This window comes from Triturus cristatus, chromosome 8 (genome assembly GCF_964204655.1).
Source record: "Triturus cristatus chromosome 8, aTriCri1.1, whole genome shotgun sequence".
Lineage (NCBI taxonomy): Eukaryota > Metazoa > Chordata > Amphibia > Caudata > Salamandridae > Triturus > Triturus cristatus.
This window is the reverse complement of record NC_140591.1, coordinates 1,464,139,982-1,464,428,339: the sequence shown is the minus strand read 5'-3', so window position 1 is coordinate 1,464,428,339 and position 288,358 is coordinate 1,464,139,982. Positions and strand designations below refer to the sequence as shown.

At 44.8% G+C, this 288,358-nt stretch overlaps 1 long non-coding RNA gene across 4 annotated transcripts; it reads left to right on the top strand.

Annotated features, from left to right (window-relative positions):
• The first annotated feature begins 153,129 nt into the window (after positions 1-153,129).
• LOC146805938 (uncharacterized) lies at positions 153,130-271,586 on the top strand. 4 transcript variants are annotated; one of them, XR_014967942.1, is made up of 5 exons: positions 153,645-154,050; positions 170,531-170,639; positions 198,665-198,826; positions 266,794-266,926; positions 270,219-271,575. It is a non-coding gene; the product is annotated as an uncharacterized LOC146805938 (long non-coding RNA). The 4 variants fall into 4 exon arrangements; XR_014967941.1 differs by lacking the exons at positions 153,645-154,050; positions 170,531-170,639 and adding an exon at positions 153,130-153,256 and having other exon boundaries at positions 270,219-271,586; XR_014967943.1 differs by lacking the exons at positions 153,645-154,050; positions 170,531-170,639 and adding an exon at positions 153,296-153,394.
• Positions 271,587-288,358: the final 16,772 nt, after the last annotated feature.

Here is a 288,358-nt window from a genome sequence, read left to right as displayed (position 1 = left end):
CCCAGAGGACGAGAGTTCAATAAGTAGCAATAATTCCTAGTAGGTAATAGACATGTAACAGACCAACTGTCTCGAAACAGTGCTACAGCAAAGAAGGAGAAGTGCAAGTTGTCAGTCCATGATGGGCAACACCAATGGGGCCAACAACAAGAAGATTATAACCAAGAGCTATCATAATAATAGTACGGTGTTATCACGCCAAAATTACAAAACTGAATTCAATACGGTTTAGGGGCATCAACATAAGGTATTCAGCAATACAAGTAAATAAGCATATGGCCTCTCCTCAGTTTGCACAATGGTGGTGAGGATGCGTAGACATTATGAGGGCTATGATAAGCCTATAGTAAGCCAAGGCCAAAATAACCATAAAGTAAAGGTAATATAAAAACAGATTGTGAGGAAGCAACTGGGGACATGCTAGGTGCTCCACTGACCCTCAAACAAGTAATATTTACTGGCCCCGTGTCATATTAACTTTGGAAGAATAAAAAAGTAATTTTTCCTATTGTAGCCAAGTGTGTTTTGCTGTTGAGTTTCAGAGATTGATATGTTATGTTAGTCCAATTTATAGCGGGCACGGCTACTCAAAGAGTGTCCCGGCGCAAACCCAGTGGGGAGAGGAGAAAAAGACTGCTAGATGAAAAGAAATGTCTTCAGTCCTTTCCTAAAGAGCTTGCAGTCCTGAATACTGTGAAGGTTCAAGGGAAGAAGATTCTAGGCAGAGGCCGCTATAAAAGCAAGACAACTCCATCCAATTCTCTTGCGGCGGAAGCGCGGGACGTGAGCGAGCAGCTGCGACGCTGAACGCAGCTGTCTAGCGGGGATATAAAACCTAAAGCGTTTTCTCAGATAAGCCGGACCATGTCCGTACAGAGCCCAGTGAGCCAGGGCAAGGGCTTTGAACCTGACTCTTTGTATTACAGGTAACCAGTTAAGGTCCCGCAAGTGTTTCCTTACGCTGGTTCTAATAGGCATGTTAAGAAGATTCCTTGCCGCTGCATTTTTGTACTACCTGCAATCTGATCAGGAGTTATCCTGGAAAGCCTACGTAAAGGGTATTGGCATAGTCAATGCATGATAGAATCATGGCACGAGTCACCGTTTCCCTAGCTGATTTAGGGAGAAATGGTAGCAATTTCCTAAGAGACTTGAGTGTGCCGAAGCCCTGCCCAGCAAGCCTCTTTGTCTGAGTAGAAAAGAGAAGTTGCTCGTCAAACCATATCTCCAGGTTTTTTGTAGGTTGGCCCTCGGAGGTATGCATGGGATATTCCACCGGCCAGAGTGATACCCGAAACTGAGGGGGAAAATTCCCGAACCGAAGGATCTCCGATTTGTCCTCATTGCACTTTAATTGTGCAGAGGAAAGCCATTGGAAGACGGCCGTCAGACAGGATTTGGCTAAAGAAGTGGAGGAGTTACTGTTCTTCCACGTGAAAAGGAGCTGGGTATCATGCGCATTAGCAATGATGTTAGCTCCCAGCTCCTCCGCCAGCTGGATCAGAGGAGTGACATATATGTTGAAAAGAAGGGGACTTAAGGTGGACCCTTGAGTTACTCCTGTGGTCACAGTCTGAGGGTGGAAGAAAAAGGAGGGAGCCAGACTTGTTGCATTCTGCCCTCTAGAAATGACTTCAACCATTTCCAAGCCGACCCCGAAATACCAATATCAGAGAGGCGAGCCAAGAGCAGGAAGTGTGGCACTGTATCGAATCCTGCAGAGAGGTCCAACAAAATCAGAGCCGCCCTACCGCCCGTATCCAAGCATTCCCGAATGGCTTCGGTGACTTCGACCAGAGCTGTCTCGGTGCTGTATGTGGCTCTGAAACCTGATTGGGCCGTGACCCTCGACGTAGCTGGTAAGTTGTTTGTTTACCACTTTTTCGCAGACTTTTGCCACACCAGGAAGGAGAGAGATTGGGCGATAGCTGACAGGGATCAACGGATCCAAGAGGGTTTTTTCAAAAGTGGCAACATTTTGGCCTGTTTCCAAGCTGATGGAACCATTGCTTCCAGGAGAGACAAGGTGATTAGTATATTAACATCAGTGAATCTGGCGGGGCAATGGGAAAAAAAGCCACCAGAGAGGACGAAGGTTGAGAAGTAACAAACAGTCTCGTTGAAGGCAGGATGCCTAGAGCACTGTGATTCATAGTGATAAAATTTGCCTGAAGAGCTTGAATCTTATCAATAAAGAAGCTGGAAAGTGTCTTGCACCAAGCAGCCGAGAGGGGAAGACTCATGGTATTTGCTCTGGGAGAAAGGAAGCTTTGGACAATCGAAAAGATTTCCTTAGAGTTGTTCCCAGAGAGGGCAATGCGCTCCGCATAATAAAGGCTTTTTGCTTTAGTTATTGAAGCATAGTATACTTTTTGAGCTTTCCTGAGGGCTATCTTGGCCATTGGGCAGTACTCCTGTCTCCTCGAGCATTCCAATTTTTTGCACCGTTGCTCCTGGACTTTAAGCTCAGTGGAAAACCAAGATTTCGAGGGAGAATCCCTGGTGGGCCTATGATGTGCCCTTGAAGACAGGCACTGAACCGCCCGAGAAATACAGCAGGTAAAGCTATCAAAAGCTCCCTCCAGGTCGTTAAGGGTGGCTGGCCAAAACTCAGCCAAGGCAAGGATGAAAGCCGCCGGATCAATTTTAGTGGAGGGTTTGCCCTGGTGCCCGTGACAGGTCGGGCCTGGTGGATAGTAGCTATTAATATGCCAGGAAAAACAAATCAGAAAATGATCAGACCAAGGCATTGGGAAAGGATCTCTGACAGCAATAGGAAAGTTAGTGCAAATCGGGTCAAGAATATGACCACCACTATGCATTGGGGAGCCAACCCACTGTGTGAGCTGGGCAAAACTCAGTGAATATTAAAATCACCAAGAAGTAGGAAGTGGGTAAACCGTAATGCATGGGGGATGATAAAATCATCTAAGGCTTTAAGAAAGGCACCAGCTGGCCCTGGGGGTCTATAAACCAGTGTGCCGCCTAGCGAAAAATGGGGTGAGATGGTCACACAGAAGTCCAAAGCTTCACCTTCCCCCAACACCAGGGACTTGCCACTGTGGAAAGTCAGCTTGTCACTGAACACAACTGCAACGCCTCCACCCATACCCACTCTGCGGTCAACACACTAAATTTTGTATCCCCAAGGGATGGCCAGCTCAACCACTGGGTTAGAGAACTCAGTGAGCCAAGTGTTTACATAGGGAGCGGGTGTTGATCATGGCTGCTCTGATAGGTAGCCCCCTCTGACTATTGGTGGGGGGTGTAGGCAAATGGGGAGCTTCCTGCCCAAAGGACAGGCAGTACTTACATCTCCTATAAACAGTAGGCAGATTATCTAAAACCTCCCAACTGCACGGGCTGTTGCAGAGTTGAGGGCGAAGCAAGAGCTACTCATTGCGGCTGTAGGGCCGGGGAACTGACTTACTGACCGAGGTAAAACGGGCAGCGTGGCTAGCGCTGGCCGCTTTGGGGACGCTGACGGACGCAAACGGGCTTGCCTTAGGTGTGCCTTTGGCGCGCCTGCTGCACGTGTCCGCTGCGCATCCACGCAGCACGCATTCTTGTAGTTGCCCCCTCTGAACAACTATAGCACGCATGACCAAAAATGGCGTCTCAAGTTGTCCACCCGGGGGAACCTGAAGGGAAGAGGCAGCCGACCGGACTCACCCTATCCCCGAAATGAAAGTAAATCTAATGTGCAAAGAGGCAATTATTAAAATCAGGGCCGGTAAAAAACATATAGTTTTGGTGAATGTGCAAAGAGGCAGTTTTGAAACTCAGGACTGGTGAAAACGTATAATGTCCAACGATGTGCAGACAAGTTTAAGCATACAAATTCATACAGATTCAGCAAAGATTAATACTAGGGGTGGTCGGAATTTGCAAAATTCACTTTCGCAAATTATCGCGAAAATGTTAAAAATCTCCGCAAACACACGGAAATATCGCGAAGATGCGGAAGTTTTTTTCCCGCCCGTTCGTGGTATTTTCTGCGTGGTCGCGGCTCGCCAACTTACCCATGTGGTTGCTCGCGGGCGCGGGCATCTTGTTTTCACTTGTCTCGCGGTGCATGATCGCGAGAAGAAAGACGTGATCGCGCGACGAATGACGTTACTGCGGGCGCGAACTGGCGCGAGACAGCGCAAATGGCTACCAACAATCCAACATCTCATGGAGAACGCGACCGGATCGGGAAAACTTGTCGGCGAACGCGGGGATTCAGGTAAGGCGATCGTGCGCACGCGAGAATGTATTATTTTACAGCGCGAGCAAGCAAAAAATTTCCGGTAAAATACGGATTGCGGAAATTTGGACATTTTCGCGCTCTCCGCGGAGTGCGAAATGTCAAATTATCGCAATTTCCGCGAGCGGAACGCAATTTTAGCCCAGGCCTAATTAATACAGAGCAGCAGTTTGTAAGCAGATGAAAAGCAGGTAAAAGCAAGTAAAACGGAATTCAGTTACGAGGCACAAACCTCACAAGGCACTGGCGTCCACGCACCATGCATTCTCGTAGTAGCCCCCTCCAAACAACTTGAGTACGCACAACCAAAAATGCGTCTCTAGTTATCCACCCGGGGGAACCGGAAGGGAAGAGGCAGCCGACCGGGCTCACCATATCCCCAAATGAAAGTAAATCTAATGTGTAAAGAGGCAATTATTAAAATCAGCTCACTCCAGCCATGCAGGGCCCCCTGTGCCTCCTCTGCATGGGGATGCACACAGGGGGACACAACAGAAAAGATCCTGGGGGTGGGGGGCCCCACAGGGCCCAGAAAAGTATTTTTAAAAAGTTTTCTGAAGGACCTGCTCGAAATTAAAATAAAAAAGAAGTGTGGGCTTCCGGGCTTCATTCATTATCAGCCCCCTGGTGGGCCAAATCCCTAGGACATTCTGAAAATGTAGGAGGGGGCACACGGGCCAACCTCCAGGGTCTTACTTATGCCCCATAAACTACCACCTCCCTGGGGCTTCTTTCTAAAAATATACAGGAAGGCCTTTTGGCCTCCCCCAAGGCCTTGGGGACCACCACCTCCCTGGGGCTTATAATTTTATAAATGAGGGTCCCCTCTTGGACCCCGCCAGCCCTGGGGATCTCCACCTCCCGAGGCTTTACTTGAAAAGAATGCGGGTTGTGTGGACCCTCTCCGCACCATTGCCCTGGGGCATTATTTGGGCATAATGTAGGGGCCACGTGGACCCCCCACAGTCCCGGGGACCACCACCTCCCTGAGACAAAGAGAAACAAAGGAGGGGGCTGCAGGGTACCCCTCCTGGAACCAGCATGGCCCTGGGGAACGCCAACCCCCAGTGCCGGCTGCTGCTATATCCCGGTGTGCCCACCCCCAGGAAGTAGCTGTTCGCTCTGGCTTGGCGTGAGCTTTACCACTTCCACCAAGCCATAGCAAACGGTTCACTGCTTTGAGTAAGCAAGAGCATTTTGCTCTTGCTTGCTCAAAGTGGAGCATAATTGCTTTAACACAGAGGAAGCTGCATTGTTAGCAGCCTCCTCTGTATCAAAGCAATGCCAGCTCCCTCAGGAGGAAGGGAGCTGGCATGGACTGCGGGCCCTTGAGGCTCCTCCCGCGGTCCCCAACATTGGCAGTGGGTGCCCTGGGTTGGGACCAGCACACCCACACTACAGGTCAGGCCCAGGCCCACTCGCCCCCCCCCCCCCCACACCCTTAGTATTTTTTTCTAAAATAAAACTTGTTAAGGCTGGGACCCAGGGGATGAGGGCCGTGCTGCCCCCTCCCATTATTTATTTATCAATAAGGGATAGGCCAGGCCCCGGGGGTTGGGGTCCCTGGGGCCAAAATACGCCCGGGAGGAGTGGCTTAGAGTGAAGTGGAGTGGAGTGGCATGTAGTAGAGTGTGATGCAGTGAAGTAGAGTGGCATAAAGTGGACGGGTATAGCGTGGCATTGAGTGTAGTACAGTGCAGTAGAGTGGAGTTGTATACAGTGGAGTAGAGTGGATTGTCGTACAGTGTAGTACAGTGGGGTGCAGTGTTGTACAGTCAAGTAGAGTGGAGTGGCATAGCGTACAGTGGAGTAAAGTATCATAGAGTAGAGTGATGTGTCATTGGGTAGGGTGGAGTAAAGTGTCAGAGTGGAGTTGTTGTAGAGTGGAATAGAAGTTCATAGAGTGGAAAACAGTGGAGTCAAGTTTTACAAAGTGGAGTGGTGCTGAGTGAAGTGGTGTGTCATAGTGTACAGTGGAGTGTTATAGATTGGAGTCTGGTTCAGTGGAGTGTCATTGAGTGTCATCAAGTAGAGTGGCATACAGTGAAGTAGAATATTTCAAATTGGCATAGAGGGGTGTAGGGTGGAGTACAGTGTCGTAGCGTAGTGGAGAGTGTTGTACAGTGGAGTGTCATTGAGTGGAGTGTCGTAGAGTAGAGTGGAGGAGAGTTTCATAGAGTGGGTTTTTGTGTCATACAGTGGAGTGACGTGTCATAGAGAGGAGTGGAGTGGTGTGTCTTAGAGTGTGATACAGTGTAGTAGAGTGGTGTAGAGTGAAGGGGTATGGAGTGTAGTGCAATGTTGTAGAGTGGAGTTGCATAGAGTGAAGTATAGTGTCATAGAGTGGAGTGTCATAGAGTGTATTGGCGTACAGTGGCGCAGAGTGGGGTAAAGTCCTGTACAGTGGAGTACTTTGAAGTTCAGTAGAGTGGAGTGGCGTAACATACAGTGAAGTAAAGAATCACGGAGTGGAGTGATGTGTTGTAGAGTAGGGGGACAGGAGAGGAGTAAAGTGCCACAGAGTGAAGTCGCATGTCGTAGAGAGTCAGAAAGTACAATAGCGTGGAGAGGCATTGAGAGGAGTAGCGTGGAACGGCGTAGAGTATCATATAGAGGGGTAAAATGTTGTACAGTGGAGTGGAATCGAGAGGAGTGCACAGCGTAAAGTGTCACAGTGGAGTGGCATGTCGTAGAGTGATGAGTGGAGTAGAGTAAAGTGGCGCAGCATACAGTGGAGTAAAGTGTCATAGAGTGGAGTGGAGTGGAGTGCCATGTCATAAAGTGTCAAAAAGTGTTGTAGAGTGGAGTAGCATAAAGTGGAGTACAGTAGAGTAGAGTGATGTAGAGTGGAGTGGCATAGAGTAGCATAGAACGGAGCGCCATAGAGTGTAGCACTGGAGTATAGTGAAGTAGAGTGTAGTAGTGTAGTGTAGAATAGAGTGTAGTAAACTGGGGTTGAGTTGGAGTGATGTAGAGGAAGTTGTGTAGAGTGGAGTAGAATGTTGTAGAGTGGCATAAAGTGGAGTAAAAGGGCATTCATTTGCATAGAGTGGAGTAGAGTGTTGTAGAGTAGAGTACAGTGTGGTGGAGGGACATTAACAGTCGTACAGTGAAGTAGAGTGGAGTAGCATAGAGTGGAGTGGTGTAGAGTGGAGTGTTGTGTTGTAGAGTATCATACAGTATTGTGGTGTACAGTGTCATGGCGTACACTGTTTTGGCATGGAATGTAGTGGCATACACTGTTGTGGCGTAGAGTATTGTGGCGTACATTGGGGTACTGTAGAGTAGAGTGGCATAGAGTGAAATAGCGTAGAGTGGAGTGGCATAGAGTTGAGTGGCATAGAGTGGAGTGGCTGTTGTAGAGTAGTTGAGTGGTGTGGAGTGGAGTGGAGCGGTGTATCGTTGAGTAGAGATGAGCGTCAAGTCATAAAGTGATGTGCTGTAAGGTGTCTCAAAGTGGATGAGCGTGGAGTGGTGTGTTGTAGAGTGGAGTGGCATAGAATGAAGTGGCGTGTCACAGAGTAGAGTGGAATGTGGTGTCATACAGTGGCACATCATACAGTGTCTTACAGTGCAGGGGCGTAAAGTGGAGTGGTGTAGATTGGAAGAGTGTATAGTGGAGTGACATGTCATAGAGTGGAGTGGTGTGTCGTTGAGTAGAGTGGAGTGTCAGAGTATTATGTTGTGCAGTGTCTTACAGTAGAGGGGTATACAGTGGAGTGGCGCACAATGTAGCAGTGCAGAATGGAATAGTGTAGAATGGAGTGGATTAGAGGGACGTTGTGTGTTGTAGAGTAGGGTAGAGTAGTAAAGAGTTGAGTGGCATGTCATACAGTGGAGAGGAGTGTTGTGTCACAGAGGTGCATGCAGTACAGTGTCTTACATTGATTGTAGCACAGTGACATGACAGAGTGGAATGGTGTAGAGTGGAATGGCAAATTGTAGAGCAGAGTGCAGTGGTGTAGAGTGGAGTGCCATGTCATAGAGTAGAGGTGAGTGTAATGTCATATAGTGGCGTGCTGTACAGTGTCTCACAGTGGAGGGGCGTAGAATGGAGTGGCATATAGTGGAGTGGTGTGTTGTAGAGTAGAGTGGAATGGAATGGCATAAAGTGGAGTAGTGTGTCATAGAGTAGAGTGGAGTGTTGTGTCAGACAGTCGCATGTCATACAGCATTTTACAGTGGAGGGGCATAGAGTGTAGCACTGGAGTGTAGTGAAGTAGAGTGTAGTAGTGTAGTGTAGAATAGAGTGTAGTAAACTGTGGTGGAGTTGGAGTGATGCAGAGGAAGTTGTGTAGAGTGGAGTAGAATGTTGTAGAGTGGCATAAAGTGGAGTAAAATGGCATACAGTTGCATAGAGTGGAGTAGAGTGTTGTAGAGTAGAGTACAGTGTGGTGGAGGGACATTAATAGTTGTACAGTGAAGTAGAGTGGAGTAGCATAGAGTGGAGTGGTGTAGAGTGGAGTGGAATGGCATAAAGTGGAGTAGCGTGTCAGAGTAGAGTGGAGTGTTGTGTCAGACAGTCGCATGTCATACAGCATTTTACAGTGGAGGGGCATAGGGTGGGTGATGTAGATTGGAAGAGGTAGAGTGGAGTGGCATGTCATAGAGTGGAGAGGCAGGCCGTAGAGTGGAGTGTCAGAGTATTGTGTTGTACAGTGTCTTACAGTGGAGGGGTATACAGTGGAGTGGCATATAGTGGAGTGGCGTACAGTGCAGTGGTGCAGAATGGAATATTGTAGAATGGAGTGGAATAGAGAGGAATTGCGTGTTGTAGAGCAGAGTGGAGTGGTGAAGAGTGGAGTGGTGTGTCGTACAGTAGAGTGGAGTGTCATGCCATAGAGTAGTGTGCCGTACAGTGTCTTACAGTGGAGCAGAGTACAGTGAAGTGACTTAGAGTAGAATGGCATGTTGTAGAGCAGAGTGGAATGCTGTGTTGTAGAGTAGAGGTGAGTGTCATGTCATAAAGTGGCATGTTGTACAGTGTCTCACAGTAGAGGGTCGTAGAATGGAGTTGCATATGTCAAACAATGAAAGAATAATTTTTTATTTTTGTTTATTATTGTTGTATTGTCTGTATTAAATTAAAAAGATATTTCCAAACGGTACTGTGATACTTCCTAGATAGTACTGTGGTACTCCATTACCTTTTTCCAAAAATATATAGAACAATAAAAATAGATTTCCCTAACTATTTACACTTTCATAAAGTTCCTCGTGGTTTTCTATACGTGAAAAAAAATAGTAATAACGTATATGTAACGTATCAACCCAGAACACAGCCAAAGTACATTAGACACATGTAGCATCAAAATGGTTGAGTTATTGGTTTGTATGTGAGATATACCTTATTACTCTGTTTTTTAACTTACAGGAAGAAATGAGGCATAAGTCAGAATAGTTAGGGAAAAATATTTTTATTGTTGTATGTATTTTTTTTTAATGCAAAAGTGAACCGTGGTACTATCTTGGCAGTACCGCATTACCTATTAAAATAAAATAAAACAAGAATTTATGAAAAACCATAAACAGGAATTTTACATTGTTTTATTGATTGTCATAAATATTTTTCCCTAACTATTACCAGTTTTCCAAAATGACTTAAGTCTTCCTATAGGTGTAAATCATAGTAGTAACGTATGTCTCAGGTCCAAACCTAGAACACAGCCAAAGTGTGGTCAAAATAATATGGCTTTCTTTTACTATTATAAAGAAAGTCATTAGCCAAAAAGATTTTTTGCCATCGCCATGTACTGCTGTATACTGCAAATCTACCACCATATACCACGGCCCAATATCTCACTAAGATTTTGTCCCCTATTACTACAAAACTACTGAACGGATTTTCATGAAATAGCAACAAAGTATTCTTTTCACACCATAATCTATATTCCTGCTACTTTCATCAAAATCCGTTCAGACGTAATGCAACTACGTATGTGTGAAAGGTATATGGAAAATGCTTTGGTGGAAAAATGTGTTTTGGGACCCCCGTTTTTCTTTCCACCCCCATAACTAACTGTTATGAAACTTGGCATCGTCAGCCAATGTAGAAAAAGGAACAGGACTGCAAAGTTTTGTGGCGATTCATCAAACGGTGGCAAAGTTACTAACAAGCAAAAATTGTAATTGTTTGTGCCATCAGGAATAATTGAGGAAATTGTATATCATCACGAGGATTTGGGGTTCATATAACAGCAAACTGCATATCAGAGAAGAAAGAAGTCTACTATCTCCCTGACACAGAGAACAAGCATTGACAAAGCTAAGAGGTCTTTCCTATGCAAGATCTATTGGCTTTGTTAATGTTTTTTAGCCACATTGTACAGCAGCACAGATGCTGTGCAGCATAGCTGAAAGTAAAGAAAAAAAAGTGCAATGACATGGACAGTGTTGACTGTGTCATAGTGCTTTTTGAGCGAGACCTATTGGCTTGGCCAAAGCTTAAGAAAAAACAAGTGCTATGATGCTGTCAGTGCTTGCCGTGTTATAATGCTTTTTTTATGGCTGTTGGGTGCGGGGGTAAGGGTCAAGCAGCAATGAGGAGAGGGGTGTAAGGCAAGCAATGATGGGGTGGAGAAGTAGATGGGAGGATGGTGCAAGCAACAACGGAGAAGAGGGTTTGCGGGGTATCGGGCAAGCTATGATGGGGAGTTGTGCGGGGGACAGGGGAAGTGACAGCGAGGGGAGGGAGGAGAGGGGAAGCAACAATCACTCCTCACCATGTAAGGTGAACTGATGCTGGGAGCTTTACAATGGAGACGCATGCTCTGGGATGTAAGTAGTCATTGAAGTCTTCAGTGTTACGGAGCCGTGCAAGCTTCGACATTACTCACTGTGCACCAGACTTGCTGAAGCGATCACTCTTTAGCTTCTCCGTTGAGAATGATTACTATACACGTGTGCTTGTGTATTTGTACTTTGGATAAAGCACGGCACATTGCTTATTGCCACTTCAGGGTACTAGTACTGAACGGAGTCAGTTGAAAAGAGGGAAAAAACCTCAGAGCTGTCAGCAGGGCAAAGTAGAGTGTCCCATTAAGTGTGGGAAAAAGCAACCTTGTTCTATATTGGGGACCCACCTTGTGCACGTATTGAGGGCCTTTGTTCCAACAGGATTTACAGTAACTCGTGAGTGGAGCCAAAAGTATTACATGTCATCCTTGACAACCACTCTGAGATGCACCAGAGGTCTTGCTAAGATGGTTTTGCACGGCTGGATTCCCAACAGTTTATCAAATATTTGGTTGCCTGATTTTGGACATCCTTCACAGACTCTTCAGGAACATTTTGGTAACCCTGTGAAAACCAACCACAGCAATCCAGTTGTCCCATCACTATGGCATGTGTCAGTTGAATCTGCTGTTTGTTTTGAAGGCTCTTCCTGAGTAGTGACAATTGCAGATTGTAGGCTTTGACAACTGCATTGATTTGGTTTGTATATTCAAGACCAGTCAAGTTATTTTTTTTTAAAAGCGCTATGATACGGCAAGCGATGGCTGTGTCATAGCGCTTTTTTTTCTCATGGCGGGTGGGGTTGGGCTACACAGACAATGGGAAGGAGGGTGAGAAGTGGCAAAGGGATGACAAAAAAACCTCTATGATGCATGCATTCAGCACTGGACGCATCATATCGCGTGTTTGTTCTTATGGTGGGTGAAGCAGGCAACATAGACAACAGAAGATGGGAGGGCAGTAGCCACATGGACAACAGGAGTGTCGCTGTGGGAGAGAAGAAGCTGCACAGAGTACGGTGGCGTGGTAGGGAAAGAAGCAACGCAACAGATGGGGGGTGGAAGTGGAAGAAGCAAGGGAGGGGTTGGGAAGCAGCAATGGGGAAAGAAAATACATGAAATAGTACCTGAGGCACAGTGGATGGACTGCAGAAGGACACTACTAAAAGTAAATCAATCAGTACTTGGTCGCTGCTCGAAACTATTGAACAGGAATGGACATCAACAAGCGCTGGCGAATTAGGAGGCAGCAAATATGAGTGACAATGAAGCCAGCAAATGGTAAGCAAAGGACAGGCTCCAAACCCTACAGTAAACAATAATCCTCGCAGCTGTAAGCAGGCGAAACCTAAAATGAGTTTGTCACTCTGCTGATTTACAAAACTCTCTACTGTGCCAATACCACTATGTGTCTCATGTGGGGCATGTACAGTAGTCCTTTTCCCACTAAGAGCATATCCTTTGTGCACCCGTCTAGGTTACAGAACAGGTCCTGGACCTCCCCTTACCAGAGACAGACCTACGCCTCTGCACACGTGATAGATTAGCATGATGCAAGGACCAAATAAGAAGCGTTGACGCCATTTTCACAGACAGTCAAGCCCCCAGGGCATGTGTACATAAATGCTTGACATGCAAGGCACATTTCCCATCCCATACGCCCTCCATAAAAAGTGAACTGTGCACTATTGTCTCGTGCAGAAATGTGCTCTTGCATGCCTTCTTTCAAAGCAGATTTTACACATTGATAATATCAGGAAATGAGGAAAAAAGAGGAATTAACCATATACAGTTTTGAACAAGAGCCTTTTCATGCAGCAGAGCTTCACTCATAAATCGACCTTACTCTGTTTATAAAACCACAGCCCAACAAAGGCACCTTCCTTCCTTATTGTGATCTATGAATCCAGGTCCCTACACAAAGAAGGGCAGAGCGGAAGTGAACACATTCTATACCTAAAACCCAAGCTGAAGTCCATCAATGTAGATCATTCATCTCGGCCTTTGGCGGTTTCCTGAAGTCATTCATGGAATTGTTGAGTTAACCCGCCCCCGGGGCTAGAATCCACCCTCATTGTTCACAGCACAATCACGAAGCCATTTAAAGCACAGATGGGTTGCCTGGTTATAGAGGTATACACAGCAAGACAAAGAATGACTCTAAACGCAAAGCGCGGGCGAGATTGAACTTGTGGAGGTGCGCGCTTCTATTTATGTCCATAGGTGAGACTCTTTTCAAAACCCACAAGCTACAGTAAGTACATCACAACTTGCAAACGAAAAGGCTCACCTACTTACTTAATGTTTGTCAAGAGAAGTTCAAATTCAGGCTTAGCTGCTAAACCAGCTTAAGGCTTCAATATCTCAGGGTAGTTATCCGCTCTTGAAAAATGAGTCATCAGGTCTTTTTCATGGATGCTTAATCTTCTAAATCCTCATGTGGCAGCCTCCAAGAGTGTTTCCTTTTAAGCAATAATCCTCTATGTAATCATATTAGATTACATTTTGTCAATCTGTCCTCGGGCTGCAATCCAAGGGCAATCAGACATTGAATGGAGTAGTGTGTCTCAATTTGAAGCAAAAAGGAACACATTCCCTAACAGAGCAGTATCTGTATACAGAGCAATTACAGAACTGTGCTGCTCTATGCACCTTGGTTGCCGTAAATAAATGAAGTATCAGTCGTTACTTGACAAAATATTACATTGTGAGTCATTACATCTCTGTAGGTACGTTGGGAGGGAGTACCGCAACATTGCGGTGTGTTTTTTTGGGAGTGCCTTTACCTACCAGGTATGTTGGTTAGTAATATGTCTTGCCCCTTATATATAAATGTATATATTATAAATCTAAAATTAAACGAATATATATTTTTTATTTACTTTTGATTTTAAATTAAAATTCTACCGGTATTTTATAAAATGTAATATGATTATAAGTTTTATTTAATTTGTTTTCTTTAATAAAATGGAGGTCTTCACTATCTATCCCTGAGCCCTAAAAGAGCCCATAATATCCCTGAACGTACTTACTAAACCTAAACACTGCCCATTCTTGAACTAAAAAAAAACCTTACTTTCCTTAAACTCTACCCCTCCCTCAACCCTAAAAAGCCCTTACTACCCAAAGACATTACCTTTGCCTAAAGCTTAAAAACTCCTTATTACCCCAAAACACAACCCATAATGAACCCTAAAAACGTCTTACCACCCCTAAAAACTACTGATCTGTGAACCCTAAAACTGTTTACCACTTCTTAAATTAACCGACCACAGAACCCTAAAAACTAATTCTTACCACCCCAAAAGACAACTCAGTCCAGCTCTGTTGGGTTATCCTTTTATGGCTGCATCAATTTGTAATACTACAACTCGTTTCAGCCTTAGTCAGCCTTTGCTATTTTTGGACTTGCGCATAACTTATGTCGATGGACAGATTTGCTCATAACTTGACAATCTACTAACAGATAAAGATCAGTTGCGGCACACCAAGTTTTGTAAAAATCTGTGCACAGAATTATTTATCATGGGGGTGAAAAAGTGAATAATTTTCCATTGCAGCTGTCATAGTAAATGTTGAGGAAAGATAGAGCAAAAATCTCAAACGGAATCACACCAAACATGACATGGAAGTAGACCTTTAGTCAGAAAGCATGTAATTTTCTTATAAACTTGCCATGTTTGCCGAATATGCCTGAAATTTGGCAGATTCTTACTACGTTCATATTACAATTGGTATTTTCGAATTTGTGCATATCTATAAGGGGGCAAGGGTCATTTACTAATATGTTTTGCACTGTGTGATGAATTTACACAAACTTTGGCAAATGCTAGGAAGGAATCGTTTTTTATTGGTATGTCAAGTTTTGTGCAAATTCATAACATTGGGGGATTATTAGAGGAAGAGAGAAAAAAAATAAATGATAACTTTGACACTGTTTGATCAATCTGTGTCAAGTGTGGCAAGCAGTGAGCAAGTGTAAGTATATTACGTTGTGTGAAGATCCAAAGGGGCAACTTAAGGAGGGGATGAGTCCAAATATGTTTGCTTTACCATTAACTTTGCACCGTTTGATGGATCTAAATGAAATTTGGCAGGGAATTAGCACTCTTTACCTTACTTTAGTATTTGTAAATTGACGCAGATCCACCAAAAGAGGGGCACAAAAACAGTTAATTTGCTTGGCAATGTGTGCTGAATCCTCACAAAAGTTGCCAGGTTTGGTTTTGGTTGGTATGTTAAGTTGTGTGCCTGTCCATCAAGGCAGGAGAGCAGTTAAAGGGGGGCAATATAATTTTCGTTTGCTTATAACTTTAATACTGTTTATAGAATCTGTGTCAAAGTGCTGTCATTTCATGTTTTGTGCAGCTCAATCAGGGGAAGGGGGTTAAACCCTTTTTAATTTGCTAATAGTTTTGCAACTATCAGATGGATTTGAACGAAATTTGGCAGAGACGTAGCATTGTGTTCTAAATTCCATGCATGCCCATCAAGGGGTGGGCCATACTAAGGGGGAAAGAACCATTCATCTACTAATAGATTTGGCAATGTTTGATGAATTCACACAAAAGTAGGCAGACATTTGGCAGATTAAGTTTACAATTGGTTATGTCAGGTTTTGAGCAGATCCATCACGGGGTAAAGGTAAATGGGAAGGCACTTAGATTTTCACAAATTCACAACATTGGCACAGCTCAATTCATCTGCATGAAAGTTTGCAGCTAGCAAATTAAGTCTAGTGCAAGGCCGGACAAATCCAGCAGCTAGCCCCCACTGCTCACAGCCAAAGGTATTTGGGAACAGTACTTGGCTGAAGTGTGGGCACACTGCAGAACAGGCACATGACAGGCAGTGTGCAGAGAAGATGGGGCGGCCATGGCATGTTGGGTTCAAGGCCTAGCCCAGCCAGCAACCTCTGCAGCAAACAGCCAAAGGCAGTGTGCAGCCCTGGTTAGGTGGCTACAGCGGCTGGGGAGCAGTGCCCTAAAACCTTTCAGGATGGAGGGAAGCTGGATGAATAAGTTTCATGAAGGTTCGTCAAAGGGAGTAAAGTTAAAGGTTAAGTCATCTAAATCTTTAAAAAGTAACTTAGCAGAGAAGTAAAGACCCGTGAAGTAAAACTTCAAAAATGTACCTGCAATGTAATGAGGCCCAATGTAACTCCTGCGATATCATCACTCCCAATGCATGGGAAGTAATGGTAGGATACCAAGTAAATGACTTACATCAGTGTAACGTCAATGAAAAGTTAAATTAAAAATGAAAACATTATAATCACTTTTCTAATGGATATTTATTCTTGCAGATTCTTCACGTCATGAATATCCTTCAGGCACTACACTGTATTTAGAAAACTGGCGAGCACCACTAGGTGGTGCCCCACAACTCAAGTCACAGTTTAATCCGCCCAGGATGTGATCACTTGAGACTATATTGCACTGCCTGAGGCTCTGGTGTCAGATTCTGGGTTTTTTCCTCTTCTTACTGATGCCTGGCGCTGATCCCAGGCAAATAAGGCTTTGGAAGTAGCATAAACAGCTTTGATTGAACTGGACTTTTTACTTCATTGTACAATGTCAGAGACCAATTCAAACTAATCACGTGGCATAATGCATGTTATGATTATCTTAATTCAACTCTTCCAGGAATTCTCATAATGCACGTGTGCTATCCTGGTGCGGGTGGCTCGACCACGAAGAAACCTAGGGCGAGATGTACTAAGATTGGAAATAGCGGTTTCCAAATTGCAATTTTCTCAAAATCGCAATTAGGAAATCGATATGCCTAATGTTTGAAACGTTAATGTATTTAATTGCTGATTCCTAGTGGGTTGCCAATCGACCTACCTAAAGAATATTAATGAGGTAGGTCGCAGTTTGCGACCCATTAGGAATGCTCGTCATCACAGGAATGGTGGCCTGTTGGGGTCAGCAGACAACCATGTCTGGGATTGCTTTAAAGTAAAGCAATCTTTTTTTTTTAAATGTAGCCAATTTTCCGTAATGGAAAAAATTAAATGTTAAACTTTCTTTTTTCTTGAGTAGGGAGTGGTCTGTGGGAATATTATTTTTAACTTTCTGAAAAGAGAAGGGTAATTGTAATTGTGTCAATTTTGAATTGGTGGTAAAAATATAAATGCTTTGTGAGTGGAATTCATACCACTGAACGTTTATATTTGGAAGGGATGCCTTAAACCCTCCCCTTCTAAATGCCGAATCACAAACCCAAATTGTGATTCTGAGTAATTGTAGTTTGGGGTTTGTACATAAAAAAATTATAATGTTTATATTCTACCAGCCGGGTCTAGGAGAATTGCCTCAACTAAAAAGGTTCCCTTAGAGGAGTCAACAATCAGATAAATCACACCCCACTGTCTTCACAATCATAAACTCCTCACTACCAGTCTTAAAGGGACCCAAGAGGCAATTATATAAAGTCTGTTTAATAAAACATATGATAAAACAATTGTACAATTATATAAAATTCATGTAATCCAAAATATTTATGAGAAATATTATTAAAACATTATATCAAGAGAGACATATCCAAACAAGATATACATATTTGTCATTCAGAATGCTTGTTAATTTGAAGGAATCAACCATTGAAAATATTTAAGCACTATTTTCCTAATAGTTCATCGTTCCTCAAATTTAACAAGAACAGGGGGCGTCAATTGTGACATGGGGAAACATTGCTAAAGTTTTTAAGGGATGCGAAAAGAAAACCTCAGATAAGAAAGTACTGATAACTTTAACCTAGTCTATATCACTGGGTCATGGCGCTTGACTCCATTTGGAACATAAATTAGATAAGTATCACTTGTACAAGAAGTAATAAATAAAACACCAGTTTCCAGCTGAATTGCAAGCCCTTGTATATTGTTTACTTAAGGCGTGCTTAGCTTCAAATATACCTCAAAATCCAAGCAGTTTTGTCAAGCAAATATGGGCTCATATAGATTAAATTAGTTTATATAAGCGTTTGTCATTATTTCACTATATATGAACTCGCACTAAGAAATAAAAATAACCACCTTCCATAAAAAAACAAATGAAGTGAAAAATACACTATAGTTTATGGTCACCTTGTTTTGAGACAGCTGGAGGTTTTCGGGGTTCTGCAAGGTAATAATAACCCGTTTGAGATGGCCCACTTTACCCCCAGAGGGATCACTTAAAACTAGTACTTGGCCCTACATGAACAACAAGTTTTTACTGCCTCGCATTCATGGTTAAATGTATCCTATTTTAGGGTAAATGATTATTGGTTGGCTAATATTCCACTACTGTCACTTAAACCCTCGCTGAATTCAAATGTTGAAACGATCTCTTCTGAGCATATAAGGTACATTTGGGATCCTTCGGGTAGCAAATTTACAGACATACCTATGTATTCCTCTTACATTAACTGTAAAGCGCAACTGTCTTTCGATGTCATTTCTCTTAGTAAACTTAGAAACTGCTTATAGTAAAGCCATGATTACCTCCTAATGCAAATGTTGTCACTTTTGCAACTCTTTCTCGGAAGCTACCACTTCTATTGTTCCATATGGGAATGTTAGAAATGGGATTTCTGGTTGGGTAGGGCATGCACCTAAGCCAGGCAGAAACCACCACTCTAGTCAGGGCAAGGGAGTTACACGCTGAAGAATACCCCTGCTCACCCCCTTTGTAGCTTGACATGAGCAGTCAGGCTTATGCCAGAGGCAATGTGTAAAGCGTTTACGCAACACACACACAAACACAGCAGCGACACACTAGGCACACCACAAAAGAAACTCCACACAAGGTTGTATAAAAAATAGCCTTTGTATTACTCATAAACACATTAGATCATAATCATAAATGTACACTGGGCCATCTGTCACTGAGGTATCACTTTACAGGGGATTATATACACAACAGGGCCAATCGGGCCACTGTCATAACCATCAGTACTCACAATTAGGGAAAACCACCAGTAACTACTGGTGACACAACACTAAGCATAAACATATTGGGCCAAAGTATTAGGCATAAGCATTAGGCATAAACACATTATGCATCATCTCATTAGGCAGAAACACATTAGGCGTAAACACTGGGCAGAAACACCTTATGCATCATCACACTAGGCATTAGACTTATACCACATTTGTCTTTGTTCTCATCAGGCAGGCACAAAGACACATAGCACACAGAAATGCCCACTTCTGAACAGCATGGCCGGGTAGCTGCGCTTTGCGCGACCTCCGCTGGCCCCAAACAAAATCCTGGAACAATCCTGATCCCTGATGCCCTTGAGTCATCAAGACAGCAGTCGGATGGGATGTGCAGTTGGAGGAACGCTTGGTGAGGTGTTAAGGGGTCCGTTCTGCCCGGATCTGTGACTGACTCGGCGTGGCACCCGAAGCGCGTCAACTCAAGATGGCGGCCGGTCGGGTGTAACTGGAAGAGACGGCTGGCCCGGAGACGCATTCGCCCGCCGTGGTGAGTCCCACAGAGTGAAGAGAGCCTGGACTGCCCTGTTGCCTGCCCACTAATACGAAGTGGTGGCCTGGCCAACGAGGGCGTTGCTGTGTCGAGAGTTCACTGACAGCCCGAGAGAGGGATGCAGGTTGTTCAATGCTGGTGGCAACGGTGGCCGCAAGAAATGGGAAAGGCAGACGGCTATGGCCAGCGGTCAGACTACTCCAGATGGTAAGGGATAAGGAGCCTAAAACAGCAAAACAAGGGAAGTTGGATCACTTCACTAAAATTCTGTCAGCACTGGGGGGTGTAGAGATGGTCCTCCCCACCTCCCAGACACGGCTACGATATTGCAGGCAATTCATGCCTCTCATGAAAGCTTTGAAGGAAAGATGGCAGAGATAAGGTCTGAGGTCACGTTCTGCGCCACGACCTGCAAAGGGTCTCGGAAAGAGTCACAGAGGCGGAGCAACGTGTCTCTGAACTAGAAGACACCTCACGATCCACTTGTAAAGAGGCAGCGGGCCTCTTGGCAACCGTGAAGGACGTGGTCTGGAGAGTAGACGATGCCGAAAACAGAGCCCACAGGAAAAATCTGAGATTTATAGGTTTTCCAGAGAATGCGGAATGCTCGGACCCGGGAGACTTCCTACTGACATTTCTCAAGGATGCCCTCCCGGAAACTCAGTTTTCATCATGCTTTGTCATAGAGAGGGCGCACGGATGCCTAGTGTCCAACCGCCTCCGGAAGCTCCCCCCAGGCCACTAATAGCCAGATTTTTGAATTTTCTAGACAGACATCTCATACTCGGAGAGATACGAAAGAAGGGAGATATTAAATATGAAAACACAAGAGTGATGATGTTTCCAGACTACTCGCGAGATGTACAAAACTGCGCCACACCTTCGATCCCATCAAAGCAAAACTTTGAGCCCTCAGGATTCAATATATGTTGCTCTTCCCCACCAAACTTAAAGTAATCTTCCAGGATACTATGCAGTTTTTCCAGACTCCAGCGGAGGCTTGGTCCTGGATTGAAGAACGGCCTCAGCTGAGGCGGGGGTCGAGCAGGGTAGCTGCCCTCCCTAGAGAAGCGGCGGAGGCATGTGCCAAAAACCTGGACTACTATCATGAATATGCCAGGGAGGTCCCTGAGATTTAGGGGACAGAAAGCCACCATTTCAGACACTGATGACAACACTGCCCAGGAACACATGTCACAAACTTCTTGGAGATCAAGCGACAATGGAGACTCGGACCAGTCAGAGAGGAACGACTGTGGATGCGGACAGTGAACACCCTCTCCTCAAGAGCATTCAATGATTAGAGGCTTCAGCTTCGAGTATCCCGGGAGAAACCCCCAACTGCTGCAACCTCACACCACAGGCGAAGAGGACTGACGAACTGGGGCCAGACGCCCACCCAAGGACGCCGTGAGATTCCTGAGGCCTGACGGACTTTGAGACCTTTGGCCGCTTACAGGAAGTATACAGTGTGTTGTTGTCGCTTTTTGTAGCGTTTAGTTGAATATCTAGGGGAGGGGGGAAGGTTTATACACCTCTTGGTGGTTTCCCAGGCCGGTTTTGTCATGTTGATGAAATTGGGGGTGGTGGGGGGGCCTAGGGAGTGTGGGGTGGGGGGCATGTTGGATACTATTAACTGTTTTACAGTAGGTTTCTTGGGAGGGGGGATAGTTCTGTTCAGACAGTTCACATGAATACCGACACTGTGGAGACTAGGCACTATTTTGGCAATGTCCGGAGACTGGGGTGGTCATGGGAAGCTTTGCTTCTTCTTTCACGATGGCTGTGCGAGGTTACACTGTGCTGACGTGGAACGTCAACGGGTTAGGGAACAAAATTAAACATGGGCTAGTATCTAATTGTTTTAAACAAATCAAGCCAGATGTAGTATTCCTACAGGAAACCCATCACATGGGCCCACACTGTTCGTTCTTGGGTAGGGGTCAATATACCACTTTGGCACATGCAGGGTTCACCTGAGGTTCATGGGGAGTGGCGGTCCTCATCAGTAAGTCTCTCCCTTTCCGAGTTACCCGACGTTGGGAGGACCCAGATGGCACATTTGTGACAGTACAAGGCACCTGGAACCTCACCACTTGGTTATTAGTTAGTGTCTATGCGCCCCCACATCTCCAACAGCGTATGCTGGATAAATTGACAGATCTCCTTTTGCAGTCTGGCCCTGCTACACATATCATAGGTGGTGATTTTAATGATGTGGGGGAACCCTCCCTGAACCGCATGTTGACTCAAACTGGGTTACACGATACCACAGCCTTGGCAAGGTTCCAACCAGTTCTGGGGTTAACTGACCTCTGGAGTCACCACCACCCATCCACACGTGCATACTCATATTTTTCTGGGGCTCACAAGGTGTTTTTGAGGTCGGACTATCTCTTTGCCCCAGCTGGCGAGATTGAGCAGATAGAGGAGGTGGAATACTTAGCCAGGAGTATCTCAGACCACTCCCCCTCTACCTATGGGTGGGGGGGCGGAGGTGAGGTCCGGGAAATTCTTGGAGACTGAATGCCTGGGCGCTTAGGGACGAAATGGTGGCCAAAGAAATTAGTGTGAAAACTGAGCTCTATTTCAAAGAAAATGATGGATCGTTGCAGTCGGGCCGTTACCCTATGGGAAGTGTTCAAGGTGGTCTTAAGTGATAAAGCCCAAAATATTATTGCATACCACAAAAGGCGGGAAACTCAGGAGATTTTGATGATGGAACGCAGGTTAGTGGCCCTCGAAAATAGTGGTTCCTTCACGTTGAGTGACCATACCCTCCGTCAACTCGAGATTACCAAACGGAAATATCAGGCACTGGTCACCAAGGAGGTGCAGGCACACCAGCTCACAGTTTAGCATAAATTATACAAGACGGGGGATAGAGCAGGTAAGCTGCTGGCTTGGTTGGGCAGGAAGGAACAGGAGTCGAGATGGGTTATGTCCATGAGGGAACATGGCCATACCTACACTGCTCCCCTAGACATTGTGGGGGCCTTTGCCCGCTATTACTCAACACTCTATGCAGCAAGGACACAAACGACAGAGGAGCTAATAGCCCAGTTCCTTTAAGGGATTGAACTTCCTTGCCTCGCACAAGACAAGAGGGAAAGGCTTGAGGAAGATATTACCGTAGAGGTGGTTACGGAAGCCATTGGTCGACTGAAATCGGGGAAAACCCCAGGCCCCAATGGGTTCCCAGGGGAATTTTTCAAAACCCACATTACACTATTGGTCCCACATTTACTTAAAATGTTTCAGGATTCCAGGGGAAGGGGGACGCTCTCGGCAGATCTTAGAATGGCGACGGTAGTGGTGATACCCAAAGCAGGGAAACCCCCGGAGGAGTGTGAGTCCTACCACCCTATTTCACTATTAAATATAGAAACCAAAATACTGGCCACTATCCTTGCGACACGTCTCTTAACTGTTATCTCTTCTCTGGGATGGGACGCATCCACGCATTGCGCTTCAAACACTACAGAGAAACCCCTTGTAATGAGGGTTTGGCCCTCCTAGACATTAGGGCATACTATAAAGCATCACACCTCATTGTAATTAATTAATGGATTCACACACCTGGGGTTCACCCAACATATAGGCTGGAAAGGCTGCAATTTCGAGAACGTACCCACCTACACTATATCTACGGAGGGAAGGGACGTAGTCGGTACAAGCGACCCAGAAGGCGCTAGAGGCATGGAAAAGTGCTGAGCAGCAAATGAAGTGGGACCGGAAAATGACCAGAGAGACCCCAATGAGGGAAGGAGCTAGACTGACCGAGATTGGGAAATGAGGAGGCTTTAATCGCTGGGACTTGATTGGTATCTCTAAAAAAGTGGATGTTCTGGAAAAGGGGGTGCTGGCCTCTTTCAGCACACTGTCGTACTTTAATCTCTGTGACCGCGTAGGGGACAGGGCCCCACCCATGTCTATCCTGGTATTGGCGAACCGCAAATGGTTAATGCGGTATGTACAAGTGCTTTGTATACCGTTCTAGCTATGAATGCACTGTGTACACGTTATTCTGCATCACTACGCGGGTTCCATTTTGGAAGCAGCGGCCATCTTGTGATTGCCCTCACATAGGCTATAATGAAGCAAATACGGGCCTCACAGCACATTTGCCTTTCCATGACTCTTCTGTGACCTGGGCAGCTTGGCTCTGCTGCCCCAGGTCAAACTGGTTTCACGAGCTCCCCTTCCTCCGGCCACCTGTGATTAGCATCAGGGCTTGACACGCCATAAAGTCCTTTCATCCCACACAAGCCTCTGGCTAATCTCTTTCACACCTGACTGTTCCTGCTTTATGACTTGTTTCTATCAACAGGAGCTGCCCGTGTTTTATTGGGGCCTATCGATATCTGATGTGGGATCTGAACCTTGCTGTGTAAATAATTGTGGGCTGGCTTAGCTGGAATGTGGGATGGTCATCATGACTCTGCCTTTTCGTTTGTAATGTACACGTGTATATGGCCGTATCATAAACCTAGGAATGTATGCCTGAGGCAGGAAAAACTGTACTTAAGGAGAAGTCCGTTTCTATGATTTTTAGCAGTCTCCTGAGAACATACACGCTGTTGTACTTCTAGGATACCTGTAATTGGTCTGCAGCCAATAAATGAATCTTTGACTTCACCCAGAAGACTCTGTGTTTCTGTAGGTCTGGAACAGGGAGAACCTAGAAGTCATAGGGTGTGTGCCCCTGCACCGCTGGGTCTAAAATACCCAGTACTTCAGTTTGGCGCCCAACTCGGGACGATTTCAGCGGTACCAGTCCAAGCCAGAGGTTCGTGAGGAGCTTCGTGTGGAAATTCCGGAGGAAGGCCGCCACTTCATCGACCCCTGCATGTCGACGTGGTCCGAAAGTCTTTTCTGCGAGGTTCTCCGCGTCCCGACGGCTACGAAGGACTGCTGCCCTGATTAATCGACCTGTTTTGGACCCTTGACGAGTTTTGATAGAGCGAAACAATCGAGAGAGTCTTCTGGTGACGCCATTGATCATCAATATTCAGTTAAGTATAAGTGGAGCGTCTTCCATTTGTTTGGTATCCCTCGGGATCGTTTTGATTTGGAAATTTGGAGTTTGCAAACGCCAAAGCCAGAGGACTCGTGTATTCACAAGACTATCGTAATCGATAATTCTTTGACGTTTTGGGTCTAGACTAGTGAGCGAAGATGCCTGGTTCTAGAATATTTGGTAAATTGTTTTGTTTGGGTTGTGGAAGAGATTTCCAGCTGGAGGAATCATGTCCGGTTCCTCCGGTTGGAACTCCAACTTATGAGCTCTATGTAAAACATGGCGTAGGCCCCATTGCATATAATGAAGTATGGATCCACTACACCAGAAAAGACGGTGTTTTAAAATGGCCCCAAAATGGTAGTTTCGATACCGATATTTTAGATAATTTGGAAATTAAATTGTTTAAAAAGAAAGCCCGGCCGGCGATGTTTGATTCTTTCCGCTTATGGCGGAAGGAAGCCAAACAGAAGGAAATTAAGCTAGCGAAAAAGAATAACAGAGAGAAAGGTATGACAGTAATGCAAGCAGCTGTACAATTCAAAGACAATGAGGAGGAGCAGATGAATGAGCAATTGCACAGACAGCGTAAGTTAGGGATCGACAAATGTTACCCAGCTTTACCGCACTCTAAACAGAATGAGTCCGAAGAAAAGGAGAAAGATCCCCTGATGTCGCATTTGTTGAGTTCGCCACCCCCGTATGCTCAAAATGCCACGGCGCCTCCCCAGCTTGTGAATATGCCACCTCCAGTTAATATACTGCAAGCTTTGCCGCTACCGCCAGCTGCTTCGCAGCCGGCTCCTATCCCTATAGCGCAGCCCTCTCAAGGGCCGCCAGTTGTGTTTCCAACTGCCCCCGCGCTTCCTGCGACTTTGTCTGCATCCTCTTTTCTCCCCTCTGTTTATCCCCCTGTTTTCGCCTCAACTTCTCCTTCAGCGCGACAGCGTTTGGCTAATGTGGTTACTACGTTAATGTCACCTCTCTTTGAGTCATCCGGTGCGACTCCTGGCTTACAGCGTAAGCAATTGCGCAGTCAATTGCCTAACCCCGATGAGAAAAAGGTAATAGATCGCATGGCGCGTAGATGGATTGTTTTCCCTTCACTATATGATGTGGAATCAGTTGTCAACGTTTTCCATCAATGGGATGCCCCAAAACAGAGGTATGTCTTTGAGAAAATGTGCGAAATTCTCTGTGAGGAATTGGATGATAGTGGTAGAGACCCAAGCCCGCAGGAGTTGTGTCGAGTAAGATTTGATTTTGGAACTGGTACCATTGTGGATCGCGATGTAGATAAAGCAGTTGCGGTTGTATTATCCTTCAGGAATGATGATTGTCAACAGTCGTTGTTTGAACCTGATGTCCCTGTGGGAAAAAGGGTAAAAGCACGCCAATATCCGATGCGTGAGGTTCCCCCAGTTTGGAGACCTGCTGAACCAAATGCTGTTCCACCTGTCTTAGCACATTTTCAGCGTATTTGGGTACATGTTCCATGGAAAAGATCTGAGGTGTTAGCACTTAAGCAGACATTGCCTGATCCCCGTAAAAACCCTACCGGTTACAAACTGCAGAATCCTGTGTGATGAATCTGGCTGATATAGATATAGATATAGATATGCTGTTTGGGAATGTGGTTCCACAGCCTTTGTGGGGATCCATTCATAATATGGATCATGCTGCAGAACTAGGGGACACATGGGCTAACATCATCGCTGCTGACGCTAGACAGATTGGTGGCGCGAAACCAGAGCCTTTAATAGCAGAACTCCCTGGTAGAATCATCACGTATATGAAGACAATAATGCCCGCAATGCGCGTAAATTGGGATAAGCTATCTGCATGCAAGCAGAAGAAAGATGAGACAGTGTCAGACTTCTTTACCAGGTTTGAAGAAACGTTTATTGACCACAGTGGGCAAGATATGAGTACTGAGGGTGGCCAACGGTTATTTGTGGATAAATTTGTGCAGAATTTACTTCCTGACCTGTGTAAAAAGTTAAAAGATTCAGAAAGTTCTTGGGCTGTTTCCTCTTCAGCGCAAATACTGGCTACTGCACAGTATTATGAAAACAGAGATAAAGACGAGAAAGATAGAACAGAAAAGAAAACGAAAGAACTAAAAACAAAGGTCCTCTTACAGCAGGCCTATCCGCCACGCGGAGGTCAGAATAATTATAGGCAACCCCAAGGTGTCTATCACCAACCCCAACAATTTCAGAACAATCAGCAAATGAATGGGTATTATCAACCACGTGTCCCTGTAGGTCCCAACCAATGTTCATACTGCAAAGAGGAAGGTCATTTTAAATATAGTTGCCATAAATTGATGCAGCGTAACGGCAATATGTATGGCGCAAGAGGGAGGGGTGGTCAGCAAGCTCCTAGAGGCAGAGGGCGTGGGAATGTCCCCCAGAACGCGCGTCCTCTTCCGCCTCAAAATACCATCAATAGCTTTGATCAGCAAGCCAACGCGATTAGTAATACAGCTCAGTACTACAATAATGATTATTATGCAGAGGACGGCGATGTAGAAAATAATGATTACTAGGACAGCCGTAGACAGAGAGAGGGAGTTGTTTCAGTGCCAGTGGATCAGAGCGGACCGTATGTTGAGGTGACTACAGCAAATGTAACGGAGCCCTTTCTGCTAGACACTGGTGCTGCAAAGAGTTCAATCATGCATTCAAAACTCCCTGGCGCACCTTTGTCTGACGATATAAATGTTTCAGTAGGTTTTTCTGGTGCCCCAGTTAGAAACCCGATTTCTAGTCCCATGTCACTTTCTATTGGACCTTGCGAGTTGAAAGCACCCCTGATCGTAACAACAGGTTGTAATGAACATTTGCTAGGGTTAGATTTGTTAAAAAGATTGCATGCTACACTGTATTGTTCACCGTCAGGAGTACAACTTACATTAGGCAGGAAAGTGATTTCCCCGATGTACCTGTCTAAAAATACAATGCCGCCTGAATTGTCATCCCTTCCGGATGTCCTTTGGGCTACTGGTCCCAATGATGTGGGCCTCTTGGAGATACCACCATACGTGGTAACTTTAAAGGCTAATGTCAGACTGCCACGCATTCCCCAGTACAAGATCTCTAATGAAGGCCAGAAAGCATTGTTAGACATTGTCAGCGACTTGATTAATAAGGGTGTAATTGAAGAGACAAGAGGCAACGTTTGCAATAGTCCGATTTTACCTGTCTTAAAACGAACGGACCCTTCACAGCCACCTGTTTACAGATTTGTGATTGATCTTAGAGAGGTTAATAAGATTGTTGTGCCACAGTTTCCAGTTGTCCCTGATATAACTGCCTTGTTAACGATGATTCCAGCCTCTGCTGCATGGTTTTCAGTGATCGATTTAAAGAATGCTTTCTTTAGCATCCCAATTGCAGAGGAGAGCAGAGACATTTTTGGCTTCATTCTGGGAGGCCGAAGCTTTCGCTTCAAACGCGCTCCCCAGGGCTACTGTGAAAGTCCATCAATATACAGCCAAGCTTTGAAAGCGCAGCTTGATGCACTTGTTTTACCTAGTGGCGCTATCCTGATTCAGTACGTTGACGATTTACTAATTGCCGCGGATACTGAGAAGATCTGCAAGGAAGCCACATTATCATTGTTACGTCATTTATCTGCTTTCCATCACAAAGTGTCTCTCTCAAAGCTGCAATATTGTCGACAAGAAGTGACCTACTTAGGTCATCTCTTATCGAAGGAGGGAAGGAAACTGACCCCAGAAAGAATTCAAGCCATTGCACAGTTGAGTGTGCCAAGAACACAGAGAGAAGTGCGTGCTTTCTTGGGCATTACCTCATACTGTAGGCACTGGATCCCAAATTTTTCCCTGTTGGCAAAACCTTTGTTAGCATTAACATGCAAAGACACACCGAATCCTATTCCATGGTCTGAAGAGTGCCAGAAAAGTTTTGTGGAATTGCGCAGTGCATTATGTTCAGCTCCTGTGTTGGGTACCCCTGACTACAGCAAGCCTTTTACATTGTATGTTCACGAGAAAGATGGTTGTGCATTATCAGTGTTAACACAGCTTTTTGGTGACAGACCGCGCCCATGCGCATATTTTTCATCAACCTTGGACCCTGTAGCGAGGGCATTGCCAAGCTGTCTGAGAGCGACAGCTGCTGCAGCTATGTCTATCCGACAATCTGCTGGTTTGGTAATGGACAACACATTGATCGTTATGGTTCCACATGCTGTAGACACATTATTAAACAGAACCAAGACACAACACTTGACTAGTGCGCGATTATCAGGCTATGAGCTCACACTGTTAGCAAACCACATACACATAAAGAGATGCAACACGCTGAATCCAGCTACGTTATTGCCAAATCCAGCAGACCTAGATGAGAATGAGCAACATGACTGTCTGTTCAGAACAGAAGAAGAGACGAAAGGGAGAGTAGATCTAAAAGATACTCCCCTGACTGAGTGTGATGGTACTTTATGGGTGGATGGTTCGTGTTTCAAGCTCCCTAATGGGGACACGACTGCTGCATATGCTATCACGACTTTACACACGGTTGTGGAAACTGCACGAGTGCCACATAATTCGGCCCAAGCAGCAGAATTAATCGCCCTCACAAGAGCATGCGTGTTGTCTGAAGGAATGAGAGTGAATATATACACCGATAGCCAGTACGCCTTTGGCGTGGCTCATAGTTTTGGGCGATTGTGGAAAGAACGTGGGTTCCTGACGTCGCATGGAGCTAAAATTCAGAATGGCAAGTTGGTGAATGATCTCCTTGAGTCACTGACCCTAGCGTTGCAAGTTGCGATTATGAAATGCAGTGCGGACAGGAAAATCACAGATGATGTTGGACGTGGGAATGCGTTTGCTGATGAGATCGCGAAAGAAACAGCACAGAATGTAAAGACTAGAATGTATGTTGCAGGCCCCGCAAGATGGGTTGATGATGTTGGAATGTGTGAAAACACGATAGAGAGTGTGAAGTCGCTTCAAGCTGAAGCTACAGAGAAAGAATTAAGCAAGTGGAGAGAAAGTGTGGGTAAGTTGGATGAGAATGGTTGTGGGATTGATCTGACAGAACATAGGCGATGGTTGTTGCCTGATGCATATGTGCTTCCAGTAGTTACAATGGCACATGGAATGGCATACATCAGTACGAAAGGAATTTGTAAGTTGTTGGCTCCAGTATGGCAGAATGCTGGAATTCCCAAGTGTGCAGAGAATGTGGTCAAGAATTGTATGGTATGTTTGAAATATAACCCTGGTAGGGGAACCCCAACTCCAGCTGGTCATTTTGCACCCCCATCATACCCATTTGAAGTTTTGCAGCTGGACTTTATCCACATGGAAAGGTGCAACAACCTGAAATATGTATTGGTGGTTGTCTGCACTTTTTCAAAATGGGTAGAGGCCTATCCTCTAAAAGATAACACTGCCCTATCCACAGCCAAAGCCCTTGTGAAAGAGTTCTTCCCTAGGTTTGGAATGCCAAGAATGATGTGGTGTGATAATGGAAGTGAGTTTGTGGGTAAAGTGATGAAGAATGTGTGTGAGGGACTAGGTATTAGGCAGAAGTTCCACGCTGCAAATCACCCCCAATCAGCTGGATTAGTAGAGCGCTACAACGGCGCTCTAAAACTCAAACTGGCCAAAATCCAGGCGAGCACCGGTCTTAAATGGCCTGATACTCTGCCTTTAGCACTCCTGTCCACCAGAATGACCGTACACTCACGAGTGGGACTTAGTCCTTACGAAGTGGTTTTTGGCCGCCCGGCCAACGTATGGGGTGTACCAAGGCCTACGAAATTCAGTGAGATCGAGCATCCAGTACTACTCGATTACTTGTATGATTTGACTGCTAAACTACGTGTTTTACATCAACAGGTGCATGATACTCTTCCCCAAGCTTCTGAAACTCCTGGACACCCTATCGACCCTGGCACATGGGTGCTGATTAGAAACTTCCAGCGCAAGAGCAACGACGAGCCTCGTTGGATCGGCCCCCACTTTGTACTCCTGTCAACGAGATCAGCGGTCCGGGTGAAAGGGAGAAAGAATTGGGTCCATGGCACCCACTGGAAGGTAGTCCCCTTGCCCCTGCCATATGACCAGTGGGTCCAGGAGGGTATCGCTGACTCTGAAACAGACACTGTACCTCGTTTTGTACCATTCAGTGATGCACGCATAAAAGGCACAGTTTCAGACCAAGAGAGTAACGATATTTTGCAAGAAGCTGTGCCATCATCAAGTCGATTGGACACCACAGAGCCTGAACTTTTGTTCCAGGATCAAACAGCACCTGGCCGTCTCCGCTATAATTTGAGACCAAGGCCTATGGACAAATAAAGATTTCCTTACTATCTTTTTCTTTTTGACATTATAAGCTCTCCCATCTGAAGGACTTTCTTGATTTTTGTTTTTCGAACCACCATCCGGGTTCAGCCGCAGGGTCGCGGTGCCAAGACTTTGGGGTACAGGCCGAAGACGTTAGGTCAACGGTTCTGGTTGGTCTAGGGCGTTTCCCTGGACTGACAGGCGTACTCCTTAGCAGAAGAAACTCATCCGCCGCGAGCGGCCCGATTAGAGGATGGAGTTTTTTAAGATGGAGAGACCCGTTGAGGAAATGAACTTTAAAGCAAGGATGTGTAAAATTATAAAGAGTAAATGTTTTGTATTTTTGTGCCTATATATACTATGTAGTATAATAATGTTCATCGTTGGATTTGTATTTTTCTCCTCTCAAAAGCCCATTGCACCCACTGTACAGCCTATACCTCTTTCTACTGCCTCCTCACACTCTTTTCACCCTCTTCCTGAACATGAACAAACCAGACGATCAGAGTTTGTAAATAACTCGTTTATTCAGCTCTTGCACCAACACCAACTAGTAATGAATACAACCAATTGCTGGGTGTGTGGTTTAATGCCACATACCATTAATAAGGGTATTCCCTATTTGGTGCTGCCGTACAGTTACAATGGATCGTCATGGGCATTCCAGACCATGTTTCTTTATGCTCTAGATACATACTCCCCTCGACAGCCGCGTTCCATCAGACCTATCACCAATAATAAGGCTTTGATGAAAGGAGTTGCCGATATGAGCAGAGATATCGATGCATACTCGTCCATACCCAAGGAAGAATTGAGACCTTATGTAGGATGGAACGCAACGGGGTATAGTATTAGTCTGGGTGAAAGACAGCGAAAAATCTCATCCCCAATCTGGGTCATACCCCACATAGGTCGGTTCTGCTTACAGGGTAATGGTCAGAATCCTAGAGCTCAACTGGGGAGAAGTGACTGTACTGAAACGTACACTTTCCCATCACAGTTTTCTCCTGCGTTTTTGGCTGCCAAGGGCACATATTTCATCTGCAATGACCGAGCATATACATGGTTGCCCCCTGATTTCTCGGGCACATGTTATATTGCGAACTTGCTACCGCCAACATTTACTGCTGCCTCTGACTATCACAAGACCAGAGTTGTGAGGGGCGTAATTAGTAAGGAGGATACTGCCGGTCAGGAAGCGGGAGACTTCTTCTTGGGTTTCCTGCCGTTTTGGGGTCCTATGGTAAATAGTAGGAACCTGAGACAACTGACTCGTGTGGTTGAATCCACTGTCAATGTAACGGCTGGTGCCCTCGGTAATTTGACAGCTGAGCTCCAAGCGGATCGCCTTATGACTTTGCAGAACCGCATGGTTCTAGACGTTATTCTTGCAGACCGCGGTGGGGTATGTAAGGTTATCCAATCCAGTTGTTGCATTTTCATACCAGATAACGCTCCAACAGTCTATCAAGCCATCTCCAGACTCCATAAAATATCTGAGTCCATACACGTGGATAAAGGAGATTGGTCACTGGTGGGGTGGTTCTGGGAACTGATATCTGCCTGGGGTTGGAAAGTTCTGATGGTCATTGGAATGATCTTAGCCATCCTTTTCCTGTTCTGTCTGTGCATACAGTGTGCTCCTGCGATATGTGGCCTCTGTGCTACATTATGTGTAAGGAAACCTCTATCGAGGGACGAGCTAAGTAATAGGATGATGCTACAGCAACATCTCCATGACTTTGTGAACATTGACCTAGACTCGGATTAAGATGAGTATAGTGATTGCCTATGTAAGGGCAAAAGGAGGGTCTGTCGTACTTTAATCTCTGTGACCGCGTAGGGGACAGGGCCCCACCCCTGTCTATCCTGGTATTGGCGAACCGCAAATGGTTAATGCGGTATGTACAAGTGCTTTGTATACCGTTCTAGCTATGAATGCACTGTGTACACGTTATTCTGCATCACTACGCGGGTTCCATTTTGGAAGCAGTGGCCATCTTGTGATTGCCCTCACATAGGCTATAATGAAGCAAATACGGGCCTCACAGCACATTTGCCTTTCCATGACTCTTCTGTGACCTGGGCAGCTTGGCTCTGCTGCCCCAGGTCAAACTGGTTTCACGAGCTCCCCTTCCTCCGGCCACCTGTGATTAGCATCAGGGCTTGACACGCCATAAAGTCCTTTCATCCCACACAAGCCTCTGGCTAATCTCTTTCACACCTGACTGTTCCTGCTTTATGACTTGTTTCTATCAACAGGAGCTGCCCGTGTTTTATTGGGGCCTATCGATATCTGATGTGGGATCTGAACCTTGCTGTGTAAATAATTGTGGGCTGGCTTAGCTGGAATGTGGGATGGTCATCATGACTCTGCCTTTTCGTTTGTAATGTACACGTGTATATGGCCGTATCATAAACCTAGGAATGTATGCCTGAGGCAGGAAAAACTGTACTTAAGGAGAAGTCCGTTTCTATGATTTTTAGCAGTCTCCTGAGAACATACACGCTGTTGTACTTCTAGGATACCTATAATTGGTCTGCAGCCAATAAATGAATCTTTGACTTCACCCAGAAGACTCTGTGTTTCTGTAGGTCTGGAACAGGGAGAACCCAGAAGTCATAGGGTGTGTGCCCCTGCACCGCTGGGTCTAAAATACCCAGTACTTCAACACTCAAAGCTCGATACCAGCTTCATGACACTCAAGCATCTGCATACCTCCGTTTGAAGCATGCATGGGCTGCAGAGGGAATGGATGTGGAGACAATACCGGAATATGCCCCGCTAGAGGGTCGACTCCTGCAGGAGGAGATCCCAGCCAAAGCCATTTCATTCACCTACAAAACATTGCTCAATAATATGCCTGATAAATTGGGTCCACTTCGTACCAAACGGGAACGGACCATTGGGGAAATGGACGATATTAACTGGGAGGCGGCGCTCATGCACCCACGTGAGGTGGCAATCAAACTGAGGTTGCGCCTCATCCAATATAAAATTCTGCACCGCACTTATTTTGACAGAGTACGACTGCATAAAATAGGGAGAGCGGCGAGTCCAGATTGTCTTAGATGTCAAACGGAATGTGGAACATTTATACACACCCTTTGAGAATGTAATGCAATCCAAACTGATTGGGGACGGATTGTGAGGGAGCTGAATAACATACTGGGGATCCAACTGGAATTGGAACCAAAGTTTCTCCTTCTGGGAATCCCTATGGAGGTGGTCATTTCGAGACACAAACTCATATTAGCCAACTTGGGGCTGGCAGTAGCCAAACAAGATATTTCTAAGTACTGGGGGGCCCCACAACTAGACTTAAGGAATGGAGGGCTAGCTTGGACCTATACATGGTGGGGGAACAGGTGACATACAGGGCTAGGGGTTGCCCTAGGAAATTTTGAAAGATTTGGACACCATGGATAGACTACTATGGGTTGGACGTGGGGGCAGAGGAAGAAGGATGAGGATTACTGTTAGAATGGAAAGGGGGTAAAACTTTGAAAGATGTAATGTTTACCCCTGATGTTGGTTGCCACGAGCACTGTCAATGTGATCCTTTGATTTTCTGCGCCCAGGTCATTCAAGCCCAGATAGAGACTAACCTGCAAAAGACATTGTACTCTTATAATTGCCTTACAAGAATGTGGTGGATTGATATTCCTCATGTATGGTGTACTCATGTTTGATGTTTTGTTTTATGCTAACAACAAAATTTAAAAATAAATTGTTTAAAAAGTGGCATTTCTACAATAGTGATAATAAATCTGTGCACATCATTACGCAGCATTTATTATTACTATTACGAACATACCAAACTTGACCACGCTGCTCCTCTCATATCAGAAATTACCACTGAAACACTTATCAGGGAATCTCCAATGCATTCCTATGAGAGGGCAGCCTCACAGCAGTGAGAAGCCAAAATGGCTGTTTGTCACTACCAGGACATGTCACACAATTAAGGTACATGTCCTACCTTTTACCTACAATGTACCCTGCCCATAGGGCTAGCTAGGGCCTACCTTAGGGGTGACTGACAGGCAGTAAAAATGGTGGTCACAGACGTGGCACCCACTTTATGGGCCATGTCACAGCGACAGTAAGCTGCGCGCACAGGCCCTGCAATGACACAGGCCTGAGACAGGTTTGAAAGGCTACTTTGGTGGGTGGCACAATCAGTGCTGCAAGCTCACCAATAGCATTTAATTTACTGGCCCTGGGTATCTGAGATACCACTTTAAAAGGGACTGACAGGTAAATACGCCAAACAGGTGCAGACCAATCTTACCATGTTTACCACGGAGAGCACATGCACTTTACACTGGACAGCAGTGCTAAAGTGCCCAGAGTCCTAAAAACCACCAACACCAGGTCAGAAAAAAGACTAGGAGGAAGGCAAAAAGTTCAGGGATAACCTTGCAAAAAGGGCCAAGTCCAAAAGGAACATGGGACACTGGAGAAGCCAAATGCTTAAAACCATAATTTTGCAATCTTTAAATAAGAACTATAGCTCAAGCAGTTGAAATTATTTTCAAAGGTGAAAACCTGCAATTAATGAGAGATATGAAAATATGTTAGAACTCCTCTTAGGGAAATTGAAATCCAAAAGCCTAAAAAAGGTCAGGTTAATTATCCACTTACTATTGATAGGAGTGTGAACTATTCGTAGATTGTGGTTTCTTTGGAACTTTATCTTTTACATTATTTCTGTTGATAAGGTAATGGCTTTGATTAACAATATTTTCTTCACTCAAGCCCACAAGGACATCCCTAAAAGGTCACTCTCCTCTCCTCTTCTTCAGGTGTGTTGATTGAGAGGGAGGGATCCCCCAAGGGGTCCTCCCATTGAAAAAACACATAAAAGGAAAGAGGAGTCATTTTCTTCCTGGAGGAAACAGTTCAGCTCTAGGGACATTTTGGAGAATCTGCAGTACTGTTCCAAGATGCTGGTCTCTTCCTTGCTGTCTTTGGAGTTGATGCTGGTCCTCAAAAGTCTTACCCCAGATTTTTAACATTTTTCTGCAGAGTGCTCCTAGATTAGTACTTTTTGGTAGGCCACGTTGGACACCTTCAGGACTGCTCACGTCCCTCTGGACCATTTCCTAATGGTGGACCTGATCCTGCAGGTTTGGTGATTCAGGTGGATCTCACCCCAGCGTCAATTGACTTCACTCCTGCACAGACACTGGTACAGTCACAATTCCAAGGAAGCTCTTGCCTCGGACTGCGCTGGCCCATGTGACCTCAATGTCTTTCACAATCCTGTCACCGATACTACCAACGGTGCCTTTGTTGGGTCAGCCTCAGACCTCGAAGTCAGCAGAAAACTCAAATTAAGAGATCTTTGGCGTGGAATCTGATGCCATAGACATACCTAACCAGGAAATAGAGGCATATAGGAAGATGATTTAGAGTGTGGCAACCTTCCCCCTGCTTAATTCATGGTTGCTGAACTTTACATGGACCTTCAAAATCCTATTGGTTTTGATGTCTTCTTACATCCCTTGAAGGTGATATTTCATACACTTTTAGACCTCTTTCTGAGGAAGTCTGTTCCTTTACGTCTGTAGCACCAGAAGAAGAGCTAGCGCTTACTGACTGATGAGTGGAAATCAAATATCCCGATGAAATTAGTGCAGCCATCTTCAGCTGCCCCATAACCTCTTTTGCCTTTCATCAAGCACAGCTGGAGCCTCTAGGGAACACACATTTCTAGGCATCATAAGCCCACATCTTCAGAATTCAAGTTCTTAATTCCACGGTTGCCCCCACAGAGCTCAGTGGTCCAGGCACCATCAGTAAAGCTGAACCCTAACACATTTCTTACTGCTTCTCTTAGTCAAGAGTTTAATATGGTGACTTTATGGGTACAAAAAGGGTTTGCTTCAGGCATTTTAGCCCTGCTACTGCCAATGCCACGTACCTTCTTGAGCGGTGTGTCCAGGCAATCTGAGAACTGGTGAACAAAGCTGTAATAAGCTTCCCTGATCACATGGGTTGTACTACTGAATATTGAGACTTGGAATATAGTTATACCTTAAAATTTCAGACATAATATTGAGGGACAAAATATCAAAATGTAAGTGCCTGTAGGGAAATATAGATTTACTATTCTTAACTCCATGCCTATGTACCTCAAACATATATATTTATCGTCAAGATACAGATATGAGGAGTTAAATATAGAATATCTAAATGTACATACATTTTGATATTTTGTCCCTCAATATTCTGTCTACAATATCAGGGTCCCATAATATGTATTAGTCTATATTTAGAGTCTACACCATCATATTAAAATCCCTCTTCAGATTTAGTAAGCAACATTTTGGATGCTTCCAAACAAATTCTAAAACATGGCCTGTATTTAACTGATATGATAGCATAATTCATGGCTATGATGGTCACATTATGCAGGTATTCCTAAGAAACCTTTCATTGGCTTCTGAGAAGATGTATTAGTGCTTTAATGCTTTTCAATTTAAGGAGACTGTTAGGTGACAAAGCTGACTCCTCAGTAGAATGATTCAAACGAAGGCATGCCACAGCACGTTTGCTGTGCCTGCCTCCCCAGCTAAATACTTCCACCAGCTCTAATTGAAGCTTCCAAGGTTTCTCGATAGGCCAACCCAAGCAACAATAACAACATTTTCAGCTGGTGCAAATATTTTACCAGTCCTTTTGAGGGAGAGGTGAATATCTCCATGTTCTACTGGAGGTGCTGAAAAATCTCTCTGATTTTTCCTCCTTCCATTACCAGCTTCTGGTAGGGTGGAGGATCTTTCCTTTCCTCAACAGTTGGGAGGCAATCATACTGGATTGATGGGTGCTTCAGCTTATTCACAAGGACGACACCTTTTTGTTTCTAAACACTCCCTTCCACTGCCCTACTTCTTACAAGAAGTACTTTCCAGCTGATGCTGCAATTTTTAAGGCAGACATTATCACCTCGCTGAACAAAGGAGCTGTGGAAGTGGTGTCAATGGAGGAGAGAGACACAGGATTTTACTTCTTTTACCTCTTTCCTATATACCTGTTTGAGGGTTTCAGATTCATTTTCAACCTGTGGCTCTGAACCTCTTTATTCAGTGTGAAACTATTTAAATGCTATCCCTCAATTGGATTTGCCTGAACCTCACTGCACAGGGTTGAGTGGTATTACCAGATGATAGCACAACTGCTCTGGCAGTCTTTACTGGAGAGCTGTATATTGTAGTAGCTTCTCTGAGGGGATTAGAAGTCCACAAATGACAGTACAACTTGCTCATGAAAGCAGCTTGTCCTATGCTAACCACAGATCATTTACAGCACATGTTATGTTATGTTATGTTAAATAGTTTGTAGAGCGCGTGAATCACCCCCGTAGGGGTCTCTCAGCGCTGGCAGAACTGTGCGAGAATATAAAAGAGATGTCACTCCGTAAACATGGTGGTTTTCAGAATCTTCCTAAACCTGAGGTAGTTAGAGCATTGTCTGAGCGCGAGGGGGAGCTGATTCCAAACCAGCGGGGCTTGATAGGAAAAAGATCTACCTCCCATCCGTGCTTTCTTTATCCTGGGAATAAGTAGCAGAGATTTGGAGCATGATCTCAGTTCACGGTTAGGGGTGTATCGGTGGAGCCTTTCAGCAAGATATATCGGTCCGGGGCCCCACAAAGCTTTATGTGTCAAGCAACAGAGCTTAAACAAGACACGTTTCCTCACCGGCAACCAATGCAAGCGATGGAGCAGCGGAAGAGAGGCTGATCTGAACGGAGCGTTGGTAACCAGTCGTGCAGCGGTGTTTTACACCACCTGCAAGCGACTGAGGGCAGATTCATTAGTAGCGACCAAAAGAGCATTGCAGTAGTCCATTTTATTCAACACAAGAGCTTGGACAAGCGTCTTGCGAAAAGAATCCGGGAGGAAAGGAAGGGCTTTCCTCAAGAGGCTCAGAGTGTAAAAGCAAGCACTGACTGTATGAGATACATGATCAGTCATAGTCATGGCCTGATCAAAACGAACACCGAGGTTCTTTACTGTTAATTTGGGTTGGGGAGCTGGGCCCAAATCAGTTGGCCACCAGGAGGGAGACCACATAGTGAGGGCATCTCCATAGAGAATAATCTCTGTTTTGGTGGCATTCAGCTGAAGATAGTTACCGCTCATCCACTTCGAAATAGCTAGCATACCCAGAGAGAAGGTGGATTGAGCTGTCGGAGAGGATTTGTCAAAAGGGAAGATCAATTGGGTATCATCTGTATAGGACACGGGGATGAACCCAAGAGATCTTAGAAGAGAGGCAAGGGGGGCCACGTAGATATTAAATAACGTTGGGCTCAAACAGGAGCCCTGTGGCACACCCTTGTTCAAACTTTCGGTGGTGGAGCGGAAAGGACCTAGGTTGAGAGTTTGTGTGCGTTCAGAGAGGAAGCTAGTTACCCAGCTCATCGCCATTCCCCCTAGTCCAGTTGCTTTTAATCTTCCGAGCAGGGTCAGATGGTCCACCGTATCGAAAGCGGCGGAGAGATCTAACAAGACTAAGATGACAGATTGTCCCTGATCAAGAGTCCGTCTGATGCAATCGGAAACTGCTACCAGAGCGGTCTCGGTACTATAGTTAGCACGGAACCCTGATTGAGACGGGTCCAGGTAACCAGTTGTCTCGATATGGTTAGAAAGATGTTTATTCACGTGTTTCTCTAAGACCTTGCTCAGATAAGGGAGGAGGGAGATAGGGCGCAGATTGGAGAGGTCGTCCATGGGGAGTTTATTATTTTTCGCAAAGGGATGACCTGTGCTGCTTTCCAAGCAAGGGGAACCTGCCCCTTACTTAAGGAGGCGTTAAGAAGTGAGCTGACGGAGTCTGCAAGTACGAGTGCGACAGATGCCGAGATTTTTGCGGGCATAGCATCTAGAGGGGAGCCGGATTTAACATTGCACAGTAGTGCGATGGTCTCGTCCCGTGAGAGGGGTGGAAAGGCCAACAGAGTTGTATATTTGGCAGCGGGGGAATCGCCAGTGTCATCAGGCCGTATAGTGAGGGGGGTTTTGGAAAATTTATCATAAATATTGTTGATTTTTTGAATAAAAAAGGAACTGATTTTATTGCAAAGAGGCTGGGAGTAGTTATTATCCAAATCACAAGCTTTAGGGCAAATAAAATCTTGCAGAATTTGGTGAAGAATTTTTGGGGCATTGCCTGCCTGACTTAGCTGAGAGGCTATATATGATTTGCGGGCTTGTTTTATTTCATTATGGTAGCGGGTGCGGGCAGCTCTATAGTTCAGTTTATCAGTGTCAAGATGCGTGCGACGCCACCTTCTTTCCAAGTTCTTGCAGCGGCTTTTAGTTGTACGTAATTCGGGAGTAAACCAGGCAGCCAAATAGCTCCTAGGAGCTTTAGTACAAATCTTAACTGGGGCAATAGAATTAATGGTCGCTAAAACAGAAGTGTTAAAAAGGGTAAGGTTGTCTTCCATATTATTTGCCTGGGGGTACCTCGGGGGCATGAAAGCAGTTGAGAAGGATTCAGGATGTATTTTGTACCATTGTCTATAGGAAAGTTGGGCGTGTGCTACCGATAAGGTGGACTTGGGCGGGCATTGCACATAAAAGTCAATAAATGCATGATCTGTCCAACACATAGGGCGGGGAGCCTTACAGATAAGCCGATCACTGTTGGAAAAAATTATGTCAATGGTATGTCCTGCCGAGTGTGTAGGGCCATCATTCTTTTTAGTAAGGTGCAATGTAGATAGATCAGAGATAAAGGCTGATATTTCTGGGAGTGAAGGGTTTTCGCTATGTATGTTAAAGTCTCCCAGTAAAAGGAAATTCTTGGAGGCAATCGCGTGAGGGGCTATTATTTCCATTAGTTGTAAGGAAAAGTCCTTTACAGGGCCAGGGGGACGATAGACCAATGCCCCTTTCCATGAGTCAAGAGTGGCCATTTCCATTTTAAAAATCAAAATTTCAATTTGGGCGTTAGCCCGTTGGTCTAAGATGGTAATTTTGGCACGCTCATTATGGATTATGGCAACTCCCCCACCTGTTTTCAACTGTCTATCAAGTCGCAGGATCTTATAACCATTAGGAATAGCGATCTTGATATCAGGGCCGCTAGAGGGCTTCAACCAGGTCTCAGTTAAGAAACCCACATCAGGTAAGTCAGTATTTAGTAGGTCCCAAATCTCCAAGGCATGTTTAGGGAGAGATCGCACGTTACCTAAAAAACCCTTCCAGGAATTACACTGGGTAGTCTTAGTTTTAGAAGTTGGGCTATGACTGATGGTTTTAGTATCTGAAGAGATGGAGTGCACAGTATCAGAATTTTGTGAGTTTTCAGCTTCCAAGAGACTATGAAATCCACATAGTATACAGGATATAGGCCCTTCCAAGGAGTGTAGACCCACAATGGGGCATAACAGGCTAGCCAAGGGGCTTTTAGTTCGTATAAGCCTGAGAGCAGCCTCACTGTAAGAGAGTTTAGACTTACAAGAAGAGGGAGTGAAGCCTGCATAGTCCCTGGCGCCTGGCGGTGTCCTGGCGCGGACGGGCGCAGACGGGCTTGCCTTTGGCACGCCTTCGGCGCGCCACCGGAGCGCCCGCTGCGCGCGCGCGCTGCGCGCTTGCGCCATGGCCCTTTAAGTAGCGTGTGGGAGGCAGACGCTAGACTGCTCCCCACGTTACCTCCAAGATGGCGGGCGGGCGGGCAAGGATCGTAGAACACAGTGCAGGAAGCGCAAGCAGCAAAGTCAGCCTTCGTAAGTCAAAAGATTTATTTTAAAAAGATATCAGAATGTCGGGATTGTTAAAACCAATCAGGGGGAAAGCACTTTTAAAAATACACAGTAAAAACGAAGGTAAAAGCCACAGATAAAAGTGACAGCACTCAGCAACCTCGCACAGCGCCGCAGCCTCGATCTCCCGGCTCAAGCCTCAGGAGATGTCGGCGCTGCGCGCTTGCGCCATGGCCCTCTAAGTAGCGTGTGGGAGGCAGACGCTAGACTGCTCCCCACGTTACCTCCAAGATGGCGGGCGGGCGGGCAAGGATCGTAGAACACAGTGCAGGAAGCGCAAGCAGCAAAGTCAGCCTTCGTAAGTCAAAAGATTTATTTTAAAAAGATATCAGAATGTCGGGATTGTTAAAACCAATCAGGGGGAAAGCACTTTTAAAAATACACAGTAAAAACGAAGGTAAAAGCCACAGATAAAAGTGACAGCACTCAGCAACCTCGCACAGCGCCGCAGCCTCGATCTCCCGGCTCAAGCCTCAGGAGATGTCGGCCATGACTCTTCTTCAGAGTCTGGGCTTCTCTATCAATCTTCGGACGTCCCTCCTCATCCCTGCTCAGAGGCTGACCTTTATTAGTGCTGGATATAACCTGTATGAAAGCCTTTCTTTTGCCTCAGCATATTTAGGATATTCAGGATGTGAATGTTATGTTTCTGAATCTTGTAGCTCCTTTTTAGGCTTTATGGCCTTGTGTATCTTCTTGGTGCCACAATATCGGATGGAGGATGATGTCTGAGAAGACAGTGTCTTGAACATCATGTGAGTCTTTAAGCTTGCATAGAGATCTTTGTTCTGTCCTCATGGATCGTCATTGGTGAATGTGATCCTCCAACCTCGTGGTCTATAGTCACAGGCCACCATTGTCAAAGATGCCTCCTTGTTGGACTGGGCGCTCACATGTGGGAGATGGCAGTAGAAGACTTTTGGTCCAGATGGGTCAACATTTGTTTATTAGTGTACTAGAATTGCATGTGATGCACATTTCGTTGAAGGCCTTTTCCTCTCTATATTGGGGCAACAGAAAGTGCATTGTGGATTCTTCAACCCTATGTTGGGAGACCTTGCATTTGGTTAATGGGCAATGAAGCAAGGTATTGTCCCAGTGAAGGTCTATGTAGGTGGCACTCGTATTGTGACAGTGGATGACTTGAGCCAGGTGTCAGTGCAGGAGCAGGAATAAGAAGCTTCACCCCAAAGTAGCAGATATGATCTTCTCTTGATAGGTATGACTCCATATGGATATCTCTTTGCCACTGGCCTGAACAGGAAACACCATCTCTCCTGGGCACTGCACTTCCCTCCAAATGATTCCCTAGTGGGAACATTCTGGCTCAGATAGTCACTAGGCCTGTTCCTTGATTACCCTCCAATCCTGCTTTCAATGTACGGAAGAAAGTAGGAGAGGAAAAACGCAATGAATTCTTTTTCCAAACAACTTAGCAAGAGGTTTTTGGTACAATGATCTATTAGAACTCAGCCTCCCCTTCCTCTCCCACACAGAATAGATTTGCTTTCACAGCAAGATGATGATATCCTTCATCCCAATTCTCAGACACTTATTTGGCAGGCATGGCGGTTGAGCAGTTCCAATTACAGGGATTCTGTCTGCTGCTAGAGGAAGCAGATGTCATCTTAGAAGCCAAAAACCTTCAACCAAGTCAGTCTATCAGAGCGGCTGGACACTAGGACTTATTTAGAGTTTACTGGATGGGGTACTCCATCACAAACATAGCAGAGATCACAAACGTATGATCAGAAGTACCATAGGATACCATAGGTGCCGAAGGCGCACCTAAGGCTAGCCCGTCTGCACCCGTCCACGCCCATCCGGGACCAGGGGCCAGGAACCCTGCCCAAATCACCGTCCCTCCTGAAAAACCTATCACATACACTAACACAGAGCTTTTGGCTACGAACATAGTAGCTTTTCCACCTTGTATGCACTCCTTGAGAGCAGAGCTGCCCTTGAGCTGTTCGGTCTGTGGGTTCACAGGAGAGACCAAGGTGCCTATTGTACAGGGATTAGATAATAGGACGGACCACCGCAAATCTTGGAAGATGGAAGTAATTAACTGTAGATCCCTCCCAAAGCACGCGTTGGAGATTAGACTTCTAATAGAAGAAGAATTGGAGGCCCTGTTTCTAACTGAAACCTGGCTCAGAGAAAGCTCAACTCCAGAGATTATAGAGGCCCTTCCCCTGGGCTTTGACATTTTTCACCCCGGAACTATAGGAGGGGGTATTGCAATCATTTGTAAAACACAGTGTGTACCATCACCCCTCTCAACATCGCTAAATGCGAGGCCTTCGCCTTCAGACTATCCCTCACTCCGTCGTGCTCCTTCTCTATCTACAGACTTCCAGGCGCCAGTACACAGTTCTTAGAAGCCGCCCCTGAAACGCTGGCGAGCATGCTATTAGGAAAAAGCACCCTCACAGTGCTAGGCGACTTTAACATCCATATGGATGATCTTAATGACCCGTCAGCTAGGAGATGCCTAGCGGATCTGGAAGCCCTACAGCTCTCACAACTGGTACCGTCCGCCACTCACGAAAAAGGCCATCTCCTAGATCCCATTTTCTCAAACTACCCCAGACTGGAGGTGCTAGCACCCAAGCGGATGCCTTGGACAGATCATTCCATGATCCCGTTGCGCCTCCTCAAACCTCATACAGGTGACCAAAGCAAAGAACGTATAGTAGTGGGGCGCAAATGCCCTAGCAAAGTTCCTGTGGCTTGGATCACAGATCTCGAGTCCGCCGCACCACCAGACACTAAAGACCTGGAAGAGGCCCATGGCAACTGGCTAACCTGGATAAATAGTTCCATTGATCGGAACTTCAAGAAGCAAGGTCCACTGATGCAAAAAAACTCGAATAAATCGTCCTGGTTTTGCCCTACGCTCAAAAGAAGAGCTGTAAAAGGCTAGAACATAGCTGGAGGAAATCCTATGACCCAGAGCTCAAAATAGTCTACAAACTAACCACACAGCTCTACCACAAAAGCATCAGGAAAGCACAAGCTGCCTTCTTTGAAGAAAAAATAGCAAAGTCTTCCAACTCCTCTAAGGAACTCTTTAAAATTGTCAAATCCTTTACCACAATAGACCCCGGAACAAACAGCTCCCAACATTCCAATGAAAAATGCAATGGGTTAGCCTAATTTTTCAAGAGCAAAGTGGAAAATATCTACAATTCCCTCCACCCTAACTCCACCAAGACATTAGGTACCCCAGAGGACCCCCATAGCACTTTAAACTCCCCAAGGAAGAGTGAACAAGTAGGACCTCCCCACCTCTCCGCCTCTGCCCTCCTGCCCTTCCCGAAAATGAGCGAAGATCTGGGGTGCTCCATATTACAGAATATTAAATCAGGCTCCCTGCTAGACCCGGCTCCACCCCATATTCCTGCCCAGGGTGGGAAAGCTGTTCTTAGCCAGCTTTCCAATCTAATCAATCTCTCCTTTGAAAATGGCAAGGTACCCAAAGAGTGGAAACACGCCATCATTAAACCCCTGCTAAAAAAACACAACAGGACCAGCAGTTCTGGCCAATTATCGGCCAATATCCCTGTTGCCTATTTTAAGCAAGATTGCAGATAAACACGCGAACAGCACGATCTCCAGTTTCCTGGAAGACAACAGCATCATACACCAGACCTTGATGGGATTCCGACCAAAACACAGCACGGAGTCAGTACTGCTTGTGGTCACTGAAAAACTCAAATACATCTTAGACCAAGGGAGAACTGCGGCCCTAGTACTTTTGGATTTAAGCGCGGCATTCGATACGGTAGACCACACAGTGCTAATCCAAAGGCTTGAGGATGTAGGTATTAGAGGAACAGCCAACCAATGGGTTGCGTCATTCCTGAGTGAGAGATCCTTCCAATGCATGGAGGCCGGATTCATGTCAGACTCCCTCTCAGCTCTATGGGGAGTCCCTCAGGGATCCTCCCTAAGTCCAACACTCTTTAACATATACCTTAGCCCATTGGCCCACATAATACAGGAATTTGGCCTCTCCATTGTGTCATATGCGGATGATACGCAACTACTAGTCTCTATCTCTGATTCCCTTAACTCAGACCATAGACAACTTGTCCCTTGCCTGGACAAAAATCGGATCCTGGATGGCTGACTGTAGCCTCAAATTGAATGGGGACAAAACTGAGCTAATGATCTTGGGCAGCAACTTCAGCCCTCGCTCGAAGATTCCCTGGCCAGCTAATTGACAGACATAAAAAACTTAGGTATGTGGCTGGACCAGAACTTGACGATGGAGATCCAGGCCAAAAAACTATCAAGTACCTGCTTTGGGATACTCCGTATGATCAGAAAAATAATGTCCCTGCTCCCAGAGGAGTCGAGGAAGACTGTAGTGCAAGCCTTGGTGGTATTGAGGCTGGACTACGGCAACTCTCTCTTTCTGGGCTCTCCTTAATACGCTACGAATAGACTGCAAGTCGTACAGAATGCAGCTGCCTGACTGCTGTTGAATATACCCAGACACCATTCAACCAGACCCTCACTGAGGGAGCTTCACAGGTTTCCGGTCCAAGCCAGGATCAAATTTAAGTCCTTAAGCCTGGCTCACTGAGCCATGTATGGGAGAGGCCTCTCCCTGATCCAAACGTTGGTCTCACATTACTCACCACGTCGCCACCTTAGGTCAAGCTCCAGGTTCCTGATGAATCCTACCAGATTCAAGAGAGCCAGATGGGGCGGAAGGTCATTCACTCTTCTGGTAACCAAACTGTGGAACAGTATGGATTCAGAACTCCGACTAATCGAAAATGAAGTGTCCTTCAAAAAAAGACTGAAAACATGGCTCTTCCCCTAAACCCAAGTGCTAACATCTGCCTGTCCTGTATCACCTCAGCGCTGAGATGGCCAAGGGTAGTCACGCACTTTACAAATCCCCTAAACCTAGGTTATAATACACTTAAATATATGGCAAATAGGATGTCTGCCACATTTCTGACAGAGTATTCTGTCTTCCAAAGTCTAAGGCCCTAAGTTAGTTTCTTTGTGTAAGTCGGAACACGTGAATCCTTTTGAGGCTAGCCTCAACAAGGCTTAACAGGTAGGTTAGGAGTATTTGGCTGCTCTACTAACCTTTCTCCTTCTCCCTTCTCCACCATCTTTATTCAGGTCACCTTTTGTGGCACAATCCCTGAAAGGACTGTTGTATATGTTTCATCCTACGCCCTTTATTGTTATGGAGTGGAATCTAAACTTTGTGTTTCCCATGGTACCACTATTTAAAACAATGCAGAGTTGTTCAATTCACCTATCTAAGATTGTATTCCTAGAGGCAATCACTTCAACTAAGTCAGATCAGCAAGTTACACGCCCTGTCAGTTCAGCCACAATTCACTGTTTTCTAGCTAGACAATCCGATTCCCTTTACCTGCCCATTATTCTAAACGTTGTGTCTAACTTTCACATGCACCAGCCAGTACACTTTCCATCCTTCTTCTCCGCTTCTCACTCGACTAAGGAAGAGGAGTGATTACATAGACTGGACACTGCATAAACTGTTGCCTACTATAGTGACCGTACTATGCAGAACAAAGTCGATGATCATCTCTTTGAAGTCTTTGCTGGAGCTAAGAAAGGCAAAGTGTTAACTAAATGTACTGTTTCATGCTGAGTTACATTCTAGCCAAGACCTGTCAGCTGGTATTCAGGCGCACTCTCTGACAGCCATGTCCGCTTTTACTGCTATTTGTCAGTGTCCGACATTTGTCATGTGGCCACTTGATCTTCTCTGCATGCCTTTGCTAAACATTACTGTCTGACAGCTTGAACCCTCTGAGATGAATATTTTACTAAGACTGTGTTGCATGATTTCCTTAATTAATCAGCACTACCCAGCCCCATCTCCCTGGAAGACACTGCTTTGGGATTAATTTATAAGGAGAGGAATCTGCAAGAGCATGCATCAATTAAAAGAAAGCTACCTAACTTTAAAAACAACATTTCTGGTGGATTCTACATCTTTTTGCAGATTCCTCACCACCCTCTGTCTTAACCTTCTAAACAGGGCTGGCTTTAGGGTGGTGCGACCTGTACAGGCGCACCTGTTGCTGACCTCGTTGCTGTTTTTAAAAATATCTATTGGGTTTAAAAGCACGTAAGGCATAAGGTTTTGGCATATCCCCAGGTTTACATGGGCTTGTAAATTTGGGGAAGGCATCAGAATCCATGGGTGTTGCGTGAGAACACCCACCACAATGCCCATGGAACGCCTCCCTAGCACAGAGTAAGGCAACGAGTGATTTGCACTGCCTTGCCTTACTCCATATCTATGAGGCCATTCAGAGCCACGCAAAGTGCCTTTGTGTGGCCTTATAAATATGATTTGGTTGTTTGACCCGCCGGAGTGTCTCAAAAAGTGACACTGCGTTGGCGCAAGGGGCTCATATATATGCTCATAAGTTAGGACCATGCTGACTCGCAGGATGACAGGCTCAGATTTGGTGCGGTAATACCGCATCCGTACATACTAATATGAAAGAATGTGGTACTTACTGGGTGTAGTATTGCCACTCGAATCCAAATTTAGCTGCTCGGGATGAGGAATAATGAGCAGTATTAAAGATTTTTTTCATGACACCAAAGATTTCCCCTCTTTGTAAGCAGTTTTTCTGGTACACATGTGGTAGGCTTTTTTAGGCGAAATGTGGTTTGGCAAAATGGCTTGGTGTGTACAGCACTGAGTCAAATAATATAGAACATGGTGCATTACAGTGACCTGCAAAGATCTCCAGTCAGAGGTAAACCCAGCGAAGAATATGGAACAAAACATTTGAAGGGTAGTGGCGCAATACTGGCCCCTGCAGCCAATGTGGTGGAGGGGAGGCCCCAGCCCTTCAAGGGGCTCTAAACCTTTCAGGAGGGCTCCATTCAGCCCAGAGCCAATTAATATTTGTAAGCTATTGGAGACCTGGGAGACCCTTATCACATTTTGCAGGGAGGGGGGCATCATTTTGTGTTAAGTAGCAACACATTTGCCCACACCTGAAGAAGTGGTAAAACCCTTTGATAAATTAGGCTTTTAGGACCAGATGTACGAGCATTCACTTTTGCGAGTCGTAAATTGTGTCGAATTGCGGCTCGCAATCTGCGACTCACAAAAGTGAATGTACAACAGTGTCTCAGACACTGTTTACGATTCCTAATGGGGTTACAAATTGCATGCCTCATTAACATTCATGAGGCAGGTGCAATTTGCGACCCCATTGGGAATGGCTAGCACTCCCAGGTAGGAGAACGGGGTGCATTCAAAAAAGAAAAATTCAACTTTTCAGTTTCATTTTTTAAGGGCAGGCAGTGGTTCCTGGGACCACTGCCTGCTCTTAAAAAATATTTTTGCACCCATTCGCAAAGGGGAAGGGGTTCCCTGTGGACCCCTTCCTGTTTGCGAGTGGATTACCACCTACTTGAAGTAGATGGTAAACTGCAAGTGTTTTGCGACCGCAAATGCGGTCGCAAAACAATCATACATTGCTGTTAGACTCGCTATTAGGAAAGGACGCCCTTGGCACACCGCTTTCTAATAGTGAGTCGCAAACCATATTTTGTGAGTTGGTAATAGGTTACCGACTCGCAAAATAGGGTTTGTACATGGGGCAGACTAATGTTTGCTGTCGCAAACAGGCTGAATTCCCATTTGCGACCTCATAAAATGGTTGTACATCTGCCCCTTAGACCCAAGTGTAAATTGCAAACGCCAAACACTCTAGAACAAATAACAATTATGGGGTCGATTCCGATCCTGGAGAAATATTCCCCGTACGAATCGTATCCGGATTTTTTTACGTACAAATCGTACAAGTCCCGTACAAACTGGCAAGTACGATTCGTATGTAAAAAACACCATACGAATCGCATTGGGAATATACCCCGACACGTCCTTGGGTCGGAAAAAGTGTCCGACACATCCCCGGACGTTTTTACGTACGACTCGGCAAACCGATGTCCGAACGCGCAAGTACGATCCGTCCCATCCGTCCGAATCCACAACCGTATGGTAAAAACACCGTACGGAGCGGACCTCCACAGCAACCTTGGAGACGTCCAAACATGTGCCCGCATACGCGCCGAACACCCCCCCATGTCCGCGCCGTCCCCCCAGCCCCCCCGTATGTCCGCGACATCCCCCCAGCCCCCCCGTATGTCCGCGACGTCCCCCCAGACCCCCCCCAAGTACGCGCTGTACCCCCACCCCACCCCTGTAGGCACGGAGCGTACCCCAACCCCCGTATGTACGGTGCGAACCCCCACCCCACCCCCGTATGTACGGTGCGGACCCCCACCCCCGTATGTACGGTGCAAACCCCCACCCCACCCCCGTATGTACGGTGCGGACCCCCACCCCCGTATGTATGGTGCGAACCCCCACCCCACCCCCGTATGTACGGTGCGGACCCCCACCCCACCCCCCGTATGTACGGTGCGGACCCCCACCCCCGTATGTACGGTGCGAACCCCCACCCCACCCCGTATGTACGGTGCGGACCCCCACCCCCCGTATGTACGGTGCGGACCCCCACCCCCATATGTACGGTGCGAACCCCCACCCCACCCCCGTATGTACGGTGCGGACCCCCACCCCATCCCCCGTATGTACGGTGCGAACCCCCACCCCCTGTATGTACGGTGAAGACCCCCACCCCCGTGTGTACGGTGCAAACCCCCACCCCACCCCCGTATGTACGGTGCGGACCCCCACCCCACCCCCCGTATGTATGGTGCGGACCCCCACCCCCGTATGTATGGTGCGAACCCCCACCCCACCCCCTGTATGTACGGTGCGGACCCCCACCCCCGTATGTACGGTGCGGACCCCCACCCCACCCCCCGTATGTACGGTGCGGACCCCCACCCCCGTATGTACGGTGCGAACCCCCACCCCACCCCCGTATGTATGGTGCGGACCCCCACGCCACCCCCCGTATGTACGGTGCGGACCCCCAGCGCTATGCGCTGGGGGTCCGCATCGTACATACGGGGGGTGGGGTGGGGGTCCGCACCGTACATACGGGGGGTGGGGGTACGCTCCGTGCCTACGGGGGTGGGGTGGGGGTCCGCACCGTACCTACGGGGGGTGGGGGTACGCTCCGTGCCTACGGGGGCGGGGTGGGGGTCCGCACCGTACCTACGGGGGTGGGGGTACGCTCCGTGCCTATGGGGGTGGGGTGGGGGTACGGCGCGTACTTGGGGCGGGGCTGGGGGGACGTCGCGGACATACGGGGGAGCTGGGGGGGGTGTCCGGCGCGTACCGGGCCCTCTTTTCCTCACGCTTCGCGGCGTACTTAGCTTCACCGGCACTTTTTGTGTGCCGTAAAAATATAGCCGTCCGGAGTGCTGTCGGTACGAATCGTACTTGCTGGTACGTAAAAAGCTGCCTAACTCCGTCCGCATGTCGCGTACGCACCGTCCCGGATCACATTTGTATGTGTTTTTGTGTCGGTCGGTGTTTTGTACGATTCGTACGGAAATGGTGTTTCCGTACGAATCGTACTTGCATGTTTGTATGGTGTTTTTACCGGGTACGAGTCGGACGGAGAAAACGCTCCGACCGACGGTTCGTACCCGGTTTCTCCAGGATTGGAATCGACCCCTTAGTAGGGTGTCAGATACCTTTCTAAAAACAATCTACACATGGTGTAAAATCCAGGGGCGCTATATGTGAAAATATTTTTGTACACTAATTGTGCGCGAACTTGCCCCAATTTCTGCTGTTTTCATGTGCTGTTACCAGGTACAAGATGCTGGGAGTAACAGCATGTGTAAAACGTCATCCACCGCAGTTTGCACTGTACTGTTCATTAGGAATGAGTAAATCTAGGTAAAGATAAAGTTTGCAAAAAGAAATCATGTTTGCGCTCTGGCCAAAATGACTAGCACAGCTTATGTGTGGTATTTGAACTAATAAAATATACCAAAAAATGACTGCAGAAGTATCAGAACTGGGTAGTTTAAACCTGGCCTTTCTAAACGATTTGCTCTAAATTACAAACGATATTGTAATGAGATAGACTCACTTCAAAGATACTTGGCAGGTTTTTTAAACCCTTTGTTTTTCCTCTGTTGAATTTTCAGCTGAGCAGTTACATTTGTTTTTTATCTAAGTCAGTTAGGGTAGAGTTTATTTATGAAAAGTTGCATGTTCAGCCAAAAAAAGCAAACGACATAGAACTAGATCAATCACATTACCAAACAAAAATCAGTGAACACCATTAAAAAATAACAAGTTACATTGTGTGTGCGTGGGCCTGTACTTTCGTTTTATGCGTGTGTTTTACATGATACCATTTTCAATTTTTTGTGTATTTTTAAACTTGTATCCTCCGTGTTTCTCTGCCCCACTTTTAGTGTGCTCCTGTCCCAGTATTTTTGGTTCCAGTATCAATGTTTGCTACTCCTTTCCCCCGAGAATCTGTTTTTCTTTCCCATGAGGCAATGCGCGGGACCCCACAGTGGTTGCTCCTGCGATGCATTTGTGCAATGTAATACTAGCTCTGCGGAATGCAAGATTAACACCTCAACAAATGCATGTTATTCACCTCTTTCCAGTGCTTCATCAGTCCCCCTCTCAAACAGGAAATAAACACAATAAACCCAGAGTGAGAGGTCATGTGGCCACCAGGAGATGTTTCTGGAATGGCCCCTGTCTCCCAAGTTGCTCCCAGCATGCAAAGGTCACAAGTTGGGCAAACAAGAGAACAACACTCTATTTCACTTTCTTCATCTTGGGCTGGGAGGGATCAGGCTCTGTGAAGCTGAGGTGTAATTTAGTCCTCATGGTGGCTCATTTTCAGGCTGTGTGGAAAGCCTTCCAATTATTTAGAATCATATATTATAATTTTTTGGCGCTGACCTCTGGCCACTGACTCTTGATAAAACAGGACCTTTGACTAGATATGATCTAGTAGTCTCAGAGGAGTGAAAGAAATTGACTTTTTCTCTCTCTAAATCATTTTGCGAACAAGCGTAAGACCTGCAACTTAAGCACCTTCGCTGAGGGTTCTGATTAAGCACCTTCATTTTAAGAGTAACTGGAACCATATGAGTGCAGGGCTATCAGATTCAGCAGCAGGCATGTCATGATGTCTGTCTCGCGCGTGTCGTCGGACAACACTTTCTAGCCAGTGGCATTACTTTTGTGGACTCAGTGCCACTACATGGGTTCTCATCGTCTTTTTATGTCTGGTGTTAACCAAGATCTTTTGATTTTACTAAAATTATATGTATAATATGCTTACTTTTAGGGGCTTACAACCAGCCATCTTCATCCATTGGTCTGTTATTTGCACCATTCAGATTTTCCTCCACCCACTACAGCATACAGCATGGGACAATGGGTCAGTCCAGTTCGCCCATTGATTAACTTCACTAAGAGTGACAACATTCCTCCCTTCCGCAAGGAGCATAACCACACACAAATTAGTACCAGGGTACCACTGTGGCAATGTGTGCTTTCTGTAACAAAAATATATATTTTTAAGTTGAGAAGGTCCCTGGAACTTCCCAAACAATAACGTTTGCCAAAACCAAGACATAAAAACAAGCATTAATAAAGCCAAAAGTCTGTCTGCCAACATCAGACCTTTTGGCTTTGCTAATGCTAATTTCTGACTGGTACTTTGGGAACAAGAAATCTTATCTGGACAGGATTCAAGGAAGTGAATATTTATATACCTGACTCATAAATTTGCTTTGTGTTCGAATTTTTGTGCTATAAAACACAAGAGCTTGCTTGACGCATACAGACGTTTGAGGAAGAGACTAACATAATACAGATCACAATAATCTAGCTCTCATTTACTTATATAGAGGATAAAGTGCCCCCTGCAGTTCTGTGACCCCTTAGAGGAATGAAGCCAGATGCTGTTTTTCATTTTAAGGTAATAGCACTATAAGGTGACTTGCAATTCTCTTTTAACATAAGACAGGTATTTCTTTCCTCATAGTACATGGTCACACCATTAGCCTTTCTCAAAAAGATTTTGGAGGTAATTTTGACACTATGGCCCTGATTAAGAGTTAAGGGCTAGATTCTGATCCCTGTGCAAACTTGTGTTTGCTCAGGGAGATAGGAATTATGAGTTGTGTAATAATTATCAGTTTTTCCTTGATACATTCCAAAAGGTCAAATCTGCCAAACTTTATTGAGGCAAAAGGTCTGGAAAAAAGGCAAAACATCAGAATTTGATGTGTTAAAAACTATTTTTCTTTAAAAAACTCAGACAAGAAGTTATTTACCAAACGTGATAAATACCTCACCCAGGCTAATGGCATTTACCATGTGTGGTAAATATGCTGCCCTATTCCAACAAACTTAATGAGTTGCTAGATGTCCATAGAACCGTACATTAGAGCTGGTGTAAGAAGTTGTTTGTACCAGATTCATAGTTGAGAACGGGAGCTGAGTGCCACTATCAATTTCTGCCCAAATAACTGTAGTGTGGCACATACAGGGTTACAATCCAGGGGTCTCTTAAAGCTGTACCTTAGTAAATGGAAGTATATCACCCAAGAGTGATATTGTCTTTATACTGTAAACGTGTTCCCTTCCTGCGAATCCATTCTCTTTGTGGTTCTCTTTCTTAATTATGTCCACACATGCTGAGGAATGTTCTATTCGGACTGATCTTCGGCCAATAATTGTCTAATTTCTTTATGCACACTGTTGGACTTGGCCCTTTTTGCAGGGTCATCCCAGAACTTTTCTGCCTTCCTCCTGTATTTTTTCTGACCTGTTGTTGGTTTTATGACTCTGGGCATGTGCTCTCTATTGTCAACTTGGTAAGATTGGTCTACACCTGTTTGGCGTATTTAATGTACCTATCAGTCCCTTGTACAGTGGTACGCCATACACCCCGGGCAAGTAAATTAAATGCTACTTAAGAGCAGATATTCCCCTCTATGTTATATTTAATGTTACTCTAGAATTGTTTGCAGTAACTGTGGCAGTAGAATGGGAGTAGGGGTGGGAGGGTTGATGTTTATATGGTGCTAATTGTGATCTGTAACAATTTGTACTAAATGCCAATACAAATGTATACCACAAAAAAACATTTTGTTTACTTAGGGGGTTTAGAGTCAGCCCATTGCTTACCATTGGATTGCTTTATTGTCACTCTGATTTAATTGCTTCTCTTTGGTCAGCAAGTGTTGGCTTTCCTTCCTCTTCGTGTGTTTGTCCCTACCCTGGAGTACGGCCTAAGTAGTGCTTCCCTTCCCCAGCGTCCTTGCTCTGCTTACAGCTTTCAGAGACACTTTATTCTCCTTTTACTTTCACCCCTCCCTCCCTCTCACATTGTTGCTTGCCCTTCCCTCACCCTCCTCCTGCATTGTTAGTTGTCTGATATGCCCCTCCCCCATTGTTGCTTGTCCTGTCCACCTCCCCCCTCTTTATTGCTTGCCTCCTCCTATTCTGCCAGAAAAAAACCAATGTTTATCAAGATGCAAACAGCACTGCACTCCTTGCTCTGAATGGCCTTTTTGGGGCTTCCAAAACTCCGAACTTCAGCTCGGACATAAGATAATTAAACTTTTTCGTGTGAAGGCAGAGAATAATCCCATTATAAGAAAATAAATCACTGCCCCGTGCGATCAGCACTTCCTGCGCCAAAGCGCTTTTTTTCTAATTTCAGCCGCGCTTCACAGCAGCCATGCATTGGCTTTACCAATGCTTGTTTTGTTTTGGCTGGCTACTTTACTTTTAAATTTAGGGACAGGTGACGATTTTATATACAAATCACAAAGACTGAAACCTGATGCCCTTGGAAGCTTGTAAATGTATCCTTTCCAAAACCAGACATCGGTTTTAATAAGATTAGAGATAACGGATTCTAATGGGTCACAATTTTGATGTATGTCTTAAATCAAATAAATGGGTTTGCAATGCTTTCAGTATGTTGGAACTTTATTTTGTTTATGAACTCCAGTAATGAACACTTCTGAAGGAATGGATTACGCAATTCTATCAACTGAGGAGCAAAAAAAAAGACATGGCAATTAATATGAGCTTCATAGTAGGGGTGTGTTAAATTTGCATAAATACGCAAAATTCCAGTAAAATTATTAGACATTACGGATAGTTACGCAAAATGCAAATTTGTCATTTTGCACTATATTTTAGCATAAATTACATCCTTGTGTCAAGTTTGGCATGAGTACGCATTTAAACAAAACTTCCTCAAACAACAGCTACACGCGTACTGTTTTTCCCGTGCATTCAGGATACATTTTTATCCTCAACTTTGCATAAGTGCGCAAAATTGCATAATGATGTAATTTTGGCAATTTTGCATAACAAGCATAATGTAAAAATGACAAAATTATGCAAATTAGGCCAGTGTAATTTAAATTTTACCCAGGTCTACTCAATAGAGATACAAATAGGGCCAGGTGACTTTGCTTTTTTAAAGAAAATAATGGCATATAGGACCCCCTGTTAGGTAATATTAATTTAAAGAGCAACAAAATCAAATCCTTGAGAGCCATGCTTGGAAATGCTTACGAAAGTTATCAAAATCATGTGTAGATGAATTACCTCCATCATTGTAAAGGGATTTTTGAAAAATCTGAAAAGATTGGGAAATATCAGAATTCGATATTGCAGGACTTATGATTTTCCTCAAAAATGCTGTTAACAAGTTTATGCTCACGTTTAAGCAGGACCACTGGAATCATGCGATTGTGCTGCTGCTGCGATTTTCGTGACTCAACAGTTCAAAAGTTACTAAAGATGCAATGACGTGTTACTGCGCTGTAGAGGGCCCTTTGGAAAGCTGGACTGGTCATCTTTCTGTTTCTTATTGCTATATTTGGGTGTTAAACGGGTATTAATGAGGCCCAGAGAGTGTTTCCAGGCTTAAAAATTATGAAATTATATAGTAATACTTTACAAAATGTTGCGCATTATGCAGTTGTTTAGGAAGCGAGGCACACCTGGCACTAGATTCCCTCTTTGTCTTTACTAAATAGGATGTTGTAAATGCTCTAAGAGAGACTTTAAAGGTATCCCAATTATTACCAATGGATGTACTAACAGAGATGTTACATTGAAAATATAATTTCACAAAGGTTTCAAAATCTTTAATGAAATCATCAGATAGAAAATATTTATTGAATTCTCATCTACAAGTCCTCATACCAACCACACAAACATTAATTGATGCAATAACTGGAGCATGATTTGAATGGAAAATGGAGCCCATTTGAGTAGTTTGTAAATAACTTTACAATGGTGTACTAAACAAAATACAATCAATGGTGGAGCTAGAACTAGGAACACACGAATACAATTAAAATTCAGAAGTTTCAGATTTACAAGTCCTCAAGACAGAAAACAGTACTTTGGAAGTGATGGCTGCCTTAAAGGATATAAGTAAATTATCTGGATTAAATTTATATAGATATCCTAAAATATAATACTATAATTTCTAATGTTAGCCAACTTGGTCTTAACAAAATCCCAGAATGAGGAATTCAACTTGACAAGACCATAAACATTCAACAAAGTAAATAGCGTTTTTTCCAAAATAGTACCAAGAAGTATGTATCCTCCTGTATCCCACTTATGCAATAGCACCTTAATATTCAGAGATTTCTGACAAAGGATGGTTACACCGCCTTTATGAACAATAGCAGGAGAAAAGATATTCCTACAAAAAGTCTGTTCAATTTCAGTGATTGATCCTCATTACAGTGAGTCATGTTACCTTTTTAATTTAACCTAGTGTGTTAGTCTATTTGTCTTTGAACAGGATTCCCAAGACCTCAGACATTCCAGGAGGCAAGAATAGCCAGGGGTAATGTGGAAAAGAATGAAAACAGCAACAAATATGATAATCTTTAATAACAATAAAAAGTGCAGAATAGTGACAATCATGAAATCAAACATAAATAAACAATATAAAGAGCAAACACTAATGAAAGTGGCAATATTCATTAAGCAAGAAGAGTACAAATCAATAGAATAATAGAGCAGTATCCTCACGTATCTTGCAGACAAGCTGGACATCTCTGGTGGTTCTTGGCACACCGACAACCGCACACCATCAGACAGCAGGCTAAGAAGTATAACAAAGAAAAACAAGGCAGCAGGCATTTTACATCTATGCCCACAAGATCTGGAACAAAATTGCAGTATCCACTAGGAACACCCTAACATTGTTCTGATTTACAAAACAGTAAAAGACACACATATTTAAAGACCACTACACCACAATGCATTAACCGTCCACAAACTAGCTACCTCTCCTATCACTCGTTGACTTTGTGTTTATCATTGAAGCGGTACAGCTCTCCACTGCCTTTTGGCTAGGTTCGAGCTAGAGGAATACCACATACATACATGCATACATACATACATACATACATACATACATACGTGCAGAAAGGAGAGAACCGGAAGACTTGGAATAATATAGCAATGAGACAGCAGGTCAAAGGTCAGTATAGTAAACTTATAACAATTAACAGTAGCAAAGAAAATATGTAAATCAACAAAATGACAGATAAGCAGCACAGCAAAGAAATTTGGCCTACATGCTCAACATAAAAAGTATGTAAAAATATTAAGATTTGAATTGGGATGTATCCATAATAATAGGCGAGAGACTGTAATGATTTCTCTCAGCTTGGCAGGACCTTCAGAAGACCTGGTGGTGCCATCATGCGTTATTTTACAAAACACAGGTAGATTATACCGATCATACAATACCTAATGTTCAACTGTCAGAGAATGAGTATCATAAAGAGGAATTCCTTTTGCTTAGCATTAGTAGAGTTTGACAAATCGTATGGCAATAAGAAGTTATGACTAGAGCAGGTTAGATTCTTTTTCTCTGTTGCAGCTTTTACAACACAAAGAATATCATTATATTCCAGGAACTGCATAATTGTTCCACAAAGTTTTGAGAAGGATATTTCCCTCTTCCCAAGACAATGCGCCCTTTCTTATTAGAGAAGGGAAGTTTTAGGAATGCCCACTAGGTGAAGGATAAACCTTTAAAAATTAATAATAAATCTTCATCCTATGCACCTTCTGGTAGATCGTACAAACGAAGATTGTTTCTCGACATCCTTCTTGTATTTCTAATCTCCTGCTCCATTCATTGCATTTTTGAAGCAACATCTTGAACATCACTAATTCTTTGCTCCATTTCAACCAGTCTAATCTCCAGTGGCGCAATGAGCACGGGACCCAAACATGGGTCCCGTGCTCACTGTGCCAGACATGAGTCCCGTGCTCACTGTGCCACTGGGTTTAAGCTAGCCGTGCTGATGAGATTTGATACCCCGAAACAGGTCCCAGGATGCTTGTTTCTGGTCCAGGGAATACCTGGCCTGGCATTTCGGGCTGGACTGGTGCCAAGGGGAGCAGGGTCAAGACTGATTTGCATATGGTGGGCGTCCAAACCAGACATGCCAACACTCCCGATTCAGGCGGGAGACTACCAATTTCAAGGCTAGTCTCCCACCTCCCGATTCCTGCATGCAAAAACCCGATTCCTCGGGGCTTCAGCAGACAGGGCTTGGTATTGTGTAACGTGCTAATTCTTCCAGCAATAGTCAGAATGGCGATGCAGGAGGTCTAAAAGAGGTGAAAAACAAACAAAGCCTCATTAACAAGCGAATGGTCTGTGAAGTACTGGGAGGGGGGGGGGGGGCGGCGGCTGTGTGTGTGCCCGGAAGCTGTTTCAGCCCGGGCTGACGGGGGGATGGGGGGGGGGGGTGTATGCACTGACCGCAACCTGCCAGGCCAGTGTACAACTCTTGCATCCCCCTCTTTCCCTGTCTGCCATTGCGCTCCATGCTTCTGAAAGGTGATTAAAAAAAAAACACGTGAATTTGCTTTCAAATGTCCGATCCTGCAGCAGCACACTTCCAAAGTCCATACATGACAGAAACCCGATTGAAGGCCCCATTCTCCCGATTTCTTTTTTTTACATCTCCCGCTTTGCTCTTCTGAAATGTTGGCATGTACGGTCCAAACTGGGGTGGCATAGTGAACAAAAAAACAAAGGATTAAACCCAGATCTGTGACTGGGGGTGAATGATTTGTTCAGCATTCCGTTCATCATCTGTTCTTTTTATTTTTTTAACTAAGACATGGAAATTGTGCCTTTCATGGCTTAATAAATCCCACAATACACTTTGTGTCTAGACTGCATCAAAAACGTGATGCAACCCCAGCACAAAATGTTAGCAGATCTGGGCCTAAATGTATATTCTATTCTGTTCAAGTCTCATAATTAATTCTCATTTTTTATTATTTAGGGTCAATTCACAATGTAAAAGTAGGTGAAGGAAAACAAAGAGGCAAGATGTCGGCTGCTACTGTGGCTGAGTGAACACCTGTAACTGACCGTCTCCTATACCCCCCCCTGAATTCCCTTGCATTTGATGCGGGTTAAGACGCAGCTGAAGTGCTACGGATGCAGATTAATGGAAAGCAATTTTGAATAGTGAAAAACGCGCGAAGATCTCTGATGCTTTGGAGCATACTCACCTACTGGTTTCCGGCGTTGTTTGGTCCCCGGATTCCGCTTTTGCACTTGCTGTGGTCCCTATCACAAGGAGCTCAGTGCGCTGTCTCAGGGAGCTAGCATGGGGCTGTGGGAGCGGAGATGCCTCCCAAAGGTGCCGCTGCAGCTTCATCGAAGCTGAAAGAAAGCGCCCAAGAAAAACAATGGCAAGGAGCAGTTACAGCAGACCCATGAAGTAATCCCAACCCGGGAATAATCGATCTACGGGGCCAGGAAAGAAAGTTACGCCTGCTATTTTTCTCACTGGCATGAAAGGCAAGAACTGCAATTCAGAGGGGACTGTGACTGTGACAAAGGACAAGATGCACACCAGGACAAGGTGAGCAGGGGGGTGCAGAGCCCTATGACTGTAACGGGCAGGTAGCAGTAAACAAACAGAGGCAAGGAGGGCAGGGGGATGTCGACCCTGTTATCCATGCCCCAGAGGTCCATGATTGGCCGTGGGGGGGGGGTTTGGGGGGGAAGTACTGCTAATTTTATTTTGGAGGGGACAGACCACGGTACAAATGTTGAGGTTCTGAAATTTATCGTTTCTCGATCGTACCCAGACTCCATCTTGTGTTTTCCGCCATCTTAGGTTGCCCTCACTCAGGCAGCTGGTAAACTAGATGTTTTTGTCATTTCTGCCCTTGCGTGTAAGGTAGCTTTATATCCCGCGTTTATTAACTCGTGTCAGGGTCTGGCCGAATACACTAATCCATGTCTGAGCTGGATAAACCCCGCCCAAACTGTCTGTTAGCTCACACCATTCTTTCCTCTGGCTTATCTTATCCACTGCCCTTCGCTACACATCTCATGCATTCTCTGATCTCACGATTGTCCTTCTAGAGCATACAACCATGTTTTCTTTCCTTGTAAACTGTATCATGTGGATTCTCTTTGCAATTTGCTTAAAGGGGCCAGCAACAAACATCACCTGGAACTCGAGTCAGTTTTTAGCTTAAACCATTGTTGGTAACATTTGTCGATGTCTCAAATTCTATATGTGTTTGGGTTACCCATTGTATCCATTGTATTTCACTGTATAAAAGCTTGTGCGCCACGGAGGCCAGCGGCAGTCTCTTGTGAACCCATCCCTGTGTGACTTCACGGACAACTGTACTAGCTGCAGCTAATAAAACTCGATCTTTTACGCCAGACGGAGTGTCCAGTGTCTCTGTATTGCACGGCAGGAGAACTAGAGGATTTCAGGCGTACTCTGCGTCCGCTTGGCCCTTAAAGGTCGAGTTCCTCAAATGGCGACCATGAAGGGACGGCTTCAGTGGTAGTGGTGCAGCCAGAGGATCGTGAGGGGCCCCGCAAGGAAAATCCGGAGGAGGCGCCCCACGTGATTGACCCCTGTATGTCGGAAGTGGACCAAAGAATTTTGCGGCGTGGCTTCTTCTTTCAGACGGCTGCTGCGACTGCTGCCCTGACTGCCGTCCTGCCTTGGCCCCGGTTTTTGTGACGATTTGGTAGAGCGAGACGATAGACGGACCTCCGGTTGGCGTAAGAAGATACTTAGTTAAGTATTTGATTGGTGGGTCGCTCCCACAAATTTTGTTTTTTTTGGGGTCTTTCAAGTTTCCTTTTTGTAATTCAATTGTTGCAATAATTGAAGCCAAGGGGTGAGTATGTTTGTGCTGTTTTGTTAAGAATTGACACACACCCTTTTTGAAGTTTGTAGAATAGTCCAGAGAAATAACGATGCCTGGTCTAAGTAAGTTTCGTCAATTTTGTTGCTTAGGTTGTACTAGGGACTCCCAGCTCGAGGACTCGTGTCCGATTCCTCCGGTTGGAACTCCCACTTATGAGCTCTATTCAAAACATGGTATTGGCCCCATTACTTTTAACAAAACATGGGTCCGATATACCAGAAGAGATGATGTTTTGCAGTGGCCACAAAATGGCAGTTTTGAGCCCAAAATATTAGACAATTTAGAAACCACTTTGTTTAGAAGAAAAGCCCGGCCGGCAATGTTTGACTCGTTCCGCCTTTGGCGAAAGGAAGCCAAACAGAAAGAAATGAAACAAGCAAGAAGAGATCAACAAGATAAAAATATGTCGATTTTACAGGCTGCCCAGCAGTTAAGAAATAACGAAGTAGACTCTGCTAGGGAGGTATCAGAAAGACAACATCGCATGGCAGTAGATAGATGCTATCCGGTGTTGCCTACTTCCCCTTCAGAGAAGAGTAAAGATATAGAGGAAGACCCTTTAATGTCTTGTTTGTTGACTTCTCCTCCACCCTATGTGCAAACTCCTAATGCACCTCCTATGGCTCAGCCAGCAGCTGCTCAGCGACCTGCTCAGCCAAATAATACTTCTCTTCTTCCTCAGCCTTTGTTTTCTCCTCCTCCTGTTATTCCATCTCCTTTAAATTCTTCTCTATCCCCTGTTCTGGTGAGAGATTCTCCAGGTACACCGAGGAGACTCACAAATGCTGTCACAAGTTTCTTTTTCTCCCTTAATTGGAGCCTTGAATCTGTCTCCGTCTTTTTCTAGACGACAATCTCGTTGTCAGCTTCCTGTTACGGAAGAAAAGGTAGTATTAGGTTCCCTCGCCCGTAAATGGATCGAGAAAGGTCCATTATATAGTGCACGGGATATTATGAGCACCTTTTGTCAATGGACAGAGCCCATTCAAAGATATGTTTTTGACGTAATGTGCGATACTCTCATTAAGGGTTGGGACGATATGGAATTAGACAAAGCTCCTATGGAACTGATGAAGCTCCAAGCCGATTTTGATAAAGGTTTTATAGTGGGAACAGACGTTGAGAAAGCGGTGATTATGATGATTGAATTTAGGACTTCATTTCTCTCTCTAAAACTCCCCGAAACTGATCTTATTGACAAAACTAAACATTACCCAATGCGTGAAGTTCCCCCAGTATGGAGAGAGGCGGTAGGTGGTGCTCAGCCGGTGGCTGCTCATTTCCAGCGTATATGGGTACATGAACCTTGGAAAAGAGCCGAAGTTTTAGCCCTTAAACAAACACTTCCAGACCCACGTAAAAATCCTGCTGGCTATTATAAGGAGCTATCCCAGACAGTTGAGGCTTGCGTTATAAACTTAGCTGACATTGATATGTTATTTGGGAATGTTGTTCCACAAGCAATATGGGCGAAAATTCGTAGGGAAGATCATGCTGCCGAACTAGGTGGTGTTTGGGCAGCTATTAGAGCTGCTGACACAGCACAAGTTGGCGGCGCAAAGCCTGACGATCTGATTACAGCACTCCCTGCTAGAATCATTGATTTAATGAAGACTCTTATGCCTGCAGTACGAGTAAATTGGGATAAGTTAACCGCCTGTAAGCTAAAGAAAGACGAGAGCGTCTCCGATTTCTTCACTCGTTTTGAGGAGACCTTTCTGGATCCTAGTGGTCAGGATATGAGCACGGAAGGTGGACAACGCTTATTTGTGGATAAGTTCGTATTTAACTTGCTTCCCGAATTATCGAATAAATTAAAAAGCTCCGAGAGTGCATGGGCTGTTTCTTCTACTGCTAAAATATTGGCTACAGCACAATATTATGAAAACAGGAGAAGAAAAATAAATATTAAAAAACAAAGGTTCTTTTACAGCAGGCTTATCCTCCACGTCCTGCTCAGCACCAGTCTTCTCAGCCCCCACAGTTTCAGAAAGTGTTTCAGAAGCCCGAACATTATGTACCCCGATCTATGCTAGGTCCAAACCAATGTGCTTACTGTAAGGAAGAGGGACACTTTAAGAGTAATTGTCCAGTTTTGCTCCAACGTAATAATGGAGTGTTTGTCCCACGAGGCCGTGGTAATTTCCAGTCAGTCTCCAGGGGTAGAGGTAGAGGTACGTCCCTCCAAGAGAAGCGTTCCTTTCCCTCTCCTAATGCTGTGAATTATTTTGACCAACAGAGAGTCCAGTCTACACAATATTATAGTGATTATTATGTTGAAGGTGGCGACGAAAGTTTCCAAAATGAATAGGACAGCCATAGACAAAGTAAGGGAGTAGTATCAATTCCAGTAGATCAGAATGGTCCTTATGTCACTGTCAATGCAATGGGTATTTCAGAGCCATTTCTTTTGGATACTGGTGCAATGAGAAGTTCTATTATTCATTCTAAACTCCCTGGGGCACCTTTGTCTGGCTTAATAAACACGTCTGTAGGATTTTCCGGCGCCCCGGTTCGTAACCCAGTCTCTTGCCCTTTACCTGTTTCGATTGGTCCATATGACCTGGAAGCATCACTTATCCTTACAACTGGTTGTGGTGAGAATCTATTGGGTTTGGATCTGTTGAAAAAGTTACATGCCATGTTACACTGCTCCCCTTCTGGTATGTATCTTACACTAGGTAAGAAACTAACATCGTCAATGTATTTGTCTAGCGATAAGTTTCCACCTGAATTACTATCTCTTCTTGAAAGTCTTTGGGCTACGGGTCCGAATGATGTGGGTCATCTTGCGATTCCACCATATGTTGTCACTCTCAAGCCTAATGTTAAAATGCCACGTATAGCTCAGTATAAGATTTCCAATGAAGGTGAAAAAGCATTATTGGCTATTGTTCAACATTTGGTCCAGAAGGGTGTGGTGGAAGAAACGAGAGGAAATGTGTGTAACAGCCCTATTCTTCCGATTCTTAAGCGAACTGATCCTTCTCAACCACCCGTCTATAGATTTGTGATTGATCTTCGAGAGGTGAACAAAATTGTTTCACCACAGTTCCCTGTTGTCCCAGACATTACAGCCTTACTGACGATGATACCAGCTTCAGCAGCTTGGTTCACCGTGATTGACTTAAAGAACGCTTTCTTCAGCATTCCTATTGCTAAAGAGAGCAGAGATATTTTGGGATTTTGTTTAGGAGGCCGAAGCTTCTGATTCAAGAGAGCACCACAAGGCTACAGTGAAAGTCCATCTATTTATAGTCAAGCTCTTAAGTCACAGCTTGATACATTCCCTTTGCCTCCAGGAGCCACTCTTATTCAGTATGTGGATGATTTGTTGATCGCGATTCAAAGGATGTGTGTAAGGATGTGACTGTGGCATTGTTGCGGCATTTGTCTGATCTCAATCATAAGGTATCACCTTCTAAATTACAGTACGTGTGCCAAGAAGTTACATACTTAGGTCATCTCTTATCAAAGGAGGGAAGGCGACTGACCCCCGAACGCATTGAAGCAATTACGCACACGTCGGTACCATCAACCCAGAGAGAAGTACGTACTTTCCTGGGCATTACTTCCTACTGCAGACAATGGATACCTAATTTCTCTTTATTGGCCAAACCTTTATTAGCACTTACACAGAAAGACACGCCCCATCCACTCCCATGGACTGATGAATGTCAGAAGAGTTTTTTTGACTTACGATCAGCCCTGTGTTCTGCTCCTGCGTTAGGTACCCCTGATTATAGTAAATGTTTCACGCTCTATGTCCATGAGAGAGAAGGGTGTGCATTGTCAGTTTTGACACAACAATTTGGAGACAAACAGAGACCATGTGCCTACTTTTCTGCTACGTTAGACCCGATAGCTAAAGCGTTTCCTAGCTGTCTCAGAGCTACGGCGGTGACAGCAATCTCTATTCGTCAATCAGCTGGAGTAGTATTGGACCACACTCTCACTGTCATGGTACCACATGCTGTGGACACTTTATTGAATAGAACTAAAACACAACATCTCACGAGTGCTCGGTTGTCTGGTTACGAGTTGACTCTCTTGGCAAGCCACATACGTATAAAGCGATGTAACACCTTGAATCCAGCTACTTTGTTACCACTCCCCGATGAAAGAGATCCTCAGGATCATCATGATTGTTTTCTTCGCACAGAAGAAGAAACAAAAGGAAGAATAGATTTAAAGGATACTGCGCTCGAGGATCCGGACGGAACCTTGTGGGTTGACGGTTCCTGTTTCAAATTACCCAATTGCGAGACTACCTCAGCTTATGCAGTCACCACATTACATACAGTAGTGGAGACAGCATGTATCAGATACAATTCAGCCCAGGCTGCAGAATTAATAGCCTTGACTAGAGCATGTGTGCTGTCGAAAGGGAAAAGAGTGAATGTTTACACAGACAGCCAATATGCCTTTGGCGTGGCACACAGTTTTGGTCGTTTATGGAAGGAAAGAGGATTCTTTACTTCCCATGGAACGAGGATTCAGCATGGCCAGTTGGTCACCGATCTTCTTGACTCTCTCACATTACCTACCCAAATTGCCATCATCAAGTGTAGTGCACATAAAAGAGTCACAGATGACATTGGTCGCGGGAATGCTTTCGCAGACGAGGTAGCGAAAAACACAGCTAGGGACATCACAAGTTACATGTATGTTGCAGGCCCTGCAAATCCGATCCCAGAAAGAGGAATGTGTGAGGACACAATTGAGAGCGTAAGAACGATTCAGGAAGAGGCTACAGAGAAAGAATTGAATAAGTGGAAAGAAAGTACGGGAATGTTGGATTCGAATGGATGTTGGACAGAATTGTCAGAGCATCAACGATGGATGTTGCCAGATGCATATGTATTACCTGTAGTGACTATGGCTCATGGACCAGCTCACATTAGTGCTAAAGGCATATGCAAACTCCTGGCTCCAGTTTGGCAAAATGAAGGCATTCTGAAATGTGCAGACAATGTGGTAAAGCATTGCATTATATGCTTAATGCATAACCCAGGGAAGGGTACTCCAACTCCTGCAGGCCATTTCTCTCCCCCTACGTACCCTTTTGAAGTATTACAGATTGATTATATACACATGGACCGATGCAACAATCTCAAGTATGTTCTAGTGGTAGTATGTGCATTCTCTAGATGGATAGAGGCTTACCCCTTAAAAGATAACACAGCTATATCAACTGCTAAAGTATTACTGAAAGAGTTTTTCCCTAGATTCGGTTTGCCGCGAATTGTCTGGAGTGAATTTGTAGGCAAAATCATGCAGAAAGTATGTACGTGTCTTTGTATTAGACAAAAATTCCATGCGGCAAACCATCCACAGTCAGCAGGTTTGGTAGAGTGCTACAATGGCACTCTCAAACTGAAATTGGCAAAGATTCAGGCCAGCACAGGCCTTGCCTGGCCTGACGCTTCACCATTGGCCTTACTATCCACCAGAACTACTGTACACTCTCGTATGGGACTTAGTCCATATGAAGTGATATTCGGACGCCCCGCCAATATTTGGGGAGTTCCTCGTCCTAGGATGTACTCAGACATACCGTACCCTATGCTTATTGATTACCTTCATGACTTGGCTGCTAAATTAAATGTTCTTCGCCAACAGGTTCAAAGTGCTCTGCCAGAGGCCTCGACAGACCCAGGTCACTCTATCAAACCAGGAGACTGGGTCTGCACCAAGAACTTTCAACGAAAGAAAAATCTTGATCCTCGCTGGTCACCTCCTCGCCAGGTTCTGCTGGCTACGCGGACAGCAGTATAAGGATAGAAGGCAAGAAAAACTGGGTCCACGCCGTGCATTGCAAAAAGGTACCCTTGCCCTTGCCTTTTGACCAGTGGGTCCGCGGGGGCATAGGTGAGTCTGAAGGAGACAAGACTCCCCGGTTCGTACCATTTAGTAGCGCACAGCTGGAAGACACCCAGACTGAGGAAGAAAGTGATGAGACTCTTCGAAGAACCATTCCATTACATCTGCAAGTGAACACTACTAATCCGGAAATAATCTTTCAGGACCAAACGATTCCCACAAAGAAACGATACAACCTGAGGACCAGGCCTGAAACAAAGACTTGAACATTTGTTGTTTTTGCCACCAATGAACTATTTTTCCTTTTTAGATAGTATTTGTGCCATCTGTCCCCGTCACAGGGTCTCGGTAGGAGTCTTGGACTGAACCTGGTTTATGGTCAAGATCCGCTAGGTTCAGGATTATCAAATAGCCAAGTGATTGAGGAAGATTGCCGCGAGCGACAAATTTTTCTAGCCAGGATGGATGGTACATCACGTCAGGTAGATAGGAGACAGAATATGAAAACCAAATATTGTAAATCATTACGTAGTCGTTTTGGCGTAACCTTGTGTGTGTTGCTGATTCTATGTGTTTTATTAGCATGTATAGGTTGCATTGTCCATGTGTTGCAACTAAAAACTGTTCCCTTATCTACTTCTGTACCTTCTCGTCCCACTAAATTTCAACACAAGATAAGTGCCCTTTCCTCACATGAACAAATAAGAAGGATGGAGTATCAAAATAATTTGTTTATCCAGCTGTTACACCAACACCAGTTAGTTGTCAACACATCTGACTGTTGGGTGTGTGGACTCATGCCTCACACTGCCCATAAAGGGATGCCCTATCTAGTATTGCCTTTCTCATATGAAGGTTCAGCATGGGCTTACCTGACCATGTTTTCGGCTGCCTACCACAACAGACTTCGATATTCGATAGGTACATTTGAGAATGGAATGGATGTTAGCCACGGTACTTTGATAAAGGGTATAGTGGCCAATGGCTAAAATCCTAGGGAAGAGTAAGATTCCTTTGGATGACAAGAAAGCCTACGAAGGTTGGAATGTAACTCATTACTTTCCAGTCTTAATAACAAGACCAAACAAGAGAAGTCTTCCCCAGCATAGACTGTACCCTACCAAGGCAACTTTTGCCTCCGAATCAATAGCAAGGAAAATGACACTCAACAAAACTGTTCCCAGATATATGTATTCACGTCTCAAAATAACCCTCCATTGATCCCATCACAAGGAAGCTATTTTGTCTGCTATGACAAAGCATATACATGGCTCCCCTCTGACTTTTCGGGAACATGTTACATAGCATTCTTGCTTCCCCCAACGTATACTGCACCCTCAGACCATCACAGACACAGATATGGTAGAGTGCGTATTTGATGCCAAAGACACAGCTGGCCAGGAGGGAGGAGATTTCTTCAAAGGATTCATTCCCTTCAGGGGACCAATGATTAACAGCGGAAACATTAGGCGATTAGTTCGCGTGGTTGAGACAACCATCGATGTTACTACAGGTGCCTTAAGTAACATCACTGCAGAACTCCGAGCGGACCGTCTCATGACGTTACAAAACAGAATTGCGCTAGATGTGATCCTAGCAGACCGAGGAGGAGTCTGTAAATTAATTGGATCAAGCTGCTGTATATACATTCCTGATGACGCCCCGACTGTATATCAGGCCATCTCAAAATTACATACCATCTCCACATCGATCCATCAGGGTGAAGGAGATAGGTCCCTCATGGGATGGTTAGGGGGATTGTTATCTACCTGGGGATGGAAGATACTAACATTCCTTGGAGCAATTCTGGCCATCATATTCTCTTGTTGCTTGTGCATACACTGTGGTCCTGCTATCTGTGATCTGTTCGCTACCTTATGTGTATCAAAGCCTGTAACCCAACAAACAGAGAATATTAAGATGATGGTCCAGCAACAGTTAAATGACCTTATGGCAATCGATATCGACTCCGACTCAGACTAACATGAGCACAGTCATTGTGTTATTGCCTGAGTAATGGCAAAAGGAGGGTCTGAGGTTCTGAAATTTATCGTTTCTCGATCGTACCCAGACTCCATCTTGTGTTTTCCGCCATCTTAGGTTGCCCTCACTCAGGCAGCTGGTAAACGAGATGTTTTTGTCATATCTGCCCTTGCGTGTCAGGTAGCTTTTCGTCCCGCGTTTATTAACTCGTGTCAGGGTCTGGCCGAATACACTAATCCATGTCTGAGCTGGATAACCCCCGCCCAAACGGTCTGTTGGCTCACACCATTCTTTCCTCTCGCTTATCTTATCTACTGCCCTTCGCTACACATCTCATGCATTCTCTGATCTCACGATTGTCCTTCTAGAGCATACAACTATGTTTTCTTTCCATGTAAACTGTATCATGTGCATTCTCTTTGCAATTTGCTTAAAGGGGCCAGCAACAAACATCACCTGGAACTCGAGTCAGTTTTTAGCTTAAACCATTGTTGGTAACATTTGTCGATGTCTCAAATTCTATTTGTGTTTGGGTTACCCATTGTATCCATTGTATTTCACTGTATAAAAGCTTGTGCGCCACGGAGGTCAGCGGCAGTCTCTTGTGAACCCATCCCTGTGTGACTTCATGGACAACTGTACTAGCTGCAGCTAATAAAACTCGATCTTTTACGCCAGACGGAGTGTCCAGTGTCTCTGTATTGCAAGGCAGGAGAACTAGAGTATTTCAGGCGTACTCTGCGCCGCTTGGCCCTTAAAGGTCGAGTTCCTCAATGTGGCAAGAATAGATCCAATCCAGAGATGGTTGAAAGAGCCTGTGATATGCAGCCTATGAGCAAACAGGTAGATCAGCGCAAATCCCATTATCTGGCTGAAATGGACCTGTGTGAACCTTTTTTTTCACTTTCTGATCATTCTAACTCGTCTGGGGATGAATCTGTACAGCTGTCCGATGGTCCCTCCGGCTCCCAAGGTAGGCAATGGAGTGAGACTGGCAGTATACATCAAGATGAGACCCCGGGGAATTGTACTAAGATGCCTGGCTTAGACACAATACGGAGAAAAAAAAACAACAGCAATGCCCGGGGAGGAGGACGGGGCAGCGTCCCTAACTAGTCAGATACAACCCGTGTCATCAGAGGGGTTGTGACGAGATCAACATAACTCATTTATGAGAACGGAAGAAATCTCTTTAGCTGTCATCTATGAAACAATAATGTCACACACAGAGGAAACCCGGGCTGAAAGCCAGAAAATGCAGGGGGCATGCCAAAAGTTACAAAATTCACTTAGATGGGTGGCCAAGTCTTGCTCTGAATTCGCTGAGTGGATAACAGAAGCTGAGAACAGGATCTCCACTCTTGAGGATCAAATGACTGCCCAGAAGGCAGTAACAGAGGACTTAACAGCACAGCGCAGTGACAAGGCCTGGAAACTCAAAGACATGGAAAATAGACTCCGACCCACAGAAATTTGTGGTAGGGCTTCTTATAGAAGCCTTTCCGGAGCTGACACAGTGGGCATGGGACAATGAGGTGCAACGGGCCCATCGGTTCCCTTTTCGGCAAAAGACTAATCATGAGGCCAGTAAACCTGCTCAACCTAGAGCAATTCTCATTGCTCTATCTAACTTTGTATCTAGGCAGGCTCTGTATGATCTGCCTAGGCCAGATAGGAAGAGAAGGGGGAATGGGTTTGAATTCTTTGTACTCCTTGATTATTGTCACCAAACAGTGGAAAAGAGGTGGCAGCTTCGGCAGTTAATTTCCCCCTTTCAGGTCAAAGGTGTCCAAGTATTTCTACTGAATCCTGCCAAACTTAAAGTCATATACAAGGATAGTACTGGGTTTTTCACATCTGAAGCAAAGGCTAAAGAGTATCTCCAGAATATTATACCCTAAGTTTGAAATTACAATAGAAGGTATCTTTATTTATGTATTCATAGCATGTACTTATAGTATGTGAAAAAAACTTTAATGTATTAGCATAAGTACAGGTTTTGGACTATGCTTTTAATCTTCTTTTTTCTGTTTCTATGAATACTTGCCGAGTACTGATTTATTAGCACATCGGTGGGGGAATTGCGGGAGGGGGGGAGGGGCGGTCGGTGTTGGGACAGGGTTCTCCATCACCCAAGACTTATGGGTCTTGCAGCCTCCATGGTTGGGTGGGCAGGGGGAGTCTCTGCAGGCAGAAGAGACAAGGGGTGGAACAAGGTGGGGTAGCAGGGGGGCGGGTGGCTGCTGGAGGGGCACAGGGATTCAAAATTGGGGTAAAAAAGCCAATAAATGAGTTTATGCAAATGAGAAGAAGTGATTTGGTATGTTGGGAGAGAGGGTGGTGCTTTTTTAAATTTGAAGAAAGTCAATGCTGAGTAAGTTTTTGACATGTTCATTTCATGTCCGGGGCCTCAATGAGAGGACTAAACGACAAGGGTAGCTCAGGAAATTAAAAATATGTCTCCTGATGTGATATGCCTCCAGTAGACTCATATCCCCTGGGCTAAATATAAGGTACTTACAGAGCTGGGGTATGAGTTATTGGCTTGTACTTTGCAAGGGACTAAAACCAGAGGGGTGGCCATCTTGGCTAAAAGAAGCAATTTAATGGTAGGGAAATATTTGGCGGATAAATATGGGCGCTGGGTAATTGTTGAATGTGTTGTAGCTAATAAAAAGCTTACAATATGTTCGGTATATGGATCCAATCATGACGAAGCTCAGATACTAGATTACCTGAATACTGAATTAGCTTCTTGGGCATCTTCCTCTGATACTATGTGGGGATCTTAATATTCAGTTGGAAGAAATTATTGAGGGCCCCTTTGGAGACAAATATATTGGTCGAAAACCCAAGGTCTATAAGGCATTACAGCAAATCGTATATGAGCACGGGTTGGATGATGCCTGGCCTAGATTAAACCATTCAGATCCTGGTTACACTCATTTTCTTGCCCATCAGCGGCGTCACTATGGGGGTGCGGGGGGTGCGGACCGCAGCAGGTGACACCCTCACATGGGGTGACACCAACAGGGAGGGTGTGCGCCTAGCAACCTAACCTTTCAGGAGGAGGAGGTGCCTGTGCGCAGCGCGCACTGTCTCCTCTCCTTTCTTTTATTTGCTTCCCTGTGAAATGGATCCAAAAAAGAAAATCACTTTTGCTGGAAATCAATGTCGTATTTTTCTGACATTTAATTCCAAAATGCAGCATCGGGAATAAAAGTTTAAAAATATGAAAAATAAATAACTAAATAAAGTAAGACAGAGTGGTAGCAAACTGTCCAGATTGATTTTATTCACACACAAACACATTAGCTCCACTTTTACAGAGTTTTCCAGTGAACCGCTATTTTTGTTGTCTTGGCTTTGTTTTCCCTAGGCTTGGAACTAGTGCACCAATCCTGGAGGTACTGCAATATGAGGATTGAAAAACAAAATGTGTACTGCTGCTCTGTATCTAGGGATGTTGTCTTTTTTTACCATATTGCTTACGTTTTGTAAGGATATAAGCAACGGCCATTGAAATGGGTCCATTTAGGGCCCTGTTGTCATGTCCTTAACTTTTCAGGCAAAAGCACTCACTGATTTCTGAACAGTGAGTGTAAAAGCGTTAAGGTAACCATGTTGTTCCTGCTTACATTTCACATGGTTTGCAAAATGTTGCATTCCCTATGATTGTTTGCTTTTTCCAGGATGCGGTCACTTTTTTTTGTAGGCCACATATTGCTCTTGTCCAGTGCGTAATTTAAATTGAGCCGCATCCAGGTGTTTATAGCTGGCAACAATTGGGTTGTAGTTGAAGGCAGTCTGAGTTTTTCTCAGTGGGGCAGTATGGTGTTCAGTGGGGGAGAGGATGTGGCACTATGGCCAGAGCTGCTGAATTTGGAACTGGGGAACCAGGTTCAGCCTTAATAACCAGTCCGCCAGACCACTCTCCTGAGAGAGCACTATCTCATGCTAGACCTTAGAAGTCTTCGCAAGACATTAGAAGCCCCGGTGTCGTAGCACCAGCAGGTGGACCCTAGCATGACAAGTGTAGGTTAACCTTCAAGGCTTGTCCACCACTATTCATACTGAAGTTCACCTCCAGTCTTGCGGGCAGGCCTATGAAGCAGTACACCCTAGAACAGTGACCCTGTCACTGAGATCACAGGACCCTTGAGAAGGACCAGCTCTAGAACGGTGCAACCGGTGTGACCGCACCAGGTGCTCACTTTAGGTGGAGGCATCATTTTTGCAAGTATATATATATATTTTTTTAAACTCTGTTTATTTAACTTAGAGAAACAGTGGTCATGTTATACAGCTCTGCATCTCGTATATTACATTTGCATCCAATTGTCACGCGTATCAGTACATAATTTTCCATTTAGCGGGCGTAGTTACAATACTTTGCCCTAAACTTTACACTGTACAGTGGTCCTCTGGGGACGAGACAATAGGTGGTTCACATAGCCCCCCACGGTACACATTCCATTTAGTCCAAATTTCTAACCATTTTTGGGGACATCCCCGTGCAACGTATACAGTTTTCTCGCGAACCATACACCAGTCCATATCTTCCTTCCATTTCTTTAACGTAGGTGGTGCAGAGGCCCCCCATAACTGTGCTATGTTGCGCTTGGCAACCGTCTGCCCAAGTGTGACCCATAGCCTCCCTTTTACGTTTAAATCCGTGGGCTCCCAAACATTCAGAAGGCATCTCTTGGCCTCAGGCAGTAAGGGCACCCCCCACACCGTACTCATAACTTTCAGGATCTTCTGCCAATAGACGTGAACTAATGGGCATTCCAAGAGAACGTGTAGGAATTCGCCCTGCATTCCACATCCTCTCCTGCATAGCCCGTCAACACTGCTTCCCATGTGAATCAGTTGGGTCCCTGAGAGGTAGACTCTATGCAGAATCTTTAGCTGTATTAGTTTTAATTTTGCCGATATAGCCACTTCTTTGGGTGAGGAAAGTGCCTCCTGCCATTCCTCATCGTCTCCTGCTAGACCATCCCTTACCCATTTCTCCCTAAGTGTAGTGAGGGGATCAGGGGTGTGGTGGATGAGATTTTTGTACGTGAGGGATATACATTTGTCTGGTAGATGCCCATCAAGTAGTCTGTCCTCGAGCGGTGATGCCTCCGGTAGCTCCGTGCCTGACGGGATGTTGGCCTGCAGAGCATGCCGAATCTGTGCATAACGGAAGTGTTCTGATGCTGCCATTTCGTATGTCTGTTGCAGTGCAGCAAGCGTCACCACTCCATCCCATCCCCACATGTCCCTAATATGCGAAATACCGATGAGGTCCCATTTGTCAAACCCTTTGGTTCTCCCCAGAGTCCCCAACCGTTCCGTATCCCAGAGGGGGGTGGCCAATGTGAGTTTATTGGCCCATCCCAAAGCTTTGTTCGCCCCGTGCTATATCTGGACTGCGTGTTTAGTGGGGCCTGTGAGCATGTACCTAGTAGGTCTGGAGTAAAGTGATCTTGTGAAGTCACCACCCGGCAGCAGCCACTTATCCATTCCGTATGCAGGGTCATCTCCGCTTCCGTACTGGCATTGGTTAATCGCAGCCAGGTGCGCTGCCCAATAGTACTTCCTGATGTCTGGCAGGGCTATACCCCCATCATACCACCCCAACGTGAGCTTGCCTAGAGCTATTCGAGGTCTACCATCCCATACCAAGTCTCGCTGCAGGGATTCGACCTCCTTAAAGAAGGTTTGCGGTACCATGTCTGGGTAGTTTTGGAGGGCATATAAGAATCTAGGCAATGCCATCATTTTAAACAGCGCCGCTCTCCCAAGCAGGGACAGGGGCAGCTTCTTCCAGACATCTACATCTCTTCGGAGTCTCTGCAATGGAGGCACCAGGTTTCGTTCATATCGCTTCCTGACATCAGTGGTTATAAATATACCTAGATACCGAAAACCGTCCTCCGCTACCTGAATCGTGCATTCTCTAGGGAGGGGGGTGGCCGTTCCATGGAGCATGTAGAGCATTGACTTGCTCCAGTTAATTCGAAAACCTGAGTTTCTTCCGAAACTGGCAAAAATATCTAGTACCACTCGTAAGGAACGCGCAGGGGAGGAGAGATAAAGTAGAATATCGTCTGCGTACAACGAGATCCTGTCCTCCCAGCCCTCAGTCCAACGGAGTCCGCGGATGGCTACATCTCTGCGTATCCTGGCCGCGAGCGGTTCAAGGGAGAGAGAGAATAACAATGGCGACAGAGGGGGAGGAGCCTAGCGCGCAACCAAGATGGACGCGTAGGCACAGGGCTCCCGAGGGCCTCCGCAACCCCTCACGTCTATCCTGAATAAATCCTGACTCTATCGACGGGCTTCTACAGGCGAACATAAGCGGAGGTGAAACCCGTTGTCCAAATTTAAATCGGACTTCAGGAACCGGGATAGCGTTGGCTTCAAGTTGGCGGCCTACTCCTGGCCTTGCCCCGGACTCGAATTGGCGTGGTGCCCGGGCAGAAAGTGAACAACAACGGCATGCAGGACCTGGGCTGGTGTGTACCCCGCACTTTCACTTTCGGTTTCGGGTCTCCTCGCTAAAACTGGCTGAGAGACCCTGGCTTGTCAACGACACGTCGATAGTGGGAAGATTGGGAATCCTGACTGGCTCTTGGACACTAGCCTGGCCTGCACTTCGTAATCGCCGAGGCTCATCTGATCGGCTGTCCAGAGATTACTAATCGTGTTGGTGGACGACAACCTTGGTGGCCCTCAGACAATAGCAGCAAGATCGGACGGAGATAAACAAAAATCCAGGATGACTAGGCGGGGAGGTTATACCCAAGCAAATAACATGGACCGCTATGCTCAGTCAAAAGGATCCCCTAGTGGACTGCATAAGTCACCGGAGGGATCCAAGGAGGACCCGGGATCATCCACGGAATTAACATTGCAGGATGTCATGGGTGCCATCGACGAGATAAAAGCTGCGGTTAGTCAGCAATTCGACACCTTGGCCCATAAATTGGATACGGTTTTGATCGACGTTAATCTAGTCAGAGCAGACCTTTCAAAAACGAATGAAAAGGTCAAATCCTTGGATCTGAAAGCGTCGAGCCTGACAACAGAAGTGTCCGACCTGCAAACCGAGGTCCGTAACCAGCGGACATCCCATGATTTATTTGTCCGTCGGCTGGAGGACTTTGAAAGTAGGGCTCGGCGGAATAATGTGCGCATAATAGGGGTGCCGGAGAAATCGGAGGTTCCGGCGGCCGACCTCTTCGTGGAAGACCTCGTGATCAACCATCTTGCACCCAAAGGGTTGAGTAAATTTTTTGCGGTCGAGCAGGCCCATAGAGTTCCAGGTGGTAAGCCGAAAGCGGGCGCTCCCCCACGGCCTATTATTGCCAGAATTTTCAATTTCAGGGACAGAGACGCTATCCTGCAGGCCTCGAGGGTGAGTGGGCCGACGAAGTTTGAGAACACTAATATAAGTTTCTACCCGGACTTCACACAATCGGTCCAAAAGCAGAGACAGGGATTCATGGGTGTTAAACGGCGCCTGAGGGACATGGAGCTGAAATATGCGATGCTCTTTCCGGCCAGGTTGCGTGTTGAGTTTGAGGATCGGTCACATTTCTTCGATCGGCCGGAGGTGGTCGGAGATTGGCTTGATAATTTGCCCCTGCGACGCAGTCGAGAGAACCAGACTGAGAAGAACGGAGGGGGCTCGGCGGGGCAGGAGGCTCCCAGTGACTGAACATTGCGATGACACTTCAATACCTTGGTTTGATGTTTCTATTCAGTGCCTTATTCTTACATGCCCGGGGGTTGTGGGGTGCTTAGTGAGGCTCTTTCCTCCTCTGGGGTTTCTTTTCGTAGATTAGTCAATGGTAGGGCGACAGGCACACTGCAAGTTGGGGGGGCTACATGGGCTCACGCAGGGGTGCAGGGAGGGGGGAGTTGTAACGGGAATGTTGGTGGGGAGGGGGGAGATTGGGGAATGTTTGAATGTTTTACAAGGCAACGTGACGCTATGTAACTGGTGGTTGGGGTCGTGTTCTCTGGGGGAGGGGGTTGTGCACGAGGCTGGGATGGGGGGTAGGGGATTGAGAGTACTCTCATGGAATGTGAATGGATTGGGGGACAGGATTAAACGTGGGGTTGTGCTGCAGTTTTTGAAACGGCTCTCGCCAGACATTGTCTTTCTGCAGGAAACGCATTTAATTGGGAATTCTTGCCATGCTATGAATAGGCGGGGATATCGTCTCGCTGCTCACTCCGGTTTCACTTCTGGCTCGAGGGGGGTGGGCATCTTGGTTAGAGCCTCTCTCCCGCTGGAGGTGGACAATATAATCCATGATGACAGAGGGCGGTATGCTGCACTTGTGGGACGGTGGGAGGTTATAACTGTCTCGCTGGTTTCTGTGTATGTCCCACCAGGATTGCAGACTGTAACTTTTGCTGATTAAGGGCGCATGGTCCTGGGACTCCCGGGGGGGGGGGGTTCTGGTGATGGGCGATTTTAATTCTGTCGTATCCGGTAGAGCGGATCATCACCCTCCCAGGGATCTCCCTGGGGCGCAGACCTGGCTGGGTGGGTTTATAGATACCCTCGGACTTATAGACTGCTGGAGATTACTGCACCCGGGACAGTCGCAATACACTTTCCACTCAGGGGCTCATGGAAGTCTATCGAGACTTGATTATGTCCTTATGCCAGTGGCCCAAGCTGTGATGGTTAGGGAAGTAAGACATCTCGCCCGGGGTATTTCTGACCACTCCCCACTACTGTTGCACATGGAGGTCACTCCCGGGGCTGAGGGGAGGGTAGCGCCGATTAACCCTTGGTACCTGCGTAATCCTAAAATCCGGGCGGAACTGGTTAAGTCTCTCGAACACTATTTTAATGAAAATGTGGGGTCAGTATCATCTGCTGTCTCGTTGTGGGAAGCCTTCAAAACGGTGCTCCGTGGGCAAGCCCTTTCCCTAATTTCCCACACCAAGAAAAGCAAGATTGAGGAGGTGGTTCGCCTTGAGAATGAAATAGCTGAGTTGGAAGGGGACCTGGAGCTGGGTGTTACGAATGATAAGTTGAACGTTCTCAGTCTCAAGCAGCTTGACTATAGAGCGTTGGTCACCGATGCTGCCAAGGTGATGAGTAGAGAGCAACAAGGGCGCTTATACGACGTGGGGGATAAGGCTGGAAAGTTGATTGCATGGTTGGACAAGAAAGAGAGAGCGAGTCGAGTGGTACCGGTCATTGAGAGAGCGGATGGCGCGCGTGTGACTGACCCTGTGGAAATTGTTGAATGTTTCGCGGATTATTTCCGCGAAGTATATTCTCCAGTCTCGGATCGCTCTGAGGATGACTCTCATCTACTGCTGAGAGATATTGCGTTGCCGTCTTTGTCGGAGGAGGATAGGATACTGATGGACGCGACGTTGTCGTCTGATGAGATTGCTTTGGCCATTCGCTCGGTCGCTTCCGGCAAGGCCATGGGTCCTAATGGCCTTCCCAGCGAACTGTTTAAACTGCGTCCGGACAAGATGGCGCCTCATCTACGTGCAATGTTCCTTGAAGCATGAGAAGTGGGCTCCCTCCCCTATGATCAGCGTCTTGCCACAATAGTCGTGATTCACAAGGAGGGGAAGTCGCGGGATCGATGTATCTCTTATAGACCTATCTCACTGTTGAATGCGGAGCCCAAAATTCTAGCTAAGGTTTTAGCTAATCGTCTGATTAGGGTTGTTGGCGACTTGATCCATCCGGATCAGTCTGGTTTCATACCTCACCGTAACACGGCTCTGAACCTGAGGCGTCTCCATGGAGTACTCGCCAGAGCGGCGCACATACGTGAGCCGGCCATTTTGGCGTCTCTGGATGCGACAATGGCGTTTGACACTCTCGAATGGCCGTATCTTTGGGCGGCACTCGCGAAATTTGGTTTTGGCCCCGAGTTTATCGGTTGGGTGAAGTTGTTGTATGATGAACCATTGGCTCAGGTGGTAGTGAATGGCAGAGTGTCGACACCCTTTGTGTTGGGAAGAGGCACGCGGCAGGGTTGTCCGTTGTCACCTCTACTCTTCGCACTTGCCTTGGAGCCTCTGGCTGCCTGGCTCCGATGGGAGCCCTCATTGCGGGGCATTCGATGGACGCCTGAATTTGAGGACCGCGTCTCTCTTTATGCGGATGACATTCTCCTGTACCTCACATCTCCCCGGCAGTCTTTACTTGTATTAGTCGATGTTCTAAACTCATTTGGTCGCAACTCCGGCTTGGTCATTAACTGGACTAAGTCATGCGTCTACGTTCTCTCGGGTGATGCTCCTCTCCTCCCGCGTGGCTGCCCTATCCAGATTTCGCAATCGGGGTTTAAATATTTGGGAGTCTTCATAACATTAGACCCTGTGGCCCGTTATGAGCGGAACTTGCTCCCCCCACTTCAGCGACTAAAGGCCGACGTTTTGGGTTGGCGACAGCTTCCGCTTTCACCACTCGGACGTGCGGCGTTGTTTAAAATTATGTCACTACCACGATTCCTGTATGCACTACAAAACACGCTTGACGTTATACCGGCTCGCTATTTCCGTGAGATGGAGAGTTTGCAGAGGCAATTGTTCTGGGACGGGCGATCGCGAATCGCTCTCACAAAATTAACACTCCCTTGGTATGATGGGGGTATTGCACTCCCCGATATGAAGCGATATTATTGGGCGTCCCAACTGGCGGCGGCGGATCACGGGATGTACGGACCGGCCCTGAACCCGGCGTTTGCGATGGACAAAATGTTATTGCCCGGTGGGGATTACAATAGGGCACTTTATTCGAAGTCTCCCGGTGTGCAGTTGACAGGCCCAACAAAGATAGCTGTACGTGTGTGGCATGCTGCGAATGCTGCGATGGGATGGAAGGACCGACTGACTCGAGCGACCCCGCTGTATGCTTCAGAAAGGCTGGGCTGTTTGTGGCAAACAAAAGGATTTGAGAAATGGGATATGATCGGCATATGTAAGGTGAGTGATTTTTGGGTGACAGGGAAGTTTAAAACGTTTGACATGCTGAAAGTGGAATATAAGCTGAACGATAGGGAGTACTTCCGGTATGCTCAGGTCCGCCATGCGTTGTGTTCGGTTTTTCCTGATGCTACTGCTATCCCGGAATATTCCCCATTGGAGGACAGGGTGCTAGATGGCTATGTGCCTGACAGCACAATCTCCTTGATTTATAAAAAGCTTATAAACGACCGGGCGGATCTGTTGACCCACCTGAGGGAGGTCTGGGTAGCTGACGGGTTGGTATTGGACGATGAGGACTGGGTATCGGCGGTGGCCTCCCCGAGGGAGGTGGCAATTCCGGATCGCCTTCGGCTCGTACAATTGAAGATACTCCATAGAACTTCTGCTTTCCACCCCGGAGAAGACTGCGAAACCGTAATGTACAATGGGGGGATGATACCCTAGCGGGCGATAGGGGGTGGGTCCGTATTTACAAGCAACCACAATACAACCTTTAATTGTCTTTTTGAAACACTGGGAGATGCGGGCACATGGCCCGAGCCAGGGACACATTGTATTGAAGGGGATGCACCACTTAACAGGTGACGGACACTATGGGGTACATAGCATCAGCTCATGCTCCCGCATATGGCAACCACTCAGTTCAACACGGGAGAGGGGCCTGTGCCGCCGGGGTCGGCTACTGGCCACTTCCCCAAGGCGCAGTTGTTCACAAATTGGGGCGATAGGCACTCTGCTGGTTGGGGATGTGGGTAGTTTGGAACCTACGTGGCAGGGTAGCAGGGAGGGGGGCGGGGACACCGGAGTTTGTACTATTGGGGTTCCTATTTTTTGGGTTGTTGATGATGGAGGGGGTGGGTCAGGTGCTTCAATCCGTCTACAAAGTATGGATACAAGTTCGAAAATATTTGAAGCTTGGTAAATTTCATTTTCATACACCCACCTCATCTTTAGCACTACCTCCCCTTATCTTCTCTGATAATGTTATGGCTAGATGGAGACAGAAAGGACTTATGACTTTGGGGGATTTAATTGACTGCAGTGGTATCAAGACTTATGCATCGCTAATATCTGAATATGATCTCCCCAAAATTGATTTTTTAAAATATCTACAAATGTGTGATTATTTACAAAAGAAAGTAGCTGTATTGAATTTGGCTAAAAAAAAAGTAACTTGTTGGAGACAATCAGGAAGCATGGGAGGATTGGCATTTTATACCAGAATCTTATGGAATTGCAAGGGGATGATCTTGAAATACAGAATTTCAAATGGAATAATAAATTAAATCAGGCAGCAAATGTTCTACAACAGTCAATAGCACTGTCAGAAAAGCTCTTGGTTTCCTCTAGTCTTAAATCGCAACATTATAAAACTATATTTAATTTGTATTATACACCTGCTAAAGTTGCACGGCCGGGGGGGGGCGGTCAAAATGAAGGTAAATGTAAATGCTGTGGGACAGACCAAGTTGATAACCTTCATATGTTTTTTGAATGGCCAGACCTGAGACAATTTATAAATAAGATGGAGATTTTTTTGACAGAGGTGACAGGGGTGCGGATTGGGATTACATCTACTGGGAAGATGTTGGGAGTATTGGAAGAATCATTAGCCACACAGGGTATGTAAGAATTTAGGTATTTTAAATTCATAGCTGAGGCGGTGGCTAGATTATGTATAGCGTCATAATTGAAGGAGAAAGAGCCACCATCCTTTGAAATGTGGAGGGGCAGACTTTATTCCATATGTAACCTATAATATAGTCTTTACGCTTTTAAGGGACCACAGAAATGCAGGTTAGGTATTAAGATATGGGGGGTCTTAGTAGAGTACCTGCAATAAGTCCTATCTTTCCTAACCCACATGTTAACAAGCCCCGATTTATATTTGATTTCTCCTTTTTTTTTTTAAAGATTATAATTATATGGAATGTTTGGTCTCTGACATGATTTATATTTTTATGAAATATTTTAAAAGTATATGGAGACGAAAAGTATGTATAGATCCCTCTCATTCTATCTTGTTTTTCTGTTTTAATGACTTTAATACAAATGTATGTTGATTTTATGGGCTAATAAAAAAAAAAGGAATGTAAAAGTATGTAAAAGAGTAACACAGGAGTACTGCTTTGCATACTCCAAATTGCCTTTGTGAATAGGCTCATATGTGTTTGTTACACCAGGCTAGTGTTTATATTAAGCAAGTTTATGTTGTGTTGACCTGGAGGGGTACCAGTGTATTTTTACCTTTGTTGCTCTTTATGGAAGGAGAAAGGTTTATGGTATAATGTGGATGGTGAGTTCTTTCAATGCCCATTTATTAATACCTGACTTCTTTTTTTTTTTTTTTCAGAGTTTTATATAGCGCGAACTTGACCCGAATCGGGTATCAGAGCGCTTTACATAGCACCAGTTGCATTACATGAGGACAAATTCATTTTTGTTAGGCACAGGGAGATTAAGTGATTTGCCCAGAATCACAGGATTTGCAGCGTCATTGCCGAGACTCGAACCCAGTTCCCCAGATTCAAGGACGACCGCCTTAGCCGTTAGGCCAACTCCTCTCCCTATCCTCTCCAATCTGTAGTATGTTGTCATGCATGACTATCTATGTTCATCCATACCAGAGTGGCAGCTGAAGGCAAAGGTCGGCCTCAGCACCTCTGATGTGGCATCTCTACTTCTGTACATTCTGAATAAAGAAACCTTCATGAGGCATGGGTCATTGTCCCTATAAATTCTGAGGCAGATTCCTCGATTTTTCAGACTACTTTTTTAGGTTTTGCCTGAGACAGTGCATGCGCGGTCGGTGAAATATTTTGTTAAAATAAAAAAGCCAAAATTGGGCCTAGCGCCTGCCCAGTACTTACGATTGGTTGGCTTTGATGGCACCCGTGTTTCCTTGCTTCTTATTGGCCAGTGCCCCCTTGTTGCCTCCAGCTTACTCTGGACCCCTCTAATGTTTGTTCCTAATGTGGAGCATGGACCAAGCACAGCTTCCTGTCTGCGACCAGTTTCCCTCCACTGGTTGTGTGCTGCTGCTGGTACTTTTTAAAACGTTTTTCATGCACTCTTTAAGATTGCATGCATCTGCTGACCATCCCCCCTCTCCCTGCTGTCTGTCATTTTGCTTGCTCCCTCCCATCTTCCTCCTCCCACCGTTTATGCTCTTGCCCCAACCTCCCTCCCCGTGTTGCTTGCACCGCATTTGCCATTTTAATACATTTTAAGTATACACAAATATTTTACTTTAGATGGGATTTTTGAAAAACATCTTTTAAAAGTTAATTTTAATTTAATTTAATATAGTTATATTAAATAAATATCTCATTTAAATTTGGGTAAATAGTGTAAAGTTACTACTAGTATCTTTTCTCATGTAGGCATAGTTCTTTGCCACCAGGGCAGAAATGTCCAAATGGTAAAGTATTGGGGAAAATGTAAAGAGCTTAGTAAATTATAAACAAAAAACATACATATATTTACGTTAAATAGTGGGTAACTTAATTTAAAAAAATAATTTTAATGTCAATCAAAATTAAAGAAAGTGCTACAGCACTATGAATTCATTTAAATATATTATTTCTCTTTAAAAAACACCAATGGTAACATATTCATATTCACTTTTGCATACTAAAAGTTATAGAAACTTATGTATAAAATTAATTTTAATGAATTTAATTTTTTTTTTTTATTTTTACATTTATTTTTAGACTTAAAAAGTTATAAAAATATATTATCACTAAATAATATATCTTTTTTTAATTACTAAACGTATTTCTAAACATCCGGAAAGGTGACCGATTCAGTCAGAAACAAGGCTTCCGAATCGGATTAGATCGAATCAAATGCCGCTCAGAGCTTTTCCTGATGACATCAAAATCGACCCCTTAGTAGTAAATTTACATGTAGGAGGATCCACGTTTACGAGTTTGGCAGTTCTGGAGCAGGCCGCCACACCATTGCCCCGCTCCAGGACCGCAAAACTCGACCACCAGCTGCCCGCCTGATTACAAGTAATATCGTGGTCTGGTGGGTGGTCCTTTGGAGTTCCCACAGAGGTGCCAATTAAAAAGGCATTGCAATCGGAATGCCAAAGCCTGTTCCTGCATGCCAAGGACTATAAAGTCCATGCTGTGCAGGAAAGGGGGTGACTGCACACAGGGAGGCACAACATGAGCCCCCTGCAGGCACCCCTCGGCCCTGAGACAACAAGTGGCCCTGTAGGGCCCCCTTTGTTTCATCACTGCCACAGTTTTCATGGCAGCCTCACCGCCATGAAAACTGTGGCAGTGAGGAAACTTGTAATATGCTTGGCGGTGCCGCAGAGGCACCACCAAGCATATTGCGGCCTCAAGACTACCAAAAAATCCCCGGCGATCGCGGCGGTCCCATGACTGTCTGACCGCCCAACTTGTAATAAGACAGTCAGATCACCGGTGCACTGGTGCCTGCACGACAACCGTGGTTATGGTGGTCCATCAGACCGCCGTAGTCATAATTATGGACTAAGTAGTAAACTTTCTTGTGGGAGGATCCCACCATAGGAAGGATCAGAGAGGTGGAGGTGGAAGTTTACACTTGTAGGTTTGTGCACTGCATTTTATAGTAAGTAAGTAGTACTACTGTAGTACTACTTTAGGTAATACAAAATGCAGTTTGTGAATTGGGCCCAGTAGTGTTAATTTGTGGGAATCTTGGTAGTCACATGAACCAAGCTATCAATGTTTGGGATTTGCAAAGGAATATTAGTATAGTTAGTCCATTAAGGGCCTTATTACGAGTTCGGCAGTCTACGGACCGCTGTACCGTGGTCACGGTCCGACCACCACGAGCTCAGCGGTCCGACCGCTGTATTACAAGTTGTACAGGTCGGATCTGTGTATGGAATAGGAGTCTCCACGCTGAATAGGGGTAGCGATTGAGCACCGCCATTACTGTCTATTACTCGAGGTCCTTGGACTTACCATGGGTGTGGACTCAAACACATAGAAGGACAACTTTTTGAATTTGAAAGATTGGGCGATTGAGCGCATTCACTTGTTGGTGTGGTAGAAGGACCCGCTGAATTGGAAAGAGGAACGTGGACCAGAATATGTACCTACAGTAACTCTGATACTACCCTGAAGAAGCCTGAAAGGATGAAACGCGTTGGCTGTTTTGCTGCTATACATACAAAACTGAAATAAAAAAAGACTAAGAACATTTCCGGTTACAGAAATCATTTATTCTGTCATCGTCTGTGATGAATGAAAGAGATTAACTCTTTGGTCATTATAGCATTGCCTCTCCCTTCTTTCTGTAGAACAGGTTGCGGTGCAAGCAGCGGCGGCATCGTTGCTGAAGCGCTGTCGTCGGCTAACGAACCGGAGTCGATTGTGCCGGAGTCGGTAGGCCAAGGCTGCGGTATGGGATGAGAGCGGTGCATCGTGTAACTTTACAAGTGGTGCCCTCGAACCACAGTGCAAGCAACGGTGTAGATTTCTGCATGGAGCGGCGGTGTCGGGGATACCAAGGTGTTGTCGTGAAGTGAGGCAGTGCAGAGTGTGGTGCACACAGGTTGCAGTGCGAGCAGCGGCTCGGTGGTGGCGTCAGCAGGCATCGTCGGTGAGACCAGGGTCGCGTTGCGAGGTGCCTTCAGGACACGGAGTCAGCAGTGGCGTCGTAGACGTCGTTGGGTTGCTTTTCTTCTGTTGCAGCACAAAACACACAGTCCCCAGTGCTGAGGCTGAAGAGCTTGAAGTCTTTGTTGTTCCTGAGACTTCTTGAACAGGGGGCAAGCTCTACCTCAAGCCTTTGGAAAAACTCACAAAAATAGATTGAAGAAAGTTCAGTCCAGTCCTTTCACTGCCCAAGACAGAAGCAGCCACTCCAGGCCAACACTGCAAAGGACACAGCAAAGTGGTAGTTCCTCCTCACAGCTTCTCCAGCTCTTCTTCTTGGCAGTCTTCTTGGTCCAAAAGAGTTCTAAAGTTCTGGGGTCTGGGCCCCAGTATTTATATCCCAAAATCATTTGATCTCTTAGGCAGAGAGTGTCTGTGCCCAGCCAGAACCAGTTCTGCCTTCCCTTCTGTGACTTCCTGGCAGGAGGTGGAGACGGCATGGTCAGAGGCTGACCAGGCCCTTTGAGGTGCAAGGAAATCTCCTCCCCTTTACCCAATTGCATCCCAGGTCTATTCAGCCATTTCCTGACCCATCTAGACTATCTGGAGCCACTCCTGCTGCCCAGCCTTCTGTCATCCAAAACCTAGACAGGCAATCCACATTCCAGCAGAGGCACACGGGATGACTGAGCAAGAAAATACCTACTTTCTAAAAGTGGTATTTTCAAACACAGAAAGTAAAAATCACCTTCATTAAAAGACGCATCTTTACATTCTGAGTTCAGGCATACTAAACTTTATTTTCCTAACTAATTCCCCAGAGCCAGTTATGTTTATAAGATGTTATAAACAAACTCCCCATTCTCTCCTATGGGGAACAGGTAGCCTTGCAATAGCGAAAAACGAAACTGTCCGTAATTCACTATCAGGACATGCCACACACAACAGGGCATGTCCTACCTTTCACATACACTGCACCCGGCCCACAGGGGTACCTTGGGCCTACCTTAGGGGTGGCTGACATGTAAGAAAAGGGAAGGTGAGGGACTGGCAAGTGTGTGGACTGCCCAAGTCGACATGGCAGTTACAAACTGCGCACAGACTCCGCAATGGCGGGTCTGAGTTACCTTTTCAGGGCTACTTACGTGGGTGGCACAATCAGTGCTGCAGACCCGCTAGTAGCATTTGATTCACAGGCCTTGGCACACTCAGTGCACTTTACTTGGGACTAAGTAAATCAAATATCCAATCATGGAAACACCAATCCATAACACAATATACCACAGGAGCACTTGCACATTACCACTGATCAGCAGTGAGAAAAGTGCGCAGAAACAATATGCCAGCAAAAACATAGTCAAAACCAGGAGGTGAGAAAGCAAAAATTCAGGAAAAAAACACGCCAAAAGATACCAAGTCTAACAGGTGCTGTATCACATAAAGTGAGCGCTAACTTTAGACACAGTCTCTGTCACATTTTGGGCTGACTGCAGTCTTAAGTAGTTGAAGAGCAGGAGAAGCAGTCTTTTACTAAATTCAAGAGTGGTGAATGATAGCTTTCCCCATCATTTTATGTTGTAAAGCAATTTGATACATTTGGGCCATGTCCGCGCTGTATAAAGTTGCCAAAAGTAAATAAATAAATAAACCTAGATTAAAAATGCACGCTTCTGTCAGTTTTTAAACATGTGCGAGGGTTTGTTTACTCTGCCATCAATCGCGGGTGGCTTTTTATGAGCAGCAGGAATTCGGTGCCTACAAGCTAACATTTTCTATCCTTCGTTTTAGGCACAGCTCGGGTTACCTGCTTCCGTGGGGGCCCAGCTGATGCAAAACCCTGTGCATGCAGGCTGCCTGGGAAGAAGCAGGAAGTAAACTTACATGAAGCCATAAATAAAGCGGTTATCTCTCTGAGGGGTGGCAGTGGGATGAGAGGGACATTTGTTGTGCTTGTAAACATTCCAGGGCAGGCTGCAGCTGCCAGCTCGGATTGCCATGTCCATGCTGTGACCTGAGAGGCTGCAGCAACCCCTCCAGCTCGCACCTTGGCAGCGGTGATCAGTGGTGTTTCCTGGGCCAGATCTCTGGTTTTCAGACCCAGCCACAAAGACCTGCTATTGATTTCTGTTGTTCTTTTCGTCCGAGGGCATCTGACAAGATGTTATTTTCTGCGGACTATTATCGTATCTGTACCAGCCCAGATGGGAGTCATGGAGCATTAAGGAAGAAAAACGCTGTAATGCAATACTGCCTCGCTCAGAACTAAAATATAGCTAAAGAAAGCTGGTGTGAACAAAAAGAACACACACAAAATCAAAACTCTATAAATACAATACTGCCTCGCTCGTTACTGAAGCGAAACTAACCAGACAGCATGCGGGAGGAGGGAAATGAGAGCAGAGCATCAAAGGGCTGGGTGAGAAGGGAGGGGGGAATGCAAGGAGCGGAGGAGCAGCTGTGCACGTGCACGCCATCGTGCACTCAAGCTCTAGGCCAGCAAAACCATGTGGGTAGCACTTTTGAAAACCCACTTACAAAATGTCTCAAAGAGACAGCTTTCGCTGTCTCAGCGAGACCTAAAAAGGAATTCAACACAACTACTGCAGTACAATAACACTTCAATAATACAGCTCAGAAACACAGCATCATAAAAAGCAACAGACTACATCACCACTATCACAAAATACCACACAACAAATATGCATAAATGTTCTTGTCACCCATTACCGCCTTCAGAAACTTGCTTCCATAATATGGTGGGATAAGGTGTTTGAAGAATGCATAGCCTAAAATTACATCTAATGACATGAAATAGTGCCAGTTGAAAGTGTTTTGGGGCCCGGCCTATGGTCTGTGCCACAGTTTTTGGATGACTGGTGTCCTAAATAGTTGAAGGGCTAGGGAGTGCTATTTAATAACCTAAAACAGTGTTAAATGGTTGCCTGTCATGGGAACCTTAAAGGCATGTGTAGCTTTTGCCTGGAAATGTAGCAACATTTGTTGACACATTTAAAGTAAACAACAGAACATAACACAATAACATGCGCATAACAGCATAACACAATAAAAACATAACAGGGCACAATACAACAAAAGAGTCAATGGCAAATGCAGTACAACAACCACAGTACAACAAAGCAATATCATATTGCAAGAACGTAACTCAAAAACACAGCAGCACAAAAACAACAGACTACATCACCACCACAAGAAAATGCCACACAAAAAATATGCACATTCCTGCCACACATTCCCACCTCCACAAACCTAGTTTCATAGTACTTTGGTAAAAGGTGTTTCGAGCAAGCACTGCCTTTACTTCCCACCAAGGACATGAATAGCACAATTTCAACGTTTTCTGTGATTCGGTCAATGGTGTCTGCCACAGTTTTGGGTTTACTGGTGTCTTAAGTAGTGTAAGAGATGGAGCAGCTCTATTTTACCTTCTTATACGGTGGTAAATGGTTGTTTGTATTCAAATCTTTCAAGGTATATGCTTCTTATGGATGGCTAGTCAGCTGCATTTGATGACATAGCTTAAGTAAACAACAGAACATGTCATAATAATATACACAAAGGAACATAACACAATCGAAAAATATCAGGGTACAGCACAACAGAACAGTATAAAAATAAATCCACATAACAACTACTATACAACATAAATGTATCACACTGCAGCAATACAGTACAAAATACAATTGCCCGAAAAACAACAGAATACGTCACCACATCAACTAAATGCCGCACATTACATATAAACAAACCTTAAAGTTGAACACCCCCACATCCCTACTTTCGTAATACAATGGTAAATGATGTTTGCACCAAACACTGCCTTGACTTACTTCCAGGTAAATGAGATAGTGCTTGTCAAAATTATATCTGGTTGGCCCTCTAAGTTTATATCCTCCATTATACATAATGGTTCAGTGGCAGAGTTGCCACACAGGTGGGATGAAAAAACTGGGGGGGTCTTTCAAAGGGGTGTGACCAGTGTAATTAAGGGCGTGGCTTAAAAACACCTAAGCTAAAAATTTGTGCTTAGCATAGTGTGCTGCCCGACTTGTATTTTGCTGTTTCTGTCATTGCATCCAGACATATGATACAACAAGTAACATCATACCTACAACAAGTCAGGACTATTGGCGCTGTCAATGGATTGTTAGTTGCATAGGATAAATAAGCAAAAACTATGGATTGTACATAATATTAAAAAAGCTTCCACTTAAAGCCCTGGTGACACCACGACAATGTTGCTGCTCCTGAGTTTCAAAAAGAGAAGGGAAATCCAGAGAGAAAATGGCTCTCTGTAAAGGGTTTCCCTTCCCTACAACACTCACCTGGCATGACGTCATGCCGTAACTTCTCAACTAGTGAGAAGTGAGCAGTGTGAGCACGCGCACATCCATGTGACTGCTGTCACTACGGTCCGGAAAAAAATGGACCGCCAGGGCACAAAACAGAGCCTGATAGGGTCCCGTTTCGAGTGCCCCTTTAAAAAACTGCTGGTGCTCAGCACCGGTGAAACCTGGCCCACTTAAAGCCCTGGCTACATAGGAGCTGTATTTTCCTGTTTGCTCCAGCACTGTACTGTGGCTCTATTGTGGGCTTCTGTTCTCCAGAAAAACATACGGATCCAGTTGTAAAAAAAGATTTTGCTGTCACAAAACAGTTTGCAAAATGATTGGGTTTGCAACCATAAAATCCCATTTTGCAATGTACAAAACAAATTTTTGGAGCAAGAAATGTTTCCCAACTCATAAAATAGGTTTTGTGACCAATACCGAATAGCGATTTGGAACAGGCATGAAAGTGTTGTTCCATCCAAATTGCGATTCGGTGTGGTGTTGCAATGGTTTGTGACTGCCACAGCAATTTCTATCCCAAATTATTGGAAGATGACTGACTCCTCAAAGTAGGTAGTAACTGATTCGCAAAGAGGAAAGTGTCCCCTTAGGAACCTTTCCTCTTTTGGAATCGGGATGATAACATCTAGGGTACCAGGCAGTAGTTCCAGAGGACCACTGCCTGCTCCCCCTGAAGTTTCCAAAACAGAAATCTTTTTTTATTTTTTTAAGGCAACACCAGTTCGTTCAAGGAACATGGGGTCGGCCAACAATGTCCACTACAAACACAAACGCATGTTGGCTTGTTCATTCTAAGGAATACAGGAGTGGGTTTGGCATGTACTCTGGAGTGGGCACAGTGCGGGGATTATCACAGGTGGGGAGTCTGTCCCTTGCATTGCATGCCCTTTCTCCTTATGATTGCAACCAATCAGATGGAGTCACAAATTGCGACCTGCCTGCAGGGTTGGATTGGGGTTAAAAATTAGCCCGGGCACGCAAAAAAACAGTGGCCCACATTTGAATATTGCCTTTACGTAAAACACTGCTTTGGCTAAACTTTATTTCAAAAAAAGGGGGGGGGGGGAGCACGGATTAGTTTACACTGGTGAAACACACTTGAAAACAAGTGAGGCCACTTCTGCTCAGTCCCCCTGCCCCCGCTCAAGATGCATCTATTAATGGGCCGGACCAGCGAGAGAAAGGGAGTGACACCTCTGCTCGGTGATAAAAGGAGGTAATGGACGCCCATGTGCCTCCAGAAAGGCCACTCAGGCACCCACTGGGCCGCTGGCAGAATCCGGACAATGCAGAAACCACGCATATCGCCCCCCCCCCCCAGACAGCTCAAAAAAGCAGCCCCCCACTGGAACTGCACACCGGCCCATCGGGCATTGCCCGAGTGCCCGCGTTACCAATCCGACGCTGCCTGCTTGATGCATTTTAGTTAAGCAGGTCATCTGCGACCCAGCTACGAATGGTGATTCCCTACCTAATAGTACATAGGTCAGTCGACAAAATCCGATTCCTCTCACAAGAAGTCAGTGTGCAACTTCCGGCAAATTTTTGCCTATGAAATCTTTGCACATCTTGCCCATAATTCCGTTTCCACTAACCTTGGAATTCAGGGTTTATTTTAGTTCACCAACGCACACCGCTCATATTTGTCGGAGTGGAGGGACATCTTTTAAAGATCAAAACAGCGCTTTACTGCGCCCCCACACAGTCGTTCATTACCGCGCTGTCTCTTCGGAGATGGCTGCGCTGATAACACGCCTCCCCTGCGGTCGCGTAAAGGGGAGAGAGACGGATTACAGTAGATAAACTGTCTTTCATCTCGAACTGGGGTTCAAGTCCAGCTTGACATCTTAAGTGACTCCCGTTCGGCTGTCTCGGCAAACATGAGTTCGCATTACAAAACCAATACACCTCGCCGTCATTAGAAGAAGGCGGGCTGCGCGTGACCTCTCCTCACCCCTGAGGTCACGTGTGGGCCAGGGCGTTTATGGGGAGGGTTACAATGCCGTAGCCTCAATACAAATCCAACTTCTGTTTTCACTTCTGGCAGCTCGTTAACCTGTACAAACACAAAAGAATTCCATACTTTGTCTAAGCCTTTTCAATTACGCGACACAGGAAACTGGGCAGCATTGCCCTGCAGCTGAATGATGTCATTAATATATTTTCAGCATTTTGGCGTGTATGCTGCCAGGCATTGGTGAACACAAATGTCTTTTATCCTTTTTGTGGTCCTGATCATGTAAATGCCCCAGCAGAAATGGGCAAATTTACATATCCTCCCTATGTCACAGACTCGTCACCACACTAGCTCATTCATACATACATTCATTGGTGGGGCCCAAAACACCAACACTCATAGCAGTAGCGGTCCGTGGAGGGAGTTCCGTGGGGCGGTGAGGCGGGGCGGGGGAGGGGAAATGTAAACACGGGAATATGGATGAACGGAGGTAAGTACACATTTAAATAAATAAAACGAATATAGTTGCGCGCGCTGCATCGCATTTTGCGATGCAGCACGCGCAAAGGAATTCGTTTTATCTATTTAAATGTGTACTTACCTCCGTTCATCCATATTCCCGTGTTTACATTTCCCCTCACCCGCCCCGCCTCACCGCCCCACGGAACTCCCTCCACGGACCGCTACTGACTCATAGGTCTCACTCGAATCTGCGTACAGGAGGAAAAGAAGCGCTGGACATGTGGGGGGGTTACCTTGTTACCTATCCAGAGTAATTCCTTTACATTATATACATTATATACATCTGCACCTATAGAATCCTAACTTTTAACATCAAGGCACTCCACCACTTGGTCGATGGACCAATTAGTTGGACTGGTTGATGGTGATTTAGAACCAGCAAAAACACATTTAAAGCTTCGGAACCTTTCGGTTAACTTTCAATACCTTATGAAAGAATCACAAACTCATTTCTTATTAATCAATGTTTAGTTTACCTAATGAATTCACTCTGTGTTGGCATAATCAGGTTTACAAATCAATTCAGATTTCTATTGAGCGATTTCCAATCTTTGATCTTGAACATACATTGACATAACATTTATGTTTACCTAAATTTGAATATTGGCGACCATTTCCAGAAGAACCCGTCAACCCAGAGCAAAAATCAAAATCCCTTCAGATGGAATCCTCCTTTATCATTAAGGAAACCCAGGTAAGTCCAGGAAATCTCCCTCAGCATGACGCAGTCCCCACGATTAGCCAAGGGACCAAGCGATCGCACCAACAATCCAGCAAATCGACTCTCCACACCAACAGCCTAACAGCAATAAGGATAATGAAGGCGATGATGATGCTACACCTCTAAACCCCGCCTTTTTATACTCTTTTTCTCCTTACTTTTAGGACAATGTGCAACAATTTAGGGGTGGAAAGTGTTCTGATTGGCTAAACCCTCCGAAAATTGTAAGTCTATTCAATATTCCCAGGTTTGCACGTTTCCCATGAGACCGGGCATGACATCTTCCCAATTGTATCCTTTTTCGTAGTTTCACAGGCGAAAGTTCAGAAGTAACAACATGTAATCCTTCTTGTACAGGTCGTCCATTGTCCTCTCAGTCATTCACATTAGCTTGGGTCTTGGCAGTCCTCCACGTTCCTATCCTTGACAAGGAACATTTTGTTTCTCATAGGAGGTCGCTTGGAGATCTTCAGAGCCATCCGAGTCTGCGCAGTGGACATCGTGCTCACATGACGGTGGCCACTTCCGAACTCCATTTTAACTACTGCGGCCTAGTAGGCCAGAATGCCAACTTAAGCAAAAACAAATATAACAGTAATTAATATATGGAAATGAAGATTCCAATGTTAAACCCACACGAATCCCAATATATGTTAGTATTTTCCTAGCTTGTAGCAACATTTAAAGCAATAATACTCACCATTCTGCAACACTGGAAGCACAAACCATCACAAAAGCAACATAAATCATGCAATTCTCTATTTCAACACATCCTACAGTTAGTTTGCGTACCATAGTTAATCATTTAATTATTAGTCATGCAATTTGCATTTTAGTCCCACGTGTATCTTGTGTTTATTAAGGTGCAAGGGTTGATTAGTTATACCACTTCACACAATTAGTACAAGTTAATATTTAGAATGATTACGTAATTAATATTTCATGCAAAATAGAGAAGGTATACACATTTTTCTTTACCTGCTCCATCATACATGTACAATTATATATCACCCCTCGTCTCTGGACATTGAGAGGCACACTCGGGCAATTGGTGCATTGTAGCAATGTCAATTTGAATAGACCTTAACCAAATAAGGTAATACACTGAAGAGTACAAGACAACAGCTTCAAGAACACACATGTTAATGACAGACCATGCCTCAACATGGAATCACCTTATCACTCTAATTTTACATTTTGTGTCCTATTGGCATGAATTGAATTTGCAATGGTGGTTAGTCTGGACAATTAACTTGTTCACCCACGAGTGTTTGAACCTATAGGTTGGTCTCTTTGTAAGCGCTGGGGGCCAGATTTTATCTGGCGCACTTCCATGGCTTTGGCAGTAATTTAAGGCGGTACTTACGCAAAAAACCTTTTACCAAGTAACATGAAAGCAAGATTATGAAGATTGTAATATGTGACAAAAACATTTATGCCAATTTGTTGTGTCCTATTGTATTTGGTGCGGTGAGCTGCTGTATTTTGCATTTCTGTGTTTTTGTGCTCCAATATATACTTTTTTTTAAATTGAGTTATTTTATATACCATAAAAGGGTATCTGAACGCTTTTCATAGAACAGTTGTTACTGCATGCATACATACATACAGCTGACAAACGAACAGTTGCACAGGTTAGGATACACAATAATATTTTGCACGGTTACATAAGTTAACCCCTTGAGTGCCCGCCCCTTTCCCCGCCCTGTGCCGGCCGTTGCATTAGCGGGCGGGGTTTATGACGAGCTGGTCTCGTCATGGGCACAGCGCAACCATGGCCCATGACGAGACCAGCTCGTCATGGGCACTCAAGAGGTTAAAACAACAAATAAACACATAAACAAATTTTAAGAGAGACAGCTATGAGGAGATGTGGTTGCTAACAAACTAAAGGCAGGAACTGAAGCAAGAGCAGGCAGGCACCATGTTGGAGTGGACACAGTAGCAGGAATGAGCAGAATCAATCTGATTGAAATTCAAGATGCAACAAGTCAAAACAAGGCAGTCTGGAAGCAACCAGATGGCCATCTCATAGCAACGCCCCCTATCACTCCAAAGCAGGGGTTCATACCATCAATATATTGTTAAGACGTGATCTCCTTTTTCACAACCATGTCCTAGCATTTGGGCCTTTCTAGAAGGTGGCCCCAGTTCCAGCAGTAGCAGATTTGTGACCTGCTCTAAACACTGTTGCCATGCCAACCTCTTGTATGGGTCCTCACCAGCACCATCGCCCAGGTTCTGCTCTCTATCTGGAAGCACCCCACCACATTGGACAACCTCTCTGCTGTCTCCTGGGACATTTGCAAGAAAGTTACAGTAGTTTGTACAAATCCTGCCCAAATGGTGGTCGCAGTCTGTGTCTCGTCCGGGGACCAACTGCACCACCTCGAAGATCCCCAGGAAACTGGATGTAATCTTAGATTTCCCTCCCATCATCACCTGCCAACCTGCGCTGTCCCCTACTGTTATCGATGTCTTCTTTCATTTTGCAGGATTTAAGTCTAAGGAATGCCTGTTTAAGTAGTTGATCACTAAGGAGGAACTCTGACACCTGGTAAGTGAGGAAATATTGAATCACGAAGGTAATTTTGGTAAATGACTGGGGTGGACGTTTATGTCATGGATAGAGTTATTTTCTGTGCATTGGGAACATATCTGTTAAGTGAAGCCTGCTCACCTCTGCCTCTCTCTGAGGGCTTTCAGTCTACTCAGAGATAGTACTAAAGATTTGTGGCTCAAATCAAATTTCCATAAAAACACAGGACAAGAGGCGTTTGGCAAAACAGGAACAGTTTGTTTAATGAAAGAGTTCAGCAGGGAGAACAGTTACAGGCACAAGGTCTGAGGGCTGTCTCAATTTACATCGAGTTTGTGCTGTACTTATATACAATATTACAACAAGCAATCAAAAATTTCCGGTGTTCTATATATGGTGAGGAATGTTAGTTGCCTTTAGAGTTATAAATGAATGATCAATGATTACTATAGGTGGGACTTGACCCGCATGGGTACAGTGTGGCCAGTGGTGAATGTGTCCAGATGTACGGAATAGGGAGCACTTGATCGCTATGTGATAGGCCCTGATTGGCTATGTGTTCCTAACTAAAGTGGCATTTGACTTTATAGTGTTTTTAGGAGCACGCGTACCCCTCTGGCCACGTGTGCTTTTTTGGCGCTATCTCCCCTGACCAATGTAATGTCCCTGAGCCTATCTGTGGGATTTATCAAGAGTTTCCTGCCTGAGTGTTTTGCCTGCCTGCTATACACCCTCGTACCTGTGACCCATCAATCAGTAATCCTGGACCTAGTCACAGGGCTTGCCTGATTACATACTTAAGTGTTGAGGTAGATGTGGAGTTCGGAATGGATGATTCTATTAATAAGCATGATAGTTCATTTTTTTCGATAAATGCATTGATATCCATATTAACAAATGAATACTCATCTGTAGGATTTGGCGCAGTGATACTTTAATACCGCTAGGGAAGACTATTGCAGTGGCAGATTTCAGGAAATTAACCACATGACTGGAAATAGCTGAATCCATCAAATAAACTTTTTGAACAAAAAGTGTTCTTCTGCTGCTTCACACGGACAGTGAAGAGTCCAGTTGGTGCAGTAGTAATTTCTAATTGTTATGCAAAGGCTGAATGAACTTGTTGAAATGCTAAAACACACATTTACAAAGCTAATAGGTTTGGTCTTGACAAGCTTGTGAGATGGTTATGTTTTTCATTTTTGTTTCACAAGCATATTCCACAAAATTTAAAAAACAGAAAAAGGGGAACATGCTGACTGGTTGCCATATGCTTGCAATGAAACGTATAATTTTCAGAAAATTTAAAATTGCATATCATTTTAATAGGAATTCTACATTTGACTGCTTTTGAGCAGGCAGGTATACTTAGAACAGATATAGAACCCCTTCTTATTTGTAGTGCACATCATAGGACAATATGAATCTTATTGGAGCAAAGAAAATGTGCTATGTGCTTTAAATTACTGCAGTCATCAGAAATAGTTTAACAAGCAAGGATGGCAAAGAAAAATAAAAAAGTATAAAGCATGGAAAGAAAAATGCCTTGATAAGGTAAAGATGGCCCACCAGTCCAGGTGTATAAGTGCACTTCTTATAGGTTGTTGTATACATGTGATGAGACAATATATATTGAATTTAAGAGAGCCAGTGGCTGAAGTGGGCTAACCCACTGCACATGCTTTATGCTGTGGTGAGCAGAAGCAAAATGTGATTTACAGTTGAATAGACCAATGGATGAAGAGTAAAGATCCAAACCCCCTCTATGTATATATATGTTTTTTATGTGTGATTTTGTATTCTATTCTATTTATTTTTTCCCTGAACCCTCCCTGAATCCTGAGTGCGCCTTGTTTCTTTTGGAGCATTGGATTGAATTGGATGACGTGATGCCACTATCACGTAAGGAGGCTCCCGTTCTGCCACAGTGTTTGGCACATTTAGTTTTTTTATTATCTTTTTATTGAACAGTTGCTCAGTATACATCAATGTTTACAAAATTGAAGGTACTTATAGTAAGTCAGTGTGGAGATAGTCAAACCACAGCAGTTTCAGACAATGTTGATATCATCAGACGTGTTACATATACATCTTAATAGGCACAGTATAACATAAAGAACAGTCCAGGCAAGGACTACTGCTTCCCACCCTCCCACCTAACCCCTGGCCTTCCTTAGGACTCTCTGTATTGGATCAAGTTATCCCATATCTTCTCATACTTTCGGGGGCAGCCCTTACTCTGACAGACCTCACACTCTGCCAGTTGACACCAGTCTAGGTCGTTCTTCCAGTCCTGGATGACCGGGGGTTAACTCACCCCTCCATGTGTTTGCAATATTTTGTTTAACCACCCCTGCTGCTAATGTCAACCATATTTTAAGGTACCAGGGCCAGGTCTCCTCTCCCGATATGCCCAACACCAACCATCTAACATCCAGTGGAACCTAAAGGCCCGTAACTGCAGCCATGACCAGTGTGACCTCCCTCCAGTGCTGTTGGATCTCTGGGCATTTCCAGAGGATATGGAAGAAGGAGCCAACCGCTACGCAGCCCCTCTCACAAAGGGCTGAGTCGCACTGGCCCATGCAGTGCAGTAACAATCTGGAATAGTAGGATCTGTGTAGTATGTGCAGTTGTATGAGGTGGAAACAGGCCCTTATAGCTAATTCTCTGGGGCTCTGGATGGCATCCAAAAGTCGTCAGCTTCGATGAGTCCTATGTCTACCTCCCAAGCCTCCCTTAGTGGGTGGAGCAGGTCAGGTGAATTATTCATTTTTTTCTGGTTCACTAAGGAGATTGCCTTAACCAGTATTGGGTCCAGTAACAAACGATCCTCCAAAGCGAGCACTCAGGTAGCTGGTCTCCCTTAGGTAGATGGCACCGCAGTGCATGTCTCAGTTATAAGTATCTACAGTCGGTCGATTCCTATCAGTCGCCATCGAAGGAGGCTGATTCGTTTCTTCACTTCCCCAAGGTGCTTGCTGTTCCACAGTGGAGTTGTTGAGTTCAATTTACCTTTCCAACCCACATGCCTGCTGGCTTCATGCAAATCACTATTTATTTTAGTAATAAAGTGTTGTAGAACCCTAAATGGTGTGTTCTGAAGGGCGTACAACAAGTGGGGGAGGGTCATCATTTTAAAGAGTATGGCCCGGCCAATCAAAGAAATTGGCAGCTTCCTGCAGGGAGCCACATCCTCACTAAGATGCTTGAGCTGAGCAAACAGGTTCTTTTCTTAGGAACTCCTCTAAATTCCTGGTCACAAAAATACTTATGTATCGAAATCCCAGTGTTGCCGCCAGAACCGGATGTCCCCCATCAGTGGAAAGATGAGGGACTTGTCTCAGTTGACATGTTAACTCGAGTAACTCTCAAAGAGGCCGAATATGTGTAGAATCCTGTCCAGTGAGAAGCAGGGTTAAAGTAACATTATAGTTAGGTGAAAATGTCAGTGGCAACATTAAGGTTTTGAACCAAAAAAAAACACAGAAATTCACCAGTTATAGTTAGCTTGTCAGTGGTAACATTAAAGTTTTGAACTAAAAAAAACACAGAAATTCACCAGTTATAGTTAGCAAAGCTAACTATAACTTACAGCCTCGCCATGCACTGCATATGACCTCACATATAACATCGCTCATGACATGTTTTATGACATCACTTATGACCTCATCCAATGAGGGGCCGATTCACAGAACTAACTTAAGACAAAATCCTAAACTTACTACTTTTGGTATTCACAGAAGTTAGGATTTTGTCTTAAGACAAACTTAAGACAGACTTAAGACAGACTTAAGACAGACCTAAGACAAACTTAAGACAGACTTAAGACAGACTTAAGACAGACTTAAGACAAACTAAGACAAAATCCTAACTCAAGTCTGTCTTAAGTCTGTCTTAAGTCTTTCTTAATTTTGTCTTAAATCTGTCTTAAGTCTGTCTCAAGTCTGTCTTAAGTTTGTCTTAAGACAAACTTAAGACAAAATCCTAACTTCTGTGAATACCAAAAGTAGTAAGTTTAGGATTTTGTCTTAAGTTAGTTCTGTGAATCGGGCCCTATGTTTCTAGTTTGTTTTATAGTTGCATTTTGGCGGGTCAGTATCATATTACTTTTCTACCTAATTTTGTACAGCCTGTGTCTAGCTAATCAGTGTAAGTGTTTACAAAATGAAAGTGCTCCTCATGCACCATAGGTGTGTAGAGGTAACGAACATGTTATAAATCTTTGCATTGAACAGTTATTCTGTGTGTAGGTGACAGTTGACGATTTGTGCTCATTATCCACAAACGTTTTTGAATACTGCAGAAAAGATTTCCAGCCTGGCAAAGATTCTATGTACTACATGCTAAGGGCCTGATTGCGAGTTTGGTGGTCCCGGAGTGGGCCGCCACGCCAGCGCCCCGCCCCAGGACTGCCACCTCAACCGCTGGCCACCTGCCAGATTATTAGTAATCTCGTGGTCTGACGGGCTGTCCTTTGACGTTGCCACAGCGGTGTCTAATAGAAAGGCACCGCAATGTAAACACTAAAGCCCGTTCCTACCCAGCATAGACTGTAAAGTCCATACCGTGAAGGAAAGGTGGTGATTGCACAGGGGGCACAACATGTGCCCCCTTACAGGCACACCATGGCCCTGCAGCAATGGGGGGCCTGTAGGGCCCCCTGTGTTTCCTCACTGCCACAGTTTTCATATTGCCCTCACCACCATGAAAGCTGTGGTGGTGAGGAAACTTCTATTATGCTTGGTGGTACCGTCAGCATATTAGAGCCTCTCACTGCCACGCCACCGCCACAGGATCCATGATCCCCGGCAGTTGTGGCGATCCTGTGGGGATCCCACCGCGGTATTCATAATACGGTGGGTGGACTGCCACCACGGGTTCGGCGGTCTGATGGACTACCAAATTCGTAATCAGCCCATAAGTATTGTAAGCAGCCATGAGTTAATAGACAGAATCGTCTCAGCACGACAATTTCTACTTAACATAGAAGACTGTGTGCACCAGGTACCAACCTATGTACTTGTGCTTGTTTTGCTTCAGAAGATGGGCTATCTGTAAAGTTTTCACTACAGTATAAGGGCTCCAGGTAGTATGATCTTTAGCACCTTCGGACCTTAGATATCTTAAGTGAATAGTCGCTCTTTGGACAAGTTTTGCATAGATCTTTCTATCTTTCTTCTGTTCTTAGAAGATACTTTTTAATGCTCAGTGGTATATTTCTCATGAGATTTTCACTGTCTGCAATCAGTGTGGTATAGAGTAAACTCTCTCCGTAGAATAAACTATGTTAACAGTACCCACTTTTCTACTTATATCCACGTCATTTCTCAATATAGGTTCAGTGACTGTTAGGGGTTTGATACAGGTAAAAACTGTCCGTAGTAGGGCATTAGTTATGTAACAGAGCTTCAGTGTTTGGAGGAACTTGGTTTTCCCTGAACAGTTGTATACAGATTGAACACCATGTGTAGAATAGGTTACCCTTTCATCTATGGATCATAGTCAATATGAACTCGGCTTCTGGGGCTTGAGCTGAGGGGGAGCCACAGGGCAGCAGCTTGCGGTCTCCTCTGGGGGATCAGTGGCAGCGGCAGCACACTGCACATCTGCACAACCCTGGAGTCACTAGGGGGCATATGTATGAAAGCAAAAATTAGTCGCAAACACTGCGAATCGCAAAAAACAGCGTTTGCGACTGATTTTTCGCTATTTCATATGTATGACACATTTCCAAACTGAAAAATAAGAAATCGCTAAATTAGCGATTTCTTAGGCTGCGAAACAAGAAAACTGCGAATTTCCTAGCGAATACCTAATTTGCGATTCCTTAGCGTTGCGAATATCGCTAACAAGAAATCGCTAGCTAAGAAATCGCAAACACATGTATGAAAAAATCGCAAATTGCGATTTCACGAAATTCGCTAATTAAGAAATCGCTATTAACACCAATTGCTTGCAGGTGGTAAACTGGTGCAAGGTACAAAAACCAGCCCACAATGCAACAAACACACCCACAATGGCTGCAATGTACGTGATAGCCAGGAGGCTGCGTATTCGGGCCCTTGCACACAGGAGAATGAGACAGGAACGTATCTTCAGGCTGCGCATCACCCTGTTACAGAACACTGAAGAGGAGATCTATGACAAGTACAGACTGCACCCACAGACCATAATGGACCTGATTGAGGAGCTGAAACCCCACTTGGAGCACCCTACTCGCAGGACACAAACAATTCCCACACATGTGCAGGTCCTGTGCTCCCTGCACCTCCTCGCGTCAGGGAGTTTTCAACGGGTCATAGCGGAGGTTGGTGGTGTGTCACAGAGTGCACTTTTGCGCTTCTTCCATGCCTTCCTAGATGCAATGCTACTGAGGCTCCCACATCACATTTACTTCCCCACCACCCAACAGGCATTACAACAAACGATACTGGACTTCTACCAGATTGCACGTTTCCCCCACGTCATCGGCTGCATTGACGGGACCCATGTGGCCATCACACCCCCAGCAGAAACTGAATATGTCTACAGGAATCGGAAATGCTACCATTCCCTCAACATACAGATTGTGTGCAACGCTAAGTATCACATCACCGACATCGTAGCCAAATACCCCGGCAGTACACATGACTCCTTCATCTTCCGACACAGTGGAATACACAGACGTCTGAGTGCTGGAGAGTTTGGGGAGGGGTACCTGCTCGGTAAATACATTGCACACATCAATACATCCACTACATCAGTTGAGGGGGGGGACATTGACTCACCTATTGTGTTTTTTTCCATGCAGGTGACAGTGCCTATGCAGTGCGCGACTTTATCCTGACCCCATACCTGGATCCTGCAAATGCAAGTGAGAGGAGCTACAACAGGGCACACAGATCTACACGCTGTGTCATTGAGCGAACCTTCGGAATCCTGAAGAGCCGCTTCCGGTGCCTGCATAAGAGTGGAGGCGCACTGCAATACAGCCCTGAGACCTGCTGTAAAATCGTGGCAAGCTGTGCAATGCTACACAACATGGCAATGAGGAAAGGCACCACAATTGATGTGACCGATACAGACACATCGGATGACGAGCGCCCTGCTCCCCCTGCCAGACCAGCACCAGGAGTTGGGGCAGCTGCTGGACACCAGAGACGGACTGAGATCACACAAAACTACTTTTAGGTGAGTATTGAGGAAATGAGACTACAAAGCCTGATGATGTGTCAAGTGTTTAATCACACTTAACATGAAAGAAATTGTAATTGTCCCCAGCACATGTTGTACACACAGTGCAGAGAAGGCACAAGAAATAGGGCAAACAGCCTTTTGCGGGTTAATGCACCCGTGTTGCAGTCAGTGTCCCCGCAGATGATCACCTCCGTCGGTGCCGTCCAGGGTGGTTGACCCCCATGGTGCGCCCTTGGCCTGCTACCTGTCTGCCACTGCGGCGTCTTTCACCTGGCAAGGTTGGAGTGATGCTGCTGCGACTCGATGTGTCCTCACTCTCAGCAGAGGCCATTAGTGCGCTGCCACCTGCATTGGCTGTCTGCAGCTGTTCCACAGCAGTGGTCACCTGCGCCAGCCCTCGCGCTATGTCCTGGCAGCAATGTGCCATGTCCACCTGCATGGTTACGCTTCTGCGTGTGAGTGCGCTGGTGGTGGTGCAGAGGCGGTTGACTGCCTTGGTATAATTGTGTAGCCGTGCATTGGCACGTCGTCCAGCCCTGTCATTGGCAGCTTGGGTGTCCCTCAAAGTGGCACAGAGCTCTCGTATTGCCGCTACCATGTTGCGATTGTCCTGATGTAGGCGGCCTAGCTGGCGATTCATTGACCGCATTGCCTTGCTTTGCAGGCGCTGTTCCTGCAACATGCACTGTTCCAAGCCGGAGAACACGGTGCCTTCTCCTTCTGTTGCAGTGCTGCTCCTGGGCCTTGACCTGGAAATGGCCTGTTCCCTTTGCCTTGGTGTTGGTGCGTCATGACGGGGCATGTCTGTCACACCCTGACTCCCCTCTCTCCTGTCGGTGTCATCGCCTGTTGCTGGGACTTCATCCTCAAATGGAGGCAGTGGGGGCACATGTGCGCGCTTCCTGCGCTGAATTGGCTGCTGCTCTGTCTCATCGCTGGAGTCCGCAGGGTCTGCAGGCTCCTCTCCCTCAGCGCTGTCTTCTTGTGGCATGGCGTGTGCTGTGGATGTAAAGGGGACTATATGAGTTTGTGTTACTGTCTGCATGTGGCACTCAATAAAGTTACAAATCTTTGACGGCTAATCTCTGACACATTTCTATTCAATGATCCCCAAAACACATATGTTGCATTTACTTGTGATGGTGTCATGGACACACAGTCAGACACAGTACTACGAGTACCATGATGCATTGCTGGGTGTGCTGTAAGACCTGGGCTGGATTGGCATGTTGGGAGTTAACTATGCGCATTTGGGGGAGTGTGCAAGGGATGGGGAGGAGTGCAGGGTGATTTGGCATGCATCTTACCTTGTCTGCTGGATGAGGGGTCGGAGCTGTCGATTGCAGCCACACCACCAACGCTCTCAGGCAGGAGGGTTGACTCCACAAGCTCCTCATGGGGGGTTGGCTGCTCTGCAGTGGATGGTCCTCCTCCAGTCTGACTGGCATCCTTGAGTCTGGCTGCCACCCTCTCCTTGGACCTCTGGCGCATATCATACCACCGCTTGCGCAGCTCCTCGATGGTGCGTGTGGTGACTCCAACAGCATTCACCTTGCTCTGTATTTCCAGCCAGATTTTCCTCTTCCTGGCCTCTGGGACTTTGAGTGCCTTCTTCCCAAACAGGAGCTCATGGCTGCAGACCATCTCCTCAATGAGGACCTCCTGCTCCTTTTCTGAAAACTTGTGTTTTCTCTTTCTTTTTTCTGCATCTTTGCCCTGCTGGTTTTGTTTGGGATCCATTGCTGGTTGCTGTCTCCAGGAAAGCCTCCTCACACTCCACAAGCAGCCTCTGGGTGTGGCTCAGGTGAGCAGGTGCAGGCAATCACTACAGTTTCCTGTTTGTGATGTCATCAGCCTGCACCAGGCTTGCAGATTCCCGTTTTTGCGATTTCTTATTTAGCGAATTTCGCTATTAAGAAATCGCAATACGGGATTCTGCGAATTATTTGCGATTTTTAAGGAATCGCAAATGATTAGCGATTTATTTTATACATCCCGTTTAGCGAATCTGATTTTGCGAATCGCAAATTCTCGCAATTTGAGATTCGCTAAAGGGGAGTTTGATACATATGCCCCCAGGTCAGCGCGATACAGACGAGTTGCAGGAGGTACCGGGGCAGCCCTCCATTGATGCACCAGCTGGGTTTTGCAGCTCTGCAGGGTTCTGCACTGATGAAGAGAGGTACGAGGAGTGAGTGGAGTAAGGAGGGATACCAGTACCCCCAAAAAACATCTCCTAGAGAAAAAAAGCAGCGCTCTACAAGGAAATCAGTGGCCAGAGGAGGGGGGAGAATCTCTTTGTCAATTCCCCTAGCTCCCGTTCAGGAACTAGAGGGGATGTATGACGTTACAACGCGTGCTGTTACAACGCGTGCTGTTACAACGAAACTTTTACAACGCAAGTGGATTTACAACGCATGCCATTACAACGCAAGTCTTTACATCGACTTGCGCTAGATGGCGTGCTAACATTAGAAAAGTGTCATTTACTATTCCAACTCCAGTCCACTTAACAGTAGGGAAGGTGTTGGGATAGTAAACTACACTATTTGTAATGTTAGCACGCCATCTAGCACAAGTCGATGTAAAGACTTGCGTTGTAATGGCATGCGTTGTAAATCCACTTGCGTTGTAAAAGTTTTGTTGTAATGGTAGTGCGTTGTAAAAGTTGCGTTGTAAAGGTTGTTTACCACTAGGGGTGGGCTCCACGTCCTATACCTACCTTCAAGGCGAACTTAAGAGCAGGAGCATTAAATCAGGAAAGGTGGGGGGAGAAAACGGAACAGCATTTACAGAAGCAGAAAATTACCCCCTCCCTGAGGTCCTTCTTCAAAGTTCAGCCTTTAGTGGTGGATATCACAAAGCAAGCAGAGGCTCTCAGGAAACGGTCAGGAGGCGAAGCCAAAGGGTACCAAATGGCTGCTATGGGGGACTCCACTACTCCTACCTTGCTGGCTGGTCAGGAATAGGTTCCCCTAGGTGAAAGCGACTAAACAACCCTGCCTGAGGCCCTAACATTGCCCTCCCAGGGGGGCGAGTTAGGCGAGTCAGGCGAGTCCGGTCCTACCACCCCTGGTACAGGAGTTGATGTCAAGACCATCATTGCCTATGGAAGCTATGTTCCATATGAAATCAAGATGGGGTTCTCTGTTTCCGTATCCAACCAGGGAGAGATAAGGTTTTTTTGCGAGTCACTGGAAAAGAAGATCGACTTACTAAATACCAGAACCCAGACTTTGGAGATCTCTGTGGATGAGCTAAAAAGTGATCTATGCGTGGCCAAGGCAGACATAGCGGGCTTAAAAAAAGATGAGCAGGAGGTCCGCGAAAAACTGTAACAGCTGGAAAACAACTCAAGGAGGAACAATCTTCGCATCCTGAATGTCACAGAAGGGAAGGAAGGAGAGGACCTTAGGGCTTTAGTCACCACGTTAATTAAAGAAGCAATGCGGATGGAGGAATCCGAAGGAGATCTGAGTAAAGACATCCAAAGGGTTCATAGGGATCCCTTCAGAATGAATCTAAACAAAGCTAAACCCCGGAACATCTTAGTGAACTTCCTCACTTATTGCTTAAAAGAAAAAATCCGATCTAAAGCCTTGAAAACAAAGTTGCTTAAGGGGAGAGATTTTTCCTTTGAGATAAGATCTGATCTCTAACGCGCTACCCTGGATAGGCAATGGGAGCTGGGGAAAAAACTTGACGAATTAAAAAAAATTAGGGGCAACAGCCCAACTTAAATTCCCTGCCTCCTTAAAAATAATGCACAAGAATAAGATGCACAACATAAGGAACAAGCAAGAAGTGGAAGATCTCTTAGAAAGTATCAAAAAAGGAGACACATAATATCTTTCTGCCTTTAAATTGTTTGAGATTTCTTCCTGCCTTCTTTCTTCTTTTCCTCCGCCTTTCCTTTTGCATCTCCCCGTCCCTTTTTAGTGCATCTTCCAGCGCAAAACTAATGTTAAATGGGTAAAGGACAGCGTGCGACATGTTGGGGGCCTTTAATTTAATCTAATTTAAGTTAATTAAATACAAAAAAAGGGGGGCTATTTAAAAGATATTGGAAAGCCATGTGGTCACAGTTATTGCACATTAGAGGGTCGCGGTGGTTAGTGGGTGCCCAGATGTAGCAATCATGACTAACATCAAGTACAGCTACATAGTGGGGTTGGTTCTCCAGGGTGGGAAGCTGGGTGGGGGGGGGGGGGTTAGGTTGGGAGCACTGGGTGGGGAGCATGTAGGGAAAAAAATCCTCTTTTGCCTCAGTTAAGTTGGTTAAATTGGCATGGTATACTAATGGTACGGTCCGGGTATTATATTCCATTACCCCAAACAAGAAGAACTTAAAGTATGATCCAGTTTTTATCCTGGAATGTTAATGGTTTACTCGTAAAAAAGAGAAGAGCAAAAATCCTACAATACTTGAGGGATTCTCCTGCGCAAATAATCAACCTACAAGTGACTCATTTGATCAAAAATGAATGTTTGGCAATTTTCAGAAAACTAAAGTGGGTAGGGCATATTATCTGTGCGGATCAGGATGCTAATGTAAGAGGAGTGGCGATTATAATTAAGCGGCTAGTTAAAGCTCACGTAATCGACTCCTTAGTGGATTCAAGCGGTAGATGGGTCATTCTTAAGACAATAATAATGGGAAACCTAGTAACACTAGTCGGATACTATGGCCCAAACTCCGACGATCCTGAACCTTTAAAAGCAATCTCTACTAATATATTAAACAGATGGGGCTCTGCAATGTCTTGAAGGATAGGTCCGGACCCATACTCGGAACCTCTTATTATAACAGAAAATATGGCAGTAGGTCCAGAATTGACTACTTCCTGGTGAGTTTAAGTCTGAGAGAAAAAATATCTGACATTGGGTATTTGACTGCCCATTTGTCGGATTACTCAGGGGTATATATGGAGCTGGACGTAAATGAGAGAAAGACTGGAAGGGTATGGATGCTGGACTGGACGTTGCTACATGACATAGATTAAATGGATTTTTTGCGCTCGGAAACTGAGGAGTTACTGAACCTTAATATAGGGACAACCTCTATCCAGATAGTGTGGGACACCTTAAAGGCGTACCTAAGGGGGAAAATCACTAACAGAGTATGTTATAGAAACAGATGTTATAGAGAGGAGGTTGGCCGGATAGAAAGAGAAATGACGGTCTTGGAGGCGAACTTGTGGGGTATTAGAGATGAAGAGGCAAGGCAAGAGGTCGAGAATAAATTGAATAAACTAAAGGAGCAGTTAGATATCATCTTGCAGACAAGGATTGCTAAATGTTGGGAGGTGAGTAAACTGGCTCACTTTGAGTATGGGGAAGGGGCAGGGAGATTGCTGGCATAGAAGGCAAAAGCTGATAAAACACGAAATCTGATAAGGGAAATTGAGGACATTGAGAGCGCAGCTAGATTAAATATGGATTCAGAAATCGAAAACGTATTCCATGGCTTCTTCCAGAAGCTATATACGGAAGATAGAGTAATCAAGGAGGACACTATCAAGGAATGGGTAAGCTCGATTGCACCTAAATCCCTAGTTACGTCACAGCAGCTCTTCCAAGAACAGGAAATCACTGAGGAGGAAGTAAAGAGGGCTTTACAGTCAAGCAAAAAAGGAAAAGCTGAAGGACCGGATGGTCTACCAACAGAACTCTATAAAAATCTGGGTGAAACTCTAATTCCAGTTATGACCTTTTTGTTTAATGAGATCCTAATGTCAGGTGTAAACCTACCCTCCTCCTGGGGCAAGGCAACCATAACTCTTTAAACCAGGGAAAAATCCGATCAAATGCGAATCATACCGGCCTATATCATTGCCCAACGCTGATTACGGAGAGGTGTGGCTCACTGGTTAGAGGCGGCAGACCCGTAAGCAGAGAGTCGGCCAGGGACCAGGGTTCAATTCCCGACGCGGCAGGGTCGTGGACCAGGGTCAAAACGGACTCGATAATTCTCGCCTCGGTACCTACTCTAACCAGGAACACACTCGGCAACTCTGGGCATTAAGCTTGCCTCATCTCTACAACGGCCCCCCACAGACACCAGGGATGCCTGGTTTCACCTTGGAGTTACCCAGAAAGGGACCATCTCACAGGGATAGCCAGGATGGGTTCCCCAGCGGTCTACAGCGCCGGGACGCCCCGTTGCTGGGGCAGCTGTGCGCTTTACAAGTCTACAACATTTACATTTACAAGATCTTCAGCAAAGTCTTAGCAGATAGACTTGGCACAGTAGCAGGGGATATTTTGCAGGGTGATCAGAAGGGCTTTGTTATGGGTAGGCATATTCACGAACTTACATATAACCTGATTGGCGCTATAGATCTGGCCACATAATACTCTATACCCCTGGTAGTTATGACCCTTGACGCCACCAAGGCGTTTGATAGAGTCAGCTGGGCTTACCTGTCGGTGATATTAGAAAAATACAATATAGGCAAAAACGTCCGTAGAGCCATTCAGCTGATCTATCAAGGCGCATCAGCGAAAGTATTAGTGAATGGCAATCTAACGAAGCCCTTTAGAATAACGAGGGGGACTAGGCAGGGCAGCCCCTTATCCCCTCTCCTCTTTAACATCTATATTGAGCCTTTCGCACAGAAGCTTAGAGATGAGGTAAATATCCCTTGTTTTAGGTATGAAGGATGGGAATGAAAGGTGGCTCTTTACGCTAACGACCTTATGGTCTACTTCACAGACCTCTGTGCTACCCTCCCTGTCATTTTACAGCATGCTGAGGAGTTTGGGGAAGTCTTCGGGTATGAGGTGAACTCACAAAAAACTAAAGATCATGGCGTGGAATCTAGACAAGAGTCACCACTGGATCAAAAAAGAGATGAGATACCTAGGGTTAAAGATTGTGCAGGGCATTGGAAAAATCCCCGAAGTAAATATGCTAAACATCACTAAGGAATGTACGCGATTGATGAAAAAGCTGGGCTCTTCTCCCTTTGACTATCTTCGGGAGGGTGACTCTGGTGAAAATGATGATATTACCAAAGATTACATTCCTGTTTAACACAATTCCCCTACATATAGGTAAGCCGTTGATTGACAAACTGCAACAGGCCATAAATTCTTTCATCTGGGCCTATAAAGGAATAAGAATCTCTTGGAAAAAATTGAGACGAAGAAGGGAGAAAGTAGGGCTATCGCACCCGAACTTACAATACTACGCATGGGCCTTTCAACTCTCTCACGCTAGAATGCTATTAAAATCTCCAGACTCTTCTGGTATTGGGTGTATGTTCCTAGCCATGCAGGAGGAGCCAATATGGATAAAGATGGCTTTATGTTTAAATTTGGAGACCCAAAATTCTTCAAAAAGATTAAGCTCAAAGTACTACAGGACATGATCAGAACGTGGGCAAGTATTAGAAGGTTAGCGTGTATCAGATATTTTTCGAGCATAGCCCCTCTATGGGACTCCCCGGGAACACCAGACTGCCTAAAAGACAAACTGGCACAGCCATTGAGAAGGGCTGGGTTGAGTGTTTGTGGAAACCTTACCCAAGAAGGCATGCTGCTACCGTGGTCGACCTTCTGTAGTGCCATGGCAGGGGATATCTCTAAATTTAAATATATACAATTGAGTAGCTGGGCTCAAACTCAGAAATCCCCAATTGGCACAGGCAGCCTTCTAGAAGATCATTTGGTGGCAAAACCTCCGGGGAGGAAAGAGGTATCTTTCTGGTATTGGAGAATTGAAGAAACAATTGATGGGGACTTTAATCTGGCAGAAGACTTGTGGGGTACCTACATGCCGGGAGAACATTGGGAACGACTTTGGCAAGTATCAATGAATACTTTGTTGTGTGTGGTTAAGCCGGCCTGGTTAAGGAAAAATCACCTCTTTACTATCCACAGGGCCTATTTAACCCTGTCAAGGCTTTCAAAGATGTCAAAAGGGTATCCCGTGAAATGCAAGAAATGCAACCTGGAAAGAGAATCGGACGTCCACATGTTCCAGCAATGTCTGGCCATCCTCGAATTTTGGGCGAAAGTCAGTGACACCATTTCTACTATTTTAGAGTTGCAAGTCGAGGTAAATCTTTCTTTGATCATTTTTGGAATTACCGACAAAATTGCTGGTCCTGCAAGAGCTTTTCTTTTCTTTGCCATACTGCTTGCTAGAAGGGAAATCTGCTGCAAGTGGGTTGAATGTCTGCACCCCCCCCCCACCATGCTTCGTGGCTGGATTCTTTAATCACTACATCCAAGTTAGATCTAAGGGAAACGCTTCTAAAAAAACGAAGGCCCTGTGGAGTTTCTTAATGAGATGGCTAGACAAAGAGTGAGGGCTCCATTGATCCTGTTGCACTCTTTGCCCCTTGATTAAACCTCCTTTAATTCTCTCCAGGCTGTGATGAATCGTAACCCCCGTTCCCAAAAATCCACACCAGCAGCTGCCGGCATTTAACCAGACCAAATTTGAGAGTGGCTTTTACCTGTTTGGGACAGTACCCTCCTGTGCGCTAGTGTACCTGCAGTTGGATAGTTTTGATACCTGGTTCCAGGTATACGGGTACAGGCGTCGGGAGTGGATATTGTGGTCGGAGGTGAATGAGGACAAAAAAAATAAATATATGAACTCGGCTACACATGAAGTGTATGTATAGGATAAATGGTGCACAAAGTACAAGTTTGCTTTATCTATGGGGGCTGTGTGATAGCAGTAATGATGTTTCATACTATTCTGAGCTATTTTGCACTTAATTCCATAGCTCTAAGGCTATTCCTGTTTATAGAACAATGTGTACAAAAGTAGCGTGGATGATGTCATCAGTGATATCATCAATGATGTCATTTGATATATCATCAGTGATGCCATAAATGATGTCATAGGGCATGTCATGAGTGATGTAATATGTGAGGACATAAGCAGTGCATGGCGTGGCGCAAGTATGACTGGTGAATTTCTGTTTTTTTTAGTACAAAATGTTAATGTTATCACTGACATATTCACCTAACTTTACTTTAACCATTGTTTTTTACTGTGAATTTCTAAGGTTTTTATTTGACACAAAAACAGATTTTTTTATCATTCCTAACTGTAAGGTTACTTTGACCTTTTTTTTTTCCAGTGAATATGTAGGTTGTTTTTTAATGTAAAGTAATATTTGATTACCATACATAAAGCCAAACCCCACTGCATCGCCCCCCTCCCTGATCCATGTTAGGCCCTGGGATCCCATCCTCCCGGACCATTTAATTTAATTTAAGGGAATGAGGGCTGTGAGACCCCACTCCCCGAGCCTTTTTAGGCCTGGGGACCCCATTTCCCAAGGCCACTACTAAAAGTAAAGGGGAGGGGGACCCCTCCCCGAGGCTTTTTCAGCCCCGGGGACCTCATCTCCCAGAACCCTCATTTCTTAAAGGTGAGTGTTCTGGTGCTCACCCAGGGCACCCACCATATACTCGTTGGTATCCACGGGGTGCCCCAAGGTCTCTGCGGCTCCAGCTGGCTCACCTTATGCTGTGGGAGCCAGCATTGCTCCTGCTCGCAGGGAGCAGCTACTGCTGTTTCTCCCTTCAGGCGGAGGAATGTGTTGATCTGTTTTGCAGGGAAACAGATCAAAAGTCTGCTCCCTGCCAGCAGGAGCATTTTTAAATTTCCCACCCACTGGGCACAGACTTTGTGTTTGTTCCCACTTGGTGGGAGATTCTAAAATGCTCCAGTCAAGCGGCAGCAAACACAGAAAACTGCTATGTCCCGGGATGGGCTCCCTGGCATATAGTTAGTGAGCTGGCACCGGAGGACGAGTCCCGAGGGCCATGAATGGCTCAGAGAGGAAGTCGCATGGCCCCCCTCCCTTAATTAAAGTAATTGACCCCAGGGGTGGGCTCACCGAGGCCTTTAATGACTCAGGGGAAGGAGGCCGTATGACCCACTCTCCATTTACATTTGTTTTTAGGCTCAGGGATGGGGGCTGCATGACCCCCCTTCCATTTATTATTGAAATCAGCCCTTGGGATGGGATTCCCGCGACCTCTGGAGGCTCGAGCAGGGGGGCCTCCCTCCCCTTAAATGCAAATTTCGGCCCCTGGTGGGCTTCCCGAGGCCTTTACTGGCTCGGGATCGGGGACGTTTGGTCCCATTCCCCTTTTTATTGATTTCAGCCTGAGCATGGGCTCACTTGGGCCTTTATAATGAATGTGGCCAGGCTGCCATTAGTTTTTTTTTTATCCAGCAGGATTGCTGCAATTTTTGTTTATTTTTAATTTTGTTTCAGCCCCCTCAAGTTCCACCCCACAGGTCCTAGGGGGGGTCAGGGTATCCCAGCCCTGCCCCCCTTATATTACTTTTCTTTTTTTATTTCAGGACAGGGGACTAAGTTCCCGACTCCTGTAATGGCTGCCAGCAACATTTTTCTCATGCTGTTGGCAGCCAATCAAAGTGCTAGCGAAGCCTGGAGGAGCAAGCTGGTCCAAGGGAAATAAATCTTCCTGGGCCAATCACAATGCTCTGTTTTCAAATTGGCGCTCCCGCAAGAGTCTCTCGAACCTCTCACGGACCCAACCATCCAGATACACAATTATATTTTAACCCTAATTTCTCAAAAACTACTGAATGGATTTACACCAAATCACAAAATGCACAATCTGCGTACCAAGATCTAGCTTCCTGCCAAATTTAGAGTATGCAGCTTTATCTAAAGAAGTCTATGGAAAATGCATGGGAATTCCCCTTTTTCTTGGCCCCCACCTGACGGATCACCCTTAGAGTTTCCATGCACATACAAGTTAAAGAGTAGCACCATTTTGGAAAGTTTTGCAGAAATTTGTCAAACGGGGCCAAAATTATTAGCAACACGAAAAAAAGGCTTTTCCTATGAAACAGCTGACCGAACTATAACCATCCAGTGGTGACCGCCACTGGGTAATATATATATATATTCACTGAAAAAACCAAAGGTTAAAGTAACCTTATAGTTTGGAGAATTTCTCAGTAACAACATTGATGTTCTGAACTAAAATAAAATACAGAAATGCAGCACTTATAGTTAGCAGCGCTAGCTATAAACAGCACCCCGCCATGCACTGCTTATGACCTCACATGACATCAGTCATGACATGTTCTAGGACATCATTTATGACATCACTGATGACACCAAAAAGTTGTGTGAAGCATAATGAATAAAAGTCAACTGCCAGTTGCACACAGAGTTACTTTAGAATTCAAACATTTATTTTGTGTCCAATATCTCTCTACAGCCATAGCGCATTAGAAGCACATGCATTTGGTAAACACTTAGATCCATCAGCTGGACCCAAGCTGTACAAAATTATGTAGAAAAAGAGAATGGTCTCCAGAAGACGCACCTGGATGAAGCAGGGGCCGACAGGGTGTCACCAAGTGGCGGGCCAGTTGTTTCATTCCTCCTACTCTACATATGCCAGAGGGACATTAGTGTGGGTAGCCTCCCAAACAGGACTTTTTAGGTTGAGGATGGGCGGCGCATGCGCTGCTCTGTGAGGCATGCTTTATTCAGGTAGGGACTTGAAGATCCGCCCACTCTCTTCCCATATTTTTCATTGGCTTGTGTCATTGTCCACTGTAAACTGTAGCTGTTCATTGGTCAATAGGCTTAGTAGCCCATACTTAGTGTGCCTTGTCTCATTTTGTAACCTCCCATGGCGACACCCCCTGTTACATGTGTTGTTACTTGGTAGGCTTTAATTACAGACTTCCAACACTACTTTCTCAAATAGCTTTTGTCGACACGCTCTCTCCTAATCCTTTTTTATTATTTTTTAGCACAAACCCATTTGCAATGCAATAGGTCTCGCATTTGCGAGAGTTTAAGCTATTTAGCATTGTAAATAACAAGGCCTTTTATGTATCTGTTTTGAAAACAACACATAAATAAAAGGCATTGTCATTTACAATGCCAAAAGGCCAAGCTCTCGTAAATGCGAGACCTATTGCATTGCAAATGCTTGTATTTTAAAGCGGCCCGAGTTCCTGAAAGGGAAAGATGGTCCTTTTTTTCAAAAAACAAACAAACAAACAAACAGATCCCCTTTGGAAGCATATCAGGGACTCAGTAACTGTTCAATGGTCAAATAATGTTAAACCATTTGAAATCAGAATTAGGCAAGGCAGTGACTTTCACACCCCTTCCTAACTGAGAGCTAATGTGTTGGTAAACCAATTTTGTGACAATCAAAATGGTTTTAGTAGATAGTAAAAAGCAATTTTGCGGCCCCAGATTATGTCATTTTGTAAACCACAGGGTTTGCTACTGAATAGGGATTTGTGCACCAGGCACTAGGAGAGCCTTGAGCGGGCAAAGGGCCCCTTTCGATAAGCCACCACAAGGGAGCACCGGGATCTTATGCACTTCCAGCATTCACTTCAAAACTGAAGCCGAAAACCATTCCCTGTTTTATATATGCAATGGACTATTTTTGCTAGTAATAGAGAGTGCACCTGACTGTGAGTTAATACAATTCAAGTCTTTTCAAGGCTAACTTTTGAAAAGGAGACTCTTGCAGCTAGGTTCTATGATCCTTGCACCACACAGGCATTTGCTGCACAAAGGGAGCGTGCTTAGGGGTGCTGGGATCTCTCGCCACCGCTGCAATTTTGTAAGTCAATGGATCTTACTAGATCTGATCATATTTTTGCATCTGAAATGCAAATATGGGCCCGCATTGAAGAGGGCACAAGGCAAATGTTCGCAAAAAGTGCCCGTGGTGTTAATTTAGCTCTACAGTTGAGATCTCCTGAACACATTACAAGGTGTAACTTGCATTTAAGGCCCTGTGAGTGCCACAGCATTTCCCATTTTGATGGTTACAAAAACGCGCGAAGATGTTTTGAAATAATATTTGAATCACTGGCCCCATATGGGCTTGAATTGTACACGTCCCCATAATTCTCTGCAAAGGATTTGAACTTTGACCCGAGAGGACAAACCTCCTAGTGAGAAGATGCAGACTTACCTTCCATAAATCTTTCCAGCAGGCCCACTGCAGCCGGCTACACTGAATTATGGGTCAGGAGAAGGTAACCCAATCCGTACTCCCTTCCTCCGCCGGTCAGAGGAGACCACCTTGCACGCGGGCTTGTCTGAGTTACAAGGCCAGGCTGCCAGAGGTCAAAGGGATGTTCATTTTTTTTCACTCACGCCGCCTAACTCCTCTCTTTTCACGCCAAACGATTTTCCAGTGTCATAATAGTATAGCTAACTCTATTATACGTCGCCACATCTTGCGTCATTGCTTCGCAGTTCACGTGTGTGGTTGTTGTTATCGCGAGACAGTGGCCTGTGATTGTGAAAGCCATGTCTCTCAGTCCTTTAGCACAGTCTGGAAAGCCTCTGATGCTGATAAATTGTTCCAGACAAATAGCCTGTCACTGTGTCTGAGATGTAAGGCCGGGCACTGGGCAACTGAACAGATAAAACTGAGGTGGAAAAACAGGAGTTCATGTGAAAATAAACAGTGCACGTGATCCAAGACCTGGAGAGGAAGGGAGGAAACATTTTTATCCATGACAAATTAGTAAGAAGTCCTTTAGTTTCTTCATATCCACTGAAAGCCATATTTTTGGGACACATATTAAATATACAACTGTGCTCCATTGGTAGAGTGGACACGTATTTTACTCGTCAAGGGGCCAGATATACTAGAAGACTGGTGTTGCAAACAGTGGAGGTAAACTGAGCACCCACTGTGTGTGACCGGCCTTTAATTTTGCAGTGGGTCCTATGTATTAGTTAGTCGCATCACAAAATCTCGAGAGGCGGAGGAGGCTGGGGTGGGGTCTTGCAGAATGAACCGTCTAATGAATATTAGTTAGTCAGGTCGCTATTTACAACCCTCTGTGATTGCCTACAAATACAGGGATGGTGACCTGCAAGGAACAGAAGACCTCCGTACCTCTGTTTGCTTCCTAACCAAGCTGCCTTTGATCCTTAAAAGAGGTGCTGCTGCTTCAAAAGCACGCACTGACAAAGCCACTAGGTCTTGCCTATATGAGAGCTATTGGCTTTGCTATTGTTTTTTAGCCATGCTGTAGAGCAGCATGGCTGCTGTGTCGCATGCTAAAAGTTATTTTTTTTAAGTGATATGAATGCGGGAACAGAAAGTGTCATGCCGCTTGTTTTCTTATGGTGGGTGGGGGGGGAGCAACACAGACAACAGGAGGATGGGGGTAGGTAAGAGGCAACAAGGACAACCATCGAGTGGGAGTGGGAAGGAAGAGGCAATCTGGACAACGGGAGTGTGGGGATGTGAGGGAAGAAGTAACATGGACAACAGGAGGAGGGTCGGTTCAAGGTGCAACACAGACAATGGGAGGTTGACTGGTGGGAGGGAAGAAGCAACACGGACAACGGGAGGGTGGGAGGGGAGAAGCAACACGGACAACGGGAGGGTAGGAGGAGAGAAGCAACATGGACAACGGGAGGGTGGGAGGGAAGAAGCAACACGGACAACGGGAGGGTGGGAGGGGAGAAGCAACATAGACAATGGGGATAGGACGAAAGAAGCAACACGGACAATATGGGGATGGGAGAGAAGAAGCAAAAAAGATGACTGAGCCAGCTAGAGAAAATTAGTGTCTCAATCACAGTGCCAGCAGCAGAAGGACCTAATCAAGATGAAGCAATCAGTATTCGGTCCATGGTCCAGATAAAAGAAAAAGAAACAAAACCCAATTAGGAGGCTGCAAATGAGAGTGACAATGAACCCGTGAATAGTAACCATTGGGGGGGCCTCAAGCCCCTTGTAAAAACAATATCTTTTGCAAGTGAGAGCGCATGCTCTGGCACATGTGCTGTCGCAGGCGCGACCTATAAAGGTCTTCCCTTTTTTCCAAGATGCTGACATGACTCATAAAGGGGAAGGTGTCCCACTTTCCCCATTGAGAAACAGTTGCCAACCCACTGTGTTCTCAATAACAAAAGGACTTTGCACATCTGGCCCTTAGTTCTTTATATGAAATTGTATAGTAAGGGTATGGATTACCCTTATCAAAAAAGCCTTAAGTATTGGTAATGTTACTAGAGTTGCATTTGTTCACTGGATCTCTTCCCACACTAGAGTAACATTTTATTAGCAAATTGAAGTACTCTACCTGGCCTCAAAGGAGGGTTTTAAAACAGTTCTAGAATCATTGGTTGTCTTTCTAGTGCAATAAAACAATTAATTTCTCAGATCTCATAAGATAGGATTCCCTATCTAGTATAAACATAGGGGGAGATTTACAAAGGTTTTGCGTTGGGTTTGCATTAATTTTATAACTCAGACCCGAATCTAAATCCTTTTCATGATGTACAAACCAACGCATATTTGTATTTGCGTTTGTTTGTAATAAAAAGTCATGCAAACCAGTACAAAGCGCTGCTTTGCGTTACTCTGCATCAAGGGGGTGCTCCTGTGCAACCACCCATGGTTTTTTACGCAAATCCCTATCTAGTAACAATAGTAGATGGGGTCTTGCGCCAAAAATTAACGCCACTTGAAAGCAGGCACTATAAAGGCGAAATGCTTTTATTTCTGCTAACGTTTCCCACTTTGCATGTGTGCTGCACTGTACCGCACACATCCAAAGTCAGAAAAGTTTTAAAGTTTGTCTAGGCATCTTATTATGCACTGGAAGGGTACCTTTCCAGTACAAAACCTATGGTAGACTCGTACAGACACCTTTGACGATGGGGCAAAGGTGTGTATATAGGGCTTGTGTTTGTGCAGCAGCTCTAGAGAGCGAGCAAGATAGTGCTATATCTTTGTAGATATATGACGGCTTCCTACTTTCTGCCTTTCACTCAACTCTGGGTGCTGCACTGTGTTGTGTGACAGGTTTGTATATCTGGACCTAAGTGTATTATAAAGTTGGAACTACATATCAGCAGGACAAAACGTTCACAAACGTGAACAAATGCAAATACGCGACCAGTTAGGTTTGTTGATATCTGGTGTTTGCCTCGCTTTCACTTATCCATTCACAGACAATTTGACACAGAAAAATGTGCTAAAATATAGAAGCACAGTACAGTTATCACCTTATATCACTGGGTGGCAAGCTCTGTCACATGGTAGATGACTTCAGGCACACTGTTTGAGCACATAAATTGCATGTATATACAGGAATCATCATGTCCCACTAACATGCTGGCGGCTCAAACTGGGGGTGCTAAACAAAGGCAAGCTCGTCTAGGCCCATATAAGCCAGGTTGTTGGCTGGGAACCAGGAAAATCTGGCCAAACCATTATCTATATTTCTGAAGACGGTTGATGACTGAGGAAAGATCCGACAACAGTGTCCTTAAGTTAAAACTTCCCATAAATGACATTATTCTTATTTTTAGTAAGATTAAGATGTCATTGAATTTAACTAAGAGACTGTAAGCCAACTCGGAGCAAAACCTACCTGCAACTAAAATCAATAAAAGAATAGTTGACAAAACAAGTGATCTTTACAAAAACTTACATCACTGTCAAAAACGAAGAATGCGCATGTCCTCTGAAAGAAAATCCCATAGAACTTTATACTACAGCTTAGTAAAAACTAAAACCTTATCTTCTTCAGCTGCATACAAACCCATCACAAATATCTTTTTAAAGTAATATCTATCAAACAATTATTGTTAAGTTGCTCAAAAAGTAATGCCCATATATTTATCTTCCAGAAGATAGTTGGCCTCTTTTAAAATATTTCTGCACGATAAAATCTGAGTTATTGAATTTACATATACACAGATGAAAAACACTCAGGGACATCCTTTGATAGGCGGTAGCTATTAATGTTGAGAGATATCATTGCTTGATACTGTCTATTGGAGTTCCTTTTGAAAAAAAGTTAATGTTTCCTGTGGCACAGGGATAGGCCCAGAATCACCCAGAAGTTAATCCCACTATTGAAAAGCCTCCAGCAGATCTGATTGCCATGATTAGCTATATATCAATTTCCAACCTTCCCTAGTCTAACCAATGAAGACAGTGGGAAAACTCTGAAATAAGAACTTTTTTCAAGCATACCCACTTTCTCAGACGTAGGCAGGTTTTGTGGCACATACTAAAGAGCCTGTGGTCATAGTTATGTGAAAAGACTTGAGATTGGTGTTGGATGGCGCAGAGTTGGAGCCTTAGCTTTAGTAGATCAATCTATACCCTCCAACACCACTGACCGTTCCACTTTCATCGACCGGCAAAGGAACAGGACCAGCATGGATTAAATCCTTCATGCTGGGAAGATTCTGACGTGCCAACTTCTGAAATATGTTCGCTGTGTGGGACGGGGCAGGGCTTTGGAAGGCACAGGCTGTGGTGCCAACCCTCGCCTGAGGCACTTAACTCACCACCTTCCACTTTCCACACATAAACTACGTTTTTGAGACTGCTTCCGGTTTCCTGGGAAAGTTTCACACCCTTGAATGGACATAAGCTGTGCAGAGTCTCTAAACAATTAGGTCGAAACCTGCTTTCTGCAGGGGTTTCCAGTTAATTGTGTGCACACTGTGTGATATTGGCTCCTCACTGTGTGACCATGTGAAGTGAGCCAATATTGTGTGACACGAGGTGGCACTGTGTGAGTTGGAAGGAATGAAGACTACATGTTATCAATTTTCAATATCTAACACAGCCTCTAGTACATAGAGTTTCTTATTGCTCACCACTTCCCCTAAATGATTAACACATCTGTGTGACATTGCTAATGAAGATGTTATGAGCAAATTGAGTTTACTTTTATACCGATGCTGACTCTTGGCTAGTGACCATTGAATGTACCCTAACAAGACTGTGGTCCTCTTCATAGGTGGTTCCAGATTCTGCTGCGCATGGGAGATTTGGCCTAAACAACTGTGAGGCATTCACTCCCCAGGTGTTGCATCACCTGACCAGACGGGGGAATCAATCCCCACGGGTCCTTTTTACTTCATCTGCCCAAACACTCCCAGACTACTAACAGCCCCGGAACTGCACAGCACATCCTGAAGAGCAGTTCACCATATATCAGCGCATCGGCTGAGCGCTTCAATCTGGTGTTGAGGCACCATGTCTGCCTCGACCATGTCTGCCTTGTTGTGATTCTCTTCCTTATAAAGTGACCAGCAGGTACACATACCATCCCTGTGACTTGTTTCTTCACCTACGGTGGAAGTGCATGCCGGACTGTGATCCTGATGGCTTTTTCTCGTGGTGATGCCTGTTTTATCACAAATTATCTTGTGACCTTGATTGCTATCTGTCTCTGGACTTTGCAACCCTCTGGGTGTAGGGTAGATCCCCCAACACTTCTGTCTGAAACTCTTCATTGAGTCTATTAATTAAAGGACGTTTGTGCAGTGCAATACGACTACTCCTTCCATTGGTTTTGAGCTGGAATTCTATATAGTTGGGATTCAGGTTCCATTTCTTCCTACTACTGTCTCGGTGCATCCCTTGAAGATAAGTGCGTGCCCTGAAGAAGGTGAGTGGTCGGCTGATCACCAGCACCGAAACACGTGTCAGCACCAGCACTAGAGCCACAGGGACCCCAATCTAAGATTAATAATTGTATAAAGTTAATGCTATAGATAAAAAGGAGGGAAAAAGCCAATTTATACTATACGTAAGATGCTATAACAGATGAATTATGGACACACTTTTAAAATTGATCATCCTTGTAAGTTTGTTTCTATGACCCCTTTTGGAAGGTTTTGTTAAGGATGTTCCATGTTATGGCTCTGTACATGTTATGCTTTAATAGTATGAATGAGTGGGTGTAGTAATTGGGTATGAATGGTATGTGCAAATTTTGAGTGATTGTGAGACATGCATTTTGATTGGTGGGAGGCTTAATATTTTGTTGAAAATATAGGATTTATGCTATGTACATGTACTGAGTATCCCTATGAATAAGGAAAAAAAGAAAAATCTCCAATATATAAATAAAACATACTTTATATTTTTTCTAAATATTTTCGTATTACTTTGTGTGGCCCATATATTGTTGACTTGAATTTTAGAGCTTGTTTGGAGTTGTTTAGTTTCTTTGTACACTCACAGCCCCCCTCATCTTCAGGAAGCTGTGTATGTAGACTGACTCCCTATTCTCCTGTGGAGTCATTTTTGTAACTCGCCGTTAGTTCACTTCTTCACTTGCTTCACATGCGCCGTTCACAGTTTTCTCAGGAGCACTATGTGTCCACCATATACTCTTTGCAAATTTTCAGAGTAACATTAATGCTGTCTCCACGTTATTCTTGTTCCTATTTTGAAAGTGCAAAATGCAATACTAGATTGTTGGTGTTTCCTATTATTATTCTTTCTCTGTAATTCTTGTACTTTTGTAAATGAGTGTTTAACTATTAGCTATTGAGACATTGCCGCATGTTACGAATTGTACCTGGATCTCAAATGGCTTTATGGGTTGTCTCCTGTTGTTGATCATTATTTTTTCTGTCAAATAGATGGCATCTATTGTTGAATTGTGGTAAGACATTGTAGCAAACGGTCTCCAAAAGTATCTGATTATTGGTCAAGTCTCATAGTAGGTCCTGTTTACTCCTACTGATCACTACACGGTGTGCTGCTTAACTCCTGGTGAAGGCAGTAGCCTTAGTCCACTATGAGGGCTGAGCTTTGGGTGCCCCTCCCGATCCAACAAGACCGCAATCCATGAGATAGGCCTAAGTCATGACACACATGCATGCTCCATGTTCGCCAATGGCAAAACAAAACAGCATTCAGGATCCAGACAACCGTACAGTTGGGCACTCAGGGCAGGAATACCCATCTCTTACTATACAGAGGACTTTCCAGTCCCAACAGACTCCCAGATCAGAACACTTCAAGCCAACTCCTAGCCTGGAGAAGTTGTGTGGTCAAATTGGTAAAACTGGCAGGAAAGTCTGTCAGCATTCCTGTGGTTCAATCCGACTCTGTGATCCACTCCAAAGTCTAGCCCTTGCAGAGAAATAGACCATGCCAACAACTTGGGATTCTCTCCCTTCATAGCCATCAACCATTTCAGTGGCTTATGGTCTATTGTGAGCACAGACTTAGTGCCATATAATTATGTGCAGAACTTAAGCCAGGCCCACACTATAGCAAAGCACTCCTTCTCAATAGCCGCCCAGTTCTGCTCTTTGGGTAGTAATCTCCTACTAATAAAGGCTACTGGACGCTCTCTACTTTTGTCTTTTGATCTAACACCACTTCAACTCGCTTGTCAGAGGCATCTGTCTGTACAATGAAAGGCTGACTGTAGTCAGGTGCTTACAGTACTGATGCAGTGCACAGTGCCTTTTCAGTTCCTCAAATGCCTTTTGACACTCTGCAGCCCATATTACTTTACTGGGCTGCTTCCTAGAGATCAAAGCAGTCAATGGGGCAACTATATGCCCATAGTTAGCCGCAAAGAGTCCTGTAATACTCGATGAGCCCTAAAAAGGTGCGCACATCAGTCTGGGTAGGAGGTACCTCCCACTCCATTACAGACTGAAGTTTGGCATCCAACGGGCGTATCTTCGCATTCCCCACCTCATGATCAAGGAAGACTGTAAGAAAATGGAGTTCTGATGCAGTACCCCCCACTTTTTGCCTGGCTTTTGATGCAACTTTGACTGTAGAGTACTGGATCCCTGCTGTCAAGGTTCCTCGTACCAGTGTTCTTTACCTAAAACATATCCACAATTGGTATTTCAGCCCCTTGTAAGTCCCTGGTAAGTGGTACCCTGGGTACCTAGGGCCTGGAAGCTGAAGAGGGTCCCCTGTGACCCCGCTCACTAGGTCCATGCCACTGCCATTACAGCTTGAATGCCCTTGTGAGGTGAAAAATGACAAAGTCGACATGGCGCCCTGCCTGAGTGCAATCCCAGCCAGCACTGCCTGTAGGTATAGGTAGGTCACCCCTCCAGCAGGCTTTACAGCCCTAAGGCAGGGTGCACTATACCACAGGTGAGGGCATATCTGCATGAGTTGATATACCCCTGCAATACTTAAGTAATTTCTTAAATATTGTAAGTGCCAGGGAAGCCATAAGGAATACATGGTCTGGAAACTTGACATCTCGACTTTCCCAGCACGATGATGGCTTCACTGAGACCAGGAGTGTTTGGTACCAACAGCTCCTTGTAATAAATCCACACTGATGCCAGTGTGAGATTTATTAAAACATGAACTCAGATGGTATCTCAGAGGTGCCCCTTGAAAAGCTACCAACCATGGTGTGGGCACTTACTGGCTTTAGGCAGCCTGACACACAGAGACATGTTTCTAAACCCCTGGGTGGAGAGCCTCTGCTCTCTGAGACCAGAAGCAATGAACATCCTGGGCAGACGTATCACACCTCCTTCCCCCAAGATGGGCCAGTGCTTGAAGGGGAAGCTTCAAAGACCTGCCGCCTTTGGAATGTGGCCCCCAGCCTCTGTTGCTAGCAGCAGATGGCAGCCCCTGGTTTACACCCCCACTTTGGGCGGGAAAACTCAGAAAGACCAGAAGGTGTGCCCACCCTTGTCAACTCCACCCCTCAGGTGGAGGAGGCAAAGTTAAGCACAGTTTTCAGTCCCCTCCATCTTAAAGATGAGGAGACTCTCCCAATCAGGGTTAGATCTATGCACCCTCCCCCAGGAGGGTGGCATAATAGTTGGTGTAGTCACCCCAGGAAAGGTGCCCATTGCCCCTACCTACTACTCCCCTAAAATGCCCCCTAAATTTATTATTTAGGTGGCTTCCCCAGACCTAAAAACTAGTTTCCTGCAAACTTCAAAGAAGAAGAATGAAGAAAATGCTGTACAGCAAAGCCTGAAGACGTCTACTGACTGGGCTCCAGGCCTACCGCCCTGTCTCCAGCTTGAAAGACTCTGCAAAGAAGACAAAACCTGTCCTGTGGTTAGCGACTTCCAATATCCCAAAGAAGACTTCCTGCTCTTCAACAAAGACCACATCTTCAGAGGACCACATCTTCAGATGTCCAGAAGAATACAACTACAAGGACTCCGGATCCAGCTGGAACCGTGTCTCCGGCCCTCTCTGCACCTGACGCCCAAGGCCCAAGTCTGAGTGGCTCACCTGTCCAGTGAAGTCTCCCCAGCGATCCTGACTTCAAGTCCAGTGTTGGGAGACCTCTCCTGGACCACTTGACGACACCTGCAGCCTGAATCCAGTGGCTCCCTCTGACAGTGACCATCTCCGGTAAGAAGACTCAGATGTCTAAAGGCACCCCTGCACCTGAAGCCCCTGCGCCTTGGTGAGCTGAATCAACAAAACCCCTATGACCCCCTACATCTCTTCTTACTTCTGCTGTCATTGGTCTCCCTCCTGCAACTTCCGGTGCAATGTCTGCAGCCTATTTGTTGAAACTAAGCAGAATCCTCATTGAAAAGCATTGGGCATCCGAATTCGCACCCTGCACCCAGCCACCCCTGTGCCGCTGGTGGTGTACGTTTCGTGCTGCTTTGTGGTCTCCCCATGTGCTTGAACTAACCCCCAAAGCTTGGCCCCTGCAACCAATTGACTTACCTGCAAGCAAAGTGGCTTCGAGCTCCACCAGTCTCCATTGCAACCCATTGGGCCGAACTCCGATTTTGACCTCGTGCCTTTGTGCATTTTGGTACTCACCTGACCCTTGTCCCTTGCTGAACTTTGGTCCCAAAGACTGGAACTGTGGGATTATTAACCCGTATAATCACATTATTGTTTTCCTCCATAGGATAACATTGAACTGCTCCAATAAGTGTCAGTTATTGAAAGTGAAAAGTAATTATATTTAAAAACGTACGCACCTTCTTGCAACGATCTTGGTCTTAATATAAAGTACTATCAAAAGCTCATTTTTCTAAAATTGGTGTGGATTTCCTTTTTGAGTCGTGTGTTCATTATTGGTCAATGTTGTGCAATAAATGTTTTACACTCCTCTGTGTTAGGCTTAAGGCTGCTTACCCAAACTACTACTAATAGAGCACTTTGGGTTTTACATTGAGCTTTGAACACTTTTGGGGAACCCCTGGACTCTGTGCACGTATAACCACATAGTGGCATTTTATATACAGAGCCAGCTTCCTACAGAGACTACAATGGGCAGCCTCACCTGACACTTGGTTGCCTTGATGGTCAGTTTCATCGTCTGTGTTCTTGCCAACACCTGTCCCAGACGCCTCAGGAAGTCCTTCCATGAATTGCTAAACACCGCATTTTCATTCAAGTAGGCCACACAGAACTCTTCCAGCCCTGCAAGAACATGCTTCAACAGGTGCTGAAAAGTGGCAGGAACTTTCTTCAACCCAAAGGGGATCACATTAAACTGATACAGCCCCACTGGTGTAGAAAAATATGCCTCCTCCTTCGCGTTTGTGCCAAAGTGGCCTGCCAATAGCTGCTGATCATATCCAAGGTGCTCAAGCACTTTGCAGCAGCACCTAAACGATTTACAAGCTCATCCATTCTTGGGATTGGATGGGCATTGGTTTTGGTTACCTCAGTGAGGGCTCAGTAGTGTACACAAAACTGCAAGTCAGTAGACCCTTGCTTTGGCACTCAAACCAAAAGACTAGACCAAGGACTATGAGATCTCTCAATGACTCCCAGGTCCAACGTTTTGGCAACTTCCGCCTTAATGCACCCTTGAATCCAGTCAGACATTCTGTATGCTCTTCCCTTCACTGACAGACTGTCACCCGTGTCTACGTCACACAGACAGGTGTCAACCCTGGAGTCAGCGAGAAGAGGTTGGCAAATCATTCCAACACCTCTCTACATTCTCTCTGCTGCACAAGCTTTAACTCAGGGTCTACTAACTGCCCCTTCCACAGTGCCATCCTTCATGTCACTATGCAGCAAGTCAGGAAGAGGCTCACTGTCTTTCTCAACTTCCTCTGCTATAGCCCTCACATTCACTGTGTAGTCTCTCTGGGGGTAAGGCTTCGGCCTGTTCACATGGAACAACCTCTTGGGGTCCCTTGTGGCACCTGTGTCTACCACGTAGTTCATCTCACACAATTTCTAAACTACATTGTATGGCCCACACCATTTGTCTTCTAAGGCACTTGGACAAATAGGCTTTAGCACCATCACCTCCTGAATTTCCTGATACCCAATCAGTGTAACTTTCATTTCATCACCGCATGGCTAGACTGAAGGTTTTCCTTTGCCTGACTCATGTATTGAGCTATCAACTTCCTGAAGCCAATCACATAGTCCAACACATCCTTCTCTGGAGACTATAAGGCACCTTCCCACTCTTCTCTTACTAAACCGAGTGGACCCTGCATCATACAGAAGTTCAGAGGGACTGAACCCTACTCCCTTTCATGGAATCTCTCTGTAGGCAAATAAGAGACATGGCAGGAGAAGATATCTCTTCCTCCTGAGGTCGCTGGCAGAGTTCTCATCATGCGCTTCAGTGTTTTGTTAAACTGCTCCACCAAACTATTGCTTTGTGGGTGGTATGCCATGGAGAAATTGCATGTCACACCAACTTGCCCCCAGATCTCCCTCATGTAAAAAGAGATGACGTTGGTTCCCGCCTCAGATATTATCGTCCTTGGAAATTCGACAATAGAATAAATCCCTAGGAGAGCTTCCGCCACCATGTTTGCTGTCATGATTCTCTGAAATACAGCCTCAGGGTACCTGGTGGCATGATCCACCACAACCAAGAGACACTTGTTGCCTGACTGTGAAGGGAGTACAAATGGACTAATTATGTCTATTCCCACCCACTAAAATGGAATAGATACAACTGGTAGAGGCGCAATGGTGCCTTAGTCTTCCCTCCTGCCTTACCGCGCATCTGACAGGAAGGACAGTTAGTGCAGGACATCTTTTTGTCTCTGTGCATCCCGGGCCAGTAGATCAGAGGGTCCAACCTATCCTGGGTTTTTCTAATCCCTAAGTTTCCTGCTAAGGACACATAATGGGCTAGTGAGAACAGGATGTTCCTGTGCACTAATGGAACCAATTGCCTCTTGCGAGTAACTAGCTCAGGATTCCCCGGTTCACTACAAAGTTGACCATCCTCCTAGCCAACACAGTGTTCCTCGACCACTCCTTTGCTGACATGTTCCTGGGTTTTTCTTACAAAGTCCGATAAGCGTAGGGCACTCTTCCTGTGCTTTGGGGAAATCTTTCTGGGCAGGCCTCCAGCAGCGGACAAACCCTGCGGTTCTGGGAGTGACACAGACTCCAGCAAATGGTCCACTTTGTGAGTCTCATCCTCTCCTCCATCTGTAGCTCTGGAGCAGAAGTGATGGCCTTCATGGCCACTGCCTTCCCGGAGTCTGCCCTTTTCTGCAAACTACCTTGCCCTGATCCCTGCACATTAGAGATGATCCCAGCTTCACACTGGGACTGATGTGGAGCCTGTGCTCTGGTAAACACAGTTGATGCCGTCCAAGCCACAAAGAGATCTGGTCCTGGCACCAACCCTGGGCAATCAAATCATTGCCCAACAGACATCTAGGTCCTTGCTTTCTCCTTACCCCTATATTATTTATGATTGCCTTGCCATTGAGCTCAATCTCAACCTTGGCAAGCGGATACTCCATGCCCTCTCCACGTAATCAATCAATCAATCAATCAATCAGACAGTGTTTGTATAGCACGCCTCAGTCACCCCCAAGAGTCTCTGGGTGCTTGGGAAGCCATGTCTCAGTAGAACCGCCAGGTCTTGAGTCTCTTTCTGAAGTCCGCCAGGGAGGGGACAGTGCGGAGTTAGAGGGACAAGTCGCTCCAGGTCTTGGAGGTGATGTAGGAGAAGGAGCAGCCACTGTGAGGGCTAGAGATGACGAATGAAGATGTCTAGAAGGCTGAAGGAGGCTCAGTCAATGCTTGATGTAGAATGGTCCATGGTCATGGAGGGCTTTGTAGGCTGGCATGAGGATCTTGAACTGCCATGTCTTCTGGATTGGGAACCAGTGGAGGTTTATGACATGGGGGGTGATGTGACACCATTTGGGGAGGTCTGGCATGAGTCTGGCTGCAGCGTTCTGTACGGTCTGGAGTCTTTTGAGGAGCTGGTAGGAGATGTTGGCATTGAGAGCGTTGCCATGGTTGAGGTGGCTGGTGACAAGGGCCTAAGTGATGGACTTTTTGGTGTCGACAGTAATCCATTTGAAGATTTTGCGGAGCATACAAAGTGTGTGGAAGCAAGAGGAAGCAACAGAGTTTACTTGTTGTTTCATAGATAGTTGGTTGTCGAGGATGATCCCTAGATTGCGTGCATGGTCTGTTGGTGTGGTAGTGGGTCCTAGGTCGGCTGGCAACGGATGTATGTCGTTACAACGCACACTTTTACAACGCATGCACTTACAACGCATTTTTTACAACGCAAAATCCCTTACAACGCACTACACTTACAACGCATGACACTACAACGCATTTTTAAAAACTACCTTTACAACGCATACCATTACAACGCATAATAGTAAATTGCATTTAAGGTAAGTATTAGATAGTATAGGGCTAAAAATTACTTTTCTAACTCCAGGGGGTGCAACAGTAGGGTAAGTGTTGGATAGTATAGGGGTAAAAATTACTATTCTAACTCCAGGGGGTGCAACAGTAGGGTAAGTGTTGGATAGTATAGGGGTAAAAATTACTATTCTAACTCCAGGGGGTGCAACAGTAGGGTAAGTGTTGATTGGATAGGGGTAAAAATTGCTATTCTAACTCCAGGGGGTGCAACAGTAGAGTAAGTGTTGGATAGTATAGGGGTAAAAATTGCTATTCTAACTCCAGGGGGTGCAACAGTAGGGTAAGTGTTGGATAGTATAGGGGTAAAAATTACTATTCTAACTCCAGGGGGTGCAACAGTAGGGTAAGTGTTGGATAGTATAGGGGTAAAAATTACTATTCTAACTCCAGGGGGTGCAACAGTAGGGTAAGTGTTGGATAGTATAGGGGTAAGAATTACTATTCTAACTCCAGGGGGTGCAACAGTAGGGTAAGTGTTGGATAGTATAGGGGTAAAAATTACTATTCTAACTCCAGGGGGTGCAACAGTAGGGTAAGTGTTGGATAGTATAGGGGTAAAAATTACTATTCTAACTCCAGGGGGTGCAACAGTAGGGTAAGTGTTGGATAGTATAGGGGTAAAAATTACTATTCTAACTCCAGGGAGTGCAACAGTAGGGTAAGTGTTGGATAGTATAGGGGTAAAAATTACTATTCTAACTCCAGGGGGTGCAACAGTAGGGTAAGTGTTGGATAGTATAGGGGTAAAAATTACTATTCTAACTCCAGGGGGTGCAACAGTAGGGTAAGTGTTGGATAGTATAGGGGTAAAAATTACTATTCTAACTCCAGGGGGTGCAACAGTAGGGTAAGTGTTGGATAGTATAGGGGTAAAAATTACTATTCTAACTCCAGGGGGTGCAACAGTAGGGTAAGTGTTGGATAGTATAGGGGTAAAAATTACTATTCTAACTCCAGGGAGTGCAACAGTAGGGTAAGCGTTGGATAGTATAAGGGTAAAAATTACTATTCTAACTCCAGGGGGTGCAACAGTAGGGTAAGTGTTGGATAGTATAGGGGTAAAAATTACTATTCTAACTCCAGGGGGTGCAACAGTAGGGTAAGTGTTGGATAGTATAGGGGTAAAAATTACTATTCTAACTCCAGGGGGTGCAACAGTAGGGTAAGTGTTGGATAGTGTAGTGTAATATTATGCGTTGTAATGGTAGGCGTTGTAATGGTATGCGTTGTAAAGGTAGTTTTTCAAAATGCGTTGTAGTGTCATGCGTTGTAAGTGTAGTGCGTTGTAATGGATTTTGCGTTGTAAAAAATGCGTTGTAAGTGTAGTGCGTTGTAAAAGTTGCGTTGTAAAGGTTGTTCCCCGCTGGCAACCAGCTGTGGTCCCAGGCGGAGGTGGAGTTTCTGAAGATCAGTTTCTGCCTTGTTGGAGTTGAGCCTGAGGCAGTTGTCTCTCATCCAGTTGGCTACTTTGGTGAAGGCGTTGGAGAAGCTGGTTCTGGCATTGGAGGGGTTCTCGGTGAACAAGAGGATAAGTTGAGTGTTGTCCAGATAGGAGATCGTGTTGAGGCCGTGAGATCTGATGAAGTCTGTGAGGGGGTTCTTGTAGGTGTTGAACAGTGTTGGGGTATGCCAGATATGATGTTCTTGGGTGCTGAGGTGAAGGGAGGCACCGTATGTTCTGTGTGCATCCTGTAAGGAAGGAAGCAATCCACTTGAAGGCGTCTTGCTGTATGCTGATGTTGTGGAGTCTGTTGATGAGGTTACTGTGGGAGACGGTGACAAAAGCCGCAGAGAGGTCAAGGAGGATCAGATCCACAGTGTCTTGTCTGTCAAGGAGTGTTCTGATGTAAACTGTGGCGGCAATCAGCGCGTCTATGTGCTGTGGTTAGCCCGGAATCCTGTAGGTGGCTGTGTTCTATGAATTCAGTTAGCTGTTGGTTATTGGCTTTCTCCAGTACTTTGGCTGAGTAGGGGAGCACAGAGATTGATCGATAGTTTTTGAGGTCAGTAGGGTCAGCAGTAGGTTTCTTTAGGAGGGGTCTGACCTCTGTATGTTTCCATTTGTCCGGTAAGGTTGCTGTGGAGATCGAGGTGTTGAGGATGCTGGTGAATTCCGTACTGATACAGTTCGCACCAAGGTTGAAGAGGTGGTAATGGCAGGGGTTGGTGGGCGACCCGGAGTGGCTAGAAGACATGATGGATGTGATGGTCAGGGTGGTGAGCTGAAACCAGGTGGTAATTGTTTGGCTGGTGTTCGCTGGTTGGTTGAGGTTGTTGAGGTCGAGGGTGGTGGGTTGGGGGTCGAAGTTACTGTAGATGGTGGCAATCTTGTTGTGGAAGTAGTCTGAGAGGGTTTCGCAGAACTCTTGGGAAGGGTAGATTGTGTGGCGGTTGAGGAGAATTCTTTGATAATTTTGAAGAGTTCCTTAGTGCGGGTGCCCGTGACGTCGATGTGGGCAGTGGTGGCTGCTTTCTTGGCTTCTTTGATGGGCCGGTGATAGTTGCCGAGGGCTGTCTTGTTGACGGCTCTGTCGGCATGGTACTTGGTTATGGAATGAGGTTGGAGATCGCATCGCCGAAAGTTGGTCGGGGTCCCGGGGTCTGCAGACAAGGGTATCCCTTATCGTGGGCTTGCGTCTCTCTGTAGTTGGAAGTTGGTGTTCCATGAGAGGTGTGGGGTCATTGTTGGTGATGGTGCATCTGATGGTTTCCTTGAAGATGATGGTGATGCCTCTGCCTTGTTTGTTGGTGCGGTCTCGGTGTATCATTTTGTAGCCTTTGGGAGTGGCAGTGATGATGTCGAGGTTTGAAGAGGAGTTGGGCCATGTCTTGGTGATGAAGGCTATATCCGTGGAGAGGGTGGTGATGGTGTCCCAAATTTATGTGACATGTTTGCAGAGGGAGCAAGTATTGAGCGGGATGCATTGCAGTGGTTCCAGGTTGTTTGTGGTCTTCTCAGCGGGATGGAGTGGGATCCTTTGTCGGATGTGGTACAGGAAAAATAGCAGTGTCGGCAGGTGAAGGGCCCTTTGGTTGAATGAAGTGCGATGGAAAAGCAGCTGATGTTTCGTTATCCAGGGCCTAGGTCCAGGATTTTATTGGCAGTGTATCAAAGAGTGGAGGGAGGACAAGGGGTCTTGGCACTGGGCGTGGTCTAGGCACAGATGGGCCAGACGTGCTTGCCTTTGACACACCTTCAGCGCTGTGACCTCAATAAGTAGTCCTGGGGGTGGAAGGGGCAGAGCGGAAAGCGGGAGATCGGGTGAAAAATGGCAGGAGTGGGGAGACCTGGAAATGAGAGGGAAAAAAAAACAACAGTGCAATTGGACAAGGGGAAATCAATTGAAATACTAGCACAAAAGCAAATTAAAATACAAAAATAAATGGGAAAAAATAACCCAAGATTACAAGGCAAATAATTAGTGGCAGGCAGTAGGCGGATGGCATGCATCTAACACCAGGTAGTGGGACTGGGAACCAAGTACTGGACTCAAGGAGTCAGGTAGGGAGAGCAGCGCAGAAACCAGAGATCAATCGGCTACTACTGGAGCCGCTCAGCAGCCTCCATAAGTAGTTCTGGGGGTGGGAGAGGCAGAGCAGGAGATCGGGACAAAAACGGCAGGAGAGGGGAGAGCTGGAAACAGCACAAAAATAGATGGGGAAGATAACCCAAGATTACAAGGCAAATAATTAGTGGTAGGCAGTATGTGGACTGCAAGCTCGAACAATAGGCTGTGGGACTGGGAACCGAGTCTCGGTCTCAAGGAGCCAGGCAGGGGGAGTGGCGCAGAGACCAGAGGTCTCCACTGGCTAACAAACCTGTATTCCTCATCCCAGCAAGCAATTCCTCTGGCTTAATATACTTCCTCTCATCTATAGTGCAGTAGGATCCACTATACCTCAGGGCAGGCAAATCTCTCCCATTGATACTAACTTACTGCATAAATACCATTGTATTAGGATGAATGTGCTTCAAAGCATCTGGGTCTCTTTCCCAGATGCCCATAGTTACTAGGTTGAGCGCAACTGGTCCCTCTCGGGTCTCTTCACCCATATGTAACATGTTTGCTATCACAGGTGTTGCTGGATCAAGTTCCTTCTCTTGACAGTCTCTCTTGTAGTGTCTGACCTTGTGCCATTTAAAACAGGTCACCACCTTGGATTTAGAAGGGCTTCCTTGCCTTTACTTCTCATGATGCTACTTACAGTATACACCATTACCATTACCAGGTTTCCTGGGCCCTTTTTGAGTTCCATGAGAATCATTCTGGTCCTTACCCTCTGGTCTGGAACCAGTCTGTGGAGAGTGCTTCTCCCTCTTTGGCTTAGACCTATGCTGCTCGAACCCTCTGTGAACTCTATTAGCCAACCACTTATCAGCTAACACTGCAAGTTTTGTTGGATCCCTCAATGTCAGATCAGATGGGTATTGCCTAAATGGGATAGAGCACTCCTCCTTGAGTCACTCTGTCACCATCAAGTAGTTGAGGGACTGAAAATTCTTGGCCTCCATAATTCTTAACCCCTTATTCCAATCATGCACTACAGCATGAATCCAAGGTCTCAAATGGAACACCATATGTTCTCTAACAGTCACAGAATCTCTGCAGGTACTGAGCTGGCTTTAGCCCAAACCACCTACTGAGAGCTTCGTTCATGCGCTCTTAGACCACCTGGTTTGCCACATGCATCCTCCCAATTGGCATATGCCCCATCAATAATAAAATAATAATAATAAAACCACTTCTAAAGCGCATGGTTACACTGAACCAGTGTGTCCCCGCGCTGAAAGATGCTACTGCTCCCCAGGAGGCCAATGTCCGGGGCATACCTGGAACCCAGGTTCAGATAGTTATGGTTTACGTGGGAAGAGATGAGTTTTCAGTTTTAGTCTAAATCTTGTTTCAGAGGGTTCCATACGTAAATCAAGAGGAAGCTTGTTCCAGTGTTTACTGGCTAGAAGCCTAAAGGAACCACCTCCCATCCTGGTCTTGCGAACGCGAGGAAGTTGGAACAGCATCGCTCCGGCAGATCTTAAGTTGCGGATGGGGCGATGGATGGTAAGAAGAGTTCGCAGATAACCTGGGCCTTTACCCCGGGCAATGCGATGGGCAAGACAGAGAGCCTTAAACCTAATTCGTTCCTCAATAGGGAGCCAATGCAGTTCAAATAATGCCATTTTACCTGATGCTCTGCGTGGAAGGTTTAACACCAGACGTGCAGCAGCATTTTGAACGCACTGCAGTTGATGGATACATTTTTTGCTAAGGCCTAGGAAAAGAGCATTGCCATAGTCTAAATGAGGCGTGACTAAGGCATGAATAAGAGTTTTCCTGGCACTGATAGGGAGTAGATCGAGAACTCAGGCCAGCTTTCTTAGACACCTCATTTAAGGCCTCCCCTAACAAGTGAATAAATGAATGAAACGAGATTTATACAGTGTACAGCTACTCCTAGGAGTGTCCCAGCACTCAGCTCATACACAAAACCACTAATCTTGAACAAAGAGCCATGTCTTCAGTCTTTTTTTGAACATGGCGATTGATTTCACTGAGCGGTGCTCAAGAGGGAGCTTGTTCCATGCTGATGCCCCAGATAGGAAAAAGCACACCCTCCTGCTCTGGTGAGGCGTATATTAGAAACCTTTGCCAATAGACTTTTGGTGGAATGCAGGTTCCTAGTGGGGAGGTAGAGGCTGATTCTGGCACCCAGGTAGACTGGCCCTGTGTGATGATGTCAAAGCTCACAAACTATTCCAAAATATCCTGACTTTCCACATAAACATGCACAAAATCTTTTGAAAAATTGCCCACAACCTGGCCTGAACTGGCTGTGGAGACACTTATCGATGGAGTTGTCATTTCTGCCATCCTTAGTTTCTCTCTCTCTCTCTCTCTCTCTCTCTCTCTCTCTCTGGGTATCTTTTCCCTTCCTGGCTAACTTCCCTTATCCTCCTGCTTCTCTTTTCACTCTCTCTGTTTCTTCTCTCTTTTTGTCGGTTTCGCCTCTCTCTAACAATTATTTTTCCCGGGTCCATTTTTCCTGTCTCTCCCGTCCTCTCCTCTAGTTCCCTGTGTGCTAGTCTTAGCTTCTCCCTCTCAAACTCTCTAGCCTTCCTTTTCATCTTCATCTTCCTCAGCTTTAGCTTTCTGAAGTGCCAACTGCAACCTCAGGGTCTCTGCTAGACTCAACCCACCCAAGGGATTTACTTCTGGAAGTGGTGACAGTAGTACCTAGAAATTCGAGGTGGGATGCACACCTGAGATAATCTAGAAACCAAAGGTGGTAAGTGTCTTGGTGAGACTCTGGAAAATGAATTAGAGGACACACTTTGCATGTATCTGGTATATATCTATGCTAAGAGGATCCTAGAGCCTGAATCCACACCACTCTGTTCCTGGAATCCTAACATGGTGCTCTGCCCAGAGTCAACTACAGCTTCATCCCTTTCACCCAGTATCTCAAACTGGTCCCTAATGAAAGAAGCAGGAACTTCTCTGTCCCTATTCCTGGGAATCCTCCACCCTCTTTCCCTACATAAATCCTTCAACTGATCTATGGAAATGGTGCTGAGGTCAATTCCCAAACCTGTGTTCTCTGCTGCCTATGCATTTTGCCTTTTTGGATAGAAAAAAATACAACTGGAGTTATTGCAGTACTGGTGCAGATTGGAAATGGGCAATGCCACCTCTGTATCTTGGCGCCTAGACGACAGGCGCCCCACCGATTGCAGGAAATTGTCAGAACCCCTTTCAGAGGGCCACAGGGCATGCAGAGGCTACTGGGCCCAACTGTGGTGATTGAGGCATTTACTCATGATGTCCCGGGTCCGGCCTCCTATGGATCCTGAGCAACTGGGCCAAGTACCCCTTCTCCACTTGACTCTCAGTGGTAGCTGTGAAAGAGCAGTCAAAGGCTCCCTCGCTGGGAAAGTGTAGCTACAGCAAAATTGAACACGAATCATACATAATTCAAAGTGCGCACAGTACTGTCAATACATCAATGCCTAGTCAAATGCTCACTTTTATATAGAAAAAGAAGTATTTTATTTCTAACTCTACATATGCAATGATTTTGGTGCAGTTTGCTACTTGGCATCCTCCTGGTCCTCGGGGGTCAGTAAGGGCAGATCGTGTGTACGCTTGACCCGCTTGTCACAGCCTTACTCTCGTCCCGGGCGACGGCCCAAAATGTTTTGCAACTTAGTAACGGCAGCCTCTCTTGGCATACGGGGATGCAGCAGTACCCCCTTCTACAACATACACTTCTCCGGTGCAATCGCCCACACCATGGGGGGCCTCCAGGCATACGGGGTTTTCGCTAAGGCGTTCCTGAGTTCTGACACGCTGTTCACACAATTACTTCAACGGTGGCATCCTCTGACATACCAGGACACTACTACAAGTCAGTAGGGGCTTGGCGCTCCCCGCTCAGCACTCGATACACGGCTCAGTCCACGGTGGCCCTATCATGGCACACAGGGGTCACCAAAAACAATTCTGAACACGGGCAATGACCCAATCAGTATACAGCCAAATCCTCACACCTTGCACAAGGATTCCTCATGGTAGGGCTCCACAGTGGACCTCGCTCTCTCCAGTGCTCATCTCTTCTTTACAGGGCACTCTGGTCTTTGCAAGCAGTCAGGCGCTGGTGCTCCAGGGCAGAAGATCTTGGTTTCCCTGGGTGATGTCCCCTTGTGGAAAAGCAGCCAGTTACTGTCGAACGCCCAGGCTGTTGGCGCAAGGACGCCTCTAATTTCCCATAGCAAATAGTTACCAAATAAAGAGACAGGCGCTGGAAGCTGGAACGCAAGAACAGGGTTTATTTCTCATGAGGAGAGCCTGTCATTTCGGACACGCACACAGAATGTCTTCGGGAGGTGCTCTAACCACGTCTCTGAGGCCTGGCCTCTTATACACAGGTTTATTGCTTTATTACACGTGACACATTCTTGTTGAGACTTTGATGTACGGAAAGACATCCTTGGAATCCCCACTTCAAGCTCGTTCCCACACATATCTACAGTAAGTGATGGCTATTCCACAGCAGGATACTCTGTCGATTCCCGGAACGGGGTATCTGATCGGATCGCACGGGGTGGGAGGCCTTTGATTAGTCGGAGATCCTTTGAATTGGGGCAACTGCTTACAGGAAGGGGGCCAATAAATGGCAGCTGCAGGACCAGGTGGTGGCTTGGGAGCGGGGCAGGGCAGAGGAAGGGGGTTCATCAAAGGACGGGGAGGTGCTGGCCCCGGGGTTTTTTTTTCGCTTCCGAGGTAGGGTCGTGCTGGGGAGGGGTGTATGGTCAATGCACGAGAGAGCGGGGAGGGTGTTCGCAGCTGGTGATCGGCGAGGGGCAGAGGGGCCATGGCGCTTTCAAAATGGCTACTGCTTAAGTGAGCGTACGGGCCTCAGAGGGGACAAGGTGGCGCCGATTAAGTTGACATCGCAAACCAGATTTTAACACCCTCACCCAGCAGGGAAACTAGCAAGCCTTGATCTGCAGTCCTGGTGACAGGCAGACGTCTTTCAGAGCTTCCCCACCTCACAAAGCACATTAGGCTGCTTGGCAGATGACACATTTTGGGATCCCAATCTCACCTTCTTATAATCATTTTTTGACATCAAATGTGATTTAGGATCTGAGTCTTTGTAGTTTTATGTTGGGGTTCTGCTTCTTTTGAAGTGTACATTCTTCCCTCTTGAAAGGCTGTCTGTCACAGTAGGAAAGACTCTGAAGTGCATAGACACTCAACAGAGGTAATGAGAGTGACAAGAGTTCACGCCTGTATGTTAGCCTCAGTAATATGTCCATCAAAAGTTTAATCCTATATCTCCCAGCCCCACACTCTACGATTCCCTTATCAGCTTCATATCCTTCTTGAGATGAGTCCAGGCCCCTTCCTTGTGATCTTTCACTGAATCAAAGAGCACCCTTTTGAAGTGTGAAGGGTGAGTCTCTTCCTCGCTTCCTCCACTGCACAACCCAACCAAGAGGATGACATAGTTAAAGGGTGAGCTAACATCATTTCATCTGCAGATGTTGATGGAAGTAAAGATTCTCTGTGCCTGCTCACAGGAGTGAGAGGGAATAGCTTGAGTACCTCCGGGGTAAACTGCTGTGCTATGCAGTTTGCCAGAACTGATCATCATCCCTGTGTGTGTCCTTCAGGGTTGCAGGCTTCATCGGTTCATTGTGTGACTCCTCCTGAGGCTGACCCACCTATCCACAAAAAAGTGAATCATGCCTTTGTGGTCACACACCATCCCACCACAATGTTCCACCGAAGTGTGATTTTAGATGTGTTTGTATTCGAGTAAGGGAGGCCACTTCCTGCAAAGCATTACTCAGAGAAAATAACTTGTGCTCACAAACAACTAAACACTGACTGTGTGGGTATGATTCCTACAGCCATGTCCACCACTTACATCACATGTGCATTTTCCAGAGTGAACAGTAAAGATTTGCAAATGTCTATACCGAACTTTCTGACTTCCTCTTCAGGCTAGATATTGCACCTAAGAGGAACTGTCGCTGCATTTGCCGTAGACCTCTGCAGATCTTTTAAACTGTATTGGGTCACCCTGCATAACAAAGAGTGCTAAATTATTCACATGCAATTGTGCAAAACATAACTTAACACAAAACTAATAAGGACCCTATTATTAGTTTGGTTATGTGGGAGCGGACCACCATGCCAGCAGCCCACTCACGCACCGCCAAACCTGTGTGACCAACAAATTATGAGTTTCCTCGTGTCTGGCAGGCTTTTTTTGGCAGTCCCACCGGTGGTGCCTCTGAAAATGACACCAAAATGGCAACGCCCCAAAAAGTTCTTGCATGGCATGGACTCTATAGTCCATGTCCTGCAGGACCTGGGGTGCATGCACACAAGGGATCACATGTTTTGCCCCCCCTGCATGCATTCCCAAGCAAATGGGAAACAAGGGGCCCTGTAGGGCCCCCTTTGGTTCAGGACCCCCAGCCTTTTCATGGAGGAAAGACCTCCATAACACTGCTAGTGGTCCTGAAACTCGTATAATTCATGGCGGTGCCGCAGTGGCACCACAAGCATATTACTGGGGTCCTGACCGCCGCACCACAGCCAGGGAATGACAGTTCCCTGGCGGCTGCAGAAGTGGAATGGCAGTCCGACCGCCCAACTTGCAATGGGGTGGTAGGACCGCTGGTGTGGTCATGGCTGGACTGCCACTGCCGTGCCCCCGTGAGTCTGGTGGTCTGACTCGTAATGAGGCCCTGAGAGTTATGCCCATCACCCAGTACTTTACCAGTTCACAGCAATAACCTACCCATTACCAACTGAACAGGTACAGAGTAACTGAAGAGTTCTACCATATGCTGTTGGCCAACAGATGACTTTCATTTATTTCGCCATTGAAGGTTCCAACTCTCTACATAGTATGACCTCTTCTTGAAATCTCACATTGACTATCATATATGGTATGATATTGAGAAAGTCCATCCTAGCAGATTTCCCCACCATCTCCCCCTCCAACCTATGCCTGCTCATTATCATAAACTATTAACAGAATATCTCCGCGTCGACCCAGAAAAGTAACCAGCTAAGCAGTGGCGGCCCGCGCCATTAAGCGCGGTGAGGCAGGTGAAAATGACAAGCAACGGGATAGGGAATGTAAAATCAATAAATAAATAAATAACACCACTTACCTAGTGCTTGCTGCATCGCCGAATCAGTGATGCAGCAAGCACAAGTTAAGTGGCTTTATTTTATTTATTTATTTTACATTCTCTATCCCGTTGTTTGTCACTCCCCCCCCACTTCTGCCCCGCCTCACCGTGCTTACCTGCATGGCCGCTAGTGCAGCTAAGTGGACTGTGATCATAAGAAATACCATAATGGGACCCGCACAATTGCTAAAAGCTGCCAGCTTATTGAAAAACATAAACTGTGTGCCTCTTCCTGGCATTTCTTCCCCTTCACACTGCTAATCGCTGTGTCCTGTCACACGAAAACCTAGGCGGTCATCATGCACAACATGGAAACACTTCCAATATAGGATCAAAACAAAGACAACACGCTTCCAATCACAAACCTTACACTGTAGTATGTGATCTGTGTAGACAACAACTTCATGTCCTCAGGTAAGGGTAGTAAGTGCTAAATAAATGTTGCAGCCCAATAAATACCTTTGTACTGTAACTAGGCCTGGGTGTGAAATTCCTCTACACTTGTGGAGTCTTTCCCACTCCACTCTCCACAAAGAGCGTGGAGTTCCAAAAAACTTTGCAGAGTCTTACTCCAGACCACCTTCCGGCAAGATTTCTCAACGTGGAGGGAAGCGGATGGTCACCACTGCTCGTGTTGAAAACCCTTCAGTTCTCATTGAGGAAGCTGCCACTCGAGTAGAACAACTTTTCGAGGCGGCAGATATAAGCAGCGCCTTTTTGCGCTGTGCGTGGTACCGTTCACACTGATTTTACAGCGCGGGACAAACACCCAGTGCTAAAAATCCGCGTGGACGGCGCAGTGTAATGCACTCTGCCGCTGGTGGAACTCCACTTAGTGCAGCAGAGTTTTTGGGTTCCACTGTGAACTCCACCCAGGCCTAACTGTACCGTGTACCGCAGAGTCCTACTCCACACAACGTATCAGGAGTCAGCCTCATCTGCCTTCCAGGGAGAGTCCAATTCGAACAATAGCATGTTCTAAGCATTAAGTGGCCCCTAAACTTCAAGAAACAACAGGCAATACCTGTGATACAGGTTATACTCTTGACCCAGGCTCAGTTGTTTAATAGGAGAAGAGGCCTGCCACTTACTGACAGTCTGCACTGGCACACAACATGCCTCACGTAGTGCTCACGTGTTCTTTAAAGCTTAGCTGGTAATGCCCCCTGATATTATAGCATCAAGGTTCTATCTATGAGGAAGAAAAAAGTTTTTAAAACACTCCAATTGGATAGGCACTTCACTGACTACTCCCTAAATGGAAAAGTATGAAATATATATCCATACACTCTTCGATAACCCTGGCTCAGGCCCCAGTACAATATCTGACATCAGTCCCAGACCTGTTAACTAATGTTCAATTTCAGCTTAAGTTTTCGGTATTAAAACTGGAAACATTTACTTTTTCAAAACAGCCAGAGTTAGCCAAGTAAGAAGGGAAATAAATATGAAAGGAAGAGGCACCTGCCTGCCTAAGTTACAAATGGGGGCCCTGGGGGCAGTGCCCATAACTATTCCAAGCATTCCAACCCACCCCAGAGCAGCAGAGAAATAACATCATCTGCAAGATTCATAAGCACAGCAGAGACCTCCATAAATTCCACAAAAGATAAACTGTGGAAACCATCCTTAGGGTTCAGAGGCACCTAAAATAATTCGGTGACAAATTGCTGGACTGTTTACAGTGCGGCAGGCCTTCCGAGCTGGGCGAGCAGCTGTCCCAGGCAGGGTTCCTGTTATTCCTTCTTTTCTCCCCGTCCCTAAAAAAACAGAGCCCATTCATTCTGGGGGAGAGGGCAAAACATTACATTTTTCGTTTGTTTTCTCTGCAGTAATCTTACCCTCCAGATTGAGGGTTAAGTGCTCTTTGCACAACTATGTTTCCTGTGGATTAGTTTGCCTGCTCTCATACCAGACACACTAAGTATTTCCCTGACTGCCTGACTCTGCACAAAGCCGTGGAATCTTGTATCCATCCATGCTGCACTGTACTGGCCAAACGCATTAAGCAATAGCTTTCATGCGCTTTGTCAAGCTCAAATGCCCCCTTTGTTTGAGCATAAACATCTATGTTTTCATTCTGGTATCACTGGAATCCATTGTTAAATACCGCTGAAAGGCAACCCCCCCCCCCCTTTCTCCCCAAGTTCCATAGTGCTTAGAAACGGCTCACAAGTATGTGAGCACTGCAAAGGGCTTTAAAATAGGAAATCCATATAAATATACATAAATACATACATACTGACATACATGCATAAGATGAGATCATGCCTTAATAATTGACTTTAGCCTATATCTATGGAGGCTAAAGCGATTTCTTGTTCGTGTGTCTAGGGTGCTGATGTACGTCTGCATTTTGTAAACAAGCATTTATCAATGCACTTGGTTTGACCTTTTTTAGCATTTCATTCTGTACGTACAGCGGCGGACGCCAAACGTTTGGAACCCACTGTAGAGTTTCTTAAAGCAGCTCACTATGGAAAACATGACACGGGGGATCTGGAAATTATGTTCCAGCCGCCATACAGCGTAGCAACAACACAAATCCGCTTGTTCAAGCCGAACAACCCAAGCGAATCCATCCTCCATTTTGGCGCTAGGACAGCTGGGTGGCACCCCGCTGCCAAGTTCACGATTAATGTGAGAGCAAAAGCTACGTGTGTTGACTAAAGTTTTGCCAGCAGTTATCTAAAGCGCGTCCATTCGATTAAACAGCAACTCACAGAAATGATCATAAAGGGCATATTTATCTGCAGTCCTTGCTGTAAATCTTTTTTGACAATTTTCTAGGGATTTATTATAATTATTTATTTCAAAGCTTTCCTTAGTTTATTTAACTTGTTTTTTTCCTAAATGTTACTAAAAAGTAATCTACTGTAATAGTTTTGCATTTTATTATTTTAAAGGGCGTGCTAAAAATTCAGCTGGCTTCTACCACCACCTTTTCACATTGGTGGTACATGATAGGTGTATGACGTCCGTAATTAGCAATGGCATTGTGGATGATAGAAGTTTTAGGATGGCATTTAAAGGCAGTGATTTATTATGTCTGGTTACTGTTATGCTTGGTTTAAAATGCTTTGGCGAGGGTTTGAAATTTCTTAGGATCCTTGCCTTTGGCAGTGTCCTCAGAATGTCTTCCTGTTTGCCCATGACATCATTTGTAAGCACCAGATTTGCTGGGGGTTTGCTTCCCCTACAAACTAGTAACAAGTGTCACGTCTCACTGATACCTGCGGATGACGTGAAGAAAGCATTCATTATTGCAATGAACCCTCTTGAGAAGGTCACTCTCTACGATTGGTTAAACTTCCCCCATGCCAATCAAACCCTATTCTTCCTTCCCATAGGCTGACTTCTCTCAGTCCGGCCCTCCCACTACCTGTACACTGCCTGGAGGAGGTGGTCATGATTCTTGAGTTAAGTCAGCACGGTCCTACTGTTCTTTCAACTACTTGACACTCAGGGGTGTAGCTTCAAGACACCGTTCCATTCTAGACAGAGGCCAACCTCCTGCAAATCAGCACTGGCCCTGTTCCTCATGGGAACTGTCCATCCTGAAGCATGGTCCCCTCCCCCCTGTCGACTACCACTTCACTTTTTTAGTTTGGAAATTTGAAATTCAAACCCCACACCTCACTGACTATCCCACGCCCCGGCTGACACTTCCACACTTCTTAGGAAAAACACAAAGAGTTTTTTCTTTGCAACAATGTGGTGGCTGGGAGACTCAAAAAAGGCTGCTCCTATGCAGCACTCAATCTCTGCTCATGCTATGTGGGAACGCACTGCATCGTGTTAGCAGACAAGCTCCAGAACATTCTCCCAAGTGGGGGACTGTGGATAGGGTTGGGATGTTGTTCATTGTCGGGGAGCAATGTCCGTCTCCCGCAAGGTCCTTGTCAAACCCAATTTGGGAGGCCATTGGGCATGCAGGAGCTATTTGACCACAGCGTTGGGGGTTGTGGTCATTTGCCACTGGAGTCTGGGAGGACGGCTCTTTTATGGCTCTGCAGACTGGGCAAAGTACATCACTTTCAGCACTTCACTCCCAGTGGTAGTTATTGCAAGCAGTCACAGGCTTCTCAAGGAGTTTCATGTGTGGTACCCCAGCAGCGCATTAAGATAAATGACCAGACAATTGATTCTTTTTCATCAAAGACAAGTACTTTATTATACAGAAAAAAACCCTATACACTGGAATTTTGCTTGAATACCTGACTTTTGGGTGTGAGTCTCTTATGCTTCAAAGTGGGACCCCATCTAGGTGCTCTACCAACCCCCCCTTCCTCGCTTATTCTCTGCTTCAAGTTTCTCTGGGTTAATGTGGACCTGCGCTCACTCCTCCATGATCTTAACCACTGCTGCCACACCATACCACACAAAACGAAAGGAGTGTTCACATGCGCTTCCTGCAAGTTCTCATGAACTCTCCTACACCCACCAGTCCTGCATCAAGATAAGGCAAAATTATTACACCATGGATTCTCTGGTGGTCAGGGCGTGCCTGTAGTCACACTTATTCCAAAGAACCCACTTGGTGAATGCGACCAACAGAGGATCGATGACGCAATAATGTTGCCCTATCTATATTATCAAACAGTGATACACCAAGTAGGTGCCTATTGTTTTTTATATTTATTGCATGCAATTGACACACAGTCAGTGAACTATTACCTTGGTGTAAGAGTGGTATGAGGGAGTTAGACCTCTTTGGGCCTGAAGAAAAGCCAAGGGGACTGGCTTGAAAGATGTCGACCACTAGAAAGGCAGGTACATTATGTCCTATACTTTCTAATCTTTCCCCGTTTTTTTAACCGTACCACCTGGAGGACTGATTGAAAAACAAAGTTTACCTACCAGGCAGGTACTTTTAAACACTTCTCACACACAAGGCCCCTCCCACTCCTTACCTTCACTATCACACAGAGCATAACATTCAGTACTCCTTTGCAGATCGCATGTTGCAGAACGCCTCGTTCCACAGCAGAACGAGAGGAACCCTATTATGAAGCATGCCACCAAGGGGCAACCATGCTGGGTGAGGGTTATACAAGACAACTAAGAGTTTTCTCTTGGGTTTGTGGAGGGAAGTGTACTGAGCAAGGAAGGGCTCTCATTTTTTGTAGGTACTTATGAACAATCCCCCTCTTTCTTTTGCGTCAGCACCAGGATAGCCTTGCTGGTTACATTTTGGAGGCCCCAGCACAACTGACCAAAGGAATACCAAAATCCTGCATAATCCTTGAATTTCTCCTGCACCAAGTGATAGTAGGAGCCCAGATGTGAACCTATACCAGAAGTACCTGCTCTTCAGCGAAGGAAAGCCTCAAAGTAAATTAAGATATAAATCAATGTCTTATAATGACTATCAGGCTTTCCTTCACGGAAGGGAACTAGTGTGAGCAGGTTTGAAGTGTCGTTCCTCTAAGCCTGAAAGTCATTCTACACCTTCTTGGTAATAACATTCATGCATTACATTCCACTTTGTCTCTATTGTTATATGTTAGAATACTCTTTATTACTTTTTTCTTTTCAAAAGTACGAACACATTTATTGGTCGCAAACCCTGTGGTTCGGTAAATCATAGAGTTTGCAACCAGTAAACATGATTTTTTAATGTTCTAAAACCAGTGGATTGGCATCCTGTTCCCATCCTTTTACGGGCACCCCTAGTGCCATATGTAAAACCCAGAGACAGAAGTCTGGTGACAAAATACAGGTCCTTCCGGAACCAGACAGTGGATACACAAGAATTATCTTGATGTCCTGTTCTATGCCTTTTCAAGTGTGCCCCAAAGAGTTATATGTACCCCCAGGAGAACGCAAAGTAGGCATTGGCATTCAAACAGGATTTACAGTAATGTCATAAAGGCTGCTCATAGCAACCACCCTGCATTCTGAGAGATTCAGATGAATCATACCTGCCAATTCAGGGCAAGCTGTTGTTTCCGTTTGGGGGCACTTCACACCATTTGCACACATATTCAAATGCTATATCCTGGCTTGGAGATGTCTGAAATCAAATGCAAATTAGCAGGGAAAGGGTAACTTTCGATACGTTACCCAATCTAAACATGTATAAAAAATATGACTTCACCTGTGAATTGGATGTTTAATAACTATTAAAAATGGTTCTTTGTGTTTTTTTCCAGCTAGTGCCATTCCCAAGATACAATATTAGGATTTTAATCTGTACACTCAGGTATTCTATATAAAACAGCTAAGCCTCCCACAGTGAAAAAATAGCTTTTGAGTGCTAGTTACTGTAGTGACACATTAAAATAAAATTTCCACCAGTCCAATTTTTAAATGACATTCACCCTGCCTTGTGGCCTACAAAGCCTATATAGGGGTGGCATATTAATTTTAAAAGGGAGATTTTGACCTTCTAAAAAGAGTTTATTTTACAGGTTGAATTGCAGTTATTTACAATGCTGCAGTCAGTCTCCATTGGTAGTCCTGAAGCCATGTTTGCATTGCCACATCGGTAGATGGCATCATAGGGTCTGTCGTCCACTAATGGCATTTAGATTCTAGGCCCTGGGTATATCTTATACCATTTATTAGGGACGTACAGGTAACATAAATATGCTAATTAGGAATATGCCAATTTGACCATGTTTAAATGGGGATCACAAGACTTTGCATTGCCAGGGACAGAGAGGTTAATGATGAATATGCTTCTGGGTTCCTGGGCTCTAAAGTATGCATAAGGTCCCGGGATCAGAGTGAGATGCTGAGAAAATGGAGGACTCCGTGCACTGGAGTGTCACAATAACATTACTAGTTTCGATAAAAATGCTTATAAAACTCAGATCTTCAAACCCACAAAACCTTGTACACCATACAAACAATGACTCACCACAATGCAGGGGTGAACCCCACTTCCAGCCATGGGTGCATTAATTTTCTTTGCTATTCTTTTCACTTCATCTTTTTCTCCAGCTCTTCAAATCTCATATATATCAGGGCTTGACATGCCTTGATAGAAATTGCTGGACTTGCAGAATTTCTAACAACTAGAAGAACCAACCGAGTGAAGACTTGATCTTCATCCAAAGACATGCATCATATTTTGGCCCGGATGGGGTAAGCAACATGCAGTGTCTTTCATCATTTACTGTGTGGTACTCCTGGAGAGCAGACATTCAGGCATTGCCTCATCGGTACCTCAGTTCCATGCAAGCCTCTCTGGAGGACGCTGTATGGCACAGTGGGGATGAAGCTTGAGCGCCGGTACTGAAAGAGTACTAAGGTACCGCGGTACCACAAAACAAATGAAAAAACAAATAATAAGTAAAAAGGAGCTTAGGGGCCAGCGGTGGTTGGCTACCCGTGGGAGGTGACGCAGTGCACAGCCGGGGGTTGGCAGCCCGCAGGGGATTTGGCGAAAGGCCAGATGTTTCTAGTCCAACCCTGGGTGAGCCTTCTTTGGACGTATGATATGCTGCATGACTAGAGCGTGCCAATGCCTAAGATCCATTTCTCACCGGGGACCTCATGGGTACTCGGATGGAGGAGTCTTGCTGTGCCGGGATGAGCCACTGTTAGGGCTCACACTCAGAAACCCGACTGAGTCCTAGTCGGCATCACCAAAATATAGGCTGACTGCAAAAATGTCCCTTCTGTCCGCTGTTCCTCCTCGGACGGCGGTGCTCAGGATGCAATTAAATTGTGGGTCTTGCAAAGGAATAGGGTAAGAGCCCGAATCACCTCAATATCTTCATTGAAAGTTTCACAGCTCATATTTTCGCCCTGAATACTCAACGGCTCTTCGACCATCTCAATGCATTGACCAAGATGATCCACAGAGGGGTGTGCAGTGCTCTAACATTCACAGAATGCAACAGTCGGACTCTTTGTGAAATCTATGGCCAGATACTCACATGTGCAGGACCCACGAACACGCCGGCTTTCTAAATCTGAGCAGTTCCATTGAAGGTGCAGCTATGTTTAGTTACACTCGTGTAGTTTGCCTGGCAAAAGCATGCAGCTGCAACAGATGGTTTTTTATCATAGGTTTCCACTCCATATTTTCAGGATGCATCCACAAATGTTATATTTGCATCTTTTGAATATAGATGGCACTTATTTCAGTAGTGACATCTCTGTTTCAAAATGTCTTTTTTCCCATTTAGTAGGTCTCAAATGTAACACTTTCCCTTTCCATTCCCTGGGTATGCCTGTGTTCGAAAAACCACTGCTGTACACATTTGTTTCTCAAGGCGTTTGATTCTATTGGCCAGAGAATTGTCTGACCATTCATGACGAGGCTCAAACTCGGACAGAAAAGAGGCCCGGGCACAAACATAGAAGTTGCCCTATTCTTGAATAAGATAGCTAAAAACGGGCCCAACGTTTGCAAATTATGGCGGTTTTGAACTCGTAAAGACACACTATGTGGGTATTTTGCAACGTATGGAAAAAATGCATGCGGTTGTGCTCCCTGCAATAGGGTGACCAACTGGCATGGGTGCAAATTCAGGACGGTGAGTGTAAAAATTCAGGACAAAGGGTCAAAATTCAGGACAAAAATTCAGGACAGGAGGTCAAAATTCAGGACAAAACGTCAGGACAAAGGATAAGTTTTACAGACACATCAGAGGAGGTCGCGCAATAGTATATAAGTAAGCCCATCCATATCCAACCATTTGCAAACCTATACATCATGTATCCTTCCATCCACCCTTTCACTCATCCTTCCATTATCCATCCATCCACCCACCCTTTCACCCTATCCATCCGTACAGTCATCCATTCACTCTTCCACCCATCCATTCACTCATTCATCCAGCCATTTACCCATCCAGCCATCCTTTCACTTACTCATCCATTCACCCAGTCACTCATCCTTCCACCTATCCTCCCTTTCTCTCGCCATCAACCCTTTCACTTAGCCATTCTTCCTTCCATCCATCCACCAATCCATCTACTCATCCACTCATGAATCCATCCATTGACCCTATCACTCATCCATCCTTTCTCTCATCCGTCCACCCTTTCACTCCTTCACTCATCTATCCATCCTTGTGTCCATCTACCCTCCTTTTCACTCACTCATCCATCCTTACATCCACCCTTTCACTCATCCATTCATCAACCTTGGCCGATGTCCGGTGAAGATGTCCTATGCAGCTATAGAGGTGTTTGGCTCGGGCCACCCCTAGGCCGTCACCTACCCAGCCGGACATCGGACATTGTTTTCCTCGTCTCCCCGTTGTGTTTCTTTTCCCTCCCCCACCTCTTCCCTCCGTGATTCTTTGTCTGCCTCCCCTTTTCCAGCCTGACTTTTCTGTGTCCCCTGAAGTATTTTCCCCCTTGCCGGTTTTATTTTCTAATGTTATGCTATGCTTTTGTACGTATCGCGGTGCCCGAGAAACCTTGGCCATTGCCCCGTGGAGCTGTCACATGCAGCTATAGAGGAGTTTGGATCTGGTTCACCCCTTGGCCGTCACCTACCCAGCCGGACATCGGACATTGTTTTCCTCGTCTCCCCATTGTGTTTCTCTTCCCTCCCCCGCCTCCTCCCTCCATGATTCTTTGTCTGCCTCCCCTTTCCAGCCTGACTTTTCTGTTTTCCCCTGAAGTATTTTCTCCCTCGCCGTTTTTTTCTAATGTTATGCTATGCTTTTGTTACTTATGTAACTACGTTATACTGTTTCCCTTTCTATGTTATGCGACGCTCCAGCAACTGATGTAACTGTGTAACAATGTTCTGAAACCAATATCTTACTTCATGTAAAGCACTCTGATACCTCTGGGTCTAGCCAGCACTATATAAAACTTTTCAAATATAAATAAAATAAAAATCCACCCTTTCACCTAATAATTCATCAATCATTTCACTCATCCATCCACCCTTTCACTCATCCATCCATCCACCCTTTTACCCACCCATCTACTCTTCCACCCATACATCCATCTATTTCCCTTTTCTCTCATCCATCCTTTCTATCACTCATCCATCCTGTCTCTCATCATCCTTTCATTCATCCATTCACCCTTTCATTCAGCCATCCAGCCATCCACCCATCCCTACACTTACTCACTTGCCCACCTTGTCATATTAATTATGAGCTGAGCCTTTGTCTGCAGAGTTGCAGACAGGAGAGGCCAATCAAGAATTTCACCCTGGCTGTAGTTCCTAAGGCAAGGGGTGGGTTGGGGGAGGGTTCACTATGCCCCTGCACATAGGCAATCTGAAAAAGTGGAAGTCATGCATGATGCACAGTGCCAGGCCATGAGGTGACTGTGACATGGTGTTGTTTCCAGGGCTTTAAGTGGGATGAAAAAACTGGGGGTGGGGTCTCTCCAAAGGGGGTGTTCGATGTAATTAAGGGCGTGGCTTAAAACACCTAAGCCCAAAATATGTGCGCCCCACTGGTATTTTGCCTCTTCTGTCATTGTATCCAGATATATAAAACAACAAGAAACGTTACACCTACAACAAGCCTGAACTATTGGCTTTGTCAATAGTTGTTAGTTGCATAAAATAAAAAAGCAGCAATCATGGCTTCCTTGAATATAATATTGCAGCCCAAATTGGCACATTGTCATTCTGTATGTGACAAACCGCTGCATACAGAATGACAAAGGGCAGGGTGGGGCTGCTCTTGTGCTCAAAGGAGTGCGTTGAGGCCGTCCCATCACAAAGTTGAGGCTTCATGCAGGGGAACAGTGTTGTTCCCTGCAATGCCCAAAATTACGGACAAACAGTGTCCGTAAAAGGGATCATCACGGACAATGGACGTGAGATCCAAATTACAGATGGTCTGTGAAATTTACAGACGGTTGGTCACCCTAAGAGGAGTACTAAACATCCAGCGTTTGTTTCACACATGCCAACAGCCACATCTTAGGCAGGAGACTCCCGATTTTCTCAGAAAAAAATGGCTTTCTTTTAGCAGTCTCCTGTCTAAATTGCCTTTTCTTCAAGTCAATGGGGGGAAAATGAAAACTCCCGATTTTTTTATTCAAAATCTCCCTCTTTCTAGTGTCAAAATGCAGACGTGTGTTTGTTATTTGGTGAAAGGGAGGCCATGTGGCAGAGTGAACAAAGCTGCCCTTTGTAACTGGGGACCATGATCCTAGGCAAATTAATTCATTTCCATGACCCTAAAAAAAAAAATTCTGTCCTTGCATAATTTAATCTGGTGGTCATGTAAAGTGCTGCCATGCTCTTGGGTCGTGTTTGCACTATATAAAACTGCAAAAGGAAAAAAAGAAATCATTTCTGTCAAAAGTAACCGTGTTTTTGTGGTATTTTGCATAATGAGGGCTTCAACAGAATATCACTGCCTAATTCTTAAACCTTCCTTTAGAGTGTTTTTAAAGGCTCACATATGAGTTTTTTGAATTGCTGCATATTAGCGTGTTCCAATTAGAGTACATTTGCTGTTAATAATTTACTGAAATGTGACAAAACTACATTATATTATTTAAAAAAACATGAAGCTTCTGATGTACGTGCAAAAGGTTCCTGTAATTTCTTTGCGCCTTAATCTGTAAATCTATTGTCAAGGCATCCCTCCTATTTAGTCATTTATGGGCTATTCAGCCTACCTTGAAAAATACCCCATATTATGAGGTGCACTGTATATATATTGAGAGATATATTTCCCAACTACAGTAATGTAACTGTTTTTTTATGGTATTACTCTTGATTTAGTACTACTTTCTGATGAGAACCTTAGCGTAAGAACGCCTCTCAAATAGAAACTTAATGCATGTGGAGCAATAAATGTGTGTGTGTGTGTATGTGCGAGAACCACATGTGAAACATTTCTAAGCCATTCTTTGGCTTTGACATTATTACCAAAACGAGCGGTGTCAAAATAGATTTGGCTTTTATGGGCTGCAATGTCTCAGGTACACCACTCATCCTCCTCTCATAAAGAAACATCACCCAATGTTGTTCACCCTACACTAACAGAGACACACTACCTACCAAGAACTCACAAGGGTGCACCATCCAGGCGCGCAACACCCATTGGACTCAAAGGGCTTCAGCCCTCCCCCTCCCCCGGTCGTGTGTGGCAGCCCGGGATGAGACACCTTCCCGGGCAAAAAAGCAGCCGCACCCGAGCATTTCACAGGTCTTTAAAAGACCATTTGCATGTTAATGAGGCCTCGCTGCCGTTTCACCCCTTCTAAGAGCCCCTGCAGCTCCACTCTGCCTATTGCTTAAAGTTCAGCCCCCCCCCCGAAATTTTTGCTCAGACACCCCCCCCCTGCCGAAATTTGACTCTAGTTGCGCCTCTAGCACCATCCCACTGGACTGAAATAACACGCAGTCGCAGTGCACCCTGAACTCACAAGCACTCCTCTCATCCTGTACTAACAGAGACACCACCTTACTCTGAACCCACACCAGTACAAGCCTCACTCTGCACACCGGTCTCTCTGCATACGTACAAGAAAGGCATGCACCTCAAGCACTTTGCTCACGATGCACTCACACTCGTCCACAAGTACAGTTACTGGGTATCCTAAAGATGTGCGCAACAGGGCAAATGAGAACACCAGCGAGCTCTAGGATTGGCTGACGGCTTTCAAGCCAATCCTAGATCGCTTTGTTTGTTCTTTCACAGCAAAGATTGGAGCAACGGTTGGTGATAGAAAGGCACGATTGGCTGTCACCCAACAGCAGGTAAAATTACGGACAAATGGCGTCCGTTAAAGAATCCTTCACGGACAACGGACAGACGGCCGAAATTACGGACTGTCCGTGAAATTTACGGACGGTTGGTCACCCTACCCTGCAAGCAATGACTGTATTATTAATATGGTAATCTCCTGCTAATTGTATTGAAGCAGTGCTGAGAGGTGTAGGTACTCTTGCTCAAATTAAAGAAATACAGGTAAGCGCTTCGACGCCTCGTCAGGGGTATCAAGCGCTATATTAATACCATTACAATAAAATACGTAGTACCGGGCAGTCCCTGCCCATTTAAAGCACTGCCTCTAGCCCAGCCCAGCCTGGTCATGACGGGTCATTTAAGATAGTAAACGATCGCGTGCCAGGCTGCTCCCGGCTCCTCGGCAGCAGTTCCCTCACAGCTCGAGATGAACTTGTGACCTTTTCCATTAACTCCTAGCTTAGTCCCACACCTCTGCTGCACAGACACTGCGCAGTTGCCTATAATCAATTATTATGCCAAGGGGACCCCTGGGAGCACTTCTCATTTTACAGCTCCCGTTACTAACAAAATGGAGGCTGTCACGGGACAGCAGCTCGCGCAGAAAAGATCAATTAGCGTCTGCTGTGATAGGCCGCCGTGTTGATGTTTTCTCACATGGGGTGACAGAACTCACAACATTGATGGCGGGCATTGTGTGGCTGAATTAGTGAACAATATGTGCTTTGTGGAGGGTTCGAGTCACACGTGACAGCAGAGTGTCCGCCAGAGGCTGTTTCGAACACTATCGTTCGAATGTTGACAGGTATGGGTTTTTTTTGTGTGGAAATCGAACCTGTTTTCTAGGTGCCAATGTGCACTTTATTGAGAATGTTTTGATTGTATTAAGAATACCTTAAACATGGAGTTCTGTTCCTGGAACATCGCAGTATGGCATTGGGTTGAGATAAGATTGCAGAATCCGAGGTATGATGGAGCCAAAGAAGGGTTTTATCATTTGCTAGCACAGCGCTATATAAATGCAATTATAATGCAATACAATACCATAGTGTTGCCATGCAGTTATATATATTTTGCACATATTCAAATATGAGGCGCATGATAGTAAAGTGATTTTCACAGAATTGCACCAATTCTGATTAAGTGTCTAAGCTGGGATAAGACCCCAGGGACCAGATCAGGTGATTTACACCACTGACAGGAAATTTTAAACTGGTGCAGAGCGGTTTTGCACCAACTCCTTGGCACACAATTATGTTTTTGCATCTGTAAGTTAATGCTGTTCACATTTTAGGTCAAACCTACCAGACCTTAAAGCTGTCTGTTTGTGAAAAACCTATTGTCAGTTTACTAAGAACTTACAGTGGGCTTAAACCTCCGTCATTACTCACTATTGCTTGGTTTTGTTGTCCCTTCAATTTACTTGCTTATTATTCAATAGCATGCCGTGTCCACCTTGTGTTAGCCCCTACCCTGGAGCATATTCTCTTTACTTGTGGCCTTTCACTGCTCACTTTTAGGGAACTACTTTTTTCCACTTACGCACTCCATGACAGTGCATGTGTTTTGCACCTGTCTCCCATATGTGCTTCTTTCCCCCTGTGCTCCCTGTTGTCTTCTCTCGCCTGTGTACCTCGCTCCCCAAGATCCATGTTGGTCTCCCTCACCCATGTGCCTCTCTCCCCAGCACTATGTTGCTCTCGCCTGTGTGGTTTTCCCTTTGCCCCATGCTGCTCTCTCACTAATGTGCCTCTACTGTCCTCCTGGTTGCTCGCTCCCTCGTGCGCTTATTCCCTGTTTTCCCTCCACCTGCTCCCCCCACCTGTTCCTTCGTTGCCCCCTAATGCCTCCAGCAGCCCTATTTTTTCCTTAAATTTTAACTTTTTGGAGTGGCATGCAGAAAATTGCTGCCAGCCCTTGTGATTTATAAACAAAAGAGCTTTTGTGCTACTTCAATTTCATTTGTTTTTGCTTACCGATCCATCACAGATTGGTAAATAAAAAATAACTTTGCCTGTGTTATGCACATACATCATGATGGACCTTTTTTCCTTGTTGTACATACTGTACAGCATTGCTATTTTGACGATGCTGTACAGCATGAAGACAAGGCATTGGCTAATAGTTCTCAAAGGCGAGACCTGTTGGCTTTGCCAATGCTTGTTTCACTGGTTGTCGGTGCAGATGTCACTGCTCAATGGTCCTAAATTGGTATATGGAGGGTCTGGGTTTAATTAGATCTCAGCTATGTTCGGCCACTAATAAATGGTGGAAATCCTGCTCAGAGATCGACAAACAAAACAGTGCTTAGAAAACACTAGAGAGGCAGCATTGAAGCAGCAAAATACACTGAGAGGAGGATGCTGGGGACTGTTTTAAGGAGCTGTTTCAGATTCTTAGATAAGTTTCTAAGGTCCACTCCTTCTCAGTGCCTTCAAATTCTCCCAACAAAATATTATCAGCGTCCACCATTCACAATTTTTTGTGAGTAGAAAATTAAGCTTTGTGAAGACATTTGTCACTCTAAGGAGGTTCTGGAAGAATATTCCAGGTCATTACCGTCTGGCTTCTCAGTGATTCCATCATTTACTCTGGTTAAATTAACTCGAGAGGAAATAGACCTCACAATCAACCATGAATAGTGCCCCACCAATTGTTACCCTTCCTTCCTGATGAAGGAACTAATTCCTTCATCAGCATTTCTAGTTCCTGTTGTCACTAGATAATTAGCCACTCTCTTAGGGAAGGTTATGCCCCTGCTTGTTTGGAATTCCCCAGTCTTTCAATTACTCAAAAATTCCACTTTAGATCCCTTGGATATGGCCAGTTATTAGCCGATTGTTGAAATTCTATTTCTTTTAAAGATCCCAAAGAAAGCAATATCCAAACTTAAGTTGCACCTAGAACAGTTCTACCTTCTGGGAAGGCTACGCCTTTGATTTCGGTCTGTTAAAAGCATAGAGATGATGATGTTGGATGTCAGAGAAACGATACTTGAGGTGATGGATGAGGGTACGGCATCACTACAGGTGCTCTTGGATCTCTTTGCTGCATTTAGTTCCATTGAACACTCCACCCTTCTGTATCATCTCCAACAGGTAGCAGGAGTATTACCAGCCTGTCTTACGTGGTTGGCGGTGTTCCTCTTAAACGCATATTTCAAGGTGAAGAAAACAGAGGGATTGATCCTGTGTCTCCAGTATATTGTGCAGATCTGCAGGATACCCATTTCTTCATGTATTATTTCACATTGATATGAAGCCTCAAAACAATCTCTTAGCTTTGCAAGCGGTTGGATTTCACATGTATGCAGATGACATCTGGCAAGTGTACATTTTGAGATGGATGCTGAACATCTAACCAAATGGATTGTGGTGATACCCATAGAGGATGAAATAGATTTAGCTTTCAAGTGGGAAAAAAATCAATTGGTGCCAGTAGGTTCAAAGGTGGTAGTGGACAGTTTATTTTCTGCCCATGATATCAGGCCCGTAGGGAACTCTGTGACCAAACTGGCAAAAAGGGTAAAGTCCCTAGGAGTGGTAATGGATAACCAAATCACTATGGAAGAACATGCTAATACTCTTGCTAGAGCCTATGCCTTCCATATTAATGTATTATCCAAGATAGGCCATTCTTCTCTGAAAATAACAGAGCCGCTCTTGAAAGGGCTATAAAAGGACTGAGACCGGATTACTGCTGTTCACTGCTTCTGGGAGATGTCCAAACGGTCCTGAGCATATTCCATAGAATTCAAAATGCTGCTTCTAGATCTGCTTCTGGTGTTAAACTCTGGGATCATTATCGACCTAATACTTTTTAAACTAGACTGAGTGCTGAGCATTGACCATGTAAAGTGTAGAGTTTGGGTTATGATTCATATATCGATTGATAATGCCAGTCCCAGTTATGGAAATTCGGCCCTCAAAATGTATGCCCCAAGTAGGTGTTTAAGATCCTGTGACTGGGATCTGGTGGCTTAAGAAGACTGCACTGGTAGATAGGAGGCTACAGGTGTTGGAGACAGGATGGTGGAATGACCTACCTCCAGAGACAAGAAAGGCTGTACATCTTGAGAGTTGTAAAATAAATCTAAAACCCCTTTTGCTTTAGTTAGGCAAAACTGAGATTGCTTTGTACTGGCACAAATATGCCCCTGATATGAGTCGCCTTACAAACTGATTTGACTTGACTGGTTCAACATTGTCCAGAATTAGTGCCAAACTGTCTAGAACCAGTGCACACTCTGGAATCTTCCCTGGGCTCTTATGCAAGGTATTTAACCACAAGACTGATGTCTGCCGGTAGCTCGTTCCAGGTCTTGGCTGCAATGTGAGAGAAGGATCTTCCGCCTGCTCTGGTTCTGTGGATGCGTGGGGTTTCGGCCAGTGCGAGTTTGGAAGATCGGAGGTTTCTTTTGGGTACGTGGAAGTTGATTCTGTCGTTGAGGTATTTGGGTCAGTTGTTGTGTAGGCATTTGTAAGCGTGAGTGAGGATTTTGAACGTGACTATTCTCCACGGGGAGCCATTGGAGACTTTGTAGGTGTTGGCTGATGTGTTCGTGTCGGGGGATACCGAGGACGAGTCTGGCGGCAGTGTTTTGTATTGTCTGGAGTTTGCGGAGTAGGGACTTGTTGATGCCGGCATAGAGTGTGTTTCCATAGTCCAGTCTGCTGGTGATGAGTGTGTGGGTGACTGTCTTCCTTAACTCAGGGGTGATCCACTTGACGGTCTTACGGAGGGTGCGGAGGGTGTTGAAGCAGCTGGAGGTGACAGTGTTGACCTGTCGGTTCATGGTGAGTGAAGAGTCGAGTACGATGCCGAGGTTCTTGGCGTGGTCTGAGGGGGTAGGTGGGCTTCCGAGGGCAGTCGGCCACCAGGTGCTGTCCCATGCAGAAGGGGTGGTACCGAGGACGAGGACTTCTGTCTTCTTGGCATTGAGCTTCAGGCAGCTGTTGGTCATCCAGACTGCGACATCTTGCATTCCTTTCTGGAAGTTGAGTTTGGCAGTGGTGGGGTCTTTGGTGAGGTAGAGGATGAGCTGGGTGTCGTTGGTGTAGGATACAATGTTGAGGCCGTGTTGTCGGATGATGGCTTCGAGGGGGGCCATGTAGATGTTGAAGAGGGTGGGGCACAGTGATAAACCGTGTGGGAATCCACAGGTGAATTTCTTGGGATCGGAGAGAAAGGGTGGGAGTCTGATCCTTTGGCTTCTTCCGGTGAGGAATGATTGGATCCAGTCCACGGCTGTTCCTTGTATGCCTGCGTCGTGTATTCTGGCGACTAGTGTGCGGTGGGAGACTGTGTTGAATGCCGCTGATAGGTCGAGTAGGATGAGGGCTGCGGATGTCATCTGTGGCGGCGAGGAGGGCGGTCTCTGTGCTGTGGTTACTTCGGAATCTGGATTGGGACGGGTCGAGGACGGCGTTCTCTTCAATGAATTGCGTCAGTTTCCTGTTGACTGTTTTCTCTGCAACTTAGGCTGCGAGGGGAGGAGCGAGATGGGCTGATAGTTCTTGAGGTCGGTGGGGTCAGCTGTGGGCTTATTGAGCAGGGGTCTGACTGCTGCATGCTTCCAGTCGTCTGGGAAGGTGCCTGTTGTGAAGGTGGTGTTGATGGTGCGTTGTAATTCGGGTGCGATGGCGGCCGTGGCTCTGTGGTAGATGTGAGGGGGAAGGGGTCGGTGGTGGCCCCCAAGTGGATGCTTTTCATGGTCGAGGCGGTGTCTTCGGCCGTGATCGGTGACCAGTTGGAGATGGTGAGCTGGCTGGTGTTTTTGGGGAGCGGGGGACCGTCTGTGGCACCTGGTGGATGGTCAATGAAGTTGTCGTAGAGGTTTCTTGATCTTGAGGTGGAAATAGGTTCCAAGCTTGTCGCAGAGGTCTTGGGATGGGGTGATGTCTGTATGCCCCAAGTAGGTGTTTAAGATCCCGTGACCGGGCTCTGGTGGCTCCATCCAAATTTAAGAAGACTGCACTGGTAGATAGGAGGCTACAAGTGTTGGAGACAGGATGGTGGAATGACCTGTCTGTGGCTTTGCTGCGTGGGTTGGTGAATTCTTAAATGACACCGAAAAGTTCCTTGGAGTTGGTGGAGTTGGCCAGGATTTTGTTGTGGATGAAGTTCCTCTTGGTGGCTCTGATCTGGTTGTGGTAGTCCGTCATGGCGTCCTTGTAGGTGGTGTGGTTTGCGGTTGTTTTGGTGTTTCTTCAGTTCTTCTCCAGGCGTCTGCAGGTGCGTCTGGCTTCTTGGAGAGTGGTGGTGAACCAGGTGGCTTTTCTGGGGCGCTGTCTGCCGGGGTTGCGTAGCGGGCCGAGCTCATCTGCGCAGTTGAAGATCCAGGTGTGGAGTTCTCTGGCTGTATTGTTTGCGTCGGTTGCATTGGATGCCCAGGTGCGGTTGTCTCGGGTGAGGGTGGAGTTAAGTTGCTCATCGGTAACCTTGCTCCAGTTCCTTCGTGGTGGGCGTGGGGCTGGTTTGGATGTGAGGAAATTCGAAATACGGCACCATCTTTTCTTATAACACCACTACGCTGTTGCCCTCACTCAGGCCCCTTGTACCTTCATAGCGTTTCTTTCACGTTCTATACTGTTGCACATATTACACAACCTTTCCTGTTTCCCCGAGCTAAGTCCATTCTGAGACCCGGCTCGAAGCAACTAATCCCCCAGATAACCATCTATTGACCCTTGGTGACCGTTCTCGGCCTCGCCAGTTGTTTTACGAATCACCATCTTCAACACGCAAACACGTCCTGTCGTAAATTAATTCAACCTAGGAATGGCTATGCCACCTGACCTATAGGGTTGGGGAGAGAACACGACCTTAGGGAAGGAATTTCTATTACCCATTATCCTGTATCTTGTACAAAGAATGTTTTCTTGGGGATGATTTGTATTTTTATTGCACCTTGTGGGGGTTGTTGCTTTAGGGGATTCAAGTACTACAAAAGACTGTGAGCCACAAATTGAAGTGGCAGTCTCCTGAGAACCTACCACCGATGTACTTCTAGGACAACTGTACCTAGCTGCAGCTAATAAATTGAAGTTCCTATGCCAGACAGAGTGTTCCGTGTCTCTGTAATTTGGAAGGCGAACTCAGAAGATTTCAGGCGTACCCTGCGCCGCCGGCCTTAAAAAGCCCGGTTCTTCAATTTGGTGCCCTCTGTGAGGCCGCTTCAGAGGTCGTGGGTCCAGCCCGAGGATTGTGAGGAGCCCCGCAAGGAAATTCCGGAGGACGCGCACCACGTGATCGACCCCTGCATGTCGTAAGTGGACCGAAGGTTTTTTACCGTGTGGCTTCTCCCTCCCAATGGCTGAAAAGACCTGCTGCCCTGACTGCGGCCACGCTTTGGCTCCCTTTTGTAATTTGTATCGCGAGACATCAGACGGACCTCTGTTGGCGTACGGACACATCTGGATAAGTTAAGTATAGTGGCCACTCCTTTGCCTTTGTTTTGTCTTTGTTCGACTTTTGCAAAAGCCGAAACCGAGGGGTGAGTGCAGTTTTGTACTATAAAGTGACTAATTAACCCCTTGAAGTTTGTAAAGAAACTATTGTGGTAGCGATGCCTAGTTTCAGTAAGTTTGGAAAATGGTTTTGTTATAATCGCGATAGGGCTTCCCGACTGGAGGACTATTGTCCAATTCCTCCGGCCGGAACTCCCACTTATGAAGCATATTCTAAACATGGTATTGGCCCCATAGCTTTTAATGGGGCATGGGTTCGTTATACTAGAAAAGATGGTGTTTTACGATGGCCACAGAACGGCAGTTTTGAGCTCAATATTTTAGATAATTTGGAGAACACTTTGTTTAAACGAAAAGCCCGGCCGGCTATGTTTGACTCTTTTCGCCTATGGCGTAAGGAGGCCAAACAGAAAGAAATAAAACAAGCTAAAAAGGATAGGAGGGATATGTCTATTTTGCAAGCTGCACAACAGTTTAAAAATAATGAAACCGATCATGCGATTGAGGTCTCTGATAGGCAACATCGTATGGCGGTAGATAAATGTTATCCAGTGTTGCCAACTTCCCCTACGGAGAAAAATGTGGACCCTGAGAAGGATCCTTTAATGTCCCATCTGTTGACATTACCCCCGCCCTATGCGCAAGGGAGCTAATGTACCTTTTGGATTACCGCCTGCCCCCGGAGCGAATGCACCTTTATTATTAGCACCTGCCCCGCCTGTTCCGCCCGTTGCCCCGCCTGTCGCTCCCCAACCGGTTCCTGCACCCCCACCACAGCTTTCCCCGGCATTGCCGAGCTCTCCCTTACCTTCGGCTCCCTCCGTAAATGTTACTTCCTCTTCTGCCCCGCCTAATATTCTGTCCCCTGTTCTAATGACGAATTCTCCCTCCGCTCGGAGGCGAATGATCGATACCGTTTCTGGCCTTTTGTCCCCTCTCTTTGGGACATTTCAAATTACCCCGGTTCCTCCTCGTAGACAAACTCGTAGTCAGCTACCAGGTCCGGAGGAACGGGAAGTGCTAGACCTTCAAGCCCGAAGGTGGATCACGAATGGCCCCCAGTATAGTGTGCAAGATATTATGGTCATCTTTCAGCAGTGGGAGGCACCAACGCAGAGATATGTTTTTGATATTATGTGTAACATTTTAAGTCAAGAGTGGGAGGATATGGGTTTGGGACGAGCTCCTCAGGGCCTGCTCGATGTACAGGCCGAGTTTGATAGAGGACTGATTGTGGGCGCAGAGGTCGAGGACGCGGTAGGAACGCTTGTCACTTTTAGAACGATGCTTCCCTGCCGGTCCTTGCCGAAACGCGATTCCTCCATCAGGCGAAAATTAAAGCACTATCCCATGAGAGAGGTTCCTCCAGTGTGGAGAGAGGAGGTTGCAGCTCAGGGTGCTAATCCTTTTATACCTGCTCACTTTCAACGCGTGTGGGTACACGTTCCGTGGAAGCAATCTGAGGTATTGGCCCTGAAACAGTCGTTACCGGACCCCCGTAAAAATCCTGCTGGGTACTACAAAGAGTTGTCCCAAACTGTTGATGCATGTATTATGAATTTGGCCGATATAGACATGCTAATGGGTAATGTGGTCCCACAACCGTTATGGGCTAGGATTCGGAAGGAGGACCATGTAGGGGAACTGGGGGTTGATTGGGCTGCCATACTCGCCGCAGACAGACTCCAAGTGGGTGGTGCCAAACCTGAGCCTCTAATTACAGAACTCCCAGCTAGGATCATTACCTTACTAAAGACTATGATGCCCACTCTGCGAGTTAATTGGGATAAGTTAGCAGCTTGTAAGCAGAAAACAGATGAAAACGTCTCTGATTTCTTCACTCGTTTCGAGGAGACGTTCATCGATCATAGTGGTCAGGATATGAGCACGGAAGGTGGCCAACGATTGTTTGTAGACAAATTTGTGTCTAATTTGGTTCCGGAAATATCTAATAAGTTGAAGAATTCCGAAAGCGCGTGGGCGGTCTCCTCTTCGGCCCAGATATTGGCTACTGCCCAGTATTATGAAAATAGGGATAAAGAGGAAAGAGAGAAACTTGATAAAAAGACCAAAGAGTTGAAAACAAAAGTTCTTTTACAACAAGCTTATCCTCCTCGCCCTGCACAACGTGAATATCAGCCGTCTCCACAATTCCAGAGACAGTTGCAGAGGTCTGGGCCTTTCGTTCCCCGACCCCCACTGGGCCAAAATCAATGCGCTTATTGTAAAGATGAAGGCCATTTAAAGTATAATTGCCCGGCTTTGTTACAGCGCACAAGCGGTATTCCCGCGTCACAAGGCCAGAGTGGTTATCAGTCAGCACCAAGAGGTAGAGGACGAGGTACGCCACCTAATAACCAGCGTTCCATGCCCCCTGGAAACTCCACAAATTATTTTGACCAGCAAAATGTTCAGTCTACCAACTATTACAACAGTGATTACTATACTGAGGATGAGAGTCAGAATTCCCAACATAGCTAGGACAGCCATGGACAAAGTGAGGGAGTAGTATCAGTTCCAGTGGACCAAAGTGGGCCTTATGTTGATGTGGAAGCACTAGGTGTTACAGAGCCATTCCTATTAGACACTGGTGCAAAAAAGAGCTCTATGATTCACTCTAAACTCCCTGGGGCACCTTTGTCTGGCTGTACAAATGTTTCTGTAGGTTTTTCTGGCGCCCCAGTTCAAAACCCAGTTTCATGCCCTTTGCCCATTTCAATAGGTCCTTACAAATTGGAGGCCCCGCTCCTTTTAACAACTGGTTGTGGTGAAAATTTGTTGGGCTTGGATTTACTGAAGAGATTGTATGCAACATTACACTGTTCCCCTTCTGGTGTACGTCTTACCTTAGGTAAGACATTGACCTCACCGATGTACTTGTCTAAAGATCAGCTTCCCCCTGAATTACAATCTCTTCCAGCCACCCTATGGGCCACCGGCCCCAATGATGTGGGCCTCCTGCGGATTCCTCCCTACATTGTAACACTCAAGCCTAATACTAAATTTCCTCGCAATCCACAGTATAAAATTTCCAGTGACGGCGAAAAAGCTCTTTTGACTATAGTTCAAATGACACTCAGGAGCAACACGACTGCTCCCTCCGCACGGAGGAAGATACAAAAGGCAGAGTCGATTTAAAGGATACTCCACTCCTGGACCCGGATGGGACCTTATGGGTGGACGGTTCTTGTTTTAAGCTTCCCAATGGTGAAACGACCTCAGCCTTTGCAGTCACTACCTTATACACTATTGTAGAAACAGCGCGTATTATACATAACTCAGCCCAGGCAGCTGAATTGATAGCACTGACTAGAGCTTGCGTGTTGGCTGAAGGAAAAAGGGTGAATGTGTATACTGTTAGTCAGTATGCGTTTGGAGTGGCCCATAGTTTTGGCCGCCTGTAGAAGGAAAGAGGGTTTCTCACATCCCATGGCACTAAGATACAGCATGGCCAATTGGTAAATGACCTCCTTGAATCGCTCACCTTGCCCACTCAGATAGCGATTGTGAAGTGTAGTGCACATAAGAAGATCACTGATGATGTAGGTCAAGGAAACGCTTTCGCAGACCACATAGCGAAAGAGACAGCTAGAGACGCTACAAGCCGCATGTATGTTGTGGGCTCAGCTAGATGGGTTGCACAAGGGGGGATGTGTGAGAATACTGTGGACAGTGTGAAAATGATCCAGGCAGAGGCCACAGAGAAAGAATTGAGTACGTGGAAAGAAAGTATAGGAAGATTGGATGTGACAGGGTGCTGGACAGACTTGTCAGAACATCAACGCTGGTTGTTACCAGATGCTTATGTACTCCCAGTAGTTACCATGGCACATGGTCCAGCCCATATTAGCGCTAAAGGTATATGCAAGCTTCTGGCCCCGGTATGGAAGAATGTGGGGATCCCTAAATGTGCAGACAATCTGGTTAAGCATTGTATTGTATGCTTAATGCATAACCCGGGGAAGGGAACACCAACACCAGCAGGACACTTTGCTCCCCAACTTACCCTTTTGAGGTTTTACAAATAGATTACATCCACATGGGACGATGTAACAATCTGAAGTACGTTCTTGTTGTGGTATGTGCCTTCTCCCGATGGGTAGAGGCCTATCCCCTGAAAGATAATACTGCTCTATCCACGGCAAAAGTCCTTTTGAAGGAGTTTCTGCCAAGATTTGGGTTACCAAGAGTTATCTGGAGTGACAACGGAAGTGAGTTTGTGGGTCAGATCATGCAGAAAGTATGTGCAGGCCTTGGCATTCAGCAAAAATTTCACGCAGCAAACCATCCTCAGTCAGCAGGTTTGGTGGAATGCTATAATGGCACCCTTAAGCTTAAGCTGGCGAAAATAAAATTCCCGTATGGGACTTAGTCCTTATGAGGTTGTCTTTGGACGCCCTGCAAACGTTTGGGGAGTCCCAAGGCCAAAGAAATACTCCGAGATAGAGCATCCATTGTTGATTGACTATTTACATGATCTAACCACTAAGTTACATGTCCTTCATCAACAAGTACAAGATACTTTGCCCCAGGCTTCAACGGATCCTGGTCACACCATACGGCCGGGAGACTGGGTCTGTGTCAAAAACTTCCAGAGGTCAAAGAACTTGGAACCTCGCTGAAGAGAACCTCGTCAGGTGCTCCTGACGACGCGTACTGCAGTAAAGGTGGTCGGCAAAAAGAACTGGGTACATGGGTTACATTGCAAGAAAGTGCCCTTGCCATTGCCTTATGATCAATGGGTTCATCAACAAATTAGTGACTCTGAAACCGGAAGAACACCAAAATTTGGACTATTCAGCGATGCACGCCTAGACTTTGCCGGAGCAGGACAAGACGACGACGAGGACCTTCAGTCAGCTATACCACCGGCAGTGAAATTGGACACTACTAAACCACATCTCCTTTTCCAAGAGCAAACTGTACCTGGTTCCCAGAGGTACGATTTGAGGCCCAGACTGAACAAAATACCTCAATAGTGCTTCATTGATTTTTGTCTTTATCCCGATTTCCACATGATTGCAGGGCCGTGATCGTAAGTCTCAGAATTGTGACCCAAATGTGGCTCTAGGCCTGTGGGACTTGTAGGAAAGTATAAAGAACTACAGACAATCACAGCTGAGTGAAGCAACCTCCCGTCACGGGCAATATTTAGAGCTGGAAATGACTGTTAACAAGGGAATGGCCAAAATACAAACAAGGAGCACAAAGCATTGTAAATTATTGCATAATCGTTTTATAGTGGTTTTAATAATATTGATCTTGATATGTATTATATTGTCTTGTATGGGATGGGGACTACATGTAATCTTTACACAGCCTACCCCCAAAGTTACGGTTGAAATGCATACACATGGCACTCTACCACCTCATGTTGAGTCAAGAAGGAGTGAATTCCGCAACAACACATTTGTTTCCATGCTACACCAACATCAATTGGCCACTAATGCGACAAACTGTTGGGTTTGTGGTCTTCTGCCAAGTTCGGTGAATACTGGAATGCCATACATTACCCTTCCTTTTTCATTTAATGGCTCTTGTAGTGCATGGTGGGAATTGAGCGCCAGTTGGGTCTTTTCTGGAGATGGGGATACACGAGAAGTAAGGAGCTTGGGAGTACATCTATACCATTTATGTTGGCGAGACAGAAAAAGGATATATGGGACAGATAGTGAGAAGTCAGAATATGCTGAGCGCCAAACTAAATCTACGGATTTGTATTTTCTGCCCTCTAATAGAACCTCTCGAAAAGGACAAACTTTTCTAGTGGTACCTGGACAAGCACCATTCTGTATTAGGAAAGGAGGGTTAGAATATAAAGGTACAAGCAATTGCCAACATATTGTGACATTGAATGGGACAGATTGGCCTCGCATGGTTCCCTCACGTAATACATACTACGTGTGTGGAAATAAGGCTCACACTTCTCTACCAGCTAATTGGAGAGGCACTTGTTACATCGCTTGGTTGTTGCCCCCTACATATATAGCAGATGCCAAGCATCATTTACAGAAAAGAGGGGTGGCGTCTGGCCAGGATACGTCAGGACAAGAAGTCGGGGATGTCTTGAAAGGACTCATTCCATTCTGGGGCTCAATAGCCAACAGTAGAGACATAAGACAACTAATTCGAGTTGTAGAAGCCACTGTCAATGAAACAGCTGGAGCTTTGAGTAACATCACTGCAGAACTTGCTGCTGACCGCCTTGTCACGCTTCAGAACAGGATGGTATTAGATATCATCCTTGCTGACCGTGGGGGCGTCTGCAGATTGATCGTATCTAGCTGCTGCATTTTTATTCCAGACAACACCCCTACAGTATACCAAGCCATCTCTAAGCTACATAAGATCGCTGAGTCCGTTCACCAGGATGAAGGGAATTGGTCTCTGATGGGATGGTTTGGGGGACTACTGTTTACATGGGGATGGAAGGTTCTTACCTTTGTCGGAGCGACTTTGGCTATTCTCTTCTCATGTTGCCTTTGCGTACAATGTGGTCCAGCTATATGCGGACTCTGCGCTACCCTGTGTGTTCCAAATCCGGTAGCACAGAAAGCAGCAAACACAAAGACAATGCTGCAACAACAGCTTGTAGATTTCATGGCTATTGAAGTCGATTCAGATTAACACCAGCCTCTGGCTTCTTTGCCTGAGTAATGGCAAAAGGAGGGTCTGAGGAAATTCGAAATACGGCCCCATCTTTTCTTATAACACCACTACGCTGTTGCCCTCACTCAGGCCCCTTGTACCTTCATAGCGTTTCTTTCACGTTCTATACTGTTGCACATATTACACAACCTTTCCTGTTTCCCCGAGCTAAGTCCATTCTGAGACCCGGCTCGAAGCAACTAATCCCCCAGATAACCATCTATTGACCCTTGGTGACCGTTCTCGGCCTCGCCAGTTGTTTTACGAATCACCATCTTCAACACGCTAACACGTCCTGTCGTAAATTAATTCAACCTAGGAATGGCTATGCCACCTGACCTATAGGGTCGGGGAGAGAACACGACCTTAGGGAAGGAATTTCTATTACCCATTATCCTGTATCTTGTAAAAAGAATGTTTTCTTGTGGATGATTTGTATTTTTATTGCACCTTTTTGGGGTTGTTGCTTTAGGGGATTCAAGCGCTACAAAAGACTGTGAGCCACAAATTGAAGTGGCAGTCTCCTGAGAACCTACCACCGATGTACTTCTAGGACAACTGTACCTAGCTGCAGCTAATAAATTGAAGTTCCTATGCCAGACAGAGTGTTCCGTGTCTCTGTAATTTGGAAGGCGAACTCAGAAGATATCAGGCGTACCCTGCGCCGCCAGCCTTAAAAAGCCCGGTTCTTCAGATGCCTTGGGTTTGTTGATGATGAAGTGTACACAGTGGTGGTCGTTCTTGGCGGCTGCCTTGTGTGGCTGAATTGGACGCTGTTTCCTGCCGAAGATGGGGTCGAGGGTGTGTCCTGCTCTGTGGGTCGGTGTGTTGACAAGTTGTTTAAGTCCGATGCTGGCGAGGTTGTTAAGAAGGATAGTGGAGTTGGGGTCGCTGGGGTTGTCGAGGTGGAAGTTCAGGTCTACAATGAGTATGTAGTTTGTTGAGGTGATGGTGTGGGGTGCGATTAATTTGGTGAGGGTGGTGGTGAAGGGTGTTCGGGGGCTGGGGGGGCTGTAGACAAGGGTTCCTCGGAGTGTGGCTTTGGGGGTGGCCTGGATCTGCAAGTGAAGGTGTTCGGCGGAAGGTAAGGTTTCGCCGGAGGTGGTGAGGCGGAGGGTGCTCTTGTGGGCAATGGCGAGGCCCTCTCCTGGGTGGTTGGGGCGGTCCTCTGGATCTTGTATCCATCTGGGATGGCGATGCTGATGTCGGGGGGGGGGGAGGATGCGATGGTCCAGGTCTCTGTGAAGAAGGCGATGTCGGGCAAGACAGAGTCACGTAGGTTCCAGATTTCCATGGCGTGTTTGTGTACATTGAGGAGGATGCATTTTAGGGTGTCGCTGGTGCTGGCATCGGCGGTGTTGGAGGCCGGGGTGGCGGTGAGGGTCTGGCGGCAGTGGAGGTATGAGAACTGGCCGTGTGTCGCGTTCAGCGAGGCCTGTTGGCATTCTCTAAGTCTTCCAGGGTTGAGTGCGAGGATGGTGGTGGTGTCGTAGCGATGGGTCCAGGGTTCCTAGTGCTGGCCGCCGGTCGGGTCGCGGACGGGCGCAGACAGGCTTGCCTTTGGCGCGCCTTCAGCGCGGTGGTGATGCAACCACACAGCGGCCACTATTAAGTAGGGGAGATGGGAGGGAGGAGAGGCTGGGAGGCGGGAGCGGGGGAATTCCGGGGGGGAGGGGCCGCAGGGGCAGCAGCAGCAAGAGGCAAAAGGAACAGGCAGGCATGAGAAAATAAAAACAGTGGTGGAATTTAGAGCAAGACACAGATCAGCACAATTACAGTGGCACAACAGGGAAACATTAAGAAAAAAAGGTGAGAAAGGTTACGGTGGTTGCAGGCAGTCTGGTCCCAGTTGGAGCGGGCAGCAGGTGCAGGAGCGGGCAGCAGCCTCGAACCTCCCAAGGAGGAGGTCGGGGTCTGGAGGCAAGAGACGGCATAGCGGAGCTGCGGGGAGAGAGTGAACCTAGACCGAGGGTCGGAGGTCTTACTCCATACAACCTGTATAAACGTATTCTGCAACGTACAACCTGTATAAACCTATGCAATTCAAAGCATTGTTATGTTGCACACAATTTGTTTACTCCTTATGGTAAAGTAATGTGGACATGTCAAAAGTAAAAATGGTTGCTGCGAGGTTTCCCCAGTCCAGGCTTTTCAGCCACCAGCAGTTTACATCCTGGAACTACTAGTTTCAGTTTGTTGATTCTACCAGCTTTACAGTCAAACATGCAAATGTTTTTGCCTAGAAAGTCAGGACTCTGTAAAGCTGATCCCTATGACATGGACCACCTGGTATGTTTGATGCTAATACAAGAGGTCTCCCCTTTTTGACCTATTATCTTTGGCAATGTTTTTGGCTGACGCTGTGCAGGTTTCACCCAACAAAAGAGAGAAAAGAAAAGATGCAACGACGCAGCCGATCATTGCTCTTGCCTACTGATTGATGTGGGCACACTTATCTTGTTTTTTTCATGTACCGATCAAAGATGGCGGACCCACTTATATCGTTTAAGAAGAAACATTTATTTAACTCCTGCCAAAGTGCTTTTTGTAAAGCAGAGTGGCGCGGAAAACACATGCACTCTTGCAGTATTGCGAGAAAAAGAAAAAAGTAGTTGTGAAAGTGAGCAGTTAGTAGAGGGAAACAAGAAGGTAAAGGAAAGCCATCAAACGAGAGACAGACAAATGAGAGTGGCAAGAAAACCAACAGTAAGCCATGAACAGGGTCTAAGTGTACCGTAAGCTTTTGGCATAGTCCACAAGAGGTTTTCAGCAAACAGGCATCTAAAAGCTGTCTGCAGTCGAGCTATAATAAAATGCATGCCTGTCCCTTGAACTCAATGTGTAAAAACAGTTTGCAAACAACAACAAAAGTGAGGACATCATCAAAATGGCGTCGCTAATTACATATTTTAACTCTATGGTGTAAACTCTGTTAAGGTAGCTCAGTGGGTTATTACGGCTGCTGAAAATGTTTCTGTGTAAACTCTGTCACAATTTTAGATACTATCTGGATTGACTCAACCATATATTCTTGCGAGGTTTTTAAAAACGAATATCATGATGGGGGAAAATTGAAATAACCTATCATGGTATTGCCAAGAAACATTTTAGTTTGTGTTGTTAACTCCTACTAACGTAATCTATTTTGTATTTTCGTTCATTTTTCAGCACATTTTCCAGAGTGCTCTATAGAGTAACACAAAAATGACACACATATTTTAAATTAAATAAGAGAACAGGACATCATGAGAAGCAGACATGACAAGAACAGTCCATGGTAATAATAATATTTTCCTTGTTTGGAATGTAAGGTGGGCAGATTTTGAGGTTGTTAAATAGGTGGAGTATGCAGGTGCTTGTTGGGGTTGGGATGGTGTGGTTCCGTAAATTCTGAACCCGTGTGTTTATATCATGGTTCCGTTACGATTTTGGTATCTGCATATCGTAAATAGCGAGTTTGGTATGTACGAGTGTTCTCGTCGCGCTTCCCGATGAATTTGCTGCCTATTAGTAAATCTCGTTAAAGAACACACGGGTTCCATCTTGTGCACGGCATCCATTTTGTTTTCATTGCCCTCACTGTAGGCAGCCTGACCCTGCATGACACGTCCACCCCCCCCCCCAGTTTGGCCTTGCGCTGACTCATGACCTGGCGAAAGCTGACGCTGTTGCCTGGGGCCGGAACTTGCCAAACCAGTACCTGCCCTCGAGTTAAGCGAGGTTTTGATCAAAGGCCAGTGTTGTATAAACTTATATGACCCGCACACACCTGCCCAACCTTACTTACTATCTCTTTCCTCCGTTTCTGTTCCTTCCTTTATGACCTGTTTATGGTGGGGAGGTGACCATTTGTTTGTTATGAGTGGACGGTCTCTTCAAAGGAGGATGTTAGGTTGGTCCGGTTTCAACCCCAGAAGAACGTATGTTTTAGCCAAGAGGCCGGACACATGGGATTGTCATCAATAATAAAGTATTGTTTTGGGTACATGGGGTGCGACCAACTGCACTTCAAAGAATGTTTGCCTGAGGCATGATTTTGGGTATAAAAAGAGCGACCTGCTTTGTATTGTTGAGCAGTCTCCTCGCAACCTACTTGTGTGGTACTTGTTGGACCTCTGCTACTGGCTGCAGCCAATAAATCGATCTTTGATGCCATCTAGAAGAATCCCGTGTTTCTGTTATATTGGTAATCCAGGCAGGAGAACCCGAGAGCTTAGAGCGTTGTTCCCTGGCGCTGCCGGACTATAAAAAAGTTTGGTCTCTCAGTTGGCGCCCGAACGTGCGGCGATATCAGCGGTACCGGTCCAAGCTTGAAGCACGTGTGGGGCTTCGTAAGAAAATTCCGGAGGAAGAGATCTCCCACTTCATCGATCCCTGTATGTCGCAAAAGTGGTCCGAAGGTCTTTTTCTGCGAGGTTCCCTCTTCCAGACGGCTACGAAGGACTGCTGCCCTGACTGTCGCCCTGCCTTGGACCCATTCATAATTCTTTGGACGGCGAAACACTAGACGGGTGATCTTCAGATGACGTCATCGATCATCAATAAATTGAGTTAAGTATAAAGTGGGTCGCACCCAGTCCTTAGTTCTTTGGTCCCTTGGTTTAAAAACCTTGGTTTGTATTTGGTCTGGTTCTTTGGTACCTTGGTTTAAACACCTTGGTTTGTCTGGTTTGCATTGGTCCTTTGCATATTGGTTTGGTCTTTGGTAACTTGGTCTTTGGTAACTTAGTTTGGGTCCTTAGTTTTATTTGGCAATTGCAATTTCCAAAAACCGAGGGTCTCGTACATTTACGAGTATATCGGTAAAGATAAGCCCTCGAAGTTTGAAACTGGGTTAGTGAGCACGATGCCTAGCCGCAGTATTTTTGGTAATTTGGTTCTTTGTTGCAACAGGGATTCCCGGTTGGAGGATTCGTGTCCGATACCTCCAGTTGGAACTCCAACGTATGAGCTCTACTCGAAGCATGGCGTGGGTCCAATCACGTATAATGAAATATGGGTCCGCTACACCAAGAAAGATGGTGTTTTGCGATGGCCCCAAAATGGAAGCTTTGAAACAGAAGTCTTAGACAATTTAGAAGTAAAGTTATTTAAGAAAAAGGCTAGACCCGCAATGTTTGACTCTTTCCGCCTATGGCGTAAAGAAGCCCGACAACGCGAGATTAAACAAGCGAAGAAAGATAGAAAAGTAAATGACATATCTATTATGCAAGCTGCTAGGCAATTTAAAATTGATGTAGAGGATAAGGCTCTTGAGGTGTCTGAACGACAGCATAATATGGCGACCGATAGATGCTATCCAGTATTAACACCTCTGTTGGAAAAAGTAGCGGAAGATTCTGAAAAGGATCCATTGATGTCTTATTTGTTAAAGTCTCCTCCCCCGTACGCACAAGGTGCTACTGCACCAATGTTGCCACAGGTTGCTCCCCCGCAATTGCATGTTCCTGTTCTTGCTCCCCAGTTTGTCCAAGTTCCTCCGGCACCTCCTCAGCCCGGATTACCTATTGCACCTGTACCTACTTTACCTGTGCCTGTCCTGCCTCCCACTACTTTGCCGAACTTTTTCTCTCCTGTCCTTATGACTGACTCTCCTTCTGTTCGTCGGCGAGTAGCTGACACTGTCGCTAACTTTCTGACTCCTTTGTTTAGTTCGTTAACTACGAACGCCGTTTCTGACAGTCGACAGAGACGTAGCCAGCTCCCTAAATTTCAGGAGCGAGAAGTGTTGGATTTGTTAGCTCGTAAGTGGATTTCTAAACCGGCCAAATATTGTCCGCAGGTGGTATTGGATACGTTTCTGCAGTGGGACGAGCCTACGCAAAGATATGTGTTTGACATTATGTGTGCTTTCCTTAAAGAAGATTGGGATAGTGATGAGTTAGATACAGTTCCCGAGGAGTTGTCTGAACTACGGAGCAAGTTTGCTAAAGGTGTGATTGTGGGTTCTGAAGTTAAAAATGCGGTAGTAATACTTCTTTCGTATAGGTCTGCTCTGCCGCCGAGAACTCTGTTTAAACCTGATCATTCAGTTGGGATGAAAGCTAGACAGTATCCTATGAGAGAGGTTCCTCCAGTTTGGCGAGAGGGAGATGCAAATGCTAATCCTCCTGTTTTACCACACTTCCAGCGCGTATGGATACATGTCCCATGGAAACGATCGGAAGTATTGACTCTTAAGCAGACTTTACCCGATCCCCGCAAGAATCCTGCAGGGTATTATAAAGAGCTATCGCAGACAGTAGAAGCTTGCGTACTGAACTTGGCTGATGTTGATATGCTGTTTGGCAATGTAGTACCACAGCCTATTTGGGCAAAAATTCGGCATGAAAATCATGTAGCAGAACTGGGTGATACGTGGGACAACATTGCTTTAGCGGATGGTAGACAAGTGGGCGGTGCGAAGCCAGAACAGTTAGTGACGGATTTGCCAGGTAGGATAATTACTCTCATGAAAACTCTAATGCCGGCGCTGAAGGTTAATTGGGATAAGTTAGCTGCCTGCAAACAGAAGAAGGATGAAAGTGTCTCTGATTTCTTCACAAGGTTTGAAGAAACTTTCATAGACCATAGTGGTCAAGATATGAGCTCTGAGGGTGGTCAACGGTTATTTGTAGACAAATTCGTTTTTAACTTACTTCCTGAATTGAGCCATAAGTTAAAAGATTCCGAGAGTTCTTGGGCAGTTTCATCTACAGCTCAAATATTGGCTACAGCTCAATATTATGAGAATAGAGACAAGGAGGAGAAAGACAAGGTAGAGAAAAAGACGAAAGATCTGAAAACTAAAGTCCTGTTACAACAAGCGTATCCACCCCGTTCAAACCAGCCTGAAGTACAGCAACGCCCTGCGTATCAACAGCAGCCCCAGCATCAGCGAATGCCACCCAGGTTTGATTATTACCATCAAACACAGCCCTTAGGTTTGAATCAGTGTGCGTATTGCAGAGAAGAGGGCCATTATAAAGGTGAGTGCCCTGCTTTACGGCAACGTATGAATGGTGCTTTTGTTCCAAGGGGACGTGGTAATTCTCAGCAGATAGCTAGGGGTAGAGGACGTGGTGCCCCTGTTCAGAATGAGCGCTCTTCTCAACCACAACAGTCACAGAACTATTTTGATCGACAGAATGTGCAAGATGGTAGATCTCAGCAGTACTATGCTGACGATTATCATGTCGATAATGAGAAAGTAGAATATGCAGATTGCTAGGACAGCCATAGACAAGGAGAGGGAGTAGTGTCGGTTCCAGTAGACCAAAAAGGGCCCTATGTCTCTGTAGTTACATTAGGTGTGACAGAGCCCTTCCTTCTGGATACTGGTGCGGCTAAGAGTTCTATCATGCACTCTAAACTTCCTGGCGCACCTTTGTCTGGCTTAACCAATGTCTCGGTGGGATTTTCTGGCGCCCCGGTTCATAATCCAGTGTCTAGTCCTTTGTCTCTTTCAATTGGGCCTTATGAATTGGAAGCTCCTCTGATCTTAACGACAGGTTGCGGCGAAAATTTGTTGGGTCTAGACTTGTTGAAAAGATTATATGCGACCCTGCATTGTTCTCCCTCAGGAGTACATCTTACCTTGGGACGGAGAGTGGTTTCTCCAATGTATGTGTCAAAAGATAAGCTTCCACTGGAATTGCGCTGTCTCCCTGATTCTCTTTGGGCTGATGGTCCTAATGATGTGGGCCTCCTTGAGATCCCACCATATGTTGTGACTTTGAAAACAAATGTTAAACTACCACGCATTCCTCAGTATAAGATTTCGAGTGATGGTGAGCGAGCACTTTTGGCGATCATTTATGATCTGATCGAGAAGGGTGTGATTGAGGAAACTAGGGGTAATGTATGCAACAGTCCAGTTCTACCGATTATGAAACGTACAGATTCTTCTCAGCCACCCGTATACCGCTTTGTGATAGATCTTCGCGAAGTCAACAAAATTGTCATCCCACAGTTTCCTGTGGTACCGGACATAACTGCCTTACTGACGTTAATTCCTGCCTCAGCATCCTGGTTTTCGGTTATTGACTTAAAGAATGCCTTCTTTAGCATCCCGATCGCTGAAGAAAGCAGAGATATCTTTGGCTTCTCATTAGGTGGACGTAGTTTCAGATTTCGGCGCGCTCCCCAAGGTTATTGTGAGAGTCCCTCAATCTATAGTCAGGCTCTACTAATGCAGCTTGATACTCTTGTGTTGCCGGCTGGTGCTGCTCTCATTCAGTACGTAGATGATCTTCTTGTGGCAGCTGATAATGAGGAAATATGTAAAACAGCTACGATTTCTTTGCTCCGTCATTTATCTGACTACAAACATAAAGTATCACCTTCGAAACTACAGTATTGTTGTCAAGAGGTGACCTACTTAGGTCATCTCTTATCAAAGGAGGGAAGGAAGTTGACCCCAGAAAGAATTAGAGCGATTGCACAAATGACTGTACCAAGTACACAGAGAGAAGTGCGTGCGTTTTTAGGTATTACGTCATACTGTCGCCAGTGGATCCCCAATTTTTCTTTGTTAGCAAAACCTTTGTTGGCTCTGACATGCAAAAATACACCCAATACTCTTCCTTGGTCTGACGAGTGTCAGAAAAGTTTTTCGGAGTTACGTACTGCACTCTGTTCGGCTCCTGTGTTGGGTACACCCGACTACAGTAAGCCCTTCACATTGTTCGTTCACGAGAGAGAAGGTTGTGCATTGTCGGTTTTGACACAGTTATTTGGTGACAAACAACGTCCATGTGCGTATTTCTCGTCAACTTTAGATCCGGTAGCTAGAGCACTGCCGAATTGTTTGAGAGCTACAGCAGCAGCCGCAGTCTCTATTCGACAATCTGCTGGTTTGGTGATGGACAATGACCTGCTGGTATTGGTTCCACATGCAGTGGATACCTTGATGAACAGAACTAAAACACAACACCTCACGAGTGCGAGATTGTCAGGGTATGAGTTGACACTATTAGCTAGTCACATACACATAAAAAGGTGCAATGTGCTGAATCCTGCGACACTGTTGCCGGTTTCCATGAATGCGAATGAGGTAGAGCATGATTGTTTTCTGAGGACGGAAGAAGAAACAAAAGGAAGAGTGGATTTACAGAATACCGCTTTTTCAGATCCGGATGGTACATTATGGGTGGATGGATCTTGCTATAAGTTGCCGAATGGTGATACAACTGCTGCGTATGCGGTGACGACGTTGAGCACGATTGTTGAAACAGCACGAGTGAATCACAACTCCGCACAAGCTGCAGAACTGATTGCATTGACAAGAGCGTGTGTTTTGTCTGAGGGAAAGAGAGTGAATGTGTATACTGATAGTCAGTATGCATTTGGTGTGGCGCACAGTTTTGGACGTCTGTGGAGAGAAAGGGGATTCCTGACGTCCCATGGCACAAAGATTCAGCATGGACAGTTGGTGAATGAGCTTCTGGAAGCACTTACATTGCCAAAGCAAGTTGCGATTGTGAAATGCAGCGCGCACCAAAAGATTACAGATGACGTTGGTCGTGGGAATGCGTTTGCGGATGAAGTTGCGAAAGAGACAGCGAGAAACATGATGAGTCGAATGTATGTTGCGAGTAATGCGAGATGGATGAGTGAAACTGGAATGTGTGAAGATACGATTGAAAGTGTGAAACAGATTCAAGCTGAAGCTACTGAGAGTGAGAAGAACGTATGGAAAGAAAGCACGGGTAAATTGGATTCGACTGGATGTTGGATTGATTTGTCCGAGCATCAGAGATGGATGTTGCCAAACGCGTATGTACATGCAGTAGTAACGATGGCACACGGTCTGTCGCACATCAGTGTAAAAGGGATTTGCAAGGTGCTAGCTCCAGTGTGGAAGAATTCCGGAATTTCTAAGTGTGCAGAGAATGTGGTGAAGAATTGTATGGTGTGCTTGATGCACAATCCTGGTAAGGGAACTCCAACTCCTGCAGGCCACTTTGCTCCCCCTACATGCCCCTTTGAGGTCCTACAGCTAGACTTCATTCACATGGAAAGACGCAACAACTTGAAATACGTCCTTGTCGTAGTTTGCGCCTTTTCAAAATGGGTAGAAGCTTATCCGTTAAAGGATAACACTGCTTTGTCCACTGCCAAAATCCTGCTCAAAGAATTTTTTCCTAGGTATGGGTTGCCAAAGATTGTGTGGAGTGATAATGGAAGTGAGTTCGTGGGTGAGGTAATGAAGAAAGTGTGTGCTGGTCTGGGGATCAGGCAGAAATTCCATAGTGCAAATCACCCCCAATCAGCGGGGCTTGTTGAGTGCTATAATGGCACTCTGAAGCTAAAACTGGCTAAAATTCAAGCGAGTACTGGATTATCATGGCCAGACGCGCTGCCCTTGGCGCTTTTGTCCATAAGGACGACCGCACATTCAAGAGTTGGGCTTAGCCCATACGAGGTGGTTTTTGGTCGTCCTGCCAACATTTGGGGTGTCCCGAGACCTAAACAATTTAGTAGCATAGAACATCCAATGTTGATTGACTATTTATTTGATTTGACTACTAAATTGCGAATCATTCATCAGCAGGTTGTTGAGAGCTTACCTAAGGCATCCGAAGATCCCGGCCACAAGTTGCAGCCAGGCGACCTAGTGTTGGTCAAAAATTTTCAGAGGACCGAAAATCTACAACCTCGCTGGCTTGGCCCGTATATGGTCCTTTTGTCCACCCGCACTGCAGTCCGGCTCAAGGAGAAAAAAAACTGGGTACACGCTGCCCATACAAAGCGAGTACCACTCCCTTTACCTTTTGATTCCTGGGTTCGAGAGGGTGTGGGGAATTCCGAATCCGAAACCATCCCTCGGTTTATTCCTTTTTCTGATGCCCAATTTGAAGGACATGAATCTGTGATCACTTCAGACACTACTGAACAATCTGGAACACTACCGTCACCTACGGACTCTGGAACATTGCCAATACTCACAGACCCGAACACTCCTGCTACTGAACTTTTTCCGGACCATACTCGACCTGGAAGAAGCAGATATAACCTACGTCCCCGGACTCTCATGAACTGATTTTTTTTATGATTTTTGTGTACATTACTCCCAACCAAGAAACTTGCTTGTTTTTTTTGTTGTTTTACCTTTTTCCGAACCGCCACCCGGGTTCAGCCGGAGGGTCGCGGTGTAAAGACTCAGGAGTACAGGCTCCTTGACACAAGGTCAGGGGTTCTATTGGTCTTAAGGGCGTTCCTTGAGCTAGTAGGCGTAGTCCTGAGCACAGAAGACCCAACCGCCGCGGACGGCTCGTTAGAGGGTGGAGTTTCTTGGTTTGATGGGATTAACTGATAAAATGTTTTTTAGTAAGAGTTTTCTAGTTAAATGTGCCCTATTGACACTCAGTATTTCGATAACTTTGATGGGTGGGATTGTCCTCCTTTTTCAGTTCCTATCCACACCTACCCCACAACCTACGTCTACTCCTTTGTTTTCCACTGTTTCTATACACTCTTTTCACCCCTTGCCTGAACATGAACAAACTAGAAGACTGGAATTCACAAACAACTCGTTCATCCAATTGCTTCACCAACACCAATTAATAGTCAACACCACTAATTGTTGGGTGTGTGGTTTGATGCCACATACAATGGGAAAGGGTATCCCCTACTTAGTCCTACCTTTTAGTCAAAACGGGTCATCATGGGCTTTTCAGACGATGTTCCTTTTTGCTTTGGAAATCTATCCCCCGCGTCCCCCGCGTTCTGTGAAACATAACTCGAATGCAGCCTTGGTGAAGGGAATTGCGAACATGAGCAGAGATGTGAATGCCTATATGTCTATTCCCAGGGACGAGTTATCAGCTTACACTGGGTGGAACGCAACTGGATACCGCATTAGTCTGGGTGGGAAACAGCGTAAGAGATCGTCTCCGATTTGGGTCGTACCCCACCGAGGTCATTTTTGTCTGCAAGGAAATGGTACGAATCCGAGGGCTCAGCTAGGGAAGAGTGTTTGCACTCAGACGTACATTTTTCCGTCGCAGTCTTCCCCATCATTTTTGGCTGCTAAGGGTACGTACTTTGTATGCCACAATCAGGCTTATACATGGCTGCCCCCAGATTTTTCGGGCATTTGCTTTGTTGCCTATCTGTTGCCCCCTACGTATACCGCTTCCGCTGACTATCACAAGACGAGAGTTGTGAGAGGTGTCTTCGATAAGGAGGACACCGCGGGTCAAGAAGCAGGGGATTTCTTTAAGGGATTCCTGCCGTACTGGGGACCCATGGTAAATAGTAGGCATTTGAGACAACTAACCCGAGTGGTTGAGTCCACGGTGAACGAAACTGATGGTGCCCTTAGTAATTTGACAGCTGAGCTTCAAGCGGATCGCCTCATGACATTACAAAACCGTATGGTTTTAGATGTTCTACTTGCTGACCGAGGGGGAGTATGTAAAGTGATCCAATCGAGCTGCTGTGTCTTCATACCAGACAATGCTCCAACAGTGTACAAGGCCATTTCCAGGTTACATAAGATCTCCGAGTCTATACATGTGGCCGAAGGAGATTGGTCGTTAACTGATTGGTTCTGGGGACTGTTGTCCACGTGGGGATGGAGAATTCTGACGATCAGTGGAATGGCTCTAGCAGTCCTTTTCACTTGTTGCCTCTGTGTGCAGTGTGGTCCTGCCTTGTGTAGCCTTTGCGCTACGGTATGCGTGCGCAGTCCGCCTGCTTCACGGGAGGAACAGAGAGGTAGGATGATGCTTCAGCAACATACTGATGATCTGATGAAGATTGATATTGACTCAGATTCAGAATGGGTTATTGCCTAAGTGAGGGCAAAAGGAGGGTCTGTGGTTCCGTAAATTCTGAACCCGTGTGTTTATATCATGGTTCCGTTACGATTTTGGTATCTGCATATCGTAAATAGCGAGTTTGGTATGTACGAGTGTTCTCGTCGCGCTTCCCGATGAATTTGCTGCCTATTAGTAAATCTCGTTAAAGAACACACGGGTTCCATCTTGTGCACGGCATCCATTTTGTTTTCATTGCCCTCACTGTAGGCAGCCTGACCCTGCATGACACGTCCACCCCCCCCCCCCAGTTTGGCCTTGCGCTGACTCATGACCTGGAGAAAGCTGACGCTGTTGCCTGGGGCCGAAACTTGCCAAACCAGTACCTGCCCTCGAGTTAAGCGAGGTTTTGATCAAAGGCCAGTGTTGTATAAACTTATATGACCCGCACACACCTGCCCAACCTTACTTACTATCTCTTTCCTCCGTTTCTGTTCCTTCCTTTATGACCTGTTTATGGTGGGGAGGTGACCATTTGTTTGTTATGAGTGGACGGTCTCTTCAAAGGAGGATGTTAGGTTGGTCCGGTTTCAACCCCAGAAGAACGTATGTTTTAGCCAAGAGGCCGGACACATGGGATTGTCATCAATAATAAAGTATTGTTTTGGGTACATGGGGTGCGACCAACTGCACTTCAAAGAATGTTTGCCTGAGGCATGATTTTGGGTATAAAAAGAGCGACCTGCTTTGTATTGTTGAGCAGTCTCCTCGCAACCTACTTGTGTGGTACTTGTTGGACCTCTGCTACTGGCTGCAGCCAATAAATCGATCTTTGATGCCATCTAGAAGAATCCCGTGTTTCTGTTAAATTGGTAATCCAGGCAGGAGAACCCGAGAGCTTAGAGCGTTGTTCCCTGGCGCTGCCGGACTATAAAAAAGTTTGGCCTCTCAATGGGGTTAGAGAATGAGAATGATGTTTTCACAACATAGCACAAAAAATGCATGTGTTGAAAAGAAGTGGTAGGACATAGAACATAAGGTGGGAGTGCGGTGCAATAGGGCAAGGGGCATGGGAACAACAGAATCTTCATTCTTTTTGAGTTAAAAATGAATTGCAGCGAGGCAAAATGAGATTGAATTTTGAAGATGAGGGGGAAAATAAAGTAAGAGCTGAGAATCAGCAGCTTAGATCTGACAAAAAGGATTAAGAGTTAAAGGAAGGCATACATTGTATGTACATTGTGTATACAATGTAAAATGTACATGTTGCTGATGGCTTCCATAGACGTCGGTTGTACAGAAAATGCGATGATGATGATAACTTTATTTCGGTCACAAGACCATAAAAGTACAATAAAATATATACAAGTACAAGAGTAAGACCATAAATACAAAGAAATTTTTTTTAAAAAAATTATTAAACAGTAAGTTATCGTGATTATTTAGCAGAGAAAAAGGATAAAAACTAAAAAAGCCATTACTTTAGATTAATAAAACTCATCCTTCTCCGCCACATGCCATATAAAAAGCGGGAAACTGCATAAACAATAAGAGGATCAGTGTCATAAGTTAAGACTCTGCAAGCTTGTACACATTGTCTGAGACCCAAATTTTTGCACAGAGGAATAAGCCAACATTTTCGAATCACGCTATATGCTGGACAAAAGAACATAATGTGGGTGATATCTTCATTACAGATTTTGCAAGCTGGGCAATTGCCCTCCATCAATTTTTCCCATCTAGATGTAAGCGCCCCAATTGGGAGAGAGCCATGTCTCAGCTAAATATATAATTTTCTTTCAGAGGAGGCAGTACTAAATCCAAGAATACCTCCAACTTAGAATCAGTTTTCACCAGTAAGAACTCAGAGGTCAGCCTGCCCAGGGAAGTTGAACAGCATAGTATTTTAGAGTTATATAATCTAACAGCAGCCAGTATCTCAGACCTTTGAGTCCTCACACAGCTAGTATCCGGAGTATCCCAGAGTTGGGGCAGACCGACTTGGTAGAGGGAAGTCTTTATATTGAGTAGCCAAGGTATTTTCTTGTAGTTTAACTGCCCCCAGATTGCATTAAATTCCGCTCTAAAAAATGCAAGCTCAGGGACAGACCAAAGCCTTCTCCAATAAAGTAATGGTCGTGCAGCTGCCAATTCGTTGACGGGTTCCAGATCCATATCCAGGCGCAGTGGTATAAGAGGCGTGCTCTGGGGGAGACCAACCAGACCACGCATAAAGGCTTGTTCTACCTTCCGTAAATTGGATGTTTTTGTGTGACCCCAAAGTTCCGCAGCATACAAGGCTGCTGACCTCACCTGTGTTTTATAGATCTCTAATACAGGAGTGACAGGTTTAAATATAGAAGTTCTATGGAATCTACCGATACCCCCCGTTATCTGAGATAGCCTCAGGGAAGATTTTGCTACTTGAGCTTGAGCATCCCATACAAAGTGCTCAGTCAGCGTGACCCCCAGATATATGAAGGTCTTAACTCTTTCTAAGGGAACACCACCTAATGCAGGGTTCGGGCGTGTGTGCCTCGGGGGATTGAAGATCATAAACTTAGTTTTCCCCAGGTTGATCTCCAATCCCCTTGAGGCACAAAAGGTCATAAACCCATCCAGGACCCGCTGGATGCCCGATGATGTCCGCGACAACAACAATGTGTTGTCCGCGAACATCAGAGCGGGCACCCGACCAGAGGCCAGACACGGGGCATCATTATCCCTGAGACTATTTAATTTATCAATCAGTCCATTTACATATAGGCTGAACAGTGTAGGGGCCAGTACACAACCCTGGCGTACCCCCCGAGTTACAGGGAAGAGAGCTGATAGTTCCCCATTCTTCCCACATCTCACCTGTGCAAAGTTCCCTGTATGGAGATGAACCAACACATCAAGTAAGTAGGTTGGGAGACCGAGTTCCTTTAGCACCATCCAAAGTTTCTCCCTGGGGACCAGATCAAATGCGGCCCGCAGGTCCACAAAAACAAGGTAGAGGCTGCCACCCTCCACTCTTGCAGTTTTCCAATACAGGACCTGGAGCCGAAAGATCTGGTCCAGGGTAGAAATACCCGTTCTAAAACCGGCTTGTAGGGGAGTCAATATTTTGTTCACCTCCATCCAGTCTAATAATCTGTTCAATAGAATTCGGCCCAACAGTTTTTGAGTGGTGTCCAGTAAACTGATGGGTCCATAGTTGGATGGGGCTAATGGGCAGCCCTTCTTAAAAATCGGAACAATCTCGGCTCCAAGCCATGTGTCCGGCAATGCGGAGCCTTGCAGAACCGCGTTAAACAGAACGACCAGGTATGGAGCCCAGATTTTAGGTTGAGAACGGAAAAGGTCCCCCGGGAGCTTATCAAGTCCTGGTGCTTTATTTAGGGGCAGTCCCTCAATTGCAGATTCTACTTCCTTAAAAGAAATTGAATCTGGGTAATTAACCTCGATCCTATCCTGAGGGTCCTGTAAACTTGTCCCTATCCGAGTGCCCGAAAGTCCCGGCTGACTATAATCGAGGGGGGAGTCTGGGAACACAGAAGTCCCATGAGATGGTATATTAATCTGTTCCTGGCACACAAATGCCCTCAACTCAGGACTTGAATAAAGTTTTTTAAAATGCGCCTCCCACACTAGGGGAGCAATATTTGGAACCCCTTCCTCTCGGTGGCCTCTCAATGTTGAAGTGGCTATGGCCCAAAAGGTCTTAGAATCCTTAGAGAGGAGTGCTTGTCTCAGATCATTCCATCTGGATTCCTCCCACACTCTCTTGGCCCTGGTCAATTCCTTCTTATACAGCATTCTAGATGCTCTAATTTTAAGGGTAACTTTAGATTTAATTGCTGCAAGCATATCTCTCTTTGCTATTTTACAAGCATGGTCATACCAGGGGTGTGTTCTGGGCCTTAACTGCCCAGTCCCGATAACTGGATAGAATATCTCCCCTAGACTCGTAGTCAACTTCCTATGTATCTCTGTAGCCTGGCCAAAAGAGACAAGACCCCCCATTTCACTAATGAGCGGAGTGGCAATCTGATAAATTTCTGCAAGACGAGTCGGTGATTCCAAACATGTTGGCCATTTAACCCTTCTCCTATTATTAGATATAATGAAAGGTGGTGCAGCCAGCTTTGTACTTGATTCTGGGTTGGTTAAGCCAAATGCACAAGGCTTAAGCATCAGGACCAGGGCATTATGGTCACTATCATGTCTTAATACAACCCTAAAGTCTTTGAGCTTATTCCAGTGCTTAGCTTCCAGTAAAATGTAGTCTATAATCGAAGTACTATTAAACCTATTAAATGTGGGTAGACCAGAGTTAGCATTATCAGACCTTCCATTGCACGCCCATAAGGACATTGCAAGTGTGAAGGATTTCATTTGCAATACCAGCTTGGTCCAAGCCCTTACTGGGGTAATCGCGGGGGCTGGAATGCACCAAAGCGAGTCGACTTCATCTTGGTTGCCCTGTTCAGGAATGCTCAAAGGTTCATACTGGCAATTAAAATCGCTACCCACAATTATCGTTATTGAGGGATCAAGTGACTGAATGAAAAGGTCAAGTGCGATAATAGTGCTTGATTCCTTTCCGTTCGTAGTAGGCCTAGAATAGATATTTATGATGGCCACTCGTGACTTATCAGGTAAGATTAATAGAACACATTGGATGACTAGGGAGTTTTTTCCGAGCTGAATAGCCCGTATTCCTAAGTGTGTTCCTACCCAGATGGATAGGCCACCCGAAGGGCGGCCCTTGCCCCTGGATACTGCGGGAATATCAAAGGTCGCAAAACCGTGATATACACTCCCTTCCAGGGCCCAGGTCTCTTGCATCAAGCAAATATCATATTTTGCCATGAGGGTGAACCACTCCGGTACAAGTAATTTGTTCTTTAGTCCCGCAATGTTCCATGAAAGAATCTTTATACACCCTTCCATCACTTTTTCGGAGCCTTGCTCAGACCCCTGTTCTTTTAGGGGGCCCTGATCACGGATACCTTCTACTCTCTAATCCACCCTCCTAGTGTCAGTAGGGCAAGGATCATCGCCAGAGGGTAGGGACAAAATATTCTCCGCTAATCCAGAACCATCCGTGCGTTCACTATTACTCAATTCTGGGATGGGGGTTTCAGTCTGAATCAGTCAGTCAACCTCCTCTAGAACACTACACCTGTTCCAATGGGCATACGACTGATAAGGCAGGATAGGGTTTAAGGGGCACTCCACAGGTGACTTCCAATGTCGAGACCCACTAGGTGGCAAATAGTGGTTCCTATCATATTGGGGCCTCTGAATACAATTCAAATTATAATTGGGAGTAGGGTAAAAATAAGACAGATGTAGTGGAAATATCTGGGAATTCCGCCAAAAAGGGGTTCTACAGATATGGTCCACTGCGGAAGGGTCCCTAAAGTTTATTGTTATAACATCTCCTGCCACTGTTTTGGGACCCCTTCCAATCCAATCTATTCTTCTCACTGCCAGAATTTCCCCTGAAATATTAGGAGGGAGAGGTCTGTTTATGCTCAACCACTGAATACATTTATTTTTAAGATCAGTCTCATATTCTTTTTTCCCCTCTCTAAGAGCCGGAACACCTACTAGAACTACCACATAAGGTTGGGCTTCTGGGGGCAGGTTTATTGAAGGCAACTGGCAAGAAACTGCCCTAGACTGAGCAGATCTCGTTGGCAAAAGTGTACCAGTTTTATGCAAGATTTCATCCTCCTTTGAATGTAGTCTAGAATTATCGGCTGGAACCCTTGTAGACTGGGAAGTAAGACCTAATACATTTGAAGTAGGAGGGGGTGGTGGCACGGAGCTTATAGGCTTGGGGATACTTGTTGTAACCCCTGAGTTTGTGTTCTGAACTACTGGGATATCGACTGTAACTACCCCCGAACTACCAGATGCAGAGGATGCTATCTTATCATGGGGAATTATGGACTTTGTTGTTCCCACCACCCTATTGTTTAGAATGGAAACCATTCTATCTAGTTTTGAAACTAAAGGTTTAATATGGGTGGCAATGGTCTGTTCCAAGCATGCCTGAAGATCAGCCACCACGTTGGTGACCCAACATGGCACCCCTAATTGGGGATACAATGTGCTATCAGATGGGGTCACCAAATTGTGGTTGGCCAGCGTTTTTTTGCCTAGTTTCCTTGTTTTTTTGGGGAGACTATTTTTTCTCAACTTAGGTCCTGACTTCCCAGATTTCACAATTGATGCAGGGGAGGAAGGAGACAGGGTAAAATGTGGGTCTTCAACATTACTAGGAAACTCCACTAGAGCCTGCCCTAGTTCCTCGTCTCTTAAAGATTCGGAAGGCATCTGTGAACATGGCAGCTCAACATAAGTGGGTACAAGGTAAGAGTCAGAGACCGTAGGATCAATGGTAATTACTGAGCAATCCCCTCCATGATCTTGTAAGCATACTGTGGGAGTAAGGGATAGTCTCCTTTCAGTATTTTCGATTGCAGTGGCCACGACTCCGATTGTTTGTTTCAACATTTTATCAATGGCCGTGAGTGTTGGTAACGGCTGAGGCAATGCTGCATGTAATCTAGTATTTGGGCGGGGCACAGCAAGCTTTGATATCTTGCCCGATTTTGCTCATTTTCTTTTAACAATGGTATATAAAGTACGAGTAATCGGGTAAAATAGCGATATCAGAGGAAGTCCTGGACAGTCAAATGAAACAAAATGGATAAATAGGACTATAACAATTAAATCATATTGGCAGCAACTTTAAATGTCCCAAACGAAGTACCTTTATATGTTCCGTCCAATCATGGCCGTTCCCAGGGTTTTCTAGGGCAGGTCGTCAATGGGGTGGCCCAGCCCGGCCTCCACCGGTCCCGGACGGCCCGCCTTTTGCCCGCGCGTCCCGCGACGCGGGGGCCGAGGCTGTAGTTATAGTGCCGCCAGGCGCGAGGGAGTCACCGCCGGCTTCCGGCTTCCGGGTCCCGGTGCGGGGATAGCTGGGAAGTGTAGTCCCCTCCCCTCCACTAGGCGGCCACACCGTTCATAATTGCGGCAGCGGAAGGCAGCGGGAACCTGCAGGAGGCAGCGGGAGTCAGGGACACTGGTCACAGGTAGGCAGGGTCTCCACGATTGATTAATTAGGGCACCCGCTCCACCGGGGCCGAGGCTGTAGTTATAGCCCCGCCAGGCGCGAGAGAGTCACCGCCGGCTTCCGGCTTCCGGTCCCGGTGCGGGGATAGCTGGGAATTGTAGTCCCCTCCCCTCCACTAGGCGGCCACACTGTTCATAATTGCGGCCGCGGGAGGCAGCGGGAGGCAGCGGGAACCTGCAGGAGGCAGCGGGAGTCAGGGACACTGGTCACAGGTAGGCAGGGTCTCCACGATTGATTAATTAGGGCACCGAAAATGCATTTGCCAACCATATTAATGGAGGTGTGAGGCTAACATATTCCTACCATCACTATTGGCCTCCATCAGAGTCAGGCAACTGGTTTTGAGGAAACTGCAGATTGAACCTGGTAGAATGTCAAAATCAGGCCTCACAGCCCTTAGAGTTGAGGTCTTCAAACTACGGGGTGGTCCCCCATAGAGGGACCTTAATTGATTTTGATGGGCACCGAACTCTGACCAAAATAATAATTTATTAGGTCCTGGGGGAGAAAAACAAACACCATGCTGAAATCAGTGCTGTTTTAAGAGTGTAAAAAACAGCGGCATTGAACCACTCTGTAGTGGGCCATCAGTACCATCTTGAAGGGCTCCAGATAACTAGAGTTGTGCATACTCACATCATGTATTGCAGTATAATTACACTGAATTACTATAAAATTCCGCAACATTTGGCGTAATTAAGCGAGAAGAGTAAATTGGCATTCAGCTGTTTTTCACTGTGCAAACATGCCACCTTGCATCCAAAATGGACGCAAGGATGGATTTTACGGTAAGAAATAGCGCTAAAGGAAAAGCAAAACGACCAGCAGTGCGAGCAGCCGCTCACACTTACTAAATGAATTGTTTCGGTGCTTATTTTCCCCAAAATTACTCATTAATTACTCTAGCGGGCATAATCACGCAATTATTATGAACTCCGAGTAAAAGAGTAACGGGGAATTACCGAAATTACTATGGGAAAATAAAAACCAGTCCCAGGCCTAAAAACAACCCTCAAAATGACTCCCCCTATTTCTGATAAAGAATCACACTGTGGATACTTTTACACTTTTAGAGAGACCTGGCTGCAAATAAAATGTTGGCAATCATGCATTTATTAACTTAAAAAGGATAACTGAAAATAACTGCAACGCTTGACTTGTTAAATATGTTCAAAGCTATTTTAAAGCATGGCTGCCATTCTGAGAGTCCCGGATGAATTTGTATTTTGCGCAAGATGGGTGTGGCATGCAAAGGTTTGAAGGCCGCTGCCCTAGAGACGCAGGTGGTTCTGAAATGTATGCCGGTCCAAGCTGCTGGGAGGTACTAACTGGCATTACTGCCCTGAGCAGGTATGTTTGATGGTTGAAGGGCTGTGCTCCTGTGCTCCTGAGGCTCAGGAATGCCACCACACTCAAGAATGACTTTGTGATGCCCTGCCAAGTATTTCTCATGCTGTCAAGTGGCTAAGAGGTGAAACGCCATGTGCGGGCGAGTGACGTTTCTATGAAGAAAGCTCATGAAGGGACAAGTAAAGTGAACTTGAGTCTACACTAGGTATTGGCCACATATCATAGGCTCTGATTTTCTGTGAAAACATCTTGGGGCCAAAGGTCATGTGATGTCACTTCCTGTGAAGTTATAAATATGTTAGGTCTTTGTGTCACAGTCTGTTTTTACTCGAAAGTATGGAAATAGCAGATTCTAGCTTATTTTAGCTGCAGTTATCAACCACTTTAACTTTTCACTAGTGATGAATTAAATTGATTGCCTGCTTGGGAGGTGTATGAGAGTACCAGAAATATAGGTATATTTGTATGTGTGAGGAGGAAAGAGAGACAGCACTAATGGATGTGTGCTGCAAGCCAGATTAAATGCAGTGGTTGTGCTAGTTTTCACCCAAATCCTTTTTTAATATTACTTTACATATCTTGAAGAGGAATGCTATGTTTCCCCTTTTCATTTTGTTACAAGTGTATTTTTTTGCATGAGCAAAAATCTGAACAAATAATATTTTATTTTGTCAGGATTAGACCATATAAATTATGATCTTTGGTGCTCCAACACACAATATATGACCACAACCAATGGAAATAAGCGATGAAGTTTATAATATATGCACTGGTAGATCTTTTTTTAAATTTAAGGATGTTTGAGGGAAATGTTGAAAGAGAAGGCAAGGTTGACAAAGTCCAGGTTTTTTGCTTGTGGTCTGGAGGTGCATTATTAGGGAAGATTCGCCTCGGTCTCAATGATGGTAGGCATTTGTCTTATAAAGTACTCATATTTTTTGCCTCATGGGAGGAAGAGGACTGACTAGTGGGATCCACCGTTGTAATAACGGACCATCGATCCCTGACGATTTGCCAAGCCAATAATGGATTCCTCAGTCAATCCTTTTCCTTCTCTAGCGCAAGCTACTTAAAACGTTCAGAAAGATATAAACCAGCTACAGAGAAGAGAGATAGTTTACTGGACCATTTACACCACTTTCAAAATAGCTTAACATCATTATCTGGTGTCCTTACACCTAATTCATTTGGTATTCTAACTTCTGCTACTGAACAGCACTCCGAGGCCCGGTAGAAAGTCTATGGCAGGCGGACACAAAAGGGGTCAGCGGTCAGAATGTCAAGCATGCCCCGTCTTCCCAGAATGGCGCACTCCAGACAGTGAGGGCCCCCTGTTATACGCTCTCAGGATCAGGCCCACCTCAGGCCTGGGGCAGCACACACCAGAGAGTCCCAGCTGTGGTGGCAGGGAAACATCATTTACCACGCAACCATTACAACGCGGTATGGTTACATTGTGGTTTTTACAACGAAAGTCGTTACACCGACTTGCACTGGAGGGCACTCTAGACTAAGGAATAGTGTGAATTACTATTCCAACACCTTCCCTACTGTACGTAGACTGGAGTTGGAATAGTAATTCACACTATTCCTAAATCCAACGCCCTCCAACGCAAGTCGATGTAACGACTTGCGTTGTCAAAACCGCGATTTAACATACCGCGTTGTGATGGTACGCGTTGTACCATCATACATCCGTGGTGGCAAGTCGCTGTGACCACAGTCCTGAGCCCTCCCAGGTGGGTGCCGCCATCCCACAGGTCCTGCAAAGCTCAGGTAAGGGCCCACTTCTCCCCACTCGTGTCCAGGAGCCGCCAGTCGCAACGGATCGCGGAGCAGACCAGGCAGGCAAGGCCGGCCCCAGCCGGCCTGTCAGAGCCGCCGCACCTCCAGGAATCAGGCAGAGGGGCTACTCAGGAGGCCGGAGCTCTTGAACTTCTTGCTAGGCCCAACACAGATGCGCTGACCCCAGGCAGTCACTCCACTCACTGTATCCGTAGGTGCGTCCTGGGCGCTGGACCCCCCAACGCAACCTCCTCACCTCCCTATGTGTCCACGGAGCTGCCGCAGTCTTTGCTGCTAGTCGCCGGGTCTCTGCAGGTGAAGCGTCAGTCCCACTAGGCCAGGCTCGAGCGGTGAGATGCCTGCTGCCGTGGAAGCATGCACCTCTGGTCGCCACAGGATGGTTGTGCCGGGAGGAGGAGTCGACACACCAACGTGGCTTGGCCGCCGCCGGGGAGTAGGCAAGTCCGCGGCCAATGGAGCACCCCTCCTAGTTTCCGGCCCATCGGCCGCAGCTCCGCTGGCAGGACCCAAAGGTAGGCGGTACGGTATCCCAGTTGCAGTCCCGGGCTAGCGGCTGCTAGGCTGCCACGGGGCACCGGGGATCGGATCACCAACGCAGCGCGGCCGCGGCTATGAAGGCCCCATATCTAGGCGCAATCCCCTCCTTCCACGGCGATCAACCGGCTAAATTGCTCTCCACAGGTGGCCCCAGAGCAGCGGCACTGGCAGAGGTAATCACTATCGGCTGCAACGCCCCATGAGGCTAAGGGCTGGTGGTATAATGCTGCAGTCGGCGGAGAGGCAGCAAAGTACGTCCTACCTCACCACCTTCACTTTTATAACATTCTTGCAGAGCTCCAGGCTGTGTTTTAAAGACATACAGATACCTCAGGAAGCACATATGGGGCTCTGCATGCACTATATTCAGAAAAGAAGATAGAGTAAACATGAACTCCTTATAGTGTGTCAGAAATAGGCAGATGCATTCTGCAAAAAAGAGGCAGACGTCCTATCAGCTCATCGGCCCTATGCTGGTGCTATTGAACTAATGCCTGGAGCAACAGTATATGTCCAAATATAAGCGTTCCCACAAAGAAGCTAAAACATAGCAATATATATTGATGAAGATCTCAGAGAGGGGTTTAGTTGGGACTCTTTGTCACATGCTCGGGCACCCACCATCTTTGCTACAAAAGCTGATGAAGAGCTGCATTCTTTCACTGATTAGAGAGACCCAACACCCAGTGACGAACGGCATGGATCTGGAGTGACGGGCAATGGGGGGGGGCAAGGGGTGTAAAAAAAGAAAAATAAACTTGCCTTATCCCCGCGTCTCTCCTCCGTCTCTCCTCCATGTCGGGCCAGAACAGGAAGCATCTAGGCTCTCCTAAGCCAATTGGTCTGAGCGCCATGGTTTGATGCTCAGACGGGGACTGGAAGCCTGGGCATGTTCTCCACCCAAGCTGTAATGCAGCCTGGGTGAAGAACATGCATAGTGCGCATGACTGTTTGGCAGGTCCAAGACGCCTGGCCAAACATTCATGCGCCCTTACAGAGTGACCACCACTCCTCCCCCTGCTGTGTTAGCAGAACAGCCTCACCCGCAAAGCTTCCGCAGCAGGAAAAAATATAATTATAATAACATTGCGTTATTATCCATGTATTTTTCCTTTATTTACACTGCTGAAAAGCAGTGGGGCAACACTCCTGCAGTTTAGCTGAGGAGCCGCCACTACCAACACCATTACTATAAGCAACAAGTATCCTATGTCATTTGTCTCCATTTTATGGTTCAACTATGTACTGCTCAATGGTTCACAAAATTGAAATTCTGCTGAGCCTCAATCCTTGTGTGAGTTATAAGGACACATGAATGGAAGACTGCTTCAGCACCAAATATGGGTATTGTGGTATTTCATGGTGTACTTTAGTCTTTTTACTGCCCCAGCAGCATTTCATTAATAATGCATTATGTGATCTCCTGGATCGATTTGTGATAGTCTTCCTCAATGATATTTTGATGCTTTCGGTCACTTTTCAAAAACATTCAACAGAATGCGAAAGACGTTCTATGATGTCTGAGGCTCCATCAATTGTATGCCAAGTTACCCAAATGTACATTTGAGTCATCCTCATTCAGATTTCTAGGTTATATCGTCTCGGCCTCCAGAATAGAAGCGGATAGAGATAGCATACAGGTACTACTCCAATTGCCAGTACCAAAGACAGTTAAAGACATCCAGTGTTTTGTAGGATTCACCAATGTTTACTGTCAATTCATTACAGCCTTTTCATCTTTGATAACACTCTTTGCACGTCTTACACAGAAGGGAGGTTTTCCTAGCCTTTCTCTCTTCAGGAACTAGTGCAGCATTCCCTTCATTAGTGGATCCCTGATTCCCAGCACCTGATGAATTACTCAAAATTGTCCTCTCCTATTTCTGTCTAAAAAATTCAAAGTCATATTTGGTACACTAGTTTTTTTATGAGAATAGAGGTATGCCTTGAAGTAGCATTATGAATTCCAGTGTTAGGTAACATAGGGCATGATTTAGAAATTCTCGGACGGACCTCCACCAGTCAGGGTAGTGGAGGACATTACCTGGGAGTACAGTCCATCAAATTTAGAGATAACCACCAGCCAAACACTCTTCTATGTACAATTGTTTTGGTGAACGGCTGCTGTTTTTTTGTTTTTGAAAAACAAAATACTACTGACCCCCACAACCTGTGAGTTCTCCATGGGTGTGGGGGTCATTATGCTTTTTCCTGTCCATCACCGGCAGGTTTTTACTGGCAGTGACTGACAGGGAAAAAATATATTATACCGTCCACCCTAAATAGGAAGAGCAGTATACTATCTATCCTTCTTTTGATGGCCCCCATTCCATTGGAATGTTCTGTTGACGGAGCCAACGGGGACTCCGTCAGTGGAAAACTTAAGGTCTGCCCATCTCTAAATGAGGCTGGCAAACAGATCGTGCGGGGGACAGGGTACTCGCTTGTGTTTCACATAAAACAATATTAGAGAACTGAGTCTTATTGCAATTCAACAATATAAGAAAAAGAGAAGGAGAGGAGTGGAGGTCTTTGATGACAACAGGGAGGATAAGAGGAATGACGGGACTAGAGGAAGGAGATAAACATATTGCCGTAGGTTGGTGTAGAAAGATGACCAGATGTTTAATAAATATTATTTCAAGTATGTTTTCAGAATTGGAGGTTTTCTTGCCATTGTACACCTGGTGAGAGGGATAGTTCTAGAGAAATGGAGCAGGTACAGAGAAAGACAGGCTTGAGACTTTTGCAAAAACAACAGTTGATGGACAGAATGCAGAACAATGTCATACATTCACCCCAGTACAGAGATCTAGGCTTGAGACTTTAACTTATTTGTTGCAGTCTTAAGACATCTTAGTTTCAGAGCTCTTTCTTGCTGCAAGAATCTTTTGAGGTGGATTGAAGGAAGGTGGAAAGTTGAGCAAATAATGAAGGAGCTTTAAAGATCAAGCCGGCAGTCTTGATTTTGATTCTGATCTGCTCCTTAAGCAAGTGAAGTTTGTTCAATACAGGGGAATGTGGTTAAGGTGCTTCAGACCTCGTACCATTGTAGACACCAAATGAAGCAGACATTAAGCGGTATGGTGCAAGAGATTTTTCTGTAACTCTATTATCATGACATTTCTATAATATATGGGAAAACTCGTCAAATGTCAGTTGGTTAAAAGGGAACTTTCATATTTTCAGAGATTGGGGAGCAGTTCTTGCTGACTTTGAGCGTAGATGCCTGTACTGCATAATTATTGTGTGGAGGGGTTTCAGTTCATATAACATAACACACACACATTTCTGGAGGCAATATTTTAATGATTTTTCTGAAAAGAAAAAAAAGCATTCCAAGATGGCTGCTGCATATGCCCACCCATATGTGATGGCCAGATTGGAATGTCTTTCTGAAACAACAGAAACACCATTCTATAAAAGGGGTAAAACAAGCATTTGCCAATAAAATTGGTGTCACGGACAAGAACTTTTATCTTTGCTAATGCTTGTTTTAATCTGCTTTTCCTTTTAAGTTTACTGTTTATATTTCTTCTGGACATTCTATTTTACTTTTGATCCTTTCTTCTGTGTTTTTATATGATCGTGTTGTTACAACTTGTCTTGTTTCTAGCTCCTAATGGTGTTATTATTTTCAGGCATTTTACAGTTTTTCTTCAGCACCCATCCCTTCTGCAACTAATGCAGCCTCAAAAATTACAAATAGCATAATAGATGAAACCTGGAATAAATGGAACCCTCTGTGCAAAGAAGTAGTAAAAATAAGCTGTACTAGTCATTAAGGACAGCAGGCGTGGAGGCTTCAAACACAATAAAATATTCACATTTTTCAACTTTGCAAAGCTAATACATTGAATAAACAATTGACATACTGTATGAAGATCATTTTCATGTTCCTCAAAAGAAGAAGCATACACGTCTGTTACACTTCTGTTTTAGGTAATGTGCCTTTTGCAAGCAATGCTGGTGCAATTAAAAACAGCCATTAAAGCAGAAGGGTACAAGCAAACACAGTCAAATAAAGTATTGAGTTCAACTACAACATGGGAATGATTGCAACTAAAACGGGCCAGATGGAGAACACTTGTTTCACAATCGGCAAGCAGTAACTATATCCTAATGAAATTGTATTTTGAAAAGGCATATTTCATTAGTGTTGACATTTTACAGAATGCTGAGACATAGAAAATGTCTGCCATAAAAGTACTGCAGACAAATGTATAGCACTCTTTCAGCTAAAGGGTGATACAAATCTCTATGTTTATTTTTTTTAAAAGCTAGCCTTAAAACTTTTTACAAGACATCTTTATCTGTCTTCAGTGACAAAGGGTGGTGTAATAGAGAAACAAGGATTGGCAAAGTTCTGGGTTTGAAGTGGTAATGTTTGACAGTGTAACTTTTCTAGAAAGTATCATAGGGCAAATGGTTGTGTTATTTGGGAAGTGCAGCTGAGACTTCAAATGTAGTACTGTCTAACTTAGATGGACAAATGGGTTTGTTCTGGAATACACAACACAGCCACAACAAGCTCGCCAGACTTACAATCAAGGCAGCAAATTAAAACTGTCAGAAGGCATTCAGAAGTAATAGTAGTAGAGAAGTATTTTGAAATATAGCTTGCTGCTGCTGTCTTTCCATTACATTGCTCTGTTTCAGGAGATAATTTTGCTGAATTTTTTGCCAGTAAATGTATCAACCCCTGAAGGACGACGATTGCTGGGATTTGAGGTGATCATCTGCAGATTACAAATGGACGCCTGCTACAACACACAATTGAATGAGCCACCTGAGTTTCAGGAGCAGGTCAATACTGAAGACCAAGAGCTTTACCAAGTAACACCTTGCCACGTTGTCGCATTAGTGTTTGAAATATCGCAGTTCCTCTACACTTGACAACTTATTATAGCCCTCATTAAGAAATTATTGATCCTTGTACTTATATCATATTACCTACTGGATATCTGCCCTGTTCTCCCAGTCCCATTAATTTGGAATTTCAACGTGACCAAGGTCATTCGCGGCTCATATTTTCCCATGCAAGATCTGTTAGGACAAGCCTCCACCAATAGCTCTGGTACTTTGCATTACACAGATATTAACTTAAACAAGAATCACATTGGCACCAGTCATTGGTTGACACAATTGTTTGTTTTTCCATGGAGTAAAGCAGACTCAGCTTTACCAGCCTTGATAAAGTCCGGATAAGACGAAACACACGTCGGCTGTTCATCCTTCTTGACTGTTCATCTTTTTCATCTGTAACATCATATTAATACCTCTACTATTGTCAAATTTCTTGAAGAATAAAAAATGCGATTTATGGATTCAGTCGCTAGCCTCACATGAACTCTTTACTAACTTATGTCGATGCTCTTTCATTTGCCTTGGGGTGTGCTGCAAACCTTTCTTGTATACTTCGCTGTAGTGGGTTGCCAACTCTTGGTGAGCCAATGTACAACATCTTGGGATGTTTTTAGGAGAGTACCATATTTTTGTTCCTCAAAATACATATCTTAATTATACCTTTTTCTGCACCCCATTAAACTTTGAACCTCAGTAAAGTGAGGCAGATATTTGCAAGACTTATTCAGGGAGTTGGTTTTGATTTGAAACTTTGAACTCTGCAAAGCATGTAATGCTATATATTAAATCAAAGTTTCATCAGTGCTTTTACTTTTATAATTAAAAATAACTTTTATTCACGAACAACTAAGCAATAAACATAAAATTACAATTTTACATAGTGAAAACTAAATCTTTTTAGCACTTTCTAAACTAGACATCCTTAAAAAAGTCACTCAGTATTAAACAACGTAAAACCTATTAATAAGTGTTTTCATAAAGTCCACAAGTAAAACACCTACCCGATGTGTTTGTTAGAGAGTTTAACATTTAATGCTCCTCTGTATTGCATTTATTACATAGTTTATAAAATAAAACACCTTCTTATTGTATTTGTCAGAGAATTCATACTGTAAACCCCCTCCAATTCGATTTACCATGGGGTTAACCCGTACAGATCTCCTACCTATTGCATTTGCCATGGGGTCTGCTATTAACATCAGTCATGAGAAAGGAACTACTTCATGAGTGAAATAACACAACTGCTGGCCTATCCGTTACCTGTAGAGAAGAATATCGACATGGAGGCAGATCTAAAGCACTCCTCTCAGTATTACTATTAAAGGTCTTTTTGGTGATGCTAAAGCTGGTTTTCAATGCACCTAACAAGGAAGGCATACGCTTGGTTTGTATGTAGCCTAGTTTGTCTCCTAATAGTGTGTACATACACCATTTACATACATATGGAAATAAAGAGAGAAATCTAGATGTAAAGTTGTGTCACAAAGAAGAATCAGGAAAGGTGTAGTACAAACAAGGAGTCCTATTCACAAGCTGCACTTTGTAGTACATTTAGTAATGCTTCAATGGAACTACTCACATACTGCAAAATGATGTTCACAAACCTACACCTTCATGTCTTTTCTATGCGAAGGTCTCAGCCACATGTGCAGAGCTCTTCGTGCACTTAGGCACAGGTTTCAGTAGTAAATGTGGGAGAAACGTGGGGTGATATATTTTATACATAAATGTACATTTTAATATATTTTACTTATTTAATCAAGTATTAAACATTTAATTTGAAGAGGTAATGTGTTGCACCTTTTGTCTAGTTCTAGGTAATAATAATTAGTTGTTAATTATTTTAAGTTAATTTATATTTTATTTTAAATTAAAATATTTCAAATATTTTTTTAATAATCATTTAAATTTATTGTATTCTACAATTCTTCATCATAGGGGCATCTCTGCCTCGGTGACAGAGACCAATGCCTCTGAGTGGTATTAGTAGTAACTTTTCATTCATAAATCCTATTCCAGAAGTCTCCACCCCCAGTTTTGGCGGGGAGAGACATGTAACTCTGCACTAAGTAGGAAACTTACACTCCGAAATTGTGAATAGCAAAAATGTGTAAAGTTACTACTAGGTTCAGTAATTTACACATGAATAAATATGCACATGCAAACTTGTGTGTGTGAATACGCGCTCATGTCTTTGTTTATTTATCAAACAGAAAGCAAGGAGAATTGGTCACACAAATCGTCAGCAAATAATCATATTATGGGTGAAAACTAACTCATTGAACAAAAAAGATTTATGTCACACCCTGAAAAAAAAGCATTGGCAAAGCCAGTGTTCTCACTTGGCTTGTTGCTCTCCCACTCGCAATTTGTGTGTTTTTTCTTCCCCACTCGCTTTTGTGCTTTTTACCCTCACTCTTTGCCACTTTGACCTTTCGCCTTTCAATTCTCTTACTCCAGCTTTCTCATTCGATCTCTCAGCCGCTGTTTCTCTGTCTTGCCTCTTTTCTTTGGGTTTTTCCTCTTTTTAAGCTGCTTTTTGCCTCTTTTTGTCTTCTGCTTTTGCCTCTTTTGTCCCTTGCGTCACAAGCTTTTTTCCTACTTTTTACCTGCTCTCACTCCTTGTTTGCTACCTTTACCCCCTGCGGCGGTCTTCCCACCTTCTTCTTTTACCTACTTCCTGTCACTCGTGCCAACTCCGCCAACAGCCCCCGGGGGATTCCTTTCATCTCCTACTTAATTGTGGCCGCATTTAAAACGTCATTAAATGTTCATAGGACTGCAATTTTCAAAGTTTTCTTAATTATTTGTGGCATTAAACAGAGAAACATCAAGATCTCATTTGTCCTGTCATCACCACAGATCTCTTAGGTTTCCCCCACAGATATTACCTTTGTGAAGACGTGAAGCGACTTGCACATATTTACTGAAGAGTTGGACTGAGCCCAAGAACTGAGTCACTGCCAATTGGAGCAAAATGGACGTCCCCATTGGATGCTTCAATGAGCAGAATCAAAGTGTCTGGTGAGAACTTTCAGCTACACTTTCAATTTAATTCCATGGGTTACGAATCTTTAGAGCTCCTTCTTGCCACGAAGCTGTGTAGATTGTTTTTATGTTCCATTGTGGTCCTAAAATGATCATTCAGGTTGCTCCTCTATAACTTGTCTTGGAGAATTTACTAGATCAACAACATTCGCAAATTCTAGGGGAACCCCACTTTCATTTAGCTCTAATGCACAAAAGTTTGGCATTGTGGATCCAGCATCTTTTTGTTATTGTTTCTTTGGCCAAACAGCACGCGCCCCACTTTAATGTGTTACTCCTACGGATTTTGACTGTAATAACTCATTACAAGGCCTTCCCGCTGATAAAAACATATTTTTAAGGTCCTAGTGTCTTCCTTCTGCTGGAGAGCTTGTCTGCTGTAAAAACATTCTGATTGTAGGAAGACTTTTATCTGCTCTGTGGAGCGTCTGAGGAATGTGCTGTAATGTTTGTTTAGTCATAGCACGTCTTCCTACTATTCACGAGGGATTAGCATGAAGAACGCGTGTGTGCTCATGCACAATGACCTAAGTGGTTTTCACGCTAACTGATAAACATATCTATTATGTCCTGATAGCAGGAATCATAAGTGTGAATGAGACATAATAGGAAGGATTTCTGAAGGATTTCACACTAGGCAGTGAGGCATATACACGCGTAATTTCACATAAAATATGAATATGACTCAATCATGTGACAATATGGCATCTATTGAAGGGCGTGCTACCTTGTGAGAGGCCTGCTCTAACAACTGATGGCCTATCCGAGGCATGGGGGTGGGTTATATTTAGGACTTTCAGTTCTATGGTATTTTTTTCTTTTCCATCTGTAATTATCCTTATTTCATTTTTGTTATTTTATTTGTATTTATTTTGTGTGTTGTCAAAAAATTATTCGGGCACAGGTATATTGCCACATTTATTTTTCCCGATCAAGGTACACTTGTTCTTGGATGCCTCATGGGCTTTAGTGCTGTAAGAAGCTGTCAGACCCCGTTTGGGGGTTACAGAGTAGGCTGGGGCTACAGGGCTCAGCGTGGGGGTTGAGGTCTTTTGCCTCTGTTGTCCCGAGCCCAGCCTAATATGGTTCTGCATACGGGCCAAGTACATCCCCTACAGCACTAGACTGTCAATGGTAGCGATGGTTAGCAGTCACAGGGTTCTCAGGGAGGTTAGTGTGAGCATGCTCGTAGTCAGAGCTCAACAATCACCCAACAGCACAATTAGTGAATGTCCAGCCCACGGCTTCTTTTATTCAAAGAAATTAATTATACTTTAATGCACACTAGAAAAAAACTACTATATACTATTATGACAATATGCAGTTCAGTGTCCTTGTGTGTTATCAGGCAGTTTGCTGCCTTTCTCTGTTATCTCTTCAGATCAACCCCCTTGATCAAGGCTTGGTACCCCCCTCTCTTTGTCGAGGTGGGACTCCTCTTTTTGGGGAAAGAGTTATTAGCATGATTATGGCTCAGATGCAGTTATCTCTCCTGAAGTTAACGCGCACAGTCTTTGCTCCCAAGTCTAAGTTTTTCAGTCTTACCACATGGTAGATCATTCCTTGTTGGATCGGTGCAGCTGTCAAGCACTCTCTCTATATTGTGCAGATGCAGCCACTCATAAACGGATTACTTCTGACAGATGTGACTACACACAAGCCAGTTACTTCTGACATGCAAATGGGCCTCTGCAATTATGACACAATTTTTGTGGTTCCTACCAGGAACCAACGCAGAAACACTGCAGACCCACAGACAGTAGGATCCACAGACGACTCTCTTCATTCCTTCTATTCTGGGTGCCCAGTAAGATACCTGGTGCATGCAACTCCTTCCTTCTCCTGGACAGACACACATCCTGCAGGATTGACAGGCCCCTTCCCTCAGCAGACAGGGAGCCTTCTAGGCACATCAGGACAGGCGCACAGCTCTTCCAGCATGAGATCCAGACAGAGGTGATGTTCTCATACCTCTCGAAAATGGCTGTGAGACGGACACGAGCTCTGACGGGACAGCAATCCTCAGACTACTCCATAGAGCTCTTACTTTTTTGGCCATAGAGGACTTGGAAATTGAAAAACAAATAGCTTAGTGAGATTCCACTTTAATTCACTGAAATCAGACAGAAGATTTGTATCGACTTTCTGCAACTTCAGATCTGGTTTGAGGTGGTTCTCCTTTCAAGCTTTCAAGTGTCTACTCCAGGCTGCTCTCCAGGCAAAACTTTGTGGAGAACAGTGTTTCCCAAACATTTTAGAACCACAGCCAATTTTTAGAACTTTTGCGACCCACCTAGCTTTAATGGACATGAGGTAGGCAATTTTTTTTATTTTACTAATGCATGCTGTGGTAGCACAAAACCACTTACAGACAGCACATTTTCTATTGAAATGAACACTGAATTTGCACAGACATACAGTTTTATCGATAAAACTATATTGCATGCAATAGAGTGTCCTCGAGTGGAGTGTTATAGCGTGGAGTGGAGTAGGGTAGTGTAGAGTGTCATAAAGTGGAGTGGCATAGAGTATCTCCAAGCCAGTCCCTATAGAATGTGGGCCCCTGAGCTAGCAATTTAATGGCAATGCGGCGTTTAGCCAACAGTGGTCCAAGGAGCAGACATTTTCTACTCAGCTTTTTTCCTGCCGGCGACGGGAGTAAACCCAATAGTACCTGTTTACCAGTGCGTTGCACAGACCAACCTATGGCCCGTTTAGCTTTTCCACTACTTCCTGCCAGAAAGGTATAATGAACAGACAGGACCAAGCCGGTGTATGAAGTCAGCCTCCGTCTCCCCGCAGTGTGGGCAGCATACTGCACAAGTGGTGCATATAGTGTGCAGGGTTTTGGGCGTAAGATATGCCTGATTCATATAAATATATTTTACTAATTTAAATCAAGCATTGGAAGAGACCGTCCGTACTCCCTTGCAACGTCTCCCACTCTGCAGCTGTGATAGGTTCCACCACCGTTTCTCTCTATTTCTTCTGTAGTTTTAGTGGAGGCACCGGGAGGTAATAATGCAAGGCCCTGTACATCATTAATATCAGTCGCCTCCCTCCTGCCATGGTCAACATCACTGAAAATGTCTGCGATGAAGGTGGTGCATCTGGAAAGCATGGCCAAAGCTCGCGTGCTGTGGTCAAAAGTTTTGCGTACTGAAGATATTGTTCCACTCCTAGTGCAAAGGACACAATAGCGTCCACCCTGGTAACAAACCATCCATTAGAGTCCCTCAGTGTGTTACAGCCACTGCTCAGCCACTTTTCTACTGGCATGGCCTTAGCCATTCACACAAAATGCTGCAACAACCAAATATTCATGTCAGGTGTATCACCCTCTTATTTAAGCTAGTCTTAGTGCTCACGCATATACAGTGAAATGGTGCGTGAAGTGATAGGTGCTGGTGACTTAACATTTACATCACATTGACAACATTGAACAAAACTCTAGATCTCTACATCCACGTTTGCAGATGAGGGCTCCAATTATATGTCTCCACCCCATCTCTAGAGATGGATAATAAGAGACTGCATTGGTGCTTCCCACACCTCCCCAAATTCTAACAGGTACCACATTTAGCCTGATTGCTTAACCGATCTACTGAGTGGATCATTCCATCTAAGCTATATTTCTAAAATGAAGTTATAACACTTTCTCCGTAATCAACTTTGAATAGTTAATATAGTGTGTTTCTTTTTAGCTTTTTCACTGTCAACTTTCAGGCCCAGAATACCTTGTGTGCACTTCTATCCATGGTGAACATCATCTCAGCTTGGATCCTTGTTGATGTTAATATTTAAATGTATTATCGGTTATTCCTGTGTTATATCGAATGCGAGTGTGAATACACTCTTCATAGAGTGTCAAAGTGTTGTGGTGTACCTCAGAATTTGAGTCACATAAATGAGAAGTTTTACGTTTCCTAAAGCAACACGTTTCATCAAGGTGTATGCCTGGGCTGTGTTGTTATCCATTCAAGTCTCTTTTTCTGTGATCCGATGCCTTGAAAATGCACAAACCTTGCACCAGTATCTAGCCTGAATCCCTGTTTACTTGCTTCCTATCAGATGAGTGTTTGGTGCGCTCCAGAGGTTTCACTAGTTCCTGCTTTCATTGTGGGTGCCACCATGTGTTTCATCACAGCAGCTGCCCTTGGGCCAATTGATTTTTTCTAGGGTTTGTCTACCCGCGTATTGTCAAAGATGTCACCCATATAGAGATGGATTTAGGAATTTTGATCACTTCCATGTTGTTTTTGCAATAGGCTTATATTGTTTAATTGTGATTGCTTAGGGTCACCACTGTTGGATGAAAAGGACACGTGCCTGAACATTGATATCTATATTGATCGGGGATCATATAGCGTTATCCCCTAGATAGTTAAGGACTCAGCATGTGTGGCCAGACATAGGCACACAGCGTCAATGAACTGGAAATGCTCTCTCATATAAGCCTGTGATGCCCAATATTTTTGTTCCCAGTTCATGGTTTCCTCTTTAGTTTTTGGTATAATTTGTTTGTTGCCACCAAATGGCTTGTATCTTTGAAGAAATGCACTACGCTGCAACAAATAGCTGGAAGAATCAGATCTCTTTAAACTATCAAAGCTCTGCTTGCATTGTAGTGAATGAACGATGCAGTGTCCGTTCGGAGCAGTGGCCACACACTGACAATTTTATGCAAAGTAATGCTTCACTGTTAGCTGGATCATCATTAAACAAAATATATGTGGGAGTTGCTCTCTTGAGAAGTGATGCTGTTAACAGCAACAGCATAACACACAGAAAATGACACAGTGCAGGTATGGCTGGAGCATGCTGCTGCTCTGCTTGGTTGTATGACACAACCACACATGCTTAAACCACGCATGCCTTAACCATGCATGCTTTAAAACGATCGTGTCTTTACCACACATGCCTTTACCACGCATGCCTTTACCAAGCATGCCTTTACAACTAATTTTGTTGTAAAGGCATGATTGGTAAAGGTATCTCCTTCATTGTAATCCACCCGCCCCAGCCCTATTAAAACTACCCCGACCCCCTACCCTGAGCCCTAAAACCCTCCCCCTAGCCCATAAAAACTACCCTAACCCCAGCACCCCTGCCCTGAGCCCTAAAAACGTGTTTGTCCCCAGTCCTGAAAACTGCACCTTCTCACCGTCCTGAGCCCTAAAATTCGAACCCCTGCCCTAAAAATAATCCAGAGCCTAGCACCTCCGCCCTGAGCCCTCAAAACTGCTCCCCAGCCCTGAAAACTGCTCCCTCCCCCTAAAATTCGCCCCCTGCCCTAAAAACGACCCCGACACCAGCCCCCCGCCCTGAGCCCTAAAACTAGACCCCACCCCTGAAACCTATCTCCACATCCTCCTGGCCTCAGTACAACTTACCAAGTCGCGTTCTGGTCCTTCTTCCTGCTGCGATCCTTCCGGTTCCTCTCCCCCCATCTTCTCAGACAGCTAGAACACCGACTGCCTTAACCACGCACTCGCATGTTTAAGGCATATGCGTGGTTAACTTGCGGGGCAACGGCACGCATGCTTAAGCCCGCTTTGTAAATGCCGTTTCTGGCTCTGCTTCCTCTACCCCAAGCCTTTGTCAATGTACTGGTTTGAGCCCATGTTTCTTGCTACCTGTCCCTCTCTCCTAGACCTGTGTCCTTTTCCCATACAATCAAACATAAAAGCACAATTTTCTTTTCAAATAAATGAAAAGTACAAACAAGTAATCCAATAACTTGCAACCATTAAGCACTATAAACAATTAAAATGCATAGAATTGTATGGACCTGTTACCTCGAATATAAATATTGATAAGAATGACATTGCAAAGGCCCAAGTATAACCCAGTTCCTTCCCATTATGATCACCACGTTATATATGGCTGCATGGTATTAGTCCAGCTACCATCTTGTGAGGGTGCAATTCTTCGCTCCCATGTCTTTCCCTCCCTGCTCATCTAAGCATTGTAATCCCAGTAAGAACGAGAACAAGCACAGCTACGCCATCATGGGTGGTACACCGCCGAGCCTCAGTGAGGTAGGATCCAACTCCAGGGGCACCATGAAGCACATGCTAGCGGTTGGTGCAGGTGTCTGGTGACTGCAGGGCACAGGGACGAAGCATGGTGACTCACAGAGGTAGTAGAATAAGTAATAGGTTTATTAGTCAATTAAAACTATAAACCCAGCACAATCACACAAGAACACAGAATAAAAAAGAACTCGTATCTACTTCAACCAATAAATATCATAATAATAGATCTTTACACTTTATTTCTGAACTTCCTATCTGAGAGGTAGTAGAAAACAGGATGAGACACAATCTCCTTTCATACTCATTTTAACGCTAAAAATCCCTAGCATTTTCCATAAATAGACATAGAAATGCTGCCATTTGGAAGAGCAGAGGTACATTCTGTCCTCTGAAGCCTCGGGGGCCTCTTCCCAGAAAATCACATTGGGAGCTGAAGGGAGGTCTGTGTTAACATTAACAATGTGTTTGTTGTAAAATTGCGCAATATCATGAAATGTATGATGGCCCAAGAAGCTGGGCCTTGTTTTGGAAGTGAAACCCAAGGTCAAACAATCTCGGCATGTGGGTGGATGATAAATTATCCTTTGACAACCAAAGCTCGGTGGTGGTGGGAAAGTGCCTTAGACTTCTGCAAATGTTGAGAAAAATTATGTGCGTCTTACCAGCAGAATCCAGGAAGACAGTGGTTCCATGATAGTGGCACGGCTGGACTACTGTAATGTGTTATACCTTGGATTGACACAAAGTAGACTTAACAAATTGCAACGAGTGTTATATGCGGCAGCCAGGCTAATTTTAAATCTACCTAGACGGGCACCCATGAAGGATGCTCTGACGCAGCTTCATTGGCTCCCCGTCAGTCAAAGAGTGTCCTTTAAAGCCCTATGCTTCTGTTCTAAAGCAATGAAGGGCCAAGGTACCTGCAATCTCTGGTGAGACTTTATGTACCCCAGAGGGATCTCTGATCGGCAGGGGAGCTGCTAGCTATAGTGCCCAGAGTAAGGAAAGCATGGCTGGGCGGAAAGTCTTTCAGCTTCTCAACATCTAACCTGTGGAATTCTCTGCCCTAAGCAGTTCGGCAGGCCTAGTCAGAAGAAAAATTCGGAAAAAAACTTAAAACATGTTTCTTCAGATCAGGATGTAGGGGGGTTTGAGAACTGTACGTAGACGGGTGGGCTTCGGTACCGAGCACGGGGACACCTCTCTTAATATTAATATTATTATTATTATTATTATTATTACAAGAAGTATCCTTATTTGACATCTTACATCAAAATTACTGGGAGGGCATGCATAAACAGAGGTCGAAGTCAGTGCGATCTGTGGGGAAGGAGGAACTTACTTTTTTAATTTAACAAAAACAGCTTCCTACTTTTTGTTAAAACAGACAACTGACCTGGGAGGGTTAATTGCGACAGTTGAGGAGCCTCGGAGGGAAGCTCCTGTGCTGTGAAGCAGAGCAAGGGACGACAGCTAAACAAGAATCAAGCCGACAGCTAAACAAGAAACAAGCCTTCTTGCCAGGGTGGTGGCTGCTTAAAATAAATGTAAATGTGTGCAACTGGTTAATCTGCAAATGTAAAAGCTGCTTGGAAGCCAGTATTGATTTTAATTGATGGAGTTTTGTGAAGCTTTGTGATAACAAAGATGTATTCTTTTTGAAAGATACTGTAAGGGTGTTACTAGCTGAATGCAAAGGTGTTTTAATGAACACTTAAAATGTTTGCACTAAGTATGGATCTGATTGTGTATTACAAAAATCTATATTTTTAAAGCACTTTCTTTAATTCATAACCCTAAATATGTTGCACATTTTGAGGCGGCCAATCCCATACTTTGTTGAATAGTGCATTTCCTACTTAGTTAAATTTTCATTTAGTTTTCCTTCAAGTTATGTGTGTGTTTTTTTTATTAGGAGTTACCTGAAATAACCAATAAAATAGTCACAGAATATTTTGTTATTTTTAGCCACACCTTTGAACCCGCCAACACGTTCTCTGACCCCGTCTCGTTGCATTCAGGATCACGGTTCCTATACATTTTCTTAAAGCACTGCGATTGCTGGCCATACCTCACTAGCAAAAGTTACGCGTGAAACCAGCAGGAGACAGTTTTTACAAGAAAATGCTTAGACTTTTAATAGTACTCACATCTTTGGAATGAGAATTTGTCACAGGCCTATCTGCATAGTGCAATTCGAACCCTCTATGGAGCAGGAGTCCTAACATTGGGAAATCACCATTATACGACTGCTGGGCAGTGTCTGTTTACCGGTTGCCACTGTGGGCGAGTACAGCCCAGAGCATTAGAGGATAAATAGTCACCACTCAGCAGCCGACATTCCCTCTCTACACTTTCCTGCAATTTGAAGTCCCACCCTTTGTTGGTGAAACATCCTGCAGTTGCAAATGGCCGATGTATGACAAGAAATAGCCACACACCAAATGGACCTGTGGCACGAATGCAGGCTGGCTCTGTAGGCAAAGTGTATATTTTGCCTGCCCCACTGTGACAAATTTTGCTAATAAGAAGAGGCCTTCTCCATATGAGATTATTGATAATGTCCACATTCTCACTCAGATCACTTCAAACCACACAAACACATTATTAAACATGCACGCCATCATAAACTCTCACATACCACCACACAAACATACAGGGCCTGATTCACAAAGGGCCTCCGCACTCGTGGTGGAGGCCTCGCAGTCATGGGGGAGGCCCCGCAGGTGTTGGGGAGGCCCCGAAGTCGTGGGGGAGTCTCCGCACTCAGGTGGAATCTCCTCAATGAGAATACTCATTGTGGAGATTCTGCATGATTTTGGAGACTTCCCCACGACTGCAGGGCCTTCGCCGCGAGTGCTGAGGCCCTTTGTGAATCAGAACCACATAGTTCACACAGTGAGATTATGCACGCCATAACAAACACAAACATACACGCACATCTTCACAACACAACTCTGGCAATTACAGCATTGCGCAGTCATCAGCACACTCTCCATTGTCATACCATCATATAATCACTCACGACAATACGGGCCATAACACACTCACCACGCATTACCTTCCCCTTACACCAACACGCAAGCACATTCAGCCAAGTGAAGCTTACACTGTTACTGTGCATGCTCTATCTATTGTATGTGTGTGAGGAAGTATTGTTTGCTTCTGCCTATGCTGTAACTGTTCTGCACATGTGAGAGAAGCTTGCGCAGCTAGATATGCTGTACATGTTCTCTGTATGTATTTAATGAAGCTTGCAATACTGTTGTTCCTTCCATTGCCTTTCTCCGTATGTAAGGGCAGCTTTCACTGGTGCTGCACATGTTGTACCTGTTCAGTTTGTGTGACGGAGCATGTACTGTTTATACCTTTTCCATTGCTATTCTATGCACTTGAGTAATATATGCACTGATAATGCACATACTGTAGCTGTTGTGTGAAGAAATGCACACTGTTGCTGCATCTTGTGCCAATCTAATTGTGTACTTGTGCTATGTGTGGGCACAAGCCTTACACTGATTCTGCTGCCACCTGTCCAGGACCTCTTTTAATTAGAGAAGTGTTTACTGAAGCTGTTGCAACCTGTCCTGCAATTGTACTTTGTATTGGGTAGTCTTGCTCTGCTGCTGCCCATGCTGTATATCTGTTCTGTGTTAGTCAAAGCTGGTTGTTGGAAAATACTATCCTTTGTGTGGTATTCTTCCAAATTTTTGTCTTCTTAAGCTGAACCTTTTTTTGTTTGCCAGATGACTCTGAGCACTTTACTCCTGCTAACCAATGGTAAAGTGCTTGTTCTTTCCCTTGTAAACATGATACAACTGACATATACCTAATTGGGCCATTTAATTTACTTGTTAGTCCTTAGTATACTAGTATATAGTACAACATGTACCCAGGACCTGTACATTAAATGCTACTAGTGGACTGCAGCACTCATGTAGCCACTCACTAAAGTAGCACTGTAAAACATGTCTACAGGTCTGCCACTGCAGCCTGCGAGGGCAGTTTTCAACTGCCATTTCAGCCTGGCAAAATAAACCTATTGTCAAGCCTAAGCCTTCCTTTTTAATACTTATTAGACACCCCATAAGGTAGGACCAAAACGACCATAAGGCAGGGCGCATGGCATTTAGAAAGTAAGGTAAGACATTCATATTTAAAGTTTTACATGCCCTGGCAGTAAAAAATCTTCAAAGTCATTTTTCACAGTTGCAAAGCTGGCTCTTCCTTAGGGAAACCCCGGGTTACATTATAGCAAGTTTTAATGCTTAATTTCGGGTTGGGAGCAGCTAGAATAATGATTCAAATACTTATTTTAATAGTAATTTAAAATCCGACTTATAGTAGAACTATATATTACTATTTTGAAAAAGACAAATTTACAAAGTTGTCAGTTCCCTGCCTAAGTCAAATATGCCTTACTGCCAGTGTTCAGTGTCAAATAACTGGTCAATGGCGCCCCTGTAGTGAGATGTGGATTGCTCCCAGATAGTGGAAAAAGGCTTGGGTGTGGTGAGGTGTTTTCTTCCTTGAGCAAGATGGCCTGGGGGTTGTATCCAGCCCTTTCCTGAGCTTTAAAGGGTGCCTACCCTGTCACTGGCAGATGTAGCTCTCACCTAGGCCTGTTTCCCTTTGTCTTCCGAGTCAGCTGGCGTCCAGCAGGAGGGGGAAGCTGCTCCAGAACTGATTTGGAGTGAGCAGAAGGGAGGGTTTGCCTATTATCATTGCCACACATCTGGGTGGGCACAGGGAGCGCTGACCAGGGAAAGAAATGTTCTCCGTGTTAGATTTAGGTGGAGAAGGGCACTGTGCTATCGTTTACAGGAAAACTCACCGGAAGTGCTGTAAAAGTGGGTAGGGTAACCCCTAGGAACTTCTACCCCATCGGTTAGGGGTGGCTAGAAGTTGTCTCCACCCCAAGGCTGGCACTGGGCAGAACAGTGGCATACCAGAACCAAAACCCTCTTTTTCATTCTTGGGCCTGTGAAGATCAGAAGAAGAAGGACTGCCCTGCTTCCTGAATTCTGAAGGAAGACTGGACCAGCTTGCCTTGAACCTAGGCCCTTAGAAGTGACTCCAAGGGTCACTACAGTGTGAGCTACAGGGACACAACAGGCTTCCAGAGGCCTTACCTGCAACTGCTCAGCTGACCAGTTCCAATTGGAGCTGATGTGGGTCCAGCTTCTGGCCTGTGCTGAAGTGAGGCTTGACCCCCAAGTGCAGTCCCCATGGTCCTGAAACCTTGGCTTGTCTAGAAGTGTACTCCTCTTACATTTTCCGGAAACCTGGGTTTTAAACCCTTTTTGTCAACTTTTGTTTCACAGAACCGACAGGGGACTAGCACCAATTAGCCAGTCCAATCTGATGAAGGTGCATTGTCACTTGGCCAAAGATTCAGGTTGATCCTGCTATGTTCTTCTCTGCAAAAAGAACAATTGATGAACAGAATGCAGAACAATGTCATACATTCATCCCAGTACAGAGATCTGGGTGTAAATCCATTGTTTGTTTGCTCCCCATGCCATTCCAGTTTGAACCCAGCCATGTGCAAATCAGTCTTGATCCTGCGCCCAATGGGAACAGTCCAGCCCGAACAACCATGCCAGGTCCTCCATGGACTGGAAACAAGCCTACTAGGACCGGTTTTGGGGTTCCACCCCTCATCAGCCAGGATAGCTTGACTTCAGTGGCACAGTGAGCCCGGAACCCACATCTGGGCATACTCGTCCCACTGGGGGTGACAAAGGAAAAAAGAACAATTGATGGCAGCAGCAAATCTGATCCAGAAGGAATTCCCAGAGAAGGTGTCAGCCACTGTGCTACAGCCTGAAACCTTTCCCCGTTGAAAGAATCAGAGCTCCAAAAAAGTGACCAAGTCCGAAAGCTGAAATCTTCACTGGGAAAAGGCACGAAAAGTATCTGGCTGATGAGGGACCTTCTTTCATCGCAAACTTCAAATTTCTTCAGCTTAGAGTTTTTCCACAAAAAGTCAATGGCTTAACCAAGACCTTGTCAGGTGGCTACCCGATGATGTGGATCCCTCTTCAGCCACAGCCTGCTGCCTTGCCTCGCTGAGAATGTTTGACTTTTAGTCCAAAGGTAAATTTTTCACCAAGACAAACCTGGTCCCTATATCCGACCCGTTCTCCATCACAGTCAGCCACAACTTTTTACTTTGTCCCAGTCAAGGGCAACCAGATGAACAGTGGTTGGTGCTTAAAGCTTTTTGTCATTATTTTACACCTTAAGCTTTAAAAGTTCATAACTCCGGTTGTACCTATTGGATTTTTGTAGTTTTTGTGTCATTTTAATTTATTGAAATATTTTCTATTTTGCTATATTGTTTGGGATTTTTCTTGTGATATGTTTTCCCTTTAAAACTGTTTGAGTACTGCATAAATACTTTACACATTGCCTGGAAGTTAATCCTAGCTGCTTTTGTGCCAAGCTACCAGAGGCTTAAGTACTTGTTTAATTGTTTAATTAGTGAAATTATTTCTGCACCCTGACAAGGGTTGTGATTCTTATTTGAGGTGGGTTCTAACCCCCTCCCCCCAACTAACACTGGTAAAATAATTTTAAGTCGACAAGAGTTAAATAATTGGCTTTGAGAATTCTTGTATCCATTTGTCCTCTCCCTGACCAGTTCTTCTTTTGTATATTTTAAATCTGAATCCCATGTGTTGTAATTGAATTTTAATTGATGCTGTGTTATTGTAAAAGTCCCTACCTAGAGTTCCAGCTGGCGGGCAACTCTGAAACCAGTGTCATATAAACTAAGACGTGATTATCAGCCTCTCATAAGTGCTCCAGGTTCACCAACTTTGGGGTAATGACTGTTGCGTTGGAAGATTAGCACATCAAGCCCTTGTATATGCTCGAAATAGATTTTTAAGATGAGAAACACTTCACTCTGTTTAGTTTTTCTGAATGAAGTTACTACATTCTAATAACAGAACTTGTGAACTGAATTAAGTAACCCTTTTATGGGTAATACGATAGTAGGCAGTACGAATGACCCATTTAGAGACCCTTATTTATGGTTGCTTAGTCGTGCCAAAAAAGAGGCAGAATCTGTGTTTATCTTTAGACCTTGGATTTTGTGCAATCATTTCAACAGAAAAAAGACTGGTTTAAAGGCAAGATATTCGCCGAAGCTCTGAATGTTTCCAGAAGACAAGAAAAAACTTCAGGTATATTAACATATATATTGACTGTATGTTAACAGTTAATGAATGCAGACAAAACTAAGGGAGAAGAGTTGACCTAAGGGCTAGGGGGGTCAACCTCGAATCTGGGGAACCGGGTTCGAGTCTCAGCAATGACGCTGAACAATTCTGGGCAAATAACTTAATCTCCCCGTGCCTAATAAAAACAAATGATGAATGTGTCCTCATGTAACGCAACTGGCGCTATGTAAAGTGCTCTGATAGCCGATACCAGGCCAAGTTCGCGCTATATAAAACTTGAAAACAGAGACAATGTGAATGTGTGCGCTACAAATATTTCCGTTACGTAACAAGTACATTCACAAACAAGAGACACACTGAAGAAAACAAACATATCGGTGTAGCTTTGGTGTTCTTCGTGTGCTAATTCAAATGAGTGACAGCTTGATATTCAGGTATACCAGGAAGTGGTTTAGAACTCGTATACACTGAAATACCTTCTGGAAATAAACATTACAGAAGAGACAGTTTTTAATAAAAGCTCTATACCTAGTACAAACTCTAAAGTGCTTCAACTGACTCCTCCCCCAGGAACCATGCTAGAAAGGGCCCTTTTATAAAGAACACTTTTTGCCAGTCTAATTTGTTTCTAAGCTTTTCCTTGAGAGTAAAATAAATCATTTGAACCAGCATGTACCCTGGTTGATTGGCTGCTCAGATTTTTCCTTGGTGCCAGGTTGAGTTCATGACTCTTGTGGTAGTTCTATGAGGCAGTAGCTCATAACATGTTGATGGACGCCCTTGTAGCTGTTGGAAGCTGTCACAGCCACCTTCATTAAAACCACAGGAGTGTTGACACTGGGTGGCAGGCGCTGCCTGTGGACGAGCCTATTCTGGCCCAGATTGAAAGCTGATAATTGGCACATGGGGGCTCATTACGATGGTGTAACGATCCCCACCGCCGAGCTGGCGGTGGCGATCATTACGCTATTTTCATGAAATTTACCCCCGCCATATTATGATGGTGGGGTTATCACGGTGGACAGAAAGTCCATCTGCTGCTTTTCCGCAGGCAGGCAATCTTCACAATTGCCTGCCGGGCGAAGCAGGGGCTCTAATATGGTGGCGGGGCCTAGCAGGCACTGCCAGCCATAGTAGGATAGTGAGTTTTAAAGGCCTTTCCATGGCGGCAATGCTGCCATGGAAAGGCTGGCGGGGATTGCATGTAGGGGCCCGTTGCCGCCCCCCCTTGTGTCTGGGGGAGGTGGGGTGCACTTGGGGAGTAGCTATGGTACCCCCCTACATTTCGCGACACCAAGTGGCAGGCACCGTGTGGTGCCTGCCATGTGGTGCAGCAAAATGCCTGGCATGCGATTTTAACACCATGGCAGGTTCTGCTGTCAGCAGCACTCGCCGCAATGTTAAACCGCAGAATGAAACCGCCATGGTGGCGGTCACATCCTAATTCGCAGTGCGGGACTGCCGCATGTCTGGTGGCCGGTCCCAACACCGCGGGGATCGCGGGCGGACTCAGGTCCGCCCTCCATCCTAATGAGCCCTATACTTCGGATTTAAGATCCTTTCTTTAAAACTCTGACTTTCGCAGACAAGAACCAAGTGGAGAAGAGCCATCGAGGTCTAAAATTAGGGATAAACAGATCAGCCATGGTAACGGACAGCAAGGGAAACACAAAATGGGAAAATAGTATGCAAGGGAAAATGGTGTTAAGAGGTTTTTAGCAAGATTAGCAGGATTCTTCCAGAGTTTCCCATCTGGTGTTATTTCTTCTGGCCCATTCTGCGAAATCCATGCCCGGTGACTTAAGGTTCTGGATAACACGTTGACTGAGCCTATACACATAACATTGCATGCTTCCTTAAATCCACAACAAAAGTGGCTAGATGTACTAGTATAGATGTGATAAAGGGGGGTGTAGATCAACTCCAAACAGAATGTATCCCACTGAAAAATATATCCACTAATGAAAGAGAGAGACAGAAATTGACGTGGGACAAACGTAAACAGTAGACACGCTGAAACAACTAAACGCATTTTGAGGGAATTCTTAAACCCTCAGGTTGTCTTGTCATAGCGGCCGCCATCTTGGATCATTAGGCGTAAATCCCCTCATGTTCCATGGCATCCTTGCTAGGCAATCGTGCTGGAATGCTGTTGCAGCCAGAGCCAATAGAGCGGACTTGTATTGTTTTATTTGGATAAATGTTGTCAAAAGACTATTGGAGGGCAGTTTTGTATTCAGTAAAGCATTGAAAAATGGTGTAGTGTAGGGAGAAAAACGAACTTTGAACACTTTAGAATTTGTTGTCACTAGTTCATACTTTTTGAGAGATGTTGTTTCACATGAACTCAGGGGTTCTACTTGTGAAAGAACAGGTAGAATTATCACATCAAGGACTTTCATTTCTCATGTAATGTATTTATGACTATATGCAAATAAAAAGTGTGTTTACCAACTAGTACCTGTACATAAAGATTATTGGTACTAGGAACCACTCACAAACAAGGTAGGAACTAACTCTATCATCTCCAGAGAATGTGCCGACATGCAGTTGGACCTAGCGAGCTTCTCAATGGAGGGAGTAGTTTAACTTCAAGGTGTTATTGAATCTTATTGTTCAGTTTCAGAGAGAGAGTTGCAATTTGAAGGTGTAACATCTCTACTTTTAGGTTAGATGTCATGCTTTAAAAGACAGATTACTAAAGATGCTCATTTGCCCTCAGATATCCATCTTGACTTGCAGACATCCGAGCCTAGTACAGTGATGAGTCAGAGGGTGAGATCCAGTTTCTCTGTTTTTTCACTGTTCCTACTACTCTTTCCCTGTTTTGGCCCACATATTCCTGCTGTGTGGGATTGGTGGTGGATATGGTGAGGGCTGGAAGAGTGGATGGCATTTGCTGGATTCCAGATACTAAGGTTGTGCTTTCTGACACCTGCCTCTGGAAATGTTGGTCATGCTCATTCACACGTCCATCAAGAAGTGCATTGGACTTTAGCTAGAAGAAGTGCACTAGATTTTGAAGGCTCAGCCTCTATGCAAGAAGTCTGGTGTGAGGAGAGTGCCAAGTGACTTGGTTAGGGTTGACCTTGTAGCCTGGTTGAAAAACAGTGACAAGATTCCAGAAATAGGCCAAATACATATGATTTGGTTAAGAGCTGAAATTGTTCCGATTTTCAAAAGGCGGCCTCCGGGTCACCCAGTATACCTCTTTGCCATTTTAATAATTAATCTCCTAGTAAAAAGGTATGGTGCATTGTTGTTGAGCCAGCCATTCAGAGTATCACAGAGGGCTTATTTTTATTTTTTACTATTAACGATAAAGATAGATAAGATCTTCTTAGGCATAATCAGAGCCCTGGATGAGAATAATAATGGATTATTGGAGAATGCAGGGAATTCGTCCTTACTGTGCAGCAGCACTTTGTTAAACCAATAGCAGCCAGCGCCTCTTTCTTCCCTGCCAACCCGAAAACATCTAAACTCTTAAATAAAATACTGTTAAAGTAAATCTGAAACAGTAAATACGTCCGGTATTTGTTAAGCACAAACTAATCACACCTACGGGTCTCAAGGCGCTGTGGGCTGTCGCGGAGATTAGGTGAGCTCCTGCACAGAGTTACATGGTGCTGAGCAGAGCTGCCGTCCGCACTGGGGATCGAACCGTCAGCCGCTCTGGCTCCTGCACCACACCTCTCCCTCAGTGCACTACAAATTAATGTAATTGACCTTAGAAGGTGCCGAATGCTCCCACCATGGTCCGCACCTACAGGTTGCACACTGATTTTCACAGGGATCCATCTTTCCAGTATTATGAATTTGCAATTAGCACTTACAACAGATCTCTATCGATTTATATTTTAGGTGTAAAATATTGCTCTCAACTGATGCATTCCATAAATACTGCCCTGGGCAAAATGGTAATGTATCAACACTTACCATACTTCTTCCTATTTTTCATGAGCATGATTTAGTAGTTCTGGGGCTCTGAAAGGGAAGTGTGGGTTCCTAGTTTGTGTGGCAAAAGGCTTTGTCACTTTCCAGCTCAGTGTGGATGGTCTGTACTGATCATATGCTTACAAACATGGCTCTAAAAACAGACATTTGAGGTGAGCAGTTGTGTGCTTTTATTAGAATGTTCCATATGAAGGAACTGATCTTCACCTGAAATGTGGAATCTTCCCAGGGTTCCCTGCTCTCTTTTGAATAATTTATGTGGCACTCTAAGCCTGAAAGGGCATTGCTTTGTTGCTCCCTTGTGCCTGGACAAAGCTACACTCCACTGACAAGCTCCATTAAGAGTGAAACACATGTGTGTGTCAAGGGTGGATTTTATTAATTCCAGGTTGGCTTGAATGATATTTTACCAATTCAAAGCTGTAATACTGGACCTGGAATGGTCAAACACTATTGTTGTTTTTCGACTCTACATGGATGGCACTTGCTAATCCTAAATTGGAAAATGCTGGTAGAGAAATAGACATTTGAGGTGAGCAGATTTGGAGTATCTTTGGTGTTGCAGAGTGTTCTATATAAAAATAACAGCTCTCTGCCTAAAACCTGAGAACTACCCAGGATTCCCTGCTCTCTTCTGCTTAATATTAACTTACCTATATATATATTTTCAAAATAAATACATTTTTAAATTATTGCAATAGGATTCTATTTTAAATTCCTGCCTCCATTATTTCCTATGGGAGGGTGTTGCAATACCGGTGATTGGCCATGTGTGGTGCTGGAATTGCTCTTGGGTTCATTTTGTCTGTAGTAACTTTACACTCATAATTTTTCGTCCACCCACTGCCTCAGGGAGTGGAGACATGTATGTCTACACTTTGTAATAAACTTACAATCAGGAAAGGTTATTACCTGAAAGTAGTTAATGTATTACAAAGTGTAAGATTAAATATACATATGTAGACGTATTCACATGTAAATTTACCTTTGTGAATAGCTCCTTAAGTTTGCAGGTAGAAATCTTAACTGGGTGAAGGCAAAAAAAGAATCCACCCATGAGAGTATTTCTGAAGAATACAAAAAAGTGATGGGTGGAATGCTTGAATTAATCTCAGCCACTGGTAATTACTCAGGCCGCAGACCAGTCCATCATTATTTTGTACACCATGCCACCTCAGTTTGGACCCAGCGATTTGCAAATCAGTTTTGACCCTGCCTGAATAGTCCAGCCCAAAGTGCCAGACCCGGTCTTCCCTGAACCGAAACACAAGCAGCCCAACACCAGTTTCACCCTTGTGAGGGCTCATCACTCAGGTATCACATACAGAGAGGTGCTTTTGGCCAATGCGCTTCATCCATTGATCTGTTAAATTATTATTCACATTTTGCTTCCACCCACTTGCAGCATAATACGAGGCCGTGGGTCAGGCAACTGTTCCCATTGGATTCCTTCACTCTGCGTGACTGCATAAAGCCTGTGCGCATTGTTCATGTCCTCCTAAAATATTTCATTCCCCATCAATGACAAAGCTGGTTGCAAGTGTGCTTTATTTTATACTAACTTTTAATACCAGCTATTTATTTTGTCTGCACCTTGGATGTCCAGTTCCATGGTGATTTGTTTTGATCTCTTTTTTTAAAGTTTCTGTAATAAAGTGTTTAAGTGACTCTGTAACATTCTAGTTGCCAGCAATTTGAGTGCTCCCTTGACAAACATTAGTAATAAAATGAATTGGAACAACTGAAAGGCTTGTTATTTAAAGAAACATCTCTAGAAAAACGTGTGTGTGCGCGTGAGCCACTGCAAAGTGTTGCGCGGCCGCTTGCGTTAATTTTTTTTTGCATGAGTGCCCTATGATGCTCCTCAATGTTCTGAGTGCCGCTGCCTGCCCAACTCCCATTGACAATTAATTTTATTATTGTTTATAAATATTATTTGTAAGAGCGCCCTGCAGCTACAAAGTGCTGCAGGGCTTTTCACCTCTATTTTTAACATTAGCATGCACTTTGTTTTTCTTTATTAATATTTTTAATCTGTCCTTCTATGATGACGCATGGATCATGATGCACATGCTTGTTTGCGTTCCAACATGTATGCACACATGAACTATGCTGTGTGAGTGTTGTTGTGACACATTTAACAGAAAACCCATTGCAAGATTGCTGGCATGCATGCACATACGTCATAACACGTGCATTTTCCTGTGAACAATAAAAAAAAAAATATTCGCAAAGCCAATAGCTTGTGTGTTTAGAGTTGACACCCTGTGGCTTTGCAGATTCTTGTAAATATATTGATTGATACATATTTTTACCTCAGGGGTCATATTTATCATAGTGTTGTGTTGCTCTTTTATCATGCATGGTGTCGTAAGGGCAACGCAATACCACAGTCAGGTGTACCTTGTGTGGCCCTAAGTGGTTGGTAAATTTGGAGTAATGCAGTGCAGTGCAAGTCGCTGCCCTGCATTACTCAGCCCTGGGAAGGTGTTCCATGGGTGGAGTGTGGATGTTACCACGCCTCTACCCAGCGAATTTGGCTCATTCCCCAGACTGGTAAATGGGAATGTACCAAATGCTACCCCTTCCCATGGGAGGCACAACGAGGAGAAATATTATTTCCTGTTTTTCCTCATTCTAAGTGTGCTGCATCTCAGAGGAATGTTTTGTGCAGGAAGGTGTCACCTCCTGTCCCAAAACAATCCTGTCTGCAGCGCAGGCACCCGTGCACCATGGAGCAAGGGTGTCTGCGTTGGTGCTAGGTAGCAGATAGTGCACCAGCACAGGCAGAGAGCAGGAATGTGCCATATATTGGTGAATATTCCTGCCCTCTCCATTTCACGCAGTGCAGCAAGTTGTCTTGCTGTGATGCGTGAGAGATGGATAAATCTGGCCTCAGGTGTTTGGAGATAAAAGAACATGAGATACTGTGAGATGGAAACTGTCAGCGGTACTCAGGCTGTCTCGATTATGGTGGAGGAAGATGGTCCATTCCACAGAAGTTCAGCCCCCCCAATTCGATAAAGTTTCTAGCCAATAAACTAGCTCTTGTACCTCAGTGGAACCACCCACAAAGCCAGTAGCAAAGGGCTAATCTTATTTTATGTGGCTCTGCCCCTTCTTTGCTGAATATGCAATACAATGATGACTTCAGCAGATGTTACCATGATGGTGTTCACTGCAGAGCTTAATTTGAGCCGATGGTTTCCGGTGCTCGGCATCGGCACTTAATCGCCAACTCGACCCAAAGGTATTGTAGCGCTTTTCATGAGCACCAGTTAAGGACACAATTTTTTGTAGCACAGGGAGATTAAGGGATTTGCCCAGAAACACAGGATGTAGAGCCTACCCCGAGACTCAAACTGGTTCCCCAGCTCCAAAGTCAGCAGCTCTGGCTATTATGCTACATTCTCTCCCCACATGTAAGGTTTCATGGCTAGTAGTTAGTTTTGTTATAGGAGGCGCTAAAAGGAGCAATAGGCTGGTGCAAGCTGCTTTCTGACGAGAGCCCCAGCACTAAATTAACCACTGGTTCATTGCTAACAAAAAGGTGTGCCAGAAGCTGGTGCTCACTCTCTTTGGCAACCATTGCATAAAGGGTGTGAGTTCATCTCTTACAATGAGGTTCTGTTGTGCTGGCACACTATTGCCCTCATTGTGGATTGTGTGGAGTGGTAATTTCACCGGTTTCTGTGGCAATCCTGACTGCTTGATTAAACGTTTTCCCAAGTGAAAAATTGCACCTGGCAATGTCGAATGTATGATGGAATTCCACATGCGTTTTGCACCCATGCCTTAGGAAATCCGTCGTTTGAACGAATGCGTCTTAAGCACGCATTTGTTCGGCACGCAAGTCGATTTAACGACTTGCCTTAGGAGGGTGCTGGATAGTGGACTAGTCTACTTTACTATTCCAACTCCTGTCGGCGCAACAGTAGGGAAGTTGTTGACTTTAATTCCAACACCACTCCACCAATGCGCCCCTCCAAAGCACAGCGTGATTCCGGCTTCGTCCTAAGGGACGTTTCCCGTGAATATCACCTGCTCTTTCTCACATCTTTTCAAAGCCATCACGTAATGAGGGTCTATCCCTTCCAAAGTGCGGCAAAGAATCTCAATACAGAAAGAAATGGCTCCAAATTCTAAGAAAGTTCTGGGAAGGAAAAAACCTAATTCTGCTGCTTGGTTTCGAGACAACAAAACAGAGGAGAAATTATTAAATATATAAAAAAATATCAAATATTAAAGAAAACATAAATGAAAAATGAGTAAAGTAGGGTCGGTCTCAAAGGAATATTCATGCACATGCAGTAATCTGCCATCCATATTGATGGAAAAATCTATTAAGCAAAATATGCAAATAATAGTGAAGGGCAGATACACCCCATTCGCCCCTCCCAGCACCTCCCACGCACACACCGGGGGATAATGGCAGAATCTCAAGATACGAAGTAGAAACATCAGCAAATCTGGAAGCCATTCGACCACATAATGCGAATGAGTCAAGAGCCGGCCTGTTGTGCCTGACAGCGGGAACGGCTGTTATTATATGATTTGGCAAACCTCTAAACACAATGAAATCACACTATTCTCCTCCTGGGAGCTCTGGCTGCACACATGTGGAGAACTGATGCCATGCCTTCAGAGAGCAGTGATGTGACACGTAAAGCAAATATACATGCGGAAACATGCATAGAATTCCGCCTTTTATGCAGGGCCTTGGAAATGTTATTTGACCATCATTGTGAAGGGCTCAGAGGTTCACTCTGTGGAAGTCACTCTTCCACATGGGTCGCAGGCAGGCATCCTTGAGCAGGTTCCCTATTGAACCACAGTGATAATGAGCTATAATTTAAATCACAGTCTTTAAAATACACTTTTTGCATTCTGCACTGAGATTCGGTTTTCTGGTTTCAAGTGCAACTACCATCTCGGTGCTGGACAACCGCGACACGCTGCCGTCAATTTCCTGGGTCCGAAACGTTTTCTGTGAGTAGTTGTGCCTTACTCCAGACTCGGTGGAGACTTGGGAATAGATGTTCAAAAACAGGGGATAGCGATTTTCAAATTGCGATTTTCTGCAAAATGCAATTAGGAACTCACTTATCCCAAATGTAGGTAACTTTTTAACTTTTAATCAGCGATTCTTAAAAGGGTCGCAAATCGACCTCCCTCATGAATATTAATGAAGTATGTCGCAATTTGTGACCCACTAGGAATTGTTACCAGTACAGGGATCGTGGCATGCGGGGTTAAGCAAATCACCATGTTATGCAAATGTATCAATGCAGCCCACTTTACCTTAAGGAAAATGGGTTGTGTTTAAACAAAACTGAAAATGAAACTTTGAAGTGTCATTTTTTAGGTCTCGCCTGACCCAGCGCATGCGCTGGTCTGGCGAGACTTATTGAAAGGGCTCCAAAAAGTGCTACCAGGCCAGCCTAGAGCTACAGTGCATGTGCGCGAGCGCACACGCCACGCTTTACCGCGATTACTTTCACTTTCGCGGCCGCACGGCCGCTTTGATGTTTGATCGTGATCGCAAGCGCGTTCACTTTCACTTTTGCGGCCGCACAACAGCTTTGCATAGCCAGTAGGTCTCGCTTTTGGGACCTTATAAGTATTTAGTTATGCAACTGTTGCATAGCTAAACACTTATAAGGTCCCAAAGGCGAGACCTATTGGCTATGCCAATGCTTGTTAATAGTAGGCAGTGGTCCGTGGGACCATTGTCTGCTCTTAAAATTTTTTTACATTCTGAAAGGGGAAAGGGTCCCTGGGGGACCTCTTCCCATTTGCAGATGGGTTAACACAGAGTTCCCCATAAATTACGCGTTCCGCCTCGTAGTGGAATTTATTTTCCGTTGGCGTATTCAAGCCAGGTTTTTGCTAGCACTCTCGAGCGCCGGCAATATTTCCAGGCCATCCATGAGCGCCAGCGAGATTTGACGGCCGGCCGTAAGCGCTCGCAAGACTTGCCGGCTGCTACCATGTCTTTAGGCCACGCCTGCAACATCAGGCACCTTTTTTGTTGAAGACAGAGTTCGAGAGAGCGCTAGTGTCTGAGGTTGCATCTGGCTGCATCCTTGAGCAGATTTTGTCCTCGAGTGCCGTTAGCGTGCAATTTTGAGAACACGAGATGCGCTGCAAAACGTCAAAAACACAGCACGAACAGGCACGTTGAGCAGCTCTGCCCTCTCGCTGAATTCCACAGAATCACACTGTTTTGGGCCACTGCGTGGAATTCCGCGTAGCAGAATTCCGTGACCTCTGCCCAGGCCTACTAATGACCTGCATATTATCACATACCTCAGCAGTGAGCATATACCTCCCTGAGCCATTTCTCCAACTCATATTTTCAGCTTCATAGTGGGCAATATCTAGGTGCCAAAATTAAGTCAATGAGCCAAAATCAAGCCAAGGATAGGTAGATGCTACCACCTCATGGAGTATCTCTGGCTATCGTACTGAGTCACTGATAATGTCATACAGATTTCCGAAATTCCAAAAATAGATGGCCAACTGCCCTGTAAAGTGTTGGAACTATACATAGTAAGTAAAATGAAACGGACATTATGACATTGGCAAATTGAAATATTTTAAAACAAATCTAAGGAGGAAGGGTAAAATCAAGATTTAATTCATAACTTTTTTTTTCATAAAAATTTCTAGACACTGAAATTCCATAAAATGTTATTGCTTCTATATTGTGTGCAAACTATATATTCAAATTCATATGCAGTACCAGCAGGAGGTCGGTTCAAGGAGAAAATGTCTTCTAGAGAATTTCTTTAGCCACAAGAAATTTTTGATTTGAACCACGGACTCCCACAGACATAAATCAAGTAAAATTGTGCACCTGCAAAAGTTTGCAAAATTATCACAAAATTTGCATAATGCTAAATTTGTGAGATTTTGACCACATAAAAGACTTGCCCGGCCTACTCAATATGTTAGTGAACTTTCTGTAGACCCAATACATACCATTGATTTCTTTTTACTATAAAACTAAAAGGTCTGTTTAATAATAAAACATTTTAAAGTCATAAAATGATACATCAAACATTACTCCTATGATTGCATAGAATTTACAGTTTCAGAAGATTCACAGACATCCCCCTACATACATATGGAATTCTATGCAAAACTTTCAATGGTGCCCCTCCTCCTCCCGTAGGATGAAATGTCAGAATATAAGATATAGAAATATTGTCTGACATTTATAAAGTGTCCTAAATATTGTATAGAAAAATATAATCCTATTGGCTTTAGATTGTCTGTTAAGAACTCCAATGGGCAGTGCCCTTCTTCTGCTCCTGGTCCCACCAACTTCCACCAGTGGCCCCAGTAGTGGTTCATTTGTAGTAAATTAAGTGCTAGGCCTAGATTATTTCTCAGGAGACTGTGGCTTCTGACGCTTGCAACACTGGTTCATGCACACTGGTGCCGAGTTCTATGTAAATGTTTCTGGTGCTCATTAGGCAGGTATCAACTGAGGGTCTTGATGGCATGCTATGCTTTTGCCCTTCCACCTCTTAACTCTCAGAGATAGTGAGGACACAGGTCCCTTCCCCTGCCGCCCCTGGAGGTCAGGAAGACTTCACTTCATTTGGGGTCTGACTACTCACTCCCTGTCCAGAGCTGCAGATGGTGAGTGGAGTCCAGAACCACACTTCCATTAAAAATGGTAGCCGAAACCCTGGCAGCAAATTGCATGAATTCCACATATTCCTAGCCAGTAACCCACTATCTTAAAAACAATGGACATCAGGTCACAACATGTTATTGAGACTGAGGATCTCACCTTCTGATTGAGGATGTGGTACCCCAAAAATGTACAGTACACTTACCTGTTTTTTTTTTTAAAGGCAGCATGTTGCAAAGTAATTCTTTGAGTCCTGACTACAGTGTATTTCCCCATGTAAAATCTCATCTTTGTGTATGTCCAGTTTATTTTAATGGCTATGCCTATTATTTGTAAAACAAACACAAGGATGGTGTTAATTTTATACAGCTACACACACCATCACCACCACAGGAACACAACCCTTGCTGCTCTGGCGGCCTAATACTCAAATTCTTCCTAATTATCCTACAGCAGTACTCCTGGTAGAATTCTTACCCAAATCATCTTTGACAGACCTACACAAGGAAAGCTGCAATTGTAGTTTAATAAAAAATATTTAACTGGGCATATTTTCTACTGTTGAAGAGGAACAACCAAAGACATCTTTCTGCTACACTTAAAAATGTAACCACGATAAGTAGCACTAGGAGTCAGAAAAGTATTGGTGCTGTAATGCAGATGTAGATGGGCATATCAGAAAGATGCCCATAGGGTCAGGTTTATGAATCGAGACAGAAGGCACCCAGGCCAGTGCCTGAATGGATATTGATCACACTCTGATCTCCAGGCCTGAATAAATATTGGTGTAACTGCAACAAATGATGGATGGAATGCTGAATGCTGAATGATTCAAACATTCTCCCCCAGTCAAGAGATCTGGGTTAAATACATTGTTCTTTTGCCCACTATGCCACTCCAGTTTGGACCCAGCCATATGCAAATCAGTCTTGACCCTGTGCCTCATGGGAACAGCCCAGACCAAACTGCCTAGCCAGGTCCTCGCTGGACCGGAAACAAGCATCCTGGGTCCGGTTTCAGGGTATGTCACCCTTCATCAGCCAGGCTAGCTTGAATTCCTTCTTCTTCTTTTTGCATTTGTCACCCCGAGTGGGACGGGTATGCCCAGACTTGGGTCCCGTGCTCTCCATGCCACTGGAGTCAAGCTATCCTGGCTGATGAGGGGTGAAACCCAGTAACCGGTCCTAGGATGCTTGTTTCCAGTCCAGTGAGGACCTGGCTGGGCAGTTGGCGCTGGACTGTTCCCATTGGACACAGGGTCAAGACTGATTTGCATATGGCTGGGTTCCAACTGGAATGGCATGGGGAGAAAAAAAAACTATGGATTTAGACCCAGTTCTCTGTACTGGGGTGAATGTATGATATTGTTCAGCATTCTGTCCATCAATAGTTCTTTTTGCATTTGTCACCCGAGTGGGACGGGTATGCCGAGACATGGGTCCCATGCTCTTCATGCCACTGGAATCAAGCTATCATGGCTGATGAGGGGTGAAACCTCAAAACCGGTCCTAGGATGCTTTTTTCCAGTCCAGTGAGGACCTGGCTTGGCAATTCGGGCTGGACTGTTCCCATTGGGCACAGGGTCAAGACTGATTTGCATATGGCTGGGTTCAAACTAGAATGGCAAGGGGAGCAAAAAAACAATGCATTTAGGCCCAGATCTCTGTACTGGGGTGAATATATGACATTGTTCTGCATTCTGTCCATCAATAGTTCTTTTTGCATTTGAATAAATATTGGGGCAGCTCAGCAGAAACACAGCATTATGGTAATGGCATGTTGTGTTTTGTCGTGGTGTGTCATGCCATGTTGTGATGATTTGTACAGTGCTCTATCATCAGGGAGCATAGCCAAGTGCTAAGCAGGTGACGGTCTAGCCAGGCCTAGGGCTTAGTGACGATGCTCGAAGTGTCAGGTCTTCAGCTTCGTGCAAAGTAAAAAAAGTTAGGAGGAGACTCGGATGCGTAGCTGGAGTTCATTCCACGCCTTAGGAGTGATGGAGGAGAAGGCTTGGCTGGCAGCTTTAGATTTTTGTATGTGTGGGATGTGCACAAGTTGGAGTCCAGCTGAGTGGAGGTGTCAGGAGTGTGTGTGAAAGGGAATGCACTTGTTAAGGTGTGCCGAGTCTAAGGTATGAATATCCTTGAAAGTGTTGGTCCAGAGTTTGAAATGTGCTTGCTTGAGTATAGGTAGCCAGTGAAACTACTTGATGTGTGCATGTCATGGTAGATTAATAGTGAATATGGCCACAGAGTTCTAAATGGTCTGCAGATTCAGGATGAGTTGCTTATTGCTGCCAGCATTTAAAGTGTTTCTGTAGTCCAGCTTGCCGGTGATGAGGGTGTGCTTCACTGTTTTCACAGCATTGCTCCAGATCCATTTGAAAATCAGCATCTTTGGGTGTGGAAGCAGCATGAGGCAGTGATGCTGTTGCCTTGGGTGGACCTGGCGAGTTTGGAGTCGACTATGAGCCTGATGTTCTTAGTGTGGACAGGTGGGATTGGCATGGGTCCTAGTTCTGTTGGGCACCAGGTGGAGACTTTTCCTTGTTAAACTTCAGGCAGTTAGATTTCATCTAGTCAGCGATTCTGGTCTTACATGTTGTGAACGTTTTCCTGGTGCGAAGCGGAGTCTGCCTAGGATTTCTCCACCAAGAGAAGGAGTGTAGCATATTTCCAAAAGTCTGGGATGGTGGCTGAGGAGATGGATGTATTCAGGATGGGTGTGAGCATGCACTGATGGGCAAAAGCTCCCTGGAGTAGGGGTGGTTGGGGCAGGGGTCCGATGGAGCCCATGATTGGATAGCTTCATAGTGAAGGTGGTTTCCTCCGGGTGATGTTGGGCCATGAGGTTAGAATTGGCTCTGCATACGAGACCAGGATTTGATGGGCGAGGTCTTTTGGGCCTGGTTGCGGGTTGAAGTTGCTGTTGATGATATTGATTTTATTGATGAATAATCAAGAGAGATCATTGTAGAGGTCACTCTAAGGGGTGGTTGAGTTGAAGGTAGCCACCGGAGTGGTGAAGTTCTTCATGATGGCAAAGATTATCTTTTGTTGGCAACAATGTGGTCTATCAAGGCAGTGCTCTTCGTGGCCTAGATCATTTGGTGGCAACATCTCAGGGCCGATTTGAATATGCCACTATTCTTGCTGTCTTTACTCAACGTCCATCTGCGGTCCAGTTCTTTGCAGTGAAGCTTCATCTGTCTGAGTCCCTACTTGTATCAGTTGGTTTGGGGTCTGTATCTTGTTTAGCTGCTGTGTTTGAGGAGGGTAGGATGTTGGCATAGGAAGTGATTCAATTGTTGATTGTTTGCTGGGTTTGGGCCGATGGGTGTTGAGAGCGGTGGTCCAGTCTTTGTCTAGAACATTGCTCTAGTTGCAGGGGGCTAATGTGATGGTTGTTGGTGTGCACTGCAGCAGGATGAGAATGCTGAATTTGAAAAGCGTGTGGTCGGTCCAGGTGCCAAGTGTGGATTCTTCGAATTGGACATTGTCGATTGAAGTGAAGATGGGGTCCAGGAGGTGCCTGGCTTTATGAGTAGGTCCTATGACTCATTGGGTGTGGCCCAGGTTTTCAACCTCTTCAAGCAGTGTTCTCCAGTTGGGTTGGTGAGGTCTTCCGGTTGGAAGTTCATATCGCTGAGCAGGATGTAGTTGCCTGCATTGGGGCAAGTGGATCAATGAAGTCTGCAATGGTGTTGGAGAAGTTAGTGTGCGGTCCTGTTGGTCTGGAGATGAGAGTACCACTCAGGGGGAAGTTGGCAGTGATGTTCAGCTTGAAAAGACAGTTGTTCCATGTTTGTGGTAGATGTGTCCACAGAGATATCACAGCTGATGTATTTCTTGTGAATGCTGGTAACTCTGTTTCTGGGTTTGTGAAGTCTTTCTTGCTTGGTGATCTTGTATCCAGGAAGAGGGATGGCAGTGGTGATGCCAGGCACTGCTTCGGGGTTCAACTAGGTTTCCATGAGAAACCAGGTCTGAGGAATGGTCATGCAGCAAGTCCCAAATCTCCATGGCATGTTTGGAGAGTGAGGGGGTATTGAGAAGCATGTATGAGAGCTCGGAGTGCTGTGTGGGTGATGTCTAGTCAGAGTGTGAGTGCAAGTGAGGGGTAGTAGGTGCTGCCTCCATGCAGGTGAGGAGAGGTGGGTGTGGGAGAGTGCATGAGAATATGCAGGCAGCACAGAAGAAAACTCCTTGAGTGTTGGGTGGTGTGGTTCAGCGCCAGTGCGACGAGCAGTAGTCAGGAATGACAGCAAGACAGGTCACAGCGGAGTAGTGGAGGATGGGAGTAGGTCCAGGGTTCCTGACCCTGACAGCGGTCCAGGCATGGAAGGACATGGATGGGCTTCCCTTTGGTGTGACACGTCTGCTTTGAATCTGAGCTTCGGCAGCCATTAAGTAGGTCTTGGGAGGGGTAGGAACACACAGGGCCAAGGGTGAGGCTGACTGTTGCTCAGGAGGCGGGAAGCAGAAGAGCGGGAACAAGGTGAGGAGTGCCTGGAGGGAGGAAAAGGGCAGGGAAAATGAATGCATAGAAACAGATCAAAGATGGATAAAAAACAGAGCACAGAGGCAAAAAACAAGAGTAAAACAACAGCAAGAGGCACAGAACAAAAGGGCACATATGATGAAGATGACAGAGAGAGAGATGTCAGAAAAAAAAGAAAGAACACCAAAGTTAGAGCAAAGCCGAGGACGAGAGAGAATGAGAGAGACAAAACGCTTCTATCTTATCTTCTGTCTGCAACTGAACTAGCCTGCTGTGACCTCTTAAGTCCTTGTTTTTACCTCTGGTGAGTCAACATAGAATCTGCTGGGCCAGGGGAGGCAGGCAGTTGTGTAGAGTAGGGAAAGGTCACTGAGCAGAACCTGGGCACTAGCACAAGAAGCAGATGTTCTACCTCCTCACAAGCATTGCCACCTGCTCAAGAACCCAAATCCTGAGTTTGGTTTCAACTTGACCAGTCCAGTGGTAGCATTTGCATCTAGCTTTTATGGTCCAGTCAGTTATGGAAGTTGGGTGTGACTAGGGCAGAGGGCATCATCTCCATGTTAATCGTGTGCTTTAACAAGGAAGAAGGGGCAAAGAAATACATTAATGATTCCACAAGTGCCTTATGAGCTGGTGTGGGCAATGAGAAGCCGCAGTCCACAACAATTAAGTAGAGACCTGTGTAGTTAGGGCGTGTCCACTGAATCCGACTCAGCTAGAGAAAAGAGTCAGAGCAGAGGACCACAATCTGTTCAGTCGTGTTAGTGCACCATTACATGGCTCAACTGAAATCAGTTCAGTGCCAAAGAGCTACTGGTGGTCAGGATGGGCAAACACCAGGTTAGGCTGGTGTATTTGCATATTTCAACCTTCACCCAGAAAAGAGTAATATTGCCCTTACAGAAATCAAGCTCCAACCAACATTCGATAACACTGTAAAATGGTAGAAAAAGCCTTCAAAGACTTCACCGCTAGCTAAAGGCAAGATGGAAACAACCAGGTTTCCAATCATTTTCCAAAGTTCCACAGGTAGGACTCTTGATAGAAATGAAAGGATAACAACTCCCACTTCAAAGCAGCTGCAATGGAGAATGCTCTGCCGTCCAGGGTTTTATGATGATATTTGGAAATCCTCACAACAAATATGTCTCTGGAACTTAGTAGACGACCAGGTTCATACCCCTGAAATTGATACGATAAAGGTGAGGAGGTTTAGGAGAAGGTGGCTTTCTCTCTAATAAGCACAATGATTTCAAATATTTCCCTGATAGGTCGCAAACGAAGTGACCCAAGGGCTGCAGAGATAGGATGACAAGGGCCCGGGCTTAGGGCAAATCTTGCTCCATAGTTCTGGATCAACTGCGACTTCTGAATCTGACAACATTGAAGATCGAGAGAAACAGATTTGCAGTAATCTAGTCAAGCAGAGACAAGTGCATTACAAATCTGAACTCTGACAGAAAGACAAGAAATGCAAGATCTGTTTGAAACAGACACAACTTAACTACAGAGGAGATCTGGTCAGCCATTGGTAGGGAGAAATCAATATTACCTTTTGCCTAGGGGAAGACATCAATCCTAAAGCCTGGGACCAGATCGGAAGGTTTTAAACGACAGAGAATTTCTGACTTATCTCCATTGACTTTTTGGTGGTTTAAACGCATGCGTTGTGGCACATTTAAAAGGCAATTGTGCAATCTGTCCACTGTGCTGCCTGGATCCCCCATTAGCTTTACAATGATGTGGGTTTCATGTCATCAGAAAAGAAGAATATTCAGACACTAATGGTTTAATGACGTAAGCCAACAGGACAATGTAAATATTGAACAGTGGGGCTGAGAGAATAGATCCTTAGGGAATTCAGCGCAGGGTACCCTCCCTGGTGAGTCGTGCGCTATACAAATACACATAGCATAACATAACAATGCAATACTGACACTAGTGACTGAAGAAGTGTAGGGGGAAAATATAGCTTTGAAGGAAAATTAGTGAGCCAGGATCAAAGAACTTCCTTTCTAGCCAAGACAGACAATCTCGTCCTATGGCAGGTGGTGTTAGAAGATGCTGAAAGGCTTAATAAAATGAAGGCCACAGAGATGTTAGAATCAACACAGTGCTGAAGGCTGTCCAAGTTTGATAAAACATCTCAGCATATGCCCAGCCCATCTGGCCAGGATGAAGAAGGTGGTTGGTATATACAATTTTTGAAAGTTGAATAAAGCCTGTCTGGCCATGTCTGGGACACAGCAGATTTTGTTTTAAATAGTGACAGGGGCCATTTTCAGAGACACTGGAACAATGTAGCTACAGTCAAGATTCCCACAACCATAACCAATGTATAGTATGCTGTGAATGATCAATATTAATAAATAGCTCCATCTGCAGGGGAATAGTATAGACACCACTTATAGGAGGCTAAGTGTATCTTTTACCTAGCATGCTATAGTATTTCCTGCTTCAATCTCTGAAATGAATTACAGTAATGGGTAAATAGATCCAACAATGTAATAATTAATAAGGGTCCAAGCTGGATAGGTGATCAGAATCATAAGATCTATAAATGTTACATGTGATAAAGATTTCCACTATCAAAATAACAGCCCTATAGCCAGGTTATCAAAAACCTTTAAATGCACACGTAAACCTTCCTCTGTTGATTAGTCCTTCATCAAGTGTTTTAGTTCGCAGGAGGAAGGTAAATCAAGACTCCATCCTGGATGCCATATTATGTATGTGAGACACATACTGACATTGATTCTAGTACCACACATCCAGGGATAGGTGTGGTGGACATGTGAAGTAGTACATGTGACTTTTTTTCTGTTTTTTCTGTCTGGAAAATCTAGGTACATACCCATGAACTGCAAGAGTGTTGCAAAACCTTATACACCCTGAAAAAGTATTTACTCATACCTATGTTAGGATTAGCATTTGTGCGCTTTGCATGGCCACACCGGTCTTCTTACTGTGGAAAGCACTTCATTGATTCTTCACTTAAGACACCAGAAATTCCATTATACAAAGAGATTTTTTTCCAATAGTAGAATTTAGTCATGATCTGCAAATCTTGGTTCTGTGAATATTGTTATACCTGTCAGCCTTAGGGTGGTCCTCTCCCACACTTTTTGCCTTACTCCTTCATTTTTTGCTGATCTCGAGTCACAATTCTGAAAATGCAACTTTTAGAAAGCGGGCCTGAAGGTGCTCTGCCAGTCCATCTGTGGTACCAGCAGAACCGATGCAGCGCAGCCCCTTGCAAGATTCCACATTGAACCTGCTGCACGATGTAGCCACAACACAGGACATTGCATCGCAGCCCACAGCCATTGAAACCGCCACTGCAAGGTGAAGCTTCAAGCAGGACATCACATTGCCACCACAGCTCCTGAGAACTGCTACTGCACAACGCTTCTCCACACATCGACCTTGCATCACTGCCCCAGCTCTCTCGGAACTGCAGCTGTGTGACACATCTCCATAGAAGGACCTTGCATCGCCTCTGCTGAGCAACGCATCCTCACCGCAGGACTTTGCATTGCTCTGTAACCAGAATGTGAGTTACTTTTAATCAGTGCGCCTAACTTGGTTCCTGTAACCGGGCCGCCGTCCATTTTTCGAAACCAAATTTCGCACTGGTTTCAGTCATTTGGCCACCACTTGCTCCCGTCACTGGATGGTTTTGGGAATTGATACAGCCATAGAACACAGCCAAAAAGAATTAGAAGAGATTGCTGAGATTGAAAAACTCATTTTGGAAGACAACGCTATACCTGAAGCAAAAAACTTTCTGGAGAAAATCAATTCGACCATAACAACCTTCAATACCTTTGAACTGAACAAAAAAGTCACCAAAATACAAAGGGACATTAAATATTACAGCATAGATAAAACCTATCCGTACCTGAAGGACGAATTCTATAATACTCCCTACAATCCACCTAGGACACGCAACTGGGGCAGATTCAGGAATAATCAGCATATCACCTTCTCAGACTCTTCCAACACCTCAATTGAAGACTCGGATCATAACGAAGAGCCCAGCACCTCTAGAAACCAACACAAACTTCCATCTCTGCTGCCACCCGGTTTTTTAGAACAAGGCCGCGGACGCGGCCAGAACCGTCCACGCGCACGGAACAACTACCAAAATCAATACTCCGGCGAAAGACAAACCAGAAACAAGTTTTACCGTTGGGGCCCTCAACAATAATTACCCCGAGAAACATCATGAATGTACCCGTCATCGCCATGGAACCAAATGACCATGAATCGAGTACCAACCCGGAGGTGATCCCCATATTCAATCTTTCCAAGCATACTCTCTCAGAAGAAGAAACTTGTCTGCTCAGTAGAGGCTTGAGCTTTGTACCTACGGAACGCAGCAACTTTATCGATTTACATGCACATTTACTACAGTTCTTCAGACGCATCAGACTACGGCAATTCTTTGCAGATAAACCGAATCCTTTTCAAACTGACACTCCACGTTTTCATCTTCCCTCTACCTTCCATCCCCCCTCACACACCATGCCTCCAGAAATACTATCTTTTGAGCGATTGGTGCTCCATGAGATTTCAGACGTGCAAGAAAAGTTTGAATATGTTCCTTACAATCTCCCGCTGGTTGAAAAACAGGCCTTACTTAGCTTGAAAAGCAGATCTGAACTAACCATCAAACCGGCAGATAAAGGAGGTGGATTTGTCATCATGGACAATGAGAAATACGACTTGGAAATTAAAAGACAACTCTCAAATGTGGCCCATTACCGTAAGCTCACATGTGATCCCCTTCCAGACATAAAGAAAAAGATACACCACGTCACCAAACAAGCTCAAACCAACAACATCATTTCCTCTAAGGAATTTTCTTTTCTAAATAATACCCACCCACGTACACCAGTGATCTACGTTTTACCTAAGATCCACAAGGACCTTCAAAATCCCCCTGGGAGACCCATTGTGTCGGTGTGTGGTTCCGCCTTGGAACCTTTGGGGAAATACATAGACGCTGTCATTAAAGAATTCGTCCCGCTTACTGACACTTTCATAAGAGACAGCATGGATCTTATCAAGACCATTGAAGACAGACCTTTTGATGTAGATACGGAATTGATGGCTGGTTTGGACATAGAGTCCCTTTACACGAACATCCCACATGAAGAAGGACTTCTAGCCATCTTTGAACTACTGGAAAACAGACCCAAACCTACCCGCATTCCAACAGAATTTGTCATGGACTTATTACACATCGCCTTAGAAAATAATAATTTTTTTGTACAAAGAGGACTTCTATCTACAAATCAAAGGCGTATCGATGGGAGCATGCTTTGTCCCGAATTTTGCCATTCTCTTTGTTCACAGACTTGAAACCTCCCTTATACTCTCACCCACCAACCCATTTCGACATCAAATTTCCTTGTGGCGCAGATACATCGACGATGTCCTTCTACTCTGGAAAGGAAGCGCCGCCACTTTAAATTGTTTTGTTAATTGGTTGAACAACTCCCAAATCCATCTGAAATTCACATGTGAACATACTACTAATGACTTGCCGTTCCTAGCTCTGACCATACATGCTGAGGAGGGATTGATCGGAACATCACTATACCGGAAGCCAACCGAGAGAAACACACTGCTGCATTACTCAAGCTACCACCCACGTGGGCTCAAAGATGGGTTACCTTATGGTCAATTCCTTCGGATTCGGAGAAACTGCAAATGGCGCAAAGACTATTTCAAAGAATCCGAAGTCCTATGCAAGAAACTCACAGACAGAGGCTACCCACGTAGATTGGTTTCACGGGCTCGAAAGAGGGCATGGTACTGCCATCGTGATCACTTACTTACACCCCAGCCTAAGAAAACCAATTCTCGGATTCCATTTGTTTCCCAGTTCAGTCTGAGTAGTAACCAGGTCAAGAAAATCATTACTCGAAATTGGACACTTCTACGGACGAACAAATCTTTTCAAGAACCGCCCCTGTTTTCATATAAGCGTGGCAACAATTTATCCAACCATCTGGTCCATGCCATTACTTGGCCCAACAATGCGACAACAACTAACACCATTACCTCGAGTTGGGGTTTACCGCCCATACTGGGTCATTACAAATGTCAATCATGCAGCGTTTGTGAATTAACAACCAACACCAAGGATTTTTAATTCAATAACCAATCACATGTCCTGAACACATTTACTAACTGCCGCTCACAGAATGTGATCTATGCTATCGAGTGCCCTTGCAATCTCATCTATATTGGGCAAACGACACAGATGATTAAACAATGAATCATTCAGCATAAGAGCAGAATAAACTGCAGGACCATTACAGCACCTTTGGTCTCACATTTTCTAGAACAAAATCACGATGCTCTGGACATGAAATGGCAAGTCATTGATCAGCCCCGCCTGCCTCCCAGAGGGGGGAATCTTCAAGCTCTCCTTGACAAGAGTGAATGCAAATGGATAACTCGTTGCAACTCTGTACACCATGGGTTGAACACGATTGATGAGTGGAACAGTACCATCCATTACACCACCTGATGTTTTGCCCTTTCCAGCCCCTTTGATTTTGCCAACATGTATTCTCACCCAAATGTCCTGACAGACCCGGATATCCTTACCCATTTTTCCTAAAAATGTCAGTTCATGCGTATTCCGATTTATAAACATTGTTGTTTTTCCACAATTCACTTGTCCATTTCTCCTAGATGTCAGTTCATGCTCATTTCTCCACATAACGTTGTATTTGTTTACTACAATTGAATTGTTCGTATTGTTGAAATTGTCCCCTCACTTTGGTCTCCCGTCTGCCGTCTGTGGCTGCCCCCTTCTTTTTCTCTTCCTTTCCCCCCCTTCTTTTTCCTTCCTGTTCCCCTTCCGTGCCCCGTTCCTTCTTTCACCCTCCGACCTGCCTCGGCTTCCCCTTGATTTATGCCCTCCATTCCCAGCCCTCCCTCCTGCCCTTCCTGCCTTTCCCAATCCTGTATGCGTTGGTTTGATCCCCCCAGCCCCGTACAACTCTTCCCTTTCCTTTCCCCGTTCACTGAGCGTCCTTAGCAACCACTGCGCTTTCTCGCACACCCCCGGTTACCAGCTTGCTGACTCATACCCCTCCTTCCGTCCCCTGCGTCCTATAGACGGCCTCTCCGCGTTACGCTAACTCCTCCCTCATATAACAGGTACTGTGGTTCACCACACAGTCACTGATCATTCGAAGGCTGCACACGTCCGTGGCTCCTCTCGTCCCCGCTGGATTTGTTCCGCTCTGGATTCATTCTCTGACCCGCAGCTGATCTCCCATTGACATCGCGACCGCAGCTTTACTCCTGCTCCACCATGTCCTTGCGCGCTCCAGTCTTACACCCCGCGTTTACAGCCGGTAACCTCCTGCCCTTTTGTCCCCAGGCTGTATACCGTTCCTCCCCCTGTCTGGACCCCTGTACCAGTTGCCCTCCCTGTGAAGTTTCGTCAATCCAATTACACGGGTGAGTCTTCGTATCCCTTGCCGTCCTTCCTTTTCCCTTGTGGTCTTTTTAAACATCCACTTCTTAATTTTTCCCCCCCTCGTTTCCCACAGAACCTCGAGGGAGAGAATTCCCTCCCCTCGCACGTCACTGTGCTATCCATCCACAGTTGAAGTCCCCGTTCTCTCGTCAGCGCCTTCTCTTCGTGCGCAAGGTAGGCTTCCAGTCATTGCCTGCCACACCATGACTTCTTCCTTCTCTTCTTTCTTTCTATCTCCACCCCTCCCCCACCGCTCTCCTCCTCCTCTTACTAAAATAGAACCCCTCCTTTCCCCATCACACCCCCCTCTTCGCCCCCCCTCCCCCCTTCCTATCTTCCGTTTTTCTTTTCTAACCCCCCTTTCTTTTCCGCCCCAGCCTCCTTTCTCTTTTTCCCTTCTATCCGCCGCTCTGATCCAGAAATTGTTTTTTACAGAGCACTCCCAAATTAGGCGACCCAGGTCCTGATGATGATCCTAAATTGACAGGATCGAAACGCCGTCGACCACTATCCACCAGCCCAAACATCTTTGGCGCATACAAACTTGGTTCATGGAAATAATGAAAAATACCAATTATACCATTGAGAAAATTGTTATATGAACCTTTTTATTGTATATATTGCTTCTTCTGCGCCGCTTGCTGTGTGTTTTTTTCACGTTGTCACTTGCGCCGTTGTTTCACTAGCACGAGCACTTTGTACACCTTCTCCACTAGGGTTGCCTGAGTATTTATACCCTGTTGTGCTCTTACTACTACTTTTTGAAATTCTTTTGATCTTCTAAATATATGACGCCTATTGGCGCTTTGTAAAAACAACCCTAAAGTCTCCTCTCTTTTGTTTTTGCTTTTTGTAATGTCTTGTACATACCATTTTAAATAATTCCAATATATCCTGCTGAGATATTGTCGAATTTACACAGTATTTACCCAGTCTCAGTTGGGTCTACGGGTATTACTCCTGTGATTGTTGTCCATTGTGGTCTGGCATGACCAGATAACCATAGTTGGCACTTTGTGCTTTTAGGCACTTTTTCCACTTAAATCATTAACTTTGCATAGCTCCAGGTCTACTGATTGGATTTGTGGCGTTTTGGTTTCAAATAATGTATTTAATTTTACTCTATTTTTCCGAATTGGATTTTTCTTGTGTTGTATTGTTCTTGTATTACTGTTTGAAGTGCCTCATAAATACTTTACACATTGCCTCTAAATTAAGCCTGACTGCTTTTGTGCCAAGCTACCAGAGGAATAAGCACTTGTTAATTTGGGGCTGGCTTGTGTCTTAACTCTGAAAGGAATTGTGGTTGCTGCTCGAGTAGGGATTCACCCTCCTCAACCAGCATCCCAATCTCCAACAATTATGGATTGGGAAATTCAATTTTCGGGGCATCTTTCTCAGCACTTGCAGGCTTCTGTGGCCAATGCATACTTGCTAGGCTTCACCTTGCCAATTTATACTATCGTTGGTTTTCAGGAAGGACGATTCAGTAGCTCCATGGGGTACAGTTTATGGTGGTCAGTTTGACTCTGGACTCCTGCAAGTTCGACCAAGTCTCCCAAGCACTTTACTCTTAGCATTGGCTTCTCATCCTTCGGCGAATCCAGTTAAGGCCCAGTGAATGGTTCATCGATCTATTTACGAGGATGACCTTCAAGGTGAATAAATGAATGAGCACTTGAAAAAGCACTGAAGTCACCTAAAAAGTATTGTGGCAGCAACCTGCACAATGGCATTAGGTCGGCTGTCTAGTGAATTATGCACCAATACTCTTCACAACCCAACCAAACATCATCAACCACAGAAGCCTTCTGGAACCCTTAGCTGTGAGTGTCAAGCATGTAAGATTGTGTAAGTGGACAAACGTTTTCTTTGCATTAGACGGCACCTTTAAAATGCCAGATTGTCAGGCGTTTCCTCATTGCCCAGTCAGTTGAGGAGGGTCACATTTCTAATTGGAATGAGTTCTATAATTTAGCAGAGACATGGAAGAAGAATCTACCCCCATCCTGCAAAGCTTAATGCAGTGTATGGACCTATGAATTTTTCTAGTTGGGGAATATCTGAAAAAAGGCAGACACATGAGTGTTCAATTTCCTTCTTTTTACTCTCTGCTCCCCACTGTAGACGTTTGAGGATGGGTGACCTGGCTTTTTCAATCCCTGCTCTGTAACACTGGAACTAGTTTCTCATGACTCCTCAAAAACTGGTTTGCCAAAGGAGTTTTTGGGAAGCTTTGAAGACACATCTTTTCTGCTAATTGTTTCCTGAACTGCTGTTTTGTGTTCTCTCTGCCACTGCATGGTCTTCGCTTAGAAATACCTCACTTAGTCATTCACTCACTCATACATTCACTTAGTCATTCACTCACTTAGTGCGTGAAGCGTTTCTTGAATTTGGCCCATTTTAAAAAGAAAATGTATTGTTTTTCTTCCCTTTTGCACCACTGACCTTGGAACATGTGAAATAAGACAAACCAATCAAGCAGGCAATTTGTTTTTTTCCCATTGTCTGTGCCTCGAATTTCCAAAATTCCCACGTGGCGCCATTACTGTAATTTCTAGAATTGCTGCAATATGTAAAATGTAGACGTCCTTGAAAATCGAAGAGAGCGTGCTAATGGGCGATTTATCAATATTAATAGGTTGTCAGACAATGGCCCTTTGTTAGGTATATGCGCCAGCTGTGCCTCTGACATCTTTTCCAGCTATCTCTATGGCAGAAGAGTGATGTCCCCAACCTGTTGTAACACTCTCTCAACAACTACTTTTGCACAATAGGATGCATTCAGCTTTGCTACAAAGAAAATAATTCTTTAAAAAAACTGATGAAAAATGGAATAGTAAAATGCTATATGCAGTTGAAGAGCTCTGAAGCCTGTTATTATTGTGAATGCTTAGTGAAAATGTTTTAATCAGTAAATGCACTGAATTGAATGTGGGTACTTGTGTCTTTTTTTTTTTTTTTTTTTGCACCTTTATGGTATTTTTTAGATATTGAATAAAGGTTTGATTCGAATTTAAATTTGATTTTGACTACTCCTAGTATTGTTTTTAATTATGTACTCTTGTTAAGATGTGACACTTTGCACTTTAGGAATCACTATGTACCTTTATGCACCAACACTTTACCCCCCAAGACTGGATGTAATGTTCCCTGATTAGCTTATAATGCTTATTGTCTCTAGCCCTCTAAGCATGTTTAATGACTGCTTCATGGATTTTAAATATCTTATAAATGCATTTTAAAATTCTTGTATTCGTATGAACTTGAAATGACAATGTAAATGTAGCAATGTTCTTATAATAGTATGCTTTTATGGTGAGATTTATTGCACCGAATAAAGCTGATTTGATTTGATTTGAATGCTTAGTAAAAAATACAAACAATTCATGAGGAAGGAAGTTCTGCAGTCCAGACGGAATCCAAACTGACAACACCACGGTGCTCAGCCAGAGTGTTGCTTGTGTGTTGCTTTACCTCCTCCACCACTTCTCTTAGCAGGTTGCCCACTGGAGGGGCCAGGTGATGCCATCCAGTTTTGGAACAGGCTCATGAATAGCCATTGCCTAATATTTTTAACCTTCAGGCAAGAATAGATAGTCTGTCTAATTTGGCTATTCTCCCTTCTTCGAGTATCTCAGTGGGAGTTTACCATCCTTGTAGCATCTGACTTCTTTGAACATCTCAGGTGGTGTTCTTTATTCTTGTAGTGTTTGCCTTCTTCGGGCATCTCAGGTGGTATTCTCCATCCTTGTAGAGTCGGCCTTCTTGGGGCATCTCAGGTGGTGTTCTCCATCCTTTTCGCATCTGCATTCTTCGGACATCTCAGGGGGTGTTCTCCATCCTTTTCGCATCTGCCTTCTTCGGGCTTCTCAGGTGGTGCTCTCCATCCTTGTCGCATCTGCCTTCTCCGGGCATCTCAGGTAATGTTCACCATCCTTGTAGCATCTGCTTTCTTCGGGCATCTCAGGTGGTGTTCTCCTTCCTTGTAGCATCTGCCTTCTCCGGGCATCTCAGGTAATGTTCATCATCCTTGTAGCATCTGCTTTCTTCGGGCATCTCAGGTGGTGTTCTCCTTCCTTGTAGCATCTGCTTTCTTCGGGCATCTCAGGTGATGTTCTACATCCTTGCAGCATCTGCCTTCATTGGGCATCTCAGGTGGTGTTCTCCATCCTTGCAGCACTTGTGTACTTGGAAGTCAAACTGCAAGGGATACTACTCAGGTAGGATGACAATATTCTAACGATGACACTGTAGGAGACTCTTGTTCTCCTCCAGCACGCTTTCTACCACTGTATCACAGCCATTGCATTCAGATGTTTCTCTAGGCTGAGATTACTTAGACTACTGACGTGGATTATTTGGGACAGTTTCAGTTAAATCATCATGGCATTATAATGTATGACAAGAAAAGCACAACCTCACCGGCAATACATTAGTGTTATGGTGCTTTAACCTATATCACAATTCCAAATACATTGGCAGGTGTTCTGGTATTATACTATCCTTTTGCGTCCTGTCATCTACAACCAGGCTTTGTGAAATACTTCGTTTAGGACCTAATATATTCAGTGCAGGCCAGGAGCCATAAGTACACAGAAATGAGGAAACTAGATATAATTTTTTTGCAAGATTCCTCCAGCATAAAATGGGCTAGATCCTTAAAGCTTTTTGTGCACCGAAGTACAACTTAGGTGAACAAAAGTCGCGTCTGATAGTAAAGTTTCAGACCTGTTTTTCACGATCATGAGTGGTGCACAAAAATCTCAGCATTCAGAAACCAAGGACTATGGGCTGGTTGGTGAGCTTCTCTGAGCAGGTCCACCAGACTGCAGGCCCTAAGTGCCTTCTTAGGCTGGAGTTAGCACTTTTGAGCTTTTATCCCTATAAACTCAGCAGTACGTCCTCTTTCCCAGACAGAATATTTTGCTTTTCACTTGAGTTCCAACAACGAACCACTGGTGTCAAAAGCTATACAGCACACACTGAGCCACAAACCACAAGCAACAAGAAACCCATTGACTAAGTAGGACTGTATTGTACCTCGCAAACTAGCACCCACAATCTCAAATATTTTTGAATTTTCGACAACCATTTGCAGGTAGTTTCACACTGGATAAACATGGAAATGTACCTCTATCAAGCGCAGATGTTACCTTCAAGCTGTGAATGGCAGTAAAGTCCCCTTAAAATGTTGGGAGTGTACGGGAAAATATTTTTTCCCAGAACAAAAAAAATGAAAAGTGCAAAAGCACTTTCTTTCACACTTCTCTACTCCAAGAAGCACCCAAGTTACAATTCCACATCTGAGATTACTTATTAATTAAAGTACTCCTACAAATCTGAGACAAACACAGATATTTGGGATTTCGACTAAATTTTTAAAGAATTCAAAAAATGCTGGAAACCTGATGCAATATAGGAATAACTATGCAGGATCAAATGTCTAACTTTGACTATACACCCTTTTGAACTGCGCCCAAAATAGCTCTACAACTCAATGTACGATTTTCTATGATGTGAGATGAACAAGGGCATCAACCCGAGAGCTCGCAAAGCTGTTTTATGCTGTAATATGATTTGAATGTAATTTTTTATTACCTGCTCCAAACAGTAATTGCCAGTAGTGGCATAGCAGAGGACATATAAGAAGAGAAAAGGGGCTGATGCAAGAGCAGCCTATGATAAAAGATAGGAGTGGATGCCATCAATTTTTAGGCCAAATATATGGTCCAAACAGATTGCATTAAAAATTAAATTGTCGACCAATAGAAAGGCTGCACAAGTAACATCATGGTATAAATGGTTTTGATTCAGAAGAGATAGCAAAGAAGTATGAAGAGCATTGGAATAGGATTATAATGGCAATTATAATGGCATCATTGTGCAGACGAAGACTTGAAACAACTTCACTGAAAAATGTCGAAACATTGTAAACAATGTTTACATTAATTGATTTAAAGACATTTCAGTTCCAATGAGTTGCCATAAACACATGTAAATGTATTTCCTCCAACAATATGAGAGTCTTTGAGGGAGGTTGGTTTCATTTTCTGACATATGGAACAAATGTGAAGCTAAAGCATTTTGAAAGTATTTTTTGATAATGACAAAAAGAATAATATTGATGAACTGCTCACAGAATATTGAAGGATTTTTTTTTAGAATTAATTTCATATTCACTTGGAAAATAGACTACATATTATGGGTGAATGTAATCTCCTTTTAAAGACTTGTATTTTAGTTTCTTAACGGTTACACATTATGATGTCAGATGTGATTGTAATAAGAAATAAATTCAAGTAGACACCTATAAAAATTACATTTCAATTAATTAATTAATTATTAAATATACATGTTTTAATACATTAATTTGCCTTAACATTATATTTAATAATAAATATATTTTAAGAATAATACCCTTTAATATATTTCCCTGTAATTTCCCTTCAGGAGATTTCTGCCACAGAGGCAGAGAACTCCACCTGCAATTGAAAAAGTCCAAGTAGTAACTTTACATTCATAAATAACGGTGTAAGAGGCGCCACCAGAGGGTAGGAACATTTAAATCTTTACTTAAGTGTAAGTTTACACTTGGAAATTGTGAATAGGAAAAAAGTGTAGATTTACCTTTAGGTGCAGTCATATATCTACAAGCGATTAAATCTACTTGTGTAAATTTACCTTAGTGGATAGGCCCAAACGTGAGTAAATATACACATGTATACCTTTGTGAATAGGCCCCTATGTAATTGAGATGATTTGAATATACTGACTCATCTGTTCTGTAGTTATATCCTGAATTTCGGGCATAAACTCTATGTAAAATGCTTGACGTATCCAGTATGTCCGTCTTTCTAATTCAGCCTCTTGAAGGCGCGAAGGCCGGCATGTGAAGTAGGCACTCACAAGGCCAGAGCCATAACTAGGTGGAGGGCCAGATGACAATAACGGGGCAGGAAATGGTGATGACTGCACCAATACCCCTGACAACAAAGGCAAGGGCATGTGCGCACCAGAGGGAACCACCTACCCCAGCCCCCCGGCCTTCCTCTCTTGAGGCACAGAGTGCGAAGGGCTAGGAAGCTCAAAGGTGTTGATCTCAGGTGACTGTGGCAAGATCAGGGACAACTTTCAACCACGCCAATGGCGGACAAATAAAGAAGAGGCAGTCTGACTGAGTCAGAAGGTAGATACCTGGCCCAGCGTGCTGTGAGGATTTTCCAACCTACCCACACCAAAGGAAAGCTTAGCCTAGTAGAATGTTGCAGTGAACGTAAGCAAGTGGAGGCGGATAGGGTAAGCAGCCCGAAGGGGAAGGAATTGGACCCTGTAGGGTCTGTGATGCCGGACAGCAGAGCCAGGGGGGAAAGGTTGGTGGTTTCCAGCAGTGCAGATTCAGCTCTTGCAGCCCAAAAGTGGCCTAAGTGCCCGCTGTAGTAAACAAGCGGTTGGTATTGAGCTGACGCCAAGAATCTGCAGGGGCACAGCCCCCATATCAGGATAAAACAATAAGGATTGCTACTGTACAAAATTATGTAAATTATGCATATTAGTGTTTTGTTTTATGGATTATAATTATAGCCCGCCTGCATGTGGAAGTTAACCAGTTGTATGTACCAAATAAACATTAGCTAGACTGCTACCTGCGAATTGCTTAAGAATATTTACGCTGGATGACAGGGGTAACAGGGATTGCCTGGTGGCCTGACTGCACAGGCTATGTCTCTTATATCCATGTACTTTACTGATTCATTTTCTTGCATACATGTAATGGAAAGTTTCCTAAGTACAGTGAAACCAATGTGGCTCCACAAGAACGACAGAGAGGATGGCGTTCAAACCTTAAGTGTTTTATTAACAAATTTAGCTCAGGTTACAGGTTAATCAATCAGCAAAATTGAAAGAAAAATATGGCAAGAGCACACACATTTAAATGATCATGCAGTCTGCATTTATACATATCCAGAAAGAATATGCAAAATAGAATAACATACAGCATATGCCTCCTCTAGAAATCAGAATGTAATATGAATTACAAGAAGAAGCCAAGAAAAAGGGAAAAACTCCAAAGTTGAATATTGTGGTCTGTGGTAGGGTTTATGAAGAAAGCATTCATGTCAGACAAAAGTATTACATTTCATTATATGCAAGTGTAATCCTAAACATAGGTTCACACTAAGTGCTTATGGCAGTGTGAACTGCATAAAGTGAGACACGTGATATGGTAAAGAAAACATCAAAATGTTGCAGTTTAAAATTGGTACGTAACATGAACACAATAATCAAGAATTAGTTGGATACATGTTAAGGGCCAAGGAAGCCGTGACTCTGCTGAGTTTTGTTGGCGGCGTTTAGCAATAGCAGGTACGTAGTCTTGGAGGCGTAGACTTATAAAGTGCCAAGGTTCTCCTGGGAACAACTGTCAAACCCAGGGGCCTGGAGGTAGGGTGGCGTATGAGTGCACGATAGGTGCACTAGATCAAGGGGAATGTGGCGGGTGCGCGAAGGCTACACCGGCATGGTAGGCTCCAGTAGTTAGAAGGAGTGGGGGACAAATCCTTCCAGTAAACTCCATATCCAACCAATCAGCTCACCATCGCAATGCATGTACAAGGTATCACGGACGGAGCCTCACATGAGAGGGGTGCTGTCAGGCAGGCAAACGCTCTGCTGACATGCAAATTACTCAGCCAAAAATGCAATACTGCTGTCTGAATTTAATGATTTCTTTATAAACCCTAACAGAGACTGAGATATTCAACTTTGGTGTTTTTCCCTTTTTCTTGGCTTCTTCTTGTTATATATTTCACATTCTAGTAGTTGTCTTTGAAATATTACCTGTTGAGCCATTGGTGACTGTTACCGCATTTACCCAGGTCTCAACTGGGTTTACGGGATTCCTCCTGTTGTATTTTCTGGTCCCCTAGAAATCAAGCACCCTTGTACACAGATACCCAGCATCAGGAAAAATTGACCTGCAAACGTCTTGAAGCAGATGGCACCTCACAAATCCTCTGCGGATAAATTAGAATATTGGACTAGGTTATGTAACTATCATAATATGATCAGGGCAGCACTGAAAGTGCACATAACCTCTACAATTGCCAATGTGGGAAATTCCACAAAAGAATTAAACAAAGCACTAAACAGCTTTACAAAACCACGTGCCTGCACTTCCACTGTTGTGGCCTCTCAAGATCTTTGAGATGACTTAGCTGACTTCTGTGAAGCTAAGATTAGCTTGATCTACAAGAAGTCTTCAGTCAGTCCCGAACGATTTGAAATGGAACCTGACCTAAGTCATTTTCACCCAAATGCCATAGCTGGCTTAAGTGATTTTGAATTCTGCTCTGTGGATCAGGAGCAGGATATGCTCTCCCACACCAAATCAGGTTCTCCTCAGAACCCGTGCCCTCCTAGGATAACGGCCAGCTTAGCCAACTATCTGGCACCAGCAGTGAATGAAATGTTTAACCTATCACTAGCCACTGGCAAAGTGCCTAACAAATGGAAGTGTGCCCAAGTATCTCCGCTTCTTAAAAACCCTCAGCAAACCCCGATGTCACCTCTAAAAACAGATCGATCTTGCTGTTACTTCTACTCCCAAAAGCTCTAGAAAGGTATATTAATAAACAGCTTATATTCTTTCTTGAAGAGTATAAGATCCTAAACTCCTCTCAATTGGGCTTCAGAGAGCTACATAAAACTGAGATTGCACTATTGACAGTCACTGCTAAAATTAGACTCTCTTTAGACGCAGGAATGCTGGTCATGTTAGTGCTACTAGATCTATTGCCGGCCTTCAACACGGTCTACGACTCTGTCCTAATCCACAGACTTCATGAGGTAGGTCTCCATGGTGAAGAACCGGGATTTAAACCCAGCGGCGCAGGGGACACGCCCGAAGTCTTCGGGTTCACCTGTCTTAGAGTACAGAGACACAGGATTCTTCTGGTGACATCAAAGATCAAATTTATTAGCTGCAGCCAGTAACAGAGATCCTAGAAGTACAACACGGTGTATGTTCTCAGGAGACTGCTCAAACAAAAAGAGTGGAGCATCGTCTTTTATGCCAAAAAACACGTTCCTGGCTAGCATCAATTACTTACAAATTTGACCAATCAGAGGATGACATTTACAGAGGCATCACATAACGAAAAACCCACTTTCAGTTATCCAGCCAATCGCCAATGACAAGGTAAAAATCCAGCATTCTTGCTTGAACAGGCTGGACGGGCCCGTCATAAAAGACCTCAACCCAAATCCATAATTAGGGCATAAGGCCATAAAAGGAAGGAGCAGAAACAGATGAGAAGCAAGATAGAGGGGTGTGTGCATGTGCCATAGAATCAATAATGTCCTGCTCTTTGATCTCTATCTGACCAGCTGCTTAACAAGGACCTGGCTCAACAAGTTTAGCCTCGGGCAACAGGGTCAGTTGACTCATGTCAAACAGGAGTCAACACAAACTCAAGCTAAGGTGTATGCGTCCCTAGAGGCTTGCTTGGCCAGTCATCCTGTAGTCATTGGCCTATGTGAGGGCAACCACAAAATGGCGGTTATGCACAAAATGAAACCCAAGGGTTCAGACTAGATCGTCAAATACAGTGAATCCATCGGTGTAGCATGACGAAAACACTCATGCATACCGCACTTGTCATTCGCGGTTCGCTGACACCAAAATCATCACGATACGACAACCTTCATTGAACGGGTTCAGAATTCACGGAACCACAGACCCTCCTTTTGCCCTTACATAGGCAATAACCTAAACTCACGTCAATCTGAATCCAGGTCTATGTTCATCAGATCATTGAGATGTTGCTGTAGCATCATCCTGGTACTTAGTAACTCTCTCTGGACAGGTCTCCTCGAACACGAGGTAGCAAAAAGGCCACATATAGCAGGAGCACACTGTACACAAAGACAGAACAGGAAAAGGATAGCTAATACCATCCCAATGACCATCAGAATCTTCCATCCCCAGGTGGATAACAATCCCCAGAACCATTCCATTAACGACCAATCTCCTTCGTCCACATGTACGGACTCGGAGATCTTATGTAGCTTGGAGATGGCTTGGAAAACTGTCAGAGCGTTGTCTGGAATGAAAACACAACAGCTCGATTGGATCAATTTACAGACCCCTCCTCTATCTGCAAGTATGACATCTAACGCAACTCTGTTCTGAAGAGTCATGAGGCGATCCGACTGGAGCTCAGCAGTCAAGTTACTAAGGGCGCTGGCAGTTTCGAATATGGTGGTCTCAACCACTCTCGTCAATTGCCGTATGTTCCTGCTGTTAACCATAGGTCCCCAAAACGGCAGAAAACCCTTCAAGAAATCTCCCAATTCTTGTCCTGCGGTATCTTCCTTACTGAAGACACCTCTAACGACTCTCATCTTGTGGTAATCAGCCGCAGCTGTAAATGTAGGAGGTAACAAGAACGAGACAAAACATGTGCCCGAGAAATCAGGGGGCAACCATGTATACGCTCTGTCATGGCAAATGAAGTAGGTACCCTTAGCTGCTAGAAACGGTGGGGAAGTCTGGGATGCAAAAACATATGTCTCAATGCAAACACTCTTCCCTAACTGAGCTCTAGGATTCTTGCCATTACCTTGCAGACAGTAATGACCCTGATGGGGTACTATCCAAATCGGAGAGGATCTCTTCGCTCGCTGGTTCCCACTCAGACTAACTCCATATCCAGTGACGTTCCATCCAATATACGCTAGCGTCTCATCTCTCGGGATAGTCTCGTAAGAACCTATTCCTCTAATCATGTCGACTATTCCCTTGACCAGAGCACTATTCTTCGGATTATCCTTCACAGAACGTAGGGGGTTAACTTCATGGGCATAAATGAACATTGTTCTGAGTGCCCACACAGAACCATTGTAGCTAAATGGCAGGACCAGGTAACGAATACCTTTATCGGTAGTATGGGGCATAAGGCCACACACCCAACAATTAGTTGTGTTCACTACTAGATGGTGTTGGTGCAGAAGCTGAACAAAGGAATTATTAGCGAATTCCATTCTCCTAATGGACTCATGTTCGGGCAGAGGGTGAAAAGAATGGGAAGAAACAGTAGGAGGAGGCATGGGTTGTGTAGTGGGCATGAATGTCACTTGAATAGAGAATGTCACATATCCAGTTAAAAACATCATTAAACTAAACAGTATAAACAGACATAATATTAAAAAACGTTTTCTACTCATTATTATACACATTTAGCTCTTGAAGCTCATTCTTTTAGTAGGTCTCTCCATCCCGAAAAACTCCATCCTCTAATCGTGCTGCTCGTGGCGGATGGGTGTTCCGTGCTAAGGAATGCGCCTGTCGGTCCAGGGAACGCCCTTAGACCAACCAGAACCGTCGACCTAACGTCTTCGGCTTGCACTCCAAGGACTTGGCACTGCGACCCTACAGCTGAACCCGGATGGTGGTTCGAAAAACAAAAATCAAAAATAGTTTCTCGGAGGGGAGCTAACCTTAAAAAAATAGCAAAGAAGGAACTTAATTTGTTATTTGTCCCGCGACTCTCGGTCGCAAATTATAACGCTCTTTGCCAGGCAATGTCTGTTCTCGGAAAAGTCACTCAGGTTCAAAAGTGTTCAAACGGTTCGATGGAGGTACAGCTTCTTGAAGAAGATCGTCGCTTTCTGGCTCAGTGTTTGTTCCAATCAAACGGGCATCGCTGGAAGGCAGAAAACGAGGCACGGTCTCAGTCTCAGAGTCAGGAAGTCCTTTTTGGACCCACCGGTCATACAGCAGAGGCAAAGGGACCCTCTTACAATGTACGCCGTGAATCCAGTTCTTTTTACCGTGCACTCGTACCGCAGAACGGGTAGATAACAACACCAGGTAAGGTCCTGTCCAGCGGGGCTGCTCGTTCTTGGTTCGCTGAAAATTCTTCGCGAGCACCCATGTGCCAGGTTCAATGGCGTGCCCTGGATCTTCAGAAACCTGTGGCAAAGTATCATGAACCTGTTGATGCAGAACACGCAATTTAGCCGTCAATTCGTACAGGTAGTCAAGCAATACAGGGTGTTCTATCTCACTAAATTTTGTCGGCCGCGGCACTTCCCAAATATTTGCCGGGTGACCAAACACAACCTCATAAGGACTCAGACCCATTCGCGAATGCACAGTCATTCTTGTGGACAGAAGGGCTAACGGCAAAGCATCAGGCCATTGTAGACCAGAGCTCGCTTGAATTTTGGCCAATTTCAATTTTAACGTGCCATTGTAGCACTCAACTAGACCAGCTGACTGGGGATGATTGACAGCGTGGAACTTCTGCCAGATACCTAACCCATCACACACTCTCTTCATCACTTGACCCACAAATTCACTCCCATTGTCACTCCAGACCATTCTCGGCAACCCATACCTAGGGAAAAATTCCTTAATAAGGGCTTTAGCTGTGGACAAGGCAGTATTGTCCTTCAAAGGGTAGGCTTCCACCCATCTAGAAAAAGAGCAAACAACCACTAAGACATACTTCAGGTTGTTGCACCTCTCCATGTGGATGAAATCTAGCTGCAACGCCTCAAACGGATATGTGGGAGGAGCAAAATCACCAGCTGGAGTTGGAGTTCCCTTACCAGGATTGTACATCAAACAAACCATACAGTTCTTGACCAAATTCTCTGCACACTTAGGAATTCCAGCATTTTGCCATACTGGGGCCAACAACTTACAAATCCCTTTCACACTGATATGGGCCATTCCATGTGCTATCGTAACCACTGGAAGTACACACGCATCAGGCAACAACCATCGCTGATGCTCTGACAACTCAACCCAACAATCATTCGAGTCCAATTTACCCTTGCTTTCTCTCCATTCATTCAACTCTTTCTCTGTAGCTTCAGCTTGGATGGATTTCACACTCTCAATCGTATCTTCACACATACTTCTATCTGGAATCCATCTCGCCGGACCCGCAACATACATTCGACTCATCATATCTCTCGCAGTCTCTTTCGCGACTTCATCTGCAAACGCATTACCACGACCAACATCATCCGTGACTTTCTTATGCGCACTGTATTTCACGATCGCAACTTGCAACGGCAAAGTAAGAGATTCAAGAAGTTCATTCACCAATCGACCATGTTGGATCTTGGTCCCATGCGAAGTCAGAAACCCACGTTCTCTCCACAATCGTCCAAAGCTAAGAGCAACACTGAACGCATACTGGCTGTCAGTGTACACAGTCACTCTTTTCCCTTTCGACAACACACACGCTCTTGTCAATGCAATCAACTCTGCCGCTTGTGCTGAATTATGTGGGATACGAGCAGCTTCAACAATCGTATGCAAAGTCGTAACCGCATATGCCGCAGCCATATCACCATTCGGAAGCTTGAAGCACGAATCATCAACCCATAAAGTACCATCACATTCTGCAAGAGGAGTGTCCCTAAGGTCTATCCTCCCTTTCGTTTCTTCCTCAGTCCTAAGGAAACAATCATGCTGTTCGGTATCATCTGTCTCAGTTGAAATCGGCAGCAACGTGGCTGGATTCAACATGTTACATCTCTTTATATGCACATGACTTGCTAACAAGGTCAATTCGTAACCTGACAACCGAGCACTAGTTAAGTGCTGTGTCTTGGTACGGTTCAACAAGGTATCCACTGCATGTGGAACCATCACAGTCAGTGTATTGTCCAGCACCAAACCAGCAGACTGTCGGATTGAAACAGCCGCTGGCGCTGTAGCTCTCAAGCAACTCAGCAACGCTCTAGCTACCGTATCCAAAGTCGACGAAAAATAAGCACATGGACGTTGCTCATCGCCAAACTGTTGAGTCAAAACTGACAATGCACATCCCTCTCTCTTGTGGACATACAATGTGAAAGGTTTACTGTAATCGGGGTACCCAACACAGGAGCCGAACACAGCGCATCACGCAATCCTGAAAAACTCTTCTGACATTCGTCAGTCCAAGGAATAGGCTTCGGAGTATCCTTAACAGTAAGAGCTATCAAACGTTTTGCAAGCAACGAAAAATTAGCAATCCACTGTCTACAGTACGATGTAATACCTAGAAACGCACGCACTTCTCTCTGTGTCGTAGGCACACTCATTTTCGCAATCGCTTGAATTCTTTCTGGGGTCAATCTTCTTCCCTCCTTCGATAAGAGGTGACCTAAGTAGGTAACTTCTTGTCGGCAATACTGCAACTTCGAAAGAGAAACCTTATGATGGAAATCAGACAAGTGACGTAACAACGACAGAGTAGCCTCTCTACAAGTCTCTTCATTGTCAGCAGCGACTAACAGATCCTCAACATACTGAATAAGGGCAGCACCATCAGGTAGAACTAACAAATCAAGTTGCATCTTCAAAGCTTGACTATTGATCGATGGACTCTCACAATAGCCTTGAGGAGCCCGTTTAAACCGGAAACTTCGGCCTCCTAAAGAGAAGCCAAAGATATCTCTACTCTCCGCGGCAATCGGGATGCTGAAGAAACCATTCTTCAAATCAATCACCGAAAACCACGTGGCTGTAGCCGGAATCAAAGTCAGTAAAGCGGTGATATCAGGCACAACAGGGAATTGTGGAACAACGATCTTATTCACCTCGCGGAGATCGATCACAAACCTATATACAGGAGGTTGTGAAGAATCGGTTCTTTTCAGAACAGGCAAAACCGGACTATTACACACATTACCTCTCGTTTCCTCAATCACACCTTTCTCAATTAGATCAGAGATGATCGCCAAAAGTGCTCTTTCACCATCACTTGAGATACGATACTGTGGAATGCGTGGCAATCTAGCATTCGCCTTCAATGTCACAACATATGGCGGAATCTCCAAAAGACCCACATCATTAGGACCAGTAGCCAAAAGAGAATCAGGAAGAGAAGACAATTCAGCTGGAAGTTGGTCTTTAGACAAATACATCGGAGAGATCACTCTCTTTCCCAATGTAAGCTGCACTCCTGAAGGAGAACAATAAAGCGTTGCATACAATCTCTGCAACAAGTCCAATCCCAACAAGTTCTCACCACAAACTGTCGTCAGAATGAGGGGTGCTTCGAATTCACAAGGTCCAACAGAAAGAGACAAAGGACTAGAAATCGGATTACTAACCAGGGCGCCAGAAAAACCTACTGAAACATTCGTTAAGCCAGACAAAGGTGCACCAGGGAGTTTGGTGTGCATGATAGAACTCTTCGCAGCACCAGTATCCAACAGAAAAGGTTCTGACACACCTGATGCAATCACTTCAACATAAGGTCCACTCTGATCTACTGGAACTGAAACAACTCCCTTTCTTTGTCTGTGGCTGTCCTAACAATCATTACCTTCCATATTCTCACCTTCAACATAATAATCATCCGCATAGTACTGAGCCGTCCTACCAGACGCACCATTCTGTTGATCAAAACAATTCATCGAATTCTGCGGAGGCAAGGAACGCACAATCTGAGACATACCACGTCCTCGACCTCGCGGAGCTTGTTGAACACCTCGACCTCTCATACCAGAAACACCATTCGTGCGCTGTAATAATATCGGGCAATTATTCTTGAAGTGACCCTCTTCTTTGCAATAGGCACACTGATTAGGGCCTACAGGGAAACGCTGTTGAGAAGACTCGAACCTTTGCGAGTTTCTCTGATATTGTTGGGGTTGCTGATAATCACGCTGGGTATTGCGAGGCGGGTATGCTTGCTGCAAAAGAACCTTAGTCTTCAATTCTTTAGTCTTTTTATCCGCTTTCTCTATCTCATCCTTATTTCTATTCTCATAGTACTGGGCAGTAGCCAATATCTGTGCTGACGAAGAAACAGCCCAAGCACTTTCAGAATCCTTCAACCTATTGCACAACTTGGGAAGCAAATTATGCACAAACTTGTCAACGAACAACCTTTGACCACCTTCTGTACTCATGTCTTGACCACTGTGGTCTGCAAATGTCTCTTCAAATCGAGTGAAAAAGTCGGACACAGTTTCGTCTTTCTTCTGCTTGCATGCAGACAATTTGTCCCAATTGACATGCATAGCAGGCATCAAAGTCTTCATATAATCAATAATTGTACCAGGGAGATCAGCAATCACATTCTCGGGTTTAGCACCACCTATTTGTCTTTCATCTGCAGTTCTAAGATTATTCCATGTATCACCTAATTCCTGTGCATGATCCGTATGACGAATCTTACTCCATATAGGCTGTGGAACAACATTCCCAAATAACATATCTATATCAGCCAAATTCATAATACATGAACCCGCAGTTTGAGATAGTTCCTTATAAAACCCCGCAGGATTTTTATTTGGATCAGGCAGAGTCTGTTTTAGAGCTAGGACTTCGGCACGCTTCCATGGAACATGTACCCAAACACGCTGGAAATGCGGCAGAACAGGTGGATTAGCTTGCGCATCACCAGGTCTCCAAACGGGAGGAACCTCACGCATCGGATATTGACGTGCCTTTCTCCTAACTGAAGAATCAGGCTCAAATAATGACCTAGAAGGAAACTCATTCATAAACGACAACAATGTCGCGACTGCTCTTTCAACATCAAGACCCACTATAGTTCCTTTCGCAAACTCGGACTGCACACGGAAAAACTCAGGCGGAGTCTGCCCTACCTCACTATCTTCCCACTGTTCACGAAGGAAAGAACACATCATATCAAATACGTATCTCTGTTTCGGTGCTTCCCATTGATGGAAAACATCCATAACACCCTCAAGATCATAGTGTGAAGGATAGGTAACCCATTTACGCGCCAAGTGATCCAGCACTGTCCGTTCATCAGGACCAGGCAATTGACTACGCAATTGCTTACGCTCTACAACAGGAGACATACCCAATGAACCCATTAGAGGAGAAAAAAGACTAGCAACCGCATCAGTCATTCTCCGTCGAGCAGAAGGAGAAGGTGACAAAAGAACAGGGGACAAAGCAGAATGAGAAGGAACCGAAGTCAAAACAGTAACAGAAGGAACAGACAACACAGGTATAGGAGTAGCAAACGAATGAGGTACCAAAGACGGCGGCCCTTGAGAAGGCTGCGCCGAAACAGTAGTAGCCAGTAGAGGGAGAGCTGGCTGTTGAGGAACCACTGGAGGTAAAACATCCGGAGGTTGCGCAACTACAAGTGGCAGAGGTGCGGTAGCACTCTGAGCATAAGGGGGTGGTGAACTTAATAGGTGCGACATTAAAGGATCTTTCGCAAGATCTTTCTTTTCTTCTTGCTGTTGAGGCGGTAAAGCTGGATAACATTTGTCTACCGCTAACTGACGTTGCCTAAACATCTGTTCGCTTTCTTGCTCTTCCTCATTATCCCTAAACTGTATAGCAGCCTGCACCATCGACATACCTTGTGCACGCTTATTTCGTTTCGCTAACTTAATTTCCTTTTGTTTGGCTTCCTTTCGCCAAAGGCGGAAAGAGTCAAACATTGCCGGCCGGGCTTTCTTTTTGAAGAGTCTGACTTCTAAATTATCTAAAATTTCCGTGTCGTAACTACCATATTGGGGCCATTTTAGGACACTATCCTTCCTAGTAGAACAAATCCATACATCTTTATACGTGATGGGGCCCACGCCGTGTTTTAAATAGAGCTCATAGGTCGGAGTTCCAATCGGAGGCACCGGACACGAGTCCTCCAATCGGGAATCCCTTTTACAATCAGAAGAAAATATCTTTCCAAGTCTGCTAAGACCAGGCATCTTCGCTCACTAGTCTAGCTTCAAACTTCAAGGGAATATCAAAACTATAGCCTCGTGAATACACGAGTCCCTCGGCTTTGGGGCCAGCAGGTACCAAATCAAAGCGATCCCAAAGGATACCAAAACAAACTAAGGACTGGGAGACGTTCCACTCATACTTAACTGAAATATCGATGACGTCGCCAGAAGACCCGTCTATCGTCTCGCTTTACAAGTCATCAAAGGGCTCCAAGACAGGACGACAGTCAGGGCAGCAGTCCTTCGTAGCCGTCGGAATGCGGGGAACTTCGCAGCAAAGACTTTCGGACCACAACGACATACAGGGGTCGATGAAGTGGTAGGCCTCCCTCCAGAATTTTCACATGAAGCTCCTCACGATCTTCAGGCTTGGACCGGTACCGCTGAAGTCGCCCCACGTTGGGTGCCAACTGAAGAACCGGGATTTAAACCCAGTGGCGCAGGGGACACGCCTGAAGTCTTCGGGTTCACCTGTCTTAGAGTACAGAGACACGGGATTCTTCTGGTGACATCAAAGATCAAATTTATTAGCTGCAGCCAGTAACAGAGATCCTAGAAGTACAACACGGTGTATGTTCTCAGGAGACTGCTCAAACAAAAAGAGTGGAGCATCGTCTTTTATGCCAAAAACCACGTTCCTGGCTAGCATCAATTGCTTACAAATTTGACCAATCAGAGGATGACATTTACAGAGGCATCACATAACGACAAACCCACTTTCAGTTATCCAGCCCATCGCCAATGACAAGGTAAAAATCCAGCATTCTTGCTCGAACAGGCTGGACGGGCCCGTCATAAAAGACCTCAACCCAAATCAATAATTAGGCCATAAGGCCATAAAAGGAAGGAGCAGAAACAGATGAGAAGCAAGATAGAGGGGTGTGTGCATGTGCCATAGAATCAATAATGTCCTGCTCTTTGATCTCTATCTGACCAGCTGCTTAACAAGGACCTGGCTCAACAAGTTTAGCCTCGGGCAACAGGGTCAGTTGACTCAGGTCAAACAGGAGTCAACACGAACTCAAGCTAAGGTGTATGCGTCCCTAGAGGCTTGCTTGGCCAGTCATCCTGTAGTCATTGGCCTATGTGAGGGCAACCACAAAATGGCGGTTATGCACAAAATGAAACCCAAGGGTTCAGACTAGATCGTCAAATACACAGTGAATCCATCCGTGTAGCATGACGAAAACACTCATGCATACCGCACTTGTCATTCGCGGTTCGCTGACACCAAAATCATCACGATACGACAACCTTCATTGAACGGGTTCAGAATTCACGGAACCACAATGGCAGAGTGCTACATTGGCTCAGGGACTTCCCGGAAACTGCACACAAAACGTCTGTCTTGGCCCTTTCAAATCAAGATAGATGCATACCAACAAGTGATCTTGCCTGAACCCAACACTATTTAATATCTATGTAGCTCTTCTAGCTCAAATTGTGAGATTGTGCAGTGTGGAGATCGTGTCATATGCAGACGACACTCAACTTCACATGTCCTTTGGCTCTGACCCAGAAAAAGCGGAGGACACATCTGCGGACTGCATTAGGGAAATCGATGTTTGGATGAATAATACCTGCATACTCCTAAACAGCGGGAAAACGGAGATCATATTGTATGGCAAAGCCAACGAGCTATGGTCGGCGGACTGGTAGCCTTTGGAACTTGGTCCAGCCCCTGCACGTAAGCAAGTGGTAAAAAATCTTGAAGTGAAAATAGATCAATCACTGTCCATGAAAGATCAAGTTAATGCCACATGTAGCACCTGTTTTGCAACAATGGGGCTCCTAAAAAAAGCTTTTCCTTGGCTCCCGGACACTTCCAGAAAAACCCTCATCCAGGCTCTTATAACCAGTAACCTGGGCTATGCGAATGCTCTACTGGTAGTAATAAATGACACCCTGCTGATAAAGTTGCAGAAAGTACAGAACGCAGCCATATAGCTGATCTGCAATCTACCAGCACGGTCGTCTTCTACTCCATGTTAAGAAAACGGAACTGGCTGCCTATCTGAAAGCGGGTTGTTTTTAAACTCTGCTGTCTGATACATAAGGGACTTTAAAAGGCCTAACCCGCCTATCTGTACTCATGTCTTAGTCACTAACAGCCCCACAAGACAGCTAAGTTCCTCAAACAAAGAGCTCTTGCAGACCCCACTCATTCGCATTTCAAGATATGTAGGAAGATCTTTTTTGTACACAGCCCCTTACCACTGGAATGAACTCTCTCTTCATCCTCATACCGGCCCAGATTTTATAAATTTAAATAAGATGTTAAAACCTTGGTTGTAGTTGTTTTAGAATGTCTCTGCTTGCCTGATCAGTACAGCGCTAAGATACTGCTCCGGGAGTGAGCCATGCATTACATCAAGAAACATAAATAAATAAATAAGGGAAATATTACCCATTCAGGTTCATAATGAAACTTCCCCATTCTAAAGTATTGAAAGTAAAAGGGAGAAGTTTTATGGGGAACAATGCCAGCATCGGAGGAATCAACTTTAAGGTTAAAAAGGAAGTGTTCAGGCATGAAGGTCGACAGTCCAGGCAGGAGAAATCAGCAGAGATGAGAAGAAGTCCTCTCTTCAGCAAAGTCAGGACAGGGTCTGCTCAGCTGTTCTAAAGATTACGCAATTAAAGCATGGAAGAGGATTTTAAAAGACTTTTTCTTATCAGCCTTCACCAAGCAAACTAATCCAAAGACAGTGTCCTCTGGGAGCAGGTAGACTCCCTAGTTTCTCAGCTCTCAATCAAAGGAGTAACCATCTGGTGAGTTTAGATGTAACATCTGTCCAGTCTGCCTGGTACAGGCAGTCTCTCCCACATCTCAGTCTTCATAGCCGAGGCCAAAATGTAATTTAAAATTCAGTAGACTATTAATCAAATGCAATGTACAATGAGCCTATTCTAAGCTAACTAAGCACGTTAAGACACCTGCAAAGAAGAGGAAAACAATACAGTTGCAATACATTGCATGAAAATACAATGTGTGCACAAATTAGGTCAATATTAGATTCAGAATAAACTCTAAAAAATACAATTAACATTTTTGATTACATTTAATACATTTAAGAAAGGATATACATTCCTTTTATAACTAATACATTTAATATAATTCCCCTAAATATGCGGGTGGCTCTCATTTACATGGGTAAACAGCCACTCACTATAATTGATTATTAGAATGTACTCAAATCAATATAGTTAGACACATGTTGAATATATAAGTTGCATTGTAAAGGGGTGAAATCTAAATTAAGCTGGTCCAATCTCCCTTATGGTGACTAAACTAACCATCATATAAGTCATATATATCTTCTAAAACTACTTCAAGATCTTTTTGCCTTTAACATTTTATGCCTTGAATTTTCCAATTCCTTCCTCTCATCATAGTACTTGCACTCTTTCTCTTTTAGGTCAACGTCATCAGTATTCCTTTTGATTCTCTTTACTTCAATTACCACTTTCTTCCATCTTATGTATTTGAATTACTCAAACAAAGCAAATAAACTAATCAAGCAAATGCCACTGGCCAGAATAGGCCTCAATATAGAGCCTAAAATCGAATTGACAAACCAACTACCTACGGCAGCAAGTCCCTTTCCAAATGCTTCCCAAGACCAGTTGCTAGTAATTCCTTCAAATCAGATGTCAACCCAGTAATATTCTTCACAAATTCTCTAATCTCATTACTGTTATAAGGGATCATGGTACAACATTGTTGAATCTTCAGCATCTCATAAACCCTGTGCACTTTTGCCAGCAGAATATCTCATGCAAATCAATTCTGCAAAACCATTGACCTAATAGCTACTAGTTCTACATTTACAGCCAACAATCTGCCAGTTGTACTAGTGGTAAGTTTGCCCACTATTATGGAAAGCATTCGAATCTTCGAATCATTTAAACCAACATATACTGAAGTAATCATAGCTCCAAAAATGTCTCCTACTGTTTGTGAAGCACTACTATCAATACGTTTAGATCTAGTAGATGATCCCTTTCAGACATATCTAATTTCTCCATATGATAAATTACATTTCTTGGCCCTTTGCCAGGATCATCAATCATCTGTACATAAGACTGGTTCACTGCGGTCACTCCTGACCCTCTCATCACAGACCCCAGACTTGCATAATTTAAGCTTTGGGTTACTTCTTGAACTTGGACCACAGGCAGACTTTGAAATTCTTGGGAATTTACTTTACCACGCCTCTGCTCCTTCAAGGATCCCACAAGGTGGAGTTTGTGGATCAGCAGCTAGCTTTGCATCTTCTCATCCAGACTTCTCATTTGCTGAGTATAAGAGGCATGTACCCAGTTTGGCAATCCTCCACACTTAATGGCAATATTAGTCACCAGGATACCCTGGTACAGGCCATTCCAGTGGGGCTCCAAGCACGATTTTTGGACGAGCATGATTTTCAGACATGCTTTTTAACGAGAACCAAGTCCCCCAGACTGAAATAGTAACACTGCTCTTATTAAGGGAGAACAGTGGCAGCTTTAACCTGGTGAGAGACAGAATGCAAAATGTCAGCCAGTCCTTTGTAGTAGTCGAGAACCATTTAATCTGTGACATTCATGAGTGCATTAGAAGGCACAACTGTCAGTGTAACACTCCCCATGAGTATCTTGCGGGGAGAATGTCCTGTTTGCTGATCAGGAGTACATTAGAGACTCATCAACACAAAGGACAAAGCATCCAGCCAGTTAAAAAACTTTAGCCAGTCGGGATTTCAGTGTCCATTTATCTGTTCCTCAATGCCAGTAGCCTTGGGTCAGTAACTACAGTGCAATCACTGTTTCACCTGTAAAGCCACACACAGAATTCTAAGGACTTCATTATTAAAATGAGCACCTCGGTCTGACTCCAGAGAAACCAGGAATCCAAACCTGGATATCAGCTCACACAACAGCAGTTTAGCCCCAGTGAGAATGGCATTACTCCTAATCGGGTACTGTTTGACCCAACAGGAGAAAATACAAACTATGACCAGAGTATATTTCAGCCCGTTATACACTAGCATCTCAATAAAATCCAATTGCATCCTGTTGAAGGGACCTTCTGATCTCCCTTTGTGGCTCATGGTTACTGGAGGTTTTCTCCCTACATTTATCTGCTGGCATGCTACCATGAAAATATCTATCAATTGGGGACATCAGGCAGGTCATACCGAGATAATTGTCTGCCACTTTGCTTTTAACTATTTTAAAATTTGTGCCGCTTACTTGCACTGTTTGTGTTTGCCCTGGTCCGCCGCGGCTGGTGCCGTTTGTGCGGAGGGGATTTGACACAGCCATTTTTCCCTCACTCCCTCTGACGCTAGGTCAGCTGTCCATGCGCTGCTGTCGTCCCGCCCACTTCCTGTAGCTAAAAGGAAGTGCGCCGAGCGGACGCGCAGCTGAATCTCAGAAATTTAAACCAAACCATCAGGTCAGACAGAGCTGATTGTCTGCCACTTTGCTTTTAACTATTTTAAAATTTGTGCCACTTACCTGCACTGTTTGTGTTTCCCCTGGTCCCCGCCGCAGCTTGTGCCATTTGTCCGGATGGGATTTGACACAGCCATTTTTCCCTCACTCCCTCTGATGCTAGATCAGCGGTCCATGCGCTGCTGTAGTCCCGTCCACTTCCTGTAGCTAAAAGGAAGTGCCCCGAGCGAACACGTGCAGTGGCATGCTGAAGGCGCGCCAAAGGCAAGCCCGTCTGTGCCCGTCCGTGCCTGACCATCGCCAGGCGCCAGGCACACTGCCCATTTCACTTGATATTTATTTTCTTTTATCCCCCATTAACTACTAGGGATGACAACTATTCAATATACCAGCCAGGAGCTCCACTCTTTGAATGAAGCATACTCCCTGGAAGCGGGCATCATTCCTCCTCAAATCACTAGGATTTCCACTGCTCGAGAATTTCTCCCTATCAGAGGGCAAGCCAAATTAATAGACAGTAACTACAAACACTCACAAATTAACCCGGAAAAAACAGAACCTAAGCTCCTGATAGTCCTCTATTGCAACGCACGCTCTCTCCCTAAACACGCACGTGAAATCTGGTCTCTATTGGACTCCGAAAAACCTAACTTGCTTTTTATTACTGAGACATGGCTCCACGAATTCTCACAACCCGACCTTTCAGTAGCTCTACCCCACGACTACCAGCTGATCAGACAGGACAGAAAAGATAAGAAAGGCGGCGGCATAGCAATTGCTTTCAGAACAGACACTAAAATACACATTGTAGAGGCCGTCCAGGCAGACTGGGGTGAAATCTGTATTCTTACAATAGAGAGCGCAAGAAAGGAAACCTGGAAAGGTGCCCTTTTCTAGACACCCTGGAAATAAAGCCCATTTCTCTAGCAAATTAATAGAGACAATTGCGCCATACGTCCTGGCCACAGATCATTTTTTTCTACTAGGGGATTTTAACTATCACGCCGAGCACCTAACAGACCCTCATACACTTGACCTTATCACCAGCCTTGACACACTAGGTCAAAAACAACTGGTGACAGGCCCCACCCACATCGCAGGCCAAACTTTAGATTTATTATTTACCAATTCTCCTCAGGTAGATATAGATCAACTCCTCCCCATCTTATGGTCTGACCATCACGTAATAAGGCTCCATATGCGCGGGATACTGATTCAATCACATCCCATGAAAGAACATAAACTAAGCAGGTCATGGAACAAGATAAATCTAGAATCATTCTCTACAACTTTTGTTCCCCTTTCTCCCTCCGAAATGGCTAACGTCAACCAGGCAGACAAAAGTTTTGAGACAGCCATTAGAACATCCCTTGACATAATGGCTCCTAAGAAAAAAACTAAATGCCCGAAGAAATTGTCCCCCTGGTACACCCCTGATCTAAAAAGCGAGAAACCCGCCGTCAGGAAGGCGGAACACAAATGGAGACTCAAAAAAAATATCACTGATAGGCATCATTACAAAACACTACATCACCGTTACATGGATAATATAGCCATGCCCAAAAGAGCCTACCTAGGAATAAGAATTAACCAAGCCTCCAACTCTCACAAAGAGCTATACAAGATCGTGAAGGAATTTACCAACCCCCCTCCTACCTACCATCTCATGCTGCCTCCCAGGAGTGGACTGACTCCCTCTCAGCTTTTTTTGCAAATAAGATTAATGCCATCTACAAACTATTCCCCCAATCGATAAATACTTCGCCAGAACAAAGTCCCGTTGTACTCTCCCCTGGTACACCAATTCTCTCAGAGAATTTAGTATAATAACAGAGGAAGATACCTCCGCCATACTAAGAAAGATGAAATCGAGCTCACCGACTGACCCAGCATCCTCTCAGATTTTATCCAAGATTGGGCTAGCTCTTATTCCCAATCTAACCAAAAAATTCTTAATCTTTCACTATCACAATCCACAGTACCCTCACACTGGAAAGAAGCCATTGTTAGACCTATTTTGAAAAAGCCATCAGCTGACCCCAAACAACTATCTAAATACAGACCAATCTCTCTCCTACCCCTGTTTGGCAAAATAATGGAATCAATGATTAATAACCAACTGTCTAAACATTTAGAAAGTAATAATCTCTTCGATCCATCTCAGTCGGGTTTCCGGTCTTATCACAGCACTGAAACGGCTCTGGTAGAAATAGTCGATAACATCAGGCTCTCTCTGGATGCCAGACAATCCGCCATTCTGATCCTACTTGATCTGTCTGCCGCTTTCGACACCATCTCTTATGGCATCCTCTTGGAGCGCCTACGGGAGTGTGGTGTCGAGGCCCCGCTTTACAATGGATCAAGAGCTACCTAACGGACCGGTCCTCCAAGGTACAAATAGGTGGTTTCTCATCCAAAAGCCAAATTATTGACAAGGGAGTTCCACAGGGATCAATTCTAAGCCCTACACTTTTTTACCTATATTTGTCGACTTTGCCTAAAATAATCAGAGCCCATGGTTTTGATACTGTGTCCTACGCCGACGACACGCACTTAGTAATCACTCTCGGTCCTGATCACACTGATACGCGACACAGATTTAAACTGTGTATGTCAACTGTTAACTACTGGATGTCAAACAACCATCTATTGCTCAATGCGAGCAAGACAGAGATCATGCTCTTTGGCGATGCTCAACTCATTTGGTCCTCCGACTGGTGGCCGCCCTCCCTGGGGCCGTGCCCCCCGCCCAAGACAGCAGTCCGCAATTTAGGAGTGGTAATGGACAATAAACTCTCCATGGCCGACCACGTAAACTCCGTGGTACGTACATGCTACGGCCTAATGTGATCACCCGGGAACATTTTGAAATGGATTCCCCTTTGCTCTCGTATGCCCCTTGTCCAGGGATTAATCATCAATCGCTTGGACTATGGTAACGCGCTGTTTGCATCCATAAACGAAAAGCTTTTGACCAAGCTTCAGGTTCTGCAGAACACCGTGGCAAGGCTAGTATTGTTAAATCTCCCCCCCCCGCTCTCCATCGGCTCCCGGTCTAAAGACTCTCCACTGGCTCCCTATCAGAAAGAGGATTAACTTTAAACTATGTTACTTGGTACATAAAACACTCAACAATAATGGACCAATCTATCTAGCAAAGAAACTTACCCAATACCAGCCAGTTAGAACCCTCCGCTCTAACAGCAAACATTTCTTAACCATCCCCAAGGTCCGCACTGTAAAGAACGGTTGCAGATCCTTCTCCAGAACTGCACCTGAGCTATGGAACGCACTGCCTGTACAGCTCCGCCTGGAAATCGACCACAAAAAAACTTCCGCTAAGTCCTTAAAACGTGGCTATTCTAATGCTCTGCCCTGCCCTTCCTAGATTTCTGTTTTGAGCTAGCGCTATGAGACCTACGGGTAATATATGCACTCAATAAATATCTAATACATACATGATACATACATACAACAAACTGTCTGGCAACACAGGTCTTCCACCTACCAAAATCCAAATCTCATTCTTCACACATCCTGCTCTGGCCCAGCCAGACCTGCAACCTCTTAAATTACTCCCAAGTATCAGCAGCAGATAACAAGGGACTAAAGTTTGTCTCATTTTCAGATTCACTTGAAGATTTCCCGTCAAATGCACAGTACCCATAAGCACAATACAGGGTAACTTAATCGGCATACCCATTGCCAGCTGTTAGGTAATCATTTCTACTCCAGTGTGCTGCACATTTAATTAAAGCAATCTCTTGGGGCATCTGCAACGTCTCAAGAAGTCTCATTCACATATTCCCCATTTCAGATGGGAGTCCCTGATGATGTCATAAATCCCCTTCGTGACCATAACTGTCTGGTGTCAAGGACAACACCAAAGCCATATTGACTGTCATTCAATTTGGTAACTTCAATTGGTCTGAGACACAGCACGCTGTACTAAGAGCGACTACTTCAACTATTTGGGTAGAAATTACACTGCAGAGCCAGGAGGCTTCCACTATGTCTTGGACAGTGCAAATAGCATAAGCAGCTCTACATTTTCTCTCATTGTCTCTCATGCATGCGCCGTCCATAAACAATATATAATCGGGCTCTGCAAGAGTTTTATCTTTAAAATCAGGTTTTAAACATGGTGCACAATTTTGAGAGATCAAGACAGTCATGCCCAACCTCCTACCCTTCAGTTTTAGATTCAGTTAGGTGTAACAATGTAGCATGATACAAGCTACAACACCTCATCAATGTGATGTTCTCAAGCAAGTAGGATTTGCTCATAGCAGGTGAGTCTGCTGTTGGTCAGATGTTGGGCCTTGGTACGTTAAGAAATATTTCTACAGAATGTGGGAACAAAAGTGTCAGAGGATAGTCGATAACTATATTATAACTCAGCTCGATGCTGACACCGTCCGCGGCAACCACTTTAATAAAGCCGGGCAGTCCTGTCCAGTCCAGTCCTGATCGTGTTAAGGCAGCAGGGCAGTCCTGTCCAGTCCAGTCCTGGCCACTTTAAGGCAGCAAGGCAGTCTTACAGCTACGGGGTCAAGTACAGCAAAAAAAAATAGACACATCGAGTAAGCACTGAGAGAGCACATCCCTCCCTCTCACTGCAAAAGAGCACAAATTCTTTACTGTAGTCTGGCATTCTCAGAGCCGGGGCACAGCAGACGTTTTATATCAACTTTAGGAAGGCATTCATGCTGTTCTTGTCCCATGGTACTGGATCAGACACATCCTTGTGTATCAACCTCTGTATAGGTTTGGCCACTATGGAAAAGTTTGGTATCTACTGACGATAGTAGCTGACCATATCCAGAAACATCCAGGGCCATATGTACTATGAAGTGGTGGAGAGAGGCGTTAGCCTACCTGGCTTAACGTCTCTCTCCGCCACTTCTGAAACGCAAGGCTGCACCATATTTTCAAGAATGTGGTGCAGCCTTGCGTTTCCCCCTGCGATGGCGCTAAGTTTAGCAACTTAGCGCCAATGCGTGCAGGGGAGGATTGTTTATGTGTAGGAAGGTGTCCATTCCTGCAAACAAACAATCCTAAAATGCCATTCTGTCACTTTCATGTGTGCTGCTTCATGCAGCACACATGAAAGTGACAAAATTGAATTTTTAAAAAAAAGATTGTTTATGTATAGGAAGGGACACCTTCCTGTACATATACAAACCATGGCATTTTGCTTTTTTCATGTGTGCTGCACAAGGCAGCACACACGAAAAAGCAAAGACGAGGAGAAATAATGAACTTCTCCTTGGTTCGCCAACTTACCTGGTCTTAATTTTGGCGCTGCCTCCTAGGTATGCCACCTTTTTACATGGGGGCAGCGTCAAAAGGAATGGGTGTTGGGGTGGAACGCCAACTGTAACACCCACTGCCCACTCCTTTCACACTAAGCATAGTGTGAAAGGGGGCCTTATTTACAAGGCAGCATTAAGCCACATTAGGTGGCTAAATGCTGCCTTGTAAATAAGGTACAGCCCCTATCACCACCATAACGTCGGTAATAGTGACGTTGTGGTGGCGATAGGGGCTTGTACATATGCCCCCAGTCTTTTCTTTTCATAGTGGTAAGGTTCATTTTCAAAATGGCAGAAATTTTATCTTGCGATACCTTCCATGCTCCCTTCTCAATGTAATGGCCTAAATACAAGACTTCTTTCTAACTGTACTCTAGTTTACTTAGGTACACCGTGTGCCCATTCCAAGTCAACTGATTCAACAGGGAAATTATGTCTTGTTTACATGCCTCTTTCAACATCGACGCAACTAACAGATCATCAATTATGCAGCAGAACTGAGGACTGTTCCAATTAGAGCACAATCAAGACTGATTTGCATATAGCTGGGTCCAAACTAAGGTGACATGGTGTGCAAAATAACGATGGTGTAGGATGTGGCCCAAGTTATTACCAGTGGCTGAGATTAATTCAAGAATTCCTTCCATCATTTTTTGTATACTTCAGTATGTTGCCCTAAGTGAGACTAGTATGCTCAGACGTGGGTCCCTTGCACACTGTGTCACTAGAGCCAACCTATATGTGTCTGGTGAGCCTATAACAAGGGTGAAACCGGTCCTGGGTTGCTTGTGTTCTGGTTCAGGGAGGACCTGGCTTGGCACTTGGCAGTTCGGGCTGTACTGTTTCTATTGGAGCAGAGACTAGACTGACTAGCATATAGCTGGGCTCAAACTGAGGTGGCATGGAGTGCACTTTTTCTCCCGCAAAGGTGCTTTTAAAGGAATGTTTCTCGCACTGCTTTTAACCTTTGTGAAGCTTATGAAGATTGTGATCATCTAAAAAAATGAACATAGTTACAGGCCAAAAATCAATGCAACTTCACTCACCACAGATGTGAACACTACCTGCCTAAAGGTTTATACTTTGTTTACAGAAAGAAGAATTATTGTCCATACTCTATTGTCATTTCCTTTTATGCAACTGAGTTATATAGAACTGTGATTTTTAATCTCTCACATATTTCCACTCGCCAACAATCAAGCAAATATTTTTAGTACATTTGGCTACTTTAATAAATACGTTGTTTTGTCTTTGTCCAAAAGCAAAACAGTCTTGGTCAAAACATCTATTAATCTCATTGTAACAAGATAAACATGTCTGACTATGCATGTTTTACTGTTCTTTCTTCAGAGCAATAAAAGTGAAATGACAGTGTATTTAGTTTTTGAGACTTTATTGAAGTTTTGTTAACAGAATGTATTTTTTCTATGGGCATTGCATGAAATTCTTGCCAAGTTTCCAAATATTGCTTTCATTTCAAAAGAATATTTAACAGACCGCTTTTCCATTTTCCATCAATGTCATGGCACTCATGTGAATTCAAAACCACCACTGTTGATTTTGCCAAAACGGCTCACAAATATGTTGTTTTCTCTGTTTAATTTATTTCCATAGGTGATGATGGAACATTTTACCCAGCAAACCTTAAAATCGGAAACATCTGAACAAAAAAGCAGCTTCCCTCTCCAAGCTGCTCGAAAATTCCACAGACTCTGATGGGCAACAACATGTACAGCCAATACCAAAAGTAAATCACCATATGTTTAATGGAGTTGCAAAATTCAAAATGGAATATATGTAACTACTCAAACACCCAAGCATTGGCTGGTACCTTCCCTGTCCGCTACCACTCTCTCAAGGAGTGAAAATATGCCTCAGCTCATTCAGAACCTGGCTGTTTTTGGGTTGAGTAAATTTGATCAAGTGACAGAGGCCCATCGTAAACTTCACTGGTCGCTCATGGAAAAGAGTGGAGTTTAAAGCCCTGTTTCTGGCACACAGGGCTTTGCATTGCAAAGGTGCTCCTGCAATTCAGACCCCAATGTCGCAATATCTTCTCCAGGGCCAGCTTTAGAGCTGGTGGCGCCCGGTGCGATGTTTGTTGGCGCCCTCCAATGACCACCTCCACCACTGATTCCCTCAGCACCACCCTTTAACAGTGCCCAAGTCTCCATAACCACTCTCTCTCAGATGCATATATAGCACACTCTCTCAGATAAATATATAGTGCCACTCATACCAGTGTAGGGTGTCAGAGCACTTTGCATCACACACACATTACACAAAGGCAATCAATCATACGTGTGTAACTTAGCGAATAGGATAGGAAATGATACATAAGACAGAGGACTGACTACAAGGTGCAGGAGCCACATGTCATCCATACTGGTAGGCAGACTAGTTTAATAGAACTTGGTCTAGAGAAGCACAAACTCAGACTTTAAAGCGGAACACCATAGTTGGGGGTTCTCTTTAATAATCAGAATAGATTTCTGCCTAAATGAATCCTTTTTGCAACACTAATCTTTGCTCAAATCGATACTTTGCAGGGTGCATGCAGTTCTTTAAAAAGAGTTTGATTTGCACACAATAAGAAGTAAGTAAACAGTTCCACCAAAATATCATAGTTTACAAATTCCTTTATTATGATTTCTTTCTTCACAGTAGCGTTTCGCGTTTCGTCCTATTTAAGGACTTCTTCAGGGCTCATAAACTGTCCTCTAGGAGGTGTATTTTTTCTCCTAACTCGGGTGCCTCCTCGTATTTGTCCTGTCTGAAACACTGTATCACTGGGATATCATAATCCCCGGTCGCGACAAAGTATTTAAAGGTTCTCTTCTGTATTCTTTCTCTCGTACTAATAGCAGCATCACATAGCTGTGCTTGCGTATTAAGGTCCTAGGTTTTTTGTGTACTAAGATCCAAGGTTTGGCCATTTTTTGTTGAAGGCACCCCTTAGGTGACATCAGGTCATGGTCGACCCAAAAATCATAGAATGCATTCCAGGCAATGTGTCCCTCCTTCTGTATGCAGCACCGTCAAGGAGGACACTTTGCCCGCAATGCATTCTATGATTGCTAACATTGATTGATAGATCCAAATGAAGAGGACGTACGTGTAGGATTGAGGCTGCACTGTAGAAGCACAACGTGGAGGAGGAGGACGTGATTGCCCCTCGAAGTTGTGAAGAGCCTTGTTTTAGAAATAGTAAAATGACTATACTAACAACAAGAGGTGAAGCTGGTATTTTAAACAATCGAGCCACTGATATAATAACAGGATACACTCCCAATTCGGAGGAGATTGTTACCCTTCATACAGTAAGGTTACAAATTGGGAATTTTACCAGACTTATTTCTTTTATCATATGATCGGACCTTTTTGAGATCCAAAGAGCTATATATAGAAGCAGAACCCATATATTTCGAAGGACTTATAAGAATAAGGGATCAGTACAGAGAGAACTGAATCAATTGTCTTGATAAAGATGGAATAAAAATGGAATAACCATCGAAACGCGTCGACGCAATTCCGGTTACATAATCCCTGTTGGAACGCGGTCTTGGAATTGTATAATTAGGAGTTTACCCGGACTGCACCTTCATATGTGTGGGGGATATGTACAAACAATGACAAATTTGAGTGTCTAAAACCGTGTTCTTTCTCTTTTATGTGGGTGTGTAATGTACCTTATGTCCTGTGTAAGATTGCGATATATGTTGGAATTGATTTTATGAAATATATGAAATGTAATGATGATTTTTAAATAGTATATGAGCATTTAGTTTTTATTCCCTTTTTGTGATTTTAATAAAATAGATGTTTGTAATATTTCTATTTTATATGTTAGCATTTAATTTGATTATGAGTTTGGGTTGAGATCTTTTATAACATAAGTGTGTAGATAAGAATTACCTTATTAGATGCTTCCATCTAGCAATTGTGCAGATGTGATCGAAATTTCTGTCTGAAGGGAACCTTTGTTGTTTGAAATTGTAAGAGTACCTTATCCCTTTGGTTTTAGAAGGGGTCTCTCTCTATTGTTTTCACATGCTAACACCGTGCTCCATCAGTTCAAAAGTGCAAGGATGTGCTGTATTTACAATGATACGGTGCACCCCTGCGTTTCCCCTAGTTTGGCTCCTAATTAAGCTTCCAAGTGCCAATGCAGGCATCCTTGCAACAAAGTGCAAGGCTGCCTTCAGTGGAGGGAATGATTGCTTATGTGCAGGATGGCGATTAGTAACTCCTTTGTGAGCTGCATTGTGCAGAACACGTAGAAGTTGCATATCATCATTTTTTTAATGATTGTTTATGTGCAGGAAGGCACACCTTCCTGCACATAAACAATCATTCATGGCAATTTGCTGTTTCTATGTGTGCTGCACAATGCAGCACACAAAGGAACAGCAAATAAGAGGAGATATTAAACATTTCTCATTTCGCCATGTTAAGAACAGGTTTTTTTGGTCTTAATTTTGGCGCTGCCCCATATTTACGCCACCCTTTTACATATGGGGCAGCATCAAAATCAGTGGGTGTTGCAGTCGAACGCCCACCGCGACACCCATTGCCTGCCCCTTTCACGCTAAGTGAAGCGTGAAAGGTGGCCATATTTACAAGGCATCGTTAAGCCACGTTAAGAGGCATCAGATTACCATTTAAATAAGGTGATGGACTTAACGCCACCAGAATGTCTTAAAAAGTGATGTTCTGGTGGCGTTAAGCCCTTGTACATATGCCCGATACCCCTTAGATTACCCCTTAGATTCGTCTTCCATCTTTAAATAGCTAGAGTCTATAAGAGTGAAGAACAGAGTTCCCTAGTTGAAAACGGGTGAAAACATTTCAGGATTTCCTAGAGATTTGATGGTAAATATCTGCTGGTGGACTTTACCTGTTAATGCTCAAAGACCCAAAAGTGAACCGTACTGGAAAGATTTGTCCAGGTAGCCCACAAGTTAAATTGGTAATGACTGGTCAATTGCAAAACCACCTCATATTGATCACACCATTCCTGCATTTTTGTTTTCAAACAGGTGATTTCTAGAGTCAAAGATACGCCCTGGGGACAGAAATTAAGTGACCATTCCTTGACTGGGGCAATGTCAATTCGAGGCCATACCATCATTGATGACTATGTCACTGCCAGAGGAGGAAGTCTGAACCAGTGCATGAGGAGGGAAGAGCAACCGATGGACATTAGCCTGCCTTGGTGTTTGTCAGACATGACCAACGATACCCTAAATACGGAGAGCAGTTACCCACAGGACATTGATGGACATCAATGTTCCACCATGGTGGAGGAACAGCAGCCCATCTGTCCAACTCTGAACAAGGCCCTAATTTTACCGCACATTCCTTTGCACAGATGAATCCTATCATTCCTTTAATCCCTCCAGACATATTATCTGCTATATAGACCTCTGCCTTTTTGCAGATACTTTTCTGAGGTATTTGGACATATTTTTTGCACCCTTAAGGTTGAGCCACTATCGCCTCATCGTATTTGGTGACTTTAACAGTTGGGTTAATGCCCCTGATGATGTTATGGCAAAGACTCTTACCTCTTCACGTAAGAAGGCCTGCGCAAATTTAAATCATGGCGGAGTAATTCGGGGAATTCCAGCAATTTCCTGTTAAGCTTGTTACGCGAAACTCTTGAAATTTTGTAATTATGCTACCTCACGAAATTCACTGCCATTCATGTCTGGTTTGGTTAGAGATAGAAGAATCTAGCAGCGAGGGCACATTGTGCTTTGGGGTTATAAGTGAGCAGGACCGTTTTGTTATGGAACAGAGTGCAGGATGTGTAAGGGTATCAACAACAGGAGGAAACCCATAAACCTAGTTGAGATCTGGGTGAGGGAGTATAAACAAACAACCCCCTTTCTTGTACAGCACCTTCATTCAGTAACCCGGTCCTGATGATGATCCTAAATCGCTAGGATCGAAACGCCGTCGACATACCAGCGCTGCTCCCGGCGCCTTTTATCATTGTTCACTAAAAAGCATAACATTTGTAAAAATCATGTAAATAATTACCTGTGAACCATAAGTCCCTTTGTATTTTCTTGTCACTTTCACCCTGCGCCGTCCACCTTTGAGTGTCACGAGCATTTGTGTGCACAAAGTTTTACGGGTTATTTTATTAATTGCTTACAGTGCTGCTACAACTGTTCCCAATTTTCCGTACCCTTCCTTCTCTCACTTGTCCTCCAAATTTCTTGTGTTCATCCAAATACATGATGCCTTGGGCACATTCAAACGAATTATGAGTCTCCCTGCCTTCCTTTCTTGCAATGTATTGTGCATGCTTAATTACCAGTCTTTTAAATAATACCGTGTAAGGTTCGGCAGTGATAATTCTGTCAAATTGCAAAAAATAAAGTTAGATCTGTGAAATCAATTGTAGTTCGTTTTATTTACATATCAGGAGTGGTTTCCACTACTCAAACATCTAAAGTAATTATTGAATATGTGATTGAGAGTACCATTGGCATTGACTTCGAGGGCATCGTTTTGCAATAGTGGTTGCTTTGCACCACTTGTACCATCTGTTTCCTCCTCATCAGACATTGGTACTTGACAATTCGATTCAGTGATGTCTGACATGAAGGATATTAGGACTGTCAGGAACACCTCCTCCGAGCGGTCAGCATACATAGCAGGAGAGGATATGAAGAGAAGTAAATATTACATTTTAAGCTATGAATAATTTTAATTAATACGGTTAATGTATTTATAAATATGTAAGTTATTTAACCCCTTCGCTGCTGCGGACATTCCGCTGCAGCGCTGGGGGGGGCAGGGGGGCAGCGCGGTGGGCCTGTGCTCATGACGGAGCCGCTCCGTCATGAGCCACAGTTGAGCTGTGCTCATGACGGAACGGTTCCGTCATGACTCCGCCCATTTGCGTTGTCCCCCCGCACAGGCGGGGAAACAGCGCCGCGTAGGCGGAGCGGCCGCCAACGGGCGTGTCATGACGGAACCGTTCCGTCATGAGCACACGGCAACCGTGGCTCATGACGGAACGGTTCCGTCATGAGCGGGGAAGGGGTTAATAAATATATTTTTTATGTTATATATTAGGAATGTGTTGTGTTTTTAGGGGGCTAGGGTGGGCAGATATTTAAGTAGTAATTAATTAACAATTAATCGTTCATTTATTGTTAAATATTTTATTTATTACTTAATATGTTTATTGTGGTATAATTTTGTATTTTAATTATATGTTTAATTTCGGCTGCTAGGTATGTGGGAATTTTAATTTAAATAATCGATTAATTGCATCTTTTATTTGATATCAATTATTACAAAAATTATTCACACTGTTTAATTGTTTTTAAAATGTATCTATGTTACTTTTTATATTCATAGTTTTTATTTTCGTTCAATTAATACATGTTTAAAAATACGGTAAGTGTTTGAAGTGAAGTACCTTCCCTACTGCTGAACAGATTGGAGTGGGAATAGTAAATTTTACCGCTCTTCAGTTGTTTGCTTTCTCTACTGTTGCACTGACTGGAGTGTGAATAGTTAATTTTACTCCTCCTAAGTCCAATGCTTTCCCTACTGTTGAACTGACTAAAGTGGGAATAGTAAATTTTACCCCTCCTGAGTCTAACGCTATCCCTGCTGTTTCACCAACTGGATTGGGAATAGTAATTTCTATCTGTCCTGTGACCAACACTTTCCCTACTGTTTCATCAACTGGAGTGGGAATAGTATATTTATTATTTCTAAAATGTAACAGTGTTGTTACTATTGTTAAATTATGTATTATTATTTGTTTGTGTATTTAATTTTGTATTTTTTATTAAGAAATCTATGTCATTTTTTAGGTATCTTTAACAAAAAATGTTTTCCTTTTGTTTACTTTTTATGTATAATTAAATTGTAATGCTAGGAAATGTTTTTTTACTTTATTTGTTCTAGTTTTAATGTGTATTTGTATGCAAATATATATATATGTATTAATTGCAAAAGGCAACCTGCACTTACTTCAAGGACACAATGTCTCGCCTTCGGGACTCAATGTCCCAGCATGCATCTAATGATTTGCACTTAGCATACGCCCACTAAGGGGCGGCTGTATTAACCAAATAAAGATGGCAGTGAACATCAAGAAAGCGAGTTGCAGTTTCTTCTTTGCCGCCCCAGATGAAGAGGTCCTTACCTTGAAACGCGTTGGGCAATCTGAATACTCAGCGGTGCAAGGAAGCAGGCGCATGATACAGAGAACGCTGTCGAGTGCCTTCCCGCTGCGCAAGGGCAATTGGTTAAAAAATTACTACACGGCGTCCGTCCGTGGGGAGGTGCACCATCACCAGGTGAGAGAAAATCACTCAACCATTTGGTAGAGGCTGCCGCTTTGAACTTTCATCGCTGGATCAGCACAGCATTCATATGCTAATTAGCCTGCTCGACTTAACCGCTACCTACTAAGGAATAATACTAATTAATTGCAAAAGGCAACCTGCACTTACTTCAAGGACACAATGTCTCGCCTTCGGGACTCAATGTCCCAGCATGCATCTAATGATTTGCACTTAGCATACGCCCACTAAGGGGCAGCTGTATTAACCAAATAAAGATGGCAGTTAACATCAAGAAAGCGAGTTGCAGTTTCCTCTTTGCCGCCCCAGATGAAGAGGTCCTTACCTTGAAACGCGTTGGGCAATCTGAATACTCAGCGGTGCAAGGAAGCAGGCGCATGATACAGAGAACGCTGTCGAGTGCCTTCCCGCTGCGCAAGGGCAATTGGTTAAAAAAAAAAAATATATATATATATATATATATATATATATAGGTTATGTTAGTGAATTAAAAAAGACAATTATAATATACATTATGATTAATATTTTAAATTATTTAGTTGTAATTTATATATGTGTAAATCAACATACACATATAAATAGCTAGGTGTGTGTGTCTTTAAAAAAGTATATTTTTATATATATCTTAAAATATTATTTAAACATGTTTAATTAACAGTATATTAATGTTACAAGTTAAAATATTTAACATTTAAAGGTGTTAACTATATATATATTCACTGAAAAAACCATAGGTTTCACACATGTTATAGTTAGCGGAAATTTTACTGATAAAAAACCAATGAAATTCCCCCGTTATAGTTAGTGCAGGAAACTATAACTCACGCGAGCGCAATCTTCTGCTGATGCTAATACTGTATTTAGACACTTATTTGCCCATGTCTTCTTTAATAAATTTTTATCTATACATATATTACAAATATTTTTTTTTCATAAAGACACATATGTCATCAGCAGAAGATTGCGGTCGCGTGAGTTATAGTTTCCTGCACTAACTATAACGGGGGAATTTCATTGGTTTTTTATCAGTAAAATTTCCGCTAACTATAACATGTGTGAAACCTATGGTTTTTTCAGTGAATTTGCAAGGTTTTTTAAATGCTAATTCCTAACTATAACGTGTGTGAAACCTATGGTTTTTTCAGTGAATTTGTATGGTTTTTTAAATGCTAAGTTACTTTACGCCATTCGTGGCGTGCGCCCCCACTTAACGCAGTTCGTTCCGTGCGCGCACGGTGCGTTTCGCGCACCGTGCGCGCACAGTGAGCACGCGGTGCGCTTCGCGCACCGCGCGCCCACTTTACGCAGTTAGTGCCGTGCACGCATGGTGGGCACGCGGTGCGCTATGCGCACCGCGTGCCCACGTTACGCTAGATGGGCCATGTACGCACGATGCGCTTCGCGCACCGTGCGCACATGGAGGACATATTATGCGCTTCCTTGTGATAGGTAATCTGTTGAAATTTTTTGGGGAAATGCTGTGCTCTTATATGCCATGCACAAATGGTGGCCTTCGGCCACGATTTGCACACAGGGTGGAGAGAGTGTGTTTTTTTTAAAAAAAAAATTTTTTACCGTACGCGTACGGTAAGCGTACGGTAAGCATAATCGGCGAAATTTTTGAAAAATAAAAAAATTACCGTTTTTTGCCTTGGGGGATCTTTGAAGACTCAACTAACATGGTTATGTGCATGGGCGCTGTCTAAACAGCCCCTTTATATGTTTTTGGCATTTGTTTATCAGCTCCCCCCTCAGAGTGCGAGAGAGAAAATGGCGGCCGCCGCTTCCTGGTTTCGACCAATTCGAATGTTTACTAAGATCTAAGGGCCAATCAGAATCGCGCTCGCGCACGCCACCGTACGCGTACGGTAAGCGCACCGTAAGCGCACCGTAAGCGCACCGTAAGCTGGCTCAGATATATATATTGATTTAAAGGCTATTTTCTCAGAATCTACTGAACAGATTTACACCAAACCTACAAAAGGCACTTCCTTGACCTGAGGACTACCTCTCTGCCAAATTTCAAGTAATTCTGTTCAGCCGTTCGGGCTGTAGCTGTGTATAAAGGTCCTATGGAAAAATGCATGGGAAAAACGCGTTTTGGGACCCCCCTTTTATCTCAGCCCCCGCTTGACGAATCCCCCCGAGACTTTCAGGGTAGGAGCAGAGCGTAGCGCCCCACCTATTTTGAAAAATACGCAAGGATTCGTCGACCGGTGCAAAAGTTATTCAAAATAGAATGTTGTGGATTTCCTATGGAAACGTGGTCCTAACTATAACTACCTACTGGCGACCGCCAGTAGGTAATATATATATATATATATATATATATATATATATATGTATATATATGTATATTTGTATATTTGTTTGATATTAGTGTACTTACCATATAGAAAAACAATATTTCTGTGATCAATATTTTTGACACAATATTTTGGTAGCACAATATTTATGGTTTTGATATTCTGTCACTGAACCATGTTGACCTCCTCACCCCACATCATTATAGCCAACTTCTCCATTCCTGAACTTTTAACCTACAAATCATTGATTTCTTGTGTACTAATCTAATTAGTTCAATGGAAGAAAAAGACCAACATCCAGAAAACATTATGCTACCACACAAATGTCCAGTACTGAAAACACCATCCTAATGACCTGCAGGAAGGTGATCATCCTATGCATTAGCATTACTATTCACTAACATTATGGCAAAAACAGACGTTCACTTACAGAGGTAGGTGGCTATCATACAAAGTTCCACCACTTGACTTGTAGGTTTCATATCTAAAGCATTATGGACTTCATCACAAAACAGACAGAGGTTAGTACTTTGGCGAGCAATGCATTACTATAAAGATGACAAGATAAAATTCAGGTCGTGAGACACAGATATCTATAGCTCTTCAGATGTTACATTACATAGCATGGTACAGACGATTTATAATGGTATCTGCAGGTGTATTGACTATGTTAAAGATCAGATTCACAAGAGGGGGTTTGACATAGATACCAATGCAATGTGTCTCTGTAGTATAAAACATAAAACAGCTACAGAATAATTGCTTCATGACTTGAACCAGGAAATCTTATTAAGCAATTGATGAAGTAGAGCTTCAGACTCAACCTTCACATTGATGGTGTGCTGTGTTTGTCTACACTTCTTATCTAGCTCTTGGAGGTACCAGTTGAATGTAGATACAATCAATAACTCCTATCAGATTGAGAACCAGGCAATCCCATAAATATTGCCTTTGGTGAATTAACATGATCTTAGTCAGGACGTTTCATATAGTGCTGTCCCATGTGCCACTCTGTGCTGGAATGAGCCTGAGGCACAGAAACAGAGCACTCCCCACCGGGGTCTGATTCACGAAGGTAAACGTACACTTTACTGTAAGTTTACTATTCTTTTGGTATTCAACAAAGTACAAGTATAATTTTATTAATAGTAAGTTTATGACTGCGGAGACTCCACTGTTTAACCTACAAATCACTGATTTCAGGTGTGATAATCTAATTAGTTCAATGGAAGAAAAAGACCAACATCCAGAAAACATTGTGCTACCACACAAATGTCTAGTACTGAAAACGCCATCCTAATGACCTCAAGTGCTGTGCAGTAAGTGCAGGATAAATGCATGTACTGGGTGTATGTGTGCCTGTGAGTGGTACAATACATGAAGGGTGCAGTGTGTCCATGATAGATGTGTGTGCTGAGTCTGTGTGTGCCTGTGAGTGGTACAGTACATAAAGGATACAGTGCTGGGCAGTGTGTGCATGTTAAATACAAGTGCTGTATGTATGTGGGCCTCTGAATGGTACAGTACGTGGAGGATGCAGTACTGTGCAGTGCGTGTATGCTGTATAAATGCTTTTGATGTATGTGTGTATGCCTGTGAATGGTACAATACATGGATCCCACTTACGGCGGAGACAGTCCAGTTTGTACCATACTACACCTTGAGCTGGACGACTGACCCACGTTAGGTACTTGGGTATCAAAATGCACACGGACTCGGAAGTGTTTTTTAGGGAAAATTACGGCACGGCGATCTCCAAGCTTGAAGATGACGTGGTTAGGTGGATACAGTTACCCCTCTCCCTGGTGGGTAGAATCTCGATAATGAAAATGGTGGTACTGCCATGGTTTTTATAACTATTCACTAACATCCCTATTGTTCTTCCGCTCTCTTTTTTTCGGACGCTGACAACTCTGATGGTTCGGTTAGCCTGGGCTGGGAAACATGCTAGAGTCAAATGGGAGATACTCACACTCCCATATAGTATGGGAGGACTAGGAGCGCCGGACCTAGAATTGTATTACAGGGTGGCGCAGGGTGCTCATGCACATCACTGGACACACGGTCCTATGGTTGCCCCACATTTCCAGATAGAAAAGGTTGTTGCGGCCCGGACTCCCTTGCCAGCGCTCCTGTTCAAGCCTCAAGATCGTGGAACAGGGATATTAGACTCCATGAATGCGAGTACAAATGCCTGCCATAATCTTTTGAAATTACAAGCTGGAGCCATACTCTATTCCCCTATTACAACGATAGACTGGTGTTACTGGTTGCCCCCGTGTTGGGAACAGGGGGTGGTTTGAGCTATGAAAACTATAAACATTCACACGATAGGGGAGCTGTTTGACTAAGGCAACGTAAAATCATGGGATGCCGTGATTCTGGAGGGTAGTATGCCAACTACACTAACCCAATTTCAATTCCACAGAGATAGACATGCAATAAGGGAACTCCTGGGTCCTGAGCTGGAGATGCCGCCAGAGGTGGCGTCGTTCACATATGTGATCAAAGTCGCTTCGCCAGTTTGCATAGTTTCAAGAATTTGTAAAATAGCGCTGGGATATAGTGCCAACTACTACACCAAGACTCGATTAGCATGGCAGACAGACCTAAATCGGGTACTTGATGACTTAACATGGAAGTATTGCTGTGAAAATACGAAACGTATATTAAACGGGTGCCATAGGCTTATACACTTCAAGTTTTTAAACAGGGTGTATTATACGCCAGAGAGAATTCACAGGTACGGGTTACGAGACTCGGCGGCATATGAACGCTGTGGTGCTGACCCTGCAGATTTTTACCACCTGGCCTGGTTATGCCCCAGGATAGCGTTTTACTGGGAACTGATCTTTAAGACACTTGGCGAAATCACTGACACTCCACTTGAAACGGACCCTGCGCTTGCTCTGTTGGGATACTCCAAACACTTACCTAAGGGTATTAGGCGCCTAATGGATATGGGGCTTCATATGGCCAGGCGTAGGGTGGCGCTTTGTTGGTCTCGCGGCCCGACCCCTAGCCTGACGGGTTGGACCCATGACATGACGTACAGTAGCATGCAAACTGAGCATTATAGCGAGTTATTACCTCCCCGCAAAACTTCTGGGGGCTTTACCAAACTTACTTGACTGTTAAGACGAATAGCACAGACCGAGTCGCTTCTCCTGAAGTATAGTGTGAGTATGGGCGCTCCAGGATCTAAGATCTGTTGCCGACTGGAGCAAGGGCCCTGGCCTAAGAACTCTCTGTTTAAACTGTAGATTTATTTCTAAGTATCAGTTGGGGTACATGCAGAACTGTAATGTTAGGACTACTAATTTGATTTACCTCTTGATTATGTGGAAATGGTGTAACAGGAGATGCTGGTGCTGTCTTACAGTGTCGACCTTTGTGTATTGTGCCTAAAGCAACAAGAAAGTTATATCTCTGTCTTCCTTTTTGTTCCTAATAAAAAACTTTTTTTTAAAAACAATAAATGGAGGACCCTAGGTTCAATTTTGTTAGACAAAGGCCTGCTTGGTGAAACATGAAGTGGATGTAGAGAGATCCTCCTAGACAGATTTGTGGATTGACGCATTCCTGTAGGCTGGGTGGGACACACACTGGGAAGGGGAGGGCCCGGCCTCTTCTGCACACATCGAAGGGTGCTCTTTGATTCAGTGAGAGGTCACAAGGATGTGGGGGCCTAGGCACATCTCAGGAAGGAGATGGGACTGATAAGAGAATAATAAAGATTAGGGTTTGGAGCCCTGGGCAACCTTTTGATGCACATATCACTGTGGTTGATATCCAGGTGTAAACTCTTGGAGACATCTGTGCTGTGACAGACTTTTTTTCTAGCGGAAAAGGAAGCAGAGAAGCATGCACTTCAAAAGAAGCAGAACCTCAACATAAAACCTCAAAGACTCAGACCCTAAATCACATTTGGTGCCAGGAAATGGACTATATGAAGTGGAGGTTGAGACCCCAAAGATTCTCATCTGCCAAGCAGCCAGATGGGCTGTGTGAAGAGGAGCTCGTGATCAGGACTGGGGGTCAAGGCCTGCTATTCATCCTGCTGGGTGAGGGGACATTGCCCAGGGAATCCAAGATCACCTGCCCTGGAGTACCAGCACCTGCCTGCTTGGCAAGACCATGGTGCCCTGTGAGAAAGAGGAGAGCGTTGGAGGGAGCGAAATCCAGAGGGGAGACCTGTCAATTGGACTCCTAGTGGGAGAAATCAGTTGCTGCACTGATCCAGTCATTGCATGTGTGCAGGAATGAGTCAGAGACTCACATATGCCAGGAGAGGCGGCAGTGAAGATAGCTGTGGTAGAGACTGCCGTGCTGTAATGGCTCAGACCTTCCCCGGAAGTGGTACGGTGACCCTGTATGCGAAGAGCTGTAGCCATAGTAAAGAGTGCTGTGCGTTAAGAGCAGAAGCCTTGTGCGGCAGCGGTGCATGCCATGAGGGGTTGCAGTGATGAAAGACTACTGTGGGGAAAGGGCCAAAGCCTTATGCAATAGTGGTGTGGCAACTCTGTGTGTCAGGAGGAGGCCGTGTTGAGTGGGCTGGAGCCTGTGGACAGCGAGCAGTGGTGACCTCATGCATCAGAGGAGGTCAACTGAAGGAGCAAGGACTAAAACTAGTTCAACCTCGTTGGATGAGTGAGGATGCCGTGGGAACACCATCACCCAAGCGTGGGACCAAGAACACGATCGTCGTAGCCACAATATTGACTTTAAAACAGAGTAATAGTGGACTGAAAATCAGACTACAGTGGGGCATACCCTATATATTACCAGTAGTGAATAGGGAATAACCAGGATGACTAACACAAGGAGTGAATGAGACAGAGAATCACCTCAGAAACGGTAGAGCTCTGGCCTCAGAGAACGACTGTGTAATTGTTCATGAATGTCGTAGTCTCCCTTTGTGTGGTTAGCAGTAGAACTAAAAATACTTGTCTTTTTTCATAAAAGTGAGTTTTTGGCTGAACAATGATTTATTGTTTCTGCGGCGCACAATTTGAGTTGTGATCCAATGTTTACCAATCTGCAGGGCACAAGTTGAGAGTACACTTGGACACACCGCGTGCGCCCACTATTTTCACAGGGTGGACACGGTCCACCCTGCAAGAAGTGGGCCCCACTGAAATATGCTGGACTTGTCCCAGTGTAATTTTCAGACACGGAACACATTCAGCAGCGCCTGCACGTTATTGGCTTTTGTTCTGAGCAGCAATGCGCAGGTGGCGTGGGGGGTTTCATATTTCAGACTCCAGCTGGGCCCATATCAAAGGCTGAAGTTAAGGAGCCATCAGGCCTCCTTTTGTTCCACTATCCTAGTTGGGAGCTATCTGGATCGTCACACTTAGATGCAAAGGCAAGGGAGGGAAAGCAAAGGCACCCAGCTTTTTATCACTCCACAATTATTTGAGAGGCATGCTGTTTACTTTAGTCAGTCCCTCCATATAGGAGATATGCATGCACTGTACAAATGTCAGATGTGACAGAAGTAGCATTTTAAAAGCCACTATTTTGTTTTGTTTCTTTTATAGTGCTTCTCATCTCAATGCAGGGTGTCAGAGTGCTTTACATCACATGTACACATTATACATTGACAATAAATCATATAAATCAATTTACAGGGTGTGTTACATAAGCCAGTGAGGGTTATAAGGTGTAGGAATCAAATGTCCTTCATAGCTCTCTGTGCTATATTAGAAGGATTACAATTTATGAGCCACAAGTTACAAAAGGGTCTCTTTGTTAAAAGCAGTTACCCCCTTGCCTAGCTGCATACAATAACATTCTTTCATCTGCATGTAAAATGATGTGCTTTGCAGGAGACACATTAACCCTCTACACTGCTTTGATTCAAAACTGGAACTAGAGAAAACACAGAACTCTCCAGCAAATGCCTTACCCTCCAAAGTTATCTTACCATCATTATTGCTCCCTAGGATTTACTGGACACACAAAGATATCTGCAGCAGGTGCCTTAAACCCATAAAATATTTTAAAATGCAGACTTTGCAACCAATTTAGCAGAATAGATTTACTGCCACACTTCTCCTTGTTGCCAATTTCTTTGTGGCAGAGTTTTTAAGATATATATGTATAAGTTGAGAGCCACATTTTGCGTAGGGGTTGCTTCACTTTTTTGGCACATCCAACACAAATCCTCATTTGTTAAATCTTGTAATGTGCTCAAATGTACTCATGATAGACCTGCAAAACATATGTGTGAGGTGTTAAGATCTGATGTTACTTTTTGTGATGTCGCTTCCTGTGGAGTCATGGGTTGTGATGCCACTTCATGTGATGACTTTTTTTTAGTGCACAACGGTCCTGATTAATGAAAAAAGAAAAAATATTGAAAGAGCATGTAAACATTCAGTAAAGTGTATATTGGCTTTTCAAAGTGACAGGCACATTTCGATCAGACAGGACCTGTGATCCTGTTTTCATTTACTTTCAAATAAAATTTGGGTTTCCGCAAAGACATACTATCTTGTAAACAGTCATTATTAAAGTACATAGTGCTTTTACAAACATCCAAAAGGTGCAGGTAATCGTTTTAAACATGCTCAGGGGGTAAAAGACAACAGAGTCCTAGAGAAAAGAGGACCATTTTTTTCCAACTAACATTCTTAAGCGAATTACATCAGAAGTAAATCTATATATCTTTTCGCAAATATATTCTGATTGAAGTAGTTGGAGTTATAACAGAACTGGCCTACATTTTCTGATGTTCAAAACCCTCAAGAGTGGTAAAATAAATTCCCCGCGTGGATTATTATATAACTCACAGAAGAAGAAAAAGTGCAACATGTTCTGGCTTGAGTTACAGTCACAGGGGCAGGGATCCAAATGGGCATCATGATAAGTATGACTAGGATACGACACCAATAAATGAGCGATGCTGAATCTGAATCTAGTAAGATAAAAAAAATGGCTAAAAGGGTACAAAAGGTATGGCTCAATTCATTTAGTGGTAACCAGGGCTAAGAAGTCACCTACCTGCTTTTTACTGTGCTCCACATATTCTCTGCGTTCACTTAAAATGTTTTAAAAAAATCTATTTTTAATTGGAAAGAAAGGTATCTTTGTCATCCAATGTCCAATACAGCTGTTCTACTTTGACCCTATAACATTAGTTAAAATATTATTGTGCAGTAATATATTTGTATCTCTAGGTTCCTTTGTTTTGAATAGCATCTGTTTGTGCCTTTTTGGTTTATTTTCTAATGTTTTAGCCTGTGTTTGTTTCCTTTTCTTGTGTGGTCTTCCTTGCATCTCAAGGATGTGTTTATCTTCCTGTTTCAAATGACCACCGCATGCAGTGACGTCACGTGCTTTTGAGTCACGCGCCACATGTTGGGAACCGCTACCCTTGAATGTGCTTGCGGGAAAATGTCAGTGCACGTGCTCCAGGCATACAAAGCATAGAACACCAAACAATCTAAAAACAAACCTCTTGGCTGCTGTTCACTGCTGTAAATACTGTGCTCCGGAGGGCATGCAACAGCTGCTGGACAAGAAACTCCCTAAATTATATAGTGTTATAGTGATTACCGACTTGCAATCTGTGGACAGCAATGATGGGGAGATATAATGTGATGACAAATATGCATATTATTAGATAGTTGTCCTAAAACCCATAACATATAAGAAAAAGAAAACACTCATGACCTAGTGAACATATGCAGGGTGCCATCCATTTCCTCCTATTTGGAATGAGACTAAGGGGGAGGGTCTTGTTCCCTGCTCATCAAGTCAGGAAGAGGGGTCGTGCCACTGTGTGGATGACTGGGTGGTCAGTCATTAGAGTAGAGTTCACTTTGGTCCATTATAAACAGAATTCAACCCATGGATCTGCACAGACCAGGAACTGTATTGCCATCCAAAGAAGAAAAGACTCTGTTAGTGTCAATCCCCTTGTTGAGTCTTTAGGCACAGGAATAGTTTGCATTTTCCTGGGAAGTGTTTGGAAAGACTCAGGGATTCACTACAGTTGAAAGTGAACCAAACCAAGTCCATTGTAATAATAGCTGGGGCTACAAAAAAAGAAAAATTGCCGTAATTTTGTGCGGATGCAGAAAAAATTGAGGTAGTGGATTCTTTTCCCTACTTGGGCATTCTTTTTGATAAAGATCTGGCATGGGCAAAATTGATGGAAGGAAGAAAGATGGTGATGGAGAGGGGTATTATTGCCGTAAAATCTATTGCTAGAAAACTGGGTGCTAAACCTTTATTACCGATAAAAAATATCTATCGGGCCAGAGTAAAAGCAGCAGTGATTTATGGAGCTGGGGCCTGGGGTATGGTCGCACCAACACCACTACAAATCATTGAGAATAAATGTTTTAAATCTGTAGTGGGCCTCCCTTCCTCTTTAACAAACAGTATCTTATACACGGAATTGGGCTTGCCCCTTATTTCAGATTACACACAACTAGCCCCACTCCTCCTCTGGCGTTTAATCTGGAGGAGAGACACAGTGCCACTGACTCAATCAAAAATAAGGAGCTGCCTAGCTATGGGCAAGTGGAAGAGGTCTAGGTGGCTTAGTTACGTACAGTCAGCCCTAAGGGAGATTGGTCTCCATGAACTTTTTAAAGATCCTCTGGTTTGTAAGTAGGTCTGTAAACAGAAAGATAGTGACATGTTCATGCTGATGTCTGAGTACAAGCGTACGGAATATTATAAAGAGAAACACGCAGTCCGGGCATATTGCCTTAACCCACCATTAACTGAGGGAGGTTTCTCTCACCTAGTAAATGTAACTAGGATGCAACACAGATTCATATTACTGAGGTTTCACACTAACCTGATTCCTCTCATGTTAGGTTATCCTGAAAAAACATATAATCACTCTGATTTAAGTGCGTGCCCATGTGATAATTTATCACTACAAACTGAATTGCACTTAGTTTTATTCTGTAGGCTATATGAGAATGAAAGGAATGTCCACCTCAAACCAATTTTGAAGAAAATGCATTTTAAGCAGTGTCGGGTAGCACTATGTTTTCAAAAAACACTACCTGACCCTCTGGTTTGTTATTCAGTTGCGTCATTCCTATGGGCCTGCATTGGGAAAAGGAAGGAGATGGCGCGCAGACTATTGAGCCCGCTAAATAACAACACAAGTACTTAGACTTAGCATATGAAATGATTTTTTTAACGTTTTTAATGCATTCTTTGTCTTTATTCTAAGAATTGTGCTGAAATATGTGTAATCTTAATACTAGAATTTTGTGATAATTTTATGATGATGTATTTATGTGTGCTTTTATGATCATTTTTAACTTGATCGAATAAAGATGAATTGAATTGAATTGACTCAGTGGATGCCTATAGGGGACAAGTCTTACCCAGGTTCTCTAGAATTAACCTTAAGCCCCACATATACTCGCAAAGAGAATCAAATGGATAATCCTGCACTCCACGACCTGTGAGGATTCTCAGCCGCTACGTCTGTAGTCAGTAGGTTCACACCTGACTAGTGTCTTATTTTAATGCTGGACTCTGTAGGTTATCCATCCCCAGTCTCAGAGGCTTCTCTTGTGTTTTCATTAGAAGAATTTCTGCAGACTGTTGCAGGTGCCTATGGTTAGCTCTGAGGGTAACCCACCTCCCTTACCACTAGCTTTGATGATGACTTAATGAACTGCTGATAGGTGAACACCCATCCTTGACAAAATCGGGGAACCGCCTATGCGCCCTATTCCAACTACTCGATTAGTGCCCCTTGATGTGACCAACACACTTTGCCCACCTACAGTTTGCTGTTTTGATCAGTTCAGCAGCAGCATCATCTAGGACCAAGACACCCAACCCTGTCAGTGTTGGGACCTCCTGCTTGGAAAAGTTAGTTTAATGACAGCCCTTATACGCCCAGCCTGATGCTGCTATCTAATGTGGGCATACAGAATCATGCTTACGGGGTACTTTCACCCTCTCGATTAGGATACATGCCTGTGATCCGGTCATTGCATCAACAGAGCCATTTATTTTGTTAGTAGGTAATCTTGTATTTGGTTGGATGTTGTGCATAAGGGTATCTCATCACAAGATGGCACAGAATGAGCTTTGAGTCACACATGACTGCATCATGGCTACAGATTGATCAGTATTTTACTGCTAAAATTAAGATTGCAACATAAACCAAAAATACAAGGATAGCATCTGCTACAGTGATATGGAGCCTTACTGAAGGCACACTCACCTTTGATGTGTTCTGCGCTCCATTGGTTGAGTGTGGCAACAATCTGTGCTTATGGTTAGTTTTGATGTTCTGATCCATTTCATGAAATTTCAACAGAGTAACAGGAGACCAGTCTGTCAAAAACAACAGGAAGCAAAGGAGTGCAAATAGACACCACGCACGCGAGCCGATGGGCTGCCACAGTCATTAATTTCCTTATATAAAGTGTCATTAAATGCACAATAAATCATGATGACTCATAAGGCAATGAACAGCAAACCACATACATGGCACTAATAATCTGGACATGTTAACATATGTGGGTGATATTTCTAATTATTTTAGCTAGTGGAATATCTGCCTCTTTAGTCTGGTGCTCTCCCTTACAACGTGCCAATTTTCAGTTTTTTGCAGCACACTAAAGAGAGGGAATAGTGTTATTTTAGCAGTAGATCAATGTTAACTGGGCAATATCGGTGAAATGTGATGCAAGTATAAATTCAAACGATTTCTACGGCCCTCTACTTTTCAGAAATACCTAGGGTTGGCAGGTTTTCTGGGGTGCTAGGTGATCCCAGGGCCAACATCTGCAACCAGCATATCTGTGAAAAACAGGCTTAAAAAAAAATGGGGTTGGCCTGGTGATGGTTTTGGCACATTCCTTTTTTGTCTACACCACAGGGAGGTAAGTGGGAGCACAGAACTGTAGAACATTTGGCGTTGGTACTACACTTCTGTTCTATAAGTCTCATAAATATAGGAAAGCTTTACCATATCTCAAAGGCTTCAAAGCACTAAGACTAAGTACAGTGGAAGCTTTTCAGAGTGTAAAAAAATGTAAAATAAAATTATAATAACTTTGCGTCATTATCCTTTTATTTGTCCCTGCTGTGCATCTTGGTGAGGCAGATCTGTTCTGCTCTCAGAGCAGGGGGGCAGAGTGACTGTGCAATGGCTGATTGGCTGGCCCTCTCCGGCTGGCCAAAGAATCACGCGTACTTTGCATGTTCTCCACCCAGACTGCATTACAGCTAGGGTGAAGAACATGCCCAGGCTCCCATTCCCTGGCTGATCACCGATCTACGGCGCTCAGACCAATCACAACGCTGCATTCAATCATTGCAGAGTTGTGATTGGCTATGGGAGCCTCCTGGGAGCCCGGGTGTTTCCTGTTTTCACAGAAGAAGCCAGGAAAAGGACGGAGGAGAGGCGGAGACCGGCCAGACGGCCGGCCAGCAGGTAAGTGAGTTACGTCCAAGACCAGAGTAAGACACAAAAGTTCTTGGAAAAAAGATTTTTTATTGCTCCCATTGTTTTTAATTTTTCTTTTAAGGAGTTAGCTTTCGCTGGCAGGTTTGCATACATGTTAAAAAGTGACACCAAGAAGCAAATGATGCCAAGGACTTTCTAAATCCATTTTATAGGCATTTTTTCTTTGTGCATTTTTCTCCATTACAACGAGCAGATGATTAACAAGGGTCAACTCGGCTTCCAGTTCAGTAATTCAAATAAACCGGATTTCCTGAGGATCAATTGTGTTTTCAATTTGGAAACACATTCTGCCTTCGCCATTTTCCGAAGGCTTGTCTGTTCCTAGATACAACTGTGGTAGGGTGACCAGACGTCCCGGTTTTCCCCGGACGGTCCCCGTTTTTGGAGAAGTGTCCCCGTGTCCCGACACTTTTCTCCAATTCAATGAAATGTCCGGGTTTTTAAACAGTGTCCGGGTTAAACATACAAATGTCCCGGTTTTTCATTTGTTTTGGTTGTTTGAGCATGCGCGTGCATGCTCTCTTTGCACTGATTAAAGCGTGACGTTTAGGTGAGCGTTGTAGCAGGAAGGGAAATCGGGCTTTGAATGGGATGGGGGGTGGGGAGAGGTGCTCCTTTCATTCCACAGCGCGAGGTTCAGCGCTTTGAATGTGACCTCTGTCTCCAGGCCGAGAAGTCAAAGGATGCAATCTGCATACATTCACACCTGAATGCCGGTCACTTAGGGTGCTTCCAGAGATACCTTTGTTTTGTTAATGCAGCGCTCCTGCTCCAACAGCTACTGATGGCAGTGCGTCTTTGAATGTCTTTATTTTGTAAAAGCCTACTTGCAGGACCTGCTTATATCCTTGTTTAGAAACAGTAACCTGTTTGTACTTCGTGTCCAGGGCCGGCTTTAGGGCGGTGCGAGTGCCACCGCACCGGGTGCTGGCTTCCTGGGGGCGCCGTGTTTTAAAGTTTATTATGCTTTTGAAGCACCTGCTGCAGCGTTTCTTTACCCCCAGCAATTACCAGGCCTCACATAAATGTCAAGATAACTCGTGTGATTAATAATCTCCCTGGAGAGA